The 270,923-nt window shown below is 46.6% G+C and overlaps 10 protein-coding genes, 1 long non-coding RNA gene and 2 other non-coding genes across 41 annotated transcripts; 6 read left to right on the top strand and 7 right to left on the bottom strand.

Moving 5' to 3' along the window:
- The first annotated feature begins 7,702 nt into the window (after positions 1-7,702).
- Positions 7,703-18,645, top strand: HAUS4 (HAUS augmin like complex subunit 4). Of its 3 annotated transcripts, none has more exons than XM_002824567.4 (10): positions 7,703-7,985; positions 9,737-9,813; positions 12,234-12,376; positions 12,462-12,593; positions 13,229-13,363; positions 14,511-14,607; positions 16,864-17,009; positions 17,146-17,276; positions 17,634-17,702; positions 18,164-18,645. In XM_002824567.4, the coding sequence occupies exons 2-10, from the start codon at positions 9,759-9,761 to the stop codon at positions 18,345-18,347; spliced, it is 1,092 nt and encodes a 363-aa protein (XP_002824613.1). In that variant the 5' UTR covers positions 7,703-7,985; positions 9,737-9,758; the 3' UTR covers positions 18,348-18,645. The 3 variants fall into 3 exon arrangements, with proteins under 3 accessions (XP_002824613.1, XP_009247196.1, XP_009247195.1); XM_009248921.4 differs by having other exon boundaries at positions 7,722-7,993; XM_009248920.3 differs by having other exon boundaries at positions 7,753-8,173.
- Positions 18,646-37,926: 19,281 nt separating this feature from the next.
- On the bottom strand, positions 37,927-37,999 carry TRNAR-ACG (transfer RNA arginine (anticodon ACG)). The gene has a single exon. It is a non-coding gene; the product is annotated as a tRNA-Arg (tRNA).
- Positions 38,000-38,214: 215 nt separating this feature from the next.
- PRMT5 (protein arginine methyltransferase 5) lies at positions 38,215-47,149 on the top strand. Of its 6 annotated transcripts, none has more exons than XM_054529803.2 (18): positions 38,215-38,450; positions 39,089-39,207; positions 39,492-39,577; positions 40,039-40,173; positions 40,874-40,986; positions 41,133-41,182; positions 41,392-41,555; positions 42,651-42,812; positions 42,982-43,059; positions 43,154-43,212; positions 43,298-43,420; positions 43,507-43,682; positions 44,517-44,626; positions 44,837-44,930; positions 45,113-45,229; positions 45,436-45,500; positions 46,623-46,691; positions 46,947-47,149. In XM_054529803.2, exons 1-18 carry the CDS (start codon positions 38,341-38,343, stop codon positions 46,995-46,997), a joined length of 1,881 nt encoding a protein of 626 aa, XP_054385778.2. In that variant the 5' UTR covers positions 38,215-38,340; the 3' UTR covers positions 46,998-47,149.
- Positions 47,150-47,220: 71 nt separating this feature from the next.
- Positions 47,221-66,965, top strand: RBM23 (RNA binding motif protein 23). Of its 8 annotated transcripts, XM_063715122.1 has the most exons (15): positions 47,221-48,679; positions 55,472-55,589; positions 55,972-56,047; positions 57,462-57,574; positions 58,679-58,726; positions 60,674-60,847; positions 61,387-61,440; positions 61,596-61,713; positions 61,803-61,955; positions 62,037-62,174; positions 63,365-63,430; positions 65,291-65,486; positions 65,574-65,693; positions 65,790-65,859; positions 65,939-66,965. In XM_063715122.1, exons 3-15 carry the CDS (start codon positions 55,982-55,984, stop codon positions 65,940-65,942), a joined length of 1,320 nt encoding a protein of 439 aa, XP_063571192.1. In that variant the 5' UTR covers positions 47,221-48,679; positions 55,472-55,589; positions 55,972-55,981; the 3' UTR covers positions 65,943-66,965.
- Positions 66,966-79,338: 12,373 nt separating this feature from the next.
- Positions 79,339-84,724, bottom strand: REM2 (RRAD and GEM like GTPase 2). Its single transcript, XM_002824566.5, has 5 exons — positions 84,487-84,724; positions 82,794-83,135; positions 82,470-82,543; positions 81,576-81,783; positions 79,339-81,193 (listed from the first exon to the last, which is right to left on the bottom strand). The coding sequence occupies exons 1-5, from the start codon at positions 84,587-84,589 to the stop codon at positions 80,898-80,900; spliced, it is 1,023 nt and encodes a 340-aa protein (XP_002824612.1). The 5' UTR covers positions 84,590-84,724; the 3' UTR covers positions 79,339-80,897.
- Positions 84,725-89,759: 5,035 nt separating this feature from the next.
- On the bottom strand, positions 89,760-95,678 carry LRP10 (LDL receptor related protein 10). Its single transcript, NM_001131586.1, is given in 7 exon segments — positions 89,760-90,900; positions 91,022-91,151; positions 91,468-92,485; positions 92,595-92,785; positions 94,390-94,525; positions 95,054-95,098; positions 95,499-95,678. Coding segments are annotated over 7 exon segments (2,142 nt in total). The 5' UTR covers positions 95,533-95,678; the 3' UTR covers positions 89,760-90,312.
- A 9,605-nt stretch (positions 95,679-105,283) lies between these two features.
- Positions 105,284-118,511, top strand: LOC129049720 (uncharacterized). Its single transcript, XR_008512995.2, has 2 exons — positions 105,284-105,423; positions 116,727-118,511. It is a non-coding gene; the product is annotated as an uncharacterized LOC129049720 (long non-coding RNA).
- A 3,183-nt stretch (positions 118,512-121,694) lies between these two features.
- On the bottom strand, positions 121,695-132,061 carry MMP14 (matrix metallopeptidase 14). Its single transcript, NM_001131321.2, is given in 10 exon segments — positions 121,695-122,960; positions 123,302-123,417; positions 123,887-124,037; positions 124,158-124,296; positions 124,793-124,953; positions 125,246-125,407; positions 125,947-126,254; positions 126,629-126,751; positions 127,024-127,172; positions 131,680-132,061. Coding segments are annotated over 10 exon segments (1,749 nt in total). The 5' UTR covers positions 131,788-132,061; the 3' UTR covers positions 121,695-122,628.
- On the top strand, positions 130,987-192,804 carry SLC7A7 (solute carrier family 7 member 7). 9 transcript variants are annotated; one of them, XM_054529606.2, is made up of 14 exons: positions 144,702-144,945; positions 145,214-145,333; positions 145,559-145,607; positions 153,199-153,336; positions 155,219-155,350; positions 155,555-155,759; positions 186,000-186,125; positions 187,110-187,254; positions 189,704-189,827; positions 190,085-190,188; positions 190,484-190,580; positions 191,523-191,672; positions 191,910-192,093; positions 192,310-192,804. In XM_054529606.2, the coding sequence occupies exons 5-14, from the start codon at positions 155,261-155,263 to the stop codon at positions 192,414-192,416; spliced, it is 1,332 nt and encodes a 443-aa protein (XP_054385581.1). In that variant the 5' UTR covers positions 144,702-144,945; positions 145,214-145,333; positions 145,559-145,607; positions 153,199-153,336; positions 155,219-155,260; the 3' UTR covers positions 192,417-192,804.
- On the bottom strand, positions 133,562-138,866 carry MRPL52 (mitochondrial ribosomal protein L52). Of its 7 annotated transcripts, XM_054529871.2 has the most exons (6): positions 138,709-138,770; positions 138,547-138,607; positions 138,403-138,470; positions 137,622-137,695; positions 135,113-135,177; positions 133,562-134,429 (listed from the first exon to the last, which is right to left on the bottom strand). In XM_054529871.2, exons 5-6 carry the CDS (start codon positions 135,155-135,157, stop codon positions 134,280-134,282), a joined length of 195 nt encoding a protein of 64 aa, XP_054385846.2. In that variant the 5' UTR covers positions 135,158-135,177; positions 137,622-137,695; positions 138,403-138,470; positions 138,547-138,607; positions 138,709-138,770; the 3' UTR covers positions 133,562-134,279. The 7 variants fall into 7 exon arrangements, with proteins under 7 accessions (XP_054385846.2, XP_024087392.3, XP_002824611.4 ...); XM_024231624.3 differs by lacking the exon at positions 137,622-137,695 and having other exon boundaries at positions 135,106-135,177; positions 138,547-138,604; positions 138,717-138,866; XM_002824565.5 differs by lacking the exon at positions 137,622-137,695 and having other exon boundaries at positions 138,547-138,604; positions 138,717-138,866.
- Positions 192,805-194,894: 2,090 nt separating the features above from the next.
- On the bottom strand, positions 194,895-200,894 carry OXA1L (OXA1L mitochondrial inner membrane protein). The gene is made up of 10 exons (XM_009248908.4): positions 200,803-200,894; positions 200,158-200,319; positions 199,396-199,609; positions 196,745-196,888; positions 196,401-196,486; positions 196,054-196,218; positions 195,770-195,874; positions 195,499-195,661; positions 195,331-195,411; positions 194,895-195,245 (listed from the first exon to the last, which is right to left on the bottom strand). Exons 1-10 carry the CDS (start codon positions 200,863-200,865, stop codon positions 195,121-195,123), a joined length of 1,308 nt encoding a protein of 435 aa, XP_009247183.3. The 5' UTR covers positions 200,866-200,894; the 3' UTR covers positions 194,895-195,120.
- Positions 200,895-210,727: 9,833 nt separating this feature from the next.
- LOC112128934 (small nucleolar RNA SNORD41) lies at positions 210,728-210,796 on the top strand. The gene has a single exon (XR_002911378.1). It is a non-coding gene; the product is annotated as a small nucleolar RNA SNORD41 (small nucleolar RNA).
- Positions 210,797-264,947: 54,151 nt separating this feature from the next.
- On the bottom strand, positions 264,948-265,877 carry LOC100433462 (olfactory receptor 6E1-like). The gene is given in 3 exon segments (XM_009248906.3): positions 264,948-265,247; positions 265,249-265,766; positions 265,769-265,877. Coding segments are annotated over 3 exon segments (927 nt in total).
- Between the last annotated feature and the right edge of the window lie 5,046 nt (positions 265,878-270,923).

The raw sequence follows: 270,923 nt of genomic DNA, 5'->3' as shown, positions 1-270,923 counted from the left end.
TGAGGTTGCAGTGAGCCGAGATTGCGCCACTGCACTCCAGCCTAGGCGACAGAGCGAGACTCTGTCTCAAAAAAATAAAAAATAAAAATAAAAAATTAAACAATTAAAAAATAAAAACTGGTTGCCAACATTTACAACTGAGAAATTTCACATAAAAATCTGGATATTTTATATGAAGAGCTGGATTTTTAAGGTGGTTTTTTTTTTTTTTTTTTTAAATAATCAGAAGATCTGTCACCCCTGAGCTTCCATTCCCACATGGCAGCAATCGTTCTATCATGACTCTGGACCCATCATCACTCTGTACCCCAGGGCATTAGGTCCAGTTGTCCACTGGGACTGAATGACGGCTGCCCCTTTGGCGTCGTCTCTTCTTAGTTTGTCAGTCTCCACCACTGTAAAGTCTGCACCCTTCACACATTATTTACCCTCCTGGCTCCTGTAGACTTTTGGGTCAGTATCCCATGATTTGTATGATTCTGATGGGCTCCCTCCCCATAAAACCTTCCATTATTAATCACTTGAAGAAAGCAATAAATTAGTTTTGAAATGCTGCCCAAGAAATGCATCCATTTCAGAATTATCTGTGCCTGGGTTTTTTTTATAAGGCAACTCAGTCATGGGAAACCCTGATGGAATAATCTACTTAGCTACTATGGCTGCATACTGCAAATTAGCTGAGCAAAATTTCTCTTCGGTAAGTGGAATATAGAAAGTCTACTAAGTTGCTAACTTTCTCAAGGTTTTGCTTTTTTTGCCATAATACCTTAATCATAGGAGGTGTTTCAAAATTCACAATGCGTATTCTTCCCAAGCATGAAATTCCAAATGTCCTTTAGTTGTTCTATTTCTCCTACTGGTTCTGATATAATTTTTAAAGGAGACTATCTCTTTCATGTGCAACTTGGTATAAAACAGTGTCACCACCAGCTTAAAATCCAAGGAGGCCGGGCGCGGTGGCTCACACCTGTAATCCCAGCACTTTGAGAGGCCAAGGCAGGCGGATCACGAGGTCAGGAGATCGATACCATCCTGGCTAACACGGTGAAACCCCGTATCTACTAAAAAATACAAAAAATTAGCCGGGTGTGGTGGTGGGTGCCTGTAGTCCCAGCTACTCAGGAGGCTGAGGCAGGAGAATGGCGTGAACCCGGGAGGCGGAGCTTGCAGTGAGGCGAAATCGCGCCACTGCAGTCCAGCCTGGGCGACAGAGCGAGACTCTGTCTCGAAAACCAACCAAACAAACAAAAATCCAAGGAAAGCTGGATGCAGTGGCTCATGTCTGTAGTGCCAGGACTTCGGGAGGCTGAGGCTCAAGAAGATGGCTTGAGGCCAGAAGTTCGAGACCAGCCCAGCAACATAGCGAGACCCTGTCTCTACAAAAAATTTAAAAAACTATTGGGGCATGGTGGTGCATGCCTATAGTCCCAGCTACTTGGGAGGCTGAGAAGGGAGGATCCCTTGAGCTGAGGAGTTTGAGGCTGCAGTGACCCATGCACTGCAGCCTGGGTGACTGAAACCAGTGCCGCTGCACTTCAGCCTGGGTGACAGTGAGACCCTGTCTCTAAATTAATTAATTAAAATCCAGGGAAATACTTTTATCACCCTGGCACATGCTTTCAAGTTATAGCAGCATACTCAATCATCATAACAAGAATTGCCCACCTTGTGCTTCATGTCTAGCTTTTCAAAATGATACTAGTCTTCCTCTCCTGAATCAGTTTCCTTTATGGTCTCATATTCCTTTAAAAATGGTTTCAATCTGTCCCATGTTTGAGCCAAATTTCTTAGCTTTTCTTTGAGCTCTAAAATTTTCTATCAGGCCTACTTCATATACTAGTTCACAATAGTGTCTCAAAGTAAAACCAGGTTCATTCTAGTTTGTATAACAGAAATTTCTGTGAACAGGCAGGCAACCCTTGAAGCCTCAAGGGCCTAGCTTTGAAATCTCCTTGGAGGTGTTAAGCAATTGAAAAAATGGCACATTATGAACATTTGTTCTGAAATTTTCATTTGATGTCATAGGTTGATTACATATTTTTTTATCCACTTGTTTTCTTTTTAAATTATGTGCTTACGATAGGCATGAAATTTTCTAGCTTAATCATCAATAGTTGTAGCTCTGAATACCTTCATTTTCCAGTGAACAACCTTGAAAATAAATCTAAAATCTCCTGACTGCATGTAAAATTTTTTATTTCTGAAACTAGTTTCTCAGTCCATATAATATCAGAATGTATTCAAATACTTTCAAAGTGATATGGCTTATTTTTCAAGTTTTTCTGAATTATTGATCAGTTAAATATGATTCCAGCCAGTCACGGTGGCTCATACGTGTAATCCCAACACTTTAGGAGGCCAAGGCAAGTAGATCACTTGAGCCCAGGAGTTCAAGACCAGCCTGGAAAACATAGCAAGATACTGTCTCTACTAAAGACAAAAAAGTAACTGGTCTTGGTGGCATGTGCCTGGAATTCCAGCTACTTAGGAGGCTGAGGTGGGAGGATCACCCTAGCCTGGGAGGTCAAGGTTGCAGTGAGCTGTGATCACACCTCTGCAAGACAGAGAGACACCCTGTCTCAAAAAAAAAATAAAAAAAGTGATTCCAAGTTCCAATGCTATTTTAATGTCCTAGCTTTGCAACTGGTTATTGAAGCCCATATTTTTAGTGAGAACATATTCTACTCAAAGATTTCTATTGGTATCATAAATAGAATACAATACTAAATACTCACCTGGAATTTCTCTCTGGAATTTTTGTTTCCTGGCCTGAGTGTGGGAGGCAAAGTGCCTGCAATGTTCTTACAAATCTCCATTCTCTGCAATTCTAAACAATGCAGCAAAGGAATGTCCAAGTCTGAAAGGTTACGTAGACTTTTTCTCAGACTCTCATTTACATTTATCACTAAATTAAAAACATACATGAATAGCTTTTAGAAGACCAGGTCAACAGCAATGTCTCCGAAATGGTAGAGTTGGATTGAGGGCAGGAGTTATGTCTAATTTATCTTCCTACACCCTGACCTCCCACCCTTACAGGAGTCTAGCTCAGGAATACTTGAGTATGTTCTTGACTTTATCATTAAAGAGCATTCAAGAAGTGAATGATTGTATTTTGCATATGGCATAACAGAAGGTGAGATGAACAACACTAATGAAAGGAAAGGACTATAAAAGCCAAGCATTCCATGGAATAAACAAAGCTATGTAAGGTATTTGTAGTGTGGGGGTGGCCGAAAATTCGTTTTTCAACAAATAAGTGCCTCACTGGAACTCGGAACAAACAATTAAGTGTGGAGATAGGTACCTTGGGGCTGTTAGAAGCACCTCCTTAAATATAAACCCAAACAAATTAAGGTTTTGTTTTTGTTTTTGTTTTTTTGAGACAGAGTCTTGCTCTGTCGCCCAGGCTGGAGTGCAATGGCACGATCTCGGCTCACTGCAACCTCCACCTCCCAGGTCCAAGCGATTCTCTTGCCTCAGCCTCCTGAGTAGCTGGGATTACAGGGCACCTGCCACCACTCCTGGCTAATTTTTGTATTTTTAGTACAGACGGAGTTTCACCATGTTGGTCAGGCTGGTCTCGAACTGCTGACCTCGTGATCTGCCCACCTTGGCCTCCCAAAGTGCTGGGATTACAGGCGTGAGCCACCGCGTCCGGCCCAAATTAAGGTTTTAAAGAGGATTTCATATGTATCAGCAATAAAATGACATTAACTTAAAAATGAATTGGTTGGGCGTGGTAGCTCATGCCTGTAATCCCAGCACTTTGGGAGGCCGAGGTAGGAGGATCACTGGAGCCCAAGAGTTCAAGACCAGCCTGGGCAACATAGTGAGACCCCAACATAGAGAGTGCATCTTTATTTGATTCAATTTACATAAGAGTCTAGAAAGTCCAAACTATTCTATAGTGACAGAAAACAGAGTCAATGGTTGAGTAGGGCAGGGAGAGGCTACAGAAAAGAATTACAAACGGGCACAGGTAAACTTTTAGAGTGTGATACATATGTTCACTATCTTGATCTTGGTGATGGTTTCACACATATATAGTTATATCAAAATGTATTGAATTGTACACTTTAAATACTGTGTGCCAAAATACCTCCATGAAGCTGTTTTTTAAAAATCTGGCAAAAAGAGGGAAAGAGAAGGACAGAGGGAGAGAGAGAGAGAGAATATGAATGAATTCTAGGTCCTTTCTTACAATTCTTTCTTCTTCAAGGAAACCAGATGGTGTCTGATTATAAACTTTTTTTCAGCACTTCGCTGCATTTTGTTTGTTTGTTTGTTTGTTTGTTTGTTTGTTTGATTTGGAGTCTCTCTCTGTCACCCAGGCTGGAGTACAGTGGTGCAATCTCTGCTCACTGCAAGCTCTGCCTCCTGGGTTCACGCCATTCTCCTGGCTCAGCCTGCTGAGTAGCTGGGGTTACAGGCACCCGCCACCCCGCCCAGCTAATTTTTTGTATTTTTAGTAGAGACAGGGTTTCACCGTGTTAGCCAAGATGGTCTTGATCTCCTGACCTCGTGATCCGCCCGCCTTGGCCTCCCAAAGTGCTGGGATTACAGGCGTGAGCCACCACACCCGGCCTTTGCTGCATTTTTAACTGCCAGGATGGACTATAGGCTTAATTTTCTAGTCTTATGTAGAGCTGGCCTATAAAATCCTTCACTTCAGTTGGTCCTGTCTCCTCTTGGACCTAGAATGCAGTTTATACTCCCCTTGTCTCTGCTTCCATTTGCTGGGATGTTTCCTTCATTCTAAATGATCCAAATTTTCTCCTTTCAGGCCCAATGAAAGTAAGATTTATTTCATCTATTCTATCCTATCTATTTCTGCAGAAAGAATTCTGTACCTTCATGTTTCTCTAGTATTTATAATCTAAACTGCTCTTTTGACACCAATTTGCTGCCTTGTATTATTTGCTTTTCATGTGCATACGTGTTATCTTTTAGATTATGAACATCTTTGGGGCAAGGACTGGGCCATATTTAGCTTTGTGTCTCTCCCAAGGCACTTAATAGGTGCGTAATAAGTGTCAATTTAAAATACCTCACTTTTAGTCTTTCCAATGCACTTTCTCAGCCATTATCTCATTTGATCATTACATCAACACTATGAGATTGGAGGAGCTAGAAATAAGTTATTTCCTCCTTTTGACAGATAAGGACCCTGAAGCCCGAGGTCACACAACTTGTAGAGACAGAGATGGAACAGATAATTGCACATGAAGGTCTGATCCAATTCAAGGCTTCTTTGCATCACTATCCCCTGTCCTCCTACCTGAAGACAGCCTGCTGCATCCTTCACCCCCTCATTCCCCAAAGTACTTTAGCCAAAGCTTCGTAGTACCATATTAGAGAACCTGACAAATCTGGGAGACAAAATTTCAGTAGATTCCCGATCGGCTCTGAGTCACCAAAGCATATTTGCTATTTTGTTCCAAGTGCCGTTTGCTATGGACATTATGCCTGATATTTAACGTTGCTGTGCTTCAGAGTTGAGGAAGCATAAATGATTTTTAAAAGCTTTAGAAAATGACAGCAGTTCAATGTTAAGCATGAAAGGTGGCAGCTGATGAGCTGACCAAGAATATAAAATTTCCTCACTGGACCACACCATTCCTCTATGCATATTAATAGAATTCTGTAGCTGGTACTGAAGGAAAAGGCGAAACTCGCCATCTCTCAGCACACCTAATGGAGATTCCTTCCCTACCACTCCAGGCTATCACCTTATCTGATGTAAGAGATGTGATATACTTGGCACAGTTTACTTAGCATTGCATATTTTCTTTTTGTATTTTTTTTTTGGTAGAGATAGGGATCGTCTCGCCATGTGGCCCAGGCTGGTCTCGAACTCCTGGGCTCAAGTGATCCTCCTGCCTCGGCCTCCCAAAGTGCTGGGATTACAGGCATGAGCCACTGCACCCCGCCTAAACATTTTCTTTATTTTTAATTTTTTTCGAGACCGAGTCTCACTCTGTTGCCCAGGCTGGAGTGCAGTGGCACGATCTCAGCTCACTGCAACCTCCGCCTCCTGGGTTCAAGCGATTCTCCTGCCTCAGCCTCTGGAGCTAATTTTTTGTATTTTTAGTAGAGACGGGGGTCTCACCAGGTTGGCCAGCCTGGTCTCAAACTCCTGACTTCAGGTGATCTGCCTGCCTCAGCCTCCCAAAGTGCTGGGATTACAGGCGTGAGCCACCATGCCCAGCTCTTTACTTTTTTAAATTTATATTTTTAAAATAATTCACCGAAGGTGTGGGTGGGAGTGAGGGTTGGGTTTAAGGTTAAGACAGGTGGGCCGGGCGCGGTGGCTCATGCCTGTAATCCCAGCACTTTGGGAGGCCGAGGCGGGCGGATCACGAGGTCAGGAGATTGAGATCATCCTGGCCAACATGGTGAAACCCCGTCTCTACTAAAAATACAAAAAAATTACCTGGGCGTGGTGGCGCCCGCCTGTAGTCCCAGCTACTCGGGAGGCTGAGGCAGGAGAATCGCTTGAACCCGGGAGGTGAAGGTTGCAGAGATCGCGCCACTGCACTCCAGCCTGGCAACAGAGCAAGACTCCGTCTGGAAAATAAAAAAAAAAAAAGATTAAGACAGGTGAAAGATACTTGGCCGGGCAGATTGCTTGAGGTCAGGAGTGCGAGACTATCCTGGCCAATATTGTGAAACCCTGTCTCTACTAAAAATACAAAAATCAGCCAGGCGTGGTGGCTCGTGCGGGCAATCCCAGCTACTAGGGAGGCTAGGGCAGGAGAATCGCTTGAACCTGGGAGGTGGAGGTTGCAGTGAGCCGAGATCGTGCCACTGCGTTCCAGCCTGGGCAACAAGTGCGAAACTCCGTCCCCCCAAGAAAACAAAAAAACAAACAAACAAAACAGGCGAATGAGGAATGAGCGCTAATAGGGAGTCTGTGGTGGGAATTCGAGAGGAAGCTGACCCTGAGGAAGCAGTGTATGGTGCCCGGCATGGGCTGGGCTGGGCGGGCAGCGCCTCAGAGCCAGGCCCTAGTGAGGAGACTCGCAGGACGCGGCGTGGGTGGCAGGTCTGGGAAGGTTCCGAGAGCTATTGGGACAGGATTAGACCCCGCAAATGGCGACCTCGAACTTAACCCTTTGTGCCTCAGTTCTCCCCCTCTGTAAAATGAGTATGATGGTGACTTTCTCACAGGACGCTTTAAGAACTAAACGAGGCCTGGCCGAGGGCGGTAGCTCACGCCTGTAATCCCAGCACTTTGGGAGGCCGAGGCGGGTGGATCACGAGGTCAGGGGTTCCATAACAGCCTGGCCAAGATGGTGAAACCCCGTCTCTACTAAAAATACAAAAATTAGCCGGGCGTGGTGGCGGGCGCCTGTAATCCCAGCTACTCGTGAGGCTGAGGCAGAGAATTGCTTGAACCCGGGAGGCGGAGCTTGCAGTGAGCCGAGATTGCGCCACTGCACCCCAGCCTGGGCGACAGAGCAAGACTCCGTCTCAAAAAAAAAACAAAAAAAAACGAGGTAAGGCAAGCAAAATGCTTGGCGTAGTGCCTGACTCATCGTAGGCCCTCAATAAATGTTAGCAGTTACTACCATTTACTCAGCACCTGCCCTTCACTGGGGAGGCACTAAGGAGAAGGGGCAAAAAAGCCATTCCGAGACCATCCTGTTTCCCAGTCCGGGTTCCACCACCCGAGCGTGCGAACCCAAGGCGGTGGGAACCCAGCGCGCACCCGTTGAGGGGCGGGGCCTGCCGTTCCCGCCTCGAGTGTGGCCCCGCCTCCACCTCCTTCGACGCAGCCTCTACTGCACTTTATGCTCCTTCCCCTTTCCGGGCCTTCCAGCTTGGTCTTTCCGGGCTTCGCTTCCCCCAGCCCCTGCGCCCGGCCCGAGCGAGAGGTTCCGGAGCCCCGACGCGGGCGGGTTCTGGGGTGTAGACGCTGCTGGCCAGCCCGCCCCGGCCGAGGTTCTCGGCATCGGCTTGAGAGCTTCAGCTGCCCCAGGGTGTGCAGGTTTGCTTTAGAGGGTCGGCGGGCGGAGCTTCGGGGAAGATCTGAGGGAGAGTCATTCCGGCCAGTCCCCGGCCTCCGCAGCTGGAGACCGTCGTCGCTCTTGGGAATCCTTGGCCGCCCAGACAGAAGGGAAGTAGGCGCCGGAGAGCCCGTTCTGCATTTTGATTCATCTCGGGCCCTGTAAGGGTCATATCTTGTGAAAATACCTGTAAAATCAATTTAACGTTCAGTGCAGCGTGTAAAGACAGCTCTAAGAATTTAAAAGACGCCTGAGTCAGAACATTTAAATGCTTGGGTCCCTGTAGCAGCGTTTGAACACGTCTGAGTGCAGAGGGTGGAGAATCGAGCCTGATTGCCGTTCATGCCTTGTAACCTTTAAGAAGGGTAAAGAAAGGCACCCTAAAAAACGCAAAGGGACACTTACCCTAGGGAGGGACGAACAGCTGGCTTTTTGAAATTTGGGTTGGTCCTCATTTCCAAGTGCGAAATTTGCCTGCAAAACTTTTTATTTGCAGTCATAGATCAACGATAAGCAGAATTGTTAAAACACTGAGCTTAACTAAGTAGTGGCTTTTGTTGACAAGTCGATTGTGTTATTAATTCTTAATGTCTCATCCAAGGCAGGAATCGTTATCTCAGTTTTGCAGGTGGGAAAATTTGGCACAGAAAAAAGCATTTTCCTTAAGTTCACAGAAGCAACGGCCGGCCGAGCTGCAAATTAAGTCTCAGCATTCTGCCTCCTCAGCTGCGTCCCCCTCTAGACCATGTTAGAAAACAAATGAGTAGTTACTTTGATGTTACTCATAAAACGATTGAGTAAACCAAATGTTCTATAAACATGAAGCGTTCAATCATAATAACCTTCAATGCCTGTTCAGCTTTGGGAGGCTCAGTTGCCCTTTGGAGTTTGATACCTTGCAGACAGGAGGGGCAGAGCAAAAACATGAAAACTAATGTCAAGGGAAAATTTTTGTCTCCTGAGGTCAAACTGTGCCCATCTTTACTGCCCCTGTGTTGGTGTCATTCCTTTCAGCGCACTCCATGTTCTGGCAAAACACCCACAGCTCACATTCCCGTTGTAGCCACATTACGCCTTTGCATTACTCTTTTGCCACTGACCTCACTGTCAGTCTTCTTGTCACGCTGTTTCCTCCAGGTGCTCTTTTCTTAGGCTGTTATGTGAAAACCAGTTGTTGTTCAAGTGTGGAATGATTTATCATTCCTGAAGGATGATTCTAGAGTTAATGATAAACTACCAACAGATCTTAGATGAAAGTTAAAGAAGCACAAAAAAACTATTATGGAATTTGATAGCTGAGTTATTGGGGGGAAAAAGTAGACTTTGATTTTTTTCCCTTTTCCCCCAGTTCATTCGTAACTGGGAAGCTGCAGCTCAGTTTTAACTTTGGCATAATGGTGGTGGTGGTGATGGAGAATCCTCTTATTTAGACTCAGTGAATTGGAAAGCTGTTTTTAGGAGGCTCCTTTTGGACACCTTGGAGCAAGTGGAAACACATGTGTGCTTAGAATGTGACATGTTTTGGCACTTGTAAATCTGTTTGTCCATAAAGCTTGTGTAAGAGCTTGGGACCCAGGATGTGTGGTATAGGCCGTCTGTAAAAGTCATCCTTGAGGTTCCTTTCCAGCTTGTGGACAACAGAAATTTGAACGTTAAGGTAGTGTGCTTGGAGCAGCCAGCTGTTTATTCATCTTTTTGTTTTCTTTCACTTCTTGGTTACACAGATTAGAATCCCAAGAAAATCAAATGGCATCCGGGGATTTCTGCTCACCTGGAGAAGGGATGGAAATACTTCAACAAGGTAAGAGTAGCCATTTGCAAAAGGTTTGATGATTTATCCAGAGAGGTCTTATCCAGGTTCTTGCCTTTTCTAGTAAAAAGGATTTATTGGCTCACGCCTGTAATCCCAGCACTTTGGGAGGCCGAGGTGGGTGGATCACGAGGTCAGGAGATCGAGACCATCCTGGCTAACACGGTGAAACCCCATCTCTACTAAAAATACAAAAAATTAGCTGGGCGTGGTGGCAGGTACCTGTAGTCCCAGCTTCTCCAGAGGCTGAGGCAGGAGAATGGTGTGAACCTGGGAGGCGGAGCTTGCAATGAGCTGAGATGGTGCCACTGTACTCCAGCCTGGGCAACAAAGCAAGACTCCAAAAAAAAAAAAAAAGGATTTATAAGTTTCCCCAGTATGGTTTTCCTCACAGAAGCCTATGTTTCTGAGGAAACTGGAATACATGAAGATCCTTGAACACTCTCTTATTGGAAAACAGACTACACTAATTCCTGTTAATGTTGGTTCAATGTCTGCTTGTGTAGTAGACTAAAAACTCAAGATGCTCCCATGCTGATGTTAGCAAGCATATTATAAAAATAAGAGTAGCCAGCAAATTCCTTGAAGGTGTCCTTCCTACCTGTGTCTTAAATATTCTCATATCTTAGTCTCCAGAATTTCAGATCCTTCTGTATCTTGAGTTCTTTCCATATCTCAGATCCTTTCTATATCTTGAATCCTTCAAGAGCTTGCATTTTCTATATCTTGACTATTTCCATATTGGATGCTTCAGTACCTTGGGGAAAAAGAGAGATTTCTTATTTCCCAAAAAGACTTTGGGTATAATGTTCCAAAGAATGAAAATTTGGGTGTTTTCGCAAGTAGAGGTAAAAGACCCCAACAGAGAGCATATGGAAAAAGAAATGGAAAGAAAGCTCCTTGAGCATATGGAATAACCAGAGGATCTCAATTTCTTACACTTTTTTCTCATGCCTATGCTGTTTTGTATCTACATGGGTTACTCAACTCTACCGACAATTATAAGTATTTGGGCCAGCTGGCCAGGTGTGGTGGCTTACGCCTGTAATCCCAGCACTTTGGGAGGCCAAGGTGGGCGGATCACCTGAGGTTGGGAGTTTGAGACCAGCCTGACCAACATGGAGAAACCCCGTCCCTACTAAAAATACAAAAATTAGAGGCTGGGCACGGTGGCTCACGCCTGCAATCTTAGCACTTTGGGAGGCCGAGGGGGGCAGATCACGAGGTCAGGAGATTCAGACCATCCTGGCTAACACGGTGAAACCCCGCCTCTACTAAAAATAAAAAATAAAAAAAAAATAGCCGGGCGTGGTGGCGGGTACCTGTAGTCCCAGCTACTTGGGAGGCTGAGGCAGGAGAATGGCGTGAATCCGGGAGGTGGAGCTTGCAGTGAGCCGAGATCGTGCCATTGCACTCCAGCCTGGGTGACAGAGTGAAACTCCGTCTCAAAAAAAAAAAAATAAAAAAAACAAAAACAAAAAATTAGCCAGGCGTGGTGATGCATGCCTATAATCCCAGCTACTCGGGAGGCTGAGGCAGGAGAATCGTTTGAACCCGGGAGGTGGAGGTTGCAGTGAGCCGAGATCATGTCATTGCACTGCAGCCTGGGCAACAAGAGCAAAACTCTGTCTCAAAAGAAAAAAATAAAAAAGAATTTGGGCCAGCTGTGGTGACTCACACCTATAATCCCAGCACTTTGAGATGCCAAGGTGGGAGGATCACTTGAGCCCAAGAGTTCAAGACCAGCCTGGGCAATGTAGTGAGACCCTGTCTGTAAAAAAAAATTAGCCAGTCATGGTGGTTTGCCTTGTAGTCTCAGCTACTCAGGAGGTGGAAGGATCGCTTGATCTGGGGAGGTTAAGGCTGCAGTGAGCTGTGATTGTGCCACTGCACTCCAACCTGGGTGACAGAGTGAGACCCTGTCTCAAAAAGAAAAAAAAAATTTGGTTAGTTGAACGTTTAACTTACTCTAAGTGTATTCGGTTAGTCTTGTTTATGTGACTACATATCACATCCAAAGTTGGAACTTCACGTGTTGTTTGTTTTTCCCCCTACTTTAAGAACTCTATTAATTTTGGATGAATGAGGCATTTTGTGTATTGTGATTCCTACTAATGGTCCCTTAATTTTTATTATATTTGTCTAATATGTACCAACTGCATTTCCATTTCCTAAGATCTTAGTTTATTATTTATTCCCCCTTAATATCCTTGTATATAATATAAATGCTTGTTACCTTGAATACTACCCCTAGTTTATTTGTGGATTTTTTAAAAATCTCATTAGATTTAGCAATCTCTCTTATAAAAATCCTAGGGTTTTTTTTGGAAGTATTAAGTTATGCTCACTTATGTAAAGTAAGAGTCCGTACCTTTTTTGTTTTTTTGTACCTGTGGGGACATGATGTTAAGTGTGCAGCAAACAACTTCCTCCTTGTAACCTGAGTAAAGAGGACCTGTTACAGAACCCATACTTCAGCAAGCTTCTCCTGAATCTCTCACAGCGTGTGGATGAGAGTGGCTTAAGCCTCACCCTAGCAAAGGAGCAGGCTCAGGTAAGGGCTTTGGGAGAAGAGATAAGAAGAAGGGAAAATCCTGAGAGAGAGAGAGGTTCCTACCGGAGATTTTTTGGATTTCTAGGCATGGAAGGAAGTTCGACTGCATAAGACAACATGGTTGAGGTCTGAGATTTTACATAGAGTCATTCAAGAGTTGCTTGTGGACTACTATGTGAAGATACAAGACACAAATGTAACTTCTGAGGACAAAAAGGTGAGGCAAAGTCTGGGCGTGGTGGCTAACACCTGTAATCCCAGCACTTTGGGAGCCCGAGGCAGGCTGATCACTTGAGGTCAAGAGTTTGAGATCAGCCTGGCCAACATGGTAAGACCCCGTCTCTACTAAAAATACAAAAATTAACCAGGTGCAGTGGCACACGCCTGTAATCCCAGCTATTCGGGAGGCTGAGGCAGGAGAATCGCTTGAACCTGGGAGGCGGAGATTGCAGTGAGCCGAGATTGCGCCACAGCACTCCAGCCTGGGTGACAGAGCGAAACAGTTTCAAAAAAAGTGAGGTGAAAGAAATGAGGTGGGGGTCGGTTACCAGGTACAGGAATGACCAGGCCAACTGTGGCCTTGTCTGATGATGTGATCTAGGGGAAGTAGGAGCTTTGAGAAATGGGTTGTCAAAAGAGAAATGGACTGTAGTTACGGGGAAGGAGTGGATGTGTTATCAGAGTTTGAAACAGAAACATTGACGGAAGTCACTCGCAACTGAGTTATCTGAGGGGGGATGACAATTTGAGGACTTTGAAAATATGTGAAAAACTGGTTCATAAGGATGGAAGAGGTGGAGTGGGAGAAGTTTTATAGTCACCTCTTTTTGTTTTTTATTCTCTCTCTCTCAGTTTCATGAGACCCTTGAACAGCGGCTGCTTGTAACTGAACTGATGCGGCTCTTAGGTCCTAGCCAGGAGAGGGAGATACCTCCACTGCTGGGGCTGGAGAAAGCGGACCTTCTGGAACTCATGCCACTCTCAGAGGTTGGCGGGGAGATATTGGAACCAAATAAATGAAATAGTTTAATTTCTCCCATATCTTTAAAATGTTTTTTTGTCAAGCTTTATTGTTTTTGTAAAAATGATACACATTTAGGGTGGTCAGACTCAAATAAGAAAAACATTACACAGGAGCAAGTAAAAGCTGAAATACTGCATCTAGAAGCACAATATTATTATAAACAGCTTGACATAAATGGTATTATACCCTTCATGCTTACATAGAGAGTATAAGGCCGAGTGTAGTGACTTCCACCTACAATCTTAGTAGCACTTTGGGAGGCTGAGGCGGGAGGATCACTTGAATCCAGGAGTTCAAGACCAGCCTGGGCAACATAGTGAGACCTCGTCTCTACCAAAAATACAAAAAAACAAAAAAACAAAAGCCAGGTTTGGTGGTGCACACCTGTAGTCCCAGCTACTCGGGAGACGGAGGCAGGAGGATGACTTGAGGGTGGGAGGTCAAGGCTGTAGTGAGCTGTGATCATGCCACTGTACTCCAGCCTGGGCACAGAGTGAGACCCTGTCTCAAAAAAAGAAAAGTACAGTCTATTTTCATGTAATATATTTTGGATTTCTTTTCAAGTCATACATAAATGTAAATAAGATGTAGCTTCTATAGCACTCTTAGCAAAGTATCTAGGCACATAGTGCTTAGTGTTATGTCATCAGTTTAAATCTCTGCTAGGATTCTGTTGTATGGATGTAGAATAATTTGCTTAACCTTATTGATGGATATTAAGGTTGTTTCCACATTTTTGCTGTTAGAAACCACAGGGAGATGAACATATGGTTCATATGTGTCTTTACCTTTGATTATTTCTGTAATGTTGGTGCTAAAAGTGGGATTCCTGAGTCAGTGCATACTCATATAGAATATTGGTACCTAATGCCAAACTGCTATCCAGAAAGGTATTTTCAGGGCTCCTGGATCCCCCATATTCTCACCAACGTGGGGTCTTGACAGTCATTTTATTCTTCACTAATTTGATAGGTGAAAAATGAGTCTCTCTGATGTCTCTTGATGCATTTTCTTTGGCTATTATTGAGGTTATCTTCATGTATTCATTGGCTGAGACGTCCTAGTTCTTACAGTCTATTCGCATTTCTGCTTTTACTTCTATGACTGTAGGATTTTGTGTGGATGAGGGCTCGGCTACAGCAAGAAGTAGAGGAGCAGCTCAAAAAGAAATGTTTCAGTCTGCTCTGCTACTATGATCCCAATTCAGGTGAGTGCTAGCTCTCTGTTGTGCTCACAGCTGGACTTCAGGGTTCCTGGTCTGCTCTTTTGAGAATAATATATTTTGATTTTAGATTTGGGACAGAGGTTTAGAACCATCAGAGATGCTTATTTGTTTTGTTGCTGGTGGAATAAAAACAAGGACTTTTTTTTTTTTTTTGAGATGGAGTTTTGCTCCTGTTGCCCAGGCTAGAGTGCAATGGCGCCATTTCTGTTCACCGCAAACTCCGCCTCGCGGGTTCAAGCAATTCTCCTGCCTCAGCCTCCCGAGTAGCTGGGATTACAGGCATGCGCCACCCCGCTCGGCTAATTTTGTATTTTTAGTAGAGATGGGGTTTCTCCATGTTGATTAGGCTGGTCTGGAACTCCCGACCTCAGGTGATCCGCCTGCCTCGGCATCCCAAAGTGCTGGGATTACAGGTGTGAGCCACCGCGCCCAGCCAAAACAAGGACTTTTGTAAGGACTCTTTTTATTCAGCAAGATACCGAGTGGGAGTGTCCTCCTGCTGCAGGGAAGGATGAGTTCTCTCAGGAGTTCAGAATGGTTTAGGGAGGAAAGTTCAGACTCATAGAACACCTTATACTCTCTGTATAAGCTTGGAGGGTATAATACCATTTATGTCAAGCTGTTTATAATAATGTGTTTCTAGATGTAGTATTCATATTTCAGCTTTTACTTGCTTCTGTGTAATGATTTTCTTATTTGAGTCTGACCACCCTGAATGAATGTGTATCTTTTTTTTTTTGAGACGGAGTCTCGCTCTGTCACCCAGGCTGGAGTGCAGTGGCGCAGTCTCAGCTCACTGCAAACTCCACCTCCTAGGTTCACGCCATTCTCCTGCCTCAGCCTCCCGAGTAGCTGGGACTACAGGTGCCCGCCACCACACCTGGCTAATTTTTTGTATTTTTAGTAGAGATGGGGTTTCACCGTGTTAGCCAGGATGGTCTCAATCTCCTGACCTCATGATCTGCCCACCTTGGCCTCCCAAAGTGCTGGGATTACAGGCGTGAGCCACCGTGCCCGGCCCTGAATGTGTATCATTTTTACAAAAATAATAAAGCTTAACACCTGAGTCTGAACTTTCCTCCCTAAACCATTTCTTTTTTTTTTTGAGACGGAGTTTCATTCTTGTCGCTAAAGCTGGAGTGCAATGGCGCTATCTCGGCTCACTGCAACCTACGCCTCTGAGGTTCAAACGATTCTCCTGCCTCAGCCTCCCAAGTACCTGGGATTACAGGCACCTGCCACCATGCCCAGCTAATTTTTTTGTATTTTTAGTAGAGACAGGTTTTCACCATGTTGGCCAGGATGGTCTCAAACTCCTGACCTCAGGTGATCTGCCCGCCTCGGCCTCCCAAAGTGCTGGGATTACAGGCATGAGCTACCACACTCGGTCTCCCTAAACCATTTCTATGACTTAAGAATTAAGGTCCGGGCCAGGCACGGTGGCTTACACCTGTAATCCCAGCACTTTGGGAGGCTGAGGCAGGTGGATCATGAGGTCAGGCATTCGAGACCAACTGGCCAATATAGTGAAACCCCATCTCTACTAAAAATACAAAAAATTAGCTGGGTGTGGTGGTGGGTGCCTGTAATCCCAGCTACTTGGGAGGCTGAGGCAGGAGAATTGCTTGAACCTGGGAGGCGGAGGTTGCAGTGAGCCGAGATTGTACCACTGCACTCCAGCCGAGGTGACAGTGAGAGACTCCATCTCAAAAAAATAGAATTAAGGTCCAAATCTGGAATCAAAGGTAAGAGTGAAGATAATTTATTTAATAATTATGAGAACTGGACCCCCCCCCCCTTTTTCTTTTTTTTTAAATTCTGTCACCCAGGCTGGAGTACAGTGGCACAATCACACCTCACTGCAGCCTCGACCTTCTGGGCTCAAGTGATCCTCTCACCTTAGCCTCCCAAGTAGCTGGCACTACAGGCGCGTAATATGCCTAACTAATATTTTAGAATTTTTTTTGTAGAGACAGGGTCTCACTATGTTGCCCAAGCTGGTCTTGAACTCTTGGGCTCAAGCAATCCTCCTGCCTTGGCCTCCCAAAGTGCTAGGATTGCAGGCATAAGCCACCATGCCCAGCCCAGAATGGGGCCATTTTTAATAGATTATTAGAAGAAAACCTGTCATAAGGCAGGATTTGTGGGGCTAGATACAGGATAGGGGCACTGGAAGGTTGCTTTAGAGGGGTTGTAGCGATTAGGCTTTTCCTGTCAGTCCTCTGCCCCTTTGCTCAGATGCTGACAGTGAAACCGTGAAGGCAGCAAAGGTGTGGAAACTCACAGAGGTCCTGGTGGGTGAGCAGCAGCAGTGCCAGGATGCCAAGAGCCAGCAGAAGGAGCAGATGTTGCTGCTGGAGAAGAAGAGTGCTACTTATTCCCAGGTTTATCAGGGCATGGGACAGCCCCTTTCCTTTATCCTGACCCCAGGAGCACTTTTGGGGAAGCCAAAGATTCCTGATCTACCCTCCTTTCTACTATCTTTATTTATGCCCTCTTCTTCCTCCATCTTGGGCTCAGGTGCTTCTCCGCTGCCTCACTTTGCTACAGAGGCTTCTTCAAGAACACCGGCTGAAGACTCAATCCGAGCTAGACCGCATCAATGCCCAGTACCTGGAAGTCAAGTGCGGTGCTATGATTCTTAAGCTGAGGTGAGCTGTGACCCCTGTGGATCTTAAGGGATTCTGTCTCACATATCAGCCCTCTATCCCTTACCCTAATCTTCCTCTCCCTTATCCTAGCGCCTTGTGGGTATCCAGTAAATGTCACATAGCAGTATTAGCTTTTGGATTACCCAAAAGCTTTCAACATCCTTGAGACTTTTCTTTTACAGTCTTCTGAAATAGGCACTTTACTGTGAGATCAATTGCTCGGGAATTCAGAGTGACCTTGTTTATCCTATCAGTGCTTAGCCCACACCTTGACCATCGGCAGGTACTGCGTCTATTCCCAACCCTGCTGCTATCAGGGACCTTCCTGCCTTGACATTTCTTTCTTCCCTGTGTCAGGATGGAGGAGCTAAAGATTTTGTCCGACACTTACACTGCTGAGAAAGTGGAAGTTCATCGTCTGATTAGGTGAGAACTCCTAAGAGTCTGGTACAGCTGTTCACAGGTGGTTCTCACATTCCCTAAACTTGTTTATTTAAAGATGTTGCCATTTTTGGCCGGGCACAGTGGCTCACACCTGTAATCCCAGCACTTTGGGAGGCTGAGGTGGGCCGATCACTTGAGTCAGGAGTTTGAGACCAGCCTGGCCAATATGGTGAAACCCTGTCTCTACTAAAAAATACAAAAATTAGCTGGGCATGGTGGCGTGTGCCTGTAATCCCAGCTACTCGGGAGGCTGAGGCAGGAGAATCGCTTGAACCCAGGAGGCAGAGGCTGCAGTGAGCCAAGATCATACCACTGCACTCCAGCCTAGGTGACAGAGCGTGACTCCATCTCAAAAAAAGAAAAAAAAAAAGTTTTTTCATTTTTGTCTGCCACTTTCTGAGGAGCAGCACCCTCATATTGTACCTTCTCTGCCCGCCTCTTAGGGACCGTTTGGAGGGAGCCATTCACCTACAGGAGCAGGACATGGAGAAGTCAAGACAGGTCCTGAACTCCTATGAGGTCCTTGGGGAGGAGTTTGACAGGCTGGTGAAAGAGTACACCGTACTCAAGCAGGCAACAGAGAACAAGCGGTGGGCCCTCCAGGAGTTCAATAAGGCCTACCATTGAGCTCTGGCAGGGCCAGGAAATATGGCTTCTGCATAGCTGCTGCCTCCTAATCTTCCTGCTAGTGGGACCACCTTCACCTGGGGCTGCCTTCACTACAAGGGAGTATGGAAATGTTTACGCTTGAAACACTGCAGTCATTTAGGCACTCTCCTGGTTTCTCTTTGTTTTTTTATGTCTGGGCCTCTTCTGGAAAATCTAGCAAGGAGATTTATATAATTTTTATGCATAGCTGTGTGTCAGTGTCAGCGCTGTATTGTATTTGATTATCTCCTGAATAAAGTTATGATATCATATCTTAGGATTTTAGTCACTTTCCTTGGGCAAAGATTGAAAAAGAACATTGAAGGCTATATGGGTAAGGAGCGGGGAACTGAGTGGATCCAAACAGAAACAGATACATGATGCTTATGCAAAGAGTAAGAAGTAGACGTGCCAGCTTGCCTACATCAAGTCTTAGAGGCTTCATTTTGGAAGAGTACAGTGGATTAAATTTGGGCTTGCTCTTGAAGAACTATAATCTCCAGAGGAGTGCTAGATAGGCAGGTAGGGAGCTATTTTCTCACTATGGGTATCAGTGTGGGAGTTATAATAAAGCAGCTGAGGCTGGGAGCAGTGACTTACACCTGTAATTCCAGTACTTTGGGAGGCCAGGGCAAGAGGATCACTTGAGCCCAGCTGTTCAAGACCAGCCTGGGCAACATAGCAGACCTCTGTCTCTATGAAAATTTTTTTTTTTTTTTTTTTTAAGACAGTCTTACTCTGTCGTCAGGCTGGAGTGCAGTGGCGTGATCTCAGCTCACTGCAGCCTCCGCCTCCCAGGCTCAAGCAATTCTTGTGTATCAGCCTCCCTAGTAGCTGGGATTACAGGCATGCACCACCATACCATAGCCAGCTAATGTTTGCAGTTTAGTAGAGACAGGGTTTTACTATGTTGGTCAGGTTGGTCTCGAACTCCTGACCTCAAGTGATCCACCCACCTTGGCCTCCCAAAGTGCTGGGATTACAGGCATGAGCCACCACACCCAGCTGAAAAAAATTTTTTTAATTAGCAAGCATGATGGTGTGTGCCTGTAGTACCAATTTCTCAGGAGGCTGAGGTAGGAGGATCACTTGAACCCAGGAGGTCAAGGCTACAGTGAGCCATGATGGCACCACTGCACTCAGCCTGGGTGACAGAGTGAGACCCTGTCTCAAAAAAAAAGAAAAGCAGCCGGTGGCCAGCTCAGTTATAGGAAAGGACACAAGCCACTTGTGTTCCTGGTTCCCTTGGAGTGGTTTGAGAGCCACATTTTTCTCTAAAAGCAGAGGTTTGGAGGAGATTCCCCCTGAGGAACCAAGTTCAACGGTCAGCTTAGAGCAAGGCAGAGTCCTGGCTGGTGTCAAAACAGGGGACTATGAACAGAAACAGAAGGCCTCTACCTTTATTTAGAAGAGCCTACTCAGTTTCTGAAACCACTTTCCAAGGAAATTGTCTTGGGGTATTCTGCTAATATCAAATGATGGCCTGGATTTACTTACAAGAACAATTAATGTCTTTGACTCAACTTTTTTTTCTTTTTTTTTTTTTTGAAACAGGGTCTTACTTTGTTGCCCAGGCTGGAGTGTAGTGGCATAAACATGGCTCACTGTAGCCTCAACCTCCCAGGCTCAAATTATCCTTCCACCTCAGCCCCGCAAGTAGCTGGGACTACAGGCATGTGCCACCATGCCCAGCTAATTTTTGTGTATATATATGTGTGTGTGTATATATACGTATATATGTGTATATATACGTATATATATGTATATACGTATATATATGTGTATATATGTGTATATATATGTATATATATGTGTGTATATATATTTGTATATATGTGTATATATATATATATATATATTTTTTTTAGTCTTGCTCTGTCTCCCTGGCTGGAGTGCAGTGGCATGATCTTGGCTTACTGCAGTCTCCGTCTCCCGGGTTCAAGTGATTCTCATGCCTCAGCCTCCCGAGTAGCTGGGATTACAGACATGTGCCACCACACCCGACTAATTTTTGTATTTTTAGTAGAGACGGGGTTTCACCATGTTGGCCAGGCTGGTCTCGAACTCCTGACTTCAGGCGATCCACCCGCCTCAGCCTCCCAAAGTGCTGGGATTACAGGTGTGAGCCACTGCGCCTGGCCAATTTTTGTATTTTTTGTAGCAATTAATTGCTCAGAGATTCAGAGTGACCTTGTTTATCCTATCAGTGTTTAGCCCACACCTTGACCATCAGCAGGCACGGTGTCCAATCCTAACTCTGCTCCTATCAGGGATCTTCCACTTGACATTTCTTGCTTCCCTCTGTCAGGATGGAGGAGCTAAAGATTTTGTCCAGGTTGGGCGTGGTGGCTCACCTGTAATCCCAGAACTTTGGGAGGCTGAGGTGGGCGGATCATCTGAGGTCAGGAGTTCGAGACCAGCCTGGCCAACATGGTGAAACCCCGTCTCTACTAAAAATACAAAAATTAGCCAGGTGTTGTGGTGCACGCCTATAATCCCAGCTACTAGGGAGGCGGAGGCATGAGAATTGCTTGAACCCAGGAGGCGGAGGTTGCAGTGAGCCAAGATTGCGCCACTGCACTCCAGCCTGGGTGATAGAGCAAGACTCCATCTCAAAAATAAGAAAAAAAAAAGCTGGGCGCAGTGGCTCACGCCTGTAATTCCAGCACTTTGGGAGACCTGAGGCAGGCGGATCACGAGGTCAGGAGATCGAGACCATCCTGGCTAACATGGTGAAACCTCGTCTCTACTAAAAGTACAAAAAATTAGCCAGGCATGGTGGCGGGCACGTAATCCCAGCTACTTGGGAGGCTGAGGCAGAAGAATGGCGTGAACCCGGGAGGCGGAGCTTGCAGTGAGCCAAGATTGCGCCACTGCACTCCAGCCTGGGCGACTGAGCGAGACTCCGTCTCAAAAAAAATAGATTAAAAAAAAAAAAAAAATAGATTTTGTCCAACATGCCACTGCACTGCAGCCTGGGTGACAAAGTGAGATCCTGTTTTTCAAAAAACAAAATTGAATTTTTCAGTAGGCTGGTGGTTACTGTATTAGTGCAGATATAGAATATTTACATTATTGCAGAAAGTTCTGTTGGACAGTGCTATAAACCTATATTTTCTCAAAACTGGAAGTAGGTCTACAGACTTGATTAGATTTGGGTTAAACAATTTTGCAAAGAATACTTAATAAATGACATTACATACTTCACATTACATCACTGGAGACAGGTTAGAATTTGTCACTTAATTATGTTGAGTTTCATTGCTTGGTTAAGGTGGGAACTGTCAGATACCACATAGTGGTATTTCTCTGGTGTATAAAAATCCGTTTTCTTTTTGTAAGTAGCAGCTGGAAATGAATTTCAAAAATCTCAGAATAGTTCTTCCTGATACTTACAGTATTTAGCATTTCTTCAGTCAATTAGTTTTGGTATACTAATCATCTTGAATCATACTAAGTTTTAGTATTTGAAATAGTAAGGATAAAAACTTTTACAATGGACCTTGAGGCCAGGCGCAGTGGCTCATGCCTATAATCCCAGCACCTTGGGAGGCCGAGGCCAGTGGATCACTTGAGGCCAGGAGTTCGAAACCAGCCTGGCCAACATGGCGAAACCCCATCTCCACTAAAAATACAAAAATCAGCTGGGCGTGGTGGCACATGCCTGTAATCCCAGCTACTTAGGAGGCTAAGGCATGAGAATCGCTTGAACCCAGGAGGCAGAAGTTGCAGTGAGCTGTGATCGCATCAGTGCATTCCAGCCTGGGTGACAGAATGAGACTCTGTCTCAAAAAAAAAAAAAAAAAAAGGACCTTGACGGGGTGCAGTGGCTCATGCCTGCAATCCCAGCACTTTGGGAGGCCAAGGCGGGTGGATCACTTGAGGCCAGGATTTCGAGACCAGCCTGGCCAAGATGGTGAAACCCCATCTCTACTAAAAATAAAAAAATTAGCCAGGCATAGTGGCACGTGCCTGTAGTCCTAGCTACTTGGGAGGCTAAGGTGGGAGGATCGCTTGAACCTGGAATGGGGAGGTAGCAGTTAGCCACTACTGCACTCCAGCCTTGGTGACAGAGTGAGACTGTTTCTAAATAAATAAATAAAAACTGTGTCCTCAGTGTTTATAACCTATACACAGTAGTAGACACACAAAGCAGTCTAAGAACATAAAGTAACAAGAAGTGCAAATACATATGGTTGCAAACCAGAAGTGAATCAAGAATAGAATTTGGGGGCCGGGTACAGTGGCTCATGCCTGTAATCCCAGCACTTCAGCAGGTCAAGGAGGGAGGATTGCTTGAGTCCAGGAGTTTGAGACCAGCCTGGAAGCATAGGGAGAACCCGTCTTTACAAAAAAAATTTTTTTCTAATTTTTGTTTGTTTGTTTGTTTGTTTTGAGACGGAGTCTCGTTCTGTCGCCCAGGCTGGAGTGCAGTGTCACAATCTCGGCTCACTGCAACCTCTGCCTCCTGGGTTCAAGTGATTCTCCTGCCTCAGTCTCCTGAGTAGCTGGGACTACAGGCACCCACCACTATGCCTGGCTAATTTTTGTATTTTTTAGTAGAGACAGGGTTTCACCATATTGGCCTTGCTGGTCTCGAACTCCTGACCTTGTGATCTGCCCACCTCGGCATCCCAAAGTGCTGGGATTATAGGCATGAGCCACCGCACCTGGCCAAAAAAATTTTTTTTAGTTAGCTGTGCATAGTGGCATGTGCCTACATTTCCAGCTACTCAGGAGGCTAAGGTGGGAGGACTGCTTGAGCCTGGGAGGTTGAGGTTACAGTGAGCTATGATCATGCCACTGTACTACACCCTGAGTGACAGCAAGATTCTGCCTCAAAAAAAAGAAAAAGGAATAGAGCTATGGAAAAAGGAACAAAGATAGAGGAAAGGGAAGAAGCACTATGGGAAGGCACAGAGTTAAGAATGGGCAAATTATGTACCAAGGAGAGTTTTCATTTCAAGTGAACAAAATTTGAGACAAATATCCTATAGCTTCAATTGAGAATCTGGAGAGCTGGGGTTTGAGAAACATTTCAATTTCGACTGCCTGAAAAATGGCTTCCAAGGCTCAGTGGTCCTCACCCTGGCTCTCTAAATGGCATGGGAATGGAGAGTGAGCTAGTCCTTGTATTCCCAAAAAGCCTAAAGAAAATGGGCTGGGCACAGTGGCTCATGCCTGTAATCCCAGCATTTTGGGAGGCTGAGGTGGGCAGATCGCCTGAGCTCGGGAGTTGGAGACCACCCTGGGCAACATGGTGAAACCCCATCTCTACTAAAATACAAAAAATTAGCTGGGTGTGGTGATGCGTGCCTGTAGTCCCAGCTACACAGGAGGCTGAGGCACGAGAATTGCTTGAGCCCCGGAGGCGGAGGTTGCAGTGAGTCAAGATCATGCCACTTCACTCTAGCTTGGGCTACAGAGTGAGACTCTGTCTCAAAAAAAAAAAAAGAAAAGAAAATGGAACATTTGCTTGCAACAGTTATCCACAAACTTTTTTTTTTTTTTTTTTTGTTTTGAGATGGAGTTTTGCTCTTGTTGCCCTGGCTGGATCGTGCGATGGTGCGATCTTGGCTTATTGCAATCTCTGCCTCCTGGGTTCAAGCAATTCTCCTGCCTCAGCCTCCCAAGTAGCTGGGATTACAGGCATGCGCCACCACGCCCAGCTAATTTTGTATTTTTATTAGAGATGGGGTTTCTCCATGTTGGTCAGGCTGGTCTCGAACTCCCGACTTCAGGTGATCCGCCTGCCTCAGCCTCCCAAAGTGCTGGGATAACAGGCGTGAGCCACCGTGCCCCGCCCTGCACAAACTTTTTTTTTTTTTTTTTTTTTTTTTTTGAGACGGAGTCTTGCTATGTCACCCAGGCTGGAGTGCAGTGGCCAGATATCAGTTCACTGCAGCCTCTGCCTCCTGGGTTCATGCCCTTCTCCTGTCTCAACCTCCCAAGTAGCTGGGACTATAGGCATCCACCACCACGCCCGGCTAATTTTTTGTATTTTTAGTAGAGACGGGGTTTCACCGTGTTAGCCAGGATGGTCTCGATCGCCTGACCTCGTGATCCGCCCGCCTCAGCCTCCCAAAGTGGTGGGTTTACAGGCGTGAGCCACTGCGCCCGGCCCAAACTATTTTTAAAAAAATCTTCATTGGCTTAAAAACTAGAGCACATGCAGGCTGGGCATGGTGGCTCATGCCTGTAATCCCAGCACTTTGGGAGGCCGAGGAGGGTGGATCATCTGAGGTCGGGAGTTCGAGACCAGCCTGAGCAACATGGAGAAACCCCGTCTCTGCTAAAAATACAAAATTAGCTGGGCGTGGTGGCACATGCCTGTAATCCCAGCTACTAGGGAGGCTGAGGCAGGAGAATCGCTTGAACCCAGGAGGCAGAAGTTGCGGTGAGCCGAGATTGCGCCATTGCACTCCAGCCTGGGCAACAAGAGCGAAACTCCATCTCAAAAAAAAAAAAAAAAAAAAAAAAAAAAACAACTGGAGCACATGCTTTGTAAAAATACTCAGAACAGAATTACATACAGTAAAAAGGAAAAGATTGAACTGTGCACCCTCAGACACCCCCCACACAAATACCGTATTACTCCAGTCCACCTCCCCAGAGTAACTAGAGTGATTTGGTGTGTAGATCACTGTGTGTCAGATCTGTTTCTATAAATATGCAACCATATGTACATAAATATTAGCTAATATTAGCCGGGCATGGTGGTGCTCTGATAGCCCTAGCTACTCAGGAGGCTGAGCCTAGTAGTTAGAGGCTGCAGTGAACTATGATTGTGCCAAGGTACTCCAGCCCAGGTGACAGAGCAAGACCTTGTCTCTAAAAATCAAATCAATAAAGAAAAAGTTTTAAAAATGTGGCTAATATTATTATTAGAGTATGGCTGTATTATCATTTAACCCTTCCCTTCATGATATTAAGGTTGTTTCCCTCTTGCCCTATTACAAAAATGCTTTATTGGATGTCATTGCACATATATCTTGCTCAGGTGCCTTTGCTTTCTGCTAGTATTATAGTAAATCAGTATATTAGTTATTTTATGGGAAAAATAAGCTTTTTTTTTTTTTGGAGACAGAGTCTGACTCTTGCCCAGGCTGGGTTCAGTGGCACGATCTCGGCTCACTGCAACCTCCGCTTCCCAGGTTCAAGCGATTCTCTTGCCTCAGCCTCCCGAGTAACTGGGATTACAGGCGCGTGCCACCACATACAGCTAATTTTTGTATTTTTAGTAGAGACAGGGTTTTGCCATGTTGGCCAGGCTGGTTTCAAACTCCTGACTTCAGGTGATGCGCCTGTCCTCGGCCTCTCAAAGTGCTGGGATTACAGGCATGAGCCACTGCGCCCGACCAGAAAAAAATAAACTACTGATTGAGCTTATGAGTGTAGTCTGGTAGAAAAAAAATATTTCAAAACAGTTCCTTCGTAGGGGAAAAGGAACAAAAATCATGTCCACTGTGGCCTGAGGGAGCACTACAGCTGTTTCTCTTGGTCCATTCATTCTGCACATTGACTGGAGGTGGAAGATTTGTCGGAGGTGCCCTTCATACATGCTGCTCTCTATTGTGGCAAATATGGGAAGTAGCTTTGGAGGACAAGTAGAAGGGTCTGCATGAAAATGACAGCTGAGGGGCCGGGCGCCATGGCTCATGCCTGTAATCCCAGCACTTTGGGAGGCTGAGGCAGGTGGATCACGAGGTCAAGAGATTGGGACCATCCTGGCCAACGTGGCAAAACCCCGTCTCTACTAAAAATACAAAAATTACCCAGGCGTGGTGGTGCGCACCTGTAGTCCCAGCTACTCGGGAGGCTGAGGCAGGAGAATCACTTGAATCCGGGAGGCAGAGGTTGCAGTGAGCCGAGATCGCACCACTGCACTCCAGGCCTGGCAACAGAGCGAGTCTCCTCAAAAAAAAGAAAGTGAGAGTTGAGGGTTAGCATCTTGGACCTTAGCTGCTCTCTTTCGCTCACACTGCTCAGAAAAGATTTGCATTTACTGCCTCCCTTCTTTCTTTCACAGTCGAACCTCTCTTTACTTGCCTCTTACCACACCTGATAAGTCTTATAGATTCTTCCCTTGTGATGAGAGGCAAAGGAAATCACCTTCAGAACTTGGAATAGGATCAACTCTGGGACTCTTGGATAAACAAAATCTGTTCCCTGAATATTTTCAGTGAAAGGTGAATATGGAGGTGTCCTGGGGAGTGACTGCATTCTTCCTCGGCGACCACAAACAGGAGACCCAGCGCCCCCTAAGGGCCAGCTTTGGCATCTCCAAAGGAGAACGGTGCCCCTCACCCTATAAGAATCTCTCCATATTGGCTGGGCGCGGTGGCTTACGCCTGTAATCCCGGCAAATTTTTGGGGGGAGGCTGAGGCAGGCGGATCACTTGAGGTCAGGAGTTTGAGACCAGCCTGGCCAACATGGTGAAACCAGGTCTCTACTGAAAATACAAAATTAGCCAGGTGTGGTGGTACGCACCTGTAATCGGGAGGCTGAGGCATGATAATAGCTTGAACCTGGGAGGTGGAGGCTGCAGTAAGGCGAGGCGAGATGGGGCCACTACACTCCATCCTGGGCGACAAAGCAAGACTCTCTTTCGAAAAAAAAAAAAAGAATCTCTCCATATTATCCATCTTGACGAACCGGGACTAGGTTTTGTTAAAGGAACTAGCAGGCTTCCTTATCCCTTGAGACAGCAAAAATATGAGTGAATTTACAATGGACTAAACAATGTGTAGAAATAATTTACCCTAAAAGATGGTTTGTTTTTGAGTTGCTGAGGTCCAGCCAAAGTGGCTAACTTCTGGTCTCAGGAAAAAACAACCGAAGTTTGGAGAGTCCTAAATTTACCAAGCCTGGCTGAATAAAGAATGTGTAACCAAAAGCAAATGACCTGCCTAGGATTTAGAAAAGGGTTATCTAAAGAGTAAGGTTGGCTGGGCATGGTAGCTCACACCTGTAATCCCAGCACTTTGGGAGGCCGAGGCAGGTGGATCACCTGAGGTCAGGAGTTTGAGACCATCCTGGCCAACATGGCGAAACCCTGTCTCTTCTAAAAATACAAAAATTAGCCGGGCATGGTGGCTCGCGCCTATAGTCCCAGCTACTTGGGAGGCTGAGGCAGGAGAATTGCTTGAATCCAGGAGGCAGAGGTTGCAGTGAGCCGAGATCACACCACTGCACTCCAGACTGGGCAACAGAGTCAGACTGTGTCTCAAAAAAAAAAAGAGCAAGGTCAGAACCTGGATATATCTATATATGATTTATTTTAAAGAATTGGCTCATGTGATTATGGGAGCTGGCAAGTCTAAAATCTGTAGGGCAGGCCAGCAGGCTGAAAACAAGCAGAAGTAATGCTACAGGTTTTTTTTTTTTTTTTCCAACTTTCATTTTAGGCTCAGGGGGTACATGTGCAAGTTTGTTACACGAGTAAACTGTGTGTCACTGAGGTTTAGTGTATGAATGATCCCGTCACCCAGTTAGTGAGCATAGTACCTGATAGGTAGTTTTTCAACCATTGCCGCCCCCCTTCCCCTTCTAGCAGTCCCCAGTGTCTATTTCCATCTTTATGTCCATGTGTGCTCAATGTTTAGCTCTCACTTATAAGTGAGAACTAGCGGTATTTTGTTTTCTATTCTCGCATTCATTTATTTTTCTTTCTTTCTTTCCTTTTTTTTTTTGAGACGGAGTCTTGCTCTGTCACCCAGGCTGGAATACAGGGCATGATCTCAGCTCATTGCAACTTCCACCCACTCAGTTCAAGCGATTCTCCTGCCTCAGCCTCCCGAGTAGCTGGGATTACAGGCGCCTGCCACCATGCCCGGCTAATTTTTTTGTATTTTTAGTAGAGACGGGGTTTCACCATGTTGGTCAGGCTGGTCTCGAACTCCTGACCTCAGGTGATCCACCCGTCTTGGCCTCCCAAAGTGCTGAGATGACAGGCATGAGTCACCACGCCCAGCCCAGCCATGACTTTTTAATTTTAATTTTTTTTTTTTTGAGACAGAGTTTTGCTCTGTCGCCCAGGTTAGAGTGCAGTGGCACGATCTCGGCTCACTGCAAGCTCTGCCTACCGGGTTCACGCCATTCTCCTGCCTCAGCCTCCCGAGTAGCTGGGACTACAGGTGCCCGCCACTGCGCCCAGCTAATTTTTTGTATTTTTAGTAGAGGTGGGGTTTCACTGTGTTAGCCAGGATGGTCTCCATCTGGCCTCGTGATCCACCCGTCTCGGCCTCCCAAAGTGCTGGGATTACAGGCGTGAGCCACTGCGCCTTGCATGACTTTTTAATAATAGCCATTCTGACTGGTGTGAGGTGGTATCTTATTGTGGTCTTGATTTGCCTTTCTCTTATGATTAGTAATATTGAACATTTTTTCATATATTTGTTGGCAACATCTATGTCTTCTTTAGAGAAGTGTCTGTTCATGTCCTTTGCCCAGTTTTTTTGTTTGTTTTCTTTTTCTGGGAGACAGGGTCTTACTCTGTCAACCAGGCTGGAGTGCAGCTGCAGCCTCAACCTCCTGGGCTCAAAGGATCCTCCCACCACAGCCTCCCTAGTAGCTAGGACTACAGGCATGTGCCACCTGGCTCAAGCAGTCCTCCCACCTCTGCCTCCCAAAAGTGTTAGGATCACAGGGGTAAGCTACTGCAACAGGCTGAGAAAATTTTAAAATATTTGTTTCTTTTTTTTTTTTTAGAAGGAGTTTCACTCTTGTTGCCCAGGCTGGAGTGCAATGGCGCTATCTTGGCTCACCGCAACCTCCGCCTCCTGGGTTCAAGCGATTCTCCTGCCTCAGCCTCCTAAGTAACTACAATTATAAGTGCACCACCAGGCTCAGCTAATTTTTTTGTGTTTTTAGTAGAGATGGGGTTTTACTATATTGGCCAAGCTGTTCTTGAACTCCTGACATCAAGTGATCTGCTGACCTTGGCCTCCCAAAGTGCTGGGATTACAGGTATGACCCACCACGCCCAGCCTTTTGAGATAATATATTTAAAGTGCCTGGCATGTGGTAGAGCTTAATTAATATTAGCCTGGGCCGGGTACGGTGGCTCATGCCTATAATCCCAGCACTTTGGGAGGCCGAGGTAGGTGGACCACGAGGTCAGGAGTTCAAGACCAGCCCAGCCAAGATGGTGAAATCTCGTCTCAACTAAAAATACAAAAATTAGCTGGGCATGGTGGCGGGCACCTGTAATCCCAGCTACTTGGGAGGCTGAGGCAACCCGGGAGGTGGAGGTTGCAGTGAGACGTGATTGCGCCACTGCACTCCAGCCTGGGTGACAGAGCGAGACTCCATCTCACAAAAATAAATAAATAAATAAATAAATAAATATTAGCCTGGCTAGGACTATCATGTTATTGTTATGAGGCAAGAATGATTGTTGAAGACTGGATAGCTACACAAGCCTATAGAGAAGGAGGGAGGCCTTGGCTAGACCTTCAAAAGAAAGGACATAAGCACAAAGATCAGGGAGCGGTAACAGGTTTATTTATTTTTATTTTTATTTTTATTTTATTTTTTTGAGACAGTTTCACTCTTGTTGCCCAGGCTGGAGTGCAATAGCGCGATCTCGGCTCACTGCAACCTCCGCCTCCCGGGTTCAAGTGATTCTCCTGCGTCAGCCTCCCAAGTAGCTGGGATTACAGGCACACACCATCATGCCCGGCTAATTTTTTGTATTTTTAGTAGAGACAGGGTTTCACCACGGCGGGGCTGGTCTTGAACTCCTGACCTCAGGTGATCCACCTGCCTTGGCCTGCCAAAGTGGTGGGATTACAGGCGTGAGCCACCATGCCCAGCCAAGGTAACAGGTTTTATATGTATTTTTAAAAATATTTTACATGTAATATAAACATGCTTATACAGAACATTTGGAAAATACAATTTTTCCACATAGTTGAGGTCATTCTGTGTGTAAAATTTGTAATGTGTGTCTCTTAATGGCATGTCATAAGCCTTTCTCCATGTTACTACATTTTCTTTGACAACACTGATTTTAATGGCTGCTGAAGATTTCATTGAGGCCGGGTGTGGTGGCTCACGCCTGTAATCCCACCACTTTGGGAGGCCGAGGTGGGTGGATCATTTGAGGTCAGGAGTTCAAGACCAACCTGGCCAACATGGTGAAACCCCGTCTCTACTGAAAATACAAAAATTAGCCGGGCAGTAGTGGCGTGCGCCTGTAATCCCAGCTGCTTGGGAGGCTGAAGCAGGAGATTCACTTGAGCCTGAGAGGCAGAGGTGTCTCAAAAAAAAAAAAAAAAGCCACCACTCCCCGGCCTCTTTCTCCTCTCTTTTTGAGTTTTCCTTGCTTTTCTTGTCTGATTTTTATTGCAGATGAACAGTAGAATTATTTTATCAAGTAACAAAAGATTCCATTAGAATTGTGATTGAATGGGCCGGGCGCAGTGGCTCACGCCTGTAATCCCCCCACTTTGGGAGGCGGAGGCGGGTGGATCACGAGGTCAGGAGATTAAGACCATCGTGGCTAACACAGTGAAACCCCGTCTCTACTAAAAATACAAAAAATTAGCCGGGCGTGGTGGCGGGCGCCTGTAATCCCAGCTACTTGGGAGGCTGAGGCAGGAAAATGGCGTGAACCCAGGAGGTGGAGCTTGCAGTGAGCCAAGATCGTGCCACTGCACTCCAGCCTGGGTAACAGAGCGAGACTCCGTCTCAAAAAAAAAAAAAAAAAAAAAAAAAAAAAAGAATCGTGATTGAATGTTGTAAAAGTGAGAAATTGAGAAATTAATTTGGTAAGAATTTACATCTTTGTAAGATTCATTATTTTCTAAGATTATGGCTTGTTTCTCCATTTTTTTTAGTCTTCTATTTTATCTTGCAGCAATTTTTTTTTTCCTTTTTGATAGACAGGGTCTTGCTCTGTCACTCAGGCTGGAGTGCAGTGGTTTGATCACAGCTCACTGCAGACTCAACTTCCTGGGCTCAAGCAATCCTCCCACCTCAGCCTCTTGGGTAGCTGGGACTACAGGTGTATGCCACAATGCCCAGGTCATTTTTTTTTTTTTTTAATGGAGTTTTGCTCTTGTCGCCCAGGCTGGAGAACAATGGCCCGATCGTGGCCCACTGCAACCTCCGCCTACCAGCTTCAAGCAATTATCCTGCCTCAGCCTCCTGAGTGGCTGGGATTATAGGTCCTGCCACCACGCCCAGCTAATTTTTGTATTTTCAGTAGAGATAGACTTTCACCATGTCGGCCAGGCTGGTCTCGAACTCCTCACCTCAGGTGATCCACCCGCCTCTGCCTCCCAAAGTGCTGGGATTACAAGCCACCGTGCCCGGCTGCTAATTTTTTTTTTTTGAGACAGGGTCTCACTCTGTCGCCCAGACTGGAGTGCAGTGGCACAATCTCGGCTCACGGTAATCTCTACCTCCAAGGCTCAAGGGATTCTCCCGCCTCAGCCTCCCGAGTAGCTGGGATTACAGGCATGTGCCACCACACTCGGCTAATTTTTGTATTTTTAGTAGAGACGGGGTTTCACCATGTTGGCCAGGCTGACGCCCAGCTAATTTTTAAAAATTTTTTGTAGAGATGGGGTATTGTTATGTTGCCTAGGCTGGCCTTGAACTCCTAGGCTCAAGCAATCCTCCTGCCTCGGCTTCCCAAAGTGTTGAGATTTCAAGCATAAGCCACCGTAACCAGCCTATAATTTTCTTTATGTCAGTTTCTCACATTTTTCAGTAAAGATAAATATTTTATAGTAGTGTTACTGTTACCACTGTGAATGGGGAAAATAATAATCACAATAGCCAATACGTATTGAAGGTTTACTATGTGCAGGGTAGCTTCTAAATGCTTTACTATGTTAACTAATTTAATACTCATAATGACTTTATAAGAGCTATTATTTACATTCCCATTTTGTGGATGAGAAAACAGGCCAGAAGCGTTAGGTTCACAGTCCTAGTAAATGAATGAACAGGGCTTTAACGTCTTGCTATCTGGTTTAGCAGGCCATACTCTTAACTATCATATTATTGGGATTTTTTAAAATCAATAATGTCTTCTAACTGGTTAATCTTGGTATATGAGAAGCTACAGATTTATTTTATACTTATCTTACATCAAGTTACTTCTCTGCATTCTAGTATTAATTCTCATCGTTTTAAAATGGATTCTTATGAATTTTCTATGTGTGCAATCATATCATCTACAAATAATGATAAATTTACCTCTCCCTTCCTAAAAGTTGTAACCCGTTTTTTTCTATTTCCAATCTTATTATATTGGATTTTTCAGAATAATACTAAATAACTCAGTGATGAGACTAGATATTCTTGTATTTTTTTTTTTTTTTTTTCAAGAAAAGATCTCACTGTGTTGCCCAGGCTGACCTCGAGCTCCTGGGCTCAAGGGATCCTCCCATCTCAGTCTCCTGAGTAGCTGGGACTATGGGCACTTACAACCATGCAGGGCAGCTCATTTCATCTTTATGTAAGTTGTTGATCTTATATATACACATATATGATGAATACCAAAACTATTAAGAATATTTATGGCCAAGTGAGGTGGCTCATGCCTCTAATCTCAGCATTTTGGGAGGCCAAGGTGGGCGGATCACGAGGTCAGGAGTTTGAGATCAGTCTGGCCAATATGATGAAACCCTGTCTGTAATAAAAATACAAAAATAATTAGCCGGGCATGGTGGCACACGCCTGTAGTCCCAGCTACTCGGGAGGCTGAGGCAGGAGAATTGCTTGAACCCAGGAGACGGAGGTTTCAGTGAGCCGAGATCACGCCACTGTACTTCAGCCTGGGCGACAGAGCGAGACTGTCTCAAAAAAAAAGAGAATATTTATAGAAAATGCAGTTAACGTACTGTGTTCTCTTCTTTGACAATTAACAACCGTCAAATATTTTTTGTTTGGTTTATTTTTGACCTATTCTATAAAGAAATTTCCTAATACCTTTGTGTTAATTATTGGTATAAACCCTAATGGGTTTTATTATATAATTACTATATTAACATACTTTTAAGTTTTATTTATTAATCCTAAATATTTTAGGAATCTTACATTTATATCCATAAGTAAGGGTCTATAGCTTTTTTGGGAGTGTTATTTCTGACAGGTTTTGATATTAGATGTGTTCTGTCTTCATAAATAAATTGGGTAGTTTTCCATCTTTTTCTATGTTCAGAACAGTTCCTGCTTTCTATTCATTTTGACAGATAAACACTGTATAATAGAGATGACAAAAAAGAGAATGCAAATCTGCACAGATTATTTTGCCTCAGTAACTCTGCCACTTTTATAGCTGGAGGACAGCCTTGATTGTGAAAAAGCAATTTGGAGCAGTAGGAGGGTCAAACAGGCCATTATTTTGGTGTTGAAGAGTGTGGCTGGCTGGGCAGGCACAGAGATGAGTGAAGGTGGGCCTGGGGAGGGAGGCAAGCGCGGAGGGAGGAGGGGAGCACAATAGAAGATGCAAAGAGGTTTCCAATGGGCTAGAGGTGTTTAAACAAGGACAAAAGAACAAGATAAGGTGGAAGAATTGGGCCTGAAAGTGAGGAAAGCCAGGGGGATAAGTGGGAGCATTATCTGGGAGTGGGTACCCCTTTCCTCCAGAAAGTCTCCAGTGCTCCGGCCTGTTGGTCATTGGCTCCTGTTGGAGAAAGTAACGTTATTTCTCACCCAGGTTATTTGCCCTTCTGTCGCACCATTTCCCTATCTTCATCTCAGCCAAGGCAAAAGTCCCATAGTATAACAGTGATTCACACGCTTCTGGGCCCAAAAGCTCAGCATGCAGAGCAGAGCAAAGCAGAACATAATGTAGACTTCACCAACTTTGACTTAACGCCTAGGGACAGGACCTGTTCCAGGTGCTCTATTTCTCTTCATTCCTTCCCTTCTTGCTCCTCTGCAACTCATGTAGACAGACCCACGGTTACATGCTGTGTTTTATGGCACAGGAAAGTGCTATAGAAAAGGCTGAGAGCAACGTGGTATGGAGTTACTGAGAACTGTTCAGCATGATGCTAGCCACAATGCCGAGGCCATTTGGAATGAAAAGACAAAGACAACACAGACCAAAGAAATTCAGCCCATGTAAACTTACTTTAGGGTCAGTCAGAAATTCTAGGTTCTTTTACATGAATCCTTTAGAAAATTACTTTAACTGATGGCAAAACTGACATTATTGTTTCATAGATTGTCCTCTCTCCCTGTCACCCATGATGGGTTAGTTAACAACCAACAGAGCAGCTACCTGCTTGACATCAGGAGTGAGATGCCAGGAGCACAGATGGTCCACAATCTAGACAATTAGCTTCTAAAGAAGAAAAAACATCTAACAAGTCTTCTGTGAATGTAGAGTTTGGTTGGGCACAACTAGGGCAGAGAACAAGCAGACCTCCTCAACAACTCTTTCTTTTACCTCTTAAAATGCCAGTGAAGGCGGGGCGTCATGACTCACACCTGTAATCCCAGCACTTTGAGAGGCTGAGGTGGGTGAATCACCTGAGGTCAGGAGTTTGAAACCAGCCTGGCCAACATGGTGAAACCCCATCTCTACTAAAAATACAAAAATTAGCCGGGCATGGTGGTGCACGCCTGTGGTCCCAGCTACTTGGGAGGCTGAGGCAGGAGAATTGCTTGAACCCGGGAGGTGGAGGTTGCAGTGAGCTGAGATCATGCCACTGCACTCCAGCCTGGGCGACGGAGCAAGACTCTGTCTCAAAATAAAATGAAAAATGAAATAAAATATAAATAAATAAAATGCTGGTGGAGTACTCACTCACCCACTTGCTGAGAAAAACCATTTATTGAAAAGACCTGGAGGGAAGAATTCCAAATAAATTCTGTAGATACTCCAACTCTAAGGAGGGGGAGCATAGTGACTTCCTTCCAATGAATACAGTATGGAAAGTTGGCGCTAGGGAGAGGGGGGGAGAGAATCACTTAACAGTGGAAAAACTGGATAAACTACTTCTTTTCAGGTGATCAAGGTCAACATTAAGTCATAAATCATGTTGATAGTACGTACCCTTGATATGATGTGATTAAAATAGCACTTTTTTTTTTTTTTTTTGAGATGGACTCTCGCTCTGTCACCCAGGCTGGAGTGCAGTAGTGTGATCTCGGCTCACTGCAGCCTCTGCTTCCCAGTTTCAAGCAGTTCTCCTGCCTCAGCCTCCGAGTAGCTGGTATTACAGGCGCGTGCCACCATTCCTGGCTAATTTTTGTATTTTTAGTAGAGACGGGATTTCACCATGTTGGCCAGGCTGGTCTCAAATTCCTGACCTCAGGTGATCTGCCTGCCTCGGCCTCCTAAAGTGCTGGGATTACAGGCCTGAGCCACTGCCCCCGGCAAAAACAGCACTTTAACTCTGTGACCTTCCTTCCCAAAACACAGTCTAATCATGAGAAAAACAGACAAATTCCAATAGAGGGGCATCCTGCAATATACCTAACCAGTACTCCTCAAAACTACCAAGGTCATCAAAAACAAGGAACATCTGAGAAACTGTCATAGCCAAGAGGAGCCTAAGGAGACATAGCAACTAAATGTCATATGATATGCTGCGTGGGATCCTGGAGCAGAAAAATAGTAACGATAATAGTGGACAAAAGCACCTCCAATACCTTCAGGCTTCATGGAGTTTTTTTTTTTGAGATGGAGTCTCGCTCTGTCGCCCAGGCTGGAGTGCAGTGGCGCGATCTCGGCTCACTGCAAGCTCTGCCTCCTGGGTCATTCTCCTGCCTCAGCCTCCTGAGTAGCTGGGACTACAGGCGCCTGCCACCACACCCGGCTAATCTTTTTTGTATTTTTTTTTAGTAGAGAAGGGGTTTCACTGTGTTAGCCAAGATGGTGTTGATCTCCTGACCTCGTGATCTGCCTGCCTCGGCCTCCCTAAGTGCTGGGATTTTTTTTTTTTTTTTGAGACGGAGTCTTGCTGTTGCCCAGGCTGGAGTACAATGGCATGATCTAGGCTCACTGCAGCTTCCGCCTCCCACCTCCTAGGTTCAAGTGATTCTCCTGCCTCAGCCTCCTGAGTAGCTGGTATTACAGGCGCGCGCCACCACGTCTGGCTAAATTTTGTATTTTTAGTAGAGACGGGGGTCTCTCCATGTTGGTCAGGCTGGTCTGGAACTCCCGACCTCAGGTGATCCGCCCGCCTCGGCCTCCCAAAGTGCTGGGATTACGGGCGTGAGCCACTGCGCCCAGCCTGGCCTTCATGGTGCATTTAATTATTTTGTTTTCCGACTTTCCTTTCCTCCTCCGCCTGCCCCGACATTATTTTGCTCTTGTTGCCCAGGCTGGAGTGCAGTGGCGTGATCTTGGCTCACTGCAACCTCCGCCTCCCGGGTTCAAGCAATTCTCCTGCTTCAGCCTCCCGAGTAGCTGGCCGAGTAGCTGGGATTACAGGCGCCTGCTACCACGCCTGGCTAATTTTTGGTATATTTTAGTAGAGACGGGGGTTTCGCCATGTTGGCCAGGCTGGTCTCGAACTCATGACCTCAGGAGATCCACCCGCCTCCGCCTCCCAAAGTGCTGGGATTACAGGTGTGAGCCACCGCGCCCGGCCGGTTTTCCGGCTTTCATTCTTTTGGGGCACTTGCATTGCACCCAGGGTTCCCCAGAACTTATCCTACCCCACACCCTTTTCGTATTTCCTGTGGCTCTGTCCCCAACGAGCTATGGTGATCTCAGTCGCATGACCTCAGTTCTTTTCTTCTGGCGACCTCCATCTCATCTGGTTCAGATAATTGTTCATCCAATTTTCTATTACACAGCGCCCCCTAGACGTTCAATTCAGCATGACCAAACCCAAACCCTGATTTCCCAAACCCTCTTTTCGCATTTCTCGCTCACTGCACGGACAGAATCCTAGGCATCACCCCCAACTTTGCTTTCTCGGGACTCCCTGCCAGTCGGTCCCCAAGTTCTGCCAGCGGCGCCTGCGTCGGGCCTCTCGTACCGTGTTCTCCTCTCCATCCTTGGTGCCGAGCCCTCAACACCAGTGGGCCCCCTGCCTTCAGGAGTTCCCATTTCCCTCCCTATGTCTTTCCTTGCTTCCTTCCTTTCCATCTCTCTAGCAGCTAATGACATGAGAAAATGTAGATTCTCTCTGGCCTCCATGCCAGCCAATTTCATGACTGCTGCCCACTGTAATTAATGAATTCCTTTTCTCTGTCTTGAGAGGTGTGTGTGTGTGTGTGTTTAGGCGTTTATTTACACCTTTTGTGTTTGAAACACAAAACGCTACTTCCTAGAATCACTAGGAAGTAGTAGCTGAGTTAGCAGTTTATTTTAATATGTAACATAGTAAGGTGACAAAGCTCATTTTAATAGCACCAGCCATTAACCCAGTTTTCTCAATGTTTATATGGACGTAAATAATGACACAAGAAAAACACTTTTGAAGGTAGTTACGGGAAAAGCTAACATTACATGGCTGCATAACTCAACTAACTTAGGACCTGATAATGAAAGCATGAAGATAATAAAGAAGCATCAAACTGCGAAAGGAAAGGAAAATTAGAAAACGCTCAAGCAGCGTAGCTGCCAAGAGCCCCCGAGCCAGCCAGGAGTCGAACCTGGAATCTTCTGATCCGTAGTCAGACGCGTTATCCATTGCGCCACTGGCCCTGAGATGAGATCGTTTTTCTCCGTGATGGTACTTCAAGGTTATACTGCAGGGTTTCATGGGAGGTGTAGTCTCTTAACGGAGTTCTGCAGATATACTAAGCATTCTGGGAGATTGAAGTGCGTCAGGAACCAGACCCTGAGATTGGTGGATCCACGCCGTACGCCACTGTGCAGCCCGCGGATTGGCGGGAAAAGCCACTCCCCATCCCTGCCGTTCGGGAGCTGTGGCAGACGCTCTGGTTGTTAAGGCGACTCGTCCCGCCTTCTGGGGGGCTCTAGTTTGACTTTGTGATTGGCTACTAGTATCAAGGAATCCCGGCGTGGACAGCGCGAGGAGAAAGATGGCGGCGATGGCGGTCGGGGGTGCTGGTGGGAGCCGCGTGTCCAGCGGGAGGGACCTGAATTGCGTCCCCGAAATAGCTGACACACTAGGGGCTGTGGCCAAGCAGGGGTGAGGGCCGGACCTCCACGAGCGGAATGCGGGGTCCGAACTCGGGGACGGAGAAGGGCAGACTAGTCATCCCGGAGAAGCAGGGGTGAGGGGGTCGGCTAGGATGAGGAGGGGAGAGACTATTACTCGTTGGAGGGGAGGAGCCTCGGACCCAGTAACGTGAGGAAAGTAACTTGTGGGGGGCCTGTGGTCACTGAGTCCCAAAGTTGGGAGAGTTGTTGGGTAAACTCTAAAGGGCCCTGGAGGTCGCGATTATTGTCTGGGAGTGGGAGGAGGTGTTAGGGGGCAAGGGAGAGAACAGGCTAATCTTGACGGGGGAGGCATGGGCAGAACTGGGGCAAATCTGGGTGTGATGGTCTTGGAAACATAGTGACACCTGAGGAGAAAAAAAAATTCTACTTGTGGATTTCCATCATTTTCTCCTTACTCATATTTCCCATGGCTGTGTTTTAGGGAGAAATTCAGGCACAGTACAGCAGAGTTGATATCCCCCAAGGTGGTCTGAACTCAGCAGCCTAGTAGGTTGAACTGATGGCAGCTGAAAGGGCTGTGCAAAATCAAAATAGCCTAAATCCAGTTGCTTGGCTCTCTGGCACTGCTGCTCTCTTTACATGATTCTGGGTCTGTCGCGGTTGTAGGTTTGATTTCCTCTGCATGCCTGTCTTCCATCCGCGTTTCAAGAGGGAGTTCATTCAGGAACCTGCTAAGAATCGGCCCGGTCCCCAGACACGATCAGACCTACTGCTGTCAGGAAGGGGTAGGGACCATCCCATATGCCCCTTAATTATTAGAGGCAATAACAACTTCTGCTTTATCGGGGCCCTCATTCTCCTCCTTTTCTAACTTGGATATATTTGTTAGTCCCTGGGATATAGATAACTTGTTTTCTCCTTGCTTCTCTATTCTGCATCAGGCTATCCCATGTCTATGTAGAAAAAACCTTTGTCTCTCATTTCTACTCTTGATTCCCAAACTAAAAATTGAACAAGTAAAGTGCTGAACCTTATTCAGTATTTGTCTTTCTTGGGTGGGGGAGTGCAGACTGGAATACGCTAATTGTGGGAAAGCTTTCTCCATGGATTCGTCCAGACTCAAAAGTGGAGAAGATTCGCAGGAATTCCGAGGCGGTAAGACTGTTTGACTTCTCTGCTGGATTTTTCTAACCAAGCTGGGTGGGGAGAGTGGTCCCCTCCCATCCCCAATAACTTGGTAAATCAACTGATATAATGAAATTAAAGCTATTAGGCTGGGTGCCGTGGTGCACCTAATATAATCCTAGCACTTTGGGAGGCTGAGGCTGTAGGATCACTGGAGCTCAGGAGTTCGAGACCAGCCTGGGCAGTGTAGTGAAACCCCATCTCTATAAAATATACAAAAATTAGCCAGGCATGGTGGCACATGCCTGTGGTCCCAGCTACTCAGGAGGCTGAGGAGGGAGGATCAGTTGAGCTTGGGAAGGTCAAGGCTGCAGTGAGTGGAGACTGTGCCACTGCACTCCAGCCTGGGTGACAGAGTGAGACTTTGTCTCAAAAAAAAAAAAGCTGTTTGCTTATTAGCTCAAAATTTTTCCTCTTCATCTCCGTTCCAGGCCATGTTGCAGGAGCTGAATTTTGGTGCATATTTGGGTCTTCCAGCTTTCCTGCTGCCCCTTAATCAGGAAGATAACACCAACCTGGCCAGAGTTTTGACCAACCACATCCACACTGGCCATCACTCTTCCATGGTATAGCTGAGGGGCTCCTTTCCTGCTGCATATCATAGTAGTCAGATTGTGCTAAGTACCTTCTTGTGCCTAGCCATTCAGTGAAGGGTGTGTTTGGCAGAACTGAAGTATCAGTATTGCCGGGCACAGTGGGTCATGCCTGTAATCCCAGCACTTTGGAAGGCTGAGGTGGGCAAATCGCTGAGCTCAGGAGTTCGAGACCAGCTTGGGCAGCATGGTGAAACCCTGTCTGTATAAAAATCAAAACAAAAACAAAAACAAAAAAACACAAATTAGCTAGGTGTGGTGACACACGCCTGTAGTCCTAGCTACTTGGGAAGCTGAGGTGGGAGGATGACTTGAACCTGTGAGGTGGAGGTTGCGGTTAGCTGAGATTGCACCACTGCACTCCAGCCTGGGTGACACAGCCAGACCTTGTCTCAAAAAAAAAAGGTCAGTATTGCACACCTCTCCATCTAAAAGTGGTATGAAGAGAGTTTCAAAACATGTAAATGTAATTATTTTGGAAACTTACGTAAGACAAGGCAGATATTTACATAAGGATCTATATATAAGGTACATGTTCACTTACAAAATTACAAATTGGGAAAAGCATATAAAGGGATTAACGAGGTCTGGATGAAGTTTTGTTTTATCGAGGGAAACTTTCTGGACCCAATGAGTTCAGAAGAGGGTTCTAAAAGGGTGACTTCATGTGCAGTTCTGGATGCGGGTACCCTTGGTGGCACCAGAGGACCTGAGAGATGATATAATTGAGAATGCACCAACTACACACACACAGGAGTACAGTGGAGAGGAGAAAACGTGGATGTGGTATGTCTCCCTTTGCTGCTGTACCAGGGTGCAAGGGATAGAGTGAGGGGAAGTACAGGGTGCAACCTGTAGGGAGGTCTCCTTGAGCTGTGGTGATTGGTCGGCCATATCTAGTTGACTGTACTTTTCTGTATTTGACTGAACAGGTGGCACAACTTCCGGACTTTGTGTGACTATAGTAAGAGGATTGCAGTGGGTGAGTCCATGAGAATCCTGGGATGGGTGTTGCTTCTCTTACCTCCTGTGAATAAGAATCAGGAATTTTGTATATAGTATACAATTTTGCGACTTCCCCTCTGTCTCAGACTGCCTTTCTCTTAAAGAAGTAAACAGATTTTGTACAAAGGAGCAAGGAAGGGTTTCTTGCCTGGCAGTGGTTGACAGTTTTTCTTTTGCCTCATGTAGCTCTTGAAATTGGGGCTGACCTCCCATCTAATCATGTCATTGATCGCTGGCTTGGGGAGCCCATCAAAGCAGCCATTCTCCCCACTAGCATTTTCCTGACCAATAAGAAGGGATTTCCTGTTCTTTCTAAGATGCACCAGAGGCTCATCTTCCGGCTCCTCAAGGTGAGTGGTAGGAGGGTCCTAAAGGTAGTCCAGCTATACATTGTGCCTTATTTACCTGTGTATGATCGTTTTTTCCTGTGAGGCTGTCTCTTTTTCTTTGGTTTCTGGGGAGCAATTTCAGTGAAGTTGGGAGTCTTGAGAACAAAAAGGTAAATGCCAGTAGTAGCCCTAGAAACCTTTCAAAACAAACCAAACCTCATGAGAACTTTGCAGAAGGTTTCATTTAGGAAGTTACAGCAAGGATCCATGAGGCTGTTTGGGTGTTGATGATACTTTTATGGCATAAGAGGGCTTTTTCTTTTTTCTTTTTTTTTTTTGAGACAGAGTCTCACTCTGTCACCCAGACTGGAGTGCAGCGGTACGATCTCAGCTCACCGGAACCTCTGCCTCCCAGGCTTAAGCGATTCTTCTGCTTTAGCCTCCTGAGTAGCTGGGATTATAGGCATGCACCACTACTGCCCGGCTAATTTTTGTATTTTCAATAGAGACAGGTTTTACCATGTTGGCCAGGCTGGTCTTGAATGCCTGACCTCAAATGATCCACCCACCTCGGCCTTCCAAAGTATTGGGATTACAGGCATGGGCCACCACGCCCGGCCAAGGGGGCTTTTTATGTTTACTGAAGCCTCATGCTGCCTTTGTTGGTATTGGGACAGATGCTAAAGAACTGTTGGTCTGGGCCAGGTGCAGTGGCTCATGCCTGTAATCCCAGGACTTTGGGAGGCTGAGGCGGATGGATCATCTGAGGTCAGGAGTTTGAGACCAGCCTGGCCAACATGGTGAAACCCCATCTCTAGTAAAAATACAAAAATTAGCCAAGCATGGTGGCACGCACCTGTAGTCCTAGCTACTTGGGAGGCTGAGGCAGGAGAATTGCTTGATCCTGGGAGGTGGAGGTTGTGAGTGAGCCAAGATCACGCCATTGTACTCCAGCCTGGGCAATAGAGCGAGACTCCATCTTTTAAAAAAAAAAAAAAAAAAAAAGAGAACTGTTGATCTGGACCTTATTTTACATTAGGGCTCTTTGACCATATACCATAATATTCCAGAATCTTGGTTTGAGGGCTGTGTCTGATGATCTGACTTTTCTCACAGTTGGAGGTGCAGTTCATCATCACAGGCACCAACCACCACTCAGAGAAGGAGTTCTGCTCCTACCTCCAGTACTTGGAATACTTAAGCCAGAACCGTCCTCCACCTAATGCCTATGAACTCTTTGCCAAGGGCTATGAAGACTATCTGCAGTCCCCGCTTCAGGTGGGTCTGGAGTGCGCTGAGAGGAGGAAGGTGGGGTGGAAAATGTTTCTTGAGAATATATGCCTCCAAATTTTACTAAAGCTCAGAAAGCAGTGGAAAGTTTTTGATATTTTAGTGCATTGTCTTTTGCCAGAAACCAGCTAACTTTGTCCTTTTCTTCATTCATCAGCCACTGATGGACAATCTTGAATCTCAGACATATGAAGTATTTGAAAAGGACCCCATCAAATACTCTCAGTACCAGCAGGTACTGTGTGGTGCCCAGGGTGAGGAAAGCACAGGGCCAGCATGACCTGTGGAGGATGGGATTACAACCATGGGCTATTCTCTCCTCCCTCCAGGCCATCTATAAATGTCTGCTAGACCGAGTACCAGAAGAGGAGAAGGATACCAATGTCCAGTGAGTGCTTTCCCCTCAATCTCAGGGACTTGCATCCTACATCTGTATATGCCAAGTCTGCTTGACTCTTCCCTTTCTTTCTTAGGGTACTGATGGTGCTGGGAGCAGGACGGGGACCCCTGGTGAACGCTTCCCTGCGGGCAGCCAAGCAGGCTGACCGGCGGATAAAGCTGTATGCTGTGGAGAAAAACCCAAATGCCGTGGTGACGTGAGTAGCAACCCGCTTGCTGGGAAGTTAGTCCTCATTGCCAAATTTCCTTAACATCTCTCCTTACCTTATTGTCTCTATTTCAGGCTAGAGAACTGGCAGTTTGAAGAATGGGGAAGCCAAGTGACCGTAGTCTCATCAGACATGAGGGAATGGGTGGCTCCAGAGAAAGCAGACATCATTGTCAGTGAGCTTCTGGGCTCATTTGCTGACAATGAATTGTCGCCTGAGTGCCTGGATGGAGCCCAGCACTTCCTAAAAGGTGCCCCTAGATTGGGGTGTAGGTGGAGGGTGATGATGGGTGAGACAGCAACCTGGGAGGAGGGTACAGGGTTTAGGGGAAAGTGGGTTGGACCTGGGTCACATCATATGAGTTTGAGAGCCACTGCTTCACTACCTCTGTGCCCTTAGCAAATGAAGTCATCTCTCCAAACCTTAGTGTTCATATTTGTAAAATGAAGGGAGTGGGCTGGGCGCGGTGACTCATGCCTGTAATCGCAGCACTTTGGGAGGCCAAAGCGGGAGGTCAGGAGTTTGAGACCAGCCTGGGCAACATGGCGAAACCCCGTCACTACTAAAAATACAAAAATTAGTCAGGCGTGGCAGTGCACGCCTGTAATCCCAGCTACTCGGGAGGCTGTGGTGCGAGAATCACTTGAACCTGGGAGGAGAAGGTTGCAGTGAGCCGAGATTGTGCCACTGCACTCCAGCCTGGGCAACAGAGCGAGACTCCATCTCAAATAAAAAAAAAAAAAGTAAATATGACATAGGTACCCTGAGCTTAGCTTTCATCAGGAACTTTTGTGGGACTTTGTGACCCCACAAAAGTTAAGAACCACCAGATTAGACTATCTTGGGTTCTTTCAGTTTTAATCTGTGTGGCTCTGTAAATTAACCTAGAAGTGGAATCCTCCGTGACAGTAGTTGGAAGCAGGCTGGCTTAGTAATGTGACAACATGCATTTGTCTCTTTCTTCCATGCCCATGCCAACGTTGGTTGGTTTTGACATGGGAGGTTTGCTCCTTCTGATCCTTCAGTTAGTACAGACATACCATTTCCCTCCCTCTGGAACTAATTTGACCATCCTGCTGTGCAGATGACGGTGTGAGCATCCCTGGGGAGTACACTTCCTTTCTGGCTCCCATCTCTTCCTCCAAGCTGTACAATGAGGTCCGAGCCTGTAGGGAGAAGGACCGTGACCCTGAGGTAAAGAACCACTCTCTTCGGAAAGAAGTGGTACTCTTTAGTCCTCTTCTTTTTCTGTATTTGCATCAGCTATTTTCTTCTGCTGGGGATGAAGAGGCGAAGAAGTTAGGGATTGGGGAAGCACTAAAGTAAAACTTTTTTTAATCCTTGGGGAAGTAGTTATCTCGTGTGTCTTCCCCAACACACTCTCTCTCTTTCTGTCTCTGACAGGCCCAGTTTGAGATGCCTTATGTGGTACGGCTGCACAACTTCCACCAGCTCTCTGCACCCCAGCCCTGTTTCACCTTCAGCCATCCCAACAGAGGTAGGTTCTTTTATAGTTGTCCTCTGACTAGAGGGGTGTGGGCTTCTTCCTTCCTCCTGCTTTCTTCCCTTGCTGTCCCTAGTCTGCCTTATCTACTCTTCCTTTCCTTGGTCTTGCTCATGCTTTATCAAGTTGTCTAGAGCTTCTGGCCCCTTGTCACCCACATAATTATTTCCTGGCAGATCCTATGATTGACAACAACCGCTATTGCACCTTGGAGTTTCCTGTGGAGGTGAACACAGTACTACATGGCTTTGCCGGCTACTTTGAGACTGTGCTTTATCAGGACATCACTCTGAGTGAGTGTCTATGGTAGTAGATGGCAGAGTATGAGGGTGTGCTGCCTGGGCAGCTTATATGTACATGTGTCATTTAGATTTATGGGGGGCCCAGTGCTCAGTGAATGGAGATCTTTGTTTGTGTGATTAGAGAAGAGACCCTCTTCAACATAGGCAAAAGGCACAGCCATGGAGACCTCTGTTTTTTCATTACTTTGTCCACACAGGTATCCGTCCAGAGACTCACTCTCCTGGGATGTTCTCATGGTTTCCCATCCTCTTCCCTATTAAGGTAGGAACTGCTTTTAAGATTCTGTAGTTAAGGAGTAACCTTTGCCTTTGGTATTGTGCTTCTTTCCTTCTCCCAGGAAGATAGTTGACTATGACTCGTGTTCTCCTGATTTCATATGCTCTTGGATCCCAGTGGTAGGTGTTGGGAGTATTTGGAGTGGCCTTCTGCCTGGCTTTCCCGCATCTACTCTGGCTACTCTTCTGTCTGTTCTCTACTTTGAGCAAGAGTCATCTTTTAAAAACTCAAATTTGATCTTATCTCTTTTTTTTTTTTTTAAAGAGACGGAGTCTCTGTCGCCCAGGCTGGAGTGCAGTGGCGCAATTTCAGCTCACTGCAAGCTCCGCGTCCCAGGTTTATGCCATTCTCCTGCCTCAGCCTCCCCAGTACCTGAGACTACAGGTGCCAGCCACCATGCCTGGCTAATTTTTGTATTTTTAGTAGAGATGGGGTTTTACCGTGTTAGCCAGGATGGTCTCGATCTCCTGACCTCATGAGCCGCCCACCTCGGCCTCCCAAAGTGCTGGGATTACAGGCATGAGCCACCGCGCCTGGCCTGATCTTCTCTCTCTTTTTTGCTTAAAATGCTTCAATGCCTTCCCACTGTCTTTAGGATAAAAGTCAAAATCTGGGACATTGCTTGTAAGACTTGATGTGATCGAGTGTTTGCTTACCTTTGCAGCTACTGTCCCCTTGCTTACACTGCTTCAGCCTTATGGACCTTCTTTTTGTTCTAATTGTCTATCTTCTTTCCTACCTCAGGCTTTCATGCCTTTCTCTTGCCTGTGAAGTTCTTTGCTTGTCTCTTCACACAGTTAACCTATCTTCTAGGTCTTCTTTAAACATTTTTATTGTGAGATAAACTTTCTCTGATCTCCTAGACTAGGTTAGTGTTCCCTTTCATAGGTGTTTTTCTAGCACTCTGTACATGTTCACAGCTCTCACCACACCTTTGATTATTTGTTCAGTGTCTTACTGTTCAGTGTTCTGATAGGCTTCAAATAACTTTCAAAGGGTTGGGACAGTCTTGTCATGTTTATCATTTTATCTCCACACCTACCTTAATACATTGCCATGTATAATTCATTAGCTTCACCCTGAACCTCCCTGTCTTTCTTCTTACAGCAGCCCATAACGGTGCGTGAAGGCCAAACCATCTGTGTGCGTTTCTGGAGATGCAGCAATTCCAAGAAGGTGTGGTATGAGTGGGCTGTGACAGCACCAGTCTGTTCCGCTATTCATAACCCCACAGGCCGCTCATATACCATTGGCCTCTAGCCCTGCGTGCAAGTGTCCAGAGCCTTGGAAGCAGCTTCAGGTTCTGCTCCTGTAGTACAGAAGGTGCAGTACATCTATGGGCTGTGATTCCCCTTGCCCATCAGAGAGGAGCATTTCAATCTGCTTTCCTGCCTTACATCAAGGTGGACAAGGGATTATAATTAATTGCAGGGCTCAAGCCACCAATCTATGAAGACCTCAGGCCAGGGGTTGAGGAATTAGTGCTGGATTTGAAGCTACGCACTCAGCCTCAAGAACTCCCTGGAATATCTCTGAGAACATGGGGTTTGAATGGATTTTCAGCCCTTCTCTGTTCTTGTTTTGATGGTTTTGTGTAAGAGGAAATACAAATAAAGTTATAGCCCTTTACTGCACCACCATGCTGCCCCCTGCCACTATTTTCCCACACCTCACTTAGACCCAGGCATGTTCAGATCTGTCCTCTCACCCTATCTAAGACCCATAGGGGCCTAGTTGTATTCCCTACTTAGGAAGCTGAGCAATGACTATTGTAGTCCTGGATATAGGCCTTTCTGACCAGCTACAGTGAGCTCTTGTCTATTAGAACCTGCAGTTAGGCTTTTCTCTGGGGAGGAGGCATAGAGTTTGCCACCTTGGAAAAAGATGGAATAGTGAGTGAAGCCAGTTTTTCTCTTCTGTATTCTTGAGCTACTGCACGGGCAACTGGTTACCTCTCCTTTGTTACCTCTTGGGAAGACTGGAATCCATCCAGGAATCTCCAGCAAGAAGCTACCTGTTTTTTTTTTAATAAAACCACAGGGTTACAGTTTGAAGTCCTAAGAGATCATCTAGTCCAATTTTCCATTTTACAGAGGGGGAGTTTGAAATGGGTACAATGATGTGATATTAGTATCCAAGTCAGAATTGGAAGTCAGGTCCTCTGACTCTGGCTCTCCGCATGTTATAACCAGCTACATTTTTGGTAGCACAGTAGACCACAGAAGTGTCTAGGGGCTCCTAGAGGCCGTTGGAAAGTGAGGGTGGACATCAGTTCCTTCTTTCCGGTTAGAGGACTCAGTACTGCTACATCCAAGGAGTCACCTGAGAAACTTTCAAATTTACCCTTGCAGTGGGAAATGTGGGGGCACTGATTTGAACGGAAGTTATGACCTGTGGGAACAGGCCATGACGATAGGGCAGAGTGTGGACCAAGACAAGTCTCTGGCAAGATCTGCTTTTCCCAGGTCCCAAGCACCGAGGTCATGAGAGGTGGTCGGGAGGGTTGTTTAGGTAGCCGGCTCAGAACGGGGATTTTGAGTTCAGCATCTCTGGACGTTAAACAAACGCCGCTGTTCTCTACAAAGCTTAACCTTAACGACCGACGTGACTCCTTCGGCGAATCCGAGTAGGGACGGCCAAGGATGTAAATTGTGCCTCCTCGTTGGCTCCGCCCATCGCACTGGTCTAGTCAACGCGAGCACCAGGAGTGGGGTCGGTGGCTTCTTCACTCACGTTTTCCGTCCCGTTTTCCCCGCCCTCCGCAAGTCATTTAACCAATGAGAGAGTGATGGGCGGCTACCAAAGGACGCTTCCATTTTCTGGAGTCTCAGGTTAGCCAATCAATGGGAACTCGGTGGTTGCTGAGACGCATTTGAGTTTGCTCCACCCATACTCAGGACTTTAGCCAATGAGAACCTGTACTTTGGACCGTTGCCGCGAAACCAGGGAGGTTATTTCCAACGCCGGGGAGTCTTGGCGCATGCGCAGATTGGGGAAAGTTCTGGAAGACGGCAGAGCTGCCGCCATTTTGCGGGAAGAGGAGCTGCTCTACCTGCAGTGCTGCTTTTCTTGCCTAGACTCTAGGAAATATCCGAGCTCCACTCCCCACAACATACTCAAAGGAACGGAGAGAACCGGGACCCCCCTGCGGGGACCCGGAACTGGTGAGAAACCCCAAAACCCGGTCCCCACCGGACGTCACCAATGCGTGACGTTGCTGCACGGCGCCTCCCCCTGACGTCACGGGCAGAAAATGGCGTCACGAAGAGATTCAGGCGAACTTTTAACATTAAAAAAAACTTTGTTTTGACCTGGAAGTGTTAGCTACTTAAATGTAGCCCACTGCCACGATTTTAGAGGTGGGCACCCTCGTGGCTGTATCCTGCACCGATAAAGATGCGGTTTCTAGAATCCTGTGATTTTTCTTTCCGGGTCCCTGCAGCCGTGACACTTAGGGTCGCCCACACTGGAGAGGGAGCATCGACCCTCCGCGGCCTGAGAGGACACGCATCATCAGTTTCAGCCACTCTCACCACCATTCAGAGAGAGAGAAGGGAATTGAGCTTTCTTCCTCAATCTCTAGTCTGTCGAAGATTCATGTTCACTATGTTGACCTTTATGGGCTTTTCCCATTTAACTTTTTCAAGCACTCATTCCAGTAGGCGTATGATGAGGCCACATATGAAGATTGAGCCCTGGGACACTGGCTCCCGCAGAGATTGTGCCAGTTGGTTGCCTATAGGACCTCTTTTTTTTTTATGTTTTTGAGGCGGAGTGTCGCTCTGTCACCCAGGCTGGAGTGGAGTGGTGCGATCTCGGCTCACTGCAGCCTCTGTCTCCCGGGTTCAAGCGATTCCCCTGCCTCAGCCTCCCGAGTAGCTGGGATTACAGGCGCCTGCCACAACGTCCGGCTAATTTTTGTATTTTTAATAGAGATGGGGTTTTGCCATGTTAGCCAGGCTGATGAACTTCTGACCTCAGGTGATCCACCCGCCTCGGCCTCCCAAAGTGCTGGGATTACAGGCCTGAGCTACCGCGCCCGGCCTATAGGACCATTTTTTAAAGCTACACAACATGGGGAGGGTAGTCTTTCAAGTAGCTTTTATCGTTCTTATTGTTCCTCTTTTTTATTAAGCTGCCTTCAGTTTGTAGGTGTTTGTGCCCAGCTAAGTGATCAGACCCTGGAGATGGCGCTACCATCACCCCTGGGGCTCCAGCTTTTCGTGAATTCTTTCCGAATTGGTCTGACAGTGGTTCTTTCTGCAACTTTAGCAGTGGGGTCTACCTGTTGGCTTGTGCTATGACCAGGTCTAGGACCTGACGTGATTGTGGGTCTCTAATACTGTTTTTGGAGCAGGATGGAAGAAAACATGATATTCTGTATGTGGATGAGATTGAGTGGACCTTGACCCATAAGTTGGGACATGAAGAGAGAGTTTGAAAACTACCAGCCTGGGCCGGGTGTAGTGGCTCACGCCTGTAATCCCAGCACTTTGGGAGGCCGAGGTGGGCGGATCACGAGGTCAGGAGATCGAGACCATCCTGGCTAACACGGTGAAACCCCGTCTCTACTAAAAATACAAAAAAAAAAAAAAGAAAAAAGAAAAGAAAAAACTACTAGCCTGAAAATGCATAGTGTTTGCTACCTTATTGCTTTTAGCACGTCTAGAAAGACACTAAACTCAGTAGTGAGATTGCAAGTTTCAAAATATTGTGTTGTATATGGCTTTGCTTAAATGGATATATTTGTTTCTGAGTGAAAACTTTTTACATAGAGGTTTATTTGTAGAAGCTCGTAAACTTAAGTGTAAGTTTTAGTGTGTGTGTTAAGTTGTTCCTTACCCTGCATTAGCACTCAACAATAAGCAGTTCTTGAAATCAAGCATTTCATTTGGAGGGGAAAAGGCAGATCGTAAAAAATAGTTCATAACAGAAAATTTGTGTAGACTTGGCAGCCAAAATGACTGAAACAGCTTGAGTATCAAAAACTTTTCTTTTTAGGCCGGCTCGGTGGCTCATGTCTGTAATCCCAGCACTTTGGGAGGCCGAGGCAGGCGGATCACCTGAGGTCAGGAGTTCGAGACCAGCCTGACCAACGTGGAGAAATCCCGGCTCTGCTAAAAATACAACATTAGCCAGGTGTGGTGGTGCCTGCCTGTAATCCCAGCTACTCGGGAGGCTGAGACAGGGGAATTGCTTGAACCTGGAAGGTGGAGGTTGCAGTGAGCCGAGATTGCGCCATTGCACTCTAGCCTGGGCAACAAGAGTGAAACTCTCTCAAAAAAAAAAAAAAAAAAAAAAAAAACACACACACACACAAAAAAACTTTTCTTTTTGAACTATTTTCCCATAGTGAATCAATAGTGTATATTAGTCTGATACTTTTAAGCATACACTACATGCCTCAGATATAGGAGACTCACAGTGAGGTTTAGCTAATGGGACTGATTATTTTGATAAACATATGAGAAGAACATTCATGTTCAGTGAGTATATATTTAAAAGTAGATATTTTGGTATACTGTGTCGTTTTTTTTTTCCTTTAAAGTTAATTACAAACCGTATGAGAAGTAACCTGATATAATAGATATAATGTTAGATTTGAAGTCAGAAAACCTTTCTGATCCAGAATTAGCTCCTCTGGCCAGATGTAATCCTAGCACTTTGGGAGGCTAAGGTGGGTGGATCTCTTGAGTCCAGGAGTTGGAGAACAGCCTGGGCAACATAGTGAGACCATGTCTCTACCAGAAAAAAAAAAACCCAAAATAAGAAAAGTTAGCCTGGCATCGTAGTGCACACCTGTGTGGTCCCAGCTACTGGGGAGGCTGAGGTTAGAGGATTGCTTGAGCTAGAGAGGCAGAGGTTGCAGTGAGCCAAGATTGCAACATTACAATCCAGCTTGGGCAACAGAGTGAAACCCTGTCTCAAAAAAAAAAAAAAAATTCTTCCCTTTGAGCTGTGTGACCTTTTCTGTTTTGGGGATTGAGACAGAATTCACTGCAGCCTCAACTTCTGGGTTCAAGCAGTCCTTCCATTTCAGGCTCCCAAGTAGTTGGGACTACAGGCACGTACTACCATGCGTGGCTAATTTTTATATTTTTTGTAAAAATAGGGCCTCACTGTATTGCCCAGGCTGATTTTGACCTGGCCTCAAGCCATTCTTCAGCCTTAGCTTCCCAAAGTGCTGAGACTGCAGGCGTGAGCCACCCCCTCTGCCTGGCCCTTGAGCTATGTATGACTTTGAGCAGTTCAAAAAACCTTAGTTTTAAAAAATTTGGGTATGAATCATATATTACCTGTCTGTAGCATTTGTTAGCTTTGATTGCTAAATAAAGTGTTTATTGGAAGAAGTAGAAGGCCGGGCACAGTGGCTCACGCCTGTAATCCCAGCACTGGGAGGCCGAGGCAGGCGGATCACCTGAGGTCAGGCGTTTGAGACCAGCATGGCCAACATGGTGAAACTTCGTCTCTACTAAAAATACAAAAATTAGTGGGACGTAGTGGCGGGCACCTGTAATCCCAGCTACTCAGGAGGCTGAGGCAGGAGAATCGCTTGAACCTGGGAGGCAGAGGTTGGCGTGAACCGAGATCATGCCACTGCACTTCAGCCTGGACAACAGAGCGAGACTCCCTCTCAAAAAAAAAAAAAAAAAAGCCAGGCGTGGGCCTTATGCCTGTAATCCCAGCACTTTGGGAGGGCGAGGCGGTCGGATCACCTGAGGTCAAGAGCTCGAGACCAGCCTGACTTAACACGGAAAACCTGGTCTCTACTAAAAATACAAAATTAGCTGGATGTGGTGGCACATGCCTGTAATCCCAGCTACTCAGGAGGCTGAGGCAGGAGAGTCGCTTGAACCTGGGAGGCAGAGGAAATTGAGTTTACTGGTTTTTACGTATACCGATTTGATTTGGGTTTAGTTTCCATTTTAAGCCTCAAATTTGGCTCCAAGTAATTTTTCTGTAAGAATCTTCTCTCTCCATAACATGCTTAGCACAGTGTCTAGCAGTTGTAGGTACTGTAAGTCATAGAATCATAGTTGTAATTATTACACTTATTGAATTGTCAAAATAGGGTATGGACTGTTAGGGCAACCAGGGGAGCCTTGTTGCATAGTGCATTAGCTGCTTTAAAGAGGACAAAGCTCCTCGTTTTTTTTTTGACATGGAGTCTTACTCTGTTGCCCAGGCTGGAGTGCAGTGGTGTGATCTCGGCTCACTACAAGCTCTGCCTCCCAGGTTCAAGCGATTCTTCTGTCTTAGCCTCTTGAGTAGCTGGGACTATAGGCACCCGCCACCATGCCCGGCTAATTTTTGTACCTTTAATAGGGATGAGGTTTCACCATATCCGTCAGGCTGGTATTGAACTCCTGACCTCAGGTGATCCACCTGCCTTGGCCTCCCAAAGTACTGGGATTACGGGGTGAGCCACTACGGCTGGCCAACAAAGTCCTTACAGGTATGAAAAAGTCTGATTATGATAGCCTCCTTGCATAGAAATTCCTCAGGTTTTTTTTTTTTTTTAAACAGCATGATTGAGGTACATTTAATGGGCACACGATAAAACTGTATACATTAAAGTGTACACTTTCATGCGTTTTGATATGTTAAACACACACGAAACCATCACTCCCAAAGATTTGTTTGTTTTTGTGTTTTTGAGACAGAGTCTCGCTGTGTCATCCAGGCTGGAGTGCAATGGCATGATCTTGGCTGACTGCAACCTCTGCCCTCTGGGTTCAAGCAATTCTAGTGCTTCAGCCTCCTGAGTAGCTGGGATTACAGGCGCTTGCCACCACACCTGGCTAATTTTTTTTTTTGAGACAGGGTCTTGCTCTGTCGCCAGGCTGGAGTGCAGTAGCACGATCTTGGCTCACTGCAACCTCTGTCTTCCGGGTTCAAGCGATTCCCCTGCCTCAGCCTCCCGAGTAGCTGGGACTACAGACGTGTGCCACCACACCCAGCTAATTTTTGTATTTTTAGTAGAGATGGGGTTTCGCCATGTTGTCCAGGATGGTCTCGATCTCTTGACCTTATGATCCGCCTGCCTCGGCCTCCCAAGTGCTGGGATTACAGGTGTTTATGATCCGCCTGCCTCGGCCTCCCAAAGTGCTGGGATTACAGGTGTGAGCCACCATGTCCAGCAAATTTTTTTTTTTTTTTTTTTTTTGAGACAGAGTCTTGGTCTGTTACCCAATCTGGAGTGCAATGGTGCGATCTCGGCTGGCTGCAACTTCCGCCTCCTGGGTTCAAGCAGTTCTCCTGTCTCATCCTCCCAGGTAGCTGGGATTACAGGCATGTGCCACCATGCTTGGCTAATTTTTGTATTTTTGTATTTTTTTTTTTTGAGATGGAATCTTGCTCTGTCACCCAGGCTGGAGCGCAGTGGTGTGTTCTCGGCTCATTGCAACCTCCGCCTCCTGGGTTCAAGCAGTTCTTATGCCTCAGCCTCCCAAGTAGCTGGGACTACAGGTGCGTGCCACCACGCCTGGCTAATGTTTTGTATTTTTAGTAGAGATGAGGTTTCACCATATTGGCCAGGCTGGTCTCAAACTCCTGACCTCATGACCGTGCCCAGCTTTAATTTTTGTATTTTTAGCAAAGATGAGGTTTCACCATATTGGTCAGGTTGGTCTTGAACTCCTGACCTCAGGTGATCCACCTGTCTTGGCCTCCCACGGTGCTGGGATTACAGGTGTGAGCCACAACTCCTGGCCCCAAAGTTGGCCCCAAAGTTTTTCTTGTGCCCTTTTAAAATGTTTTTCTCCTAGCCCTTCCCCCCCTTACTCCTATCCCTAGGCAACCATTGATCTGCTTTCTGCTTTATTTGATACAGTGATTAGTTTGCTTTTTTTTTTTTTTTTTTGGAGACTGAGTTTTGCTCTGTCTCCAGGTTGGAGTGCAGTGGCACAATCTCGGCTAACTGCAACCTCCGCCTCCTGGGTTCAAGTGATACTCCTGCCTCAGCCTCCCAAGTAGCTGGGCCTACAGGCACGTGCCACCACGTCCAGCTAATTTTTGTATTTTTAGTAGAGACGGGGTTTCACCATGTTGGCCTAGATGGTTTCGATATGTTGACCTTGTGATCTGCCCGCCTCAGCCTCCCAAAGTGCTGGGATTACAGGCATGAGCCACGGCGCCTGGCCTAGTTTGCATTTTTTAGAATTTTATGTAAATGGAATTGTTCATTGTGCACTTTTTTGGGGGGGGTGGGGGGGGCTGGTTTCTGTCACTCCGTGTAATTATTTTGAGATTCATCCATGTGTGGGTTGATAATTCCAGGCCAAGAACATTTGAATAATTTATCCTATTGGTTTTCTTTGGTATTTTCTGTTTTTCTTATTTGACAAACTGGTGGTAGACAGCCTGGGGAAAGGCAGTTTCTAGATGTGAAAGCTTGGGGGAGGCACGTATTACCTTGCCTGCCAGAGAGAAAGGTTTCAAGATGGGATTGGTCGAGCCTGTCTTAATCATCATATTTCTGAGTTACCTAAACTATAGTTGGTATTGGATAGAAAATGCTCAGGGATAAGCCCCTAATTATTGGTGTTCAGGGTATGCGGAGAGGAAGACCTTAGGGCAAGTCTGCATTTTGGTATTGCTTTGACTTGCTTCTGATTTTTAGTCTTGCCTCTTTACCTTTTTATTGGAAATAATGTGCCTATATTTGTTTATTATTTTTTATTTTTATATTTTTCTCACTTCTGTAGCAGCCAGGCCTGTTTTTATTATTTAAGTTTAAACCAGGTATTTATTCAGAATTTTGAACAGTAGAGTGGAGACCTAATGTCCATTTTATAGCAGATAGTAGTTTGGCTACCATCATTTACTCTTCATAGAACAGGATTGGTATTGTATTTTGTTTCTTCCTAGATATTCAGTTTTCTTCTATATCCTTGACTATTTTTTTATGTATTGTTTTTTGTGTTTTTTGTTTGTTTGTTTTGTTTTTGAGACAGGGTCACACATTGCTGCCCAGGCTGGAGTACAGTGGCGTGATCTTGGCTCACTGCAACCTCCACCTTTTGGGTTCAAGTGATTCTCCTGCCTCAGCCTCCTGAGTAGCTGCGATTACAGGTGTGTGCCACCACAGCCAGCTAATTTTTATATTTTTGGTAGAGAGGGTTTCGCCATGTTGGCCAGGCTGGTCTCAAACTCCTGACCTCAGGTGATCTGCCCGCCTTGGCCTCCCAAAGTGCTAGGATTACAGGTGTGAGCCACCGCGCCTGGCCTATCCTTGACTATTTCAAGCCACAAAGCCGAACTAGTTCAGATCTATAGGGTGTAAAAATAAACCTAGAGTGAGTGACAGCTGGTAAGGTTTCTTTGCAGTTCAAGAAACAGAACTGAAATCTGTATATCCTGAAGTCTCTTTCGTGGAGTGGGAAAGAAATGTGTGGTGCTGGAAAGGGAGGAAAAATATAAAACAGGTTCTTACATATTAATATCCTCTCCCCAGATCTGACAGGATGGCATCTGATGACTTTGATATAGTGATTGAGGCCATGCTGGAAGCTCCCTATAAAAAAGAAGAGGTAATATTTTCCACCTCACTCCTGGAATTGGGTTAATGAGAAAGAGTAGTTGTCGATCATCACTTTCAACTTTCAACATTTTATGAATCCTCTTTCCCTGCTTATTTATTATGTAGAATAATTAATCATAAAAGGCATAGTCTTAGTAAGCTTTGCTGGAGACTATGGTTAAGAGCCATACTTTTAGAGAGGACCTCTCTAAAACCGGAGTGGGCACATAATGTGGTGTTGGTAATCTGTGCTTTGCTCAAAACTCGAAGTGACACAGTAGAAAGTCACTGTACCTCAGACCTAGCACCAATTTCTTTTTTTTTTTCTTTTGAGACAGAGTCTTGCTCTGTTGCCAGGCTGGAGTGCAGTGGCGCGATCTTGGCTCACTGCAACCTCTGCCTCCTGAGTTCAAGCCATTCTCGTGCCTCAGCCTCCTAAGTAGCTAGGATTATAGGCAAGCACCACCACGCCCAGCTAATTTTTGTATTTTTAGTAGAGACGGCGTTTCACCATGTTGGCCAGGATGGTCTCGATCTCCTGACCTCATGATCCACCCACCTTGGCCTTCCAAAGTGCTAGGATTACAGGTGTGAGCCACTGCGCCTGTCCCAGTTTCTTTTTTAATATATTTTTTATAGAGACAAGGTCTTGCTATGTTGTCTGGGCTGGTCTCGAGCTCCCAGGCTCAAGCAATCTGCCTTGGCCTCCCAAAGTGGTGGGATTACAGGAGTGAGCCACTGCACCCTGGCCCACTTAACAGCAGTTTGCTTGCTTGCTTGCTTGCCTTTCCCTCCCTCTGCCCTCTCCTCCCATCCCTCCCTCCTTCTCCCTTCCCTTCCCCCCACCGCTTTCTTTTTCCTTTATTTTTTGAGACGCAGTTTCACTCGTTGCCCAGGCTGGAGTGCAGTGGCGCATTCTCAGGTCACCACAACCTCTGCCTCCAGGTTCAAGTGATTCTCCTGCCTCAGCCTCCCAAGTAGCTGGGACTACAGGCGTGTGCCACTATGCCTGGCTAATTTTTGTATTTTTAGTAGAGATGGGGTTTCACCATGTTGGCGAGGCTGGTCTCAAACTCCTGGCCTCAATTGATCCGCCTGCCTCAGCCTTTAAAAGTGCTGGGGTTACAGGCGTGAGCCACTGCCCCGGCCTAGCACCAATTTGTAACTCTCCTGGGAAATGTTAGTGGAGCAGATGTTGGGTAACTGAAGTTTGACATCAAAATCTGTCATGCTGATCTCTTCCTTTTAGGTAGTTTCCTTGATTCCTTTCTTATTCCCTTTGTTAGGAAATAAGGGTGCTGAAAATCTGGCTAGATAATCAAGTGGTTTGATTTCTTCCTTGTCCACCTTTGCTCCCTTTGCCCATTGGAATCTGTGTGTCTGCCACCTTATACCTTGTGACATTTTCCTGGTGAATGCCTCAGGATGAGCAACAAAGGAAAGAAGTTAAAAAGGATTATCCTAGCAATACCACCAGCAGCACCAGCAACAGTGGCAATGGGACCAGTGGAAGCAACACCATCGGGGAGACAAGCAAGTGAGTGTGGGAGGAAGAAATGGGTTGGCAACTTGGGGAAGGGAAACAGTTTTGTCCATTGGAAAAATAACCAGAATAGGGAGATTGTTTCTGTTAAGACTGCTGACTGTTAGTAATGGCTCCACTTAGGTCATGAGAATAATGGTGACTTGATTTAATTATCTAGTCTTCATTTTCCAGTGTAGATTTGTGGATTAGTTCTAGCATCAATATACTTCATTTGAATAAAATACCAAGAGGGGCCGGGTGTGGTGGCTCACACCTGTAATCCCAGCACTTTGGGAGGCCGAGGTGGGTGGATCACCTGAGGTCAGGAGTTCGAGACCAGATTAACCAACATGGTGAAACCCCATCTCTACTAAAAATACAAAAATTAGCTGGGTGTGGTGGCAGGCTTCTGTAATCCCAGCTACTCAGGAGGCTGAGGCAGGAGAATTGCTTGAACCTGGGTGGCGGAGGTTGTAGTGAGCCGAGATTGCACCATCGCACTCCAGCCTGGGAAACAGAGTAAGACTCCGTCTCAAAAAAAAAAAAAAATAGCAAGAGGACCCCTGATTTGGAAACACCAGGTTTTGCTTGGCATTAGGGGGAAAAATGGCCTCTTCAGATGCCTGACAGCTTTCAGGGCTGTAAGTTGGTATTGTGCAATTGCTGTGAATTACTGCTGGATCATCTTCAGGTCTTTGGTCTTTTCATGCTTTCTGTTTCATTCTGGCCTTACTGTAATTCCTTTTCTATAGCAGCAATGACAAAACCTTCTCTTTAAGAATTTACACTCCTGACCTGGCGCGGTGCTCACGCGGGGCTCACGCATGTAATCCCAGCACTTCGGGAGGCTGAGGCAGGTGGATCACTTGAGGCCAAGGGTTCAAGGTGAACCTGGCCAACATAGCGAAACCTTGTCTCTACTAAAAATATGAAAAATTAGCTGGGCATGATGGTACATGCCTTTAATCCCAGCTATTCAGGAGGCTAAGGCACGAGGATCGCTTGAACCTGGAAGGCAGAGGTTGCAGTGAGCCAAGATTGCACCACTGCACGACAGAGCGAGACTCTTTCTCAAAATTAAAAAAAAAAAAAAAAAGAATGTACTCTCTTTCACAGGAAGAAGAGGAGTCGGAGCCATAGTAAAAGCAGGGATAGAAAGCACAGGTCAGTAATTCTGGGCCAGGCACGGTGGCTCGTATCTTTAGTCCTAGCACTTTGGAAGCCAAGGCGGGAGGATCACTTCAGGCCAGGAGTTCAAAACCAGCCTGGGCAACATAGCAAAATCCTGTCTCTACAAAAAATTTAAAATTTACCAAGGTGTGGTGGTACATATTTGTACTCCCAGCTACTTGGGAGGCTAAGGCTGGAGGATTGCTTGAGCCCAGGAGTTCGAGGTTGCAGTGAGCCGAGATTGCAGCACTAAACTCCTGCCTGGGCAACAGATTGAGAACCTGTCTCAAAAAAAATAAAAATTAAAATAAAAAATTAAAACATTTAGCTTAAAACACAAACACATTGTACAACTCTACAAGTTTTCTTTATGTTCTTATTCTGTAAGCTTTTTTCTATTTTTAAATTTTTTTTGTCTTTTTAAACATTATTGTTATTGTTGAAAACTACGACGCAAAGACACATGAGCCTAGGCCTGCAGAGGGTCTTTCACCTCCACATCTTGTCCCACTGGAAGGTCTTCAAGGGCATTAATACACATAGAGTTGTACTCTGCTGTAACAGTGCTTTCTTTAGGAGCACCTTCTGAAGGACCAGCCTAAGGCTGTTTTATAGTTAACCGAAGTAGAAATAATGTATTCTAGAATAACAAATATAGTAAATGCATGAATCAGTGACATAATTTTTATCGTGAAGTATATACTGTACGTAATTGTTTTATTTTTAAACAATTTTTAATTGATGCATAATGTATATAGTTTCTGGTATGTGTGAAATTTAATACATATAATTTGTAAAGATCAAATCAGTGTACTTGAGATATCCTTGACTTAAATATTTATCTTTTCATTATACTAGGAAACATTCAAATTATTCTCTATTAGCTATTTTGAAATGTATAATAGATTATTGTACACTGTAGTAATAACCCTACTGATCTGTTGAACACTGGGTCTTATTTTTTCGTTTTTTTTGAGACCGAGTTTCCCTCTTGTTGCCCAGGCTGGAATGCAATGGCGCGATCTTGGCTCACCGCAACCTCCGCCTCCCAGGTTCAAGTGATTCTCTTGCCTCAGCCTCCTGAGTAGCTGGGATTGCAGGCATGTGCCACCATGCCTGGCTAATTTTTTTTTTTTTTTTTTTTGAGACAGAGTCTCACTCTGTTGCCCAGGATGGAGTGCGGTGGTGCGATGTCGGCTCACTGCAACCTCCGCCGCCCAGGTTTAAGAAGTTCTCCTGCCTCAGCCTCCTGAGTAGCTGGGATTACAGTTGCGCACCACCACGCCTGGCTGATTTTTGTATATCTGGTAGAGATGGGGTTTCACCATGTTGGCCAGACTGGTATGGAACTCCTGATCTCAAGTGATCCACCCATCTCGGTCTCCCAAAGTGCTGGGATTACAGGCGTGAGCCACCGCGGCTGGCCTAATTTTGTGTTTTTAGTAGAGACAGGGTTTCTCCATGTTGTTCAGGCTGGTCTCGAACTTTCGACCTCAGGTGATCTTCCCGCCTTGGCCTCCCAAAGTGCTGGGATTACAGGCGTAAGCCACCGCGCCCAGCCCTGGGTCTTATTTTTTCTATTAAATGATATATTTGTATCCATTGATCTACTTCTGTTCATTCCACCCACAGCCCCCATCCTTCCATCCTTCCCAGCCTCTAGTAAACACTAGTCTTTCTATCTTCATGAGATTCACTTTGTACATAATCAGATGTGCTGTATTTTTATACAACTGGGAGTGCAATAGGTGATAGTTTGGTTTACACCAGTATCACCACAAACACATAAGTAATACATTACGACATTACAGCGGCTGTAACATCACTAGGTTATACGAACTTTTCAGCACCATTATAATCTTATGGGACCACTGTTGTATATGCAGTTGGTTGTTGGCCTGAACATGATGTGGGCATGACTGTAGTTGTTTCCCTCCATAGTCGTAGTCGAGATCGGGATCGGTATAGACGGAGAAATAGTCGGAGCCGAAGTCGAGGTCGGCAGCGTCGTCACCGTAGCCGTAGCTGGGATCGTCGACATAGTAGTGAGTCGCGAAGTCGAGACCGTCGTCGTGAGGATTGTGTGCGTTACAGGAGTCCTCCACTTGCCACTGGGTATCACTTTTTGCTAATAGATTCACCTTTGTATAATAATCTGGATAAAACAACAAATGCACTATGAAGCCTGCTTGAGGGTGCTTATTATAACACATTGTGATTGGCGGGATACTCAGGCACAGAAAGGGTTGGTATTCAAAATTTACTGGCGTGGTGGCTCATGCCTGTAATCCCAGCACTTTGGGAGACTGAGGCCAGAAGATCACTTGGGCCTAGGCGTTAAAGACCAGCCAGGACAACATGGCGAAACCCTGGCTGTACAAAAAATGCAAAAATTAGCTAGATATGGTCATGTGTGTCTGTGATCCTAGCTACACAAGGAGGCTGAGGTGGGAGGATTGCTTGAGCCTGGGAAGCAAAGGTTGCAGTGACCTGAGATGGCACCACTGCATTCCAGCCTGGGTGACGGCGGAAACCCTGTCTAAAAAAAAAAAAAAATGAGACGAAGTACTGGAATCTGGTTTTCTCACTATGGAAGACCCAGCATTGGACCAATGAGAATAAGGTTTCACCTTTTGTTTTTCTCTATTCTTTAGTTATAGGTATGGACACAGTAAGAGTCCTCATTTCAAAGAGAAGAGCCCAGTCAGGTGGGTTGATAATGAACACTGTTTTAGGGATTGTGAGGTATGAATAAAAGCTTATTTGAGTCAAATTACAGGAATGTGTAGTACTTGAGGGTTAGCTGGAGAACAATGACCAGGTATTGGGAGGGCTGGTCTCAACACATTTCACTCTTTAAAAGGGAGCCAATTGATAATCTGAGTCCTGAGGAGCGTGATGCCCGCACAGTTTTCTGTATGCAGTTAGCTGCCCGAATTCGGCCTCGAGATCTGGAGGACTTTTTCTCTGCTGTAGGCAAGGTAACCCTCCCACCTTAGTTTTCTTCTGAGTAGCTTAGCTTGTATCTCCCTTTATGCCCAACTCAGGATTTCTTTTGTGTCCTGGATAGGTTCGCGATGTACGTATCATCTCAGATCGGAACTCACGTCGTTCTAAGGGCATTGCCTACGTGGAATTCTGTGAAATCCAGTCTGTGCCACTGGCCATTGGGCTGACTGGGCAGCGGTTGCTGGGAGTGCCTATCATTGTACAGGCTTCACAGGTGAGCAGGCTGAGAAACAGACATAAGATTTTAAGGGGAGAGGGAATGTGGGACATGACCCATCATTTCCTCCTTCCCCAGGCAGAGAAAAACCGACTGGCAGCCATGGCCAACAACCTGCAAAAGGGCAGTGGTGGACCAATGCGCCTCTATGTGGGTTCCCTGCACTTCAATATCACTGAAGACATGCTCCGGGGCATCTTTGAGCCCTTTGGTAAAGTGAGTAGAAGTGAGAGAAACCTCTGAAGGGAATTGGAAGAAGTGGGGAGGGTGAGTGTTTGAGTGTACTTCTCTGTTGTGCCTGGCCGTGATTAACCTGCTGCATACATCATAGTGGGCATATACGTCTGTGCTGTGAAAGTTTGGCTCCATCTCTATTCATGTGCTTGGTGGACAAATAAGTTAGACACAACGAAATCAAATAATAGGCCAGATTAAGAAAGATTAAAAAGTACAAAAATTAGCTGATGTGGTGGTGCACGCCTATAGTCCCAACTACTCGGGAGGCTGAGGTGGGAGGGTCGCTTGAGCCTGGGAGGTCGAGGCTGTGGTGAGCCTCGAAAAAAAAAAAAAGGCCACCTTTTACCAAAATATTTCTACTGACTAATCTTTTTTTTTTTTTTTTTTCTGAGACAAGGTCTTACTCTGTCACCCAGGCTGGAGTGCAGTGGCATGGTCTTAGTTTTGTATTTTTTGTAGAGACAGGGTTTTGCCACATTGCCTGCCCACCTCAGCCTTCCAAAGTGCTAGGATTACAGGAGTGAGTCACCACGCCCCACTGTTTCTTTTTAAAAGATTTGGGCCAGGCACTGTGGCTCAGTCTATAATCCCAACACTTTGGGAGGCTGAGGCAGGAGGATCACTTGAGCCTAAGAATTTGAGAGCAGCCTGGGCAACATAGCAGAACCTCATCTCTACAGAAAATAAAAAATTAGCTGGGTGTGGTGGCCTGTGCCTGTAGTCCCAGCTACTTGGGAGGCTAAGGCGGGAGGATTGCTTGAACCTAGGAGATCAAGGCCACGGTGAGCCATGATTGTGCCACTGCCCTCCATTTTGGGCAACAGAGTGAGACCCTATCGCAAAAAAATAATAATAATAATAAAAGATGTAATTTTTTGGGTAGAAAGCTAGAAATATTGGCAGATCATGATGGCTCACTCCTGTAATCCCAGAACTTTGGGAGGCTGAGGCTGGTGGATCATTTGAGGCCAGGAGTTTGAGACCAGCCTGGCCAACATGTTGAGACCCCATCTCTGCTAAAAATACAAAAATTAATGATTGCACCACTGCACTCCAGCCTGGGCAACAGAGTGAGACTCTGTCTCAAAAAAAAAGCAATCTGGGTAGGAAAGATTGAAGATGTGGGCTAGTCAAAAGTTTAATAATAATTTCTCACTATTCTACTACAGATTGATAATATTGTCCTGATGAAGGACTCAGATACAGGCCGCTCTAAAGGTTATGGTTTCATCACGGTGAGTCTCTAGTCTTTTAATTTTTTCTTTTACTTTGGGTTTGTCCACTTGTCTGATTTTGCAGCTTAGCTTCATCCTCCTCCTTTAGGAACTGTCTAAATGACCCATAAACCCTGGTGCCTGAAGCTTGGACTAGCCTTCTACCCCTTGAGATGAGTGCATTGCTTGAGATCTTGGCTTTGCTCCTGCACTCTTGTCAGTGGCCCTGGTATGGGGTTGTTCAGGAGTTCAACCAGCTTCCCTGGTGCTGCAACTTGGTTCTTTGGGTAATAGTAACCAGGCTGCAGCTAAAAGGTTGGGGGTGAGAGGGAGGTTAGGTATGGGCTTTTAAAGACATGCTTTATAGAATTGATGTTTCTCATAACAGGGATGGGAATAGGAAATTATACTTCCCTCTGGTGCCCCCCCATTTGAAGCAATTTCTGCACCGAGAAGGATCAGTTATTAACGTAGCACTATGGGGAGAATAGTGAGGCCACCTAATTATGGGCAAGTTTCACCTTTTCCTGACATTCCAACAAAATGGTTGCCAATTCCTATAACTGGTTCTTCCAGCCCCATGTGACTCCAGGCTGAGAACTGGCTGCCAGCCACAAAATCTGATAGAAGCTTGTATTTTCTGGGCTTAAACCAGGCAGCATACACCCCCACAGTTGCCCACAGGGCAGAGGGCAGTAGGTTGTATTCTGTCATTGGAATTGCTCACCTAAAGAATATCCAGTAAAGGCAAGCCATGTATAACACCTGCCTAGGAACTGTCAGTACCACATGCCAGGCCCTAAGGCGGGTAATGCTGCTAGCTAGCTAAACAAAGCTAGCTGTGATGTTGACAGTTCTGTGGTGGCAAGTAACTTTTGTAACCTTTTCTAGCTCTCTGTGTGGCTGAGATATGGAAAGGCTTCTGTGGGGCATTTTTGCCCTTGCGTTGTTGCCTTTTGGGTCAACAATCTTGACACTTAAACAAACAGCAGACTGGGAATCCTCTTTGTACCAGTGTGTTGCTGGCTGCTGCTGATAAAAGGGACTAGAGAGTAAAGGCCTTCTGGTCAGTAGGTCACTTAGTCAACAGCTCTCGTGTGTATGTGGGGGTGTGCGTTCTGCCTTGTTGTCAGCACTAGGGTGTGTTCCCTCCTAAGCCTGGAATTAGGAGTTCCAGATTCCTAGTACTTAACTAAAATTTGGCCAGGCACGGTGGCTCACGCCTGTAATCCCAGCAGTTTGGGAGGCCAAGGTGGGTGAATCGCCTGAGGTCAGGAGTTCGAGACCAGCCTGACCAACATGGTGAAACCCCATCTCTACTAAAAAAATTAAAATTAAAAAACTAGCTGGGCATGGTGGTGGGTGCCTGTAATTCCAGCTACTCGGGAGGCTGAGGCGGGAGAATTGCTTGAACCCAGGAGACGGAGGTTGCAGTGAGCTGACATGGTGCCACTGTACTCTAGCCTTGGTGACAGAGTGGGACTCTGTCTCAAAAAAAAAAAAAGGACTAAAACTTACTAGGACAGAGAACTGAATTAAAAGCCCAGGAGCCTTGGCTCTTAGCTTGTCTTCCATTTGATATACCCATTTGTGAAATGACTTGTCAGGTTAGGTTTCCTACAATAATAAACTTTTGCATTGTTAGATTCTTAATGGAGCTGAAAGATTGAAAAGTGACTGCCATTGAGTCCATTGGAAAAGGTCCTTTTTGGAGAACCATTTTGAGGTGATGGGCCTAGGTCATATTTTCTGGGAAAGAAAAGTTTGTACCTCAGTGAGCATACAATTTTCCTGGGATAGTAGGACTAGGGAGTGTTACTGGGTCTTTTGAGAGCATGTCTTTGGTGAGTAGGTGACTAACATGGCCTGGGTTTCTCGTAGTTCTCTGATTCTGAGTGTGCCCGGCGGGCCCTGGAACAGTTGAATGGCTTTGAGCTTGCTGGTCGACCTATGAGGGTTGGCCATGTGACTGAGCGACTGGATGGTGGCACAGACATCACTTTTCCTGATGGGGACCAGGAGCTGGATCTGGGATCAGCAGGTGGACGTTTGCAGCTCATGGCAAAACTGGCAGAAGGTAAAATATCTCCGCAAGGTGAAGAATATGGGGTTGAATTTTAGATGAAGGGTTGGGGCTTAATCTCACCTTTTCTTTTCCTTTTAGGCTCTGGAATCCAACTGCCAACCACTGCTGCTGCTGCTGCTGCTGCTGCTGCCCAAGCTGCTGCCTTGCAACTGAATGGAGCAGTTCCCTTGGGGGCCCTGAATCCAGCAGCTCTGACTGGTAGTCTTGGACATGGGAAAGGAAGGGAAGGTTTGGGGGTCTGGAAAGAAGGAGTGCGTGGTGCTTGCTCACTCACTCTGCCTCTCTTTGTTCTAGCTCTGAGTCCAGCCCTGAACCTTGCCTCCCAGTGTTTCCAGCTCTCCAGCCTCTTTACCCCCCAGACCATGTGAGTCTCAGGGTCTAGCTCATTCTAGCCTTTGATTATTCTCTTTCCTTTGGCTTCCCATTACCTCTTCTTTCCACAGGTAAGTCAGTGGCACAGCATACTGCCTCCTTGTGCCTCTGGATCCTGCCACTTCACATCTACTCTTCCATCGCCCCATTTCTCCATTTTGTGGACCAAGCCATCCTGAGGGCATGGACATTGTCTCTGAGGAAATTGGGGCCACCCTTAAGATACCAAGAAGAGCTCCTGCCCATGGTCCCACTGGAAATGGACTCTGCTGAGCAAAGCCCCCAGTTGAAGAGAACAGAAGCCACACCTGCGTTGAATACCTGTTTCTCCATGTGTATCGTCTCTGAGATTACCTTCTTGCCCTTTCCAACACCTTAGTGATTCCTCAATTCCTCCCACGTTAGGAAGGCCATAGGGCATTAACTGAAGGAACTGACCTCTCTCCTTTTCCTGTACCTTTACCCTTTAGTCTCAAGGAAAACCCTTAGGACCTCTGAATCAAGAGGACTGAGTTTGTGGGTGAACCTTGAAGGTGCTCTTTCTGCCACAAGGGCCCTGGGAGATAGCATGGACATGTGCATTGAGAAGCCAGCCTCAGACCTTATCTTGAAGTAGCTTGAGGCCAGACCTGCTGTAGGCTCAGCATCTTGCTAGGAGGCATGGAAGTGATCTATCCTGCCAGGCATTTAGGGGCTTTCAGGAATTGAGTAAAAGGTGGAGTATGCCTTTCCAGTGTCTTCCATCTTCCTTTGTATACTTGTCCTTCCTCCCATTTCCTCCCTTTGGCCTGGGGTAGGAGGATGGAGGGAGGCTGCTGCTCTACCACTTGCTGTGTGCCCCTACTGTGGCCTCAACCCTGGCAATTAAAGCTGCTCCCACCCCTTACCTGGGCGTGTGTGAGCCCTCCTCACTGGGTTTTATACCCTTGTGTCTGTGTACATAAATATATATACATACATAGAAACTTTGCACAAAAGGCAAGCTGCCTCCTTGTGGCAGCTGTTGCCCATTTGTGTGTGGTCTTTGTTGTGTGTCTGACAACTTCTCATGAGCCCAACTCATGATGTTTCTAGGGATATAAAACATTAGTAACACCATTGTGTTTCTTTATTTTATTTAACCACTTTTAGAAAGAAAAATGAAAACTCACACCAGGGTGGGGTTCCCATTCTGTATCTGCATTACACTGTTGATCTGTGGTTGTCTTCTCCATCCCAGCTACCCACTGGACAGAATTACCCAAAGAGCCAAGTTGCAGCACCAGGACAGACTTGGACTTAACAGGCTCCTGCTCTGTGCCTAATGACAGATCTTATCTTTCCAGCAGATGGCACTATGACAGTACTGCATTCTACACTTGTTTTTTTCTAGTGGGGGGGTTGTGATCTTGAAGAGTTAAGTATCAGAGCTAAGCTGAGCTTTCTTAACTCTATTGGCCTTTGTACCTGCCTTTGACCCTCTTTGTAGTAGCAATCCCAGTCCAATATCCAAAGGGGTTTGGGTCTTGTATAACAGCAGGGTTCCCCTGACCTGATGTCTACTGTTGTTCCTCTGTTGGTCCCCTCAGTTCCTGCTTTCCATATGGCTCTGCCTGGGATAACACAGGCCTGGGACCAGTGAATTCTAGGGAACTGAGTATTCCAGAAATACCTCTGTGAAAGGGAAGGTGCACCTACCACTGCCTTAATAAGGGGGTGGGAGAGAGGCTGTCTCACCCAGCTTAGGGACCAAATGAGAAGGCCTGAATTCAGGGGCAGGGCTCTGTGGGGCTCTTTTTTTGATCTCTATGGCAACAAAATGCTAAGACTTTATTATGCTAAAAATATGGATAATTGCTGTTAGGTTTTAATTTGTCCGCTCTCAGACTTACTAAACCAGTGATGTTAGCCTCTGGGGTTGCTTTTAACACAAAATCATTTAAATACTTGAAGCCTGCTTGAGTCATAAAAGGCCAGTGGGACTCTAGGTCCTAAGTCTGTTTGCTGCTTCTGTAACAATACCACAGACTGAGTAATTTGTAAAGAAAATAAGTGTAGGCTGGGTGCAGTGGCTCACGCCTGTAATCCCAGCACTTTGGGAGGCCGAGGTGGGTGGATCACAAGGTCAGGAGTTCAAGACCAGCCTGGCCAACATGGTGAAACTCTGTCTCTACTAAAAATACAAAAAGTAGCCGGGCATGGTGGTGGGCGCCTGTAATCCCAGCTACTCAGGAGGCTGAGACAGGAGAATCACTTGAGCCTGGGAGGCGGAGGTTGCAGTGAGCCGAGGTCGCACCACTGCACTCCAGCCTGGGCAACAGAGCGAGACTCCATCTCAAAAAAACAGAAAAGTGTATTTCTCACAGTTCTGGAGGCTGGGAATTTCAAGAGCATGGTGCCTGCATCAGGTGAGGGTCATCCCATGGCAGAAGGGCACAAGGTAGAAATGAGTACATGAGACAAAGGGACCGTGGGCCAAACTTGCTTTATAACGGCCCTCTCTCATGATAACCTGCTCTGTGATGGTGACATTAATCCATTCATGAGGGCTCTGTCCTTGTGACCCAATCACCTCCTATTAAGCCCCATCTTCAACACTGTTGCATTGGGAGTCAAATTTCCAATGTAAACTTTTGGGGGATGCATTCAAACCACAGCATTTCTGATTCTTCCAGGCCTGGATCTCACATGATGTTTCTGTTCTCCTGGTTACCACCCCCATCCCTTCGCCCATCTTATCCTAGTTTGCTTTCTGTACCTGGGGGGAAGGGGAGGAGGATGCACTATTTTTAGGTAGAAGCTGCTGGCTATGACCCAGCACCCCTACAGTTATTGATTTGTCTTCTAATGCATCTCGAGAAGTGCAGTGGGTACCGCTTTTGTTAGTCATCCTGAGGCCATGAACTGGGTCTCCTCATGGCTGGCTTGGCTCCTTCAGACTATTATAAATATCCATAGGCCTTGCCTCCCTGCTTTCCTCTGCTTGGTTTCCTTATGTTTCCATCCCTACTTTGGCCTTCCTACACTCGGATCCTTCCACCTCAGTTCTTTCTTGTTCTTAGTTCCTCACATAGCCTCTTGCTGGGAGAGAGACAATGTAAGGACATATCTAAGATAATTTCCAGTCTTACTCCATATAAGGTGATGGTATCTAGTGAGTGACAGTTGGTGTCGGTGTGTGACTCAGTGCCTTCTTGTTACTCATCCCTCCATACGAGGTGGTTAGAGTGGAGAGAAGTGGGCAGTGAACAGCCTCGGCCCAGCTTAAGGTAAAAGAAACTTCCCTCAACGTCTACCTGCACATGGTGGCTGGTGGCGTAGGGGTGACACTGTGGCCCAGATCCTTTGCCAGCATACTTAGAATTTCCCTACCAGTCTTCAGTTCTAGAAAAGATTCTCACCTGATTTTTGACTTCCAGTCTATGCTTCTGTATTCACTAAGGTGGCAGCATTTCCTCCCTGTTCTTTAAACTGCTGTGCTCTTGACACAGGAATTCTGCCTGCTTCCTCAGACTCCCAACAACCCCCAGATAGGAGTTACCAGTAGAAGGAGAGGATTGACTTGTGAACTTTTAGTCCTGGAGCATATCATGAAGGGAATTGAGTGAAAACCTGAAGGATGGAATTATATCACAGTCCCTCTTTTCCCTGTAATGGAAAGGCTTTAGTGAAAATCAGGCAGCAACACTTGGACAGTGAAAAGAGACTCTGAAAGGTGAGGTGACAGGAGGTGGCATAATGGTCATTGTTAACATTTGTGCAAGGTTGCTTGTAGGTTAGGCGTTCTAATCATGTGTATTAAGTCACAAAATCCTCACAACAATCCTCTAAAGTAGTTTATTATCTTTACTTTGTAAACAAGGAAACATATCCAAATAGGTTAAATAATTTTCCCCATAAGCACAAAGTTAGCAAGTTAGGGATTCCAATCCAAGTACTCTCGCTTCAGAACCCTTGATCTTAACCTTACCTGCCTCTCAGCACCACCGTGGAAGACAAGGCCTTGGAGTCAGTGAAGAAGTGTCACTTTTCCTATCCCTGTACCCATAATTCTCAGTAGACTCAGAATTTTTCCACTGCCATGTCTTTGCTTATCTTGAGTGACAGTGTTTGTGGGTGAACCTTGAAGGTGCTCTTTTTCTGCTACAAGGGCCCTGGGAGATAGCATGGACATGTGCATTGAGAAGCCAGCCTCAGACCTTATCTTGAAGCAGCTTGAGGCCAGACCTACTGTAGGCTCAGCATCTTGCTAGGAGGCATGGGAGTGATCTATCCTGCCAGCTATTTCTCTTCCTTTCCTCCTCCTGCTGATCAAAGTCCTGTCCTTTAAGACCCTGAAGCTTTCCTAGGTGGAGTTAATCTCTCTTTTCAGTATTCTTTGTCCTCTTGTGGGTCATCTTACTCTACTTTTATTTAGTAAATAAAATAATTTCAATAAAAATTATTTTATTGAAAACTCCATTACTCGATGGTTACAGCCTGATGAGGCCAGACTTAGATGTCTTTCTCATGATTGCTTTGCCTTGCACATATTAAATGTCTATAGAATTGAATGAATGCTCTCTGTGTTAAAGTCAGCACCAGGCTTTCCAAAGGCTGCCCCTTCTAGGCTGCTTTTCCCAGCAGCCTCATCCATTCCTTCCTCATTCCACCAGGAGAGAAGATGCAGCTTTACTCTTTCTGATGTTACCATGGTAGCCTGTGATACTTTCTTTCTAAAGTGCTGCTTGCCATCCACCAGAGACTGATGTTTCCATGGCAACCAGGTGAAGGCAATAGTCACGAGCTGGATGCAGGAAAGGAATTCCGGTCTGAGAAGCTGCATATCTGAATCTTCTAGCTTCAGACATCCTTTCGCCTCTCTAACTTTTGCACTTTATATCCAGGACTGGTTTGCTCTCTCGTGTGCCCTTGGTTGAGAGAGCTCTGTGAAAGTGAGGTGAAGCAGACCAACCAACTTAGATCATGTGGGAAGGTGGGTGCAAGGAAAGAGCTGATCAAAGATCACTTCAAAAAGTTGGATGAAGTCTATTAGTTGTTCAGATGATCTGCTCTCAAGAGCCCTTAAGGAGTTGGCTGGAGTTTCTGGAGAGCCATTAAGCAGTTATTTTTGAGAGCAATGGGTAGATGGATGAGGTGCCTGAAGACTGGAAAGGAGCCAGTCAGTGCCAGATTGTAGAAAGGAGAAACAATGACCTTGGAAATCGGAGACCTGTCAAACTTGCCAATGTTCCAGAAAGGATGAGAGTTTCAGTCAGCTTTCAGGCATCAGGAAGCCTACTTGCTTAGAATCAGTGGTGCTAAGAATTCGCCTCCTCAACTCCTGAGCATAAGCAAGCTAGGGGACTTCCACCCTGTAGCCGAGTGTCACACTCTGGAACCACACAGCATGGTTCAGATCCCTCTTCCCTCACAAACTAGCTGAATAAGCTTGGGTAAGTTACTTCACTTCTGTCACACTTCATCTGTAAAAAGGAAATGATAACACCTATCTTATAGGGATGTTGTGAGAATTCATTGAGAAAGGTTTAGAACTTGGCTTATTACTGTCCTCAGTATTTTCACTCCTCTGGATGCCTACTCACTCGATTTTCTAGCTGACTTCATTATCCCCAACTTCAGAGCTCAAGGTTTATGGGGAAAAGCAAGGGCGGTGCAATGGTGAAAATAAATCTTCATTTTTAAATAAATAAATTGTTCCTGCGCTAAAACCCCAAGCTTACAAGGTCTTGGGTCACACATAACTTGCCTAGTTTTCAGGAAAGCAAATCCCACAGCCCAATCTCTTTATGCTTGAGGCTCTGTCCACATAGTTAGATTTTAACCAGATGGTTTCGAAAAATCAAAATTAGCCCCCCTCCCAGGTGACTTCAAGGTACGTAACACCATTAGCTTTGTCTGGCAGAGGAAAAATACCAGGGCACTCTTGTTTTGTTTTGTTTTGTTTTGTTTTGAGACAGGGTCTGACTCTGTTGCCCATGCTGGAGTACAGTGGTGCCATCACAGCTCACTGCAGTCTCAACCTCCTGAGCTCAAATGATCCTTTTGATTAGCTGGAACTACAGGTATGTGCCACTATGCCCAGCTAAGTTTTGTATTTTTTGTAGAGATGGGGTCTTACTATGTTGCCCAGCTGGTCTTGAACTCCTGGGCTCAAGTGATCCTCCCTCCTTGGCCTCCCAAAGTGCTAGGATTATAGGTGTGAGCCACCACAACTGCCTGAGAGCACCCTCTGTTACCACCCTTTCCTTAGCATCTCAGCCTCCCCCAAGCACCTGTCTTTGTTGGTCTCCAGAGCCTAGCCCTACACTGGCATTTTCCTTTCTGAATAAGTATTTATTTATTTATTTATTTTTATTTTTTCTTTGAGATGGACTTTCGCTCTTGTTGCCCAGGCTGGAGTGCAATGGTGGGATCTCGGCTCACCGCAACCTCTGCTTCCTGGGTTCAAGTGATTCTCCTGCCTCAGACTCCTGAGTAGCTGGGATTACAGGCACGCGCCACCACGCCCAGCTAATTTTGTATTTTTAGTGGAGACAGGGTTTCTCCATGTTGGTTAGGCTGGTCTCGAACTCCTGACCTCAGGTGATCCGCCTGCCTTGGCCTCCCAAAGTGCTGGGATTACAGTCCTGAGCCACTGCACTGGGCCTTATGTATTTATTTATTTTTAATTAATTAATTTTTTTTTTGAGACGGAGTCTTGCTTTGTTGCCCAGGCTGGAGTGCAGTGGCGCGATCTCAGGTCACTGCAAGCTCTGCCTCCCAGGTTCACGCCATTCTCCTGCCTCAGCCTCCCAAGTACTACAGGCACCTGCCACTATGCCCGGCTAATTTTTTGTATTTTTTAGTAGAGATGGGGTTTCACTGTGTTAGCCAGGATGGTTTCGATCTCCTGACCTTGTGATCCATTCGCCTCGGCCTCCCAGAGTGCTGGGATTACAGGCGTGAGCCACTGTGCCCGGCTGGGCCTTATTTATGTATTTTTCTGAGACAGAGTCTCACGCTATCACCCAGGCTGGAGTGCAGTGGCATGATCTCTGCTCATTTCAACCGCTGCCTCCTGGGTTCAAGTGATTCTCCCGCCTCAGCCTCCCGAGTAGCTGGAATTACAGGCACCCACCACCATGCCTGGCTAATTTTTGTAATTTTTTTTAGTAGAAATAGGGTTTCACCATGTTGGCCAGGCTGGTCTCATATTCTTGACCTCAAGTGATCCACCCACCTTGGCCTCCCAAAGTGCTGGGATTATAGGCGTGAGCCACTTGCCCAACCTGAGTACGTATTTTAAATCAGCACAGGTCCTCTGCTTAAAGTCAAGTTATAATTTGAACACAAAAATGGAAAATCATGCAGTAAAATACTATCGCAGAGCTTCAATTGCCAATCTTTCCCCCAACCTTCCATCAAACAACAAAACCCAATAAAGTGTTACCTGTGAGTCCTATGGGAGGCATGTTGGACTTTGTAGACCATAACTTAAATTTTTATCTCCAAATGGTGCTGTGCTTTGAGAGTTTAGCAAGCTGCTTTGATGCCTAAATATGGAGCCAGGACATAGGTTGCAAAAGGCGTTACTACTTCCACTGCTTCTCTGTATAATGCTTGAGAAATTACAAATATCTTTGCTCTTTTATTTAGTCCTCATGACTTCGCTACAAGGTAGGTATTCTTCATTTTAGAGTTGGGATAGCATAGCTGAGTTCAGCAAACCAGACAGGTTAAGAGTGACTTCATCCACAGACCCCCATCCAGGAAACATCCTGAGCACTAACTGAAAAGCATTCAAGGGCTTACTGAATTTGCATTCACATCTGGAGTTTTCAAGGCCACTAAGCTGTGGAAACTTGACATCAGTATTCAAATAGATGAAAAGGGACCTTGAGCATATCCATCAGAGAGTCACCAAGATGATAAAGGCCTGAGAAGCAGTATGCTCTTGTCTGGCATTTGTGTCCTTTGACGACTGCACCATCCACCCAAATTTTGCTGCCTTCTTTATAGGAAGGGCCTTTTCCTCATGTGGTGGGCTGCCCACTGTTTCTCCTCTGTGCATTTGCTCATGTAGTTTGACCACAAGGAATGCTTTTCCTTCTTTCTCTCAACTATCTATAGCCTACATATCCTTTAAGGCCCAGTTTCTAAAATATGTCTTCCAAATTTACTGTTTTTTCCATTCAGAATTCCTGGAGCACATGAGGTAGCCCCCAGTTAGATAGAATGTGGTATTGTTTGCTGCTGTTTTCCCTGTTTTGTGCTGTGTCACCTCATCCATCTCCCCAGCTTAATTGTAAGCTATTTGAGGGGCAGAGATTGTGTCTTATTTGTATTTGTTTTCCCCATTGGGCCCAGCACAGTGATTGGCATATTGCAGATGTTTAGTACTTGAGAGAAACAAAATGTCTTCTAGCATTTGTGGATGAAAGAGTAAAATGTCCAGGAAAATTTACTTAGATTGATGTGGATTGAAACTATATTAGATTAATAAAAAGATGTGTGTGTGTGAACTTCCTGGGAGTGAGGGTTTAACCCAGAGGACTTCCACGTATGACCCTGGCAGTCTTTCAGAAGAGAAGAGCCCCTGTTCCAGTCTCTCTAGAGGACTCAGATGCAGCACGGCCTAAAAGCTCATCTGAAGGCAGAGGCCCAGAGTGGAGAGATTTCCAGATGCAGGACTCCCCGTTCCTCTGACCCTCAGGGGAGAGCACACAAAGTCTATGCTCTGGGCCAATGAGGGGGTCTTGTGGGCAAAGGGGAGTGGGAGTCGTAGGGGCTGGGCAGGGGCTGGTAAGGGAACATGGACTCCAAGACAAAATTGCAGTGGTTAAGAGATGCATGAGGACAGAAAGGACCTTACCTGGCATGGCAGCTCAGGTCCCGGTGCCCTCTGCTGACCTCTCACCCCAGCCAAGATCAGTGGCTCTACTTTGCCTTGAGAGAGAAAGAGAGAATGGCCTGGCTCTCAGAGAAGGCCTCACCTCTCCCAAGTCTGGCGGGAGCCTGGCTTCAGCTTCCGTCTGTTCTGAGCTATTCCCTGTAGGCGTCTGGAGGGAACACACAGATGGGTCGGGCTGATGGGACTGGTTGAGTTGGGGGAGGGAGGCTCGTGGTGTGTGGCTCCCCTCGTGGGGGAGGTCTTGCCATCATGGTCTTCCATACACGAAAGACATGTTTTAAGCTTCTGCCACATAAAAGGCACTGGGCCTTTCTTGTTCCTCACCCTCTTCTCTGGCCACATCTGACCATTGGTGATACTCTCCTAGAAACCCCTCCTCTGGCAGCAGTCACAACAGGCTCAATCCTAGTTCTCCCACTACCTCTTTGGCAGCTGCTTCCCCACCTTCTCCATCTATATATCCCCAGGATCTCCTTGTTCCCTCTTCTTTCTCTGGACCCGTGAGGCTTTGTTTTAAATTATTTTGTTTCTTTCTTTTTTTTTTGTTTTTTTGAGACGCAGTCTCACTCTGTTGCCAGGCTGGAATGCAGTGGCATGATCTCGGCTCACTGCAACCTCTGCCGCCCATGTTCAAGCGATTCTCCTGCCTCAGCTACTCCCGAATAGCTGGGATTACAGGTGCCCACCCCTGCGCCTAATTTTTGTAGTTTTTAGTAGAGATGGGGTTTCACTATCTTGGCCAGGCTGGTCTTGAACTCCTGACCTCATGATCCACCGGCCTTGGCCTCCCAAAGTGCTGGGATTACAGGTGTGAACCACCGTGCCCAGACTATTTTGTTTCATTTTTGAAGTGGTACTAAATGACACAGTTAAAAGTTCCAAAGGTAGGCCAGGCGCGGTGGCTCACGCCTGTAATCCCAGCACTTTGGGAGGCTGAGGTGGGTGGATCATGAGGTGAGGAGTTCAAGACTAGCCTGGCCAAGATGGTGAAACCGCCGTCTCTACTAAAAATACAAAAATTAGCTGGGCGTGGTGGTGGGCACCTGTAATCCCAGCTACTCGGGAGACTGAGGCAGGAGAATCGCTTGAACCCAGGAGGTGGAGTTTGCAGTGAGCTGAGATTGTGCCACTGCACTTCAGCCTGGGCGACAGAGCAAGACTCTGTCTCAAAAAAAAAAAAAAAAAGTTCCAAAGGTAGAAAAAGGGGATACAGGCTGGACGCAGTGGCTCAGGCCTGTAATCTCAGCACTTTGGGAGGCTGAGGCAGGCGGATAACCTGAGGTTGGGAGTTTGAGACCAGCCTGACCAACATGGAGAAAGCCCATCTCTACCAAAAATACAAAATTAGCTGGGTGTGGTGGCACATGCCTGTAATCCCAGCTACTCAGGAGGCTGAGGCAGGAGAATCTCTTGAACCCAGGAGGCGGAGGTTACAGTGAGATTGCACCATTGCACTCCAGCCTGGGCAACAAGAGTGAAACTCCATCTCAAGAAAGAAAAGAAAAGAAAAAGGGCATACAAAATGAAAAGTCAGCTTCCCATCCTGGTCTTCTCACCCAGTTCCCCTTCCCAGAAGCAGCCAGTACCATCTTTTTTTTTGACAGAATCTCACTCTGTTGCCCAGGCTGGAGTACAGTGGCACGATCTCGGCTCAAAGCAACCTCCACCTCCTAGGTTCAAACAATTCTCCTGCCTCAGCCTCCCAAGTAGCTGGGATTACAGGCATGTGCCACCATGGCCAGCTAATTTTTGTATTTTTAGTAGAGATGGGGTTTCATCATGTTGGCCAGGCTGGTCTCAAACTCCTGACCTCAGGTGATCTATCCACCTCGGCCTCTCAAAGTGCTGGGATTACAGGCATGAGCCATCCTGTGCCTGGCCTGTAACAAACCCTTTTGTGAATCTGATGAAATTCATGAACCCTATTCTCAGACACATGTATGACTACACAAATACATCAGATTGTATGTACCATTTCACAAGACGCAGACTCCATCAGTAGTCTGGGGTAAGGATCCCAGCCTGTACTGCACCTTCTCCCTTGGTATAATTATGGATCCCCTTGCAAAATGAAAATGCAGGGCTCCTTGTTCGAAGAATTTTAAGAACATAACAGCAGAACATTAAACTAAGCTTAGGGCCCTATGTGACTACACAGGTCACTTTTTCCCCTTGCTCTTCTACTACTATCTTTATGGTAATTATTCTCAAATCTGTTTCTCTTGTCCCAACTTGTTCTGAATTTCAGATTCAGCTCCAGAGGGCTGCTGAAACTCTATATAGACGTTCTTCTAGCATCTCAAATTCAGTGTCTCCAAAATGGAGCTCCTTACTCTCACTACCTCCTCTGCCCCCTTACTCCAAGTTCTGCACCATCCTCTCACCACCTACAACTTTTTCCTCTCTTTATACTCATCCACTAAGTTGCCAAGTCCCATTAATTCTGACGCTCAAACCCATGCCTCCTTCCTTTCCCACTGCCACCCCCCTCAGGATGGTCTTTCATTATCCTCTGTATGTATCACTGTTACTAGTCCCTAAACTCAGCTCCTCAGGACTTGCCTCTGCAGCTCCAATCCATACACACCTCTCCCAGCCTCCTCTTCCCAAAAGACCATCCTAATTATGACTTCCACATTCAGATACCTGCAGTGACTCTCCCTGCCTACAGAGTTGGACACAAACTCTTTTTCCTGGCATTTAAGCTCCTTTACAGTGGAACTCCAAACCTTCTTTTCCATGCTCATCTCTTACCCCTCCTCTTCATGTCCCTGAGGTTTCAACCCAACTGTACAGCCATCTGGTCCCTTAATAGGCCCAGTGTGTTTTCCTGCGTTTTAAAATTTGAGCTGCCTCTGTTCATGGTCTTCAGAATTTAGAACTTGCTTACTCCACTACAGCCATGTAATTTCTCTGGAACTTTCACCACAGCCACTGCACATGGCCCTGCCCATTGTGTCCCCGCATCTTGACTGCTGTCCCCTCTTTCTCTTCCTCCCATCCTTATTGGAAAGGGAGCCTCAGATGCAAAGCTGGATAAAATCACCATTAAGTATCAAGCAGAGCCGGGCGCGGTGGCTCACGCCTATAATCCCAGCACTTTGGAAGGCCGAGGCGGGTGGATCACCTGAGGTCAGCAGTTCAAGACCAGCCTGGTCAACATGGTGAAACTCCATCTCTACTAAATATACAAAAAATTAGCTGGGCGTGGTGGTGGTTGCCTGTAATCCCAGCTATTCGGGAGGCTGAGGCAGAAGAATCACTTGAACCCGGGGGGTGGAGGTTGCAGTGAGTGGAGATCGCGCCATTGCACTCCAGCCTGGGCAACAAGAGCAAGACTCCGTCTCAAAAAAAAGTATCAAGCAGACATGGAATCCCAACTCTGCTGCTTACTGGGTAACCTCAGGCAAGTTACTTACACTCTGTTTCTTCTACTGTTAAACAGGTAGTAACAACTTATATAGTTTTTTTTTCTTGTTTGTTTTTTGAGATAGAGTCTCGCTCTGTTGCCTAGGCTGGAGTGCAATGGCGCGATCTCCACTCACTACAACCTCCACCTCTTGGGTTCAAGCAATTCTCCTGCCTCAGCCTCCCAAGTAGCTGGGATTATAGGCACACACCACCATGCCCAGCTAATTTTTTTGTATTTTTAGTAGGGACAGGGTTTCACCATGTTGGGCTGGCTGGCCTTGAATTCCTGACCTCAGGTGATCCTCCTGCCTCGGCCTCCCAAAGTGCTGGGATTACAGGTGTGAGCCACTGCTCCTGGCCTTTTTTTTTTTTTTTTGAGATGGAGTCTCACTCTGTCACCCAGGCTGGAGTGCAGTGGCACGTTCTCAGCTCACTGCAACCTCTGCCTTCTGGGTTCAAGGTATTCTCCTGCCTCAGCCTCCCTGTAGCTGGGATTACAGGCGCCTGCCACCACGACCAGCTAATTTTTGTACTTTTTAGTAGAGATGGAGTTTCACCGTATTGGCCAGCTTGGTCTCGAACTCCTGACCTTGTGATCCACCCGCCTCGGCCTCCCAAAGTGCTGGGATTACAGGTGTGAGCCACCGTGCCTGGCCCTTTTTTTTTTTTTTTTTTAAAGAGACAAGTTCTCATTCTATCACCCAGGCTGGAATGCAGTGATGGCAGCTCACTTTAGCCTTGAACTCCTGGGCTCAAGTAATCCTTCCACTTCCTGAGTAGCTAGGACTACAGGTGCACTGCTTTTTTTTTTTTTTTTTGAGACAGGGTCTTGCTCTGTTGCCCGTGCTGCAGTGCAGTGGTACAATCACAGCTCACTGCAGCCTTAACCTCCTGGCTCAAGGGTTCCTCCCAGCTCAGCCTCTCAAGTAGCTGGGACTATCTGAATGACACCACACCCAGCTAATTTTTTGTAAAGACAGGGTTTTGCCACGTTGCCGAGGCTGGTTTCAAACTTCTGAACTGAAATGATCCTCCTGCCTCAGCCTCCCAAAGAGCTGGGATTACAGGTGTGAGCCACATGCCTGGCCAATTTTTATATTTTTTTTGTAGAAACTGGCTGTCACTATGTTTCCCAGGCTGGACCTTATATAGTCTTTAAGGAATTAACAGATAAAGTGTATAAAGTCCTAAGGATAGTGCCATTATTCATCTTATTATAACTACCCATGCTGGGACGGTCCCCTTGGCTCTTCCCCAGCTACAAGGACTCAGGAAGCATTGCAACCCTCTTTCCATCAAGTTCTGGGAGGCTGTGTGGGGTGGAATGGAGGCTGGCCCTCAGGTGCTCAGGTAGCTGTATTGTATGTCTAGGGGTGGTGAGGGGAGCTGCTGCCTCTGCTCCCTTTGTTCAAACTCATGGCTCAGGCAGCAGCAGGCGTGGGCGTCCCCAGGGGAGGCAGTGACAGTTTCAGTACTCACACGGGCTTTGCAGGTGACAGCTGGGGCTGTGGAGCCCTGCCAGAGGAGGCACAGACAGACCCCATCACGCCACAGCTGATGGGCTTCCCTGGTGGATGTGGGCCCCACTTGGAACCAGCCCAAGTCAAAGCTGAGTACCTCTGGGAGCTAAATGTAGCCTCTAGCCTGTTCCCTGCAGGATAGAGTGGGGTAAGGAGATAAGGCTCAGAGTCTAGAGATTTGGTCCCACTGTGTCACTAGTTTACAAATGACTTCTAGGCGGTCCCTGTTCCTCTCCAAGCCTGTTTTCTCATCGGCAAACGCACGAAGTGGACCTGATTATCTGTAAAGGCCTGTGGCCCTATGACATGGACTACCCCAGGCCAAGTCAGTTCCAGAGCCTCCTTAGAGAGTTAGGTTCCTTGCTCCTCTGGGCCTGAGTTTTCTGGTGGGTAATAGCAGTTTCCATCAACACCCATTCCTTCCCCAGAGACTCCAAGAAGAGAGTCAAAAGTGAACAGAGGCAGTACAAAAATTCTTTATTGAAAAGGGAAAGGGTGGCCCCTTTCTGGTGCCCCCTTGGCCCTGGCCAAAAGGGGTTGCCACTGCTCAGCATCTGAATGCAGAAAGTCTGTCCACCCCTTACCTTTAATAACCTTAAAGGGGAAGTGCCGTGGTGGACTGGTAAGTCAAGAGAATCCGTCTCACGAACAGCACTTCCAGGCCCTTGCCTTTAAGAACTCCTTAAAGGCAAAGTGGACACATGCCGCAGCAGATGAGAGCCAGAACGCTTTCGGGAAGGTCCCTGGAGGAAGTGTTTCCGTGTCTTTACCTTTAAGACTCTCTTAAAGGTGAGGCATGTTCACGCAGCGTACAAAGGAGGCAAACTCCGTCAAGGAGTCTACTAAGCACTTTTCCAGATCTCGCTTTTAGAATCTCTTTACAGATGAGGTGGCCAAGCGTGAATTAATAAAAAACAAAATACCTTGCAGAATTATTTTTCTTCCCGACCCAGCAGAACCCGCCCCGCTCACCGGCCACCTTCAGGTCTGCGTCCTCGCCTTCTAGGCGCCCTGAGGCCCGAAGGTCCGGAGAACGCGTGGGGGCGGGTGTGGAGGTGCCGCCCAGCGGCCCCGGGCCTCCCCTGGTGATCATACGGGGGCATCCTGGGAGTTTTTGGTTTCCTAGACGGCCTCCACCAAGGAAGCCGGACGGGGGCGGGGCGGGGCGAGGGGGCGAGCGGAGGGCGCGGTGACCATGGCGACCGCAGTGGCCATGGCGACCGCGGCTCAGAGCACCGAGAGGTCGTGACACGACCTGGAGCGCTGCTTGAAGAACTTGGCGTTGCGCGGCACCAGGTTGGCGAGGAACCTCTTGGCTTTCTTGGTGAGGCTCTCGCGGCGTGCGGGCGGCGCAGGGCCCTCGGGGCTGCCCGGATCGGGCCTCTGGCCTCCGGCGCGGCTTCGGCCCCGCCGCAGCCGAATCTGGCGCACCGCGCCCTCGAAGAGCTCCCTCGTGTTGTGGTGCAGTGCGGCCGACGTCTCGATGTGCTTGCAGCTCAGCGTCCCGGCCAGGTGGCGGCCCTCTGCAGGAAGGGACCGGCTCAGACGCCAGCTGGACTGTACGGGACCCGGGGCGAGGGCGGGTCTAGGGAGGGCCTGGGCGTGCGGTGGCAAGGGATTGGTACTAGTGAATCTTGCAACCGAGAGAACAGGGCTGAGCTCATATGATGGGTCTGTGGAGGTGCGAAGGAGAGGGAGAAGGAGGCCTAGGAGAGAGGTGAGGGGAATTGACAAGAAGGGATTCTCAGGGTCCTCGAGTGGGGCATTGGGAGTGTGCCCTTAGCCTGGGTCTGATTGCAAGTGAGTGCGTCCGCGATGGTAAAAAGGCCTTAGGGAGAAGAGGTGACTTGGAAGGGAGCGCATTCCCCTGAGATTGCAAGTATGGAATCTGTTCAGGATACACACCCTCCAGTGATACCTCCCGGGAGCGGGCCAAGTCGCTCTTGTTTCCAACGAGGATAACGGGTAGGTCGTGGTGCGGCCTCCCAGCCCGGAGCCGAAGTAGGGTCTCTGGAACTTTGGAGAAACTCCGTCGGTCGGTGACTGAGAAGACGATGAGAAAGGCGTCCCCGGTCTGAAGGCAGTGGTCCCGCAGCCACCCTCCTGCATCCCCCTGCAGACAGGCAGAGGAACGTTAGGGCTGGAGGCATAGGAGATCCTGTCCAGCACCTACACCTCAAAGAGGAGGAACAGGGCTGTGAGGAAGAAGCCACCTGCTTAGGACAGCAGAGCTAGTTAATGGCAGAATCTCCCTACCCAGAGTGTTTGTGGAGGAGGAAGAAATTAGTAATACGAGGATCCTAGACTAGGGTAGCCATCTTAATTTCTTAAGCTTAAGCTCTTGATTCAAAAATGAATATTATTCACACGTCTGTAATTTGGCCTCTTATTTCTACATAGTAACCTTTATGTCCAAATATTCAGAAGTCCTCACTTTTTTCCCCCTTCCCGGATATTCCAGATCCCTGAGCTCTTGTCTTGTCACATCAGATTCCTTCAGGCTGAAAAATGTATGGACGGAGTCAATTTCAGGGTGTCCAGCCTAGCTTGGAGCTGCAGGGTTTGTCAAATTCCCATCCTAAGTTTGCTCTGAGTCAGAAGATCCTGGAAAGACTGTGGCTCTTAACAGCCACGGGCTGTGGTGTGGGCCTTTGCTTTCTGAGGTGATATGAATGAAAGGTCAGGTTCCAGTACATGTGGAAACCAGGACCAGCAGTCCCACCAGCCTTCAGCCAGACTTTGCCCTTCCCCAGTTCTCCCAGCTTCATCACCCGCCTGCAGCCACATCTTAGTTCTCACCTGTTCCCAGATGTCATAAACGACTAGAGTCACTTCCTCCTTATCCACCACGATGCGTCTCTCATAGGTATCCTCTGTTGGGAAATAGGGAGAGGGTATAAAGTCCATTAGGAGGTTTCCCAACATTTGTGAGACCTGGTAACCAGGGACACCTCAGATCTCAGCACCAGGGAACCCCGCCCCTCTTCAGGGAGGCTGCCACAGAAAGCATTGGAAAAGCTTCTGTTAAGCTCTGTCCTTCAGGGGCTGCCCAGGTCATGAGCACTTCCTTTCCTGACCAGGGCCCCAGAGCCCCCTCAACCTCTGGAAGGCTTCCCCAAATACCTGGATTCTCTGGTTCATGAGCACTGTCTCCCTGGAGACCACCAAAAGTGCCTGCTAGGGTGCTCTTGCCCACACCGCTCTCCCCCACTAGCATGACCTTGAAGATGCCATCCTTTTGAGCAGGGGCTGCCTCCCCTGAGCCCAAGGAGTCAGATGAGCCAGAGGATGAGGCCTGAGGTGGCCAGTCAAGTTCATCTACAGCCTGGGCCCGCCGGAGCTGGTGCTTGTAGGGGACAGGCATACTGCCTCTTCGTCTGGGGGCCCCAGGGGCAGACGGTAACCCGCTCCGGTCCAACTCTGCCAACAGTTTCTCTGGCTTCTTTAGTAGTGTGGCATCTGCTTCTAAAATAAAATGGGAGGGCAAAGAAAAGGAAGCTATGAGTGGGATATGCTCAACCATATGCAGAAGGCTCAATCCAGGCTGTTCCAGTATCAGAGGCCGAGCTACACCCGCTTGATGACCATTACCCAGAAGGAACTGAGAATGTCTGGCCCGACCTCTTACACTAAAGTCTCCAGAAGCCTGAACTGGAGTTGACATGATAGCTTCTCCAATGCGGTCCCAACCCCAACCTATTCAAAACGTGCCCCATGCAGGGAAGGGACCTGAATGCAGGCTCACATACCCACTCACACTTTACACTGATACACAGGCACACTCCCAGACTAGGCCTCTGGCCCTGTGGGGTGGAGTTGGGGGAGGTTTGGGGAAGCTGCCTCTTTTTCCATCAAGAGGCCCTTCCTCCTCCTGTTTCCAGCGCTGGTAATCCCCAAACTGAGGAGCAGAGAGGATGACAAGCTGAAGCTGCTGCCCAGTGTCTGGGGAGTAGGTATAGCAGAGTAAAAAACTTTGTAGTGAGCTTCTTCCTAGGAAAGGGCCTTTGCTTTCTGAGATGATGTACGTGCTGGGTCTCTCTGGGTTCTCTGTGTGTGTGTGTGTGTGTGTGTGTGTGTGTGTGTGTGTGTGTGTGTGTGTGTGTGTGTGTGTGTGTGTGTGTGTGTGTGTGTGTGTGTGTGAGAGAGAGAGGGGCTGCTGCTTCCCGTGGCCCTGTAGGTGAGCATCCCTCATTGCGTGGTTGGGTGTGAGAATCCTGCATCCCTGTCTGTCCCTGTGAGTGGGAGAGAATATTGTGTTCATAGAGCAGTAGAAGTAGAGAGAGAGAGAGAGTGTGTGTGTGTGTGAGAGTGAAAGGGAGAGTGACAATGCGCGGGTCAGGGTAACTGGAGGAGGAACAACAGACACAACAAAGGGGGCTGGAGGGAGGCTGGAAATAGCCCAGGATCAATACTTGGCCAGCCGCCAGGGCCTGCAGCATCCAGAAGAACCCTTACAACAGTTCCCCGGGGTAGCTCCTGCCTGTGATTCCCAGGCTTGTGGGCTGCCCCTTTCCTCTCCCCTTCCTTCTTGCCTATTCCAGCCTCGGGAATGAGGCTGAGCTAGGGGCCATGTACCAGTTTCTCAAGCAAAGCCCTGGGAGTGCTGGGGGAGGGGGCATTTAGGCAGCTCTTCCCCTCCACCCTAGCCCAACCCCAATCCCTTGTATGAGCAGGGGTCTTCTCCACTTTCTCAATTGCTCTTCCCCTCTTGCTGACTGAGCTCAAGCTCCCTCAACCCCTAGTTCTGACCTCCCCACCAAAGCTTCAGCTCCCACCCGCATGGTTTCAGCCGGAACCTGCCCAGGTTAGCCCTCACCTGGTGTGGGCGTCCCTGTAGGGGAGGCCCGGCGGCTGCCAGAGGGGCAGAGTGCTGTGGTTTCTGTGTCCATGTCCATGTCTGTGTCCGGGTCCGTGTGCATCGGTGTGTGTGTGCGTGTGCAGCCCAGCAGCTTGCAGCACCCTCTCCCTCACTCAGCAGCACTGTCAGCTTTTCCCTTTAAATACCACCCCCCCACACACACACATGCCCTCCCCCCTAGACACCTGGGGAAATTGTCCCACCCCCTGATGAGGTCACACATGCTAATGAGCAGTGATGTCAGCGGGATTCCCTCCTTTCTGCCCCCCCTCCCTTTTCTTTGTGTCGCTTCCCTCTGGGAGCACACACACTGCAGAGCTTGGTTGAGTTACGACAGAACAGTCAAGGGGCAGAACAGACAAGGGTTGCAGGGGGTGTCAGTGGGTAAGGGAGCTCAGGGTGACAGAAGGCAGGGACCTGGGGAGGTGAAGGTCTTTCTCCAGCAGCCAGGACTATGCATCAGTTGTCTCTGTATTTCCAGACCCCTAGCCCAGTGTCTAGCCCAGAGAGTGTGCTCAGTGGCTGCACAGGGGCAAGAGGCAGAAAGACTAAAAGCTGGTCTGAAAGACAAAGAGATATAGGCCAAAAGAGGTGTGGGGACTGTGGAGACTGAGGGTCAGCCACCCTGCCACCTTTTCCTTCTCCACCCTGCCTCTTCTGGGCTAAGAGCCACAAAAGTACCCATTTCCCAGCCCCTAGGCAGATGCGGGCTCTGAGGAAGGAAATTCAGCTGCCTCATTTGGGCAGCTTCATTTTGCCACTAAGTTCAGGTAGGGGCAAACCATTGTGGAGACTCTTCCACCTTCTCTCCCTGCCAGGCCCACCAAGCCAACGATAATCAGAGCAGGAAAAAAGGGTGAGACAAAGCTAGCTATCTCAAACACGAGGTTCCCAATCTTAAGTGGGTGGGGAAGGGGGACTGCCAGCTACCCCCCAACTCCCCTACCCACTGTTAATGTTTTTTGGTGCAGCTGCCAGGCCTTCTGGGCTATGCAAGGCAGATACACAATGGGTGATGTCTGCCTGTTTGTAGGAAGCCCAGATAGCACATCTCTTTTACTGTTCTTTTTCTGCCTAGTTCCCTTTCCCTTCAGGTTCCTTCTCCTGCCCCTTTCCTTCTTGACCTCCTTCCTGACACCCTTAAGCTCCCAGACACACATTCTGATTTCCTTTCCTTGCCCCGTTTTTGCCAGATGCTGTGCTAAGTACTTTCTTGCATTATCTCTTTTCATCTTCTTGAGCCCAAGGCCCACAGTGGTAGGTGGGTGCCCTGTCCCTAAAGCAATCTTGCAGCTGGAAAATGGGAACACCAGGAATCCCACCCACATCTTTCCAGTGCCAAGGATTTTTCATTCCTACACTGTGCAGCTTTCCTTCTCTTAGTCCAACTGTCTCCTATTATTGGGAACAGTCTATATTGCAATCCTCAGTGGACTCTTCCAATGGAAGAGGCAAAGAATAATCTTGGGAACAATGTGCAGTGACACTTCACTTATTTGGAGGTCAGCTATAGGGCAACAGTGCAGGGTTTGAGGGAGCAGAAAGGACCCCTCAGCTGCTAAAATACTCCTGTGCTTTACTCACTGGGTAGATTCTCCAGTCCTCAGTCATGGCCTACTTACTTTTACTTTTTACTTACTTTTATTCACAATTGTAATGTGTCCATGTGTGTTCCTGTACTAGTAGATTAGAAACACATTTAGAGTAGCAAGTGACCCCTTATAGTCAGGGAGGCAACACCACACACACACACAAAATAACATTTAAAGCACTCATATGCATTTTTTAAGTGGTCTAAGGTCATTTAGCATAAAAGCAAATAGCTCCCTGTGCCCCTACTGTTACAATTTCAGAAGACACTGCTGGAGAAAAGCCATTGGTGTCTGTGAATGATCCTCAGTTATGCAGAAAATTATTATATTGCAGCTATGCTGAAGACAAGTGTAACATTTTAGAATGACTTCCTTCCAAAATGAGTATTTTTATTTTTTTCAGAGAGAGGGTCTCACCCTATTGCTCGGGCTGGACTGCAATGGTGCGATCATGGCTCACTGTAACCTCAACCTCCCGGGTTGTGCACTTGCCCGTATCCAGGCTCCCTCAAGAATGGGAGGTCCCGTGGAATGGTGGGACAAGGGTGAGATTTGGAACGGAGCCATGCCGCGTCTAAATCCACCACTTGGTAGAGACTGGGACAGTCTTCTGATTTCCCTGAAGCGCCTCCTGAGCTTGCAAAATGGGGTTTATGATGCCCATGGCCCAGCTCTGTTGTGCGGGTTCACTTTAGGTGATGAAGAATCTGGCATCATCAGGCACTCACTTTTTTTTTTGAGACGGAGTCTCACTCTGTTGCCAGGCTGGAGGGCAGTGGCGCGATCTCAGCTCACTGCAACCTTTGCTTCCCAGGTTCAAGTGATTCTCCTGCTTCAGCCTCCCGAGTAGATGGGACTACAGGCATGCACCACCATGCCCAGCTTATTTTTGTATTTTTAGTGGAGACACGGTGTCACCATGTTGGCCAGGATGGTCTTGATCTTTTGACCTCGTGATCCGCCTGCCTCGGCCTCCCAAAGTGCTGGGATTACAGGCGTGAGCCACCGCGCCCCATCCAGGCACTCACTCTCTAACCACCTAGGTGCTTCTGCAGCCTTGGGCTGTGTGGCTGGGGGGTCCTTCTCCCCTCCTAGTGAGGCCTGGAGCTTGGTTCAGGCCCGTGATTTTTTTTTAAATCTATTTATTTTGAGACCAGGTTATGAGACTGGCTAGTTTTTAGTATTTTTGGTAGAGACAGGGTTTCATCATGTTGCCCAGGCTGTTCTTGAACTCTTGGCCTCAAGCGATCCGCCGCCTTGGCCCCTCCAAAGTGCTGGGATTACAGGCGTGAGCTACCGCGCCTGGCAGAATTTTGTTTCTTGAGGACTGAGTTCTGGTATCTTTTCTTTTTCTTTGGAGAAGGAGTCTCGCTCTGTCACCCAGGCTAGAGTGCAGTGGCGTGATTTCCACTTACTGCAACCTCCGCCTCCCAGGTTCAAGCAATTCTCCTGCCTCAGCCTCCCGAGTAGCTGGGACTACAGGTGCATGCCGCCACACCCAGCTACTTTTTTGTATTTTAGTAGAGACAGGGTTTCACCATGTCGCCCAGGCTAGTCTCGAACTCCTGAGCTCAGGCAATCTGCCCACCTTGGCCTCCCAAGGTGTTAAGATTACAGGCGTAAGCCACCACGGCCCGGCCCTGGTATCTTGTTTTATCTTAGACTCTAGACTCTCATTCACAGCCTAAACCCTATCTCATGCTGAAAACACCTTCCACCTTCCCACCAAGAGCCTTGACGTGGGTCCCACACCGCTAAGACCAAGCACCTTGGATATTGGTATCTATATTGATGGAACTTTAGGTTGCCTCATTTCTTTTTTTCTTGGGCCCTGGTGGAAATAAACCTGAGTGACTGCTCCCCAGTGCCATCACTTGGGCAGACACTCTGTCTTAGTTTCTCCATGCCGCCTGTACAAGGTCAGTCCCCTATCCTGGCTAGCTTGGGGCTTCACTATGGCTGACAAGAGTATTATTACTGCCTACACCTCATACAGCACACAACCAGAACCTACAAAAACTCCTTTCAGGCCCACTGATCTATAAGCACAGGCCTCCTTAGTGAACTCTGCCCTAAAGTCCTCCTTCCAGCATTTGGAAGCATTCCACCATGAGGAGCAGTTTTACCTTAAGTCTTTGTCCACTTTCAGTTTGCAATACCACTAGGAGAGAAAAGGTCTGGATGAAGGGATGAAGATATCAGGCTGCAGGTATTTGAGGTGGGTATGGGGGAAGAGAAGAGCAAAGCAGAGGGCAAAGACCAGGCTATGGAGAGGCAGGGGAGGGAAAATCACTGCTTCACTATTTCCATTGGGCCTGATGCTGAGTGGACCCAGAATTGTTTGCATTTGGGAAGGAGGGCCCAAAGGGAGAACAGTAAGCAAGAACCAGGTTCTCCAGAGCCCTCTCCCCAGTCTCTGGAGAGGGTCTGCAGTGAAAGGAGCTCGGGTCTTCCCTGAGCCAAGGTGCCAGGGTCCCAGAACTGCACATGGGCCCACACCCCTCTCTGCTACTTCCTCAGGCTCTTGCTCACTAGGAGAGGAAAATTAGTGCTGGGTTTGAGGATGCTGACAGGGTGTAATCAACAGGGCCTCTCCACCAGGCGTGGGGCTAGGCTGGGTGATGGGCTCTGCCAGGTGTGGAGCTAGGCTGGGTGACAGGCTCTGCCAGGTGTGGGGCTAGACAAGGAGAGCCTGAGGGGAGCCTCTTTCCCCAGGGACTGGCTCCGTTAGGGAATTCCTCAGTTTTGTTCCTGAGGCATCACTCCCACCCCCACAGCTTCCTTCTACATCTTTTGCCTCAATCTTCCTTCCAAACTCTGGGGCAGCTTCTGTCACTTTGCTCACTAGGGGCTGGGTTCCAACACTGCTTGCGAATCATTCCCTCCATCACCCACCCCAGCTCTGCAGCTCTGGCTGCTGCTTGTGCTCTCAGGCCCAAGGTCTTGCCTATAACCCTTGCCCTCTTGTCTCCTCAGTTTGCTTGTTCTGTGGACACTCCCCCTGTCTAGAATTCACAGCTCTATTCCAACTGCTGACAGCATTCTTTTGGTTCCAGTTTGGGCCCTCTTCCAGGAAGACCTCTTGGATTTGGCCATGGTGATGCCAGCACCGCACACCCTGAATGTTTGTGAATTTTCCCTCCACTCACCTTTGCCTGCCTTGAGGTATCCTGGCTGAGAATTCATCTGTCTTGTATAGGACAGACTGCTAAATGCCTGGTGGGTGTGGAGGGTGGAGGGTAGGAGTCATGACTCCTGTGTCCCACCAGGGACAGCTGCTCCTATGATCTGGGCTCAAGGAGTGCTCCATAAATGAGAACCTTCCTGACCGCAGAGCCCAGCTGGCTCCCCTGACTTCTATCCTGGCCGTGAGGAAAGAGGTCCTGGAGTCAGTCACTGCAGAGCTGGGCCCCAGGCATTTGAGTGGAAATGGAGAGGGTTGATCCTTAGGGTTCCTAGAATTTTCTTACCTTCTGTGTGGTATAAAAATCAAGACTGCAGTGGTTGGGAGATGAACAGGAAGAGGGCAGGAGGTAGAGGGCCAAGCAAAGGGCTCCACAGGGAGGAGTGGGATGAGGTGAGCATAGACTGAGATGGGCAGAGGTGGGGCTCAGGCTCGCAGCTAATTTGCAAAATTTTGAGATGTATGATTCCTTTATTTTTGACCTCAACTTACTGAGCAATGCCGTAGCTATGGAACAGAAGCATTTTTTGCACTCTTTTTGTGAGCCAGGCCCTGTAGGAGGGATTGTGGATGGCAAAACCTCAGGTTCTGCCCAAATCCTCCCCTTGGGGGCTGGAGGGTCTCTAGTTAATTGGCATTCCGGTACTTAAGGCCACTTTTGGGTAGAGGTTTGGCAAGGATGGAGTGTCCAGACCTACGATCCTCTAAGAACTTTACTTTTTAAAAACAGCCACCCAAATGGTGGTGGCGTGGGGAGCAGGTGGTGGTGAAGGGACTGGGGTGTCTGGCCATGGCCATATACAGAGGAGACTCTGTGAGCCCTCTCCCTGCCTGAGGGACACCTAACTTTATAGCAGCTACATAGGGTCAACGGGAGGCCCACCAAGTCCCTGAAATCCAGGGACAGGGAAGGAAGTGGTGGAGGGGAGGCTGACCCATCTCTAAAAGGTTGTGCCACTATGAGTAGAGCCCCCAGGGGAGAGGCCCCATTAGAGCCCACAGGTCCCCTCAGGTAAGCAGTGGCTCATCCTCTGCCTCAGCTACCCACACCCCCGGCTCAGCCAGTGGCACCAGTAGCACATCGTCCTCATCTTCCGGGGCCAGGACTGCTGTGTGGGGTCCAGGGGAGCTCCGGGTTGGTCCTGGGGGCCCCAGGCTGGGCAACAGGCGGCCTCGCAGGGCCTGCACCACTCCAGACAATAGTGATGGTTCTAGGGGCAGTGAAGGCAGTGGCCCTGGGGCTTCAGGGACAGTAGTGGGGGCTGGAGACGTGCTAGCAGATGGCAGGGGAGCCTTGATGGGCAGTGGGGGTGCCTGCTCCCCATCTTGTCCACCTACTGCCCCGCCCTCACGGGCTGGACCTGTGCCACCATCTAGGGCCTCAAGGGGAGCAGCGGAAGGTGTGACCTGGGATCTGGCCTCAGAGGCCCGAGCTGGGGTATTGGTTCGAGGGAGCAAGCCCCAGCGGCGGAGACGGCGTACCAGGCGTCGCATCAAGCGGCCCCGCTGACGACGGCGGGCACCTGGGCCACCTCCTGGAGTCATATCCTGGCGTAAGATCTGTAGCAGAGAACGCAGGTTGCCCAGCACTGAATTCTGCAAGGAGATGAGGAGGCCTCAGAGTCAGAGGGCCAAAGGTTGAATGAAGGAGGGTACAGGGGCAGGGCCACAGCAGAACTAGGACCAGGAGGTGCTAGGGTTGTGGGGAGTGACTTACATCATTAGGATTCTCTGTAGGAAAGTCTTCTACAGGTGGGATGGCACCCTGGGCAATGAGCTGCCCATAGGAAGGGGGTGCCTGCTGCTGCACAATCTCAGCCTCCATCCGGGAGAGGGGGGCAAAGATGCTAGAAGGAATGAGCACTGCTCAGTCACTGGTAGTTCTCGGCCAGAGTAGACCACCTCAGCCTGGACAGTCCTCCCACTTCCACACCCGGGCCAGGCCAGCTAGAGCTGTGCCATGGCTTTCCCAAAGGTCATCTGAGGTCCCTCCTCCCTTGAAACTGCTTTCAGGATCTGGACCTGTCCCTTACAGGACACAACTGACAAGCTGATCATGGGAGCCTCTCCCCAAGGTGGGCACTTTCATGGTCTCCTGTAGCTGCACGGCCCAGCCTCACCCTCAGGGTCTACTCTTCTACTGCCAGCCCCACTCCCACTGACCTGTACTCCTGGGTGCGAATGGCATAGAGCTTGCAGGTGCAGCCCAGGGCGATGACCAGGAGCAGGCCGCACACTAGGCTGCCAATGACTGCAGCTGTAATGACCTTGCGGGGCAGAACATAGGAGCAGTCCCACTCATCACTGCCGTCCGCACAGTCTGGCTGCCCATCGCACACCCATGTCTCATACACGCACTTCTCGTCCCGGCATCGGAAATTGCCAGGCTGGCAATGCCGACAGCGTCTCTCGTCTGCTCCATCAGCACAGAAAGTCTGGTAGTTGCAGCGGTCAGCAGGCAGGTAGCAGGCTGTGGCACCAGAGGTGCCAGCAGCCCCGCAGGGAAAGTGTCCAGGTGGGCAGCCTGGGCAGTCCTCCTCATCTGTGCCGTCAGCACAGTCCCATGAGCCATCACAGCGCTGTGCCTCACTGTAGCAGCGCTCACCTAGGCCTTCGCCAGCCCCCAGGCCAGAGCCTAAGCCACAGGGTCTGTCCCAAGGCAAGCAATAGCCCCGCACATGGTAGGTGGCATTGAAGCCACGACCATTGCTCCAAGCAACTGTGTGGTAGGACACAACAGCCTGGCCAGACAGTGTCTCCACAGTGACAGCCTTGCCATTGCTGAAGTGGGTGAGACTACGCAGTAGTCGGGAGCTCTCAGGGGGCCCAGGGCCATCATACACATGCACTGCATCTCCAAAGCCCAAGTCCAGGGCTGTGAAGCGCACGGCCAGCCGCCGGCCATCATGGGGGTCCAGCAGCCAATGGCAGGACTGGGGGTGGGAGACTGAGGCTAGGTGTGTATATCCAGGGGAGGAGAAGACTCCATAGAAGTCCTCCAAGGTGAGATTGCAAGGCAGGGAGGGGACGGGTCTTGGGGTCAGGCCAGGGAAGGGGTCTGAGCTGCAACCTGCTTCATCAGAGCCATCGCCACAGGCATCAATCCCATCACAGCGCTGGACAGCAGATACACAGCGGTGGTTCAGGCACTGAAACTCTTCCTGCAGGCACATCAGCCAATCTGCAGAGGCACCAAAGAGAGGGGCTGTGAAGCACCAGAACCCTCAGGATCCTCCCCTCCTGCCTGGGGCTTTCACTGCCTGCTCCTCAGACATCCCTGTCCAGCCTACCTTGGCTGTAGGAGAGCAGGAAGCCCTGGCCCATGGGTGCTCTGGCCCCAGCATAGCTGTAAGTGATGGTGACGTTGCCCCCGGGCAGCTGCAGAGGGCTGGGAGGTGCCTCACACAGGGAGATCAGTGGCTGGAGAGGGGAGCGTAGGGTTAAGCGCTCTGAGCCACAGGCCAGGTGTAGCTTCTGGAACCTATGGGAGTAGAGGAGAGCAGGACATGAGATACTCTTGACTGCTGCTGGCTTTCTCCTCCCCTGGTGCCACCAGGCCCCTTGTATCCCAGGAAGCACAAACAGCTGCTTATCCATGATCTAATGGCCAAATGAAAACTCAGTTAGCCTATTTATTCATTTATTTAGAGACAGAGTTTCGCTCTTGTCACCCAGGCTGGAGTGCAATGGCGTGATCTTGGATCACAGCAACCTCCACCTCTCAAGTTCAAGTGAGTCTCCTGCCTCAGCCTCCCAAGTAGCTAGGATTACAGGTGCCCGCCACCACACCTGGCTAATTTTGTATTTTTAATAGAGATGGGGTTTCACCATGTTGGTCAGGCTGGTCTTGAACTCCTGGCCTCAGGTGATCCACCCGCCTTGGTCTCCCAAAGTGCTGGGATTACTGGCGTGAGCCACCATGCCTGGCAGCCAAATTATTTTTAAGTCAATATAGTCAATGGGGATCTTCCTAACATGGGCTGGTATTGCCATGAGACCATAAAATATATCCTAGAGCCCTTTGGAAAAATTGACTTGTGTTCTGGGACTGAGTTAAAAAGAGGTGCACTGCATTCCAGTTGTAGCACTGTCACCCAAGTACGGTACCAGCAGTAACTGGTGATTACCATACAGTTCAATTAACCAGAACTCACCATCTTATCCCACCACACTGTGCCAGATGTGAGACCTGGGTTGGTTCTGCATGGCATTCTGATCCCTTTGCCCCACCAGCCTCTCTACAGATTGCCCTCTCTCTTTGCCTACCCCTTTCTGGGTAAATTCATGGAAAATGAACTATGTGAGGCAAATAGCCAGGTACTTAATATGATCCCCAAACAATGACCAAGGTCGGGGAGCCTGGGGAGACTTGGAATGTTTAAAAGATCCAGAGAGGCTGAGGAATGTTCTAAGCTGATTAAGGAGTAGTTCTGAATCTCAGGCAGGACATGCAATGAATGGAAGGACTCTTCAGAACAGTTCTATCTGAGCTGAGGACCGTTTGTAGAGGGGCCTCTGTCCTTTGGAGATGCGCAGGACCCAAGCTAGATGTCCACTCTAGCCCAGCTCCACCTCAATTCACTGAGTCTGACTCAGAAAAAGTCAGGCTTTTAGGGCACACTAGGCCAAATCAAATTCTACTCTTTCCCCCTGTTGACAAGGATGGAAATTCCATAGAGAAGTGATCCCTGAATGGGCCAGGCCCAGTGGCTCATTCCTTTAATCCCAGCACTTTGGGAGGCCCAGGCGGGCGGATCACTTGAGGTGAGGAGTTCAAGACCAGCCTGGCCAACGTGGTGAAACCCTGTCTCTACTAAAAATACAAAAAAAAAAGTTAGCTGGGCATGGTGGCGGGCACCTGCAATCCCAGCTACTTGGGAGGCCAAGGCAGGAGAATCGCCTGAACCCGGGAGGTGGAGGTTGCAATGAGCTGAGATCGTGCCATTGCACTCCACCCGGGTGACAAGAGTGAAACACCGTCTCAAAAAAAAAAAAAAAAAAAAAAGAAGTGATCCCTGAAGACTTCCAATGGAGGGGAAGGGGCAGGGGAGAAGAATGGGTTCTTGCTCTTGTTCCGCTTCTTACCTGATGGTGACAGTCTGTTCCTTGCTGCCTAGGATGAGCCAGCTGCAGTTGGCAGGGGAGGTGCGGCTATCCCGGACCAGGGGCCTCTGTAAGGTGCCCTGCACTTCTAAGAGCACTGCTGGGGGGTCCTCACAAGCTGGAGAGAGGAAGGTAGGACACTGGTAGTAGACAGCCCCTTTGCATCCCACCCTTCCCCTTCCACTTGGAGGCTTGAGGTTTCCAAAAGTCTGGGCTCTGCAAGGAGGAGCAGAGTATCTGCCCCAGCCCACGTACATCCTAGAGTTACAGCCCTCTAGCTTCGCTCTTTCTCTCCTCATTCTTCATAGCTTCACCAGTAAATACTAATACCACGAACAATTCTGACGTCTGCTTTGTGCCAGCCACTGAACCAGGAGGAGCAGGAAATACTGCCTCTACCCTCAGGGAGACTACATCCTGGTTAGGACGATCAAGCATAGATATTCCCAGAAAAAATAAAATAGTACATAGCAACTACCAGATGAAGGTCCACACCGAGCCTCAGTTTCCTTATCTATAAATAAAGGCTAAATTATCTCCCCTCTAAAACTTTGGTAGGTCCCATGGAATTCAGGGAACAGAGAGTCCTTCTCGAGTGTTCCCTCATTCCCAAGCCCACGGAGCCCCAGAGGTTCCCTCAACTCACCATGATTTGGAAAAATAATCCGGTCTGGATGGGCCAGAGCGCCTCCTAGAGGAGGAACGAGAAAGGGCAGGAGCGTGAGACACTCCTTAGGAGTTTTCTTCTTCACCTGAGCAACTCAAGGAAGCCCTCCCGGACTTCCGGGCAGTTAATCCGAAGAGGGAGTGGCGGGTGGGAGAGGGCTGCGGCGTGGGACTTCCAGGGAAGGAAGGTCCGGCAGCAGGGCCTTGTGGGGTTGGTGGGGTGATCTAGGGGAAGCCGGAGAGAGGACCAGGGCCCAGCGGAGCAGCTGAAGACTTCCTGGGGGTTGGGGCCGGCAGTGCTGGGGGCGGCGGCAGGGGCTGGCGGGAATGCGCAGGCAGGATAGAGTGCGGGGCCGCACTGGAGGGAGTTAGAGCTGCTGGCCCGGTGACAGAAGGCTGGGGGTTGGTCTCGTTTCGGTTCTTACCAACGAGGAGGAGGAGGAGGGTGGCCGACAGCATCCTGGGCTGTCCAGAGGTGCCGGAAGGGTCCCGGAGCTTCTGTGGTCTACCCGATGGGGTCGCGGCGGAGCCCCGGGCGCCCAGTCTCCCCGGTGCCGCCTCCCCAAGGGGGCTCCATGGCCCGGGCTCGACCCGTGCTCTGGATGCCAGGGCTGAGAGCGGGGAGGCGGCGGCAGCCCGGGAGTAGGGGCGGTGCCTTTCGCCAACTTTGGAGTTGTTTTCTCCGGCCGCCGCCGCACTCTTTCTCCCGGGGCCAGCTCCCGAAGCCCCGGGTCTCGGCACTGGGGCGCGCCCTCGCCTACAGCCCGCCCGCAGGCCGCGAGCACCCCTGGCCTGGCCTGGTCGCCACCTGCCGGGGTTTGAGACCACTTCCTCTTCTGGCCAAACTTTGCCGACTGTCAGCCCCCAGGGCCGGCCGGGTGCTGCTCCACTCCTCCAGCGCGTCCAGCCAGCGGAGCGCAACAGGGAAGCGGGGGAGGGGGAGAGGTGGCTCGGCCCGGCGCCCCGGCCCTTGCCCAGGCTGTACCCCCGCCCGCCCAGGGGTTGGAGTAGCCGGGGCGGGTGACGAGCCCGGTCCCACCCCTGCCAATCAACGCACGGGCCACACCCACTTGCTCGCCTTAACCCCTTTCCCGGCCCTGCCGGACTTGTCAGACGGGCCCTTGACTTGCAGCTTCAGCTTCTACATTTAACCCTGCTTTGTTTAATCCTTGGGGTGTAACACGTTTGTCGTTACAGGACACGTTTGTCATATGTTTGTCACACGTTTGTCAAAGGACGTCTGCTTATTCCATAACTGTGATGTCTTTCCTTTGGGCCCTAAGCTCTCAGTACTTTTCTTGTCCCAGGGTCTGAGATCCGGCAGCACTTTTCGGAGTGAGACTTTATTACAGCTATTACCACACGGTATGGTAATTATTTGTTCGTCATTCCCGCCCCCGCCCCGGCCCCGCCCCGCCCCTTCTCTGCAAACTGAAACTTCCCGTAGGCTGGGGCCTAGACTGTTTACCTTTGCACCTACAAGGGCTTCTCTCCTGCTGAGACACAGGAAGAACTCAATAAATGGTAAATAAATGAATAAGTACGCCTTCTCCATTTGCTGGCTGTGACCTCCAGAAAATTACTTAACCTCTCTGTTCTTCTCAGGTATAAAATGAGGCTTATGATAGTGCAACTTCCTCTTAAGGTTGTTGCTAACATTTAAGGAGAGCAAGTTGCCTTGACGTACAGGAAGTGCTCCGTATCTGGTAGCAACTATTATTATCAGTCACAGAAGGTGTTTCTAATTTGTGTGAGCTGGAGGTTACCGATTTCCTGTGGCACTGATAGATAACATTAATAAACAATATTGAAGCTCAGAATTTTCAGTGAAAAAATAAACACAACAAATAGCAAACAATTTTAGATTTTTCCACTTTTCAGACACAGATCTAAGTAAGCACTTTACTAAATACTTAGGAACTATTTTAGTATCTACTAAATACATTAACACTTTACAAGTATTTGCGGGTTTAATCCTCTCAACAACCGTGTGAAGTAGATACTATTATTACTTCCAATTTCCAAGGTATTCCGAGAAATGCAGGCGCAGAAAAGTTAAGTATTTTGCCCAAGATCTAGTACAGTGGGCCCTCCATATCTTGGGTTCTGCATTCGCAGATTTAACTGATCGTAGATGGAAAATATTGTTGGGGTGGGGTTGGGGGAATTGAGTGGAATTGCATCTTTTTTTTTGTTTGTTTGTTTGTTTTTTGAGACGGAGTCTTGCTCTGTCGCCTAGGGTGGAGTGCAGTGGCGTGATCTCTCGCTGCAACCTCCACCTCCCGCCTCCCGGGTTCAAGCAGTTCTCCTGCCTCAGCCTCCCGAGTAGCTGGGATTACAGGCGCCCGCCGCCACCATCCCGGCTAATTTTTGTATTTTGAGTAGAGACGGGTTTCATCATGTTGGCCAGGCTGGTCTCAAACACCTGACCTCAGGTGATCCATCCGCCTTGGCCCCCCAAAGTGCTGGGATTACAGGCGTGAGCCACCGCGCCCAGCCACGTCTGTTTTGAATATGTACATAATTTATTTCCCTGTCGTTATTCCCTAAACAATAAAGTATATTGACTATTCATATATGTATATTTGAGACAGCGTCTCGCTCAGGCTGGAGTGCAGTGGTGCGATCTCGGCTCACTGCAACTTCCGCCTCCCGCGTTCAAGCGATTCTCCCACCTCAGCCCCCACGCCGAGTAGCTGGGATTACAGGTGCGTGCCGCAAAGCCTAGCTAATTTTTGTATTTTTAGTAGAGATGGGGTTTCACTATGTTGGTCAGGCTGGTCACAAACTCCTGACCTCAGGTGATCCGCCCGCCTTGGCCTCCCAAAGTGCTGGGATTAACAAGTGTGAGCTACTGCGCCCGGCCATGAAGCTAGGGTTTAAACCCAGGCAATCTGGCTCTGGATAGAGCGCACATTCTGATCTTAACCACTTTCTCCCTTCTACAAATGATATAAAATAGTTGTTTTTTTTTTTTTTTTTTTTTTTGAGATGGAGTTTCACTTTTGTTGCCCAGGCTGGAGTTTAGTGACGCAATCTCGGCTCACTGCAACCTTCACCTCCCGGGTTCAAGCGATTCTTATGCCTCAGCCTCCCGAGTAGCTGGGATTACAGGCATGTGCCACCACGCTGGGCTAATTTTTGTATTTTTAGTAGAGACGGGGTTTCACTATGTTGGCCAGGCTGGTCACGAACTCCTGACCTCAGGTGAGGTCCCGCCTTGGCCACCCAAAGTGCTGGGATTACAGGTGTGAGCCACTGCGCCCGGCAATTTTAATCTTTAATTTTAATTAATTTATTTTTTGAGACAGTGTCTCACTCTACAAAATTGTGTAGTTGCACAATTTTGGCTTATTGCAACCTCGACCTCCTGGGCTCAGGTGATCTTCCCACCTCAGCCTCGTGAGTACTACAGGCGTGTGTCACCATGCCAGGCTAATTTTCATATCTTTTTTTTTTTTTGAGACAGAGTCTTGCTCTGTTGCCCAGGCTGGAGTGCAGTGGCGCGATCTTGGCTCACTGCAACCTCAGCCTCCTGTGTTCAAGCGATTATCCTGCCTCAGCCTCCCAAGTATCTGAGACTAAGGCACATGCCACCATGCCGGCTAATTTTTTGTATTTTTAATAGAGACGGGGTTTCACTGTGTTAGCCAGGATTGTCTCAATCTCCTGACCTTGTGATCTGTCCGCCTTGGCTTCCCAAAGTGCTGGGATTACAGGCGTGAGCCACTGTGCCTGGCCTAATTTTTGTATCTTTTGTGGAGACGGGGTTTCATCATGTTACCCAGGCTGGTCTTCAACACCTGGGCCAAGTGATCCTCCTGCTTCGGTCTCCCAAAGTGCTAGGATTATAGGCATGAGACACTCCACTCAGCCTATTTATTTATTTGTTTATATTTAATTTTATTTTTTTGAGACAGTCTCACTTCATTGACCAGGCTAGAGTGCAGTGGCACAATGTTAGCTCACTGTAACCTCCACCTCCCTGGCTCAAGTGATTCTCGTGCCTCAGCCTCCCAAGTAGCTGGGATTACAGGCACCTGCCACCATGCCTGAATAATTTTTGTATTTTTAGTAGAGACAGGGTTTTTGCCATGTTGACCAGGCTGGTCTTGAACTCCTTACCTCGAGTGATTCACCTGCCTTGACCTCCCAAAGTGCTGAGATTACAGGCATGAACCACTGCATTCAGCCCTATTATTTTTATTTTATTTTATTTGAGGTGGAGTTTTGCTCTTGTTGCCCAGACTGGAGTGCAGTGCACGACTTCAGCTCACCACAACCTCCGCCTCCCAGGTTCAAGCAATTCTCCTGCCTCAGCCTCCTAAGTAGCTGGGATTACAGGCATGCGCCACCACGCCCGCCCGGCTGATTTTTGTATTTTTAGTAGAGACGGGGTTTCTCCATGTTGGTCAGGCTGGTCTCGAACTCCCGACTTTAGGTGATCTGCCTGCCTCAGCCTCCCAAATGCTGGGATTATAGGTGTGAGGCACTGCGCCCGGCCGGCCCCATTATTTTTAAAGGCTAATCAAATAAGCAGTGGAAGTGGAAAAGGAACAAAGAAATCTGTAACTGATTGTGATCAACTAGTTGTGAACACCACTGTAACGGGCCAGCCAGAACAGTTTTCTTTTTTGTTTGTTTGATTGTTTTTTGCTTTTTTTTGAGACAGGATCTCACTCTGTCGCCCAGGCTGGGGTCCAGTGGCACGATCTTGGCTCACTGCAACCTCCACCTCCTGGGTTAAAGCGATTCTCCCACCTCAGCCTCCCAAGTAACCAGGATTACAGGCGCGTGCCACCATGCCCGGCTAATATTTGTATTTTTTGGTAGAGACGGAGTTTCACCATGTTGGCCAGGCTGGTCTCAAACTGCTGACCTCTGGTGGTCCACCCACATTGGCCTCCCAAATTGCTGGGGTTATAGGTGTGAGCCACCGCACACAGACTCAGAAGAGTTTTCTATTAATGACATTTATTGTTGTAGGGCCTCAGTTGGGCCTGATACCATAGAGTTGGCCATAAAAAGGCTCTTCTTCCACTTGGACCTTGGTCCCACGCCCTAACTCTCTCTTTGCTCCCAAGATTAATGAGAAGATTGAATAGAACCGTGAAGGTGGAAGCCAGGGATTTTTGATATCTTCAGGGATCCTGAAGCTAATCTCTCGAATCTCCTGCAGATTGGGATTGGGATAACTATAAATGACAAGCCCAGGAGTTTTGAGACAAGCCTGGAAAACATAGTAGGACCCCGTCTCTACAAAAAATACAAAAATTAGCTGGATGTGGTGGTGTGCATCTGTAGTCTCAGCTACTTGGGAGGCTGAGGTGGGAGGATTGCTTGAGCCCATGAGGTTGAGGCTGCAGTGAGCCAAGACTGCACCACTGCACCCCAGCCTGGGCAATAAAGCGAGACCATTAAAACAAAAAAAAAAAAAAGAAAGAAAAAGAACCCTGAAGGTGAGAGGGAGATGCAAAAGGAAGCAGGGCAAAGAGGTTGGGGAAATTGAAAATGTTTAGGTCCTAAAAGTGGTCACGGAAGTTTCAGCTGAGCGCTGGCTGTATTCTTGTTGGATGCCTGGAATTCTTAAGACTTCACTTTAGCTTCAAGGAGCTTACAGTCTAGTTGGAAAGAGAGATCAGATACGTAAATTAACAATGCCAGACAGCCATGGGGAGTACCCATGGGAATGGGCATCTCAGGGAGTAGGAGTTTGGAAAGGAAGCAGGAAAGGTGGTAGTGAGATGGGAAGAGTTATGGGGGTGAAGAAAGGGGGAAGAGAACCCATGGTCTGGAATGCTGAATAAACTAAAATTTACAGAAAATAGTCAAGACCTGTGCTGTTCAGGATAATCATCGTCAGGAAGAAATGGCACCCAGGTAGAACACACTTTCATTCTGTAAATATTTAAGTGCCTTGCAAGTACAAGACACTGTGGCAGACACTGGGAGTTAATATTCAAGAGTGAATGCAAACCAAAAAAAAAAAAAAAAGATGAGGGAAAAATTCAAGATGACATAGGTCTTTATAATGAGTTTAAGCTTTGATTAGCTTAGTGAGTTTCAGTGTTCAGGCCCATAAAAATCATATCCTAAACGATCAAGTACCTTTGGGAATGGGACTGTGGAAATATTCTTGGAAATCTTTGAGGAACTATGAAAAATAGTGAAAGTAGTGGGAAATGGACAGATGTTTATTTTTAATTATTTATTTATTTATTTGTAGAGATGGGGTCTTGATGTATTGCCCAGGCTGGTCTCAAACTGCTGGCCTCAAGCCATCCTCCTGCCTTGGCCTCCCAAAGGGTTGGGATTATAGGTGTGAGCCACCATGCCTGGCTGATGTTTAGTTTTTAAGATGATAATATCTAACTTTTATAGAGGACTCACCATATGCTAGGCATGGTTCTAAGCACTTCACATACATTATCTCATTTAATCCTGACCACATTAGGAAGTAGGTGTTATTTTTTGTCCTTATTTTTTAATTGAGGAAATTGAGTCATAGACGGTTTGACACTTTGCTCAAGATCAAACTACTAGCATCTGCAAGAGCCAAGACATAAGTGAAACTGTCTGAATCAGAAGCCTTGCTGTTAAACATGGTAGATTCTAGAATCTTCAGAGCAAGGAATTTAACACCTGGCTAATTTCTAGAATGGATGCCAGTCATTTACTTGTCTGTGTTCAGATTAATCCTGCTGCCTCTTCCTGCAAACTACACTTCCCAGGCTCTCTGGCCAAGTGACTTTGGGCTAGATTCAGCCAGCAGGAGGCACTAGTGGGAGACTGGAGGGGAGGTAGGGAAGGAGGACCCAGGGCCGGCCCCATCCCCTCTGCCTCAGCTTTGTCTTTAGCAGCAGCTGTGCATCTTCCATGGTGCTAATTCCCACTGAGTAGCCTGGCTTCTTAGGGGCTGGTGACACCACCTCCTCCCTTTGTTCCTCCAGCTTCCTGCTGTTGCTTATCTCTGGGCTACCTCACCATCTCCTTTTGGACTTTTAGCAATTTCATCATATTTTTCTCGTTCTTTGTTAAATTTCTTCTACTGAATTAACTGTTATGGACTGTTTACCTGACCAGATTCTGACCCATGGAGGTAATCATCACTAGTACCTGGCATAGTTCACCAACTAGACCCATCATTCTAAAATCATTCTTGGCTGGGGGTGGTGGCTCACGCCGGTAATCCCAACATATGGGAGGCCAAGGTGGGAGGATGGCTCGAGCCCAGGAGTTTGAGACCAGCCTGGGCAACATAAGGAGACCCCATCTTTACAAAAAATAAAAATAAATTAGCCAGGCCTGGTGGCACATGCCTGTGATCTCAGCTACTTGGGAAGCTGAGGTGGGAGGATCACTTGAACCCAGGAGGTTGAGGTTACAGAGAGCTGTGATCCCACCACCTTACTCTAGCCTGGGTGCATTCCCCATCTCAAAAAGAAAAAAGTTAATTAATTAAAAATAAAAATCGACTGGGTGCGGTGGCTCACGCCTGTAATCCCAGCACTTTGGGAGGCCCAGGCAGGCAGATCATGAGGTCAGGAGTTCAAGACCAGCCTGGCCAACATGGTGAAACCCCCATCTCTACTAAAAATATAAAAATTAGCTGGCCAGGTACGGTGGATCATGCCTGTAATCCCAGCAATTTGGGAGGCCAAGGTGGGCGGATCACTTGAGGTCAGAAGTTCGAGACCTGCTTGGCCAGCATGGTGAAACCCTGTCCCTACTAAAAATACAAAAAAATTAGCCAGGCATGGTGGCGGGCGCCTGTAATTCTAGCTACTCGGGAGGCTGAGGCAGGAGAATCGCTTAAACCCGGGAGGCAGAGTTTGTGGTGAGCTGAGATCGTGCCATTGCACCCCAGCCTGGGTGACAAGAGTGAAACTCCGCCTCAAAAAAAATAAAAAAATAAATAAAATAAAATACAGGCCGAGTGTGGTGGCTCACGGCTGTAATCCCAGCACTTTGGGAGGCTGAGGTGGGTGGATCACCTGAGGTCAGGAGTTTGAGACCAGCCTGGCCAACATGGTGAAATCCCGTCTCTACTAAAAATACAAAAATTAGCTGGGTGTGGTGGCAGGCGCCTGTAATCCTAGCTACTCAGGAGGCTGAGGCATGAGAATCGCTTGAACCCGGGAGGCGGAGGTTGCAGTGAGCTGAGATGACGCCACTGCACTCCAGCCTGGTGACAGAGTGAGACTTTGTTTCAAAATAAACAAACTAACACACAAAGAAAACCAAAAATCAGCTGGGTGTGGTGGCGGGCACCTGTAGTCCCAGCTACTCAGGAGGCTGAGGCAGGAGAATTGCTTGAACCTGGAAGGCGGAGGTTGCAGTGAGCCAAGATCATGCCATTGCACTCCAACCTGGGCAACTGAGCAAGACTCCATCTCAAAAAAATAAATAAATAAAAAGTAAAAAATAAATAAAAATACAAATCAATGTCTTTTTTGGGAGTATTACTTAGTACCATAAACATAGACTATCTAGATTTAAGCCAATAGGAAAATATGGGCTGAATGATAATACGATTAGTACCCTCAAGTTGAAATAGGTATTCATAATGCACACATCAAAACTGAGGTCAATCTGGAGAGTCCCAGTCAACATATGCAAAAATTAATTAAGGCCGGGCACAGTGGCTTACGCCTGTAATCCCAACACTTTGGGAGGCTGAGGTGGGCAGATTGCTCGAGCTCAGGAATTTGAGACCAGCCTATACAAAATGGTGAAACCCAATCTCTACAAAACATACAAAAATTAGCCACTGCTCTCCAGACTGGGTGACAGAGTAAGACCTTGTCTTAAAAAAAAAAATTAATTATATGAAGATGTAGAATAAGAGTTAATTAGATTTTAAGATGACATGAATTGGAATTGGGAGCTAGAAGACAAAATAAGGAATCTAAAGATTTTGACAACCTAGGATGATGGATCTGAGAGATCTACGATGACAGAGGAGATAAAAATGCAAAATTCAGGCCAGGCGCGATGGCTCACGCTTGTAATCCCAGCACTTTGGGAGGCCGAGGTGGGCGGATCATGAGGTCAGGAGATCGAGACCATCCTGGCTAACAAGGTGAAACCCCATCTCTACTAAAAATACAAAAATTAGCTGAGCATGGTGGCGGGTGCCTATAGTCCCAGCTACTCGGGAGGCTGAGGCAGGAGAATGGCGTGAACCCGGGAGGCAGAGCTTGCAGTGAGCCGAGATGGCGCCACTGCACTCCAGCCTGGGCAACAGAGCAAGACTCTGCCTCAAAAAAAAAAAAAAAAAAAAAATTGCAAAATCCTACAACTTAGGTTAAAAACACCAACTTACAGAAAGGACAGGTAGCTTAATTATTGTTTATGTAAAGAGGAATTAAGCCCAGAAACTTGGGAGGCTGAGGTGGGAGAATTTCTTGAGCCCAGAAGTTTGAGTCCAGCCAGGGCAACATAGCAAGACCCCTTCTTTAAAAATAAAAACTAGGAGCCCGGCACGGTGGCTCACACCTGTAATCCCAGTGCTTTTAGGAGGCTGAGGCAGGCGGATCACTTAAGGTCCGGAGTTCAAGACCAGCCTGGGCAACATGGCGAAACCCTGTTTCTACTAAAAATACAAAAATGAGCCAGGTGTGGTGGCGTGTGCCTGTAATCCCAGCTACTTGGGAGGCTGAGGCAGGAGAATTGCTTGAATCTGGGAGGTGGAGGTTGCGGTGAGCTGAGATTGCGCCATTGCACTCCAGCCTGGACAACAAGAGTGAAACTCCATCTCAAAAATAAATAAAATAAAATAAAATAAAAAAATAAAAACTAGGGGCCAGGCGCAGTGGCTCATGCCTGTAATCCTAGCACTTTGGGAGGCCAAGGTCAGAGGACTGCCTGAAGCCAGGAGTTTGAGACCAGCTTAGGCAATATAGCAAGACCCTGTCTCTACAAAAAATAAAAATACAAATAAATTTAATAGACAAATTAGAGATTTCTGCTGGTGCTGAATGAATAGCATGGCGTGGTTGCATAAAAGCTAACATACTAGAGAAGCAGAATTGGCCAGTACTGCCATTTATCAGGTGAATGAACTTGGAAAGTTTTTACTTTTCTATGCCCAATTTTCTCCATGTATAAAATAAGGATGATGCTAATATTGGTGTTTTAGTTATCTATTGCTGCATAGCAAATTGCCCCAAAACTTAGGGCTTAAAACAGTGACCATTTATTTTCTCACAGGTTTTGTGTGTCAATAATTCAGAAGTAACTTAGCTGGGTGATTCCGACTTGGTGTTTCTCATGAAGGTGCAGTCATCTGAAGACTTGACTGGGGCTGAAGGATCCATTTCCAAGATGGCTCACTTACATGCCTGGCAAGTACGTATTGGCTGTGGGCAGGAGGCCTCAGTTCCTCCCCATATGGGCACCTCCATAAGCTGTTTGAGTGTCTTCATAATATGGCAGCTGGCTTCCCCTAGAATGGGCAATGTAAGAGAGAGCAAGGTGGAAGTCACAATGCTTTTAACACTCAGTCTCAGAAAGCACACCCCATCATTTCTGCAATATCCCTTAGTAACATAGATCCACCCTATGCATTGTAGGAGGAGATTACACAAGAGCACAAATATTGACAGGTAAAGATCATTGAGGTCCATCCTGAAGGCTGGCTATGCTAGTCTACACTAGTCTACACTCTGGCTCCCAAAGGTTCGTGTCCTTCACAAATGCAAATCTGTTCAACCCTCCCAAGGAACTCAAAAGTCTCATCGCATTACAAAATCAGCTTGAAGTCCAGAATTGTCATCTAAAACAGGCCTCCAGGTGAGGTTCTTCTGGACTAATTCCTATGTACAGCTCCTTGAGTAGCTCTTCTTGATCTGAAGACCTATGAACTAAAAAGAGAACTTATATTCCCTTTCCTACTCCTCCATCACCAACATACGATGATGAGATGTGGGAAAAGCATAGGATTACCTCTACAAATATTTCTATTCACAAAAAGAGAGAGGTCCGCCGGGCATGGTGGCTCACACCTGTAATCCCAGAACTTTGGGAGGCCAAGGCAGACGGATCACCTGAGGTCAGGAGTTCGAGACCAGCCTGACCAACATGGAGAAACCCTGTCTCTACTAAAAATACAAAATTAGCTGGGCGTGGTGGCACGTGCCTGTAATCCCAGCTACTTGGGAGGCTGAGGCACGAGAATTGCTTGAATGAGGGAGGCAAAGGTTGCAGTGAGCCAAGATCGTGCCATTGCACTCTAGCCTGGGCAAGAAAAGCAAAACTCTGTCTCAAAAAAAAAAAAAAAAAAAAAAAAGGCCAGGTGCAGTGGCTCATGCCTGTAATCCCAGCACTTTGGGAGGTCGAGGTGGGCAGATCACGAGGTCAGGAGATCAAGACCATCCTGGCTAACACGGTGAAAACCCGTCTCTACTAAAAACACCCAAAAAAATTAGCCGGGCATGGTGACGGGAGCCTGTAGTCCCAGCTACTTGGTAGGCTGAGGCAGGAGAATGGCATGAACCCAGGAGGCAGAGCTTGCAGTGAGCCAAGATTGCACCACTTCACTCCAGCCTGGGCAGCAGAGCGAGACCCCGTCTCAAAAAAAAAAAAAAAAAAAAAAAAAAGAAGTCCCTGGGGGCAGGGAAAAAAAAGGGATAAATAAATATAAGAAGTAGTCACTATTCTATAGAAAAATACTGAAGGATACAGGTTGGCTGTTCCTTGAGTAGAGCTCAGGGCCTGAGCATAATTTCTCCTAGCTCTTGGCTCTAGCTTTGGGCTGTTTGTACTCTGCCCTCTGAGCCACCTTTCCTTTTTATAGAAAGGCTCATGCTTGCAGCTGTGTTGCCTTCTCAGCCTACTTTTGCTGTAGAAGTGTGGGGGTCAAGACTGGGCATGGTGGCTCATGCATGTAATCCCAGCACTATGGGAGGCCGAGGCAGGTGAATCACTTGAGGTCAGGAGTTCGAGACCAGCCTGGGCAACATGGTGAAACCCCATCTCTACTAAAAATACAAAAATGAGCCAGGCGTGGTGACACACACCTGTAATCCCAGCTACTGGGGAGTATGAGGTGGGAGAATCACTTGAATCTAGGAGGTGGAGGCTGCAGTGAGCCGAGATCATGCCACTGCACTCCAGCCTGGGTAACAGGGTGAGACTCCATGTCAAAAAAAAAAAAAAAAAGAAGTTTGGGGGTCCAAAAACTTCTTATTTTGTATTCCCTCTATCTGTTTCAATGCAAGCTGGTAGCATTTCTGCCAATACAATTTTCTTAAAACTTTTGTGAATCTCCAGTGAATCTTATTGGGGTTCACTCATTTAGGTAAAAGTCGTACTCACAAATCTGTTTGAGATAAACTCTTTTCTACCTCAGGCTTCTGTTTAGACTGCTGAGGGGCAACACTCGTAAGCTTCTTCTTTTTTTCTTTTGATGGAGTCTCACTCTATCACCCAGGCTGTAGTGCAGCGGCGCGATCTCGGCTCACTGCAACCTCTGCCTCCTGGGTTCAAGTGATTCTCCTGCCTCAGCCTCCTGAGTAGCTGGAACTACCAGTGCCTGCCACTATGCCTGGCTAATTTTTGTATTTTTAGTAGAGACAGGGTTTCACCACATTGGCCAGGCTGGTCTCGAACTCCTGACCTTGTGATCTGCCCGCCTTAGCCTCTGGAAGTGCTGGAATTACAGGCATGAGCCACCGCGCCCAGCCATAAGCTTCTTTTTAAAATTTTTTAGAGACAGGATCTTTCTCTGTCACACAGGTTAGAGTACAATAATACAATCATAGCTCACTGCAGTGTAGAACTCCTGGGTTCAAGTTATTCTCCTGCCTCATCCTCCTGAGTAGCTATGACTACAGGTGCATACTTTCATGCCCACTATTTTATTTTTATTTTTGTTTTTATTTTTTTGAGAGGGAGTCTCACTCTCTTGCCCAGGCTGTAGTGCAGTGGCGTGATCTTGGCTCACTGCAACCTCCACCACCTGCGTTCAAGCAATTCTCCTGCCTTAGCCTTCCGAGTAGCTGGGATTACAGGCATGTGCCACCAAGCCCGGCTAATTTTTTTGTATTTTCAGTAGAGACAGGGTTTCACTATATTGGCCAGGCTGGTCATGAACTCCTGACCTTGTGATCTGCCTGCCTTGGACTCCCAAAGTGCTGGGAGTCACCGCACCAGGCCCATGGCCACTAATTTAAAAAATTTTTTTGTAGGATGGGACCATGCTATGTTGTCCAGGCTGGTCTTGAACTCCTGGCCTTAAGCAATCCTCTCACCTTGACCTTCTAGAGTTCTGGGATTACAGGTGTGACCCACCATGCCTGGCTCTTAAGATTCTTAAAAACTATATCGTTAGGCTGGGTGCTGTGACTCAAACCTATAATCCCAGCACTTTGGGAGGCCGAGGTGGGTAGATCACATGAGGTCAGGAGTTTGAAACAGCCTGGCCAACATGGTGAAACCCTGTCTGTACTAAAAATACAAAAATTAGCCACACATGGTGTACGTTCCTGTAGTGCCAGCTACTCGGGAGGCGGAGGCAGGAGAATCGTATGGACCCAGGAGGCGGAGGTTGCAGTGAGCTAAGATCACGCCACTGCACTCCAGCCTGGGTGACAGAGTGAGACTCTGTCTCAAAAAAAACAAAAACCAAAACCAAAAACCAAAAACCATATTGTTAGACTAAATGGTTTCCTGAGTACCACCTTAGATTCTTCTGATATTAACAAAGCATGTTACACTCAATCTTGGCTTTGTCTTTATACCATGTTTTCCTGAGAGTGCCCTGAATTTGATATTTGCCCAAAAGCTATTTAAAAAATTTAACATCATTTACTGTCTGGAGAGGCCGAGAATTTTAAAATCCAAAAATTCCTGGCTCTCTTTTTGTTTTTCTTTTGAGATGGAGTCTTGCTCTGTCGCCAGGTTGGAGTGCGATGGCGAGATCTTGGCTCACTACAACCTCCGCCTCCTGGGTTCAAGCGATTCTCCTGCCTCAGCCTCCCGAGAGTTGGGACTACAGGGAAGCGCCACCATGCCTAGCTAATTTTTGTATTTTTAGTAGAGACGGGGTTTTACCATGTTGGCTAGGATGGTCTTGATCTCTTGACCTTGTGATCTGCTCGCCTTGGCCTCCCAAAGTGTCAGGATTACAGGCGTGAGCCACCACGCCTGGCCTCCTGGCTCTTTTTAAGTGGTATTTTTTTTTCCTAGCTATCTATCTCGCACTTTACTATAAGCAGCAAAGAAGAAACCAGGTGTTAACTTCAACATTCTCCCTGAAAATCTCCTTAGCTAGATTTCCCATTCATTAATTACATTTTTTACTTTCCATGTTACTACACACTAACTACAGTTGCTAAACTTGCTGAATAACGAGAATCCTCTTTCTTCCAGTTTCTTTTTTTTTTTTTTTGAGATGGAGTCTTGCTCTGTTGCCCAGGCTGGAGTGCAGTGGCGCGATCTCAGTTCACTGCAAGCTCCACCTCCCGGGTTCATGCCATTCTCCTGCCTCAGCCTCCCGAGTAACTGGGACTACAGGTGCCCACCACCAGGCCTGGCTAATTTTTTGTATTTTTAGTAGAGATGGGGTTTCACTGTGTTAGCCAGGATGGTCTCGATCTCCAGACCTCGTGATCCGCCCACTTCAGCCTCCCAAAGTGCTGGGATTACAGACATGAGCCACCGCGCCCGGCCTCTTCCGTTTCAAAACACATTTTCCTCACTTTCCTTAAGTCTTCACTGGCCGCCTCTTCTAAGGCCATCATGGCTGGGTATGGTGGCTTGTGCCTATAATCTCAGTGACTTAGGATCAGTTGAGGCCAGGAATTTGAAATCAGCCTGGGCAACATAGCAAGACCCTGTCTTTAAAAAAAAAAAAAAAAAAAAAAAAAAAAAAGAGGCCACTGTGGTTCTACTAACTGTCACTTCCAGGCATTTTAGACTTTCACTAACACTCTTCTCAAAGTCTTTCCGGCTTCTGCCCTTTGCCTAATTTCAAAGTCATTTTTACATTTTAGTTGTTTGTCATAGCAGCGCTCCACTTTTAGTGCCCAAACCTATTAGTTATCTATTGCTGAATGAGAAATCATCCCAAAATTTCACAGCTTAAAATATAAAATAAGCATTTATTGTTGTAATCATTTTATATTGGTCAGGAATTTGAAAGTGACTTACCTAGATGACCCTGGCTCAGGGTCTCTCCTTAGGTTGCAGTCCAGATGTTGGCCAGGGCAGTAATCATCTGAAGGTTTGACCATGGCTGGAGGATCTGCCTCCAAGATGGCTCACTCATATGCCTGGCAAGTTCATGCTGGCTGTTGGCAGGAGGCCTCAGTTCCTTACCTGTGGACCTCTCTATAGGACTTCTTGAGTGTCCTGCAACATGGCAGCTAGCTTTCTTCAAAATGAGTGATCCAAAAGACAGCAAAATATATTTTTGATTTTAGATTTTAGATTTTTATATAATGTCTTTTATTGCTTATTAGTCTTGGAAGTCACACACTGTCACTGCTGCCAGACTGTATTAGAAACAAGTCACTGGCCAGGCAGGGTGGCTCACACCTGTTATCCCAGCACTTTGGGAGGCCGAAGCAGGCGGATCACCTGAGGTCAGGAGTTCAAGACTAGCCCGGCCAACATGGTCAAAAATTAGCCTGGTGTGGTGGCAGGTGCCTGTAGTTCCAGCTACTCTGGAGGCTGAGGCAGAATTGCTTGAACCCGGGAGTCGGAGATTGCAGTGAGTGGAGATCGCGCCACTGCACTCCAGCCTGGGTGACAGAGCAAGACTCTATCTCAAAAGAAAAATAAATAAATAAAATATATTTATTTAATATATTATAATAATGAGTATCTATAATAATATATAATAATAATGAGTATTTACACTGTACTAAAATGTCACGTCCTTCCTCTATGCCACTGCAGTCTTCCTTCCTTTCAGTTAGAGTATGAGCCAGTCTTTACAATGACTTACAGGGTTTTATGGGATGTCAACCCGTGACCTGTCTGATCTCCTCTTCTATTGCTCTCTTCCTTGCTCATTCTGTTCCAGCCACACTACCTTGTTCACTAAGACGTGAATATGGGAGCCACGTACTCACCTCAGTCTTGGCATTTGCTTCTGCTTTTGCTTGGAATGCTCTTCTTCCTGAAAACCACTTGGTTTGTTCCCTCATATCCTCAGGTTCTTGGTGGGGCCTTCTCTGACCCCAGTGTATAAAATTACACCCTCAACAATGTCTATCTCCCTTCCTCAATTAATTTTTCTCCTTAGCACTTAGCACTATCTAATAAACTATTTTATTAATTCATCACATTTATCCCTGCTCTTCTCACAAGAATGTATGTTCCATGAGGGCGGGCTCTATTTGTTTACTGCTGTATCCTCAGTGCCAAAAACAATGTCTAGCACATAGTAGGTATTCAAAAAATGCTTTTTGAGTGAATGAATCAGTCACCACTAGTTACAGGCATCACATAGATTATGTCTTTTAATCTACTCAACTACCCTTTGTATTATTAGCTCCATGTTAAAGGTGAGGAAAGTGAAGCTCCAGCAGGATATATAACTTGCTGAAGGTCCCAACCAGTAAGTAGTAAAGACTAGATTCACACACTAATTGCCAAGTCCAGAGCCCTTGTTCCTAGCCACTATGTGTTACTGCCTCCCCATGTACTGGAAGCCACATTATAAAAGATTAGTAAAATGAAATAATGCAGAGGAAGGTGACAGGAATGTTGAAATGTCTAAGTCATGTCATATGATAAGCTGTTTATGAAACTAGAAAGGCTTTTCAACTAAAGGAAAGCTTAACCTTTATTTTTATTTATTTATTTATTTTTTGAGACAGGGTCTTACTCTGTTGCCCAGGCTGGAGTGCAGTGGCACGATCATGGCTCACTGCAACCTTTACCTCCTAGGCTTAAGCAGTCCTCCCACCCCAGCCTGCCAAGTAGCTGGGACTACAGCCCGGCACCACTATGCCTGACTAATTTTTGTATTTTTTGGTAGAGACGGGTTTTCACCATGTTGCCCAGGATGATCTTGAACTCCTGAGCTTAAGCAGTTCTCCCACCTTGGCTTCCCAAAGTGTTGGGATTACAGGCAAGAGCCACTACACCTGGCTGGAGAGCTTAACTTTAGTGAAAACTAGATTCAAATATTTGACAAGCTGTAGTGTAGAACAAGAATTTGTTTATTCTGTATACTCTGAAGGCCAGAAACTGGAATTAATGGAGCAAATAGTCAGTCTACTTCCTGCTTGAGGTACAGAGGCTGAGGGCAAGTGTTGATATAGAGGGATACCTGTCTGGGCCCATCAGTACTCCTTGACAACTCTGTGACTCATCAGTTTCAGGATAGCCCACTTCACAGAAGACAAGGGCAAAGGCAGCTTATTGAAGTAAGTTGTCTCGCTTTGCTGCCAGGCTGGAGTGCAGTGGCACAATCTGGGCTCACTGCAACCTCTGCCTCGTGGGTTCAAGCGATTCTCCTGCCTCAGCCTCCCGAGTAGCTGGGACTAGAGGTGCGTGCCATCATGCCCAGCTAATTTTTGTATTTTTAGTAGAGATGAGGTTTTACCATGTTGGCTAGGATGGTCTCGATCTCTTGACCTCATGATCGGCCTCCCAAAGTGCTGGGATTACAGGCATGATGAGCTATGAGCCACCGCACCCAGCCAGGTTTTTGTTTTTGTTTTTTTTTTCTTGAGACAGAGTTTTTTTGCTCTTGTTGTGCAGGCTGGAATGCAATGGCGTGATGTCCTCAGACTGCAACCACTGTCTTCTGGGTTCAAGTGATTCTCCTGCCTCAGCCTCCTGAGTAGCTAGTATTACAGGTATGCGCCACCATGCCCAGCTAATTTTTGTATTTTTAGTAGAGACAAGATGGGGTTTCAGCATGTTGGCCAGGCTGGTCTCGAACTCCTGACCTTAGGTGATCCACCCACCTCGGCCTCCCAAAGTGCTGGGATTACAGGTGTGAGCCACCATGCCCGGCCCACAAAGGCCTTTTATGGAACAATTTTGGCAAATGTCTGGGTTGGAATACAGATGTAGAGGTTAGGTTAAAAAGAAATGACTGGCCAGTCGCGGTAGCTCATGCCTGTAATCCCAGCACTTTGGGAGGCTGAGGTGGGAGGATCACGAGGTCAGGAGTTCAAGACCAGCCTGACCAACATGGTGAAACTCCGTCTCTACTAAAAACGCAAAAAAATTAGCTGGACGTGGTGGTGCGCGCCTGTAATCCCAGCTACTCAGGAGGCTGAGGCAGGAGAATTGCTTGAACCCGGGAGGCAGAGGTTGCAGTGAGCCGAGATCTGTCTCAAAAAAAAAAAAAAAAAAAAAAAGAAAAAAAGAAATGACCAGTGAAAGAATATAGACAGCTTTTAAAAACTTTTGCTTGCAGCCAGGCATGGTGGCTCATTCCTGTAATCTCAGCACTTTGGGAGGCTGAGGTGGAAGGATCAGTTGAGTCCAGAAGTTCGAGACCAGCCTGGGAAACATAGTAAGACCCCTTCTCTACAAATAATCAAAAATTAACCAGGCATGGTGGTAGATGGCTGTAGTTCCAGCTACTCAGGAGGCTGAGGCAGCAGAATTGCTTGAGCTTAGGAAGTCGAGGCTGCAATGAGCCATGATTGTGCCACAGCACTCAGCTTGAGTAACAGAGTGAGACCCTGTCTTAAAAACAAAACAAAACAAAACAAAAAACAAAAAAAACACCACCAACAAAATTTCTATGTTTGAAGGGAGAGACAGAACTGAAGGCCTACACATGGTTTTGGGAGCTGGCTTCCTTGTGCTTTGGAAGAGAATAAGATGCAGTTCAATTTTTTTTTTTTTTTTTGAGACAGAGTCTCGCTTTGTTGCCAGCTTGAGTGCAGTGGCACGATCGCGGCTTACTGCAATCTCCGCCTCCTGGGTTCAAGCGATTCTCCTGGTGCAGCCTCCCAAGTAGCTGGCACTACAGGTGCACGCCACCATGCCCAGCTAACTTTTGTATTTTTAGTAGAGATGGAGTTTCACCATGTTGGGCAGAATGGTCTCGATCTCTTGACCTCAGGTGGTCCACCCACCTTGGCCTCCCAAAGTGCTGGGATTACAGGCGGGAGCCACCGTGCCCAGCCGCAGTTCAATTTTTTATGTGGGGTAGGGACACCCCTCAGAAATTTGAGCGTAACCTCAAATCATGTCCATTTTTTGAGCCTCTGGTATATTTAAAAAAATCAAGGCTGGGCCCAGTGGCTCATGCCTGTAATCCCAACACTTTGGGGAGGCCGAGGTGGGCAGATTACCTGAGGTCAGGAGTTTGAGACCAGCCTAGCCAACACGGTGAAACCCCATCTGTACTAAAAATACAAAAATTAGCCAGGCATGGTGGCGGGTGCCTGTAATCCCAGCTACTCAGGAGGCTGAGGCACGAGAATCACTTGAATCCAGGAAATAAGGTTGCAAATGAGCCGACATTGTGCCACTGCACTCCAGCCTGGGTGACAGAGCCAGACTCGGTCTAAGTAATAATAATAATAACAACTAAGAAATGCTAAGATTGTTTTGATAATACTTGGTATATTTAAACATTTAACAAATACAAACTTGGTACAAACAACACAGCTATATAGTACTATTTACAAGAACCAACAGGAATTTTTTTAACTACAAAATTAGAAATTTGAGGGCCTTTATAAATGTGAGGCTGAGACCAAAGGATTCTCATGGCACCAGGATGAGGACGAGGACAGGGGCATGGGTGCAGGTTAGAGGTCCCTCAAGAGGCGTGGGTGTTATCTCCAAAAGCCTCAGGGAATTGGCACAGAAATGTCCCACTCTTAGATAAAGGGGACACAGGGTCCTGCTTGTCTTGGTCAGAGGGAGTTCTGTGATAGTGTTCTGCAGTCCAGGAGTGCAGAGTCTCACCTGGACTCTTACCCTGGGACCCCGGGGACAGGCATCCTGGAGTGATTCGTGTCTGAGGCGCCCACAGGGGGGCAGTGTGACAACCCAGAGGCGCTCCAAGGAGAGGGCACAGAAGTGCCAACCTTCCTTCCTCCCGCGGACCATCTGTCCTGTACCACCCGCCGCCCCCCCCCTCCACTCCCTCTCCTTTCCTGGAGTTAGTGAGGGCTGCCCACCAACCTCCACACAGGGACAGCAGACGGAAACTCTGACGTTTCCCTCTCTGCAGCTGGAAAGCTAAGAGTGGCTTGTCTGCCGGTCTCGCCCAGAGTCCCACCCCTTTAAGTACAGGTGTCCAGGGTGGAAACATGGAAAGTGGAACAGGGGAAGGAACAGGCTGGTAGTACCCGTGGCCCTGGTGGGACTGGCTTTGCCTCTGCCTCTCAGTTCCCTAGGTTCGGTTTGCAGTACTAACATCCGGCACAAGGGGGCGCTACCACCCTGCAAACCCTGCCCCACGGGTCTTGTACGTGGAGTGGGCGCAGCCATAGAGAGTGGGATGTGTTCCTCTAAGTCCCTTACCCAGCTTTCCTCCTCTCAGAACCTACATGCAATCTTGTGCAGGGAGGAGGTGGGGAGACCTCTGGAGCACAGGCCAGCAAAGCAGAGGAGAGTTTGGGGAATCTGACATAGAGCTTAGAGTAATATAGGGAAGAGAGGCCTCCTGGCTGGGCCCTCCAGGTCAGAGTCTAGGTGTGGGCTGGGCTGGGAGTGCAAGCCAAAGGCTGGGTATTTCCAGAAGAGTTGGGTCAACACAACCTGATACCAACCGCTCCCAGATTAAGGGCAGGCAGGGAGTGGAGAGTTGACACCTAAGGGGGAGGGGATGGGGCCTACGGGGACCAAGTAGGAGTTCTGGGGGTATGAACCTCTTTACCTCAATATATTTTTCTTTTTTAAAACCTTTTAAAGATTGACGTGATGGTTGGTCTGAAGGTAGTGTGTTATCTCAACTGATTGCTCACAGTTACAGATCAAACTCCTTGTTCTATTCTTTTCCCCCTTCTCACTACTGCACTTGACTAATCTAAAAAAAAATAATAAGGTAAAATATACCATGAAAGGCCGGGCGCATTGGCTCATGCCTGTAATCCCAGCACTTTCGGAGACTGGGGTGGGCGGATCACGAGATCAGGAGTTTGAGATCTGCCTGGTGAACGTGGTGAAACCCTGCCTCTACTAAAAATACAAAAAAAAAAAAAGAAAAAAAAAGCGAAAAAAAATTAGCTAGGTGTGGCGGGCGCCTGTAATCCCAGCTACTCAGGAGGCTGAGGCAGGAGAATTGTTTGAACCCGGGAGGCGGAGGTTGCGGTGAGCCGAGATCGCACCATTGCACTCCAGCATGAGCGACAGGGCGAGACTCTGTCTCTCACACACAAAAATATATATATATATACCATGATGTTCACAAAGTGCACTAAGTTTAAGTGTTCAGCTCAATGATTTGAGTCATGTATTCACTACCTATGTGTCCATAATATGTACATATGTATACAATACTTATGTAATCACAACTACCACTGGTAATTCAATTCAACAAATTTTATTGAGTGCCTCCTGTGAGTCTAGCACTATTTTACCCTTTTGTAAGAAAAGTGAGGCTAGAACCTGTTTTCCAGTGGCTGTGATAGGGTTGGTATTATGAATTATAGTAATTCCTTGACAGAACTATACCATCAGCTGGTATGAGAGAGCAACATTGTGTGATCTACTCACAGTGACCGTCATCTTGGACTCCAGAGTGGGAAGAATTGTCTGCCATGTCTGAATATACTAACTCACAGAACTACAGGGGACAAAACTGGATCCAGGAAATACAGTCAGGGCAGCCATACTCCTAGCACAGAGTCAGGTGCTGAGCAGGTGAGAGAGCCTTTTGGGGAATTGATCCTGCTCTGTGGCCTGGTGCTACACGTCTCTGTAAGTTGGGCAATGAGTGATGTCTTTGACAAACCAAAGTGAAATGGAGCCTGTTGCGTGTGTATGAATCCACTAGGCCTTCTGACACGCCAGTCTTTTTTCTCAGCTTTGTGGTCAGCCTGGCCTTGCCTCACCCAGACCCCATCCTGCTCCAAGTCAGGGAAGTGCCCCTAGCAGGAAATTGAGTGAGTGAGCAGGATATGACCCGTGATGAGGCAGCTCCCAGACCTGGTTGGTCCCTGAGTCAATGAGCTACTTCGGGCACTCAAAGGAAGCCCTTCCGCCCATTCACTACTTCCACCGCCTCTTCTATCACCTCTACCGTCCCTCCCTACCCAGGTGTGGGTCTTTGGAGGCAGGGAGCTGGTCTCCTTCTTCTCTAAGTCACAAAGGAATAAGGGACTCTGGGGGCAAATGGCCTCAGCATGGAGGCAGAGGAGGCTGCTCCTTGGGGATGCCAGTGACTGCCCTGGCCAGGGGGCTGCCAGTAATCTTGCTTTGGAGCCCCTAGGGCCAGGACTGGTGGCAGGGTAAGACAGAGGGGGCTGGGCCTGGCTGGGGAAGGCTGGCCTGGAAGGAGCTGAGCCATCGGCCCTGGGCCAGGGTGGAAAATATGTGTGTGAGCTCATTTGGAAGGTGGCTTCTGGCCAGTCAGGCCTGCCTCCCTTCCAGGCCCTGGCTGCCCAGCCCCTTGCAGGCGGCCTCTGGTCTCCCTACTTTCACAAGACTGAGAGAGGAGGGCAGAAACCCCCAAGGCTGGGGCTAGGTGTACAGGCTTGAGCTTTTAAAAGAGGTGTACTCGGATTTAGGTTGGCAGGTAGCAAACAGGTACAGGAGCTGCAGGACGACGGAGCAGCCTTGGCTGGGGTTTCCTTGGGGCCTTTGGGAATGGGCACCACCCCTGAAGCCCCCCCGACCCCCCATGCGCTTGCACAGAAACATTCACCAATCCCACCCTTCCCTTAGCTGCTGCCATTGTCTCATTCCATCCCTTTGGCTTCTGAGTCTTGGTGCCACCTTCCTTCCCTCAGAGTGCGGCTCCTGTCCCCAAGAAGGGAGGCGATGGGCTGGCAAAGTGGGGTCCTTTTCCCTCTGCACTCCTATACCCCATAATATTGCTGCACAATAAGCAAATACAGCCGGGTGCTCACGCCTGTAATCTCAACACTTTGGGAGGCCGAGGCAGGCGGATCACCTGAGGTCGGAAGTTCGAGACAAGCCTGACCAACATGGAGAAACCCTGTCTCTACTAAAAATACAAAATTAGCCAGGCGTGGTGGCACATGCCTGTAATCCCAGCTACTCGGGAGGCTGAGGCAGGAGAATCACTTGAACCCGGGAGGCAGAGGTTGCGGTGAGCTGAGATCGTGCCATTGCACTCCAGCCTGGGCAACAAGAGTGAAACTCCGTCTCAAAACAACAACAACAACAAAAACCATAATAAGCAAATACATATGTGCTGACAGATCCCCAGAACACACACTGCCATGAAAACGCCCAGCTACCGAGGGTCCATGCTGGAAGAGACACCAAGAGATTGCCAGGATCTGCCAGTATAGAAAAATAAATAAGTAAATTGGAAAGATCTGGGTTTTAAATTTAGACTAACAACCTGTGACCTTGACCAAGTCATTTATCTTTCTGGGCCTCAGTTCCCTTATTTGTTAAATGGGGACAATATTGGTGCCTGTGTCACTGTGTGTTGTAAGGACCTCAGCAAATGTTAGTTTCACCATTGCTGGAAGGGAAGGAGGGATACAGAGCGGGAAGAGACCACTGGAAAGTCTGTCAGATTGTGGGGAGAAGGGGCCCTGGGGGAGGGACAGTGAAGGACTGGCAGAGCTAGCCAGATTGTGTTTTGGGGTCTGGAGGGGTGTGGGGGTGCCTCTCTGCCCAGTCCTCTCTCCTCTAGAGGACCTAGCTCCTCTTAGATCTTCCCTTCCCTTCCCGCTGACCCAGCGCCTGGCTGGCAGCCCTGGAGTCATGGGCCCAGCTGGTGCCAGGAGCCCTGGAGAAGGGGAGGTGATGACAAGGGAGTCCGTGGCCCCCCTCCAGATGTGTGGGGTGCAGTCGTGGGCAGAGTGCTGCTCCTCCTCGGCCCTTGCCCCCAGTCCAGCGTCTCCTTAGCACCAACTTTCCTGGGTTCTGCCCAAACCTCCTTGAAGATTCCCCTTGGCTCCCTCCTGGCTGCTCCAACTCACATGTGCTGCTTTCGAATAAAGGAACTTGGAACCATAGAAACTGGGTCAGGCCCAATGGACAAATCGGGGTAGGGCCAGTGAAAGCCGAGTTTGCAGGTCTTTCGGAAGCCACAGGGCCCTCTGCTCTCCCCTCACCCCAGCCTGACCTGGCGGTTCACTCAGCGGGAACTTGTGATCACTAAGGCACCTCCCAGGGTCCCCGGGCAGCCTCACTGGGGTGGATCAGGCAGGCCCAGGCACGTCAGAAGCACGGGACCCTGCCGCCTCCACCCTGAAATTCTCTCTGCTTGTGAAGCTTGTTTTAATTTTAATTGTATTTTTTTAAACCAGTCAAATTTAGCAGTGGGGGGTTTTATAAGCCCATCTTCTACCTCTTCCCCCTTTGTCTCTGGTCCTCCATTCCCATCTCTCCCCCTTGGCTCCAGAGAGCATCTTGTGATTCCAGAATCAGGGCCAAACAATTTCCTCGTGATGGGGAAACCGCACTCCAGCGCGGGAGCCCTAGGCTCCCCCTCCTCTTCTCTCTGGCAGTCCCCCCTCCCCAGGCTCCTCCACTGGCTCCAGCTGTGTTTTGCAAAACTCCCACTGGATAACATCTGTAATTGCCTCCAGATGTGGACCACAAAAACACAAAGGGGCCATGAGCTCATCTTTGAGTTCCTTGCCACCCGCACAGACCCTACCACCCTCAGATGCCCCTGACTTCCCCTGCCACCTTATCAAGGTCCCCATCCCCTCCAGTAAGGGTGGTGGCGAGGTGGTGTCCAATTCCACTGCGACACACAGACTGCCAAACAGCTGTTGGCAGGGGAGGCGCAGGAGGCCAGGCGTAGGGTCAGGGTTCCTGGCAGGCAGGAAGGTGGGGTACCCCTTCTGCCAAAGCAATCACACTAACGAGCCCTGAATAGCAGCTGGATAGACTGACTGGCATAGATGGGGCCAGGACTCTGCAAGGCAGGCGGTGGAGGGAGTCTGGGCTGGGTGGAGGCAGGAAGGGAAGGGGGGTGAAAAAAAGGGGCTGCTCTCCTCCAGCTGAGCTGACTCAGCACTGAGCTGATTCCTCCCTCCAGGCTGGTTTCAGAGGAAGGGTGGGTGGATAGCCTGGGAACCCTGTCTGGGGCAGGAGTTTCTAAGGAAAGAGGAGGCAAAGCCTTGTTATTCTGCCCTTCCAACCTGACCATCCTGGTTCCTCCGGACAATTGGGATGAGATCTCTGTTTGGCCAGAGACAGGCTGCTCCTAATAGGCCCCGCAGCAACACCTATCTCTCTTTCTCCCTTGTTTCCTTCTGTCTTAGCAGCAGAGCCCCAGGCCTGGAAGAGGCTTCTTAGGTCCTGAGGGCTCGGATAAAGCCAGTGAGCCCAAGGCTGAATAGGATCATGGGAATCCCCCTGCCTCAGGCAGAGAGGCATGAGGAAACTGAGGGTCTGCGGGTGGATCACAGGACAGGGTAATGCAATTTAGGAAGATTTTCCAAGTGGCCTCAGCTTGACCACTTCCTCTTGTCTCTGAGCCTTGGGTCTCAAGGCAGCCTTTTAAGCCAGGTGGTGGGAGAGCAGCTGAGCTCTGTCAGCCACCCCGCTGCCCCCTATGGGTATGCCCTGCTCCCCAACTCTGGCCCCTGAATCCCTTTAGTCCACTAAGAATAAACATACTCCTTTATGAAAAATGCCAAAGCCCCACCTCATGGAAAACGCTGCTCATGACGTGTGCCCTCCCCTCATCCAGCTCCTCTCACCCACAGCCCATCACCCTCTACAGAGCTCAGCCACACAAGGAATGTGAAACACAATTTATTCTTTGTGGAAAGGTTGAACAAGGTCAAAATTGTCCTTAGAGGGCACCGACCCAGCCCCGCCCTGCAGGTTCCTGGGGTCAGACGCCTCTGCCCCCCCACCCCCACCCCTCCCCATGCCCCTTGTTAACAAAAAGGAACGATTTGAATGGAATTCATATATAATAATTATAATAAAAATATACATTAAACAAAACAAAAAAACGAACAAGACAGAAATCTAGCCGAACTGCCAGCACCGTTCACCCCATTTCCCCTACCCCATGCCCCACCCCCCCGACATCCCTCTCCTCTTGCTCCCTCCACTGGGTCTCACTCTCCCAAGTCCCCGGTACCATGGCCACCCCCTTTGGTGGCCCAAGGAGACTTCCATGGGTGGGCTGGGCGGGGGAGCGAGAGGGCAGGCCACTGGCGGGACAGACTTGAGGGGTGCCGGCACCAGAGAAGCGTGGACCCAGCCTAAGTGAGCCTCAGCTCCTGCCCCTCACTGAGATGGTGAGCAGGTCGGGACAGCGTGGCCAGCCAGGCCCTGCGGCCTCTCATGAAGCCCCTCGTTCCTCGTTTGTGTGCCTTCTCTGCTCCTTTCTCTGGGCTGCCCCACCCTTCCCCTCCACGCCGCCTGGGCAGTAAGGACAGGGACCAAGAGGAGCAAGCGTGCCTTCCTCAGGGCCCTTCCTGAGAGCGCCACAGCCCACCCTGTGGCCCCCTGCTTGGCCTGGCCTGGCCTGCCCGGCCCCAGCCTTCCAATGCTGCTGCACGTCCTCATTTTCCTTTTTGGTCCCATCCTGCCCCCTCTGGCTGTTCTGCCTTTGGGCCTCAGCCCCAGCTGCCTGAGTTTGGGCAAGGTTCTTTCTGTGTGGCCTTCAGGCTCACCCCCAGGGCTGTGACCCGGGCCTCTCCCGCTGGCCCCACTCTACCTGACAGCTGCACCCCTGGTTTCAGCTCTTCTAACTGTGAAATCCCCATCTAAGGCTAACATCCGAGAGGCACAGGGCTGCTAAGGGTTTCTTCTGCCCATTTAGTCCCCAGTGGCTCAGGCTCCTTCCTCGGAAGTTCCCTGGGGTAGGTGAGGCAGAGGCAGATCTCCGAGGAACTTGACTGACTAAGCAACGAAGACCCTCTCTGAGTTTTCCTCCCAAGGTCTTAGGGTGGCTTGGCAGTCCCCACCCCCTCACACAGTCTCAGGGTCTCTACCCCCAGCAAGATTAGATTCCTTTTAGCCAGAAAGAGTAGTGAGAGGCTGCCAATTGGGTACACCTGGGGCTTTCAGGGCTGGAGTGCCCAGAGCCTCCTGAGGTCAGAGTTCAGAGGTTAAGGTATGTCAGGGGATGGAAAAGGAGCAGATGACCCCATGTGACCTTTACCAGCGAGGTCTGAGGGTCCTGCCTTCAAGTGCAGAGCCCCCAACACATTCAGATGGGGCTGGACAGACACAAAGCTACAGGGTTCCCCTGAGGGGCAGAAGCTGGAAAGGGCCACCCTCCCACTCAGCCCTCAGGGGACCCATCTAGGGAAGATGCAATGCCGGGGCAGGGGTGAGGGAGGCGGTCAGGGTGAAGGAGGCCACCCAGGGGACAGAGAGAAGCAAGGAGGCTGCGGGGAGGGGGCTCGGGACGATGGGAGCAGCCCACCCACCACCACCTGCTGCCACTGGCCTTCAGAGGCAAAGTCCTTGTGGTAGGAGTGGGCGGGCCGGCGGTGGGCGTCAGACCTTGTCCAGCAGGGAACGCTGGCAGTAGAGCAGTCGCCTGGGGGTCCCATGGCGTCTGAAGAAGAAGACTGCAAGGCCCACCGCCAGCACCAGGAGCAGCAGCAGCACGGGCAGCACCACGGCAGCCGCGCTCACCGCCCCGCCGCCCTCCTCGTCCACCTCAATGATGATCACCTCCGTCTCCTCCTCAGTCCCCTCATCCGGCCGGCCTCCCGATGGGCAGCCCATCCAGTCCCGCAGGGCTGACTTGGGGTAGCCCGGTTCTACCTTCAGCTTCTGGTTGTTGAATTTCCAGTATTTGTTCCCCTTGTAGAAGTAAGTGAAGACTGCAGGGGGTGAATCAGAAGGTGGTAAGGAAGGGAAGACCCAAAGAGAGGAGAGGAGAGGAGCGAGGGAAGCTCTGTTAATGTGAGGGCAGCTGAGCTTCCCTCCACCTTCCCCAGCATCAGCTTCCTCAGCTGTATAATGGGGGTGCTTATAGTACCAGGTTGGAAGGTGGTGGGGATGAATGGGCACCATGTGTGGAAGCACCTAGCCCAGCGCCTGGTATGTGGTATTATCATCGCCATTGTTTTCCACACCACACTCCCTCAGGCTTCCCTCCCACTCTTCCTCAACTCCCTATTCCCACCCTTCTCTCAGTGACACCTTCCCTTACCCCTCTCACCTTCATCGCTGCCCATGAATGACCCTCTGGGAGACTCAGGGATCCCTTCCCAGACTTTGATGTTCTTGGGGTACTCGCTATCCACTGCCCTGAGCTCTTCGTTGAAACGGTAGTACCTGGGGAAGGGGAAAGGAAGGGCAGTGGCGGACACTGGGCAGGTCCCAGAGGGTGCGAGACCCGGATCGAATCCACCAGTGGGCAAAGGATAGCTGTGGACAGGGCGGGGACGGGGGTTTTGAGTAATAAGGGCCTGCTGCTGAAAGCGGCGGAAGGTGGGGGTGGAAGGGAGGGCCCAGGCTGCAAGGAGCCACCAGTAGCCCTAATGACAGTGCCTGGCTGCTGGGGTGGAGGCACAGTGCTGGGGGCAGGAGGCGCCAAATGACCAGGTCTGGAATGACCCGGTCACATCCCACTCACACAGTGTCCAAAGGAGGCTGCCCATTTCTAGGCAACAGCAGAGGCTCAGCTAGCTCCTTCTCCAGGGAAGCATCTTGGGGGTAAAGTGGGTCTTTCTCCAGAACTGAGGGAATTTGGGGTGGTGGTGGTTTCTGAGGGAGGCCTGGGATTAAGGGGTTGAGGTATTACTTGTTTCCACGGAAGAAGTAGGTCTTTCCATTGGGCATCCAGAAGAGAGCAGCATCAATCTTGTCGGTAGGCAGCCCTCGGCCCAGCTCCTTAATGTGCTTGGGGTAGCCAGGTTCCAGGGACGCCTCATCAAACACCCAATGCTTGTCTCCTGGGGAGGACAGGAGGGCAACGTCTGGGTTCAACTTAGGCTCTAGGGACTTCAGAGGAAATCAGCACCTCTAGGGAGACCCTCCTCACTCCCAAAGACTAAAGTGGAGTGCCTGGTTACCTTTGAAGAAGACGAATTTGCCATCCTTCCTCTCGTAGGCAGTGTTGATGGACGCAGGCAGGCCCCGCCAGAACTGGCCAATGGGCATTGGGTATCCATCCATCACTTGGTTATTCCTCACCCGCCAGAACCAGCGCTCCTGGAAGCCAGTCAATGCAGGAAGAGTCCATTATGTCTTGCGGCCTAGGTCTCTGGCTCAGTCCCCAAAGCTCCCCCACTGCTGTTTGTTCCTCAATTTTAGTTTTTAGTCCAGCTGTTGTCACTTCCACCCAGCCGCCCTACCGCAGAGTCCCCCCCGCCTTTTTTTTTGAGATGGAGTCTTGCGCTGTTGTCCAGGCTGGAGTGCAATGGCCCTATCTCGGCTCACTGCAACCTCCGCCTCCCGGGTTCACGCGATTCTCCTCCCTTAGCCTCCCAAGTAGCTGGGATTATAGGTGCCAACCACCACACTCGGCTAATTTTTTGTATTTTTAGTAGAGATGGGGTTTCACTATGTTGGCTAGCCTGCTCTCGAACTCCAGACCTCAGGTGATCCGCCTGCCTTGGCTTCTCAAAGTGCTAGGATTACAGGCATGAGCCACCATGCCCGGCCCATAGAGCCCTTTTGTCTTTCAAACCAGCCCACTTCTTCTCACCTTGAAGACAAACATCTCCCCTCGGAGCATGGCCACAGTGTCGAAGTTCCCGTCACAGATGTTGGGCCCATAGGTGGGGTTTTTGGGCTTATCAGGAACAGAAGGCCGGGAGGTAGTCCTGGGTTGAGGGGGCATCTTGGTGGGGAACCCTGACTCACTCCCTGGGGCAGAAAACACGAGGGGCATTTCAGACTTAGGAGGAGAGAGGGGAGGGAAGGACAGACAGATGGGCAGACAATACCCTTGGAAAGGTGTGGATGGGCTTCTAGGGGAGGCTGAAGCAACCAACTGGGAGGTGACACAAAAGATGGGCTCAAAAGTGGAGCTGACAGAGGCAGGGTCAGGTTGGCAGGGGGCGGTGTGGAGACTGCAAGGCATAAAAGAGGGGAAATGCGTAGACCAGGAGAGAACAAGCAGCAGAGGAGGGAGCAGGCATGGGTATAGACTACTCGCCATAAAGTTGCTGGATGCCCCGGCGGTCATCCTCGGGCAGCACGAAGTTCTCCGTGTCCATCCACTGGTAAAAGGGCGCCATGATGGCCGAGGGGTCACTGGAATGCTCGAGCCCCAGGGCATGGCCCAGCTCGTGCACAGCCACCAGGAAGATGTCATTTCCTGGAAGGATGGGGACAGTGACGATTGCAGCCTGAGTCCCTTCCCTCAGCCTCCCTGCTTCCCCACCAGCAGCTTTGGTTTCACCTCCAAGCCTGCTGCCCGTGTTTTCAATCCAAAGTGACCAAATTCTGAGGTCCAGCTTTTTATCTGGCATTTAGGCACAAAGCCAGTCAGCAAGCTCCTCTGGGTGGAGGTGAGAGAGTGCTTGGAAGCAGGACCCCCATCCCGGGAAGACCTGTGTTAGGGGAAGCCAAGGCCCTCTCTAGTCCCCAGTTTCTCCCGGGAGCTAGACATGACATCGGTCTGGAAAAGTGGGCGATAAGGATGCTTTGAAGTCTTTGACTGGAAAGCCAGTCAGTGGGTGAGAGGGGGGACCAGATGTAAATGGCTCAAACAGGACTCCTGCTTTTGTCAGCAGTTAGACCAGAAGGTCTTTGTGGTCCCTTCTAGCCCCGAGATTTTGGAAGGACGGAGGGGAACCACCCCTACAAATGACTGTTGGCTTTTTCCAGAGTAAGTCCCAGGGATACTTGGCTCACCATTCAGATCCTCATTCCCGACAGTCCAAGGCTCGGCAGAGTCAAAGTGGGTGTCCCCTCCAATGTTGGGGCCTGGGAAGTAGGCATGGGCCAGGAAGCCGCCCTCACCATCGAAGGGCGTGCTGTCGCCATGGAAGCCCTCGGCAAAGAAGATCATGACGTCGGCCTGCTTCTCATGGCCCTCACGGATGTAGGCATAGGGCACCTCGCGGAAGCGCAGTGGTGTGGCGCTCTCCCACACGCGGAACGCCTTGCGAATGGCCTCGTATGTGGCATACTCGCCCACCTTGGGGGTGTAATTCTGGATGCTGAGGTCCAGCCACGTGGGGAGAGGATGGGGTGTGTTAGGATAAAGAGGGGCAACATTCTCCTTTCCTGCACTCTCCCAGGTCTGACTGTGCTGCCCAGCCACCTCTGCCTGACCCAACTCTTCCTGCTACCTCATGCACGACGCCTCTGTCTCAAGAACAAGGGATCCTCAGCCTTTGGCTCTCTGGCACTGGGGTGCACCCTTGATGGCTACACCTCTCTCGAGGATGAGAGCCACTTTCCTCCCCACTCCCAGGGATGCTTCCCAGGAACTGAGGGGAGTGGGGCAGGAGGTCTCTGAGTCCCTGCATAAGCACAATGGGTAGGGAATAATAACCAGATGTGAGAAAGGTTGCTTGCCTGTTGGACTCACCAGAAAGTGATTTCATTATGTTGCCATTTGAGACCCTGGATGGCGTAGCGCTTCCTTCGAACATTGGCCTTGATCTCAGCCCCAAACTTGTCTGGAACACCACATCGGGGGCGCCTCATGGCCCTGGAGTGGGTTTGGGTGTGAGGATTGGGATCAGTGCAGTGTATGAAAGAGAAAGGTCTCCACCATCAGTGTTGGGTGAGACTTGCTGTGTGTCAATGTGGGGAAAGGCCAAGGTTATGAGGTCAGGGTGAACATGAGAGGGTCAGGATCAGCACGTGGGGATGAGATATGGGGGGTGGGGTGCACAAGCCAGGCATTCAGGTAGGAACATCTGTGGCGGTGGCATTGTCAGTGGGTGCTAGGCAGAACTCCTGCCAGGGTCTAGCACTTACTTCATGGTGTCTGCATCAGCTTTGCCTGTTACTCGCAAGCCGTAAAACTTCTGCATGGCAGCGATGGCCGCTGAGAGTGACTGGGGTGAGCGCTGTGTGTGGGTACGTAGGTCCCCGGGAGGCAGGTAGCCATATTGCTGTAGCCAGGCCTGTAGGGAAAGGGGTATGGCTTAGAGTGTCCCTACCTGGCCCATGGGGTGCCTCTACCTCCCCGACAATGCCCAGCTTACAGCCTTGGCTTGGTAAGGAAAGGGCAGTGGGTTCCCAGCTTGGCTCCGGCAGCAGGTCTGGAGGAACTCCCAGGCTAGACCCGATCTCTGGCCCAGGCCCCAGTAGGGCTTGTCCCCTCGGGGCTATGGGCCCAAACAGGCTCTTGGCTGTAGCTCTCTTGAAAATGAGAGAGAGCCCTGGTGGTTTAATGGGGTTCTGAGATGTCTTCTCAGAGCTGTGATTCCTTCTAGCACTTTTCTCCCCCATGTCAGTGTTCTTGCAAATATAGCATGTTCCACCTGGGAATGGGCTATGCCCATGATGGGTGGGGAGGGGTGTTGACAGGCTGAGTGAGCTCTACTATTGGGCTTGACCTGAGGCCCTCCTGGGATGGGAGTGCCATGTCCCCAGGACCCTCACAGCTGAGATCTTTTTAGAAAGGAGGGCACAAAAAAGAGCTAGAGCTAAGGCTGGCTGCTACAAGGGGAAACTAGGATGTGGTAAGAGGTATGATCCAGCTGAAGCCAGGATCTTGCTGCTGTCCTTATCCAAGCAGCATCTGACCTATGGCTTGGAACCTAAAGGCCTATTTAAGATTCTCAGCAGAGGCCGGGCGTGGTGGCTCACACCTGTAATCCCAGCACTTTGGGAGGCCGAGGCAGGCGGATCACGAGGTCAGGAGATTGAGACCATCCTGGCTAACACGGTGAAACCCCGTCTCTACTAAAAATACAAAAAAAATTAGCTGGGCGTGGTGGCGGGCGCTTGTAGTCCCAGGTACTCGGGAGGCTGAGGCAGAAGAATGGTTTGAACCCAGGAGGCGGAGCTTGCAGCGAGCTGAGATTGCGCCACTGCACTCCAGCCTGGGCGACAGAACGAGACTCCGTCTCAAAAAAAAAAAGATTCTCAACAGAGGAAGTGGGAGATAGGGGTGGAGGAAGAGACTTGGTGACTGCATTTTATTTCAGGTATGTTGTGAATTGGTCATAATATAAAGGCTGGCATATTGCCTTAAATTAATGTTAGGTTTTTGGTGTTTGATTAAAAGGTACACACACTGCAAAGCCCTGTTGAGGAGAAAGTCAGCCTTTACTGTAAGAACAATGGAGTATTTTCTTAAAGCCTCAAAGTAAAACAAGCCAGGCTGGGCGTGGTGGCTGACACCTGTAATCCCAACAGTTTGGGAGGCTGAGGCGGGCAGATCACCTGAGGTCAGGAGTTCGAGACCAGCCTAGCCAACATGGTGAAACCCTGTCTCTACTAAAAATACAAAAATTAGCCGCTCATGGTGGTGGGCACCTGTAATCCCAGCTACTCGGGAAGCTGTGGTAGGAGAATTGCTGAACCTGGGAGGCCAAGGTTGCAGTTAGCCAAGATCGCGCCACTGCACTCAGCCTGGGTGACAGAGCCAGACTATGTCTCAAAAAAAAAAAAAAAAAAAAAGTAAAACAAGCCAAGTTATATATGAAATATGAAGATGCTTGGATTCTTTTATGGGGAGAAGACACCACCCAGATAGCTCTAGTCCCTGCTCCAGCTTTGCTTTCTTAGGGAGTTCGGGAAGGGACTGTAGGTTGCCCAGGACGGGACCTTGGAGGGGAGATGGGGGAGGCTGCTGTTGGGCGCCGCATCTCCTAGCCAAGGCCAACAGGATGGATTGCCACGTGGCCCTTCACCTCTGGGCTCAGGTCCTGGTGATGGGGCAGTAGTCTTGCGTGGGGATTGGGGGTGACTCAAGAGCAGCTGACTGGGGACCTGAGCCCACAGGGGCAAGAATTGCAACATGGTTCTGGGAAGTGATCCCCCAAGGCTGATGCGAGCTAGAACCCGAGATGTAAACAACCCAGCCTTTTCCCAGCCAACAGTCTTGGCTAGAACAACCCTAGCACCACCTAGCTCTGAGGCTCTGAGAGCCCCTCCTCAGGGGTAGAGGAAGGAGTGACATTTAACCTTTGGTATACCAGAGGGAGCCAAGCAGGGCACACCAGTCCGGGGCTGCTCTCAGGGAGCTGCAGGCTTGCCCTGACCTGTTCTGGCTGATGGCACAGCCAGTGCCTGGGGAGGCCTGCTGTGGCCTGTGCCTAACTATGCAGGAAATGTCTTTTGCCCCTAGCCTACCTGTAGGATAAACACACCCCAGGCTTATGACCCTTGGTTGAGGAGCAGCTGCTTCAGGACTTGGGGAAGGATGGGACTGGTCTACTGACGCTGGAAGGCAGGAGGACTGAGGCCAGGCCCCCTCAATCCTCAGAAAGCAAAGCTGAGAGAATTCGCCTAGAGCAGAACGACAGAAGGAAGGGCAGCACAGAGATGGGGAGAATCCACACCCCGGAGCTCTGGGGGAAATCCCCTCTGGAGTCGTTCAAGAAGCTAGGCGGGTCTAAATATTCACACTCACAACCTCCACCCCATACCCTCGGGAGAAAAATGAAGGCTCAGTCAAGTGAAGGACTCCCCTGGAGTGAAGAGAGCCGCAAGGCCTGGAAAGGAAGTGCCCCCATCCCTCTCCTCCCCCCAGGCCTAGGCAAGTTTCTCTCCTCAAAGAGACTATGAGGTCGAAACCACAGAAGAGAGGACTCTTGTGTCTGCGGCTGGGTGGGAGGAAGGGCCCAGCGCCAGACAGGCCATGGGGAGGAGAGGGCTGTCCTGGAGCTGGTGCAGGACTCTGGAGGCCTGGTGGGAGGGACCCAGCTGCATGAGGCCTGCACCACCCCAGCTTTCCCTCCACACTGGCCTGGAGAAAAAAGCAACTATGTTGGGTCAAAGAACTCAGTTGGCTGGCTTTGTCTTTGCGAATGAGAGATGCAAGGTATCCCCTAGGAGAAAGTCAACGAACACCTCCCACCTTGGCTTAGGGGTCCAGGGGAGGGTGGGGGACCTCCAGCTCTGCAGTAGGCCCTGTATCCTAGCCTCTGGGGCTGCTCCTCCCTCCCTTCTAGGGCCCAGAAGCAAATGGTGGTTCTGGCACTGGGACCGCCCATGACCCAATTAAAACCGAGCCAGGGCAGCCGCCCCTCCCCTGGCGGACCCAGCAGAGCAGGGGAGGGAAAAAAGGCAAGGCAGTGAAGTTGGCGGTGGGCAGCTCCCCAGATGCTCAGGCTCGTTTTGTTAGGGGCGCTCCCTTTCAGGTCTCAGAGGAGGACTCTAGGCCTGGGAAGAGGACGACTCCTCCCGGACAGTCAGGCTCAGCCTCCAGCACCAGGGCAGGTTTTTACTCTCCCTGATCTCTGAGCACTCCACGTTTCGTCTTCCACCCCCATTCCTGGGGCCATACTTTTCCAGTCGGCCCCAGACCCTTTCATGGACGGAGAGAGAAGACAGTATTCTTTCCAAAGAGTTTTCTCCGGGGTGGGACCAGGGCGGAGAAGCTAAACCCAGATCCCATCCCCCTTCTAGGGCCCTTCCTGGTCCCTCCCGACCGCACCCAGGCCCTTGCCAGGCTGAGTGGGTTGAGATGGCCCAAAATAAGAAGCTCATTAAATCCGTCTCCCACCTTCACCCCAAAATAAGAGAGAGAGAGGAAAAACCTCCTCAGACAACTCCCACGCAGTTTCCTCTGGGGCCCGGTGGGCCACCGTCTGGGCCGGGGTGGGGGTGGGGGGCGCCCGAGCCAGCCGCGACGTGTGAGGGCACCCGGGACCAGACCCTCTCCCCATTCCCCAAGCGACGCCCCCAGGCTCCCTGCAATTAACACAGAAAAACAATTAACAACAAAAAGGGCCTGAAGGCGCCGACGCGGGTGGGGGATAGGGGGAGGCAGCGACCCGGCCGATCGCCCGGCTCACAAGGAGAGCTTTGTGTGTACGGAAACGCGGCCAGCGCGCCGGCGCTGCGACCCTCGACGCCAGGGATGCGGGTAGGGACACAGCGGGGTCCTCTCGGGGAGACGGGGGCTGTGGCCCTGGACGCTCGGCCGTCCACCCTCGACCCCCACCTGGCCGCAGACGCGTCCGCTGAGGGCCTGGGCCACCCGGGGAGGCCGAAGCGCCCATCGGAGGGCGCGCCGGCGGGAGAGCGCTGGAGAGCTGGGAAGTCGAAGAAACAACAAACTCTCGCGCATGACGAGGAGCCGGGACAGCGCGGGGTTTGAGCGGAGTCCAAATGTTTATCAGGCGGTTCCAGAGCTGAGCGCAGAGCCCAAGGGAATTGGGGAAGGGGGAATTCGCCCCAGTTGTAAAGTTCTTCCAAGGACTGGGAAAAAAGAAGGAATGGGAAAGAGAGTCGGCGGCGCAGGGGGTGGGGGCAGCTGGTTGGAAGCGGGCAAAAGTTGGATCGATCTGGAAGTTTGGAGACGAAGAGGAAAAAGAATGGGAGGGGGAATCCTGCAGGCCTGAGCAGCCGAGATCCCAAAAGCCCTCCTCTCCGAATAGAGGCTGTCCCCTTGGAGACCCCCGGGCTCGCCTCCCGGCGGGCGCGACTCCGGGAAGGGCCGGGGAGCTCACTTACTTCGGGGCTGAAGCTGCTGCTTTGGGCCGAGCCGAGGGAGGCGAGCGCGGTGCCGAGCGTGAGCAGGGGGAGCAGGAGACAACGGGAGGGTCTTGGGGCGGGAGACATGGTCCGAGACCACCGGGTCAGCCGGGCAGTGTGGGCTCCGCGGCCGGGCCCACGCCCTGGGGTCGCACCGCCACTCCCTCGGGGCGCCTTTGTCTTCGGTAGGCACTGAACTTGAATTCCTAGACCGCTGTCGGCTTGGAGTTAAAGGGATTGTTCCTCAAAGTGCCTGTTTGCTCTTCTCCTCTTTTCCGGTTTTTGATCTTTCTTCTGCTTAGTCGGCGAACTGGGGTCTGGATCCCTCTCTCGCTCTCTCCTCTGGTCCCTCCCTTCTCCCACAGCCTCTCCTCCGTCCCCGCCCCAGTGCCCTCCTTTCCTGGTTGGGGACGTGGTTGTTTTAGCCTGAATCCAATTACAACCAAGAACTGGAAGGAAAAAAAAAAAAACCCCTCTAGGTTGCCTTTTTGTGGTGCAGGCTGCCATCTGCAGGGGTTGAGGCCGCGGTGGACAGCAGGGGGCTGTAGGGGGATCTAGGGGACGGGATGTGGGAGACTTTGTCCCCATAAGCATATTCTGAGTGGCTTGATTACTCTGGTATTCAGCATTTGTCTCACCTCAGGGTGGGAATTATTGGGGGCTATGTGGCTAGGGGCAACGAGGAGCTCAGAGTGTGGGATGGTGGTGGGGTCTTCTTCCATGCCCATGAGACCTGCAGAGGGAGAAGGGGCCAGTTTACTAATAGGGGGTTATCTTCTGGGCCCTGTAGACAACTGTCTATGTCCCTCCCTCTGCTGCTAAAAAAATCCAAACTATAACCCAACTACCAACAACAAACCCCACAACCATACTGGATCTGTGGCTCCAACCTTTGTACAAAAGACAAAGGTGATTCCTTTATTGTTATTTGTAATGTGGCTGTACCTTTAATTGGAACTCGCTGGGAGGAAAAGGGTACAAGGCCGTGGGATCTGGGGGAAAGCAAATCAAGTTGGGTGAAATTATTGTAAAAGAAGGGATTGGGAGTTGGGACTCTGGGGTTTAGTTCCACCTCTACACTGAAAAAGGAGGCAATTCTTAAAGAGTATAATCTCCTTTAGGGACTTACTGGACTCAGAACAAAAGGTGGAGGTATGTAGGGAAGGGACAGGGCAGGATAAAGCTGACCGTGAGAAAGGGAAACAGATGAGTTGGGAACTAGACAGATCTGGAAAAGCAGCACAACAGAAGCAGGAAAAGTGTGGGAGACAGAAAACTAGACTATCAGCGAAATCTAAGATCCAAGAATTGCATTTGGTCAGTGAGAGAGGACGGAGGTAGTGCGAGGAGGAAGGGAGAAGAAAGCAAAGGAAGGAATAGAGGAAGGTGGACAGAAATTAGGTCAGGTAGGAAGCTCCAGAAATCCTAGGGATGCACTTCTGTAGCAGAATAGAAGTCTAGTGCTCAGTATTGTAATGAAAACAAAGGTCTTTTGCCCTCAGATTCATGATCAATAAAATGAAAAGCTTTTCAGGTCCTGTGGAGCCTCCAGGTTTGTGGGAAGTATATGGTGTGTGTTATTAAACAGCTACCTACCCCACAGTGACTGAGGGCTGAGCCCTCATGTAGGGCTTTCCTACACAAGCTGGCGTTGGGAGGTACAGGCCCCTCTTCAACCCATCTCTGGAATGCAGTCAGAACCATGGAGACCTCAGAACCCCACTCTTGGCAGAACATGCAACACCCAGATGATTCTTCCCACATCAGCCTTTCCAGTGGGGGTAACCTCCTGGACCACGTATCTGAATCTTAGGAAGACTGACACCAGATGCTTGCCAAAAAAGGGACCTCGGCTAGAAAATCTTTTTCATGAAAACATTTATTAGATGCCAGCTGTACATGGCCTAAACTGTGTATGAGCTGTTAAAGGCTTGACTGCCTGGCTAGAACCAGGAAAACTGCTGTCCCCTTTTCATGTTCACAGAACAGCTGTTTCTTATAGTTGGGCTAATCCTATGGCCTGCAAAGGAGGTAAAACTTTTTTTTTTTTTTTGAGACGGAGTCTCGCCCTGTCGCCCAGGTTGGAGTGCAATGGCGCGACCCTGGCTCACTGCAACCTCTGCCTCCCGAGTTCAAGCGATTCTCCTGCCTCAGCCTCCTGAGTAGCTGGGATTACAAGCGCACCCCACCACACCCGGCTAGCTTTTTGTATCTTTAGTAGGGACGAGGTTTCACCATGTTGGCCAGGCTGGGTTGGCCAGGCTGGTCTCGAACTCCTGACCTTGTGATCTGCCCGCCTCAGCCTCCCAAAGTGCTGGGATTACAGGCGTGAGCCACCGCGCCCAGCCAGGAGGTAAAAATTTTAAAGCAAGACTTAGCTGAACTGCAATGGAACCAGAGATGAGGGCACTAAGCCAAGCTTCCCAGGCAGTGATCTAACAGCTTGTTCTTGATGTCCCAGCTCTTTTGCTCTGAAGACAGATGGGGAATGTGAAGGCTCTCTTCTGGCTGGATGAAGCATCTAGGTGATAGAAAAGAAATCCAGAGACAGGCTGAGGAAGGGAGGCAGGAGTTGCTTTTTATTGACTTGGAAGTGGGCTCTTCAGTGAAGTCCCTTTGGGTTTAAGAGCATTTTCCTGCTTCCTTTGTTCTTCCTGCAACTTCTGCTGCCTGAGCTGCCATGCTTGTAATCCAGCGTCCATTTCCTGTGACAGCAGTACAACTCGTCTCTGAAACAGACAGGAAAACAGTGTGGATAACATCTGGGACTTCAGCGCTATACTATATATCCTTCCACTTACAAATTCAGAGGTTTCATCTGGAAAATGACGCTGCTGACTCCCCAGTGGGACCAAGTTCTGGCTTGGGAAGCAGAGGGAGACAGCAAAATGTGCAGCAGGATGTCTACTACTGGTTCCTGTCCTGGGAGTGCCCCACTCTCTTCTTCCCTTCTCACAGTGCTATTAAAACCTTTGGCTGGGGCCAGGCACGGTGGCTCACACCTGTAATCCCAGCACTTTGGGAGGCTGAGGCAGGCGGATCACCTGAGGTGGGGAGTTCAAGACCAGTCTGACCAACATAGAAAAACCCTGTCTCTACTAAAAATACAAAGTTAGCTGGGCATGGTGGCACACGTGTGTAATCCCAGCTACTCAGGAGGCTGAGGCTGGAGAATCGCTTGAACCCGGGAGTAGGTTGAGGCGAGCTGAGATGGCGCCATTGCACTCCAGCCTGGGCAACCAGAACGAAACTCCGTCTGACAAAAAACAAAAACAAAAAAAAACCTTGGCTGTTATTAATAAAACCTCTGTATGAGGGGTACATGTTTGCTTAGGTGCAACACAGCTCAAGACAAATTATGATTTAAATGTTTTCCTTCCAGGTAGCCCTGGCTGTTGCTCTAGCCACTCACTGCAAACGTCTCCCTTTCAGCTTTTCTTCGAAGCTGGCCTTTCATTGGGGGACCAGGGCGGCCATCTACAAGTAGAAGTGAGAGATAAGGCAAGTGTTAGAGACGGTCTGCATCACCTTGTGCAAATACTGTGATAGGAATAAGGGAAGAACCAATCTCTAGCTCCTCTCTTCCATTTCATATACATTGTAGCTTAATTATCCTAAAATATGTCCATCATCTTCAAGGGTGAGGTACGATAACCCAGAATAAGCTCCTAGACATATTACTACTCTTTTTCATTTTATTTCATTTATTTATTATTTTTTGAGACAGTCTCGCTCTGTTGCCAGGTGGGAGTGCAGTGGTGCAATCTCGGCTCACTGCAACCTCTGCCTCCCGGGTTCAAGAGATTCTCCTGCCTCAGACTCCCGAATAGCTGGGACTACAAACACGTGCCACCATCCCTAGCTAATTTTTGTATTTTCAGTAGAGACGGGGTTTCACCATGTTGGCCAGGATAGTCTTGATCTCTTGACCTCGTGATCCATCCGCCTCGGCCTCCCAAAGTGCTGGGATTACAAGCGTGAGCCACCGTGCTCGGCCTTTTTTATTTTATTTTTTATTTTGAGACAGACTTTTGCTCTTGTTGCCCAGGTTAGAGTGCAACGGCATGATCTCAGCTCACCACAACTTCCGCCTCCCAGGTTCAAGCAATTCTCCTGCCTCAGCCTCCTGAGTAGCTGGGATTACAGGTGCCCACGACCATGCCCGGCTAATTTACTACTCTATTTCACTGAACTCTCATTAGCCTTGTATTTGAGGTCCTCTGCAATGCTGAATCTACTGCTTTGTCTTCAGAAACTCTTGGCCAGGCGTGGTGGCTCACACCTGTGATCCCAGCACTTTGGGAGGCCGAGACAGGTGGATCACGAGGTCAGGAGATTGAGACCATCCTGGCTAACACGGTGAAACCCCATCTCTACTAAAAATACAAAAAATTAGCTGGGCGTGGTGGTGGGCGCCTGTAGTCTCAGTTACTGGGGAGACTGAGGCAGGAGAATGGCCTGAACCCGGGAGGCGGAGCCTGCAGTGAGCCGAGATCACGCCACTGCACTCCAGCCTGGGCGACAGAGCCAGACTCCATCTCAAAAAAAAAAAAAAACACACAAACCAGAAACTCTTAAGCAATGTGATCACTGTTGTACTATGTATCTTTGCTAAATTCCATCCCACTCCACAATGAAATGCCCTCTTTTTTTCTTCCAGCCAAATCTTCATCCTTAGGTCCACTCAAACCCTAACTTTCCCAGAAATGCTAATCTCTTCAAGTCCATCAGCCTTCTCTTCTGAAAGAAGTACTGAATATTTAATATTCACCTATTTGCCTTGGGACATTTACTGTACTTTTTTTCTTTTTTTTTTTTTTTAAAGTGTTATTTAGCTACCTCAGGTCCTTTTGGAAAGGGGCAGAGTATTGAAATATTATTACTTATTATTATTTTTGAGACAAGGTCTCGCTCCATCACCCAGGCTGGAGTGCAATGGCATGATCTCAGATTATTACAACCTCTGCCTCCTGGGCTCAAGCGATTCTCCTGCCTCAGCCTCCCGAGTAGCTGGAACTGTAGGCGCATGGCCCTGAATACTATTACTTAATTTTTAAAACATCCATGCTTTGTCCCAGTTAGACTTTAAGTTCTTTGGGTCAGGGACTGTGTCGCTAGCTTTTGCTATTCACAGTATAGTGTAGCACATAAGCATGTTAATAAAAATCCATAAATATCTTCTGACTTGCTGAAAAGATGCAGTATCTGACCCAAGTAGTTTACTTTCTGCAAAGAAAGAAACAGAGTGCCCAAAAGTTTGAAGGCAAGACACAGAAGAGGTGTTATTTACCAGGAAGGGGAACCAATATTGTGTATGCCACATGTTTTACATTGGTTGTTTCATTTTATCCTTATAAGAACCACATGAGTTAGGTATTCTTTTACAGATATGGAAACTGAGACTAAGATAAAATTAAGTAATTTGTCCAAGACCACAGACTTAGCGAGAAGGAAAGCCTGGATTAAGAATAAGGTCCATAGGCTGGGCGCGGTGGCTCATGCCTGTAATCCCAGCACTTTGGGAGGCTGAGGTGGATCACTTGAGCTAAGGAGTTCAAGACCAGCTTGGGCAACATAGCAAGACCCTGTCTCTACTAAAGTTAAAAAAAAAAAATTAGCCAGGAGTTCAAGACCAGCTTGGGCAACATAGCAAGACCCTGTCTCTACTAAAAGTTAAAAAAAAAAAAAATTAGCCAGGTGTGTGTCTGTGGTCCCACCTACTTAGGGGGCTGAGGTGGGAGGACTGCTTGAGCCCAGGAGATCAAGGCTGCAGTGAGCAATGATCATGCCACTGCACTTCAGCCTGGGTGACAGGGCAAGACCCCATCTCAAAAAAAAAAAAAAAAAAAGAAGCAGTCATATGTAATTCCAGAATCTTTCCAATAGTCCATACTACTACAAGGAGATGCCAGGCTTCTTACAGTAAATAACGAGTAGAAAAAATCTTCACCATCTTCCTCAGTCACCAATTATCCAATTAAGCAGGATCATACTCCTAGAGATCAACAATAGGATATTAAATATTCACATCTCTGTGTTGTCAAGGAGGACTGGCCTATGTTCTAGTCTTGGCTTTGCTACTACCTAGCTGTATGATCATGTGCAATTCACTTCTGTAGGCCTCAAATTTCCTACTTGTACACTGGAGTCTCATAAGGAGAACGGGGAGTAGCTTCAACTTCTCTAAGGTCCTCCTTTCTAGGGCTAATATCCATTCTCCCTCTGTCTCTCTTTTGTAAGTAAAGGTAAAAGAATTTTCTGAAGGGAGCCTGCCATCCATAGTCTTCATTCTTCTACCCCTCTGAGACGCTTATTTCTGCAGCTTTTCAAAGAGCTCTCCCTGCATTTGGTACCAAATACTGAAAATTCACTAACCACAGAGAAAAGTGGTTCTTGGTTAAAAAAAATGTCCCCCTTGAAAAACGCAGAAGTCTTGTCACCCCCTTCCACCCTGGCGGCCCCAAGTCAGAATTATCTTCTGCTTATCTCCACAAGCCAAGATCCTGTTTAGCTTTACCTTCTTTAGTCGAAATGCAGTCTACAAAATAAACAAGAGGGCTTCTTTCCCCAAATTCCGTTTTCCAAATAAAAAGTTAAACACTTTTACACGCCCCCACCTTGATACCCCCAGCTCCCTGTCCAGGGGCGTTCCCTCTGGGTGAAAATCTCCCCTGTGGAGTTAACTGTCAGATCAGCGCTTACCCGCATATGACCAGTCTGGGAGCTCTGTAAGGGGCCCGTAGCCGGAGGGGTTGGCAGCCAGTCCCTGCCTGTGTGGAGAAAAACAGATCTGTGAGGACCTAGCCCAGCTTCTGGTCCCCCAGGTCCCCTCATCCCAGCACTCACTGTAGTCGCCACTGGCCGCCCGCCCAAGCGGCTGCGCTGCAGTGCAGCCTCCGGACACCTGCTGGGAGAACAGAGCAGAGTTGGGGGAGAGGCCGCGCAGCCGGATCAGGGGTCCTGTGCCCGTCCCCAACAGGCCCCCGAGTCCACGGTCCCTATCTATACCCACTCACTGAAGAGAAGAGTCGCCAAAGCAGCCATGCTGAGCAGGAGTAGCCGGGGTAGCCGGAAGTAGGCGTGGCCTCGGTGGCCACGCGCGACGCTATCGGGGAAGCAGGAAGTCGCCATCTTGAATCTGGGTTTTCAATCACGGGCTCCGCCATCTTGGGTCATCGTACGGAAGGAGAGACAAAACCGTGATCCAGGTTTTTGAGGTGAAAACGAATTGTCGTTCAGCGCATGCATTCTCAGTAGAAGTTGTGTCCTCCCAGATTAAGCCGTTCTGAACAGTTCCCACAACCTCCCTACAGCGGTCTCTAGTTCATTGAAATTGATATTAATAGTGACTTTGATTTCAGGAGTAACATCCACGTCATTCTACAGATCCTCGCATCACTGTAACACAGTTTTCCTAGACTAAGAAAAGTAATCAAATCTAGAGTTAATCGGAAATTGGGCCAGCCTGGGCAACATGGCGAAACTCCCTCTCTACAAAAAAATGAAAAATTAGCTGGGTGTGGTGGCGCATGCCTGTGGTCCCAGCTACTTGGGAGGCTGAGGTGGGAGGATCGCTTGAGCCTGGAAGGCCTAAGGCTGCAGTAAGCAGAGATCATGCCACTGCACTCCAGTCTGAGTAACAGAGCGAGACCTTGTCTCAAAAAAAATTCCGTATGGTAAATGCTGTATTAGGCGTAGATTTTACGGAGAACAAAACCAGACATCAATATCCTGATAGAGCTCTCGGTATAAAAGAAACAAGACAGGCCAGGTGCAGTGGCTCACACTTGTAATCCCAGCACTTTGGGAGGCTGAGGCTGGCGGATCACATGAGGCTGGGAGTTCGAGACCAGCCTGACCAACATGGAGAAACTCTGTCTCTACTAAAAATACAAAATTAGCCAGGCATGGTGGCACATGCCTGTAATCCCAGCTACTCGGGAGGCTGAGGCGGGAGAATTGCTTGAACCCGGGAGGCAGAGGTTGCGGTGATTCGAGATTGCGCCATTGTACTGCAGCCTGGGCAACAAGAGCGAAACTCCATCTCAAAAAAAAAAAAAGAGACAATCAAATGATGACCTACATGAATATTGTCATTGAGTGCTGGGAAAGGAAATACATGTTGTTTGTGAGTTTATCGTGTGAACTTGATCTACAGTAGACCATCAAAGATGACTTTCCTGAGAAAGGGGTATTGTATTGGAGCTAAGATGTGACATTCCATTTTTATAAGTGCTACCACCACACATTGCTTAATATTATCCTTGCAACAACCCTGTGAGGTAGGTACTAGAAAGTGGCAAACCCTGATTGGCGACTCCCCTCTTTTTATCACTTGCTATTCAGTACTGTCTTGGAGAAGTCATTTATCCTTCATTTTTTAATTTTAAAAATGCTTAATATGTTACATTTGTGAAAACGATCTAAAAGTGATAATGTGAGTGAAAGTGCTTTATAAATCCTGAAACTCCTACAAAAGAGCCCATTAACTGTCTGCCAGGTGTGAAGGGAAAATATCTTGGTCCTCTTCAAGCTGAGAACCTGGGAACAACTCAGGGCAAATGTGCCTCCAATTCTATTCAAAGTCATCTCTCTACTCACAGAGATAGATGCATATTCTGATTACCTCTTCTGGAAAGACTTATCAGAAGCTCAAAATAATGCAACCATCTGTCTCTCACCTACATGTGACCTGGGGGCCTCCAGTGAGGGGGCCTTGCTTTGAGCTGTCTCTGCCTTTCTGGACAGAACTAATGCTACTTCTTACATTTTCACGTCTCCCTAAAATGTATAAAACCAAGCTGTGCCCAGACCACCTTGGGCACATGTCTTCAGGACTTCCTGAGACTGTGTCACAGGCACATCCTCAACCTTGGCAAAATAAACTTTTTAAATTAAGTGAGACCTGTCTCAAATTTTGGGGGTTCACATTTTGGTAAGCACAGAGGAATTCTGAGTGGAGATGCCCTTGACCTTTAAAGAAAAATCTCCTATTGGCTGGGCGTGGTGGCTCATGCCTGTAATCACAGCACTTTGGGAGGACAAGGCAGGTGGATCACTTGAGGTCAGGAGTTTGAGACCAGCCTGGCCAACGTGGTGAAACCCCATCTCTACTAAAAATACAAAATTAGCCGACTGTGGTGGCGTGCACTTGTAATCCCAACTACTCGGGTGGCTGAGGCAGGAGAATAACTTGAACCTAGGAGGCGGAGATTGCAGTGAGCCAAGATCGTGCCACAGCCCTCCAGCCTGGGCGACAGAGCGAGACTCCATCTCAAAAAAATAAAAGAAATCTCCTATCGGTGCTTGGTACCAGCATGAGCTAACTTTATGGCTCAAACCAGTAGGACAATTTGCTGAGGTCTGAGAGCATCCCCTCTAGAGAAACCCTGATCTCCCAAAATTTGGTCGAGATCTAAAGTTTATTTTTTACAACTGCTTTTTTTGTTTGTTTGTTTTTGGAGTTTTACTTGCTTCCTGCATTTTCCTGCTTCCATGAGTTTGAACTCACTTCCAATTGGGAAGATGAGTTTTTTTTTTTCCTGCTTCTAGGCTGGTAGAGAACAGTCTACAGACTGAGCCCCATCACTAGGTAAGACACTGGTTTGGGATTTTGTCTTGCAAATTCCTTTTAAACGACTAAAGTTAGCATTTAACAGCCAGCAGGTGTTAATTTCTGCTTACACTTAGAACACTCAGAAATCATATAATTAGTGTGATCATCGTTAGTTTAGTAGTATTTTGTCATAGCTGAAATATGGTAATGAGATTAAAAAAATTTTTTTTTCTTTTGTTAAGGAGCTCAATAGTTAAAAGTCAGCTTAATTAAAAGGCTAACATCCAAGATGCATGTGTCTATGGATGCATGTGTGCATGTTTGTATTTAAAAGGCCTTCGTTAGGCCGGGCGCGGTGGCTCACGCTTGTAATCCCAGCACTTCGGGAGGCCGAGGTGGGTGGATCACAAGGTCAGGAGTTTGAAACCCGCCTGGCCAACATCGTCAAACCCCGTCTAAACCCCAAACTAAAAATTCAAAATTAGCTGGGTGTGGTGGTGCATGCCTGTAATCCCAGCTGCTCGGGAGGCTGAGGCAGGAGAATCACTTGAACCCCGGAGGCAAAGGTTGTGGTGAGCCGAGATCACGCCATTGCACACAAGAGTGAAACTCCATCTCTCTCTCTCTCTCACACACACACACACACACACACACACACACAAAAGAAAAGATGAGAAACTGGCCAGGTACTGTGGCTCATGGCCTGTAATCCCAGCACTTTGGGAGGCTGAGGTTGGAGGATCACTTGAGCCTAGGAGTTTGAGACTAGCCTGGGCAACATAGTGAGACCTTGCCTCTACTAAAATTTAATTATTGTGTGTGTGTGTGTTTTGCCAGGCATAGTGGCATGCACCTGTGGTCCTAGCTACTTGGGATGTTGAGGTCAGTGAGGTGAGAGGATTGCTTGAGCCTAGGAGTTCGAGGTCATCCTGGACAGTATGGTGAGACCCTGTCTCTACAAAAAATACAAAAAATTGGCCGGGTGGGATGGCACATGCCTGTAATCCCAGCACTTTGGGAGGCTGAGGCAGGCGGATAACCTAGGTCAGGATTCGAGACCAGCCTGGCCAACATGGCGAAACCCTGTCTCTACTAAAAATACAAAGATTAGCTGGGTGTGGTGGCATGTGCCTGTAATCCCAGCTACTTGGGAGGCTGAGGCAGGAGACTCACTTGAACGCGGGAGGCAGAGGTTGCAGTGAGCCGAGATCGCGCTAGTGCACTCCAGCCTGGACAACAAGAGTGAAACTCAATCTCGGAAAAACAAAAAACAAAAAGCAAAACAAAAAATTAGCCCCGTATGGTGGCGTGTGCCTGTAGTCCCAGCTATGTGGGAGGCTGAGGTGGGAGGATCACCTGAGCCTGGGGAGGTCAAGGCTGCAGTGAGTTGTAATCACACCACTGTCCTCTAGCCTAGGTGACAGAGCAAGATACTGTCACAAACAAACAAACAAACAAAAAACACCTGGGGTGGAGTGGGGCATATGCATTTAGGTGAACAATGTGTATAATATGAACACAGCATGCAAAAGTGGACAAGTACAATTATTTAACAGATGTGGGAGTCAAGGAGCCAGAGCTGGAGGACTTTGGGAGCAGGATGGGACGTTTCATTGGAACTAGGAAATCTGGGAAGAGAAGGGTCTTTAGAAGCGCCATCGCTCACGCCTGTAATCCCAGCACTTCGGGAGGCCGAGGAAGGCGGATCACAAGGTCAGGAGTTCAGCCTGGCCAATATGGTGAAACCTCAACTCTACTAAAAATACAAAAACTAGTCAGGTGCGGTGGTGGACACCTGTAGTCCCAGCTACTTGGGAGGCTGAGGCAGGAGAATCACTTGAACCCAGGAGGCAGAGGTTGCAATGAGCCAAGATTGTGCCACTGCACACTCCATCCTGGGCCACAGAGCGAGACTCCATCTCAAAAAAAAAAAAAAAAAAAAAAGAAAGAAGACAAGTTGAGCCTTTATATATATATATATATATATATATATATATATATTTTTTTTTTTTTTTGTAGAGATGGGGTCTTGCTATGTTTCCTAGGCTGGTCTTGAATTCCTAGGCTCAAGCAATCTTCCTGTCTGGGCCTCCCTAAATTTAACCTTTGATGTGGTTAGTGTGATACAGCAGGGGGACAATCCATGGGTTGTAAATACCAGAAAAGGGCTCCTCACCCAAACAGCTACCTCTCATCTCAGCCTCCCTGGACACAGAGATAGATAGATAGAGAGAGAGAGAGAGAGAGACAGAACCCCAGAGTGCTGACAACTAACATCATCAGCAATCTCAGGGACCTCATGGAACTCTGTTGGAGGGAGGGGTCTGGCACCTGGACAGCACTCATCTATGACTTCATCAGCCTCAGAAGCCACAGGAAAGCAGCTTCGTCATCCTAAACTGAATGTCTTTTAACCTCTGGACTTCAACTGGCAAAGACGAGTTAAGAATAATATGAAGCATCAGGCATCTGTGCTTCATGTGTTTCCTCTCTTAAACTGCTTTGCTTTTCAAGGGCATCATGCCCTGTATTTGGCTTTAACATTTTGTTATCCCAGCCTAGGCAGCACAGCAAGACTTTGTCTCTCTTTTTTTTTTTTCTTTTGAGACAGAGTCTCACTCCATCGCCCAGGCTAGAGTGCAGCGGCGTGATCGCGGCTCACTGCAACCCCCGCTTCCTGGGTTCAAACTATTCTCACGCCTCAGCCTCCCGAGTAGCTGGGATTACAGGCACATGCCACCATGCCCAGCTAATTTTTGTAGTTTTTAGAGACAGCCAAGACTGTTTCTTAAAAAAACAAAACGAAACAAAAAAAAAACCGGGCGCAGTGGCTCACTCCTGTAATCTCGACACTTTGGGAGGCCGAGGCGGGCGGATCACGAGGTCAGGAGATTGAGACCATCCTGGCCAATATGGTGAAACCGCGTCTCTACTAAAAATACGAAAATTAGCTGGGCGTGGTGGCGTGTGCCTATAATCACAGCTACTGGGGACGCTGAGGCAGGAGAAACCCTTGAACCAGGTCGTCGGAGGTTGCAGTGAGCCGAGATGGTGCCATTGCACTCCAGCCTGGCGACAGAGCGAGACTACATCTAAAAAAAAAAAAAGCTGGGCACCCCCACCTGTAGGCACCCACCACCAAGTCCCAGTTACTTGGGAGGCTGAGGCTGGAGGATTGCTTTAGCCCAGAAGGTCAAGGGTGCAGTGAGCTCATGTTTTGTCTAATATGTTTATCCAAATAGCCTCCTTCTGTTCTGTAAGTTTGTATTTATACAGTTACTTTTTTTTTTTGAGACAGAGTCTCCCTCTGTCGCCTAGGCTGGCGTGCAGTGGCGCGATCTTGGCTCACTGCAAGCTCCGCCTCCCGAGTTCACGCCATTCTCCTCCCTCAGCCTCCAGAGTAGCTGGGACTACAGGCGCCTGCCACCACGCCTGGCTAATTTTTTTTTATTTTTAGTAGAGACGGGGTTTCACCGTGTTAGCCAGGATGGTCTCGATCTCCTGATCTCATGATCCGCCCGCCTTGGCCTCCCGAAGTGCTGGGATTACAGGCATGAGCCACCGCCCCCGGCCCCTACAGTTACTTTTGTACAAGTGCTTTGCTCTGGGAAATTAGGTGCCTTGTAATTGTTGTGATTGATAATGATGACATTGGAGAAGGAACATAAGACGAAGGAAGCTGACTCTGGGTAGGCAATTCTACTTCATTTTGCAATCTCTTCCTTTTTGCATGCCTGTGAGAACATTCTAAGATTGGAGAAGTTGTGGAGAGAAGAGTGAACTGTTTGGGAATTCTGTCATTATCTCCCTTTTTAGGACAGTACAAAGAACAAATCACTGTCACCTCCTGCAAGAAATATGAGAACTGTGGCTACAAATCACTCAATACACTACTTTGCATATTATTTCCTTACTATTTACATAATTTATAGCGACATATTCTGCTTCTTTTCCCAGGGCTGTCAAATCTCTGCTATATCAGTACTGGCTAAATTAGGTGTTAAATGATTGAGCTTCAAGATGGGCAAATCATGACTTCGGACTACATTCCTCCTTGCCTGGCGGCTGGGAAATTCCGTAAGCTCTGTGTGTTTCTATCAGACTGGTCTCGAAGGCGGTGGCTCTCTGTGGATCTCCGCAGAGCGCCAACTTTGGCTTAAAAAAAACCCCAAAGCTAGATTGTCCAAAAGATATATAAAAGGTAGTTGTATTATTTACAAGCCATCTTTTAGCCTTAAAACGTGATGAAGAATTTCCAGTTCCCTTTTCTTGAGCTAATTCAGCAACTCCCTTTTTTGTTAGGTCCGCGCTGCTGCTAAGACTTGAGATGAAAGATGCTCCGGGGACTCCGGTATCCTGGGACCCCTCGGCCCGACATTTTTGATTAAGCGCTGCCTCCTGGCGGCGGCTCTGCTGCCCGACGCCTTCCCACCCTAGTGGAGCCCACTTTCTTTGGTTTGGAATCTGGAAGCTGATGCAACAGCTACCCCGAGGGGGCGGGGAGTCGGGAACCCGGGGTGGAAGAGACGGCCTTCGGGAGACCCCTCCTCTGGCTCCCAGCAGGCACATTCCTCGCCCCGCCTCCCGCCCCCGCCCCCGCCCCCCCAACAAGGGGCTTCCCGTCTGGGGGCACTACCCAGATTCAGCCAAGCATCTCGGGGCCGGAGGCAGTTGTGGCCACGGGTTGGGGCGCTCGCCCAGACCCCTGTCTGGCCGCCAGCTTATGCAGAGTTGGGAGGGAGGGAAGAGGAAGCTGAGCATTCATGGGGTGGAGGACCAGTCTCTAAGGGTATCCGCGGTCATTTTCATTTCCCCGCAGCAATCCAGCTGTGCGGGAGCGAGGAGCGGACAGGGGAGCGGTTTGCGAGGTCTCGGGGCTTGGACCTTTGCGCGCCCTTCGCCTACACCCACCGCAACCCCCTCTTCTAGCGCTTCCTAGAGTCGGGGGAAGGGCGGGGGCTGCTTGGCCAGGTGGAGGGAGCGGAAGGGACGCCTGTTGGGATGAGGTCCTGGTCCCCCAAGGCAGAGCTCGGGTGGGCCCCCACAGCCAGACTTGGGCCTCGGGGCTACCCTGTTCTTCAGAGGGGCAATGAAGGCGGACGGTGGCTGGGTCCGAGCTTGGGAAGGCGTTGTCCTAGGGCCGCAGACTGGGGGCCCAAAGGAAGGAGGGAAATAAAAGGGAGACAAACGGCAGGGAGGGGCCCGGAGAAAGCGCGGGTGGATTGAGGGGTGGGGATGGGAGAAAGGGACAAAGGTGAGTGAGGCCAGCAGTTTGGGCGGGGGCGGAAGGGGGATGGGAAGGGCCAAGGGATAGGCCGGCGAGGATCGCGGGCTAGGGGGGAGATTTTCAGGGGTAGAGCAGCGGGCCGGCTCATGGTGGGGAGTTGAGTATATGCTTCGAAGTCCGCTGTAGAGCCCACTTGCATATGCGTGAACCTGAGCGTTCACCTCCCTCGGCCTTTTCCTCCTCTGCCCTTCACCCTTTCGCGGCCGTAGCACTTAGCTCTCGCCATCTCCACGCCGACCCAGACGAGTCACCTGAGCCTGGGTGTGAGGTAGAGCAGATAAGAATTTCCTGGATCCAGGGAAAGAGTGTTAGATGATAGGCTTTTTGTTTTGCTTTGCTTTTCCCATTAATGAAACAAAAGTCCGTTTCAAATCATTCTAGACCTCCCAGTAAAACTGTGAAAGCCATACTTTCTTCTTTGCCTTTAATGCATTACTGTCAAAAAGAGTACCTCCGGGTACTCCTTGCTTAGGAGCCAGAGCGGCAGCCAAACAGGAGGGCCTGGAGAGCAAATTCAAGGACATGCGCAGGAGCCTAGCCACCTGGGAAATCAAATAAATAACATAGTTCATTCATTCACTTATTAACCCAGCAAACATTTATTAACTGTCTATGTGAGCCCTGCACTGCGGGGATACAGTGGTGAACAAAGCTCTTGTGATGCTTACATTCTAGTGGGGGTGGTGACAGCAAACAAATGACACCGGGAATGGACAATATCACTGGGAAGCATGTTCCAGGCAGGGAGAACAGGAATTGCAAAAGCTGTGAGGCGGGAGCATGCTTGCTGTGTGGCCGCGGCAGGGAAGCCAGTGAAGCTGGAGTGGAGTGAGGAAGACAGCAGGGAGGCCCATGCAGACAAGGACAGCTTCTCTCTTCCTAGGACTTCCCTCACAACTTGGACCCGACCCCAGAGTGCAATTAAGGGGCCGGCAAGTTGGGTAGCAGGCTGAGAATGTCTAAAGGACACTAAAATATCTTTGGAATAATTCAGGTATTTGGTGCCAGTGTACTATGATTTCTGTGTCTTGGTGAAATATGAGTTGGCTTTCATCCAGTGACATAGACTTATTGACAACTCCTTACCTGGACTGCTTGTGTCTGGAGTAATTTTGCAACAGACAGGTGCAAATTGCAGGGTGTAGCCCTGGGCCCAGCCAGCTGACAGTTGCTTAAAGGCATTAGTCACAGTTGTAATTCCAAAAATTCATGATGCACTGTGAAGTGCTGCTCCCTGAGGGCAAGAGATTTATACTATTATCTACATTTTAAGTGGTTTACTATGCTTACCAAGAAGTTGTTTGCTTCAGAAGATTGCATGTGATGAAGATATGTAATAATTTCTTTTTTTTTTTTTTTTTTGGACTGGAGTGCTCACTGCAACCTCCGCCTCCCGGGTTCAAGCGATTCTCCTGCCTCAGCCTCCCAAATAGCTGTGATTACAGGCGCCCGCCACCACGCCTGGCTAATTTTTGTATATTTAGTAGAGACGGGGTTTCACTATGTTGGCCAGACTGGTCTCAAACTCCTGACCTTGTGATCTGCCCGCCTTGGCCTCCCAAAGTGCTGGGATTACAGGCGTGAGCCACCGCGCCTGGCTGATGTGTAATAATTTCTAATTTTGAATATAAAAAGGCTTACACAATTTGTATTCCAGGAAAATTGACATTTCCCCCACCTCTGCTAAGTAAACATTCGACAGATGTTTAAATAAAACTGGTCTGAATGGATGCCAACTCATTAGTCTGCCCAGGGTGCCACTGCCCAGTTGGCTCTTACCTGGCGACACACATTGATATCACCTGAACCAATTAGAGATCTCAGCTGTGAGTGAGCTTGCTTGGTGTCTAAATGTGTGCTTGGCTGTCCCCCTATAAGTGGTCTTCCTTGGCTTGCATTACCTCCCCTTGGCTTGCTTTAGGGGCTGAAATGGCACTGACACTCTTGAGATGGGACTGCAGAGTTTCCTTCCCCTAACCATGGGATCATATCCCCTCTGCAGGACTAAGGATAGTACACGAGTGGGAGATGAGTAGGAAATGGGATGAGTGGAGTTGCAAGAGGCATCAGAGGTCACTGTCAATGGAGGGGAAAGCTTAAGTGCTCAGTAAATGTAGGGCAACAAGGAAGAGGGGGGTGGGGCTGAGGTAGGGAGGAGAAGGAGCTGAGACTCAGGTATTTGGTGCCAGTGTAGTAGAGAAGGTGCCTGGAGGCTGGCAGGCACTGAGGTGCTCTGGGTCTGACCAGGCAGTCCCAGCTCCAGCCCGCCCCCTGGCCCCTCCCCGCTGCCGGCCAGAGTCACACATGTGTTTTCCTGTTTTCCATTTCAGTCCCCGTTACCCTCTGCTTTTTCTGCTCCTCAGAGTCAACAGCTGCTGCAGCGTGAGCCATACCCTTGGTTCTCCTAACTAGCACCTTCTCTTCTCCCCTGACTCAACTGGTAGTCCCTCCTCCCCGCACCTGCCCAAAGGTCACTGGACAGGTAAGAGGTGGGAGAGGAGGGACAGTGGGCGAGAGAGGAAGTGCAGGAGGAGGATGGAGTCCTAAAAATTGGCTGAATGGAGACCCAAGAGCCTCCTGTTTCTTGATCCCAGCCCTGTCCCTCCCTGGGCTGAACCTTCTGCCCAGAGACTTCAGCCCTTCCTTAATGGAAGCCCTGGGCACAGGAGTAAACAATTTCTTTTTTGTTTCACTTTTTTTTTTTTTTTAAAGAGACTGTCTTAGCCACAGTGGAAGATAGAAAAACAAACAGAGAACTGGGGAGGGAGGAGCTGAGCTTCTAGCTTGGAGTGATGGGGAAATCTAGTCATACCAGAGTGTATCTGTTTTCTGTTTCTGTTGTTAGGGGAGGCAGCACAGACTGATTGGAGCCAGGCAGGCAGGACATGGGGTCTCTGGGAGAGAAAGTGTGTTCTTACAGTAGTTCCCTGAGCTTGGCTGAGGAGCCAAGACCCTGAATTATGTGCTAGTTCCTGGAGGAAGTGTGTTTGGTGTTGCCATTCGAGGGTGAGGTTAGGGTGAGGGGCTCCATTGGCTGTTCTGCCCGGCACTGCATACTGGAGGCCCTGCTGCCAGTTTCTGAATCAAATTTCTTCCACAGGCTGTAGGATGAGTGTTGTTGTCCTGTAGTCTTCACTGGGTGTTCAGAGATGAATGCATCTCAGACAGGGAAAGGCAACAAGGGCTGCTGTTATCTTATGGGGTTTCTCATGTAAAACCAGGGGTGGGCTGGGCGCGGTGGCTCACACCTTTAATCCCAGCACTTTGGGAGGCTGAGGTGGGAGGATCACGAGGTCAGGAGTTCGAGACCAGGCTGGCCAGCATGGTGAAACCCCATCTCTACTAAAAATACAAAAATTAGCTGGGCGCGGTGGCAGGCACCTGTAATCCCAGCTACTCGGGAGGCTGAGGCAGGAGAACCCGGGAGGCGGAGGTTGCAGTGAGCAGAGATTGTGCCGCTGCACTCCAGCCTGGCGGACAAAGCAAAACTCCGTCTCGGGGAAAAAAACCCCCAAAACCCAAAAACCAAAAAAAAAAAAAAACCTGGGGTAGAAGAGCCCCTTTGGGAGAGCCTAGGAGTGTTGCTGGTCCCAGGTTGCCTGAATGGTGGGGCTGCCTGAATGATGGAAGCATTACCGTAAGACCCAGGGTCTCAGAGAGAAATGTGAGCTGCCAAAGATGGTGCCTTCTTGTCCAGGGTGCTAGGTAGTGGTTGAGAAAAGAGGGGTCTTCATGTTCTCTATGCATGGCAGCCTCCCTTGCCTAGTGTGCATGGGCAGACTGAAGTAGGTTAGAGTCCACTAGCACTTCCTGGTGCTACCACTAGAGCGTGCTGTTTGCTGGAGTGTGGGTTTTACCCCCAGCAGATTTCTGTCTCAAAATTCCACAGACAGGACTTCACTTTTCAGATGCTACCAGTCAGGAATGAAACCCTGTACACTTCTCTCTCCATTCTCCCTCACAGTTTTCCCTTCCTTTGTCCCTCCTTCCTTCCTTTCTTTTACGTCATATTAGGACACATGCCCACCCCTTGGTGCCAGTGAATTTGGTCTTAAAAGGGCAGGCGTGATGATGTGTTTGTATTTTTTTTGTTTGCTTTAGAAGTGGGCACCCTAGCAATAGCAGCATTGCCAAGAGGACTTGTAATCACCTCTTATCCCTGCAAAGAATGAGAAAGGGGAGGGGCAGCCAGGAAGGAGATTAACAAACTTTGTTGGAGCCTTTTGTCTAGGCTATCGACTGAAGGATGACAAAGACTTTCTTTCTTTTTAATCTAGTCTGCTTACATCTTCCCCCAGGTAATTAATGTAGATAATTCCTGTCCAAAAGCAAGGTCTAAGGTGGCACCGGTGGCTCACGCCTGTAATCCCATCACTTTGGGAGGCAGAAGCAGGTGGATCAGTTGAGGCCAGGAGTTCAAGACCGGCTTGGCCAACATGGCGAAACCTCGTCTCTACTAAAAATACAAAAATTAGGCTGGGCACGATGGCTCATGCCTGTAATCCTAGCACTTGGGGAGGCCGAGGTGGGTGGATTGCCTGAGTTTAGGAGTTTAAGACCATCCTGGTCAATATGGTGAAACCTCGACTCTACTAAAAACACAAAAGATTAGCTGGGCGTGGTGGTGTGCACCTGTAATCCCAGCTACTCGGGAGGCTGAGGCAGGAGAATTGCTTGAACCCAGGAGGTGGAGGTTGCAGTGAACCGAGATTGCACCACTACACTCCAGCCTGGGCGACAGAGTGTCTGTCTCAAAATAAATAAAATAAAATAAAATAAAAATACCAAAATAAAAACACAAAAATTAGCCAGGTGTAATCCTAGTTACTCAGGAGGCTGATGCATGAGAATTGCTTGAACCAGGAGGTGGTGGAGGTTGCACTGAGTCAAGATCGTGCCACTGCACTCCAGCCTGGGGGACAGAGTGAGACTCTGTCTCAAAAAAAGAAAATAAATAAATAAAAAATAAAATAAAATAAAAGGAAGGCCTAGAGACTAAGGCAGGCCAGGGGGATGGGGAGATGGAGAGATAGTATGCTTGTGTGATTAAGAGTGTGTGAGCTCTGGTGGTTCCATGAGATAATATGCTTAAGTCCTTAGCAGTGTGCCTGGCCCAGTAAGTGCTCAATAAGTGATAGCAATTATTATTACAGGAGCATTTCGGAGAAAAGGAGAGTCTCCTCCAGAAGGATTTCAGATCATTGTGAGCCTGTCATGGGAGAAGCATGATCTCTGGGAACACTCACACCAGAATCCTCCTCCTAGATTAAATTAAAAGTTTGAAGAGCTAGCATGGGAAGATGTATGGTAGAGATATCTCCCAGAGATATTTAGATCTCTATTCTCTGTTTGTAGAATAACCAAAGAGGATTAGAACAGATATGAGAAGAAACAGACGGTTGGATTTCAGAATGGATAGGGTCTATTTCTGTTGGTGAAAGAGACTCAGAATACCAGATTTAAAGTAAATAATAAAGATAGCATAAACTATGTGATTTCGAAAAAATGCTCAGCTTCCTCTGCCTGTTCTGGGCCTGTCTGTCCAACAGAATTCAGTGAAATCTGATTTCCTCATATTCTTTTTTAATTTTTTTTTTTTTGAGACGGAGTCTTGCTGTGTTGCTCAGGCTGGAGTGCAGTGGCCTAATCTCGGCTCACTGCAAGCTCTGCCTCCCAGGTTCATGCCATTCTCCTCATTCTCCTGCCTCAGCCTCCCGAGTAGCTGGGACTACAGGCGCCTGCCACCACGCCTGGCTAATTTTTATTTTTTTGTATTTTTAGTAGAGACGAGTTTTCACCATGTTAGCCAGGATGGTCTTGATCTCCTGACCTTGTGATCCGCCTGCCTCGGCCTCCCAAAGTGCTGGGATTACAGGCATGAGCCACCGTGCCCGGCCTGATTTCCTCATATTTTTTAGGAAAGTGGAGTAAACTTATATTTGAGGAAGGTGTTTATAGGAATTTATGCTTATCCCAAATATCTTGGTATGTTTTGTCAAGAATGAAAAGGCACATGGGTCTGGTGGGGATGCAGTCAGATGTTTGATCTCTTGACTGTGTTTCTTTTGAAGTAGTCTGAGATTCAGACTTTGGGGCAGTGGCCCAGGCGTGGAGGCAACCCCCCAGTCTTTCTTTGCACGGGGAAGTGTGCAGAGTTCTCTTAGAATGCCCAGTCACATGGTGTAGAGACTGCTCTTACACTTCCTGTAATCTCAGCATGGGAACAAGCCTTTGTGTCACACTGTGCAACCTTCCTCCCTTTCTTAAATGCTTGGGGTGAGAGAGAAGAGAGGCTAGGGTGGGGCATGGAGGACACAGAGAGAGAGAGTACTGTGTATTCCTTCCCGGCTACTGTCCTGTCCTCAGCTAACTTGCTCTGGGACAGTTTCCCCAGGGCTACAGATACTGCACCCAGCTGACTGTCCTTTCTTCTGGGCCCCTGGTCCCAGAGCAGAGCTGACAAAGGAGATTCCTGAGAGAGCACCTTCTTATCACAGAAAGTGCTGAGCCAAGAGCTCCTAGCTGCCCCTTTTGCAGATGTGAAGGGCCAGTGAACCTTGGACCCAGATGGTTGCTTAATACTCCTTTCCCCCTCCCTCAGTCCTTCCTTTGTGGGCTGCCTCACCTCCTCCACCCTTCTTGCTTAAATCCATAGGCATTTGTCTGGTCTTCCCTTTTACTGCTGGCTGGGAAGGAGGAGCATCAGACCACAGATCCTGGAAGGCACTTCTCTCTCTGACTGCTGCTGGCACTGCCGTGAGAACCTGCTTATATCCAGGACCAAGGAGTGAGTGTGCGTTTCACCCTCTTCTCGTCTCCACTCACCTTGCTAACCCTCCTCTTTGCTGCCGTGCAGTGTCTAATTGCTTCTTCTCCCAAGTGCCTCTCACCCTAATATCTCTCCATTGCTTGACTAGCCTCTCCCGTTTTCCTCTCAGCTGTCTCGTGCTCGGTGTTTTCCAGCATGTGCTGCCTGGCTGCAGCTGTCTCCCTGCCTTGGCTCAGGGTGGTATCTCTCCAGCAGCAGCTCTGGGGTAGGGAGTGGCCATCAGCTGCCTCCAATCATCTCTAGGTTTTGTTGTACATTGGATCGCCCTTCTCTCATTCATACTTTTTTTGGGTGATTCAACGATGCTGATGTGAGGGATCTGATAGCAGGAGGCTTGGAATACCAGAGAATGGGAAAGGAAAAGCAAGCAAAAGAGAATAGCCTGTCTTGTTTCAGGGTGAGGTGGGTCTATTTGGGCTTTGCCAGGGCTGAAGACTCCAGCTAAGGGTTAAGGGATGCTCTTTGGGCAGGAGGATGGTTGTGGGTTTCCGGCAGATTTCTGAAGCCTTTAGGTTTGGCAGATGTAGAGTCCTTGGGGAAAAGAGCAGTGTCATCAGGCGCTCCCACAGATTAGCTGCTCATAAGGTTGGGTCCTAATGTTGTATCTCAGCACAGGTGATCCCTGAAGCTGAAATTGGAGGGAAGACGGGTTTTGGATAAGGCTGAAAACTCGGGGTCAAGCCATTATAGTTATTTTCTGGGAGCCACCACACTGCCCCCATGCCTGTCTTGTATTATAGCAGGCTCAGAGAGAACCAACATTTAGTGTTTTGTTTTAGATTTTGTTTTTTTTTTTGAGACAGAGTTTTGCTCTTGTCACCCAGGCTGGAGTGCAATGGCCTGATCTTGGCTTACCACAACCTCCGCCTCCCGGACTCAAGTGATTCTCCTGACTCAGCCTCCCAAGCAGCTGGGATTACAGGCATGTGCCACCACGCATGGCTAATTTTTGTATTTTTAGTAGAGACTGGGTTTCTAAATGTTGGTCAGGCTGGTCTCGAACTCCCGACTTTAGGTGATCTGCCCGCCTTGGCCTCCCAAAGTGCTGGGATTACAGACGTGAGCCATCGCGCCCAGCCCAAGATTTAGTTCTCTATTTGGAGAGTTGGGTGGGCAGCAATTTCCTAATGATGAGAGACAGATCCTTTCTGGCGAATGAGTGCTTTCTCTTAAAAATTCAAGTTGGAGGCCGGGCAAGGTGGCTCACGCCTGTAATCCCAGCACTTTGGGAGGCCGAGGCAGGCGGATAACCTGAGGTCGGGAGTTTGAGACCAGCCTGACCAACATGGAGAAACCCCGTCTCTACTAAAAATACAAAATTAGCTGGGTGTGGTGGTGCATGCCTGTAATCCCAGCTACTCGGGAGGCTGAGGCAGGAGAATCACTTGAACCCAGGAGGTGGAGGTTGCGGTGAGCTGAGATCGCGCCATTGCGCTCCAGCCTGGGCAACAAGAGCAAAACTCCATCTCAAAAAAAAAAAAAAAAAAAGAAAGAAAATTAGCCAGGTGTGGTGGCAGGTGCCTGTAATCCCAGCTACTTGGGAGGCTGAGGCAAGAGAAGCGCTTGAACCCGGGAGGCTGAGGTTGCAGTGAGCCGAGCCGAGATTGCACCATTGCACTCCAGCCTGGGCTACAGAGCGAAACTTTGTCAATAAAGAAATAAAGAAATAAATAGATAGATAAATATTCAAGTTGGGGTTGTTTTGATGAGTGAGCTGGAGAAAAGGTTATTTGGAGGTCTCCGCAGTGGTTGGTGAGCTGCCCATATTACCCTGTGTTGGAGGCGGGTAGAGGTTCTGTGTAATTGCCAACCACCTAATATATAGCATCATCTTTCTTCCTTAAAGGGCAATGCCAGAAAGCTGGTGAAGGGTTTCCTCTCCTCCACCATGGTTGACAGCACTGAGTATGAAGTGGCCTCCCAGCCTGAGGTGGAAACCTCCCCTTTGGGTGATGGGGCCAGCCCAGGGCCGGAGCAGGTAAAGCTGAAGAAGGAGATCTCACTGCTTAACGGCGTGTGCCTGATTGTGGGGAACATGATTGGCTCGGGCATCTTTGTTTCCCCCAAGGGTGTGCTCATATACAGTGCCTCCTTTGGTTTCTCTCTGGTCATCTGGGCTGTCGGGGGCCTCTTCTCCGTCTTTGGGGCCCTTTGTTATGCGGAACTGGGCACCACCATTAAGAAATCTGGGGCCAGCTATGCCTATATCCTGGAGGCCTTTGGAGGATTCCTTGCTTTCATCAGACTCTGGACCTCCCTGCTCATCATTGAGCCCACCAGCCAGGCCATCATTGCCATCACCTTTGCCAACTACATGGTACAGCCTCTCTTCCCGAGCTGCTTCGCCCCTTATGCTGCCAGCCGCCTGCTGGCTGCTGCCTGCATCTGTAAGTGGGGCTGGGGCAGGAGATGGTGGGTGGAGGGCTGGACAGAGGCTGGGATGTGAGTGCAGTCTGGGAGTAAGAAGGAGATAGAAAGGAATGTCTCTGACAACATATATATATATATAGTTAATGTATGCTTTGTGTGAAAATTCAAACAGTACCACAGTGTAGTGCAAAAACACTCACCTTTTCCCCAGCTTCTCACAGTAAGCACTATTAGCAGTTTGCATATTCTTCCTGATTTTTTTTTTTTTTTTTTAAAGAGACAGGTATTTTGCTCTGTCACCCGGACTGGAGTGCAGTGGTGTGATTATACCTCACTTCAGCCTCGAACTTCTAGGCTCAAGCTATCCTCCTGCCTCAGCCTCCTGAGTAGCAGGGACCACAGGCACACTGATTTTTTTTTTTTTCTTGTTCCTTCAAGAGATGTAGTTTTGGCAGGGTGTGGTGGCTTATGCCTGTAATCCCAGCACTTTGGGAGGCTGAAGTGGGCAGATCACCTGAGGTCAGGAGTTCGAGACTAGCCTGGCCAACATGGTGAAACCCCATCTCTACTAAAAATACAAAAATTAGCTGGGTGTGGTGGCAGGCGCCTGTAATCCCAGCTATCTGGGAGGCTGAGGCAGAAGAATCACTTGAACCTGGGAGGCAGAGGTTGCGGTGAGCCAAGACTGCACCACTGCACTCTAGCCTGGGCAACAGAGTGAGATTCTATCTCAAAAAAAAAAAAAAAAAAAAGTGGTGTAGTTTTGTTCTTTTACAAAAATGAGATCATACTAGTCTACATATAATTCTACAGTGTGCTTTTCCTCTAGCATTATCAGTGACATTCTTTTCTACTTACAGATCTACTTTTTAAAAAATGCTTCATATTATTTCATATTAATTTTAAGGATGCATAGTAGTTTATTTATCTAGCTAGTCCTCTGTTAATGGCCATGTACGTTGGTTTCAGTTTCTCAGTCTTACAGATAATGCTCTAGTGGATACCCTTTTGCAGCTGCATGAGTATTTCTGTAGGCTAGATTCTTCCTTTTTTTTTTTGGTTGAGATAGAGTCACTCTGTCACCCAGGCTTGAGTGGCGCAATCTCAGCTCACTGCAACCTCCATCTTCTGGGTTCAAGTGATTCTCCTGCCTCAGCCTCCCTGGTAGCTGGGATTACAGGCATGTGCCACCATGCCTAGCTAATTTTTTTGTATTTTTGATGGAGACAGGGTTTCACTGTGTTGGCCAGGCTGGACTTGAACTCCTGACCTCAAGTGATCTACCTGCCTTGGCTTCCCAAAGTGTTGGGATCACAGGCGTGAGCCACTGCACCCGGCCTCTGTGGGCTAGATTTTTAATACTGTCATTTCAGTCCACCTTGGCTTTTTCTCCATCTCATAAACAAAACATTATTTAAATCTGTACCTTCAGTAAAGCCATTGGAGGTGCTGAGATGATGATTCTCCATAGCCCCATCCCTCAGATGCCTCTATTCTTGAAAAATGCCCTTCCAACCTGGGAGAGCCTAGGACCTTAGAGATGCCTTCCACCCCGCAACTGTGAAGAAGCTCAGACATTCTGTCAGTTTGAGGGGCAGCTGCTCTAGCAGTTGGGGCACAGGAATTTTGCACCAGGTGCAATTGCTCATTGGCTCACTGCTCTCCAATCAGTTTGTGTCCTTTTTTCTTTCAATTTCTGTATTGCCCCATTCACTCCTCAACTTCCTTTCCAGCTTCCCTGATTTTACTGTTGTGTAGAGAACTGGCTGTCTTCTGTGGGGGTCCTTCTGTGTTTTGTGTGTCCTTGTGTCTGGCCTGGACTCATCTCTGCATATGGGATGTTTGTCATACACGGCAACAGTCAGGGAGGGGTGGAAGGCACTGCTTTGTGTTGCAAGAAGGGGGTTTTCACTGAGGTTTTTTTTTTTTTTGTTTTTCGAGACGGAGTTTCACTCTTGTTGCCCAGGCTGGAGTGCAATGGCGCAATCTCGGCTCACCACAACCTCCGCCTCCCGGGTTCAAGTGATTCTCCTGCCTCAGCCTCTCAAGTAGCTGGGATTACAGGCATGGGCCACCACGCCTGGCTAATTTTTGTATTTTTATTAGAGACAGGGTTTCTCCATGTTGGTCAGGCTGGTCTTGAACTTCCGACCCCAGGTGATCCACCCACCTTGGCCCCCAAAATGCTGGGATTACAGACATGAGCCATAGTGCCTGGCCTTCACTGAGGTCTTAAATGTGATCTGTGATTTCTCTTGCATTACTTGCAGATGATCTGGTAGGTTGCTTACTGGTGAAATTAATTTTAGGATCTATTGGTCTTGGAGCACCCTCAAATGTGGGCATATGGTTAATTATATCATGTGCAGAGAAGGATCATTTCATCTAAGTAATATTTCTAAGATGGCTGCATTTCTTTAAAATACCAGAATTCTATTTTTTTTGAGATGGAGTTTCGCTCTTGTTGCCCAGGCTGGAATGCAATGGCGCGATCTTGGCTCACCTTAACCTCCGCCTCCCAGGTTCAAGTGATTCTCCTGCCTCAGCCTCCCATGTAGCTGGGATTACAGGCATGCTAGCATGCCCAGCTAATTTTGTATTTTTAGTAGAAACGGGGTTTCTCCATGTTGGTCAGGCTGGTCTCGAACTCCTGACCTCAGGTAATCTGCCCACCTCGGCCTCCCAAAGTGCTGGTATTACAGGCATGGGCCACCTTCCCGGCCTTAGAATTCTATTATTTTAACTATCTTTGTCTGTGACATTTCTGACAGCTCTTGTTCCTCGATTCTGGCATTGTGCCTACCTCTGCCAGTCAACCCTTTTTAATTTTCTGCTGCTGCTTTTTTTTTTGAGACAGAGTTTCGCTCTTGTTGCCCAGGCTGGAGTGCAATGGTGCAATCTCAGCTCACTGCAACTTCTCCCTCCCAGGTTCCAGCGATTCTCTTGCCTCGGCCTCCCAAGTAGCTGGGATTACAGGAGCCTGCCACCATGCCAAGCTAATTTTTTGTATTTTTAGAAGAGATGGGATTTCACAGCCACTGCACCTGGCCAGTTTTCTGCTTCTAATTTGGGTATAGAGACATACATGTTCAAACTCTCATTCACCCATGTACACATTCATGTGCCTGTACATCCTCGTAAGAATACATGCAAAGGCCGGGTGCAGTGGCTCATGCCTGTAATCCCAGCACTTTGGGAAGCTAAGGCGGGCGGATCATGAAACCCCCTCTCTACTAAAAATACAAAAAAGGCCGGGCATGGTGGCTCACGCCTGTAATCCCAGCACTTTGGGAGGCCGAGATGGGTGGATCACGAGGTCAAGAGATCAAGATCATCCTGGCCAATATGGTGAAACCCCGTCTCTACTAAAAACGCAAAAAATTAGCTGGGTGTGGTGGTGCGTGCTACTCGAGAGGCTGAGGCAGGAAAATCGCTTGAACCCGGGAGGCAGAGGTTGCAGTGAGCAGAGATTGCGCCATTGCACGCCAGCCTGGGTGACAGAGCGAGACTCTGTCTCAAAAGAAAAAAAAAAAGCTGGGTGTGGTGGTGGGTGCCTATAATCCCAGCTACTGGGGAGGCTGACACAGGAGGAACGCTTGAACCCAGGAAGCAGAGGTTGCAGTGAGCCGAGATCATGCTATTGCACTCCAGCCTGGGCCACAGAGTGAGACTCTGTCTCAAAAGACAAAACAAAACAAAACAAAACAAAAAGAATACATGCAAAGTAGCCGCAGTTATGGTTCGTATGCAGAGCTCTTCAGTGAGTAAAACGCGTAGAGTTTTGTGCACACATGTGTGACACACATTTGAGATTTCTCTGATAGAGTGAAAGGTGCACACCGCTTGTGCACACACTTGTGTTTGAGGTTGGGCTCAATAGCTATGTGACCTTGAGCCAGGTGCACTGACTGTTTAATTCCAGGCTGTTGTGAGAATGGAATGAGGTTCAGTGAAAACCATGAATTATGACTCAAGTATAAGGTATTATGTTTAAAATTACTGTCTTTCTTGGCCACTTGTAGTCCTGTTCCTCTTCCTGCTTCTTGGCTTCATCTGAGTAGTTATGGTTAGATAAATGAGATATTACTGCATAGATAATATCCGGACTTTGTTCTATCTTTAATAACTTCAGAGGAACATAGAGATCTAAAGAAGGTTCAGAAGGGCAACCAAGACTAAGAATTTAGTGACATATGATTCATGGGTTTATTCCTTCAGCCACTGTTTTGGTTTTGTTTTTTAATTCTTTTTATAGAGATGGGATCTTGCTATGTTGCCCAGGCTGGTCTCAAACTCCTGGGCTCAAGCAATCTGCCTGCCTTGGCCTCCCAAAGTGCTAGGATTACGGGCGTGAGCCATTGTGCCTGGCCTTCAGGCACTGTTTAATAAGCACCTGACACAAGTCAGATGCTGGGACCTATGAAGACATTCTGATTAGCCTAAGTGAGAACTTAGGCAGAATCTTCAGATTTAGCAAGAGAAGGGCTTTAATTTAGAGCTTTCATACGTTCCCTCCCTTAGAAAAAATTTAATTAGGGCATGCTATGTGTGTGCTAGATATTTTACTTAGTGCTGAAAAACAAAGAAGAATGATGTCTGGCCCTTGCCATTCAATAATTTATAGTCCAGAAAGGAGACAGACATGTTAACAAACAATTGTCATGCAATATAATTTGTGCACTGATAGAGGCACCATAAGAGCAAATGAGGCAACTTTTTTTTTTTTTTTTTGAGACGAAGTTTCACTCTTGTCGCCCAGGCTGGAGTGCAGTGGTGTGATCTCGCCTCACTCACGCAACCTCCATGTCCCAAGTTAAGCGATTCTCCTGCCCCAGCCTCCTGAGCAGCTGGGATTACAGGTGTGCACCACCACGCCCGGCTAATTTTTGTGTTTTCAGTAGAGACGGGGTTTCACCATGTTGGCCAGGCTGGTCTCGAACTCCTAACCTCAGGTGAACTGCCCGCCTCAGCCTCCCAAATTGCTGGGACTACAGGCATGAGCTACCACGCCCGACCTAAATGGGACAACTTTATTTTTGTAGGGAAGGAGAGCTTAGGAAGGTATCACAGAGAACATGGAGTCTGAGCTGAATTTTGAAAATAAATATAGCTGTCTCCTGCGACCTTTCACACAGGAGACTGCATGTGCAAAGGTGGGGAGGTGCAAGGCACAGAATGTTCAGAGAATTCCAGGTTGTTGGTATGGTTGGAATGTGGGGTGGGAGAAGGGCGAGGAGACAGCCCTGGGTGAGATGGGTTTTATAATCAGGTTGGACTTTATCTAAAAGATAAGGGGAAGCTATTGTTTATTTTTATATTTTTAGAGATGGGGGGTTCTTGCTCTGTCGCCCAGGCAGGAGTGCAGTGGTGCAGTCATAGCTCACTGCGGCCTCCAACTCCTGGCCTCAAGTGATCTTCCTACCTCCTGAGTAGCTAGGATTACAGGTGGGAGCTACAAAGCTACACAGCTACTGATTTTAAGCGGGGATATGGGGACTAGTGAAATAATCAGACTTAGTTAAAAGGAGAACTCTGGTGGCCACATGGAGAATGTTTTTGGAAAGAGCAAGAGACAGAAGGTGGGGAGACTGGTTTAGGGAGCCGAAACCTGAATCCATGTGAAGGGTGATGAATATCTGCACTGTGGAGTGGCCTTAGGAACAGAGATGAGGGTATGAATAAAGCAATAGTTGGTCCAGTGCGGTGGCTCACGCCTGTAATCCCAGCACTTTGGGAGGCTGAGGCTGGCGGATCTCGAGGTCAGGAGATTGAAACCATCCTGGCTAACACAGTGAAACCCCGTCTCTACTAAAAATACAAAAAAAATTAGCCGGGCATGGTGGCAGGAGCCTGTACTCCCAGCTACTCGGGAGGCTGAGGCAGGAGAATGGCGTGAACCTGGGAAGCGGAGCTTGCAGTGAGCCAAGATCGCGCCACTGCACTCTAGCCTGGGCGACAGAGCGAGACTCCGTCTCAAAAAAAAAAAAAAAAAAGAAATAGTTAACAGTGGACTTTCAAGGACTTTTTGCCAGGGGTCGGGGAGCTCTCACAGGTGAAGCCCTGCCTCCAGCCTTGCCCATAGATTTTCACCCTAGTATGTTGCTCCCTGTTTAAAATCCTCCAGTGGCTCCTCATATGCTTTAGGATAAAATCTAAATCCCTAGGAAGGTGTGCCTTGTGCTTTCGCCGCTTTGGCCTTCTCATATCCCGTAATCTTTCATGCACACCCCATTCCCCATATATTCTAGGTATGGGGAATGTGGAAGCTCTCAGAGTCATGAAGCTAGAGATTTGAGCTTGGACAGGTGTGGGTGATGGGGCTGCCATCTAAAATAGGGAAGGTGGGCTGAGTGTGAGGCAGGCAGGGCATCTGAGTCTTCTGCCGGGCTGCTTACGTGGCCCTTCCATGGGCAGCGCCTTCTTTGGGTGCCATGACACAGAATTGGGTCACTTTCCCAGCAGTTGAGTCACGCTTATCTAAAAAAAGAGGTTGATATGGTGAAACCCCGTCTCTACTAAAACACAAAAAAATTAGCCGGGCTTCGTGGCGGGCGCCTGTAATCCCAGCTACGTGGGAGGCTGAGGCAGGAGAATCACTTGAACCTGGGAGGTGGAGGTTGCAGTGAGCCGAGATTGCACCACTGCATTCCAGCCTGGGCGACAGAGCAAGACTCCGTCTCAAAAAAAAAAAAAAAGAGATTGATGTGTGAATGAGAATGCCAGCTTACTGATGTATGTACAGCTTTTTTTTTTTTTTTGAGACAGAGTCTCGCTATGTCGGGAGGCGGAGGTTGCAGTGAGCTGAGATCCCAGGTTCAAGCGATTCTCCTGCCTCAGCCTCCTGAGTAGCTGGGATTACAGGCTCCTGCCACCACACCCAGCTAATTTTTGTATTTTTAGTAGAGACGGGGTTTCACCATGTTGCCCAGGGTCTCGATCTCCTGACCTCGTGATCCGCCCGCCTCAGCCTCCCAAAGTGCTGGGATTACAGGCCTGAGCCACCGCACTTGGCCTTTGATGTATGTACAGTTTATTGATGAGCATACATGGGTAATTTCTTTTTTTAAAATTTTTATTTATTTAATTTTTCTTCCACTTTTATTTTAAGTTCCAGGGCACATGTGCAGGATGTGCAGCTTTGTTACATAGGTAGACATGTGCCATGATTGTTTGCTGCACAGATCAACCCATCACCTGGATATTAAGCCTAGCATCCATTAGCTATGATTCCTGATGCCCTCCCTCCACCAACCTCTACCGACAGGCCCCAGTGTGTGTTGTTCTTCCCCCGCATTTGTCCACGTGTTCTCATCGTTCAGCTCCCACTTATAAGTGAGAACATTTGGTGTTTGGTTTTCTGTTCCTACATTAGTTTGCTGAGGATAATGGCTTCCAGTTTCATCCATGTCCCTGCAAAGGACACGATCTCATTCCTTTTTATGGCTGCATACTATTCCGTGATATATATGTACCACATTTTCTTACTTGCCGTACCTTTCTTTTTCTTTTTCTTTTTCTTTTGGGTCTTGCTCTGTCGCCTAGGCTGGAATGCAGTGGCATGATCTTGGCTAACTGCAACCTCTGCCTCCTTGTTTCAAGTGATTCTCTGCCTCAGCCTTCTGAGTAGCTGGGATTACAGGTGCCCACCACCACACCGGGCTAATTTTTGTATTTTTAGTAGAGACGGAGTTTCACCATCTTGGCCAGGCTGGTCTTGAACTCCTGACCTCGTGGTCCACCTGCCTTGGCCTCCCAAAGTGCTGGGATTAGAGGCGTGAGCCACTGCACCTGGCCAGGCGTTCCTTTTTCTTTGCAACCTTGCCAGCATCTGTTGTTTCTTGCCTTTTTTTTTTGTTTGTTTTGTTTTTTGAGATGAAGTTTCACTCTTGTTGCCCAGGCTGGAGTGTAATGGCACAATCTCGGCTCAACGCAACCTCCGCCTCCCAAGTTCAAGGAATTCTCCTGCCTTAGCCTCCTGAGTAGCTGGGATAACAGGCGTACACCCTCATGCCCGGCTAATTTTGTATTTGGCTAATTTTGTATTGTTAGAGACGGGGTTTCTCCATGTTGGTCAGGCTGGTCTTGAACTCCCGACCTCAGGTGGTCCACCTGCCTCAGCCTCCCAAAGTGCTGGGATTACAGATGTGAACCACCATGCCTGGCTGTTTCTTGACTTTTCAATAATTGCCATTCTGACTGACGTGAGATGATTTCTCATTGTGGTTTTGATTTGCATTTCTCTAATAATCAGTGACGTTGGGCTTTTTTTCATGGTTTGTTGGCTGCATGAATGTCCTCCTTTGAGAAGTGTTTGTTCATGTCCTTTTCTCACTTTTTAATGGGATTGTTTGTTTCTTTCTTGTAAATTTGTTTAAATTCCTTGTAGACTCTGGTTATTAGCCCTTTTTCAGATGGATGGATTGCAAAAATTTTCTCCCATTCTGTAGAGGTTGTCTCTTCCCTCTGATGATAATTTATTTTGCTGTGCAGAAGCTCTTTAGTTTAATAAGATCCCATTTGTCGATTTTTGCTTTTGTGGCAATTGCTTTTGGTATTTTTGCCATGAAATATTTGCCCGTACCTATGTCCTGAATGGTATTGCTATAAAACTCTAGATTTTTTTTCTAGGGTTTTTATAGTTTTGGGTTTTACATTTAAGTCTTGAATCCATCTTGAGTTAATTTTTGTGTAAGATATAAGGAAGGGGTCCAGTTTCAATTTTCTGCATATGGCTAGGCAGTTCTCACAGCACCATTTATTAAATAGGGAATCCTTTCCCACATGAGTAATTTCTAATGACCAGAAGGTGTGTCTTCACTATCAAGGCATCCCCTCCCTGGTACCCTAGTAACTGGGAAACCAATCTAGTAATCAGGAAGTTGCTTGCAGGGTATGGAATTGGAACAAAAGAAGAAAGTTTGAATAATTTGAGAAATTTTTTCTGAACATGTTGGGCTCTATAAAGCATGGAGCTGAAAGGTGGAGCCCCTGCCTGCAGGGAACGCACAGTGTGGTGGGGAAGCGAGGCAAACATAGTCACTTAAACATGTATATGTGGCAAGTGCTTCAGGCTGGGCCGAAGCACCCACGTTTCTACCGTGGCCTGTGTGTCCCTACTCCACCTGACTTCTTTGATTCACCTTGGACTTCTTGCCCTCACTTTGTCTGCTCCAGCTACACTGGCCTTCCTGCCGCTCCTGCATTTCCCTGGCATATACATGTCTCAGGGATTTTGTGTTTGTTTCTTCTGCAAGGAAGGCACGTCTCCAGATGCCTGCAGAGCTTATTCCCTTACTCCATTCACCTGTTTGCAAAAATAGTACCTTACTAGAGACCTATCCTATCTAAAATGGTCACTCTCAGTTCCCCATCCTGTTTTCTTTTTCTTTTTTTTTGAGATGGTGTCTCGCTCTGTCGCCCAGGCTGGAGTGCAATGGCACGATCTCGGCTCACTGCAATCAGCCTCCCGCGTAGATGGGATTACAGGCGACTGCCACTATGCCTGGCTAATTTTGGTATTTTTAGCAGAGACAGGGTTTCACCATATTAGTCAGGCTGGTCTCAAACTCCTGACCTCAGGCGATCTGCCCGCCTTGGTCTCCCAAGATGCTGGGATTACAGGCGTGAGCCACTGTGCCTGTCCTCTTTTTCTTTATAACAGTGTTCAACACATCATTTACTTGTCTCTCTTTCCCTCTAGAATATAAACATATGTGAATAAGGACTTTGTTTTACTCACTGCTGAATCACCAGCACATAGAACAGTGCCTGGTATCTGCTAGGTGCTCAATAATTATATGTTGAATAAAGAAGGGGGCAGGACATTTTAGGCACAGGGAAAGCCAATGTAAAGGCACAAGATGAAAAAAATGTATGGGGTGTGGGGGTGCATGGGGGATTGTGGGATATGAGGGGACCAAGATGGGCAAGGGGCTAGAACGCAAGGTATGTCTTTGTAGGGGTTTAGAATTTATTCAAAGCATATGAGGAGCCATTAAAGGACTTTAAACAGGGGAGTGATATAGCTGGGGTGGAACTTAGGGGACAAGGCTGGAGGCAGAGACAATATTAGGAAGCTCTTGTAGCAATCCAGGCAGGAAATGACAAAAACCTGAACTAGGGTGGGGGCAGTTGGGGTAGACAAGGAAGGATAGATCTGAGCGCAATTTAGAAGGTATAATCAATATAACCAATGAGACCTATTAAGGTGTCAAGTATAAAGGGAGAGGGAAGTGTCAAGGAAAACATCCACCATCTTGTAAGTTTTGTGCCAGAAGAGCGGTGCCTATCTATGATCCACTGTATCCCCAGCAAGGAAACAGAGAAGCTTGATAAATATTCTTTTTTTTTTTTTTTGGTTGTTTTTGTTGTTGTTTTGAGACAGTGTCTTGCTCTGTCGCCCAGGCTGGAGTAGAGTAGCAAGATCTTGGGCTCACTGCAACCTCTGCCTCCCGGGTTCAAGGGATTCTCCTGCCTCAGTGTCCTGAGTAGCTGGGACTACAGGTACACATCACCATGCCCGGCTAATTTTTGTATTTTTAGTAGAGATGGGGTTTCACCATGTTGGCCAGGCTGGTCTCGAACTCCTGAACTCAAATAATCTGCCTGCCTCGGCCTTCCAAAGTGCTGGGATTACAGGCGTGAGCCACCTACCGTGCCCGGCCCTCAATAAATATTCTTTGAATGAAGAGATGAAGTTTCTGGTTTAGACAATTTGTAGGCAGTGATATCATTTACTGTGAGGAGGAGGATGGGGGCATATTGAATTTGGAATTTATTTGTAGCATAGTAGGCGGATATGCCCTTTGGAATTTAGGAAAGAGATAGGGTTGGAGAGTAAACATTCAACAAGTATTTGTGAAGAGCTTGCCACGTTCCCTGCACTGTCACTGTCTTTTTGGAGCACTTTGTGTGTGTGTGTGTGTGTGTGTGTGTGTGTGTGTGTGACTGCATGCATGGGTGCATGCCGGGGTCAGGATGGGCAACCCGATACAGGGATTTTTGTTTTGTTTTGTTTTGTTTTTTTGAGACGGAGTCTCGCTCTGTCGCCAGGCTAGAGTGCAGTGGCGCAATCTCAGCTCACTGCAACCTCTGCTTCCCGGGTTCAAGAGATTCTCCTGTCTCCTCCTGAGTAGCTGGGACTACAGGCTCGCACCACCATGCTCAGCTAATTTTTGTATTTTTTAGACGGGGTTTCACCACGTTGGCCAGGATGGTCTTGATCTCTTGACCTCGTGATCCGCCTGCCTTGGTCTCCCAAAGTGCTGGGATTACAGACGTGAGCCACCGTGCCTGGCCTCCGATACAGGGTTTTAATGGATTGTGATGTTGTGATTTGCAAGGTAGAACAAGGCACAGGAGGAGACCAGTCCTAACCTAGGCGTTTAGAAACCATTCCTGTAGAAGTTTGAGCTGATACCTGAATGGCGAAGAAGAATTAATCAAGAGTAGAAGAGGAGTGTTCCAAGTAGCAAGAACAGAATGTATGAAAACCTAAATGCAAGAAGTGCTCCTTTCAGGCACTGAGAGGCGTTCAGGGTGGGCTGCAGTGTTGAATTTCAGGAAGGAAAGGCTGAGAGTCGGCTTGCAGAGGTAAATAGAGGTCAAGGCATAGGTTGTTCAAAGCTTTATAAGCTGTGATAGTTATTATTGTGCTATAACAAATAGTCTAAAACGTAGTGTCTTAAAACAGTAGTCATTTTATTTATGATTTCTGTGGCTTAGGAATTTGGGAAGGGCTTAGTGGGACAGTTCTAGGTCAGGGTCCCTCATGTGGTTGCAGTCAGATGGTGACAGGAGCTGGAAAAAGGGTTGCTGAGGAAGTTGCAGACTATCTGGGCTTCTTTTTCTTTCTTTTTTTGTTTTTTTGAGATGGAATCTTGCTCCGGTTGTGCAGGCTGGAGTGTAGTGGCGCGATCTCGGCTCACTGCAACCTCCACCTCTCAGATTCAAGCAATTCTCCTTCCTCAGCCTCCTGAGTAGCTGGGATTACAGGCATGCCCCACCACACCCGGCTAATTTTTATATTTTTAGTAGAGACGGGGTTTCGCCATGTTGGCCAGGTTAGTCTTGAATTCCTGACCTCAGGTGATCTACCTGCCTCGGCCTCCCAAAGTGTTAGGATTACAGGTGTGAGCCACCGTGCCCGGCCTTCTTTCTCTTATCAAATTGTGTCAGAGCCTTTCCATGTGGTCTTTCTGTATGGACTGTGTTGAGCTTTCTCACAGCATGGTGACTTGTGGGCAGTCAGACTGCTTATGCAGGCAGCTGAAAGCTTCCAGAATGAGTGTTCTAGCAACCAAAGTGGAAGTTGCATTGCCTTTATGACCTAGTCTCTGAAGCTGCATGGTGTCAATTCTGTCATACTCTATAGGTAGAGGCATTCACAGAAGACCATCTAGTTTCAAGAAGAGGGTACAGACCCTGCCTCTTGATGGGTAGAGTGTCAAAGTCACATTGTAAGAAAGGAATATGGGATGGGAGATGTTGAGGCATATTTGAAAACTGCAATCTATTGCACCAACTATATTAAGGAGTTTGGTGGGCTTTCTTCTAAGGCAATGAAAAAACTCTTAAGGCCTTTAAAAGCAGAAGAGTGGCATTTGTGATTTAGATTTTAGAATTTGTGAGTTTAAGAAAGATTAGTTTTTCTATGTAGGATTGAAAGCTGGGAGACAGGTGGGAAGCTGCTGCTATGATCCTAGTGAGAAATGATGGTGGCTTGGACTAGAGTCATGTTTTGGGGATGGGGAGACTTAAGACTTGGACTATGAGTAGATATGAGTGGAAGCTGTTGATGACAATAACATGCCCAGGTCTTTGGCTTGCATAAATGGGTGGATGGTGATGCCAGTTACTTGTATGGGGAACACTGAAGGTGCAGTAGGTTTGGGAGAAATTGATGGAATCAGTTTTGGACATGTTGAGTTTGATGTGCTTGGTAATGTCCAGTAGGTGGTTGAATATTCATATATATCTGGAATCATGACAGTTGGGCTGGTAATATACTTTGGGAGTCATCATTGTATACATGGTTATTGAAACCATAGGAACAGGCCAGGGCGGTGGTTCACACCTGTAATCCCAACACTCTGGGAGGCTGAGGCAGGCTGATCACTTGAGGCCAGGAGTTCGAGACCAGCCTGGCCAACATGGCGAAACCCTGTCTCTACTAAAAATACAAAAACTAGCTGGGCATGGTGGTGTGCACCTGTAGTCCCAGCTACTCTGGAGGCTGAGGCAGGAGAATTGCTTGAACCCTGCGGCAGAAGTTGCAGTGAGCCGAGATAGCGCCACTGCACTCCATCTGGGGTGACAGAGCAAGATTCTGTCTCAAAAAAAAAAAAAAAAAGAAAAAAAAAAAGAAAAAGAAACCACAGGAACAGATGAGATGACCTTGGGACAAGATGTAGAAAGGGAGGACAAAAGGGCTTAGAAGCATTCTGAGGAATACTCACATTTGAGGGATAGGTATTTTGTGAAAAGATGGAGAAGGAGCATCTAGAGAGATAGGTGGAAAACTGGAAGATGGTGAGTGGAAGGGAGTGAATTGAGAAGGAATGAATGACTAACTGTGTCCAATCTGCTAAGAGGTCAAGCTAGGTAAAGATTGAGTATAGTTGATTGGATTTATTGATATGAAGGTCACTGGTGGCTTTTCATGTGGGCTTTCTCCTAAGGCAATGAAATTTCAGGGCAGTGAGGGTGAAATCAGGTTTCAGAAATATCGTTTATTCACCCAGCAAAATGTATTAAGTGTTACTGTGTGTCTAGTTCAGGACTATGCCCATGGGTACAAGGATAACTGTTATCCACTCTCTGCCCTCACACAGCTCTCGTGGGTGGGAGAGACATATGTACACTGTTCTAATGCAGTGTATTTAATGTGGGGAGGTGAGATCGCAGAGCAAGGGCAGCGTACCAGAGGTGGCAGGTTTACACTCAAAAATAGCCTTTCTGGAGGAGCTGTTAAGCTTAAAATAAGGAATAAAATGTCATTTGGAATTGGCAACTCAGAGGGTCAAAGGAAAACTTTTGCAGGGTGAAAGAGGAAAGAGTTGCAACATCTCAGACTGCATTGTAGAGACCCAGGAACGGGAAGGAATGTAGACATGCTCTTCAGATGAATGATTCTGAAAGCACGGAGGGTGGTTGTTAGAGGAAAGGACCAAGGTTGAGGGACGATTTTATGTAAAGAGTTAAGCCTGCCTTAGGTTGGTTGAGGTGTGTTTCTGGGAAAGTTGGATGAAATATCTCTACCCTACAATGATGCCTTCTCCATGGCTGTAATGATTGGGTGCCCTGAGTCAGACTTCTTTTTCTTGAACAGTGTAGGGGATACCCTTATCCCTTTGGGAGGCACTGGTGCGTGGTGGTGAAGAGCATGGAATCAGGCAGGATTCACTCAATCCTAGGTCAAATTTATTAGCTTCAGTTTCCTCTTGTTCTCCTTCTCCTTCTCCTCCTTCTCCTTCTTCTTCTTCTTCTTCTTTTTTTTTTTTTTTTTTTGACGGAGTTTCACTCTTGTTGCCCAGTCTGGAGTGCAATGGCATAATCTCAGTTTACTGCAAGCTCTGCCTCCTGGGTTCAAGCGATTCTCCTGCCTCAGCCTCCCAAGTAGCTGGGATTACAGGCGCCCACCACTATGCCTGGCTAATTTTTTGTATTTTTAGTAGAGATGGGGTTTCACCATGTTGGCCAGGCTGGTCTGAAACTCCCGACCTCAGGTGATCTACCTGACTCGGCCTCTCAAATTGCTGGGATTACAGGCATGAGCCACCGTGCCCAGCCTTCAGTTTTCTCTTCTATAGAATGGGGTCCCTACCTCACAGAAATGTGATCTATATTTCTACCATATTCTCATCTTTTTCTATTCAAACCATGACAGTTTCCAAAGAGCAAACACAGAGTCTCTGCTCCTGCCAGTTGTTTGCAGTCTTTTGGCAGACATAGTCTACCTTTAGAGCTGTTGAACTACAGCCCTAGATAGTCTGGTATTACTAATAGACCTTGAAATCATTTACTGGTTATTGCTTAAGTAAGTTTTTTTATACGGGTGGTTGACTTCATTCATTGCTGATTTCATTGTCAGGGTAATAACGTTTTGCCCTCTCTGTCAGGAATATTGCTTCCCCTCCCCCATCCCAGCACCAGCCTCCATGCACTCAGTCCAGATAACAGTGCTCCTGGTGCTTGCCTGCACCCCATTCACTCCTCCAGTGAGGTGTGGGTGGATAGGTTGCCTCTCAGTGACTTTCATAGCACCTGATTCTTGTAATTGTCAATGTCCACTTTTCAGTGAAGGCTGGAGACTGGATCTTAATCTCAGAGCCTGCACAGGGCCTGGAACACAGTGGGTACTCAATATAAGCTTAATGAATGAATGAATGAATGAGTGAGTGAAGGAATTCTGAGTTTTGAAGGAGCCTCACTGTCCTGTCTAGGGTAGTAGAAATGGTTGCTTTTCCCAAACAGAGAGGTGCGCAGATGGCACCTCCTGAAGCTGCTTATTCTGACTTCTTGGAGCAATTCGTGGACTGCCCCAGTGCTCTGCAGTTCTAGGCATCTCCATTACCACAGGGGGAGATAATCCCACTCCCAGTCTCACATTCTTGCATACAGTTAGGGAGGTATGTGGTGTGGTGGAATGGATATAGGCTTTGGAGCTAGTCACTGACTGACCTCAGTTTTCTCAAGTGTAAAATAAAAATAATAAAACTTACTCTCTGTCAGATTAAATTAGAAGATAGGTGTAAGTACATAGTGACCTGGCACACAGTTGTAAGTTAAAAATAGTATCTATTACTGCAAGTTATATTCATATCATATGCATCTTATTAATTTCTAAAAGCTTTACCTTCCACATGCTGTCTTTGGATGACTTAAAAGCAGTTTAAATTTTACTTCACAATAGCCCAGTGATCAGAAAGGAGGGCTGAGCCTTTTCTTCCTGTTTTGCGAGAGAGGTGGAACTTCTCTCTCAGTAAGAGGATAGGTGTCCAGAAGTCCAGCTCCACCCGACTGTCCTTTCCTCAGAGCCAAGGTATTTTGGCCCACTATTCACAGGTGGACATTACTGTTCTTGCCTTACCTACACTTGCCCACACTGAGACCTAGTTGTTTTGCCATTCAGGACACTACCAGGACATTTTTACCATCTATGTCTTCAGTATGTCCCCTGTACCAATGAGTCAGCAGTACCTGGCAATTCAGGGCTCTTTGTTTACAGAGTACTGTTCTTCAGGGATCAGGCAAAGATTCTTCGTGTCATGCATACATGGCCACAGTGAATTGCATGTAGTGGGTTCTTCAGTAAATGTTGGCTGGATGAATGAACAGAAGATATGATTCCGGGTTCAACTTGGCTGAGAAGGGTATTTCCTGCTTTTGCCTTTCAGGGTGCTGGTGGGGGCTGAGGGTTGCTGTGAGAAGGGGGCAGACAGCTTACTCTGAGTCTGCCAGAGCTGCTGTGGGCTGTGAAGGACTTTGGATCTCTGTGTGTCTGAGAGCTTTGTCCAGGTGTCCTCGTGCAGCTTCTCCTGGTACCAGAATGACTGATCTCATGTACTTGTGGCTAATGAGGTGGAACAGTCAGATGCTGGGCCCCCAACTGACTTTTGCCCTTTGAACCTTCCACTTGGAAGCTAGTTGCCTTTTTCAGAGGGTTTTTCCCAAGAGCCATCTGAGGGTGGAGGTGAAGAAACCTACCTTTTCTGGCCCATATTCACCTCAAGAAATAGGCTTTCATCAGAGCCTTGGGTTCTTTCTAGTGTGGGTTTGTTGTGAACTTTGGAACAAACTCTTGACCAGCAGTGAAGGGGTAGACCTTTATGCTGCTTTGATCATCAAGCCCCTTTGGGGGCTCATCCTTGCTCTCTTTCTTTCTATGTTCTATGTTTCTATGTTCCTTTCTTTTTCTCTCTGCCTCAGAAGAAGCTGGGCAGGTAGCCTAGAGGAGGTTGCGGAAGATGCTGGGCAGCAGTGGGTCCTAACTCTGGCTGTGGATTGGAATCATTTGGAGAATTAAGAAAACAAGGCCGGGCACGGTGGCTTACGCCTGTAATCCCAGCACTTTGGGAGACTGAGGTAGGAGGATGGCTTAAGCTCAGGAGACCAGTCTGGGGAACTTGGTCTCTACAAAAAAAAAAAAAAAAAAAAAAAAATTAGTTGGGCATGGTGGTGCATGCTTGTAGTCCCAGCTACTCAGGTGGCTGAGATGGGAGGATTGTTTAAGCCTATTTGGTCCAAGCTGCAGTGAGCCAAGATTGTGCCACTACATTCCAGCATGGGCAACAGAGTGAGACCCTGTCTCAAAAAAAAAAAAAAAAAAGAAAAGAAAGAAAACAATACTCATCACTCCCACTCCCTGACTACATAAATCTGAACCACTGGGGAGAAGAATGAGATGAGAATTGGCTTGGAGAACAAGAATTGAGGAAGCAGAAAAATTGCTTTTGAGGAGAATTGATGAGGGTCTTGTGTCACTGGAGGTAGGAAAAGCCGTTCTCAATTGTCACCATGCTTCAGAGTCACCTGGGGAGTTTTAAAAACATGCCGATGCCTGGGTTCCACCCCAGAATTTCTGACTTCATTGGTCTGGGTGGGGCCTGAGCACTGGACTTTGTTAAAGCTCGTCAAGTGATGCCAGTTTGCAGCCAGGATAGAGGAGCCTTGAGTTAGCAAAGGGTTGCGACTGTTCTGATACAGCTGCTCTGTGTGTGGTTATTTCCGTAGGTGATTACCTAAGGAAACACACCCAGAGAAGCAGGTCCTCAGACTAGCCTGCGAAACTGTCTCAGGTCTCCTGCATCAGAACCTCTGGGGTGTGGGGCTCTGAAGTTGTGGGTCGACAAATTCCTCAGGTGATACTGATGCTCACTCAGGCTTGAGATCTGGTACCTGAGGACTTGAACTGACCCCTAGCTAAGCAAACCAATAAAGACTGGATTTACACGGCTTGGAGAAGGGACTCATGGGGTTGTTACTATAAGACCCTCCTGGTACAAACTGCCTGCTTGCTCCCTCAGAGTGGTCAGAGACACGGGGACCAAAGTGCTGACTGAGTTCCAGCAAGGAGAGCGGGAGGACTCCGATCCAGTGACCCACAGGGATTGCATTTGGTGTGTCTTCTTGCCAGAGGTGTAACTGCCCAAGGGGTTTACCTTGCCCACTGCCTAGACAGAGCCGATTCTTCAAGACAGGGGAATTGCAATAATGAGTAATTCACACAGAGCCGGCTGTGCGGGAGACTGGTGTTTTATTATTACTCAAATCAGTCTCCCCGAACATTACGGGAGCAGAGTTTTTAAGGATAACTTGGCGGGTCAGGGGAAGCCAGTGAGCCAGGAGTGCTGATTAGTTAGAGATGAAATCATAGGGAGTCAGAGCTGTCTTCTTGCGCTCAGTCAGTTCCTGGGTGGGGGCCACAAGATCTGATAAGCCAGTTTATTGATCTGGGTGGGGCCAGCTGATCCACCAAGAGCAGGGTCTGCAAAATACCTCAAGCACTGATCTTAGGAGCAGTTTAGGGAAGGTCAGAATCTTGTAGCTTCCAGCTGCGTGACTCCTAAACCATAATTTCTTTTTTTTTTCGAGATGGAGTCTTGCTCTGTCACCCAGGCTGGAGTGCAGTGGTGTGATATTGGCTCACTGCCACCTCCGCCTCCCGGGTTGAAGTAATTCTCCTGCCTCAGCCTCCCTAGTAGCTGGGGTTACAGGTGCACGCCACCAAGCCCAGCTAATTTTATTTTTTATTTTTAGTAGAGACAGGTTTTCACCATATTGCCCAGGCTGGTCTTGAACTCCTGACCTCAGGTGATCCGCCCTCCTCTGGCTCCCAAAGTGCTGGGATTACAGGCATGAGCCACTGTGCCCAGCCCTAAATTATAATTTCTAATCTTGTGGCTAATGTTAGTCCTACAAAGGCAATCTAGTCCCCAGGCAAGAAGGAGGTCTGCTTTGGGAAAGGGCTGTTATCCTCTTTGTCTAAATTATAAACTAAGTTTCTCCCAAAGTTAGTTCAGCCTATGCCCCGGAATAAATAAAGACAGCTTGGAGGTTAGAAGCAAGATGGAGTCAGTTAAGTTAGATCTCTTTCACTGTCTCAGTCATAATTTTGCAAAGGCAATTACAGAGGCTCTCACCCATGACACCTGAGTAAGCGAATTGGTTGTTTCTTTAAAATTTTTATTTTAATTGGCCAGGCGCGGTGAGTCACGCCTGTAATCCCAGCACTTTGGGAAGCCGAGGCGGGCGGCTTACGAGGTCAGGAGACTGAGACCATCCTGGCTAACACGGTGAAACCCCGTCTCTACTAAAGAATACAAAAAATAAGCCGGGCTTGGTGGCGGGCGCCTGTAGTCTCAGCTACTTGGGAGGCTGAGGCAGGAGAACGGCATGAACCCGGGAGGGGGAGGTTGCAATGCACCGAGATCGCACCACTGCACTCCAGCCTGGGCGACGGAGCGAGACTCTGTCTTAAAAAAAAAAAAAAATTTTTTTTAAATTTTATTTTCTTCTTTTTTCTTTTCTTTTCTTTCTTTCTTTTTTTTTTTTTTTGAGATGGAGCCTTGCTGTATCATCCAGGCTGGAGTGCAGTGGCGTGATCTCGGCTCACTGCAACCTCTGCCTCCCGGGTTCAAAATGATTCTCCTCTGTCAGACTCCCAGGTAGCTGGGATTATAGGCGTGCGCCACCATGCCTGGCTAATTTTTGTATTTTTAGTAGAGACTGAGTTTTGCCATGTTGGTCAGGCTGGTCATGAACGCCTGACCTCAGGTGATCCGCCCACTTCGGCCTCCCAAAGTGCTGGGATTACAGGCGTGAGCCACCACCACGCCTGGCCAAAAATGTTATTTTATTTTCTGAGACGAAGTCTTGCTTTGTTGCCCAGGCTGGTGTGCAGTAGCATGGTTATGGGCTCAATCCTGCACTCAAGTGACCTTCCCACCTCAGCCTTCCAAGTAGCTAGGACCATCAGTGTGCACCACCAAGTCCAGCTAATTTGTAATTTTTTTGTAGAGAAAGGGTCTCACTATGTTGCCCAGGCTGGTCTCCAACTCCTGGCCTCAAGTGATCCTCACGTCTTGGCCTTCCAACGTGCTGGGATTATAGGCATGAGCCACCGCACCTGGAATAAAATGTTTCTGTAGTCTGAAAAGTAAAATAATTTGAAGGCCATCTGCTATCTGAGAGCAATAACAGCACCTAGGGAGAGTGGAAGAAATAATGTATCAAAGAAGCCAGGGTGAAAATGTGATTTCAAGGTGTAGAGTGTTTCCCAAACCAACATTAGACAAAACAAATGGGGATGCAGCAAAGAAAAGGAAGAAGAGACTTGAAATCTCTGGGTTTAGGTAACAGATATGAGGCGTTTCCAGAGAGAGCTTAAATCTGGACCTTCTGAGGAAACAGCAGTGGTAGAGTATTTTGGAGACACCAGGGTATTAGCAGGCCTGAGTATGCCAGTTGTGGGGTTTGGCCTTCCCCCAGGAATAGTGTGCATCTGACTATACACAGACCCAGCCTAACCTAGAAATGTGCGGTTTTTCTGAGCAACATGTGACCAAGAGCTTGCTCACACCAATTAAGCCTAGGGATTGCTATCCTTCTGCTGATTGCTGTGGGATGAACGATGTCACCAGTCAGAAGATAGCTGAGATGTCTCACTGGTGGTGTGAAGTTTAAAGTAGCAAACTGAGTGGCAGGTGGAATTTTCGTCTCTTTGTCAACTGAAGGCTGTGTATGTGAAAGAAAAAAGAACACAGAACAGAGTTCCTGACCGTAAATTCTAAGATACCAGAAAGATAAACTCCTGATAAGGGAAAGAGGAGGTTTGTAGGGATTGGGAGAGATGTGTATAATAAGGCTTTAAAATGGAAATTTTAGAGGCAAGGAGAAAAATGCCTAGATAAAAGTATAAATCTGGGTATTTTGGAGACTATCAGGTACTACATAGCAGAGAATAAAGGCAGAGAGGAGTTGCTCAGTAATGCATTTGGAGAAAATCGGATGGAAGATCAGAAATGATGCTTTTGAACTCTTATCTACAAATATTACAAGTAAGGCTAATAAACGTATTTGACCTTTTTTTTGTGTGTGTGTGTGTGAGATGGAGTCTCGCTCTGTCACCAGGCTGGAGTGCAGTGGCGCGATCATGGCTCACTGCAACCTCCGCCTCCTGGGTTCAAGTGATTCTCCTGCCTCAGCCTCCTGAGTAGATGAGACTACAGGCGCACACCACCACACCCAGCTAATTTTTGTATTTTTAGTAGAGACGGGGTTTCACCATGTTGGCCAGGATTGTCTCAATCTCTTGAACTCATGATTTGTCCGCCTCCGCCTCCAAAAGTGCTGGGATTACAGGCATGAGCCACTGCACCCGGCCCGTATTTGACCTTTTACTGAAAGGAGGAAACAATTTCATAGCCATCAGCGATATTTGATTAGAATATGATAATGAAAGAGTATACTTTGTTCATAAATGATGATTTGCTAGAAGAGCTGGGATTGATGTAGTACATTAAAGAGAGAGATACATACTTGTTTGAGGATCTGCTATCATAAGGGATGCCTGCCTCCTTCGCATAAAGTCACATTTAGATTCTTTTGATTGAAGTGAGAGGGAAATTTCAGTACACCAAGATTTAGTGAGCTGTCAAGGGTTTCACTTCCCCTTTCTCCATTTTTCAACAAATGTAATGAATAGTACCACCCAGTGCTGCTTCCAGTTTTCTGCCTGCAGTTAGTTTTTTTTTTTTTTTTTTTTTGAGATAGTCTTGCTCTGTCACCCAGGCTGGAATGCAGTGGTGCAATCAAGGATCACTGCAGCCTTGACCTCCCCAGGCTCAAGCAATTCTCCCACCTTAGCCTCCTGAGTAGTTGAGACTACAGGTGCACGCCACCAGGCCCAGCTAATTTTTGTATTTTTTGTAGAATCAGGGTTTCTCTATGTTGCCCAGGCTGCTTTCAAACTCCTGAGCTCAAGGGATCAGCCCACCTTGGCCTCCCAAAGTGCTGGAATTACAGGAGCGAGCCACTGTGCCCAGCCAATATATGAGTTTTCTATTGCTTCTCTAACAAGTTACCACCAATTGAGTGGCTGAAAACAACACAAATTTATCATCTCATAGTTCTGGAGGTCAGAAGTCTGAAATGGGTCTCACTGGACTACTATGAAGTAGCACTGTGTTTCTTTCTGGAGGCTTAAAGAGAGAATCCATCTTCTTGCCTTTCCCAGCTTCTAGAGTCTCACGGACCCTTCCATTTTCAAAGTCAGCAGTAACTGGGAGAGTCTTTCTCATATTGTACTACTCTGACATTGACCTTTCTGCCTCCTTCTTTCATCTTTAAGAACTTTTGTGATTACATTGTGCCCAACCAGATAATACAGAATGATTTCCCTGTTTTGTCACTTCATTAGCAATCTTCATTCTGTGGATGGTCAGGATGGTCTTGACCTCCTGACCTTGTGATCTGCCTGCCTTGGCCTACCAAAGTGCTGGGATTACAGGCGTGAGCCACCATGCCCGGCCTAACATTTTAATTTTTTTTATTAAAAAAATTTTTTTGAGACAGAGTCTTGCTCTGTCACCTAGGCTGGAGTGCAGTGGCACAATCTTGGCTCAGTGCAGCCTCTGCCTCCCAGGCTCAAACAATTCCCATGTCTCAGCCTCCTGAGTAGCTGGGACCACAGGCGTGTGCCATCACACCCTGCTAATTTTTGTATTTTCCTTTTAGTAGAGATGGGGTTTTGCCATATTGCCAGGCTGGTCTCGAACTCCTGGCCTCAAGTGATCTGCCTGCCTCAGCCTCCCAAAGTGTTGAGATTACAGCTGTGAGCCACCGCTCCCAGCCCATGTCAACATTTATTTATTTATTTATTTATCTTTGAGACGGAGTCTCACTCTGTCACCCAGGCTGGAGTGCAGTGGTGTAATCTCGGCTCACTGCAACCTCCGCCTCCTGGGTTCAAGCGATTCTCCTGCCTCAGCCTCCCGAGTAGCTGGGACTACAGGTGCCCACCACCACGCCCGGCTAATTTTTGTTTTTTCAGTAGAGACGGGGTTTCACTATGTTGGCCAAGCTGGTCTCAAACTCCTGACCTCAGGTGATCCTCCCGCCTCAGTCTCCCAAAGTACTGGTATTACAGGCGTGAGCCACTGTGCCCTGCCCTAGTCAACATTTTTAGGGTGACTTCAGTGAAGACTCAGGAGGTATGCTGATCAAATTTGCAGATTTCACAAAATTAAAGAAGGGATTTGAACTAATAAAATCAAGAAGGAAAAATCCCATATCTAATATATAAGAATAATGCATAAAAACTCAGAGGAAAGTCAGTAAGGCTAAATATGAAGTCCTGTATCTGGGGGAAAAAAAAATCACTTTTTTTGTTTTGGAGAAAGGATCTTACTGTGTTGCCCAGGCTGCAGTGCAGGGGTGCGATCACAGCTCCCTGCAGCCTTGACCACTTGGGCTCAAGCGATCCCCCTACCTCAGCCTCCCAAGTAGCTGGGACCACAGGTGTGTGCCGCCATGTCTGGCTAACTAAAAAAATTTTTTGTGGAGATGTGTTCTCACAATGTTGCCCAGGCTGGTCTTGAACTCCTGGACTCAAGCGATCCTCCCACCTCGGCTTCCCAAAGTGCTGGGATTATAGGCATGAGCCATCGCACCCAGCTGAAAAAATCATTTTTATAGGTCCAGAAAGAGGGGAGGAAAGAGCTCATCACTTTGAGGTGGGAAAGAAAGGAGTTGTAGTAAACAATGATTTCAGGTTGAGACTCCGTAGTCGGCAACAGTGTCTGGAGTTTTCTGTGTGGGGTCTTGCATTTCCGGGGAAACACTGACACAGTGAAGTATATGCAGTAAATGACAAAGTGAAATAAATGACAGTCCTGGGACGGTGAGGGGTCTGGAAGCCATATTTGCTCCACAAGGGGTTGTAAAATCTGGGTTTTAGCCTGAAGGAGTAAAGACTCAAGGGGAAAGGATGTTCATCCTTTGTTGTTGTTTTTAGATGGAGTCTTGCTCTGTGGCCAGGCTGGAGTGCAGTGCCGTGATCTCGGCCCACTGCAACCTCTGCCTCCCGGGTTCAAGCAATTCCCCTGCCTCAGCCTCCCGAGTAGCTGGGACTACAGGCTTGTGCCATCATGCCTGGCTAATTTTTGTATTTTAGTAGAGACAGGTTTTCACCATGTTGGGCAGGCTGGTCTCAATCTCTTGACCTCGTGATCCACCCGCCTTGGCCTCTCAAAGTGCTGGGTTTACAGGCGTGAGCCACTGCACCTGGCTTTTTTTTTTTTTTTTTGAGACAGAGTCTCACTCTGTTGCCCAGTGGCGCGATCTTGGTTCACTGCAAGCTCTGCCTCCCGGGTTCATGCCATTCTCTTGCCTCAGCCTCCCGAGTAGCTGGGACTATAGGCGCCTGCCACCACACCCGGCTAATTTTTTGTATTTTTAGTAGAGATGGGGTTTCACCGTGTTAGCCAGGATGGTCTTGATCTCCTGACCTCGTGATCCGCCCGCCTCGGCTTCCCAAAGTGCTGGGATTACAGGCGTGAGCCACCGCGCCTGGCTTTTTTTTTTTTTGAGACGGAGTTTTGCTTTTGTTGCCTAGGCTGGTGCAATGGCAAGATCTCAGTTCACCGCAACCTCCGCCTCCCGAGTTGAAGTGATTCTTCTGCCTCAGCTTCCCGAGTAGCTGGGATTACAGGCATGTACCACCACGCCTGGCCAATTTTTGTATTTTTAGTAGAGACGGAGTTTCTCCATGTTGGTCAGGCTGGTCTCGAACTGCCAACCTCAGATGATCCGCCCGCCTTGGCCTCCCAAAGTGCTGGGATTACAGGCGTGAGGCAGCACCCGGCTGGGATATTCATCTTTAATGTTAAGAAGGGCCATTGGGTGGAAGAGGGTTTAGCTTCATTCTGTGTGGAGCCAGAGGAGAGGTCTGGCACCAGTGGTAGAAGCTGGGAGGAAGATGCTGTTGGCTTAGTAAAAAGGAAGAGCTATAGATCAGTTTATTTTATTTTTTGAGATGGAGTCTCACTCTGTCACCCAGGCTGGAGTGCAGTGGCGTGATCTTGGCTCACTGCAATTTCTGCCTCCTGGGTTCAAACGATTCTCCTGCCTCTGCCTCCAAGTAGCTGGGATTACAGGCATGCGCCACCACACCCAGCTAATATTTATATTTTTAGTAGAGACGGGGTTTCACCATGGTGGCCAGACTGGTCTCGAACTCCTGGCCTCAAGTGATCTGCCCGCCTCAGTCTCCCAAAGTGCTGGGATTACAGGCGTGAACCACCGCGCCTGGCTCTATAGATCACTTTTAAAATGGAATGACACCGGGCATGGTGGTTCACGCCTGTAATCATAAGTTTTGTGTGTTACATTTTGTGTATTTAAAGGTACATACATTGTGTGTATTTAAAGGTAATAGTGCTTACAGAATTGAGGGTTTAATGTTCTTTTTCAGGAACTGTTTCATTTAGGTATCTAAACTAAATCTGAGCATCTGATCCAGAGTGGGCCTGCAAGTTTTGTTCTGTTTTGGATCCACCTGGTCTGGTGCTTTCTGGCTTCTAGTTCTAGTGCTGATGCTGGGCCTTACCACTAGAACTAGTCTTCTACTCCCAGGGACCCTCTATGTAGGCTGGGTTTGATGATCCATTCAGGAACATCTTTTTAGATGGTTATAGGAGTGACTTTTTTTTTTTTTTTTTTTGAGATGGAGTCTTGCTCTGTCACCAGGCTGGAGTGCACTGGTGTGATCTTGGCTCACTGCATCCTCTGCCTCCTGGGTTCAAGCGATTCTCCCGCCTCAGCCTCCCAAGTAGATGGAACTACAGGCACGCACCACCATGCCCAGCTAATTTTTGTATTTTTAGTAGAGACGGGGTTTCACCATGTTGGTCAGGATGGTCTCGATCTCTTGACCTCATGATCCGCCCACCTCGGCCTCCTAAAGTGCTGGGATTACAGGCGTAAGCCACCGTGCACGGCCAGGAGTGACTTCTTTGCAGATTCTTTTTTTCTCCCCCTGGGGTCAAAGCAGGAGTGCTGCTGCACCTGAGTCAAGGGTCAAAGGTGATTTCAGGTTATCCTCCTATAGACTTGGCCCAGTGTTGGGTGGGGATTGAATTGCCCCTAGAGGTAGAAGGGGAGGGCATCTCTGCCCTTGAGGTTTACTTGCAGTTGCCTCCATATTATCCTAACCCCATGGTCCCCTCCTGTCCCTCGCCCTGAAGCAGGAGGTTGGGCTCCACTTCAAGAGCAGTGCACTTAGCTGGGCTCTGGGGCCACTGGTCAGCTGTATCCGCTGAGGTGGGGACAAAAAGCCCTGTCAGCACTGCTGCCTGCCATACCCATTTCCTGTTCCCACAGCCAAGAGGCCCTGGAGGAAGCTAGGCTTTGAGGAAGAGGAGGGCTAGCTCTCTTCAGGCAGTTCCCTCTGCTCCCTGGTTTCTTTCTGTAGGATTCCCTTCCTCATTCAAACTGAGCCTTCTGTGCTCAGTACAGAGAGCAGATCAGAGCTAGAAGGTGGGTCAGTGGCTAAGAAATCAGGCTCAGGAGTCGGGGAGGTGGGATACTGGTGGACAAAGAGAGGGATACAAACGGATGGATAGAGAAGTAGAGAAGAGGCTGGGCACGCTGGTGACTCACACCTGTAATCCCAGCACTTTGGGAGGCTGAGGCGGGCAGATCACCTGAGGTCAGGAGTTTGAGACTAGTCTGGCTAACATGGTGAAACCCTGTCTCTACTAAAAATACAAAAATTAGCCGGGCATGGTGTTGCATGTCTGTAATTCTAGCTACTCGGGAGGCTGAGGCAGGAGAACCGCTTGAACCCAGGAGGCAGAGGTTGCAGTGAGCTGAGATCGCACCACTGTACTCCAGCCTGGGGGACGGAGCAAGACTGTCTCAAAAAAAAAAAGAGAAGTAGAGAAGCAATAGGGATTAAAATGTAAACAAGCCACCCAGGTGCCATGGCTTCTCCCTATAATCCCAGTTACTCCTCAGAAGGCTGAGGTGGAAAGATTGCCTGAGGCCAGGCGTTCGAGACCAGCCTGAGCCACATAGCAAGACCCTGTCCCTAAAAAAATTAAAACAGCCAGGCACGGTGGCTCACACCTGTAATCCCAGCACTTTGGGAGGCTGAGGAGGGCAGATCACGAGGTCAGGAGTTCGAGACCAGCCTGACCAACATGGTGAAACCCCGTCTCTACTAAAAATACAAAAATTAGCCATATGTGGTGGTGGGCACTTGTAGTCCTAGCTACTCAAGAGGCTGAGGCAGGAGAACTGCTTGAACCCTGGAGGCAGAGGTTGCAGTGAGCATCGCACCACTGCACTCCAGCCTGGGTGACAGCAAGACTCCATCTCAAAAAAAAAAAAAATTTAAAACAAATTAGCTGGGCATGGTGGTGCACAGCTTTGATCTCAGCTACTAGGGTGGCTGAGCTGGGAGGATCCCTTGAGCTCAGGAGTTCGATGCTGCAGTGAGCTATGATTTCTCCACTGTACTCTGGTGTGGGTGAAAGAGTGAGACCCCCATCTCCGAGAAAAAAAAAAAAAAAAAAAAGGGCCGGCTGTGGTGGCTCAGGCCTGTAATCCCAGCACTTTGGGAGGCCGAGGTGGGCGGATCACCTGAGCTCAGGAGTTCGAGATCAGCCTGGCCAGTATGGTGAAACCCCATCTCTACTAAAAATACAAAAATTAGCCAGGCATGGTGGCACACACCTGTAGTCCCAGCTACTCGGGAGGCTGAGGCAGGAGAATCGCTTGAACCTGGGAAGTGGAGGTTGCAGTGAGCCGAGATCATGCCATTGCACTTCAGCCTGGGTGACAGAGCAAGATTGTGTCTCAAAAATAAATAAATAAATAAATAAATAAATAAAATAATAATAAAATATAGGCCAGGCGCAGTGGCTCACGCTTGTAATCCCAGCACTTTGGGAGGCTGAGGTGGGTGGATCACCTCAGGTCAGGAGTTTGCGACAAGCCTGGCCAACATGGTGAAACCTCGTCTGTACTAAAAATATAAAAATTAGCTGGGCATAGTGGCGCACACCTGTAATCCCAGCTACTTGGGAGGCTGAGGCAGGAGAATGGCTTGAACCTGGGAGGCAGATGTTGCCATGAGCCGAGACCATGCCATTGCACTCCAGCCTGGGCAACAAGGGTGAAACTCTGTCTCAAAAATAAAAATAAAATAAATAAAATATAAACAAGCCATGTATTTCCATTTCAGAATCTGCTGTGGTAGCAGGTGGTGAATTGGTTGCTTATCCCTCCTTTTCCCTGCCTACATCCCTGGACAGAACTGAGAAGAACCTTGTGGCACACAGCTCAGACTGAGTCTGAACTAGAACTAGTCCTGTAAGCTTATTCCAGTTTGGTGTTATGACTCATAGTTACCCTGCAGGGAATCATAAATTTGTATTTGGGGATCCCATTCCCCTGACAATGTGGCAGCATCCTTTGTGTCTGGTGTTTCTACTTGGAAACCTGGCTACATTGTGGTTATGAGCCAGCCACAGAGCCTAGGATAAAAGGGCAGAGGTTACAGGCTGGGAGAAGGGGCACTAAGTTGTTGAGTGGCTGGAGGCTGGAGTCCAGTGGGGAGTAAAGGATGGGTGACTGGCTGAGGAGGAGTGACAGATTTGAAAGATTTGTGGAGGGCAAGATACAGGCACTTTGGTCATTTTGTGGGGTGCTGCACACTTGTGTCTTAATTATTAACTTAGCACTGGGGTGGCCTGGAGCTGTGGGTACATTTTTGCCCAGCCCTGTGATAAGGTTTGCTGTTTATTAGGCAGAAAGGCAAGCATTTGCATAGGACAGGAATGCCCCTTCTCAGGAACAGCAGAAAGGAACTTGGGCAGTCAGTAGAATGAGGGTGGTGGTGGAAGGGAGGGTGAGAGAGAGAAGATGGGGCAGCTGTTCTGAGAGGCCAGACTTTCCTGCTTCTCAGGATGAAGTAGCCAGAATGTGGTGAGGTCAGGACACCACAAAATAAGAGGACTAGCGACACCAAGGCCACACCACTGCCAGGAGAACTCAGACAGAGGGTGTTTCTGACTGTGTTGGTGGCCTGAAGTAGGCAAGAACTGTACTAGGCCTCATTCTCTTGACTGGTAAGGCAGGGTGATGTTGACCTTGCCCTTGGAGCCCTTGGGAGAAGGGCTTTAAAGTTAAGCCCTCCTTATAGTGTTCCAGTTGCTGAGCTGGGAAGGAGGGAGCAATGAAGCGATTCACTATGCTACCAGTGGGAAGATCTGTGTTATTTTTTCCAACTTTCTTCTCGGCCACATCCTGGGGCTACTGGTCAACCTCACAGCATGTGTGGACCTCCCTTGTTGAATTTCTTCAAGTAATTCAAATTCAAGTCATAGATTGTAACTTTTTTGTTGGGGGAGGGATAATGGACTTCTTTGAGATTCTGATAAAAGCTATGATCGTTTTCTAAGAAAAGGTATGAACCTTTTTCTTAGGTATGTCTGTATTCATATGGACGTAACACTTTGAAAAAGAATTTCGAGCCTTATGGAGGCCTAGTTAAGAACCCTGATAAAAGGTACTTTTAAAACCTGTACTTCTGAGTAGAAGGACTGGGGGAATGTGTGTGGCTCTTACTTCTCTATTGTCCCATCAGGAAAAATGCCCTGTCCCCATTCTACAGGAACCACTCTTAGCTGCAAGAATCTTTCCAAGCACAAAAGCAGGCAGCTGAGCTGCCAGGCAGTGGGCAGGAAGTCTGGCCTTCATCCTAATCCTTGGCCACACAGAATGACCTGCTGGCTCAGCATTGGATAAGTCACAGCAGAACTCCTCAAGGTTAACAGTAATACCACAGAGTCAGAGTGCTGTGTCCTGGAGCCCATGGGAAATGGGAGGTAGGAGGGAAAGACCGTGACTTTTCAGAGCCAAGAGCCGGAACAATCACTAATCCTGTACAGTTCCCAGTTGCCTCCCACTGCTGTGATTGGACATTTGGATGTATTTTTTATGTAAGCGGATCTGCAGTCACTTTGTTTTGTGTCTCCCATATAAGGTGCTGGGGGTAGGGAGTATAGAGACCTTTGTGTGATAATGGTGAGGACACTCTGGGGCCCGAGGGTTCCAGTGCAGAGCAGGTCAGAGGGTCTGTCTTTGGCTGAAGGGTATACCTTGGTGACTGGTACTGGAAAAATTGCTTGGGAGTCTAAGGCCCTACGGTGGTAAGGGTAAGTCACCAATCAGTATTATTTTTCTTTCAGGTCTCTTAACCTTCATTAACTGTGCCTATGTCAGATGGGGAACCCTGGTACAAGATATTTTCACCTATGCTAAAGTATTGGCACTGATCGCGGTCATCGTTGCAGGCATTGTTAGACTTGGCCAGGGTAAGAAATAATATTAGTAGCAACTAATCTTTGTTAAGCATTTTCTGTGAGCCGCATTCCTCTAAGTGCTCTTTGTGCATTATCTCATTTCTTACTATAACCTTATTCAGTGGGCACTATTATTATTCATATTTTATAGATGAGGAAACAGGCTGCAGAATTAAGTATCTTGGGCCGGGCGCGGTGGCTCATGCCTGTAATCCCAGCACTTTGGGAGGCCATCGCAGGTGGATCCATGAGGTCAGGAGTTCAAGACCAGCCTGGCCAAGATGGTGAAACCCCATCTCGACTAAAAATACAAAAATTAGCCGGGCGTGGTGGCAGGCGCCTATAATCCCAGCTACTCGGGAGGCTGAGGCAGGAGAATTGCTTGAACCCAAGAGGCGGTGGTTGCAGGGAGCCGAGATCGCACCACTGCACTCCAGCCTGGGCAACAGAGCGAGACTCCGTCTCAAAAAAAGAAAAAAAAGAATTAAATATCTTGCCCAAGTTGCTACCAGTAAGTAGAGGAGCTGAAATTTGTATCCAGGACAACTGACCCAAAAGTCTGTCCTTTAACTTCCATGCATGCTGCCTCCCAGAGGAGGCTGATCTTGGCAAAGGGTTGACAGCCATGCCCTGGGAGCTGGCTTTGGCAGATTGTGATAGGAGGCAGGAATCAGCAGCCTGCAGAGTAGAAAGAACTGCATTGTTTCTATTCTCCAGCCTTTCTGCTCTATGGTGGTTTCTTATCCTAGAAAGCTACCCTGGACCCTTCCTGTCAAGATCCTCATCTACGTCATTAGGATGCAGGGCATTCTGGTCTATCTCTACAGACGTCTCTCTTCTGTTTCCTGTTCCCTTACTGGTATCCTTGCTGCCAAAGGTGTTGTAGGCCACTTACCTGCTATTATATTACCATATTCTGTCAGTCCTTTACTTGACCATCTTGAAGTGGAGGAATGAGCCACTAATCCCTTGCCTTCCAATGTTCTTGGGTTCCAGGAGCCTCCACTCATTTTGAGAATTCCTTTGAGGGTTCATCATTTGCAGCGGGTGACATTGCCCTGGCACTGTACTCAGCTCTGTTCTCCTACTCAGGCTGGGACACCCTCAACTATGTCACTGAAGAGATCAAGAATCCTGAGAGGTAGGTACTGCACCACCAACTTTCCATAGCAGTGATAGCCATCATTTAATGAGCTCCTACTATGTGCCAGACAGCATACCACAACCACTATGAGGTTAATTTTATCAGCCTCATTTTAATAGATGGGAGGCCTGAGGCTCAGAGAAGTAACTTGTCTATGATCACAGTAACAGGGCTAAAATATGAACCTTCTCATGCATGCTTTGTAAATTTTTTAAAGGCATTTTTACATTTGTTCATTAATTTCTGCATTAATTAAAGCAGGTTGTATTATATGCTTATGTATGTTTTTAAAACAGATTTTCCTTGATAGATATTTTATCCACCCTTACCCCACATACATAGCTTTGGGATATAGACTTCCAGAAACCTTCCTATGTTTCCCTCTGATACCTTCCTTGTTTCCTAAATTCATACTGACATTGTGGTATAGTTTCATTCAATTAAGTTACCCCACCATTATTGCTCTGTAGTCTACATATAGAGTGAAAAGAGAACTGGACAGGAAGTCAAGGACCTAGAGTTTGTCTTTCCACTGACTTGTTGGCTGACCTTGAGGGAGTTGCCCGGCCATCTCTTTGCCTGCTTCCTTATCTGTAATTGAGGGGGTTAAATTCTGTGATGTTCATGGCCTTTCCTGGCTCTACAATTCTATGATTCTGGGAACTAAGATTTGCCAGGGAGTGGAGTTTCTGTAAAATGTTTTTTTTTTTTTTTTGGAGAGAGTCTTGCTCTATTTCCCAGGCTGGAGTGCAATGGCGCGATCTTGGCTCATTGCAACCTCCGCCTCCCAGGTTCAAGTGATTCTTCTGCCTCAGCCTCCCAAATAGCTGGAATTACAGGCGCCTGCCACCACGCCTGGCTAATTTTTGTATTTTTAGTAGAGACGGGGTTTCACCATGTTGGCCAGGCTGGTCTCGAACTCCTGACCTCAGGTGATCCGCCCGCCTTAGCCTCCCAAAGTGCTGGGGTTACAGGCGTGAGCCACTGTGCCCAGCTTTCTGTAAATGCTTAAGTGAAAAAAATCACAATTCTTATACCAAAAAACTCCTTTTGGCTTGAGAAACAGAAGAGCACTCTTGGTACACAACTAGTGGTAACGCTATGGGAACAGAGATAACAGAAGCAGGATCAAGGCCTGGGTGGTACTTCCACCTACCGGACAGAAGCTGCATGACTCTATTTGCAGAGTATTTGCCCCAATTTGTGCTTTTTTTTTGGCAGCCTTACTGTTAAGGATGTTTATAAAGATCATGGTTTTATTGGGCTATAGGGACCTTGAGAGCTCTTTGCATCTTTCTTTTGCCCACCAGTTAGGATGGCTCCTGAGGTTCTCAAACTGAGGAAGGGGTGGGCAGACATATCTTCCAGGTTGCTTGTCAGATACACACACTTCTCTTCCTACTGAAGGCCTATCTTATTCTCTGAAGATGTTAAATTTCACAATTTGCCTCCATAATTTCTTTTTATATTTCTCAACCTTGAGGCAAAATTGCCAATGTTGATAATCTTAGAGATGGAATCCTGACACCAAAAGATCTTTGGAGCATAAAACAAAATAACCTCCCATTTTCCTGTGCATTATTATGCTGGGACAGTCTTTGTTAATCCCTCCCCCACTTTTTTTTTTTTTTAGACAGGGTCTGGCTGCCTTGCCCAGGCTGGAGTACAGTGGCCCAGTCATGGTTCACTGCAGCCTTGACCTCCCCAGGCTCAAGTGATCCTCCCACCTCAGCCTCCCAAATAGCTGGGATTACAGGCATGCGCCACCACGCTTGGCTAATTTTTTTTTTGGTTTGCTTTTTGAGACAGTCTCGCTCTGTCGCCCAGGCTGGAGTGCAATGGCACAATTTTGGCTTACCACAACCTCCACCTCTTGAGTTCAAGTGATTCTCGTACCTCAGCCTCCCGAGTAGCTGGGACTACAGGTGCATGCCACCATGCCTGGCTATTTATATTTTTAGTAGGAACAGGGTTTTGCCATGTTGGCCAGGCTGGTCTTGAACTCCTGACCTCAGGTGATCCACCTGCCTCGGCCTCCCAAAGTGCTGGGATTACAGGCGTGAGCCGCCAAGCCCAGCGGCTTGGCTAGTTTTTTGTAGAGACAGGGTTTTGCCATGTTGCCCAGGCTGGTCTCCAACTCCTGGACTCGAGCCATCTTCCTGCCTCAGCCTCCCAAAGTGTTGGTACTACAGGCATGAGCCACTGCTCCCAGCTGCACAGTCCTGTCTCCTAATATGATATTCCTTTCCCCTAACGTTCTTTAGTTCTTAAGTGTTCAGAGCTTCAGCCACTATCCAGGGCACCGTCAAAGACAAATGCATTGAGGAAATGTAGCAAGAGTCTCCATCCCTGGAAAGACTGGTGTGGCAGGGACAGTCTAAGGATTAAAGGAGAGATAGGGATATGACTGTGGGACTAATGTGTATTTTATTCTATTTGGCTGTAGGAACCTGCCCCTCTCCATTGGCATCTCCATGCCCATTGTCACCATCATCTATATCTTGACCAATGTGGCCTATTATACCGTGCTCGACATGAGAGACATCTTGGCCAGTGATGCTGTTGCTGTGGTAAAGGATTTTCACTAGCAGAAGGTTGAGGGTGTCTTGTGGGGTACTTGGTATATTCCGGCTCTTGAAAGTCCTGGAAAGGGGGTAGACAGCCTTGAAAGGAGTTCATTTAGAATACGGGGCTTGCAAGAAGGTCCTGTTACCCCCACTGTGGAAGAAAGGTTGGAGTCCTAATAAGGGGAATCTGGGGGCATGCCCATCCATGTCTTTCATCCCTTTTAGATCCTGCTAATGACTCTTCCATTCTTTTCCCTTAGACTTTTGCAGATCAGATATTTGGAATATTTAACTGGATAATTCCACTGTCAGTTGCATTATCCTGTTTTGGTGGCCTCAATGCCTCCATTGTGGCTGCTTCTAGGTAAGAGTGGCATCTTTTGTGGGGGGTGTATCATCGAAGGGCTATGCAGTAGACAGTAGAACTTACAGGACCCAGACTTTGATTACTTGTGTTCTCCAACCGATACCACAACCTCTTTCTTCTTGTTTCTAGCAGAAGCCTGCAGTTGTCATTAATCTTAATACTGAGCTCCAGTCCATATTATCCAAACACTTTTGAAGGAAGGGATGGCAGAGAGGGAGGGCCATGTGGCAGCTGAACCAGGCTGCACCGTGTCCACCAATTTTCTCAGCTTCTCCTATCTTACCTCACATAGGCTTTTCTTTGTGGGCTCAAGAGAAGGCCATCTCCCTGATGCCATCTGCATGATCCATGTTGAGCGGTTCACACCAGTGCCTTCTCTGCTCTTCAATGTAAGTGAGCTCAAGGATGAGACTGAAAGCCAGATTGCGGGGGAAACTTTACTAACAGCAGAAGCGACTGTTCTAGTAGCTTCCTGAAAGCTCTAAAAGAGATTCCAATAGAAAAACTATTGGTGGATCAGAATGTTCACCATGGGCAAGGCACTATGCTAACCGCTACAGGGAAAATCCAAATGCTCTAAGGAATGGTACACCTCTGCTCTAAGATAAGGCATAAAGTACATGGAATACACTGTAATGATTGATTGCCATGACAGATAGTGAGTGATACGGTGTTTAAGAGAAGAAATGATCACTTCCATGGGAGTAGAGGGTGAATGATTACTTCTAGAAGTGTGTGTGTGTCTTAAAATCCACCGAAGTGTTCTCAGAAAAAAAAAGTGCATCTTGATGGCTAGGGTTGCAAATGGTAGAGATGGGCTTTAGGTAGGAGAAATAGCATCAGAAAATCCTGTGGTAAAGCAGTATGGGTTTTAATACAGGTTGAGTATCCCTAATCTAAATATCCAAAATCTGAAATGCTCTAAAAATCTGAAACTTTTTGAGTGCTGACTTGACACTCAAAGGAAATGCTCATTGGAGCATTCTGGATTTTCAGAATAGGGATACTCAACATGTAGGAGGAGATAAGAACGGGTTATTGTAGGTTGGAGCCATTATGGAAAGGGTCCTATGCAAGACTTTTGAGGGATTGTTTCGAGCTTGCTTTATACAGGGTTAACTTGAAGAATGGGCTGAAAAACCAGTTGAGACTACTGACTTATAAGAGAGGGGATACGGTACTGAAACTAGGGTGTTAAAGGGATTAAAAACAGAAGAGGACCAGGAGACTTTGAGGATTGACAGCGGATGGATTTCTGGGGTATAAAGGGAGTGAAAGCCTTTGGATTAACAAAGGCCCTGAGAAGAGCTGACTTAGGCTCACGCTTACAGGGTATCATGGCATTGATCTACTTGTGCGTGGAAGACATCTTCCAGCTCATTAACTACTACAGCTTCAGCTACTGGTTCTTTGTGGGGCTTTCTATTGTGGGTCAGCTTTATCTGCGCTGGAAGGAGCCTGATCGACCTCGTCCCCTCAAGGTAAGGCAACTCCATCCTACCTCTGCTCCACCTGAAACAGCTAGAGTTGCTGCTACAAGGGACTATTACAAGACACTTTATTGAGAAACCTTTGCCTGGGACTTGGTGGTTAGTAATGTGTTGAAATTAAAGGTATGGAAAGAAGGCTCAGTGCGCTAATCCTTATGGGAGGTGGGGCTATTTTAGCTGTGAAGAATCCTGAGTTGTCCACTCCAGTTGTGTTTCCTGTGCCCTTAGCTCAGCGTTTTCTTCCCGATTGTCTTCTGCCTCTGCACCATCTTCCTGGTGGCTGTTCCACTTTACAGTGATACTATCAACTCCCTCATCGGCATTGCCATTGCCCTCTCAGGCCTGCCCTTTTACTTCCTCATTGTCAGAGTGCCAGAACATAAGCGACCGCTTTACCTCCGAAGGATCGTGGGTAAGTCGTGCATCCTTAAGTCTGCTCAGCTATTGTAGAGCTTGGTTTTTGCCTTTTTCTGTAAATCTAGCCTCCAAAGACATCTTTGCCTTAGCCCCTTCTTATGAACTCTTCGGCTTAATGGAATCACTCCCCTCACGCTGAGTTCCATTCGATGACACCTGAACTCAGCCCAGCTGACCTCTTCTCAATTCCAACTCAAAGTTCTCTTTGTAGGGTCTGCCACAAGGTACCTCCAGGTCCTGTGTATGTCAGTTGCTGCAGAAATGGATTTGGAAGATGGAGGAGAGATGCCCAAGCAACGGGATCCCAAGTCTAACTAAACACCATCTGGAATCCTGATGTGGAAAGCAGGGGTTTCTGGTCTACTGGCTAGAGCTAAGGAAGTTGAAAAGGAAAGCTCACTTCTTTGGAGGCACCTCTCCAGAAGCCTGGCCTAGGCAGCTTCAACCTTTGAACTTACTTTTTGAAATGAAAAGTAATTTATTTGTTTTGCTACATACTGTTCCAGACTTTTAAAGGGGACAATAAAGGTGACTGTGGGGAGGAGCATGTCAGGTGTGGGCTTGGTTGTTTTAGAAGCACCTGAGTGTGCCTACCTACTCCTCTTTTCTTTTAAAAGGGCCCACAATGCTCCAATTTCCTGTCTCCTTTAGAGAGACATGAAACTATCACAGGTGCTGGATGACAATAAAAGGTTATGTTCCTAAAGTCTGAGTGGCTTCATTTTAATAGTATCTCTAGGACAGCTCCCATTAGCCTAGAAACATAAAGACTAAAATCAATCTTATGCTTGAAAGTATATCCATCTTCTCTCTCAAGCTAGCTGCTGAAGGCTGATAAACCAGGCTCTACACAAAGGCAGACAACAGAACACTTAAACTGCTCTAGTGAAATGTTGGATTGTTACATAAAAATGACATGAACTTCCTTTTTGAGACAGGATCTTGCTCTGTAGCCAAGGCTGGAGTATAGCAGCATGATCTTGGCTCACTGCAGCCTTAACCTCCTGGGCTTAAGCTATCCTCCCACCTCAGCCTCCCAGGTAGCTGGGACTATGGGCAAGCACCACCATGCTCAGCTAACTTTTTAGCAGAGACAAGGTCTCGCCATGTTGCCCAGGCTGGTCTCAAATTCCTGGACTCAAGTGATCCACCCACTTCAGCCTCCCAAAGTGCTGAAATTATAGGTGTGAGCCACTTTGCCCAGCCTGGAACTTTCATTCTTAATTATCACTAAGAATTTGCACACATCTACTTCTTGAAATTTTTAAAGTAATCTTGGGATCAAGAAGTGCAGTTACTATATTTAGATACAATCTCAACATTCAACTTATCAGCCACACCTCTAGACTGCAATCCAAATGTGCATAGAACAACACATGCATGGGTTGGAAGTTTAAACTGGTTTTTTTTTTTTTTTTGAGAAGGAATCTCACTCTCTTGCCCAGGCTGGAGTGCAGTGGCACAATCTCGGCTCACTGCAAGCTCCGCCTCCCGGGTTCACGCCATTCTCCTGCCTCAGCCTCCTGAGTAGCTGGGACTACAGGCACCCGCCGCCACGCCCGGCTAATTTATTGTTTTTTTTCTGGTAAAGACGGGGTTTCACCATGTTAGCCAGGATGGTCTCGATCTGCTGCCTCGTGATCTGCCCGCCTCGGCCTCCCAAAAGTGCTGGGATTACAGGCGTGAGCTACCGCACCCGGCCTCTTTTTTTTTTGAGACAGAATCTCACTCTGTTGCCCAGGCTGGAATGCAATGGCTTGATCTTGGTTCACTGCAACCTCTGCCTGCCAGGTTCAAGTGATTCTTCTGCCTCAACTGACCAAGTAGCTGGAACTACAGGTGCACACCACCACAACTGACTAATTTTTGTATTTTTAGTAGAGACAGGGTTTCACTATGTTGGCCAGGCTGGTCTCAAACTCCTGACCTCAGGCGATCCACCCACCTCAACCTCCCAAAGTGCTGGGATTACAGGCATGAGCCACTGTGCCTGGGTGGAAGTTTAAACCCTTAATGCCAGGTTAAAACATTATATTTTCTAAGGCCATGGGCCAGCAAAAGCAATCATGACCCACTCTATTCTTCAGTTTTCTTTTTTTTTGAGACAGTCTCCCTCTATTGCCCAGGATGGAGTGCGGTGGCGCGATCTTGGCTCACTGCAACCTCCGCCTCCCGGGTTCAAGCAATTCTCCTACCTCAGCCTCCCGAGTAGCTGGGACTACAGGTGTGCCACCACCACGTGTGGCCATTTTTGTAAAACAGTAGAGATGGGGTTTCCCCATGTTGGCCAGGCTGGTCTCAAACTCCTGACCTCAGGCGATCCACCCACCTCAACCTCCCAAAGTGCTGGGATTACAGGCGTCAGCCACTGTGCCTGGGTGGAAGTTTAAACCCTTAATGCCAGGTTAAAACATTATATTTTCCAAGGCCATGGGCCAGCAAAAGCAATCATGACCCACTCTGTTCTTCAGTTTTCTTTTTTTTTGAGACACTCTCCCTCTATTGCCCAGGATGGAGTGCGGTGGCGCAATCTTGGCTCACTGCAACCTCCGCCTCCCGGGTTCAAGCAATTCTCCTGCCTCAGCCTCCCGAGTAGCTGGGACTACAGGTGTGCACCACCACGTGTGGCTATTTTTGTAAAACAGTAGAGATGGGGTTTCCCCATGTTGGCCAGGCTGGTCTCAAACTCCTGATCTCAGGTGATCCACCCACCTCGGCCTCCCAAAATGCTGGGTATTCTTTAGTTTTCTGAAGTGCACACTCATTTCCCTGTTCAATAAGTATCAGGAAGCAGCATGTAGTACAGAGGTTTACTAGCTCTGTGAATGGGAAGATCACTTGGCTACCCAGTGCTCTCTTATAAACATGAGTATAAGAGTGTTTCATGAAATCCGTTTTGAAAATGAACATCTCTGTGTGCCACAGTTCCTAGGACTGGGGCAAGGACACAGTGTCAAGTCTTGTTTTGAGGATGAGTCTCTGAAGAGACAGAGTTCCTGCCAGAATGCGCACGGAACATAAGTCAGCCAAGCGTGTCGTGCCAGGGATACTTTGATTTTGGTTTGCTGCTGCTGCTAGGGATATTGGGAGGGTTATTCTTTCCAGGTTGTAGGAGAGGGTTGTGGGTAAAGGTCTGTCGTAAGGGACCTGAGGGGAGAAGAGAAAACAAATTTCAACGAAGAACAGAAAAGAAGAAACAAAAGACAGAATTTGGCCTGAAAAGACTATTTACCCCTGGCTGCTAGCTCCAACTGATTCTGCATGCGTTGTTCACGCTCTCGCAGCTGACGTGTCATTTCAGCATTTTTCCAGCCTGTGTAAAGAGAAGCAAGAGACTCAGTTGCATTACTATTTTTAGACCCCTTTCCCTAGTCCTGTTTCACAGAGGACGAGCCCTTACCTTTTTTGAAGCTCTCTAGGAAGCCTTCCCGTGGAGGCAATTTGTCAAGGTCATGTACAACACGCTGGGGGATTTTAAGTACAGTGCGTACTACTGGAATCCGGAGACAGGATACTTGGACCAGGGAAAACAAATTGGAGGAGAGCCAGTACATAAACACTGCCTGGGTGAGAACACAGAGAAGGGACTCAGAAGCTGTATCCCTGGTCAGCTTGCTAGGTGGCTAGGCTAGGCAGAAGGCCTTGGAGCCAGCCCATAAGGCATTACATACCGTGGGGAAATGCATGGTTATGGGCAAGGTTATCAGGGGCATCACTCTGATCACATTTCTCATCCACTGAAGGTCAGAACTTTGCACACCTGTCTCAGCACCTAGCTGCCAAAAGAAGTGGGGTGGAAAAGTCAGGAAAGCTGTCAGTTTCAGTGAATCCATCTCTAATCTCTTATCCATCAACTCTTTCTCCAGCAAGTGAAGGATGATCATTCTGTACAACTACTTTACCCTCCAATCCCAGTTCACTTTGCAGGCCTGGCACTTGGCCAATCTGGGCTTACCTCAAGGACAGCCCACATTGTAGCCGTGACTGCCAGTGGTAATATGTAGATGGGATCGGATACCGTGAGATCCTGGAACCACCAGAGGCCACCTGTCTGCAGGCTGGGCACAGGAAGGTTGGCCATCTCTCTCAAAGCAATGAAGAAGGAGATGAAGATTGGGGCCTATTACACAAGATAAACAGTGTCAGCATGCTTTACCAGAGGGAACATTTTCATCACCCCACTACTGAAAGCCATGTACAATCCACCACCACCTGTTTTTTGGGGGACCTGGGGCACATGAAACACAGAGAGGAAATTTGATGGGTACTGGATGAAATAAGGAAGGAAATGTTTTTGCTCACCTGAGTCACAGGGAGAATGAGAGGTTTATAGAGTTTAATACCATGTTTTTTCTGGTAAAATGCCATCTCTGAGGAAGCCTTGTAATCTGTGAGGTGAGGGGAAATTAATGGTTGGGGTAACAGTTACATCACTGGAGGTGAACATCCTCATCATCTACCTGGCCTGTGAAATTTCTAACCAACCCTGGCCAGTCCTTGGGAGCATTAGGCCCAAGAAACAGATAAACCTTTAGAACTTCCCCGACTGTGGCAACTTCTGATTTATATTGTTCCTTTCCCCCAGCAGAATGTAAGGAAAAGTGCAAATGTGGTCTTCTCCCACGCTCATTCTGCAACTGACTCACACTCAATATGGTCTCCTGCCAACTTGGCCTCTCTGATTCGACTGGAAAACTTCTGGATCTCTGGCAAGTGATTGTGGATCCTGGCTGCCTCTCGCTGGCCCGTCACGATGAGAGGAAAAATCAGGCAGCGGGCAAAGACTGTACCTGGAAAATACAAACTAGGATTGGAGTGAAATTAAAGCAGTTCTGCAGCTAGAAGGTTGAAGGTTTTTAGGTCCTTACTGAAAGGGTCTTATTCTTGCCTTGTCCATTGTGTGACTCATGCCTAAGAGGCCCAGAAATAAGGTCGGGGGTATGAACTAGTTGCTTTAAGGCTCAGTTCTCTAATTTGGCATCACAAAAGTATGGCATTAACTTCTCTAAGCAGATGATTAGGAATCCTGTTTGTTTCCTCAAACAAAAAGGTGACAGGAGCACTTTTCTAGACCAACAGCTTCCAAACTTTTCTGTGATCAAAAGCCTGCCCCCTCCATCAAACTGTACATGTAGCCCCAATGTACAAAAAAAAAAAAAAAAAAAAGCTGCTCTGAGCAAAGGAAAAGCCTGGCCACAGGATTGTTTATGTGGTGGCCTTCCCCTTGCTCAGAGGTCCCTTTACAAAACTCTGGGGCTTCCAGGAATGAAGTTCGGAAGCCATTGTTCTAGAAATCCCTGGAGTAGGAAATAATCTGGTGGTCTACTGCTTTAGCTCCTTCATATTTCTTTTCTCTCACTCCATGTTTCCTGGTCATTCCAACAAATATGAGACTAGGTTATAGGTTTAGGCTTTATCAACATTATGATGAATGATGTGGAGTAGAAAGAGAAGGGAGCTAAGGATAGAACACAGACTACTGGCACTGAAGGGGTAGGTAAGATAATTTAGAGATGTGAAAGTATGGTCAGAAAGACAGGGAGAAAAATCAGGAAAGGTTATCATAAAAGCCAAAGGATTGACTTTATTTTTTATTTTTTTTGAATGGAGTCTTGCTCTGTCGATCAGGCTGGAGTGCAGTGGTGCGATCTTGGCTCACTTCAAACTCTGCTTCCCAGGTTCAAGCGATTCTCCAGCCTCAGCCTCCTGAAAAGCTGGGACTACAGGCACCCGCCACCATGCCTCGCTAATTTTTGTATTTCTAGTAGGGATGGGGTTTCACCATATTGGCCAGGCTGGTCTCAAACTCCTGACCTTATGATCTGCCTGCCTCGGCCTCCCAAAGTGCTGGGATTACAGGCGTGAGCCACCACGCCTGGGAAAGGATTGATTTTAAGGTCTAAAGTGTCTAATGCAGAAAGACCAAGTATAATAAAAGTAGATTTAGCAATTATGTTACTGGCAGTTTGAATGAGGTGATATGAGTAAAAGCCAGACGGCTGATGGAGTAAATGGAAAGAAGTAGGCTAATTGGATGCAGAGCAATCTTTTAAGTAATAGCTATCAAAAGAATGAAACCCAGTCATCTGTGACAATGTGGATGGAACTGGAGATCACTATGTTAAGTGAAATAAGGCAAGCACAGAAAGACGAACATCGCCATGTTCTCACTTATTTGTGAGATCTAAAAATCAAAACAAATGAAATCATGGGCAGAGAGTAGAAGGAAGGTTACCAGAGGCTGGGAAGGGTAGTCAGGGTTGGGAATAGTTAATGGGTAAAAAGAAATTAGAAAGAATAAGATCTACTATTTGACTGCACAACAGGGTGACTACAGTCAGTAATAATAGTATATTTTTAAATAAAGAATGTAAAAATTAGCCAGGTGTGGTGGCACACCTGTAGTCCCAGCTACTTGAGAGGCTGAGACATGAGAATCACTTGAACCTGGGAGGTGGAGGTTGCAGTGAACTGAGACTGCACCACTGCACTCCAGCCTGGGTGACAGAGCAAGACTCTGTTTAAAAAAATAAATTAAATAAAAAATAAAAGTGTAATTGGATTGTTTGTAACTTAAAGGATAAATGCTTAAGGGGATGGATATCTCATTCTCCATAATGTGATTATTACACCTTGCACGTCTCTATCAAAACATCTCATGTAGCCCATAAATATATACACCTACTAGGTATCCACAAAAATTAACAACAACAACAAAACAAATAACAGCCATCAAAGGAAGAAGAAAGATAGGGTAGTAGGTGAAGGGGAACTCAGGATGAAAGGAAGAAATCTTCCCCCAGGTAACACATGGGTGTGCTTGAGCATGTTTACATGTTCAGGGTAGGGCAGTAAGGAGGGAAATGTTGAAGACACAGGGGAGAGAAGAGATAATTGATGGAGCAATGTGGCAGAGAGACACATAATTCAAAGCAGAGTTTTAGCCTTTACAAAAGCAATGCGAGTGGCTTCCCAATTTAGGGGTTTAAGTGCCTGACCTGAACCTCTGTTCTAAACCAGGATAGCTTCATGACTGTTAATAAGGTCCCCTGACTCTAACCCCATGTTTGTATTCAAATATCTATACTTCTTGAATCCCAGATGATCTGGTGGTTTTATCATGTTCTTTAAGAAATATAGGCAGAGTGCATCTAGGTATCATGAACCTCTATCGCTCATTTGAAATCATCTGCTCTTCTGACCCCAGAGCTTCTGCAACTACTTCCTGAATCCATTCAAAGAATTGCCATCTATGAGGTTCTATCCCTAACCCATGTCCAGGGTATATTCCCCTTACATGCAGCAATGGCCCCCCACCAAGGTAGGCCCAGGTCAACATGCATAAATTCCAGTAAATTCTGGATCAGTCCCACTGGGGTGTATGACCCCAGCCCCAGTTCAGCGAAGCTCTGTTCTGCAGCAGCTTGGACTACATCTGCAGTCTCTCCAGAAGCCACCTCAGGTACCGCTGTGGGTGAGGGAGTTGCCGCAACAACAGGAGGGGCCTGAACCTGTGTGAAAGAAAGCCTTGTATGGTATTTATTCAGTAGTGAACACAAGGAAAGTGAGACCTTCTTATAATAACCAGTACTGGGTTCTGTTCTCTCTACTTCTTGTTCTTCCAGGTTAGCCTAGTGTCCGCAGAATTCAAGCTTAAAAAGGACATCTCATTTTTATCAATGGTTAGGAAGAGAAGTTACTTTGAGTAAGATTCCATGACTTCCCTTCATGCTGGGAAGTTATTTCTTTTTTCACTGTTTCCCAAACTTCAGCCATCTGAATATCACTATCATGATTTTTGCCATATATTAACATGAAACAATTGCTTTTCTTTAAAACAGCTCAGAAAACCAAATATAACATCTCTCCTGTTGTACTTTCAATCATTTCCCCACTGAATTGAAAATCCATCCCAAGCAGAGATGCTATCATTTTGGAGAGCTGGGTGGAGTGTGGACAAGAACTCTGCTCCATATTCCCCCTGCTCCCAAACAAAACAAAATATGAAACCAACCAGGAAACACTACTCCTAATATTGCAGGAACGAAAGGCCTCTTACCTGGACTTCTGCAAACGAGATGGCAGAGGTACTGAGGCTGCGGGGGCCGGAAGCCGCAAGGAAGAGGTAGTGTGGGCGACAGCAGCACGGGGCTGCTGGGAATAGGAGCCGTGCGGTCAGCGGTTTCCCAAGCCATTGAGAGGGCCCTGCGACGCTGTGGACCTGAGCGTGTAAAAGGATGATGGAGCCCCTTTACCGGGAGCAGAAGTCCTCGCGTGGGGGCAAAGGGGATTCATTATGCTAACTCCCGAAGAAGCAAGCAGCCCGGCCACTACAGGTGAGGACATTGCTATTACCGCGCGCAGACCGCTAGCCCGAAGGCATGCAGCGAGTGGTGCCTGCAGAGCGAAGCTCGAACCTGGGTTCCCCGCATCTCAGTTATCGCAGACCCACATCGGAGGGCCCTGAGAACGAGGCCGAGGTGCTCTCGCCAGGGGCGAAGCCAATTCCAGAAGCTGACACCGGGCTGCTGGGCCCATAGTGTCAGGGACTAACCCTAGGGCGTCCTCACATGACCCGAGGTCATGACATTCAGGTCCCGGTGAGCAGGTCAGCGTCTGCTCATACCCCTAGCACGAGCTGTCCTGGGGCCTGGTTCACTGGGTCAAGGCAGCATCCCGGTGCTCAGCCCCGGTGCATCCTTACCCGACGCCCGGACTGTAGCAAGCGCAGAAGCTCCCGGCGTCCACACATCAGTCCCATCGCCATTTTGCCCGGAAGAGGACTTGCTTTTGCGCCTGCGCACTAAGAACCACAACCCCGCGAGAGGAAGCACTTTTGGAAGCGGGCATGAAGCCAGAGTTGTCGCCGCAGATCAGGTGGTAAAAGAGAACGGAGATTGGCGGCCATATTTGAAGTGGGTAAAAATCTGTAAAGCCACGTTACCATGAGCACGCAGAGAACCTTTTCTGGAGATTGAAAGGAAGTTGAAGAGCTGGGTTAGCTATCATCGTAAACTATCATCGTTAGTGATGGCGTAAACCTGGGTAATTTTCCTCTAATGTCGCGATTATCCTCTGATTTGGAAGTTTAAAAATAGCCTCAGAAAAGTCTTGGCTGTACTTGCAGAGGATTTTTCCGACTCAATGATGTTCGATTCTTTTGATTCTTACTGCTAGGTAATATTGTAATCGCAGGTCCAATGAAATTTGAGAGTAGTCTACAGTCTGACAGAAATTAAGAGAAGGCAGCTTCTGGGAAATATTTTCCTCCCAGATAAAAAGACGAAGCTTCCAGAGGAGACTTCGCCTTTCCATTTTTTTCTTCTGTAAGTGGGGTGGTGTGAGGACTGACCATGAGGGGACAAGTTTCCAGATGAAAAGCTCACGTGCAGGCCGGGCGCGGTGGCTCAGGCCTGTAATCCCAGCACTTTGGGAGGCCGAGGCGGGTGGATCACGACGTCAGGAGGTTGAGACCATCCTGGCCAACATGGTGAAACCCCATCTCTACTAAAAATACAAAAATTAGACGGGCGTGGTGGTGGGCGCCTGTAATCCCAGCTACTCGGAAGGCTGAGGCAGGAGAATCACTTGAACCCGGGAGGCAGAGGTTGCAGTGACCCGGGATTGTGCCACTGCACTCCAGCCTGGCAATGGAGTCAGAGCGAGACTCCGTCTCAAAAAAAAAAAAAGAAAAAAGAAAAAAGAAAAATTCACGTGCTGAAGATGGTTGAGGGCAAAGATAGAAAACACCCAAATACTTGATGATATCATTGAGCTGCTGTACCGTGCTTGGAACCGCCTATCTCCAGACTTTGTTGTGTAAATTAATTAAAGGTCTTGGTCAGGTGCAGTGGCTCATACCTGTAATCTCATCACTTTGGGAGGCTGAGGTGGGTGGATCACTAGGTCAAGAAATCGAGACCAGCCTGGCCAACATGGTGAAATCCTATCTCTACTAAAAATACAAAAAACAAAAAAACAAAATAACTAGGCGGGCGTGGTGGTGCATACCTGTAGTCCCAGCTACTAGGGAGGCTGAGGCAGGAGAATCGCTTGAATCTGGGAGGTGGAGGTTGCAGTGAGCAGAGGTGGAGCCACTGCACTCTAGCCTGGGTGACAGACTCCATCTCAAAAGAAAAAAAAAAAGATAATTAAAGGTCTTTACTGTTTAGACTCTTAAGTCTGTTGCTTGGGTGTTCTGTTTCTTGAAGTTAAAAGCATTCATCTTCAGGGAAAAAAAGTTGCTGGTCAGAAAGGTGGAGTTGATTATGTTTGAACCCTTACAAAGTCTCTCAATATGCAGATTACTTTATAAACAACAAACTATAGTTTCAGGAAGATACAATAACCTGAAATTATTTCAGTGACTGCTAATTTGGGGCGATTATGAATGTACCTGACAGATATGGCAAAAATAGGAGGCAAAGAAATATAATACTGATTTAGTAATAGTGGTATGAGCTAACACTTGCATATGTTGGATGCTATTGTAAACATCAATAGATTTTTTGATATGGCAACTTACTGATTTTTTTTTAGAGATTACTTTTAAAACTCAATACAATTAGAAGTAATTACAAATATACAGCTACAGAACACTTGGCAGGGTGACTATCTTACAGTACACTGCTACTTTGGTGGCCCCAAATGAACCAGGCTTCCCAATATTTGCACCTTTAGGAGTTCTCTTGAGTCTGATTGGGCCTGTAACTTGCTTTAATCAATAGTAGAATGCGTTGGAAGTGATGCTATGCCAGTTTGGGACTATGCCTTAAGAAGGCCTGATAGCTTCTGTTTTTGCATTCAGGGGGAAGCCAGCTGCTGTGTTAGAAGTTTGACTTCTCAGACTTACTGCCTGTGAAAAGCCCAACCAACCACGTGAAGAAGAACTGAGGTTTGGGCCAACAGCCTCAGTTGAACCCCCAGCCAGCAGTCAACACCAACTTTTGCCAGCCACGTGAAGAAGGCCATTTAAAAAGTGGATTCTCCAGCCCACTGGAGCCACCTCAGGTGACTGCATGTGGAACAAAGAAAGGCTATTTGAGCCCACATTGCAAAATTACAAGCAAATAAAAAAAATTACTGTAGTTTTAAGCCACTAAGTTGTTCAATAATAGATAGCTAAAATGTACAGGCAAACTTGGAAGATACTGTGGGTTGGGTTCCAGACCACTACAATAAAGCCAATATCATAATAAAGTGAGTCACAGGGATTTTTTTGTTTTGCAGTGCATATAAAAGTTATGTTGGGCCAGCATGGTGGCTCAGGCCTATAATCTCAGCACTTTGGGAGGCTGAGGCAGGTGGATTGTTTGAGCTCAGGAGTTTGAGACCAACCTGGGTAACATGGTAAGACCCCATCTCTTAAAAAAAAAAATACTAGGCTGGGTGTGGTGGCTCATGCCTGTAATCCCAGCACTTTGGGAGGCCGAGGTGGGTGGATCACTTGAGGTCAGGAGTTTGAGACCAGCCTGGCCAACATGGTGAAACCCATCTCTATTAAAAATACAAAAATTAGCCAAGCGTGGTGGTGGGCACCTCTAATCCCAGCTACTTGGGAGGTTGAAACAGGAGAATTGCTTGAACCCAGGAGGTGGAGGTTGCAGTGAGTCGAGATCACGCCATTGCACTCCTGCCTGGGCGACAAGAGCGAAACTCCATCTCAAAAAAAAAAAAAAAAAAGAAAAAGAAAAAGTTATGTTTACACTATACTGTAGTCTCTTAAGTGTGCAATAACATGTTTAAAAAAACAATGTACATACCTTAATTTGAAAATATTTTATTGCTTAAAAATGTTGATGATCATCTGAGCCTTCAGCAAGTCATATTTTTACTGGTGGAGGGTCTTGCCTTGATGTTTGTTGACTATCATGACTATCAGGGTGGTGGTTGCTGAAGGTTGGGGTGGCCTAAAATAAGACAATGAAGTTTGCTGCATCAATTGACTATGCTTTTCATGAAAGATTTCTCTATAGCATGTGATGCTGTTTGATAGGATTTTACCCACGGTAGAACTTCTTTCAAAATTGGAGTTAGTCCTCTCAAACCCTGCTGCTGCTTTGTTAGTTAAGTTTATATGATATTTTAAATCTTTTGTTGTCATTTCAACAATGTTCGTAGCAACTTCACCAGGAGTAAATGTCATCTCAAGAAACCACTTTGTCTAGAAGAAGCAACTCCTCATCTCTTAAAGTTTTATCAAGAGATTGTAGCAATTCAGTCACATCTTCAGACTCCACTTCCAATTCTAGTTCTCTTGCTATTTCTACCACATCTGCAGTTACATCCCTCTATGAAGTCTTAGACTTCTCAACATCAACCATGAGGGTTGGAATCAACTTCTTCTAAACTCCAGTTAATGTTGATATTTTCACCTCCTCCCATGAATCACAAATGCTCTTAATGGCATCTAGGAGGGTGAATCCTTTCCAAAAGGTTTTCAACTGACTTTGCCCAGATCCATCATAGGCATTGCTATCTATGGTCACCATAGCTTTACAAAATATATTTCTTAAGTAATAGACTTGAAAGTCAACAGTACTTCTTGACCCACTGGCTATGGAAGAGATTTTGTGTTAGCAGGCATGAAAACAACATTAATCTCCTTGTACATCTCGATCAGAGCTATAGAGTGACAAGGTGCACTATCAATGGTCAGTAATTTTTTTTTTACTGGAGACTGAGTCTTGCTGTGTTGCCTAGACTGGTCTCGAACTCCTGGCCTCAAGTGATTTTCCTGCCTTGGCCTCCTTAAATGTTGGGGTTACAGGCATGAGCCACTGTGCCCAGCCTGCAATAATATTTTGATAGGAGTCTTTTTTTTCTGAGGGGTAGGTATCAGTAGTGAGCTTAAAATATTCAGCAAACTGTAGGGTAAACAGATATGCTGTCATCCAGGCTTTGTTGTTCCCTTTATAGAACACAGGCAGAGTAGATTTCACATAATTTTTTTTTTTTTAAGAGACAACATCTCTCTCTGTTGCCCAGACTGGAGTGCAGTGGTGTGATCATGGCTCACTGTAGCCTTGACTTCCCAGGTTCAAGTGATCTTCCTGCCTCAGGCTCCTGAGTAGCTGAGACTACAGGTGCAACTAATTTTTGTGTTTTTTTTGTAGAGATAGGGTTTTTCCATGTTGCCCAGGCTGGTCTCAAACTCCTGGGCTCCAGTGATCTACACAGCTACCTTGGTGCATCCCAAAGTGTTGGGGATTACAGGTGTGAGCCAGCATGCCTGTCCTGACAGTTTTTTTTTTTTTTTAAAGCATTTTAAATGTATTATCCCACTGCGTTCTGGCATCCAGGGTTTCTGCTGAGAAAATGGCCAGTAGTCTTTTTTTTTTTTTCCGGAGTGACTGGACTTCAGCTGATAGTGTTATTGAGGATCACTTGTACATTATGAGTTGCTTCTCTCTTGCTGCTATCAAGATTCTCTGTCTTTCAACAGTTTGATTATAATGTGTCTCAGTGTGAGTCTCTTTGGATTTATTTTACTTGGAGTTTATTGAGATTCTTGGATTTGTAGATTAGTGTCTTTCATCAAATTTGGGAAGTTTTCAGCCATTTCTTCAAATAATCTTTTTGCCCCTTTCTCTATCTCCTCTTTGGGAATTGTAATGCATATGTTGGTCTACTTAATGGTATTCCACAAGTTCCTTGGTCTCTGTCCACTTTTTTTTTTTTTTTTTTTTTTGAGACAGAGCCTCACTCTGTTGCCCAGGCTAGAGTGCAGTGACACAATCTTGGCTCACTGCAACCTCTGCCTCGCATGTTCAAGCAATTTTCCTGCCTCAGCCTTCCGAGTGGTTGGGATTACAGGCACTCATCGCCATGTCCAGCTAATTTTTGTATTTTTAGCAGAGAGAAGGTTTTGCCATGTTGGCCAGGCTGTTTTCAAAATCCTGACCTCAAGTGATCCACCTGCCTTGACCTTCCAAAGTGCTGAGACTACAGGCATGAGCCACCTCACTTGGCCTATCCACTTTTCTTTATTTATTTTTCTTTATGCTCCTCAGATTTGAAAATTTCAGTTGTCATATTTTCAAGTTCACTGATTATTCTGTGTTTGAGCTCCTCTAGTGAATTTTCATTTCAGTTATTGTGTCTTTCAGCTATAGAATTTCTGTTTAGCTCCTTTTTACAATTTTTGTCCCTTTCTTGGTATTCTAATTTTGTTAATATACCATTTTCCTGATTTCCTTTAGTTTTTTGTCCATGTTTTCTTTTAGCTCTTTGAGCAAATTTAAGATAGTTGTTTTAAAGTCTTTGGTAAGTCAAATGTCTGGGTGTCCTCAGAAATGGTTTCTGCCAATTAATTTTATTCCTTTGAATGCGCCATGTTTTCCTGTTTCTTTGTATGCCTTGTAATTTTTGTAGTTTTTGTTGAAAATTAGACATTTGAAAAAACAGCTAACTCCCCTAGTCTTTGCAGATTGGCTGTATACTGGTACAGTTCTTCAGCACTGAGCAAGGCTTGCTTTGAGCCTAGGGATCAGCTGAGGTGAAGGCTTAAGGTCTTTTCAGGGCTTTTCTGACCAAGTGTCTTACCTGGGCATGTGTAACTTCCCAATTTCCCCATATACATGGCTGCTTTTGAATGTCTTATTTCCTAAAGAGTCTCAGTCCGGTTTCTGCTGGGGCCTTACATGGTCTACTGTATGTATCCACCCGTAGTCTTTTACTCCACATGTCAGTGGGTCTGTAGTCTCCTTGCAGCTTTCATGAGCAATGACTATCGCTTTTCTGAGACCTGAGGCCAGTCCTTTAGGTAACCCCCATATGTGCACAATAATTTGCAAAAGGCTTTGCTCTTCTCTCTTCCATTTAAGGGAGGGAACTTGGAATTAGGCTGCTGCCTCTTCCAGACTAAGAGCACTGCCGCATCAGGGAGGAGGAGGGGACAAGGGCAAATAAAGACACCACAAAACTTTCTTAACATTTTGAAGGTGGGCATTCACTTGGTTACTGTAAACCTTTAACTGTTTCTTGGAGCTCTTACAGGTTAGTTCAGCTCATTTCTGGTTGTTTTATGAAGTTTCTGTTGGATAATGAAAGCTTGGAGCTTTGTCGTCCACCATTTTGCTGATATCACATGAGCATCCATTTTAATAAGATAGAAGAAAAGAGCACATTGGACCTTAAGTAAGTGTAAGAAAAGAAATAGAAAGTTAAGAGAAGAGGTCAGGCACAGTGGCTCACACCTGTAATCCCAGCACTTTGGGAGGCTAAGGTGGGTGGATCACCGGAGGTCGGGAGTTCAAGACCAGCCTGACCAACATGGAGAAACCCTGTCTCTACCAAAAATACAAAATTAGCTGGGCATGGTGGCACATGCATGTAATCCCAGCTACTCGGGAGGCTGAGGCAGGAGAATCGCTTGAACCCAGGAGATGGAGGTTACAGTGAGCACTCCAGCCTGGGCAACAGGAGTGAAACTCCATCTCAAAAAAAAAAAAAAAAGACCAGGAGTTCAAGACTAGCCTGGGCAACATAGTGAGATCTCATCTCTAAAAAAAATTTAGGGCCAGTGGCTCACACCTGTAATCCAGCACTTTGAGAGGCTGAGGCAGGAGGATCACAAGGTCAGGAGTTTGAGAGCAGGCTGCTAACATGGCGAAACCCCATCTCTACTAAAAATACAAAAATTAGCTAGGCACAGTGGCTGGCGCCTGTAATCCCAGCTGCTTGGGAGGCTGAGGCAGGAGAATTTCTTGAACCCAGGAGGCAGAGGTTGCAGTGAGCTGAGATCGTGCCTTGCACTCCAGCTGGGGTGACAAGAGCAAGACTCCGTCTCAAAAAAAAAAAAAAAAAAAAAAAATCTATATTTCGATTTTTGTGGTGGTTACGTAGGTAAATACATTTATCAAAACTCAGCAAACTATTCATTTAAATGGGCACATTTTATGTAAGTTATACATGAATAAATTTTATTCATAAGTAGAAAAACAGTTTACAGAGGACACTGCCCTGTCAAAATAGTACATTTGTCTCGATTAATTCATATATTTTGAGTGAAAAATTTTAAAAAGTTTATTCTCTGGATAATTACTTTGCTTTTTCACCTGGTATGGACATTTAGTCTTTGATGCCTTATGAGAGAAATGAATAAAGTGCTTGGGTAGTTCTGATGAGAGAGATTATGTCTAAGAATACATCAGGGATGGCTTCATGGAGGAAACCATTTTTAATCTTGGCCTTAATTAATAGATGCAGAGAAAGAAAGATAAAAATAAAGAAAATAGCATGGCATTCCAGGCAGAATTAACAATAAAGAAAAACAATATTGCCTTTTGCAAAAATAACACTGTTTTTTTTTGAGGGACTCTGTGTTTTCATTGTTTGTAATATCACGTCTCCATATTAAAGACCTGTGTATAATTTTCAGTCATTAATTATGCACGGATGATTTCTCTCTATGCAGAATGCTGTTTGTGCTTAATCAGGCAATCTTTTAAAAGATGTAGTCTCTAGGGATTTGCTATTTAAGAAGTGGAACTAGCTATGTTATAATTAAATAATTCCTGCTACAGTACCATGTAAAAGGTCATTCATCATTCAACATTTATTTATTCTACAAAATATTTATTGAGTGCCCATTATATATCTGGTACTATTCTAGGCAATAGAGATACACATAAGTCAATATTTATCCCTCATGGGGCCTAATATTCTTTTTTTTGTTCTTTTTAAGTTCTAGGGTACATGTACATAACATGCAGGTTTGTTACATATGTATACATGTGCCATGTTGGTTTGCTGCACCCATTAACTCGTCATTTACATTGGGTATTTCTCCTAATGCTATCCTTCCCCCATCCCCCCACCCCACGACAGGCCCCAGTGTGTGATGTTCCCCGCCCTGTGTCCAAGTGTTCTCATTGTTCAGTTCCCACCTATGAGTGAGAACATGCGGTGTTCAGTTTTCTGTCCTTGTGATAGTTTGCTCAGAATGATGGTTTCCAGCTTCATCCATGTCGCTGCAAAGGACATGAACTCATCCTTTTTTATGGCTGCATAGTATTCCATGATGTATATGTGCTACATTTTCTTAATCTAGTCTATCATCGATGGACATTTGGGTTGGTTCCAAGTCTTTGCTATTGTGAACAGTGCCACAATAAACATATGTGTGCATGTGTCTTTATAGTATCATGATTTATAATCCTTTGGGTATATACCCAGTAATGGGATGGCTGGGTCAAATGGTATTTCTAGTTCTAGATCCCTGAGGAATCGCCACACTGTCTTCCACAATGGTTGAACTAGTTTACAGTCCCACCAACAGTGTAAAAGTGTTCCTATTTCTCCCCATCCTCTCCAGCACCCGTTGTTTCCTGACTTTTTAATAATTGCCATTCTGACTGGTGTGAGATGGTATCTCATTGTGGTTTTGATTTGCATTTCTTTGATGACCAGTGATGATGAGCATTTTTTCATGTGTCTGTTGGCTGCATAAATGTCTTCTTTTGAGAAGTGTCTGTTCATATCCTTTGCCCACTTTTTGATGGGGTTGTTTGATTTTTTCTTGTAGATTTGTTTAAGTTCTTTGTAGATTCTGGATATTAACCCTTTGTCAGATGGGTAGATTGCAAAAATTTTCTCCCATTCTGTAGGTTGCCTGTTCACTCTGATGGTAGTTTCTTTTGCTGTGCAGAAGCTCTTTAGTTTAATTAGATCCCATTTGTCTATTTTTGCTTTTGTTGCCATTGCTAATATTCTTAAATTATATTTAATATCAAACATTCTAAGAAATCACTCTGTAATGAATGTAAAACCACTTTGGGTAGAGAGTATGATACCAGTAGTTCTATTTAATCTTCCTTTTAAACAAATACATATTTATTTTTAAACATGGGTTTTTCATGTTTTTTTTTTTTTGGTTAAATTTTCAGCAATGTGTTTAATACTCCAGGATACCAAAAAAAAAAAAAAAAAAAAGCCTGAGGAATTTATAGTCTAGATATGGAGAAAATACCTATACATGACATGATTAAAGTACTTTTAAGTAGAGTGTGTAATGAAGTTTGAGGTAACAAAATACAGGGTAACTGTGAGGGTGAAATTGACATGGGGTCACAACATTCAGGGGACATTTATGAAGGAGGAGTGTTGGTGAGATTTTAGTTGGTGCTTCCAGGCAGAGGGAACAAGACAGCAGGCCTGGAAGCAGTGATGAGTCGGGTATGTGGAGGACACTGTGAAGACTGGCCTGCAATAAAGTTTAACCTGTAATTCCTTTATAAAGATTTCCACGTAGGAAATTAATCACAGTTATATTCATAGAGGTTCATTACAGTGTTATTTAAAATGATGAAAATTGGCCAGACGCGGTGGCTCACGCTTGTAATCCCAGCACTTTGGGAGGCCGAGGCAGGTGGATCACGAGGTCAGGAGTTTGAGACCAGCCTGGCCAATATGGTGAAACCCCATCTCTACTGAAAATACAAAAATTGGCTGGGTGTGGTGGCATGTGCCTGTAGTCCCAGCTACTCAGGAGGCTGAGACAGGATAATTGCTTGAACCCAGGAGGCAGAGGTTGCAGTGAGCCTAGATCACACCACTGCACTCCAGCCTGGGCAGTAGAGGGAGACTCTGTCTCAAACAAACAAAACTCCAAAAAAGATGAAAATTGGGGGGAAGTGATGACAACTGTGACTGTTGTGTGACACTGATTTCTCTCATATTCGTACTGGCTGATCCTGAGGTGAGTCAAAAAAAGACAAAAATGTATAAAAATAAAGAAAAATAAATAAAATGATTAAAAATGGAAACAACTGACATTTTAATCAATAGGGGAATAGAAATGACTTAGACTGTATTCATTCAGTAGAACAATATGTAGCCATTTCAAAACATGTTTTTGATAACAAGGTGGTAAAATGTCCATGAGGAAATAAAAATGTTCAGGCCAGGCGCGGTGGCTCATGCCTGTAATCCCAGCACTTTGGGAGGCCGAGGCAGGTGGATCACGAGGTCAGGAGATCGAGACCATCCTGGCTAACGTGATGAAACCCTGTCTCAAAATTAGCCGGGCATCGTGGTGGGCGTCTGTAGTCCCAACTACTTGGGAGGCTGAGGCAGGAGAAAGGCGTGAACCAGGGAGGCAGAGGAGGTTGCAGTGAGCCGAGATCGTGCCGCTGCACTCCAGCCTGGGTGACTGAGCAAGACTGTCTCAAAAAAAAAAAAAAAGAAATAAAAATGTTCATAATTATGTAAAAGAAGCAGAATATAAAACTGTAAGTACACTATGATGGCAATTTTATGAAAATGAAAAAATATGCATATCTTAGAAAAAAAGCCTGGAAGAAAATACTCCAAACATTTACTTTAGTATAATTTATTTATTTATTTTATAGAGACAGTGTCTTCCTATGTTGCCCAGGCTGGTCTCGAACTCCTGGGCTCAAGTGATCCTTCTGCCTCAGCCTCCCAAATTTCTGGGATTACAGGCATGAGCCACCATGCCTGGCCTCCAAATATTTTATGATGGTTATCACTTGTTGATGGAATTATAGGTGATTTGTATTTCCATCTTTATATTTTTCTGTAATTTTAACATTTATTGTAATGATTACATATTTTGTTTATACTCTCGGATAATATTTGTATTAGTTTGCTAGAGCTGCCATAGCAAAATACCATGCACTTGGTTGCTTACACAACAGAAATTCATTTTCTCATAGTTCTGGAGGCTAGAAGTCCATGATCAAGGTCCCAGTAGGCCTGGTTTCTTCTGAGGCCTGATTCCTTGGTTTGCAGGTGGCTACTTTCCCACTTTTTCTTCACATGGTTTTCCCTCTGTCTGCACATGTTTCTGGTGTCTCCTGGTATGCCTAAATTTCTCCTTCTTAAAAGGACACCAGTCATATTGGATTAGGGCCCACCCTGAAAAAAAAAAACAGAGCACCTCATTTTAACCTAAGCAATGCTTTAAAGACCTTATCTTCAAATATAGTCACATTCTCAAGTACTGGGGCTTAGGACTTACACAAATTTTGGGAAGATACAATTCAACCTGTACACTAGTTTAAAAAGTAATTGGTATATTATTGGTAATACAGACACAAAAACTGGGGCAAGCCTGACTACAGTAGAAAGATACGTGGCAAATAGCAATAGGAGGGTAGGTGAAATAACTTCAATGATACCTTAATTATTGATTGTTCACTGTGTACTGGGCATTGTATTAAGATATATTGACTGTCTCATGAAATCATTGATTTAAATATTGATTTAATATGGCATCAAGTTTGGGAAAACATTGAATCATGACAAGCTGCGGACTTTGGGTAGACATAAGGAATGATTTGAAGGTAGGAAAATGACACGAGGAAGAGTATTTTATTGATTATTGTTATTATTATTATTTTGAGATGGAGTCTCACTCTGTGGCCCAGGCTGGAGTGCAGTGGCACAATCTCGGCTCACTGCAACCTCTGCCTCCTGGGTTCAAGTGATTCTCCTGCCTCAGCCTCCCAAGTAGCTGGGATTACAGGTGTGCACCATCATGCCCGGCTAATTTTGTATTTTTAGTGGAGACGGGGTTTCCCCATGTTGGCCAGGCTGGTCTCAAACTGCTGACGTCAGATGAACCACTGGCCTCAGCCTCCCAAAGTGCTGGGATTACAGGTGTGAGGCACAGTGCCTGGCTATTTATTTTTATTATTTTTTTTGAGACGGAGTCTCACTCTGTCGCTCAGGCTAGAGTGCAGTGGCATGATCTCGACTCACTGCAACCTCTGCCTCCCGGGTTCAAGTGATTCTCTTGCCTCAGCCTCCTGAGTAGCTGGGACTACAGACATGCACCACCACGCCTGGCTAATTTTTGTATTTTTAATAGAGATGGGTTTCACCATGTTGGACAGGCTGGTCTCAAACTCCTGAACTGTAATCTGCTTGCCTCGGCCTCCCAAAGTGCTGGGATTAGATGCATGAGCCACTGTGCCCGGCCACAGGAAGGGTGTTTTAGGAAGATTAGTTTGGTAACAGAATGGATTAGTGGGCCAGGCGCAGTGGCTCATGCCTGTAATCCCAGCACTTCGGGAGGCCGAGGCGGGTGGATCACTTGAGGTCAGGAGTTCGAGATCAGTCTGGCTAACATGGTGAAACCCTGTCTCTACTAAAAATACAAAAATTAGCTGGGCATGATAACGGGTGCCTGTAATCCCACCTACTCTGGAGGCTGAGGCAGGAGAATAGCTTGAACCTGGGAGGCGGAGGTTGCAATGAGCCTCGCCATTGCACTCCAGCCTGGAAGATAACAGTGAAACTCTGTCTCAAAAAAAAAAAAAAAAAAAAGAATGGATTAGTGTCAGTTTAATTTCAGGGATCAGCAAACTTTTCTGTGAAGGACCAGAAAGTAAATATTTTGGGGCATACATATGGTCTCTGTTGCAAATACTGAACTCTTAATGTGAAAGCAGTGACAGACAATAACTAAATGAATGAGCATGGCAGCTGCTAAATCTCAGGTTTAAGCTAAAGCTACCTTCTTACATATTTTAAGTTCAGCCTAAAGGTTTCTTTGTACATTGTGAACTACAACCTAAATGGAATTGTAAACAGACTGTAGCCTACTCTTGTGCCAATCACTGTTTCGGCCAATCAAACATGGCCAAGTGTTCAAACTGTGTTCAAATAGGGCAAATGCCGAGCTACAACCAATCCGGCTGTTTCTGTACCTCATTTCCATTTTCTGTATGTCAGTTTCCTTTTTCTGCCCATAAATCTTCCACCACATGGCTGCTGTAGAGTCTCTGAGGATACTCTAGCTCGGGAGGCTGTCTGATTCATGAATCATTTTTTTGCTCAATTAACTGTTTTAAATTTAATTCGGCTGAAGTTTTTCTTTTAACTCAGTGTACCAATAAAACTTATGTACAAGGAAAATTGCAATGTTCCCAACACAAAGAAAAGATAAATGTTTGAGGGAAGGATATCCAAATTATACTGATTTGATCATTACACATTGTATACAGGTATTAAAATAACACACATACCTCCCAAATATGAACAACTATTATATATCAATTAAAAAACCCTTAATGTACAAGAACAGGTGGTGGGCTAGATTTGGCCGATTGGCCATAGTTTGGTGACTCCTGGAATAGACCACGTAGAAGGGACAGTAGCAGATAAAAACTGGAGGTTCAAGCCAAGTTAGGAAGAGAATACGGCAATAATTAATATCTGCAGTGAGGAGGGCCAGAATTAAGCTGGGCCAATGTGATGGAAATGGAGATATATTGGAGCCCTTTTAGGGGAAAAGGACTGCAGACCAGGTGATGACTGGAATGCAGAACTTGAAGTGGAGAAAATGAAAGATTTTGGGGGTTCTGAGCAGGGAAGTGGGGAAAGGGCAGGGCAGTGCCACCAACATAAATGGATACATCCATGAACTGGCCATTTGCCTGGATGCTCCCAAATCCTTTTCTGCTCTTACCCTCTCTAACTCATATCACATGAAACTACATGCCCCCTGGCTTCTGAATGGGTTCTGGCAATGGAAGTGTAAACCAAAAATAAAATTCTAAGACCCCTCCTCTTGGCCAAGGGCATTCCAGAATTAACCTGAAAAACTAGCTCAGGCCATGATGGAAGAGAGGGTCGGAAATGCCTCATTGTACCCTCTTCCCTTTTGGAATTCAGGAAAAGCCCGACCAGCATTGACCAACACAGATCTTAAGTCTGATCAGAAACATTTACAATCTACTCTCTCAGAAGCCCGCTACCTGGATGCTTCAAGTGCAGGATAAAACCTTGGTTTACACAACCCCTCATTGTAACCCAGACATTCCTTTCTACTGATAGTAACGCTTTCAACCTGATGCCAATCAGATAATGGTTTCTTTTTTCTTTTTTTTTTCTTTTTTGAGGCAGAGTTTCACTCTTGTTGCCCAAGCTGGAGTGATGTGGCGTGATCTTGGCTCACTGCAACCTCCGCTTCGTGGGTTCAAGCGATTCTCCTGCCTCAGCCTCCTGGGTAGCTGGGTTTACAGGCATGCACCATGACGCCTGGCTAATTTTGTATTTTTAGTAGAGACAGTCTGGGCACGGTGGCTCACACCTGTAATCCCAGCACTTTGGAAGACTGAGGCGGGTGGATCAGGAGTTTGAGACCAGCCTGACCAACAAAAATTAGCCAGGCATGGTGGTATGTGCCTGTAGTCCCAGCTACTTAGGAGGCTGAGGCAGGAGGAACTGCTTGAACCTGGGAGGTGGAGGTTGCAGTAAGCCGAGATCATGCCACTGCACTCCAGCCTGGGTGACAGAGTGAGACTCCATCTCAAGAAAAAAAAAAAAAAAATAACTAAAACAAATTAGCCAGACATGATGGTGTACACCTTTGGTCCCAGCTACTAGGGTGGCTGAGGTGGGAGAATCCCTTGAGCTCAAAAGTTTGATGCTGCAGTGAGCTATGATTTCTCCACTGCACTCTGGCTTGGGGAACAACAGAGTGAGACCTGCTATCTCCAAAAAAAAAAAAAAAAAAAATTGGGCTGGGCATGGTGGCTCATGCCTGTAATCCCAGCACTTTGGGAGGCCGAGGCAGGCGGATCACCTGAGCTCAGGAGTTCGAGATCAGCGTGGCCAGTATGGTGAAACCCCATCTCTACTAAAAATACAAGAATTAGCCAGGCGTGGTGGCACACGCCTGTAGTCCCAGCTACTCGGGAGGCTGAGGCAGAAGAATAGCTTGAACCCAGGGGGTGGAGGTTGCGGTGAGCCGAGATCAAGCCACTGCAATCCAGCCTGGATGACAGAGCGAGACTCCGTTTCAAAATAAATAAATAAATAAGTAGAGACAGGGTTTCTCCATGTTGCTCAGGCTGGTCTCGAACTCCCAACCTCAGGTGATCTGCCTTGGCCTTCCAAAGTGCTGGGATTACAGGTGTGAGCCATGGTGTCGGGCAGAGAATTGTTAAATCTACCTATGACCTGGAAGGCCCACCCCTCACCTCCCTCCTTTGAGTTGTTCCACCCTTCCAGATCAAACCAATGTAAATCTTACATGTGTTGATTGATGCCTTATGTCTCTCTAAAATGTATAAAAGCAAGCTGTACCCCAACCACTTTGGTCGCATGTTGTCAGGGCCTCCTGAGGCTGTGTCACAGGCATGTCTTTAGCCTTGGCAAAATAAACTTTCTAAATTGATTGAGACCTATCTCAGATACTTTTAAGTTCACAAAAGTCACTGGCACGAGTGTAGACGGGGGGAAGAGAACCCAGGGTAGTTCTCTCCTGCTCTATCTGCTTCCTGTATTATTCCTAGCAGCAACATCTCTTCCTCCTTGGCCAGACAGCCTTTCTCTCCACTATCCTAGTTCCCTCCATGCAGACTTTGCCATGATTCTTCTGACCTCTGGATGCCCTTAGGTTCTGGGCTCCACTAACTCCACTAACTCCCATTGTCCCTCCAGCCTAGGAGGTGGCGACAGGTTCCTGCTGTTGCATTTCCAGATTGCTTCATTGTGCCCCTTTTGGCTTCTTAGCTCTTCTCTTACCCATGTACCAATTCCCTGTGGTAAAATCCTTCTGAAATACTTAGAGTGGTTTCTGCTTTCTGGCTGGACCCTAACTAATATAGTTCAGAAGCTGCATCAGTTATTAAGTTATTATCTCTTAGCTCCAAACCCACTGCTTTGTGATTCTGGGGCTGGTATTCCACAAACTGCTTTTCTGCTTCTCTAACTGGCTCCCTGTTCCACTCTGCCAATGAGGGATGCTAGAGCAGGGCTAGAAGGCTGGACGTGGGAGAATGAATTGTTACCTCTAGTTTGTTCCATGTGGGTTTCCTATCTAATTGCATCCTGTGAGCACCATCAAGCGGCGCTTCTTCATTCCGGCAGTGCCTCTCATCCAGGAGCTGTATCCAGTTTCCAATCTTTCTAACACTTGCAGAGCCGGTCTTATCATGCCCACTCAGAGACATCAGTGGTGCTCTCTCCTCAGATGTATGAATTTCAGTTCTGTGGGAGCCTTTGTTTAAGCTTCAAAGTTTTTTATTTTGTTTGTTTTTTTTTTTTTAAGACGGAGTCTCGCTCCGTCGCCAGGCTGGAGTGCAGCGGTGCAATCTTGGCTCACTGCAACCTTTGCCTCCCAGGTTCAAGCGATTCTCCTGCCTCAGCCTCCCAAGTAGCTGGGACTACAGGCGTGTGCCACCACACCCAGCTAATTTTTGTATTTTTAGCACAGACGGGGTTTCACAATGTTGGCCAGGATGGTCTTGATCTCCTGACCTCATGATCCACCCACCTTGGCCTCCCAAAGTGCTGGGATTACAGGCATGAGCCACTGTGCCCCGCCTGAGCTTCAAAGTTTTAATCACCCTGGCCTCTTCCCTTTGTTCTCTCAGCTGTAGGGGTGGCAACTGCGTTCTGCAATAGCTACCTCTGTGGTCCTTTAGAGTTCTCTTTTTGCTCTTTCAGTTACCTAATTAACAACTTTATAATTACTTAACAATCCTTTATATTTAATTCTTTCCATACACTGGTATGGTTTCTGTCTCCTGACTGGGTCTTGCCAGTTACAGAAGTGCAGCTGGGTTGTTTTTGAAAGGTGTCGGGTTTGGTTTTGAGTATATTGAATTTGCAATGACAGCGGGCTATTCAAGTGGAGATAATTTGTACATAGATCAACTGTGGCCCTGGAGTTTGTGGGAGAGACAGGATCTGAAAACGTTTTATTCTCGTCAGCACTGATGTGGTCACAGTAACTATGATTGCTTGAGCTCTTCGGGTGAGTGGTATGAAGTGCCAAGAGCAGATGGCTGAGAACAGCCTCACAAAGAAAAGGTGGCAACATTTTAAAAAATCACAAATTTGAAGATACAATGATGAATTTATGATAAAGTATTGATAAATGAAGCTCATACCAAGATTTTTTTTTTCTGGCTACACTTAAATTCTTACCCAGCCCGTGTTTCAAAGTGTGTACCAATATTGAGGCTATCCTTACAAAGCAAAAGCCTAGGTACCCTGGAGCTCTTACTTTTCCTCCAGCACCACTAGGGAAAGCCAACAGGTCGCAGTGAAGAGAGTAATTTATCCTTCCTTCTTTTGATTCTGCGAGTCTACTATCAACACTATAGTGGTACTGCAGAAAGATATAAAAGTTATAAGAAAATTTTATCATCTGATCAGTGGGGCTCTCCCCATTACTAACCAGCTATTTTTAAAAATGTCTTTTAAAAAACTTTTATTTTATTTTACTTTTTTGTAAAGACGGGGTCTCACTATGTTGCCTAGGCTGGTCTTGAACTCCTGGCCCAAAGTTATCATCCCTCCTCAGCGTCCCAAAGTGCTAAGATTACAGGCGTGAGCCACCGAGTCTGGCCTTTTAAAATGGCTTATCAATTTATTCCAACATCTACCGAGTAGGTACTGACACCTGGTGTCAGGTGTCCATTTCTTTGCAGTTTCCTGCCCACCATTGTTCTAAGCCTTTTCTCTCCTGCACCCTCCTCTTGGTGCCCCTCCGTGCCCCCTTCTCCTTTGACAGGGGATATCTGTTACTTTGCTGGCAAAATAAAGACCACATGAGATAAGCCTTTTAATCCGTTCCAAAACAACTCTGTGGCAATTTCTTTCTCTTCCCCATCTTAGGCGAGGAACTGAACTTCCTCTTTCTAAGTTTAAACTAATCTTATGTTTTCAGTCCTCTCTGTTCTCTCCCTTTTCTCCCTGGTGGGTGCTATAACATCTGCAATCAAAGATTTTCTCTCTTAATTATCTCCTTTTTGTCTAGCTTAAGCACCTTTAATTTCTTCTTCTGTCCTCTGCCTGCAGACATAATCCTTTTTCCTCCTTGCTGAGAAAAACAAACAAAAACCCCAAACCCCAAAGCCTTCATTTGACCTTGCAGCAATTTTTATCCTAATTTCCTCATCCTTTTGTTGTTAGATGTTTGAGGACAGAATTCCATTTTCTCTATTGTGAATAATGCCGCAATAAACATATGTGTGCATGTGTCTTGATGGGAATTGAACAATGAGAACACATGGACACAGGAAGGGGAACATCACACTTTGGGGACTGTTGCGGGGTGGAGGGAGGGGGGAGGGATAGCATTGGGAGATATACCTAATGCTAGATGACGAGTTGGTGGGTGCAGCGCACCAGCATGGCACATGTATACATATGTAACTAACCTGCACATTGCGCACATGTGCCATAAAACCTAAACTATAATAATAAATAAATAAATAAATAAATAAATAGATGGCAAAGAGAAAAAAAAAAAAGAATTCCATTTTCTCAATGCAGAGTCACTCCTTGTTCTGCCCTCTTGACGTCTGCTGCTCCCTCAGCCCTCATCTCTGCCACTCAAACTGATTGCTGAAGGCAACCCTGGGTTCCTCATCCTGAGGCGTGGCGGATTTTTCTCGTCCTTCATTGTCTTAGATTTCTCAGTGGTATTTGACACTGTTGATTATCTTTCTTTCTAACACTCTCCTTTCATAGTTTTCATAGAACAACATATAATTTTCTTCCCATCTTTTGTAACCTTTCGAGACAATTTGGATGACTATATGTGCTGAGCTTAAATTCCAACATATCTACTGCAGTTTGATGGGGGCGTGAAGAAATAGTGGTGTCACCAAAAACTGATTGCTGCTAAGATAGGCTTTGTATAATTTTGTCCAATGATGTTAAAATCAACTAGGGGTCTGTCTTCAGCTTGAGAGGTCTTACTATTTGATTGTGTCAGAAGCTGGCTAAAGTAACCAGTCTCATCAGAGAATAGTGCTTGTTGTATAGCCTCTCCCTGGAACCATGCTAGCTAGCTAATCCCTAACACATTTTGCCCTTCCAATCCCTTTCATTTCTCCACGTTTTAACCTTCTAGTTTCTGATCTAGATACATTAATTCATTGTTTAGGATATGATCAAGTTCTATCTTCTGACTTTTTACGTTTATGTCCCAGTGGCATGTATTGGTTTTATTCATTAAACTTAGAGTTCTGGAGGTTTTTCTGCCCTAAGTGTAACTCACAGTGCTCTATATAAGAACAACAACAACAACAACAAAACAAAAAAAACAAAGCTACTTCATTTGACAGGCTTTTCTCTCTTCTTTCTTTTTTTAATTTTTAATTTTTTTTTTTTTTTTGAGATGAGGCCTTGCTTTGTTGCCCAGTCTGGAGTGCAGTGGTGCGATCATGGCCCACCACAGCCTCAACTTCCTAGGCTCAAGCCATCCTCCCTCCTCAGCCTCCCAAGTAGCTGGGACTACAGGGGTGCACCACCACACACAGCTAATTAAAAATTAAAAAAAAAAAAGAAATGGGGTCTCACTGAGACAGACAGGTGGGAGGTGGTCCCCGGAGAAACTCCAACCATCCTACCAGCTGAGGTGGAGCCTGGGGAAGTTCATGACTTTCGCAGTGGGGAGGAGCCTGGCCCCTCCTCTTCCTGTGTGGAATCTGAGATTCAAAGGGTGGGTGGGATGCGCTCTAGCAGGGGGCTCTGGCCTTGCGGAGGATCCTTGTTTTCCCCTTTTTTTTTCCCTTTTCACTCAATAAAACCCTACTTCACTCACCCTTTAAACCGTCTGTGAGCCTAAATTTTCATGGCAGTGGGACAGACATGAAACCCGTCTTTAGCTGAACTAAGGAAAGTCTTGCAACATCACTGTGTTGCCTAGGCTGGGCTTTTCTCTCTCCTTAAATGTAGAAGTTATTTAACATGATCCTGATTTTGAAAAGTAGAATGCTTCTTGGAGATTTTATGTTTGTTATTCAAGATGAAGAAAATAGGGTTTATTATTGTATGACAATAATTCTATTCATAAATAAAAAATGCTAATTTGAAAAATGTCATCATCCTATGAGACTGGATAAAAATAAGAAAGGATAACCTGGTCTTATAAACAATTTTTTGGGTATTGTGCAAACTTATAGAGGAACTTCTAGTTCTCAGTGTTGTTAGTTGATATCTATCATGGCACTTTAGACCAAATAGAAAGAGAACTGAGCGTTGTGAGCTGTTGGAAAAAGAGGCCTCTACAACAAAGAAAAAAGAAGACTACAGTTTTTTGAACTTTAACTGTTACTTATTCCTGATTTGAACATGGCAGATTTTTTTTCTTTTTTTTGAGACAGGGTTTTGTTCTTATTGCCCAGGCTGGAGTGCAATGGCAGTTTCTTGGCTGACTGCAACCTCTACCTTCTGGGTTCAAGCGATTCTCCTGCCTCAGCCTCCTGAGTCACGGGGATTATAGGCATGTGCCACCACACCTGGCTAATTTTGTATTTTTAGTAGAGATGGGTTTTCTCCATATTGGTCAGGTTGGTCCCGAACTTCTGATCTCAGATGATCTGCCCACCTTGGCCTCCCAAAGTGCTGGGACTACAGGCGTGAGCCACTGCACCCGGCCTTCAAACATGGCAGATTTTAGTAGGGCCTTTTTTTTTTTTTTTTTTTTGAGGCGGAGTCTTGCTCTGTTGCCCAGGCTGGAGTGCAGTGGCACGATCTCGGCTCACTGCAAGCTCCACCGTCTGAGTTCATGCCATTCTACTGCCTCAGCCTCCCGAGTAGCTGGGACTACAGGCGCCCACCACCAAGCCCGGCTTATTTTTTGTATTTTTAGTAGAGATGGGGTTTCACCGCATTAGCCAAGATGGTCTCGATCTCCTGACCTTGTGATCCACCCGCCTCAGCCTCCCAAAGTGCTGGGATTACAGGCGTGAGCCACTGCGCCCGGCCTTTTAGTAGAGCCTCAACACTTATCCCTGCTGCTGTCATTTACCGTGAGTTAACTTATATTGCTGAAAGTAGGGAGATTTTGCTACTTATAGATCATAGAATTTCCCTACTTTCCCCTTTTTATTCTTTTATGTTGTATTTTTTCTCCTATACATATGTTGTAGTTGGGTACATTGTGCAACTCAAATGCACAATTTAATTTTACTTTGGTGTGAAGAAGTTGAGAGTACAAGGCGACTTGGCTAGTAATGAGGAAGTCAGGGCGAGAATGCGTCTTGGATTCCCCACTAGCCAATTCTGGGACATTTGAGCCTCAAAGTTACAATGATAGTTAAGACATAATAACTTACTGACCAAAATAGAAATCCAAGAGTCCAAACTGATGTACGTGAAGAAATGAATAGCCTATAAAAGGAAGACAACAGAACACCTTCTCCTTACAGCAGAATGCCAACTAATAAGTGTGATAAATGTAGATGGAATGATGGAATGAGAAAATCACCATTTGATAACTACCATATTAGTAATTGCTTCAGACAAGAATCATCAATGGTAGCTAAAGTTAGCCAGCAAGTTTGATGAGGAACGTGGTATTTACTAGTCTTGAATAATCTCCCTTAAGGTTACTTAGTCATTACAAAGGGAAAAATAGTAACTTTACAGTGGCGCTGTCTGGTAAACACTGCTTTAACCAAGTAATCAAAGTTATATCACTAATGATGGGATCAAGTAACATGCATTTCTCATGTGATGTATTTTTTTTTTTTTTTGAGACAGAGTCTCCATTTGTCACCCAGGCTGGAGTGCAGTGGCAAGATGTTGGCTCACTGCAAACTTCACCTCCCGGGTTCCAGTGATTCTCCCACCTCAGCCTCCTGAGTAGCTGGGATTAGAGGCACCTGCCACCACGCCCGGCTAATTTTTGTATTTTGAGTAGATACTGGGTTTCACCATGTTGGCCAGGCTGGTCTTGAACTCCTGACCTCAGGTGATCTGCCCGCCTTGGCCTCCCAAAGTGCTGAGATTGCAGGCGTGAGCCACAGTACCTGGCCTTCTGATGTGATGTATTAACAAGGACACAACATCATTTTAGTGGTATTCCTGCCAAAAATGCATATGCTGAATCTAATCATGAGGAAATATCAGACAAACTCCAATTGAGGGATATTCTACAAACTGGACTCCAGTCTTCAAAAAAGTCAAGGTCATGAAAGACTGATGATCTGTTTCAGGTTAGAGGAGACTAAAGAGACATGACAACTGGATGTAACATAATCCTGGAATTGGAGACTGGACTTAAAAAGAAAGACGTGTTGGCATAACTGATGAAGGTGACTACGTACTGGATTAGAAAATGGTATTGTAGGCCGGGCGCGGTGGCTCACGCCTGTAATCCCAGTACTTTGGGAGGCTGAGGCAGGTGGATCACCTGAAGTCAGGAATTTGAGACCAGCCTGACTAATATGGTGAAACCCCATCTCTACTAAAAATACAAAAAATAGCTGGGTGTGGTGGCTCATGCCTGTAATCCCAGCTACTCGGGAGGCTGAGACAGAAGAATCGCTTGAACCCTGGAGGCGGAGGTTGCAGTGAGCCGAGATCTCACCATTGCACTTCAGTCTGGGCAACAGAGTGAGACTGTCTCAAAAAAAAAAAAAGAAAAAAGAAAAAATGGTATTGTATCAATGTTAAATTTCCTGATTTTGATAATTGTACTATGGTTATGTAAGAGAATGTCCTTGTTCATAGGAAATGCACATTAAAGAATTTAGGGACAAATAGGTGTGATGTTTGCCACTTAATAATCTCAAAGCGTTCAGGAAAAATGTATACACATGTATCTGCAGAGAGAGAATGACAAAATATGGGACAAATGTAAACAATTAATGAATCTAGAGAAAGAGTATACAAGAATGCTTTGTATGATTCTTCAGCCTCTCTGTAAATTTGAAATTATATCAAAATAAAAAGTTACCAAATAAGCCCAATTCTTAATTTTTTGGGGAGGGTTAATTTTTTTAAGTAAATTATTTTTAAAAGTATAATATGTATACAGAGGAGTGCACACACCAAAAGTGTACAGCTTGATACAGTTTATGAAGTGAACCCCCCACGTAATCACAATCCAGGATTTCAAACACAAAACTTCCATATTTTCTACTCAGATTTCCCAGTTGTTAACACTTTGCCATATTTTTCTCTCTCTCTCTAACGTATATGATGATTCTTTTTCCAAACCGTTGAAGAACAAGTTGCAAACACGATGATCCAACCCTTAAATACTACAGTGAATTTCCCCTGAACAAGGACATTTTTCCTGTATAATACAACTATCCCAATTCAGGAAGTCAACATTGATATAATGCTACTACGCAATTAACAGACCCTGTTCAAATTTTGCCAGCTCTTCTGTTCTCTTTGTGGTCTAGAATGTGATCCAGTATCACATTGCATTAGTTGTTATGTCTTTTTAGTCTTCTTCCATCTAGAATTGTTCCTTAATGTTTCCTTGTCTTTCATGACCTTTAAACAGTATATTCTATTTCATTCTCTAAGTACTCTCAATTGGGGTTTGTCTGATACTTTCTCCTGTCCATACTCAGGTCATGATTTTTTGGCAGTGGCCCCCAAAATAATACTAAGCTGGCTGGGTGTGGTGGCTCACGCCTGTAATCCCAGCACTTTGGGAGGCCAAGGCGGGTGGATCACCTGAGGTTGGGAGTTCGAGACCAGCCTGACCAACCTAGAGAAACCCCATCTCTACTAAAAATACAAAATTAGCTGGGCATGGTGGTGTATGCCTGTAATCCCAGCTACTTGGGAGGCTGAGGCAGGAGAATCACTTGAACCTGGGAGGCGAAGGTTGCAGTGAGCCGAGATTGCGCCCTTGCACTCCAGCCTGGGCAACGAGAGTGAAACTCCGTCTCAAAAAAAAAAAAAAAAGAAAAAGAAAAGAAAAAGAAAAACTTTCCCTTCTTCCTTAATCATTCATTCATTCATTCATTTATTCATGTCAATGTGAACTCATGGACTCTTATGTTAGTCAATAGATTAGGATCTGTTATCATCATTTATTACAATGCTCAGATTGTCCCAGTTTTGGTCAGTGAAAACCCTCTCAAAGCTGAGTCCCGTTTCCTTTGGATATATGTCCATCATTCTTTGAGTACTTCCTTATTTTCTGCTATTATAGAATATTCCAAACTCAACTTATACCCCAGCACTGGAATCTGTCATTTCTCCAAGGATTCCTGGTTCCTTTTAGTGGAGGATGGTATTTAGATACCAAGATCTGGGTGCTAGTAGGCTCATTGGAACCAGGGTTCACATGCACACATTGATTATCTATATCTATCTAATCTTATCTATCTAATTATCATCTAGCAAATATAAATTCACACCAGTATCTCCAATTCCAATCCAATATCTCAATTTTTTTTTAGCTTTCTTCCATTCCATGTGGGAGAAGGTCACTCCATTTTTCTTGACCCTCTCAGCTTCTCAGTCCCAGCTCTGGTGCCACCTCCTTTGCCAGCATCTTCTTTGGTTCTCTGCCTCCCTGTGGCTGCCTCTTTGGTGGCCATTCTACCTCCTTCATGGGATAGACAGGAAGGGCAGGGAAGAGGGAAGAGGAAGAGCCATTCTGATATCCCTCTAGCTCTTTTTTTTTCTTTTAAATGGAGACGAGGTTTCACCATGTTGTCCAGGCTGGTCTTGAACATCTGAGCTCAAGCCATCTGCCAGCCTCTGCCTCCCAAAGTGTTAGGATTACAGGCATGAGCCACTGCACCAGGCCTTCCCTGGCTCTTTAGTTAGAACCCAACACTCTTCAGGAATTGATACACACTGAGAGTTTGACACCTCAAGATATTCCAGTGTGATGGGTTGTTTTATGACTTAAAGTGACTAATATTTGCAAGATGAGTTAGTGTTTAGTGAGAATAGGGGAAAGAGAATCAGCAGGAGCAGACAGAGGGGAGAAAATAATGGAAAGGATAAATAATCTCCCTTCTAGTTGGGGATGGACAGAACTCAACTCCAGTCTTAGTTTTATCGGGGCAATGATTCTCACCAGTGCTCATGCCCCAGAGCATGCACTTGCCATAGAAAGGCTGGGTTGGTTGGATTGGGGTTGGAAAGTAGGTTTTCAGATCTATCAAGGAGTGAATGCACATTTTAGAATGGCTTTGGAATCAACTTGGCCTTTCCAGATGACCTGTGGTCAGGCTAGACTTTTTAGGACCTTTATTCTCTTTTTTTTCTTTTTCTTTTTCTTTTCTTTTCTCTTTCTTTCTTTCTTTCTTTCTTTCTTTCTTTCTTTCTTTCTTTCTTTCCTTTCTTTCTTTTTCTTTCTTTCTTTCTTTCTTTCTTTCTTTCTTTCTTTCTTTTCTTTCTTTCTTTCTTTCTTTTCTTTTCTTTTCTTTCTCTGTCTCTGTCTTTCTTTCTCTCTCTCTCTTTCTCTCTTTCTTTCTTTTTTTGACAGAGTCTCACTCTGTAGCCCAGGCTGGAGTGCAGTGGTGTGATCTCGGCTTACTGCAGCCTCCACCTCCCGGATTCAAGTGATTCTCCTGTTTCTGCCCGCCAAGTAGCTGGATTACAGGTGCCCTCCACCACACCCGACTAATTTTTGTATTTTTAGTAGAGATGAGGTTTCACTGTGTTGGCCGGGCTGGTCTCAAACTCCTGACCTCAAGTGATTCGCCCCCCTCAGCCTCCCAAAGTGTTGGGATTACAGGCGTCAGCCACCACGCCCGGCGTTTAGGTTCCTTTAAAGTCATAACCAGGACTCTGTCCCCAGGTTAGAAGTCAAAATGGTCTTTGTAGGGCAGGGGAACACCCTGCCATCATTCCTCAGCTCTAATCTAATCTAATAACTTCTATTGCCCTGTTAATTTGTTAATAAACTTCCAGAACTCCTTGACAGACCAACTGTTCTTTATATTTTGTCTAGTAAACTAGAAGGAATAGGAGATTGATAACCTGGGATCAAACTCAGAAGAGTTAGGTGACACTTGTCTGTTGTAAAGTTACACTTTGGCTCATATCTCTAAATAGGGAACAGCAATGAGCAAATTCAAGAATTAATGTTCGGCCAGGCGCGGTGGCTCACGCCTGTAATCCCAGCACTTTGGGAGGCCGAGGTGGGCGGATCACGAGGTCAGGGGATCAAGACCATCCTGGCTAACACGGTGAAATTCCGTCTCTACTAAAAATTCAAAAAATTAGCCGGACGTGGTGGTGGGCGCCTGTAGTCCCAGCTACTTGGGAGGCTGAGGCAGGAGAATGGCGTGAACCCGGGAGGCGGAGCTTGCAGTGAGCCGAGATCGCGCCACTGCACTCTAGCCTGGGCAACAGAGTGAGACTCCGTCTCAAAAAAAAAAAAAAAAAAAAAAGAATTAGTGTTCAATGTATTGATTTGTTTGATGTAGTCATTACTAGCAGTCCCTAAAACATAGTTATTTGAATTTCTAACAGTGGGTACAATTGCCCAGGCCTTGTATATCTGGCTGTGTAAGACAGTGGCTAACAGTGAGGATTATCTCAGACTGTCGAGGTTTGCATCCTGATGACTAAGGATATACTTACTAGATAGGTGTCATTAGGCACAACATTTTCCTCGTCTGTTTAGGCACAACATTTTCCTGTTTTGAGGTTTAACTGAGATAACACAAAGTTTTTTTGTTTATGTAGGTCATAGTTTTATTATTACTAATAATATTGGCATTATTTTTCTGAAACTAATATATATCAGATAAAATGAGTAACTTTGTCAATGTCACTAGGACCAATATTTTCGTCATAAGTGATTATAGTCTTAGGGTAATTGCCTAAAAGTGGAATGGCTGGGTCAGGAGGTCTGCACATTTTAAGGCTTTTTTTCACATTCCTGGACTGTGCTCCTGAGGATCACACTAGCTGTTGGAGAGCATCAGTTTTCTGAATTCTCTACAACATAGTTATTATTATTTTGCCAATTTTATATGTTGAGATAAACGTTGTTCTTATTTTAAAAAAACAGGAACTGAGGCTGAAGGAGGCTGTGGATGATAGACAGAGTGGACAGCAGTGCATGAGTACAGCTGGGCCAACTCTTCAATATCACACCTTCATTACTCATTCTCACTAGAAGGCCATATTCCTCCCAGGTAAAATGGGTATCAGTTTACCTAGATTATATGTTAATTTGTTCCTTTTTATGGCTGAGGAGCATTCCATAGTATGGGTCTTCCACCATACGCTTATCTATTCACTAGTTGATGGACATGTGGGCCGTTTCTAGTTTTTGGCTATCATTAATAAAGCTGCATACAAGTATTTGAGTACACATCTAAAAAGGGATTTGATGGTTTGTATGGTAAGTATATGTTAAACTTTATAAGAGAAGGTTAGACTATTTTCTAAAGTGATTATATCATTTTGCACTCCCACTAGCAATGTATGAAAGTTCCAGTCATACATAGACTCTGAGATGGAGCAAAGACCCCTGTTGGGGGCCTGCCAGCGTTGACCTTCCCCACAAAGCATGGAAATAAAGAAAAATCTTGAATTCCTTCAAGGGAAATTCCAGGCACCCAGCTAGCCTTGAGAAGTAAATGAACAACTTGATAAGCAAGAAGGGAATGGTAGCTTAAAACAATAGCCAAGGAAGTTGAAGTTACAGGATGTTTGGTTTCCTTTAGAAACTGAAGATAACATCTTAACATATATCCCTGAGTTGTTTTTCAGAAACCCAGACCTCCATCAAATGGCTCCTCTGGCACGCAGACCTCAGATAAGGGGGAAACTGAGGAATGAATGCTGGCCACCATTCTTTGTTATAAATTTCTTCCTGAAGGGTGTGGAGGGAGCATGCCCATAAACCAGAGCTAACATTCTTTTCTGCTGATCCTAAATTTTTTACAAAGTTTTCCCTCCTTAATCAATTGCAAATCAGAAAAATCTTTGAATTCACCTGTGGCCTGTGGGCCCCTATTTGAGATGTCCTGTATAGCCTCCATGTATTGATTTATGATTTTTTTTTTGAGACAGAGTCTCACTGTGTCACCCAGGCTGGAGTGCAGTGGCACAATCTTGGCTCACTGCAACCTCCGCCTTCCTGGTTCAAGTGATTCTCCTGCCTCAGCCTTCCAAGTAGCTGGTGATTACAGGCGCCCGCCACCACACCTGCCTAATTTTTGTACTTTCAGTAGAGGTGGGGTTTTTCCATGTTGGCCAGGATGGTCTTGAACTCCTGACCTCAGGTGATCTACCTGCCTCGGCATTCTAAAGTGCTGGGATTACAAGTGTGAGCCACAGCACCTGGCCCGATTTATGATTTTTGCCCATAACCGCTGTTTCCTTGCCTTAAAAAACCCTTAACTGTAAGCCATTGGGGAGGTCGGGTCTTAAGTGTGAGCTACCTGATTCTCCTTGTTGGGTGCCCTGCAAATAAATGCCCTCCTTTCTCCCACTGCAAAAAACTTGGTGTGGATGTTTGACTTTACTGTGCTGGGTGAGCGAACCCAAGTTCAGTTTGATAACAACTCTTTATAGGATCCCTCACATACATAGACTCTACTTTTCCTACCATTAATGGATTTTGAAAGGGCCTTTTTTTTTTTTTTTTACTGTGAAACTCCAGAAAAAGTTTTGTAATTGCCCAACAGGTTTCTCCTGCCTGCTATACAGACAAAACCAATTCACGGAGACCATGGCATTGCAGTAAAGAAAGAGTTTAATTAACACTTGGCCAGGCATGTGGAAAACAGAATTGTTACTGAAATCAGCCTCCCTGAGAACTCTGAGGCTAGGGTTTTGTAGATAATTTGGTGGGCAGGGGCTAGGAAGTGGGTGCTGCTGACTGGTTGGGGATAAAATCATAGGAATGTAGAAAACAATCCTTGTGTGCTGAATCTACCTCTGGATGGGGGCTGCAGGACCAGTTGGGTCATGAGACAGAATACAAAAGTCTGGAAAACATCTTAAAAGACCAATCTTAGGTCCTAGAATCACTATTACATTGTATTTTTTTTTTTTTTTTTCAGATGGAGTTTCACTCTTGTTGCCCAGGCTGGAGTGCAGTCATGCGATCTCAGCTCACTGCAATCTTCACCTCCCAGATTCAAGTGATTCCCCTGCCTCAGCCTTCGGAGTAGCTGGGATTACAGGCATGTGCCACTACACCCGGCTAATTTTGTATTTTTAGTAGAGATGGGGTTTCTCCATGTTGGTCAGGCTGGTGTGGAACTCCCGACCTCAGGTGATCTGCCTGCCTTGGCCTCCCAAAGTGCTGGGATTACAGGCGTGAGCCACCGCGCCTGGCCTTTTTTTTTTTTTTTTTTTTGAGACAGAGTCTCACTCTGTTGCCAGGCTGGAGTGCAGTGGCAAGATCTCCGCTCACTGCAACCTCTGCCTCTTGGGTTCAAGCGATTCCCCTGCCTCAGCCTCCAGAGTAGCTGGGACTATAGGCACACACCATCATACCCAGCTAATTTTTGTATTTTTAGTAGAGATGGGGTTTCACCATGTTGGCCAGGATGGTCTTGATCTCTTGACCTCATGATCCGCCCACCTCAGCTTCCCAAAGTGTTGGGATTACAGGTGTGAGCCACCACCTATATTGTCTGGCTTATATTGTATTGTTATGGGGCAGTTGGGGAAATCACAAATATTGTGACCTCTGGCAACATGACTCCTGAGCAGTAAGTGGTTATAGAAACGATGTTTACATCCTTAGCAGAATTCAGGCTCCTCCCATAATCCTAATCTCATGGCCTGTCATTCATTTTCAGTCCCTGAGCAAGGAAGGAGGGGGTTAGTGTTAGGTAAGGATTATTATCATTCTTGCCGCCTGCAAGTTAAACTATAAACTAAATACCTCCCATGGTTAGTTTGGCCACACCCAGGCATGAGTGAGGACAGTCAGCCTGTGAGGCTTAGAAGCAAGATGGAGTCAGTCATGTCATGGAGGCAGTCATGACAGCCATTTCTCCCACTGTCATAGTCCTTGCAGAGGCAGTTTCAGTTTCAGAATCTGTTTCAGTTACTCATTCAAAGAGTTAGTATGACAGATTCCACTGCTAGAAAACGGCCGGGTGTGGTGTCAGAGCCCTGGCATCAGCATTGGGCAGTGATGGACTTGCAGGTTGGTAAGAAGAATCTACCGACTATAGTATAGATTTGAAAAAGGAAAGTTTTGGGCCAGGTACAGTGGCTCATGCCTGTAATCCCAGCACTTTGGGAGGCTGAGGTGGGTGGATCACCTGAGGTCAGGAGTTCAAGACCGGCCTGGCCAACATAGTAAAATCCCATCTCTACAAAAATACAAAAATTAGCTGTGCATGTTGTCATGCACCTGTAATCCCAGTTGCTCGGGAGACTGAGGCAGGGGAATCACTTGAACCCGGTAGGTGGAGGTTGCAGTAAGCCAAGACCATGCCATTGCACTCCAGGCTGGGAGAGTGAGACTCCGTCTCACACAAAAACAGAAAAAGGAACGTTTTATTAGAAAGAAAGAATGCTACAGAAGACGGCAGTGGCGCACTAGAGGAGTGAGAACACCAGTGGATTTTTCCTTAGGGGTGTTTATGGACCTTAATGCAGGAGCTGAAGGGAAATTTGCACAATAAATGATTACGTTTACAGATATTTTGGTGCCTTAATGTCAGCAAGGGTTGCACAATGAGTTTCAACATGCATGCATTCTGGAGATGTATAGAAATTCTAGTTACTTACAAATTTTAAGTTGAGAAAAGGCCTGGAACCACGTGCCTTTAGATAACAGGGAAGTTTAATTACTTCTAAATTCCTCAGATAAGGAGTTTTTGTCTCCAGGGCCTGCTAGATGGTCACCAGGTGATTTTGCTCTTTTCATTTTTTCCCTGACAGACATTTTGGTCAAATCTTTGGCCCTTTATGTTCCCTCATGATCATGGCTACCTGCTGCCTATTGGGGTCTCAAGAAAGGGAAAATGGCATAGTGAAGAGGGGTGACAAGTACATCTGGCTATTTCCTGCTGAAAGGGGGTGTTAAGGGATTAGGTTGAGTTTTTCTCTTTCTTGCTCTCTGTCATGTTATGGGGAAGACTGGATTCCATCAAGAGACCCCATGTGAATGGAAGTTGCTGTTGCAGGCTGGTATTGGGATTGCATAGCCATCTGTAGGTGGAATTGTTGTAATATCGAAGATGTAAACTTAATGAGAGCATTAAAAAGGCAGGGACCAAATATTAAAAGAATGACAAGGAATAAAGGTCCAGAATGGGAGAAGCCAAGTGATTTTTGGAGAGCAATCAGTAAAGGTTTTGGCCCAGTCTTGGCTACTTTGGGAAAGTGTGTGTAGCCACTTGGCTTGTTTAAAAATTTTTTGGACATTAGAAGTTCCACTTCTCCATACACATTAACATAGGTGCAACAGGTTTTGTTGATGACAGCACAGACTCCTCTTTGTTCAGCTATTAGATAATCCAGAGCTCATCTGTTCTCAAACACCATTCCTGCTAGCGAGTCTAAAGACTTTTCTATTGCTGATAGACTTGCACCAGTTTTTGCTAAGGCTATTTCAAGGAAGACAGTATGTCCTTGTAGTGTGATTTCATGGTAAGCAAAACCCCCTCAAGGGGTGAGTGTTGCAATCGTTCCCACAACTCCAGCCATAATAAGTCCTAGGGCTCCCTTTCTTCTAGAATGGAATTCTGAATTGGAAGTTATATTCAAGACAGTGATTTGGGTGGGAACTATTGTTCTCAGAGTACAGTCACCATAATGAAGAGAATTATCAAGGTGGGATAGGGCCAAAGCTTGAAAAGGGTTTAAATAATTATTGGCAGTGCCATAAAGCCCTAAGAGCCCAGAAGGAGCAGGTAATATAGTTTGAGGCTTTTTGGACTAAGAGGGCCACTGCAGCTTTTTTTTTTTCCCTCCCCATATGGAGTTTTTGTCTGTTGCCCAGGCTGGAGTGCAATGGCACAATCTCGGCTCACTGCAACCTCCGCCTCCCAGATTCAAGCAATTCTCCTTCCTCAGCCCCCCGAGTAGCTGGGATTACAGGTGCGCACCACACCCACCTAATTTTTATATATTTTTTTAGTAGAGACGGGGTTTCACCATGTTGGCCAGGCTGGTCTTGAACTCCTGACCTTGTGATCCTCCCGCCTCAGTCTCCCAAAGTGCTGGGATTATAGGTGAGAGCCACCGTGCCTGGCCCACTGCTATTTTTAAGTAGGGGTGCCATCCCTGGGGTACAAGTCTAAAGTTTTTGAAAAATATTCTGTAGGGCACTTAGAGGGCTCCAGATCTTGGGCTAAGACTTCCAAAGCAATTCTCTTTTGTTTGTGTACATACAAAAAGAAAGGCTTAGTCAGATCTGGTAAGGCTAGGGCTGGGGCTGAGATTAAAGCCTGTTTAAAAGTGTTTAGAGCATGTTTCATATCATTAGTCCATGTTAGAGGTTGTTCCTCAGTTCCCTTGAAAGCTTCATATAAAGATTTTGCTATTAATCTGAAGGAAGGAATCCATATTAAACCCAACCCTACCCAGAAAGGACCAAAGCTGTTGTTTATTTGCTAGAATTGTCTTGTTTAAGATAAGATCTTTATGAGCACTAGAGAGGCTCTTTGTACCAAGGGTTAAGATAAGACTCCAAAATTGAACCTTTGTGTGGGTGTTTTGGCCTTAGAAGAAGATAATTTGTATTCACAATCAGCAAGTTTGTTTAGTACTAATACTGTATTTTGGTCTGAAGCAGCCCCGTTAGGACTACAGATTAGTAGGTCATCCACATACTGGAGCAGATTGCTATATGGGAGAAGCTGCAGGGTGGACAAGTCCCTAGCTAGAGCCTGTCCAAAAAGATAGAGGCTATCTCTGAATCCCTGGGGCAGAACTGCAGGAGTTAATGGTTGAGTTATTCGTGTATCTGGATATTGCGATTCAAAAGTGAACAAAATTTGGCTGTCTTGGTGTACAGGAATGCAAAAAAGTCATCCTTAAGATCAAGTATGATAAACCAAGCTGTGGTGGTGGGAGTTTGTCCAAAAAGTGTATAAGATTTTGGGACAATAGGATGAATAGGAATTACAGTTTCATCAATGATTCTAGGGGCTGGGCGTGGTGGCCCATGCCTGTAATCCCAGCACTTTGGGAGGCTGAGGCAGGCGGATCACCTGAGGTCAGGAGTTTGAGACCAGCCTGACCAACATGGAGAAACCCCATCTCTACTAAAAATACAAAATTAGCCAGGCGTGGTGGTGCATGCCTGTAATCTCAGCTACTCGAGAGGCTGAGGCAGAGGAATCTCTTGAACCTGGGAGGCGGAGGTTGCGGTGAGCCGAGATCAAGCCATTGCCCTCCAGCCTGGGCAACAAGAGTGAAACTCCGTTTCAAAAATAGTAATAATAATAATAATAATTCTAGGCCAGGGGCGGTGACTGACACCTCTAATCCCAGCACTTAGGGAGGCCGAGGAGGGTGGATCACAAGGTCAGGAGATCAAGATCATCCTGGCCAACAGGGTGAAACCCCATCTCTACTAAAAATGCAAAAATTAGCTGGGTGTCGGTGGCCCACACCTACAATCCCAGCTACTCAGGAGGCTGAGGCAGGAGAATCGCTTAAACTTGGCAGGCGGAGGTTGCAGTGAGCCGAGATCACGTCACTGCATTCCAGCCTGGGTGACAGAGCAAGACTCTGTCTCAGAAAAAAAAAAAAAAAAAAAAAAAAAAGAAACAGAGCAGCTTTGTAGGACTAAAAAGGAGTGGGTAAATAAATAGCCTTCCATTTTTCAAGGGAGTGGCTGTGTGAAACAGCCTCGTTGGGGTTTTTCGTCAATGCCCGTGAGGAATATGGAGGACTGGCACATTTGGTCAGCATTTGAAGCTGAACCCTGTATCTATGAGGAACATTATCTCTTGTTCAGCCACAGCTGGATTGACTGAGGCTCCTCCATAGAGTTGGAAAAGATAAGGGCCTGGATGGCCTCAAGGCCCCATCAGTCATCTAGGGGATGACTTTCAGAGGCTCGATCATAATCCAGGAATAGAGTTAGAGGTGCTTGTGCTTGCCCTTGCCCTTGTCCTCTTTCTGCAGGACCCCCTTGTTGGGTAGGTTGGTGAGGTTGTGGCTGTGACGGCCCAGTAGGAGGAGGTGGCCCCTCCTTATGAGGGAGAGGAGGACACTCGCTGTTCCAACGACCCTCTTGTTTACAATGAGGACAGGATCCTGGGGGCAGCTTTGTAACCTGGAGGTTTGGAATGTTCTCTACGCCAATATGCTGGATTTCTGCAGTGATGACAGGCCCCCATTCTGTTAGTATTATAGGCACATGCCTTTGGGTTATTAACTAACGAAAAAGAATGTGTCAATGCTGTGTCACCACGTAATTAGCTTGGTGATGGCATTTTTCTTCCTCCAATTGAGCCTTTTTTATTTTTGAGGTTTCCTCCCAGTTATTGAAAACCTTAAAGGCTGTATTTAATAAAGTAGGAAAGGGATTCTGTGGGCCTTGCTCTAATTTTTGGAGTTTTTGTCTGATGTCTGGGGAAGCCTGACTTATAAAATGTACGGCCAGAGTGAACTGGCCCTCAGGGCTTTCAGGATCTAAATTTGTATATTTATGTACGGCCTCCACCTGTCTAATTTGGAAAAGGGTAGGGTTCTCAGATGGCTGCTGGGTAATTTCCGGTAATTTAGAAAAATTGGCCTGGTGCAGTGGCTCACGCCTGTAATTCCAGGACTTTGGGAGGCCGAGATGGGTGGATCATGAGGTCAGGAGTTCAAGACCAGCTTGGCCAAGATGGTGAAACCCTGTCTCTATTAAAAATACAAAAAAATTAGCTGGGCATGGTGGCATGCACCTGTAATGCCAGCTATTCTGGAGGCTGAGGCAGAGAATTGCTTAAACCCAGGAGGTGGGGGTTGCAGTGAGCCGAGGTCGCGCCACTGCACTCCAGCCTGGGCGATGGAGTGAGACTCCATCTCAAAAAAAAAAAAAAAAAGAAAAAGAAAAAGAAAAAGAAAAAAGAAAAATTAACAGGTTTTATTACAGCCTTTTTCGTTCCTTCCAACAAGCAAGCTAACATGCGATCTCGTCTGCCCCGCCTCTGTGTGGGCCGGCATCAGCAGCCTGATATTGCCAACTGGTTTCTGTGTTGGGGTCACCTACTGCCCTGGCTCTATTACCATTAAGATTAGGATCATGAGCTTCATCTGCCCAAAAACTCAAGCTAAAGACCATACGCATGATTTTTCTTTGTGGGAACAAGTAGTTAATACCACAAACATGTCTTGCCAGGTTAAATCAAAGGCAATAGTCAAAAGCCCACAATTCTTGAATGAGCTTAGAGGGATCCTGGCTAAATGAACCCAACTTGGATTAAATTTGCAAAAGGGACATGACTTGAATTGTTCCCAAGTTTCCATTTGTCACCTCATGGAGAGGCAAAACATTATTGGGATATTCTGAGGACTCTGTACTAGCGGCATATGTGACTCCCATGAGAGTATGTGTGGGGGATGTCTGGATATGGAGGGGCGTTGACTCGGGGATGGAGCAAATGAAGAGGGTATAGGTGAAGCAGGTGCAGGCTGAGGAGAGTGTGACAGGCAAAAGGAAGGATCATCTACGACATCAGAACTGGGGAGAGAGCGGGAGGCAGAGGTTGCAGGGAGCCGAGATTGTGCCACTGTACTCCAGACTTGGTCTCAAAAAAAAAAAAAAGAATTGGGGAGAGAGGAAGTTCCTTGGAAGCATGTGTGACAATTTTTATGTAATTTTGGGTTTTGGGATAAAGCCAAAAAGACCTGAACATATGGGACCTCTAAATACAAAATAAAATTACACACTTCTTTTTGAGAGTTTGTGGGTTAAAATGGGACAAATTTTTAAGAATGCAACCCAAGGGTGAATTGGAATGAACTGAAGAATGAATTGAACCCATGTTGGGTTTAGATAAGGGGCTACAAGATCCCTGAGGCGTCCCTGAGGGATTTGGACCTTCCTTTTCCCTTTGGCTCCCTCTACTTGGGGGCATCCCACCACGAATAGAGGGCCTGCCCTTGCCTGGAGGACCAGTCCAGGCGTGCCCTTGTTTGAGTGGTCAGCTCCAACCTAATGTGAAGGAGAACTCACCCATAACTTGGGATGCAGTGCTTGTGATGAAATTGAATCCAAAATTAGGTCTGCAACTAGTAGCATGTGTCTGCGCAGAGTTGAGTTGAAATCGCTGCTGCTCGTTTCCAAGGCACAATTTACAGAGTGTTAAAGTAAAAGTGGGCTTGACACCCTGATGGGCAATAGCAAATTCACTTTTTTGTCTTGGCTTTGGGTAACACCAGGGAATGCCCTTGGTCAGACACCCTCAATTGCCAAAGAGTACTCAAGCTGGTTCACTGGCAGTCTGAAAATAGAAAAGAACCCTGGCTAGTCCCTCACCCCTCTGGGCAATGACAGACAGGTATCCCTTCTCTAGGGCTTCAGGATCCCACCAAAGAGTGGCCTCAGCCTATTACGGGCGGCGAATATCTGAGTTACCGACAGTGAATCCATATGGGTCTGCAGCAACCTCAATTCTTGCCTCCTCAGAAGAAAGAATTTGACTGAGGGGCATAAGCAGAAAAAAGAGACCACGGCAAGTTTCAGAGCAGGAGTGGAAGTTTATTAAAAAGCTGTAGAGCAGGAAAGAAAAGACAGTACACTTGGAAGAGACCCAAGAGGGGACTGTGGAGGTCAAGTGTGGTGTTTGACCTTTTGAATTGGGATTTTATATGTTGGCATACTTCTGGGGTCTTGTGGCCCTTTCCTCCTGATTCTTCCCTTGGGGTCACCTGCCCATATGCATGGTGCTTGCCTTGTGCTTGGGAAGTAAGCATGACCAGTGTATTTAAGAAGTTGTAGGCCAGGTGCAGTGGCTCACACCTATAATCCCAGCACTTTGGGAGGCCAAGGCGGGTGGATCACCTGAGGTTAGGAGTTTGAGACCAGCCTGGCCAACAGGGTGAAACCCCGTCTCTACTAAAAATACAAAATTAGCTGGGCATGGTGGTGGGCGCCTGTAATCCCAGCTACTGGGGCCGAGGTAGGAGAATTGCTTGAACCCGGGAGGTGGAGGTTTTAGTGAGCCAAGATTGCACCATTGCATTCCAGTCTGGGCAGAAAGAGCGAAACTCGTTAAAAAAAAAAAGTTCTAGGCCGGGTGCGGTGGCTCATGCCTGTAATCCCAGGACTTTGGGAGGCCAAGGTGGGTGGATCACGAGGTCAGGAGTTCGAGACCAGCCTGGCCAACATAGTGAAACCCTGTCTCTACTAAAAATACAAAAGTTAGCTGGGCATGGTGGCGCACACCTGTAGTCCCAGCTACTGGGGAGGCTGAGGCAGGAGAATCGCTAGAACCTGGGAGGTGGAGGTTGCAGTGAGCTGAGATTGCACCACTGCACTCCAGCCTGGACAACAGGGTAAGACTCCCTCTCAAAAACAAAACAAAACAAAAAAACAACAAACAAAAAGCAAAACAAAAAGAAGCTGTAGGCATGCTCACCTGAGACTTTCTTCCCTTTTCTGGTGGAATGCCCCAGAAGGTCATACTCTGCCATTTTGTCTCTTAACCCATTTATGCCCGAGGTTGCAATTTTTTGAATTTTTGCAATCAGACCTTTGCGATGACATTGAGCAGTAGGATATAAATAACTCCCACATGCTTAGCGTTCCAATAATGGAACACTAGGCATTAATGGGTTACTGTGCATGCTCATGCCCACTCACTCACTACCTGAGATTTTATTGGAAGCTGCTGATTTCAAGTGTTTTTTGGTTTGTTTTGTTTTTTTAGATGGAGCCTCACTCCATCGCCCAGGCTGGAGTGCGGTGGTGCTATCTTGGCTCACTGCAACCTCCACCTCCCGGGTTCAAGCCATTCTCCTGCCTCAGCCTCCTGAGTAGCTGGGATTACAGGTGTCTGCCACCATGCTCAGCTAATTTTTGAATTTTTTTTCTTTTTTTTTTTTGAGATGGAGTCTCGCTCTGTCACCCAGGCTGGAGTGCAATGGCATGATCTCGGCTTACTGCAACCTCTGCCTCCCAGGTTCAAGTGATTCTCCTGCCTCAGCCTCCTGAGTAGCTTGGATCACAGGCACGTGCCACCATACCCAGCTAATTTTTCTATTTTTAGTAGAGACAGGGTTTCACTATGTTGGCCAGGCTGGTCTCGAACTTCTGACCTCAAGTGATCCACCCGCCTCAGCTTCACATAGTGCTGGGATTACAGGCGTGAGCTACCATGCCTGGCTAATTTTTCTGTTTTTGGTAGAGACAACGTTTCACCATGTTGGCCAGGCTGGTTTCGAACTCCTGACCTCAGGCAATCCACCCACCTTGGCTTCCTAAAGTGTTGGGATTAGAGGCATGAGCCACCGCGCCCAGCCGCATTTTTATCTATTGGGAAATTGCCTCTCCCTGGTGCTGTGACCAATTATCATTTTAGTGTGACAGCTGTCAGACCATCATCTGATGGTGGCCTGACATTTCTGGTGGGTGGGGGAAACCCTCTCCTGCCCGGCTCATGCCTGACTAGCCACCTACTATAGAAACCTGCCATTGCAAAATTGTAACTGACATAATGAAAGAGATTTGACCTAGCCAGCTCCATCTTGCTTTTAACCTCCAAGCTGTCCTTGTTCATTCCTGGGGGTATGCTGAACTAACTTTGAGAGTAACTTAGTTTATAGGTTTTTTGTTTGTTTGTTTGTTTGTTTGTTTTGAGACAGAGTCTCGCTCTGTTGCCCCGGCTGGAGTGCAGTGGTGTGATCTCGGCTCACTGCAACCTCTGCCTCCTGGGTTCAAGCAATTCTTCTGCCTCAGCCTTCTGAGTAGCTGGGATACAGGCACCCACCACCACGCCCGGCTAATTTTTGTATTTTTAATATTTGTATTTTTAATTTTGTATTTTTGTATTTTGGCCAGGCTGGTCTCGAACTCCTGACCTCATGATGCGCCTGCCTCCTCCCCACAAAGTGGTGGGATTACAGGTGTGAGCCACTGGGCCTGGCCTTAGTTTATCGTTTAAAACAAAGACAATAAGAGCCCGTTTCCAAAACAAACATCCTTCTTGCCTGGAGACTAGACTGCCTTTGTAGGACTAACAAATTAGCCACAAGATTAGAAATTATGGCTTAGGAGTCATGCAGCTAGAGGCTACAAGATTCTGACCTCCCAAAATGCTCCTAAGATCAGTGCTTGAGATATTTTGCAGACCTTGCACTTGACAGATCAACTGGCACCATCCAGATCGATTAACTGGCTCATCCGGCAGTCTCATGTGGCCCCCACCCAGGAACTGACTCAGTGCAAGAGGACAGCTTCAATTCACTATGACTGCATCTCTTACCTGGCCAGTTAGCACTCCTGGCTCACTGGCTTCCCTCCATCCACGAAGTTGTCCTTAAAAAATCTGCTCCCAGAGAGACTGATTTGAGTAATAATAGAACTCCAGTCTCCTGCACAGCTGACTCTGTGTAAATTACTTTTTCTCTATTGCAGTTCCTCTCTTGATAAATCAGCTCTGTCGAGTCAGCAGGAAAGGTGAACCCATTGGGTGGTTACACTGTAACAGACAGGGACCTTCAGTTCCCAAGAATAAAGAACCAAACAGGCTGGGCGTGGTGGCTCACACCTGTAATCTCAGCACTTTGGGAGGCCAAGGCAAGGAGATCACGAGGTCAGGAGTCTGAGACCAGCCTGACCAACACGGTGAAACCCCATCTCTACTAAAAATACAAAAATTAGCCAGACATGGTGGCACACGCCTGTAATCCCAGCTACTGGGGAGACTTGTATCCAGCAAATATTTATTTACCACCTGCTGTGTGCCAGACATTATGCAGAGTTTACTATTAAGTTTAGCTAGAGAGATAAGTGGGTAAATCTATATTGATAATACCATGAAACAACCAGTGATGAGCACAAGGACATGTATTATGGGTGATTAGAGTCAGGGTGATTAACTCTGCCTGAGGGAGTCAGGAAAGTAAGAGCCATATCTGGAAGAATAAGCAGGAGGCAGCCATGCAGAGAGAGAGAAGACATTAATGAAAACACAGAGACAAGCAACAACTACAAGTGGGAATAGGGAGTGGAGTGGGATGATGCTGGGAGGGGCCCAGGGCCAGGGAGGTCATTGTAAGGCCATAAGGAACTTGGCCTTCTTCCTCAAGGTGGTGAGCAGCCAGCCAAGGTTTCAGACAAGGGACGTGGGCCAGCTGTGCATACATGTATGATTGTCAAGGGCTCTGCATTCCTTAACCAGTGACCCCCCAACCCTATCTCACAAGCATGTGGGGGCTTTGAGTACTGAGATGCTGGACTGTCAGCACAGAGTGGCTCTGGCTGGCTGAAGCCTCTCATACCCTCCAGGCCAGGCAAACCCAGTCCCCAGCTAACCCCAGCACCCCTCTCTGGGCTCAGCAGCAGATGGGCCAGACCTTGAGCCAGGCCAACAATTGGAACAGGGCCTGGATGATTCAATTAAGGTTTGAATGAGGAGCTGGTTTCCCTGACACCAAAGAGGCCCTGGGGAGGTGAAGTCCAGAGTACTACACTGCCCATGCCCCTGCTGTCTTCCCCCACAGGAAACCTGCTCCCCTCAACCCCCATGGACTGGGAGATGCTGATGGAACCACTCCTCTTATTCATGGCTGTGACTCCCAGTGGGGAGTCAGCCCCTCCAGCAGTGCCACTGCCTCCCCAGGCTCCACACTGCCATGTGGTGATGTGGGTCCTGTGTGGGGAGCAGCTTGTGTGTTGGGAGGAGGATGTTGTGCTGGAGACACCGTGGGGGAGTGGAGATGGCTCACAGCCTGCATCACCTCCTGTAAGAGAAGCTGCTTGGGACCAAGTATTCTACAAGCTGACAGCAGCCTCCATGGACTGAGATAATGAGCAGCTAACTCTCCGAGGAAGGGCGGAGACCACAGCTGACCAGGGTGAATTGCTTGTGGGTCCTGTCAGGGCCCAAGGGCATAAGCAAAAAGTGGCAGAGGTAGAGGTCTGTGTGTTTGATCACTCTCTGTACCTTGTCTTGATCATAAAAGATTTATTTTTTATCTGCCTCAATTATCAATAACTAAAATAATTGTGTGAAATATTCTACTATGATGATAGTTTTATAAATATTTCCTTTTCATCATGTTAATCCTTGCTTTATATTTTTTGCAGCTATGTTATTCAGTGCTTGAACTTTATGTCATTAAGCAATGATCCTCTTCATCTTCATAATGCTATTTTTGGCTTTAAAGTCTATTTTACCCAATATTAATAAACGTATGCCAATTTTTTAGTTAATATTTTTCTAGTATATATTTTTTCATCCTTTTACCTCCTATAAATAGCTTATAGCTTAGTTTCGAGTTAAAAATTTCATTCTAGGGCCAGGCGTGGTGGCTCACACCTGTTATCCCAGCACAAAGGATTCAAGTCTTACCACATTGACAAGATAAAAAATTAAGCAGGGCAATGGGAAAAAGTAAAAATAAAAGGAAGCTGAGAATGAGGTTATATTAAAGGTGCATGCCATGAGGCTATATACTCTTGCAACCATAGGATCAAAACTGACAAGCTTCCTAGCAGCCAGCACAGAGAGAAATGTGATCTTGTAATGACTCACAGCACCCATAACATAAAAACAAATCTTTGTCATTTAGGAAAAGACTTATTACCATTAAATAAAGTTAAAATTTCATTTCCTCAGTTGCACTAGCCACAGTTGAGGTACCCAATAGTCACATGTGACTAGGGGCTACTACATTGGATCATGCAGACATAGAACATTTCCATCCTCACAGAAATTTCTATTAGTGCAGAAATGGGTGGAGGAAAAGGTGCCAGTAAATGCTTCCTCTTTGTGGTGTCCAGAGTGCTGAATTTCTGGGTGGCCAGGGGACCTTGCTCTGCTATGGGTTGAAGATTCAGCCTGACCGCTTCTTGTCAAAGTTGGTTCTGGGCCTAGCAAGGCAATCTACTCTGTTCAAAAGTGGATAGAGGGAGAAGCTGGGAGGAACATTACAATTTTTTCAATGAGCCCTCTGTAGAGGGTGGATGATGGGAGTTCCACAGGCTGCTCCTTGGTTTCACAGCCTGTGCCGAGGGGTGCTGGCTTCAAGCCCTTCAGACAAGCAAGGTCAGCTGTGCCCCTCCTGCTTCACTTGCCCTGTAGCTGTGGAAGCTACCACTAGGGAGGTCCTGCCTGGGGCCCGGCAGGTGTGGAGCTCAGGTAGGAGCCCTATTCTGGTAACCTCTCAGGTGCAGCTCTTACCTTACTGGCCACCCTCCAGGACAAACCTGACTCCTGTCCCCTGTTCCCCTGCAGAGCCAGCCAAGCCCCCAGGAGCCCCTCCTGTCTCTCACAGCCATCTAGATGCAGCTTCTCTGCCCACAGTTGTCCCCTCTAAAGGAAGCACCCAAAGTCAAGGAAAAGTTAGGCGGCAACTGGGCTTAGAGACCACCTGCTGTCACTGATTGTCCCCACTGCTGGCTAATTTTTAAAAATTGTTTTAGAGACAGGGTTCTGCTATGTTGCTCAGGCTGGTCTCAAACTCCTGGCCCTAAATGATCCTCATTCCTCATCGTCTTTTTTTTTTTTTTTTTTTTCTAAGAGGGAATCTCACTCTGTCACCCAGGCTAGAGTGCAGTAGCACCATCTTGGCTCACTGCAACCTCTGCCTCCCAGGTTCAAGCAATTCTCCTGCCTCAGCCTCCCAAGTACCTGGGATTACAGGTGTATGCCACCACACCTGGCTAATTTTTTTATATTTTTCATAGAGATGGGGTTTCACCATGTTGGCCAGGATGGTCTCAATTTCTTGACCTCATGAATTCTCCACCAGCCTCAGCCTCCGAAAGTGCTGGGATTACAGGCGTGAGCCACCATGCGCAGCCTTCCTCATCCTCTTGAGTAGCTGGAATTACAGGTGTGAGCCACTGCACCTAGCTCCTAAACTGACATAGTTTGGATATGTCCCTGCCCAAATCTTATGTTCAATTGTAGTCTCCAGTGTTGGAGGTGGGGCCTGATAGGAGGTGATTGGATCATGGGGGCGGTTTCTCATGGTTTAACACCATCTCCCTTGGTGCTGTCATCACGATAGTGAGTTCTCATGAGATCTGATTGTTTAAAAGTGTGTGGCACCTCCCCCTGCCCTCGGTCCTGCTCCTGCCATGTAAGATGCCTGCTCCTCCTTTGCCTTCCACCATGAATCAAAGCTCCCTGAGGCCTCCCTAGAAGCAGATGCTGCCATGCTTCCTGTACAGCTTGTGGAACTGTGAGCCAATTAAACCTATTTTCTTTATAAATTACCCAGTCTCAGGTATTTCTTTATAGCAGTATGAGAATGGACTAATAAATAAACATTTTAATTTTCTAACTATTTATTGCTGGTATATAAAACAAAGCTTTTTTTGGTGGACTGAACTTGTATCAATTGAAATTATTAATTCCAAGAGCATATCAGTGGTGATAATAATAGCATTATTTCTTCCATTCTCAATACTTTGTCCTTTAATTTCTTTTTCTTGCTATAATGCATTGGCTAGCAACTGTAGTACAGTAGAAGTGGGTGATAGCATCGTGATTTACTCCTGATCTCAGAAGGTAATCTTTCAACATTTTACCACAAAGTATGATGTTTGCTATAGGTTTCTATAGCTGCTCTTTAATAGAATACAAATATTTCTTTAACTGAAGAGTGTGATAAAGTGTTATTTCTTTTTTATTTCTTTTCTTTTTATTTTTAGAGATGGGGTCTTGCTCTATTGCCCAGGCTGGAGAGGAGTGGGTATTCACAGGCTAGATCTTAGTGAAATACAGCCTTGAACTCCTGGACTCAAGTGATCATGCTGCCTCAGCCTCCCTAGTAGCTAGGACTACAGGTGCAAACCACTGCACCAGCAAAGAACTATTTTTTTTTTTTTTTTGAGATGGAATCTCACTCGCTCACCAGGCTGGAGTGCAGTGGTGTGATCTTGGCTCACTGCAACCTCCAACTCCTGGGTTAAAGTGATTCTCCTGCCTCAGCCACCCGAGTAGCTGGGACTACAGGTGCATGTCACCATGCCCAGCTAATTTTTATATTTTTAGTAGAGACAGGGTTTCACCATGTTGGCCAGGATGGTCTCGATCTCCTGACCTCATGATCCACCTGCCTCAGCCTCCCAAAGTGCTGGGATTACAGGTGTGAGCCACCACGCCTGCTAGATGCATTATTTCTTTTGTGTATCATTTCATTCAGTATGCTGATATTTGGGATTTTTGTAGCTATGTTTGTGAGAAAGATTCGTTTGTAAATTTTCTTTACTGTCATGTCCTTTTCAGTTTTGATATCAAGGTTTTTTTAGCCTCTTAAAATGATTTGGAAAGTGGTTTATACTTTTTTCAGGTCTACATTCTCCCAGTTTCAAGTTCAGAGAGAGAGAGAGCCTCTCTACCATCAGGTCTCGTAAGTGTCTCTGAATTGACTCATTTGGTCTCATTGGCCTGATTAGATGGTTGTGAGGCCATTCCTAAGCCAATAACCATGGTCATGCTCTGATTCATTGAGAATGAAGTCAGTGGCTCCTGGGCTGCATAGACTGAGAATGGAAAGGGGCTTTCTTGAGAAAAATCAGGATCCTATTAGGATAAGAATGGGTAATGGGTGCTAGGCAGGTAGAAACTGCATATGGCCATTACATTATTTATTTTTCTCTGACTTAAAGAACTTTAAAAACTTTACATAGCCAAATTTACATTTATTTTTTCATATTTTTTCCATTAAAACAACTCTACACACCTTAAATCAGATAATTTTCTACCTAAACTTTTCTTCTCTTTCATGTTTTCAGGTTTTATGTTTATCTATTTAATTCATTTTGTATTAATTTCAGTTTAAAATATGAAGTATCTAACTTATTTTTTCCCTAAGATAGATCTCTCTCTCTCTCTTTTGTTTTTTGTTTTTTTTTTTGAGATGAAGTCTCTCTGTCACCCAGGCTGGAGTGCAGTGGCGCAATCTCGGCTAGCTGCAACCTCCGCTTCCCGTGTTCAAGCGATTCTCCTGCCTCAGCCTTCCAAGTAGCTGGGACTACAGGCATGCGCTACAACGCCCAGCTAATTTTTGTATTTTTAGCAGAGACGGGGTTTCACCATGTTGGCCAGGACGGTCTCTATCTCTTGACCTTTTGATCTGCCCGCCTCGGCCTCCCAAAGTGTTGGGATTACAGGTGTGAGCCACTGTGCCTGGCTGAGATCTCTTAATATAGCTTTATTTATTCAACTGATTCCTTCTCTAAAAGATGATACCTTCACTTAACATGGTACTTATTCTGCACCAAGCCCTGTGTTCAGCATTCTAACAAAATATTTACTTATTTAATGTTTATAAGGATTTTATAAGGTAGATACTATTGTTATTGCCATGTGTATAACTGAGATACAGAGAAATCTTTCTTGTTCAAGGTTAAATGGCTGAGCTAGGATATGAATGCAAATAGTATGCTTCCAATAGCTCTGTTCTCCATCTGTGTGCTCCCAAATGATTGATGTCCACAGCATGCTGAGCCTTTGCAGCTAGTAGGCTTCTGTACATACACACTTTTGTTCCACCAGTTGACTTATACCAAGAATCAGTTGTTTCCAAACTCCTCCTTTCATAAATGGACTTGTTATTGTAATTACATATTTTAACTAACTAAAAATAAACCAATGAAATACAAGTGTAAAAACCAAGTTGATTTCTCTAAATAGGTTCCATAAAGACAGGCAGCAAAAAAAAAAAAAAAAAAAAAAAAGTTGAATTAGGTGTGGCAGGGACTATGAAGGCTGGCAAACAGAGTAAAAATCTCACGATTTTGCTCACAGTTACTCAGCATCTTTAAAATTTTTGTACTACTGGCTGGCATGGTGGCTCACTCCTGCAGTCCCAACACTTTGGGAGGCCAAGGTCTTGAAAAAAAAAATTCGAGACCAAACTGAAACTCTACACCCATTGAACAATAAATCCTCCAATCCCAGCTACTCGGGAGGCTGAGGCATGAGAATCACTTGAACCCAGAGGCGGAGGTTGCAGTGAGCTGAGATTGTGTCACTGCACTCCAGCCTGGGCGACAGAGCAAGACTCCATCTCCAAACAAACAAACAAACAAACAAAAATAATAACAAAACAAAAAATTATTTTTGATGTACTTTTTTTTTTTTGAGATAGTGTGTCACTCTATCACCCAGGCTGGAGTGCAGTGGTGTAATCCTAGCTCACTGCAGTCTCAACCTCCTGGGCTCAACTGATCCTCCCACTTTCACCTCCCAAGTAGCTGGAACTACAGGCATGCACCACCACTCCTGGCTAATTCTTTCTTTCTTTTTTTTAGAGACAGGGTTTTACCATGTTGCCCAGACTGGTCACAAACTCCTGGGTTCAAGCTATCCTCCAGCCTCAGCCTCCCAAAGTGCTAGGATTACAAGTGTGAGACACTGCTCCAGGCCTGATTTCGATGTACTTCTATTGTATTTTTAAATTTTTATTTATTGTTTATTAGTTTATATAGCTACGCTCATAGATTATGTACTTTGTATCCCTTTCCTTCCTGCTTATCACTATAACAATTTTTCGTCATGTTATTAAGAACTGAAAGTGTGTGTCCTCACCCCCAAATTTATATGTTAAAGTTTTAACTCCCAGTGGTATGCCATTTGGAGCCAGGGGCACTTGGAAGGTAATTTGGTTTGGGTCATGAGGTGGGGCCCCATGATGTGATTAGTGTCCTTACTGGAAGTGGAAGACAAACTTGAACTCTCTCTCTCCATCACTGAAGACACCAGAGAGGAAAGAGACGGAAGAGGACCCTCACCAGGATCCAAATTGGATGGCACCTCTAACTTGGACTTCTCCACCTCCAGAAGTAGAAGAAATAAGTGTCTGTTGTTACACCCAGTCCACGGTATTTTGTCATAGCAGCCTGAACAGACTAAGAGCTAGCACTTTCTTATTTTCTGATGCAAAAAGTTATTTCAGGCCCGTCTTCTACTTGCTCTCACTTCCAACTCTGAAATCAGCAATTTCTTTAAGGAATTCTTGTTCTTATTAATGAAACGTGGCATTTAATAATCAAATAGTAGATAAGTTTAGTGGTACTTGTGTGTTATTATTTCTAGACCCTTTCTGCAGAGAGCTACGATATAGACACATAGTTTACATATATTGAAACCATGATTGCATATTGATACATCATTTCTGATGTCAAACAAAACAAAACAAAACACCACAGGGTACATTCTAGTCTTCTGCCTTTCCATTGGTAACATTGTGTTCGAACTGTGAGAAATCTGGTTCCTGTAATTCTCAAAAGCTTATTTATTTGCTTAAGTTGATAAAAAATAGTTTCAGAATTTTAAGATACCACTTGATATGGTTTGGCTGTGTCCACACCCAAATCTCATCTTGAATTGTAGTTTCCATAATTCCCATGTGTTTTGGGAGATAATCAAATTATGGGGACAATTATCCCTATGCTGTTCTCATGATAGTGAGTGAGTTCTCCTGAGATCTGATGGTTTTATAAGGGGCTTTCCCCCCGCTTTGCCTGGCATTTCTCTCTCCTGCCACCCTGTGAAGAGGTGCCTTCCACCACCATGATTGTAAGTTTCCTGAGGCTTCCCCAGCCATGCAGAACCGTGAGTCAATTAAACCTCTTTTCTTCATAAATCACCCAGTCTCGGGTGTTTCTCCATAGCAGCATGAGAATGGACTAATACACCACTATAAAAGGAAACCTACTCAATGGAGTTTAATGTTTATTTCAAAACATCAAACTTATCACTTATTTGCTTTTTTTAAACTTACATTCACATACAATGAAATGGACCAATCTCAGGTTTACAACTTAATACATTTCACAAATGCATGCACAAGTATAAGCCCCACCCTTTTCAAGATAAAAACATGTTTATTACACCCAAAAGTTTCTTACTGCCTCTTCCTGCACAGAACAACCACTTATGTGTTCTAGAACTTCATATATTTGGGATTATGCAGTACGTATTTTTTTGTGCCCAGCTTTTTCTTCTCCTTAGAATGTTTTTGAAATTCATCCATGTTGTGTGTTTCTTCTTTTATCATTAAGTGGTATTCTATTAAACAAATATACTAAAATGTGTGTATGTACTGCTGATTGAACTCTGGGTTTTTTCAGTTTTTCTGTTGTAAATGAAGTTGCTATGAACATACTTTTATAAGTCTTTTGTAGGCATACATCTTAATTTTCCTTGGAAAAGTAACTAGGAATAGAATTGTGTGGTTGTAGAATAGATGCATGTTTAATTTTATAAGAAATTGCAAAAAATTTTTCAAATTTCATTATACCACTTTACCTTTTCATTATCAATATGAGGTCATTCCACATCCTCACCAACATTTGTTGTAGCCAGTCTTGATTTATCCATTCTTGAATGCATGCCAAAATTAGGCAAGCACAACCTACCTTATGCAAGGAATTGCTAAATGTGAAAAATCATTACTTTCATGGGAAAATATGGCAGTTCACAGAAAGTGAAATTTCTAAATAAAAAATATATTTCTGAAATATAATTATTGCTAAAAAACATTTTATAAAATGACATGCATATTATTAAAGTATATTCTTAAAAATAAAAATTTGAGCTTATATACTTAAAATCCATGTAAATGATCAAATAAATTCAATAGGAAAAATTATCTATTTCAGCAGAAGCCAGAGAATATCATCTAAATATTGACATTTCAAGAAACTGGATATAAATGCAACCAAAGTGAGATATGAAACAATCCAGTGAGGAGAATAAGAAACCTGCCTAAAAATGAATTTTGAAAGTAAGGATAAAATGCAAGGGCATAACTAATGATTGTTCATAGTGTACCTTAGATAGAATGCCAACTCAAGCTAAGGGTGTGTGTGTGGCAGAGTTGAGAGGGGAGGGTGGTATGTGCTGCTAAAATTTAGGTTTTTGAAATCCAAGTTTTACTCCAGAACACTAATTCCTTAGAAGGAGGGCCTTTCCATCTCAGAGTAAAGTCATCCAGAGTATCTTTTCTTAACATTGATGAAGTTGTTTTTCTGCTATTTGTTAAGATAATGACAGAAGCTCATGTCCTTCAGAACAGGGCTTGAGAAGTTGGATATTAAGGTATATGTGTTTAAATCTGTTGCATCTGAATTTATAACAATTGTTCCAAGCCTTCATTTGGATAGACTGAATTCTACTATATGTAGCACTTACAGTTTGCACTTACTATAAACAACATTCTGAGTAAATCTTCAGCCTTACCGAGGATGCTTCCTTTAAAGACAATTAGAGATGGATTTTTGCATTATTTAGTTTGAGTTTCTATAGTGCTTGAAAGACAAAATATTTTTCAAGTATTCGCCCTGCCTATGTATGTCCTGTCTTACTCAGTGCAGACTACGAAATCCATAGACAGATGAAAAATCATTCAATATTTTCTGTTGCTTGTGCAAGATTAAGACGGACAAAAACCACATCACTTCCAAATTCTTTGCAACTGTAGACCCTTTTCTAAAAGAGAAAGTGGGTTGATTTGGGAATTTAAAGAGAGAGCCTAATATGTGAAATCTTAACAAATATTTTTCTCTGAAAAGAACTAACCCAAAGCTGTGAAAAATCTTTCCTAATGTTTACATTTTAAAATGTGATTTGAAAGATAATTGCACTTATATAAATTATATAAAATTAATTTAGAAATTATAGAAAAAATACTGAGAAAAGTGAGAAAAATCATAGCTTAAAAACATAATTGCTGAGCAGAAAAACTCAATGGAATTATGCAAACAAAACTTTACAAAGGCAGTGAAGATCTATGTGATAAATTATTGCATGATATAAACAAGAATGATAAGAAGATAGAAACTATGAGTATGAAAATTCTATGTACTTTATATTCTCCAAAGAGAAAACTATTCTAAAAAAAATTATATACTCTCAAAAAGACAACTACAAAATTTAAAAAATTCTATTAATTTTTTATTAATTTAATTAAATAAAATAATTTAATTTAATAATTTTTATTAATTTAATTTTATAATTTTAATTAAAAAGTTGTTTTGGAAAAATAGAAGTGATAAGTGAAATAATATAAAACTAGATTTGTTGAGTCATTGCTTTAATATGTTTATTAGTCTTAATAATAATATAAAAATGAATTAATAATGATAATGTTCACCTCCTGCCATATGGAAAGTAATATCACCCCCCTCTTCCCACCTGGAGGTTATGAGCCACATGGCAGGGGGGTGTCCACCCTCCGCCATATGGGGAATAATATCACTCCCTTCTCCCACATTACGAGCCACATGGCAGGGGGTTGTCAACACAGTCTGTGTATGTTATTGGGAGTAATATCATCTCCCTCTTTGGAAATGACGAGCAATATCACAGGGGTTGTACAGCACCTGCGAAATTGGGAGTAATATCACCCTCTCCCCTTCTGGATATTAGAGAAAAATATCACTGGGGTGTGTACACCTCCTACAATATTGGGAGTAATATCATACTCTTTCCCCCTGGATATTAGGAACAGTATCACAGGGAAGGTGTACGCCTGCCGCCCTGTTGGGAGTAATATTATCGTCTCTCGCTCTGGATATTAGGAACAATATTACAGTGGGGTGTACAGCCCCTGCGATATCGGGAGTAATATAATTTTATCCCCCCCTCCTGGGTGGTAGGAACAATATCACAGGGGTGTTTGCATTCCCTGCAATATTGAGATATTGACAGTAATATCATCTTCTCTCCTCCTGGATATTAGGAACGATATCACGGGGGGGAGGGGTGTACACCCTCTGCAAATTTGAAAGTAATATAATCTTCTTCTTCCATGGATATTAGAAACGATGTCACAGAAGGAATGTACACTTTCTCTGATATTGGGAGTAATATTATCTTCTCCCCGCCCCCCCGGGTATTAGGAACAATATCACGGGACGGTGTGTACACCCTCCCGTGATATCGAGAGTAATATTTGTTCCCCTGGATATTAGGAAAAACATGAGAGGGTGGGTGTACACTCCCTGCAATATTGGAAGTAATATCATCCTCCATCCTCAAATATTAAAAACAATATCCCTGAGAACGTGTACATTCCCTGCGATATTTGGAGTAATGTTATCCTCTACCCTCGCTAGATATTAGGAACAATATCACATAGGAGTGTACACCCCCTGCGGTATTGGGAGTAATATAATCCTCTTTCCCCTTGGATATTAAAAACAGTATCACAGAGGGGGTGTACGCCCCCTTCGAAATTGGTAGTAACAACATACTCTCCCTCCCGGGATATTAGGAACAATATTACAGGGTGGGTGTACAGTCACCGCAATTTTGGGAGTAATATCATCCGCTCCCTTAATGGATATTAAGAACAATATCACAGGCGGGGTGTTTTCCCCACCTGCGATATTGGGAGTAATATCATCCTCTTCCCGCCTGAATATTAGGAATAAAATCACAGGGAGGGTGCACACCCCCTGCGATAGTGGGAGTAATATCATCCTCTCCCGCCCTGGATATTAGGAACAATATTACGGTGGGAAAGGTGTACACACCGTGAGATATTAGGAGTAATATCATCCACTTCCCCTCTGGATTTAGAAACAATATCACAGGGGAAGTGTACACCCCCTGCGATGTTAAGAGTAATAGCACGGCCGGGTGCGGTGGCTCACGCTTGTTATCCCAGCACTTTGGGAGGCCGAGGCGGGAGGATCACGAGGTCAGGAGATCGAGACTATCCTGCCTAACACGGTGAAACCCCGTCTCTACTAAAAAAAAAAAAAAAAAAAAAAAAAAAAAAAAAAAAAAAATTTAGCCGGGGTGGTGGCGGGCGCCTGTATTCCCAGCTACTCGGGAGGCTGAGGCAGGAGAATGGCGTGAACCCGGGAGGCGGAGCTTGCGGTGAGCCGAGATGGCCCACTGCACTCCAGCCTGGGCGACAGAGCGAGACTCCGTCTAAAAAAAAAAAATTAGCCTGTAGTGGTGGCGGGCGCCTGTAATCCCAGCTACTCAGGAGGCTGAGGCAGGAGAATGGCGTGAACCCAGGAGGCGGAGCTTGCAGTGAGCCCAGATCGCGCCACTGCACTCCAGCCTGGGTGACAGAGCGAGACTCCGTCTCAAAAAAAAAAAAAGAGTAACATCATCCTCTCCTTCCCTGGATATTAGAAACAATATTACAGAGAGGTGTATACCAACTGTGATCTTAGGAGTAATATTATCCTTTACCCCCTGGATATTAGGAACAATATCACAGAAAGGTTGTACAACACCTGCGATATTGGGAGTAATATAATCCTCTCCACTTCTGCATATTAGAAACAATATCACAGGTGGGGATGTACATCCCGTGCGTTATTGGAAGTAATATCATTTTCTTCCTTTCTGGATATTCAGAACAATATCACAGGAGGGCTGTACACCCCCTGCGATATTGTGAGTAATATTATCCTCTTCGCCCTTGGAAATTAGGAACAATAATATCACAGGCAAGGTGTACACCTCTTGAGATACTGAAAGTAATATCATCCTTTCCGAACGTGGATATTAGGAACAATATCACGGGGAGTTGTACACTCTCCGCGATATTGACAGTAATATCATTTTCTCCCCGCTATATATAAGAACAATATCACAAAGGGGGTGTACAACTGCTGCAATATTGGGAGTAATGTCATCTTTTTTCTTCTGGATATTAGGAACAATACTACAAGGGATGTGTACATCCCTGCAATATTGAAAGTAATATCAACCTCTGCCACCCTGGATATTAGGAAAAATATCACAGGAGGGGTGTACACCCCTTGCATTACTGGGGGTAATATTATCCTCTCCTAACCTGGATATTAACATCACAGGAGGGGTGTACAACCCCCTTCGATATTGAGAGTAATATTATCCTCTCCCTCTCTAGATATGAGAAACCATATCACAAGGTGAATGTACATTCCCTGCGCTATTGGGAGTAATATCATTCTCTTTACCCCTGGTTTTACACCCCCTCTGATATTTGTACTAATACTATCCTCTTCTGTCCTGGATATTAAAAACAATAGCACAAGGTGGGTGTACACCCCCTGCGATATTGGGAGAAATATTATGCTCTCTTCCTCTGGATATTAGAAACAATATCACAGAAGGAGTGTACACCCCCTGCGACATTGGGAATAATATCATCTTCTGCATCCCTGAATATTAGGAACAGTGGTTCACCCCCCTGTAATATTGGGCATAATATCCTCTCTCTCTCTCTCTGAATATTGGGAACAATATCACAAGGGAGGTGTATAGCCCCGGTGATATTGGGTGTAATATTATCCTCTCTCACTTTGGATATTAGGAACAATACGACAGAAGGTGCATACACCCCCTGCGATATTGGGAGTAATATCATCCTCACTCCACCTGGATATTAGAAACATTGTCACCTGGGGGTTGTAAACCCCCTGTGAAATTGGGCATAATATCATTATTTTCAACCTTGGATATTACGAACAGTATCACAGAAGAGGTGTATGCCCTGTGCGATATTGAGAGTAATATCATCCCTTCCCTTTTTGGATATTAGCAACAATGTTACAGAAGGGGTGTACACCCTCTGCGATATTTGGAGTAATATCATCCTCTCCCCCTTTGGATATTCGGGAAATATAACGTGGGGGTGTACATCCCTAGCGATATTGGAAGTAATATCATCCTCTCCCCCCATGAATATTAGGAACAATATCACAGTGGGGGTATACAACCCCTGCAATATTGGGACTTTTCCTTTTCTCACCCTTGTGATATTAGGAACAATATCACAAGAAAAGTGTACACCCCCTGCGATATTGGGAGTAATATCATTTTGTTTCCTTCTGGATATTAGGAACAATATCACGGGGTGGGTATACAGCCCCTGCGACATTGGGAATAATATTCTTCTCTTCTTCCCTGGATATCAGGAAATGTATCACAGTGGTGGTGTACACCCCCTGAGATATTGGGAGTAATATCATCCTCTCCCCACCCGAATATTAGGAACAATATCACAGGGGGCGTGTACACTTTCTGCGATATTGGGAGTAACATCATTCTCTTTTTCCCAGGATATTAGGAACAATATCACAAAGGGGGTGTACACTCTCTACAATATTGGGAGTGATATCATCTCCCCCACTGAATATCAGGAACAATATCCCAGAGGGGATGCACACCTCTTGCGATATTGGGAATAATATTATCCTGTCTTCTCTTGGATATTAGGAACAATATCACAGAGGGGTGTACACCCCCTGCGACACTGGAAGTAATATCCTCTCCGCCTCTGGATATTAGAAACAATATCACAGGAGGGTGTACACCCCCTGCGATATTGGGAGAAATGTCATCCCCTCCGTAACTGGATATTAGGAACAATATCACAGGGAAGGTGTACACCTGCTGCGATATTGGGAGTAATATCATCCTTCCCCACCCTGGATATTAGGAACACTATCACAAAGGGAATGTACACTCGCTGTGATACTGGGAGTAATATCATCCTCTCTCTTCGTTGATATTAGGTACAATATCACAGGGGGATTGTACTCCCCCTGCGATATTGGGAGTAATATTATTCTCTTCCCCTGTTGATATTGGGGGTGTACACCCCCTTGTTATATTGTTTGTAATATTTAGGGGGGAGTTGATATTACTCCCAATATCATAAACACCCTGTGTGTACATTCTCGGTGATAACGTTCGTAATATCCAGGGTGGCAGAGGATGATATTACTCCCAATATCACAGGGTGGGTACACCATCCTATGACATTGTTTATAATATCCAGGGGAGGAGAGGGTGATATTACTCCCAATATCGCAGAGTGTACACCTTCCTGTGATATTGTTCGTAATATTCAGAGGGGGAGAGGATGGTATTACTTCCAATATCGCATGGAGTATACACTCCCCTATATTGTTTATAATTTTTCAGGGGGGACCATAAAATTATTCCAAATATCGCAGAGGGTGTACATCCCCCTGTGATATTGTCTGTAATATCCACTGGGGGAGAAAATGATATTACTCCCAATGTCGCAAAGATTGTACACCCTCCGTGATATTGTTCATAATAACCAGGGGGAAAGAGAATAATATTACTCTTAATATTACTGGGTGTGTACACCCCTTTGTAATATTGTTCACGATATCCAGCGGTGGGAGTATGTTCTTACTCTTGATATTGCAGGGGGTGTACACTCCCTTGTGATATTGTTCGTAATATCAAGGCGGGGAGAGGATGATATTTCTCCCAATTTTGCAGGGGGTGTACACCCACCTGTGATATTTTTGCTATTATCCTGGCGGGGAGAGCATGATATTACCCCCAATATCGCAGGGGGTGTACACTTTTCTGTTATATTGTTTGTAGTAATCAAGTGGAAAGAAAATATTAACCTCAATATCTCAGGGGGTGTACACCATCCTGTGATATTGTTCATAATATCCAGGGAGGATGAGGATGATATTACTTTCTATATCGCTGCAGGTGTAGAACCCCCTGTGATATTATTTATAATACCTAGGATGGGAGAGGATGATATTACTTCCCATATCTCAAGGAGCTAACACCCTTCTGTGATATTGTTTGTAATATCCAGGTGGGGAGAGGATGATATTACTACCAATATCGCAGGAGGCATACGTAACACCTGTGATATTGTTCCTAATATTCATGCTGTCTTCCCGCGGATATCACAGAAGAGGTGTACACCCCCTGCGACATTGAAAATAATATCATCCTCTGCGCCCCTGAATATTAGGAACAATATCACAGGAAGGGTGTACAACTCCTGAGATATTGGGAGGAATATCATCCTCTCCCACCCTGAATATTAGAAGCAATATCACAGGGGGTGGTTCACCCCCTGTAATATTGGGCATAATATCATCCTCTCTCTCTCTTTCTCTGAATATTGGGAGTAACATCATTCTCTTTTTCCCAGGATACTAGGAACAATATCACCCAGGGGGTGTTCTCTCCCTGCAATATTTAGAGTGATATCATCTTCTCCCCTTCTGAATATTAGGAACAATATCACAGAGGGGATATGCACTTCCTGCGATACTGGGAATAATATTATCCTGTCTCCTCTTGGATATTAGGAACAATATCACAGAAGGAGTGTACACCCCAAGCGACACTGGAAGTAATATCATCCTCTCCGCCTCTGGATATTAGAAACAATATCACAGGAGGGTGTACACGCCCTGCGATGTGGGGAGAAGTATCATCCTCTCCGTAATGGGATATTAGGAACAATATCACAGGGAAGGTGTACGCCTGCTGTGATATTGGGAGTAATATCATCCTTCCCCACCCTGGATATTAGGAACAATATCACAGGGGGAATGCACACCCGCTGCGATATTCAGAGTAATATCATCTTCTCCCTTCCTGGATATTAGGTACAATATCACGGGGGGGTGGTGTACTCCCCCTGCGATATTGGAGGTAATGTTATTCTCTTCTCCCATGGATTTTGGGGGTGTACACCCTCCTGTGATATTGTTTGTAATATTTAGGGGGGAGTTGATATTACTCGCAATATTGTAAACACCCTATGTGTACCTTCTCGGTGATAACGTTCGTAATATCCAGGGTGGCAGAAAGTGATATTTCTCCCAATATCACAGGGTGTGTACAGCATCCTATGGTATTGTTCTTAATATCCAGGGGAGGAGAGGGTGGTATTACTTCCAATATCGCAGAGTGTACACCTCCCTGTGATATTGTTCATAATATTCAGAGGGGGAGAGGATGGCATTACTTCCAATATCGCATGGGGTGTGCACTTACCTGTGATATTGTTCTAATTTTCAGGGGGTGGGGAGCATAAAAGTATTCCCAATATCGCAGAGGGTGTACATCCTTCTGTGATATTGTTTGTAATATGCACTGGGGGAGAAAATGATGTTACTACTCCCAATGTCGCAAAGATTGTATACCCCTCGTGATATTGTTCATAATATCCAGGGGGAAAGAGGATGATATTACTTTTAACATTGCAGGGCGTGTACACCCCTTTGTAATACTTTTCATGATATCCAGGGGTGAGAGAATGTTCTTACTCTTAATATCGCAGGGGATGTACGCCCCCTCGGGATATTGTTCGTAATATCAAGGCGGTGAAAAGATGATATTATTCCCAATTTTGCAGGGGGTGTACACCCACCTGTGATATTTTTGCTATTACCCGGGAGGGGGAGCATATTGCCCCCAATATCGCATGGGGTGTACACCGTTCTGTCATATTGTTCGTAGTAATCAGGTGGAAAGAAAATGATATTAACCTCAATATTGCAGGGGGTGTACACAATATCCAGGGAGGGAGAGGATAATATTACTTTCTATATCGCAGCAGCTGTAGAACTTCCTGTGATATTATTTGTAATACCCAGGAGGGGAGAGGATGATATTACTTCCCATATCTCAAGGGGTTAACACCCTTCTGTGATACTGTTCATAATATTCAGGTGGGGAGAGGATGATATTACAGTCAATATTGCAGAGGGTGTACACACTCCTGTGATATTGTTTGTAATATTGGAGGGGGGTGAGGATGACATGACTCCCTATATCGCAGGGGTGTACACCTTCCCGTGATATTGTTTCTAATATCCAGAGAGGGAGAGGATGATATTACTCCCAATATTGCAGGAGGTGTATACCTCTCTTTAATATTGTTTGTAATATCCAGGTGGGGAGAAAATGATATTACAGGAAGTATAGAACCCCCTGTGATATTATTCGTAATATCCAAAAGAAAAGCGGATTATATTTCTTCCCATATCACAAGAGGTGTACACCCTTCTGTGATACTGTTCGTAATATCCAGGGAATGAGAAGATAATATTACTCCCCATATTGCAGGGCTTGTACACCACCGTGTGATATTTTTCATAATATCCAGTGAGAAAGAGGATAATATTACTCCCCATATCGCAGGAGGTGTACACTCCCTTGTAATATTGTTCATAATATTTGGGTGGGGGGAGGATAGTATTATACCCCATATCGCAAAGGGTGTACACCCCCCTATGATATTGTTCGTAATATCCAGGGAAGGAAAGGACGATATTACTCCCCATTATTACTCCTCATGTAGGAAAATGTGGACACCCACCTGTGATATTCTCCAAAACATTCAATGGGGAAAGGATAATATTACTCGCCATATTGCAGAGGGTGCACACTTTTCCTGTGATAATGTTCGTAATATCCATGGGGGAGAGGATAATATACACTCCCCTGTGATATTGTTTGTAATATTTAGGGGTTGAGAGAATGACATTATTCCCCATATCGCAAGGGGTGCATGCCCTGCTGTGATATTGTTTATAGTATCCAGGGAGGGAGAGGATGATATTACTTCTTATATCGCAGGGAGTGTACATTCACCTGTGATATTGTTCGTCATATCCAGGAGAGAGAGGATGATATTACTCCCCATATCGCGAACGTTGTACAACTTCCTGTAATATTGTTCATAATATCTATAGGGGGAGAGGATGATATTACTCCCCATATCACAGGGAGTGTACACTCCCATGTGACATTGTAATATCCAAGAGGGAAGTGGATGATATTACTTCCCTGTGATATTGTTTGTAATATCCAAAAAGGGAGAGGGTGATGTTACTCCCAATATCGAAGAGGGTGTACACCTTTCTGTGATATTGTTCGTAATATTCAGGGAAGGAGAGGATAATATTACTACCAATATCGCAGGGAGTGTACATCACCCACCAAATGGTTCGTAATATCCAAAAAGAAGAAGATGTACTCCCAATATCGCAGGGGGTGTACACCCCCATGTGATATATTGTTTCTAATATCCAGGGAAAAGAGGATAATATTACTCCCAATATCGCAGGGGGTGTAAACCACCCTGTGATATTGTTCATAATATCTAGGGGGAGAGAGGATGATACTACTCCTCATATCGCAGTGGGTGTACACCTCCCTGTGAAATTGTTCATAGTATTTCAAGGAGGGTGAAATAATATTTCTCCTTATATCATGGAGGGTGTAGACCTTGTAGTATTATTGTAGATATTGTTCATAATATCCGGGGGGGAGAGGATGATATTACTCCGCATGTCACAGGATGTGTACACCCATCTATGATATTATCATAATATCCAGGGAGGGAGAAGATAATATTACTCCCCATATTGCAAAGGGTGTACACCCTCCTGTGATATCGTTCGTAATATCCGGGGTTGGGATAGGATATTACTTCATATATCGCAGAAAGTGTACACTCCGCTGTGATACTGTTCATAATATCCAGGGCAGGGAAAGGATAATATTACTTTCTATATCGCAGGGAGTGTGCTACCTCTTGTGATGTTGCTCGTAATATCCAGGGGTGAAGAAAATGATATTACTCCCTAAATCGCAGGAGGTATACATCCACCTGTGATATTGTTTATAATGTTCAGTGGGGGAGAGGATGATATTACTCCCCATAGCGCAGGAGGCGTACACCCACCTGTGATATTGTTCCTAATTTCCAGGGGGCGAGAGGATAATATATCTTCCCACATTGCAGCGTGTGTACATCCCCTGTGATATTGTTTGTAATATTTAGGGGAGGAGAGGATGACATTACTTCCCATATCGCAGGCGGTGCACACTTCCCTGTGATATTGTTCATAATATCCAGGGAGGGAGAGGATATTTCTGCCCATATCACATGGGTGTACACCCCCTTGTGATATTGTTCTTAATATCTAGGGAGGGAGAGGATGATATTACTCCCCATATCACATGGGGTATACACCCCCTTGTGATATTGTTCGTAATATCCAGGGGAAGAGAGGATGATATTTCTCCCTGTATTGCAGGCGGTGTGCACCCCCTTGTGATATTGTTTGTAATATCCAGAAGGAGAGAGAACGATATTACTCTCCATATCGCTGGGAGTGTACATTCCCTTGTGATATAGTTCCTAATATCCACTGGGGGAAAGGATGATATTACCTCCAGGATCGCCTGAGGTCGGGAGTTTGAGACCAGCCTGACCAACACGGTGAAACCCTGTCTCTACTAAAAATACAAAAATTAGCCGGGCATGCTGGCACGTGCCTGTAATCCCAGCTACTTGGGAGGCTGAGGCAAGAGTATCACTTGAACCCGGGAGGTGGAGGTTGTAGTGAGCTGCGATCGTGCCACTGCACTGCAGCCTGGGAGACAGAGCAAGACTCTGTCTCAAAAAAAAAAAAAAAAAAAAAAGACAGATTTTGTAATAAACCTCCATGTATCAATGTAGTCATCATCTAGCTTTAACAATGACAATACTGCTTTCACCTAGACCACCACCAACTCCCCTCCTCCTTTTATTATTCTGAAGCAAATCCCAGACATCATATCATTTTCTCTGTAAATATTTTAGCATGTATTAAAACAAGAGTAATTTTTAAAGTATAAATTCACTTTTAAAAACTGAAAATGCTTCATTAGTTATTAAGAGCTGTTATTTTTACTTTTATTGTTTTAACTATTAACACGATTGGACATCTTTTAATTTATTTATTGGCTCTTTAAATTTGCTTTTTTCTGAAGTGTCTATGCATATCTTTATCTCATTTATCTATTAGATTGTTTGCCTTTGTAAATTATGGATAATAACCCTTTATTTGTAATACGTATTCTCCACTCCACCCTCTTCCTATATACTCATTCAAACCTGTTCATGTAATTATTTTTCCTTGACCCCTGATGAAACCTACGACAAGTCTAGTGATTTTTCTGGTCACTCCTACATAATTTTAAAAGTCCTCTGTTAACTATCAGTCCATAGAATAGTGTTAGTAAACTGTCCAATTCTATGTGATTATTAAAATTCTGAACTTCATTTAAAGTTAAAACTTACTCTTTCCTCCACCTAGAGCTTGTTTCAGGCAAGACATCAGAGAGAAATGGTGTGTGCTGTTGGCTTTATCTGTCTTGACTCTGCAAGCACATCTACCCCTTACCTGCGGCTTCTCCCTGCCTCAGGGCTATGTGGACGGGGGAGAGGTGACAGGTGGGAGATGGAGAACCAAGAGGAAATGGAAGGTTGCACGGACAAAGGTGGTAACAGTGGTAGTGATAAGAAATAGTAGGGTTCTGTATATATTTTGAAGGTATAGCCCACAGAATTTGCTAATGGATTGGTTGTAGGATATTGGAGAAAGAGGGGAGTCAAATATTACATAGTTTTGGGTTTTTATTGATTTGAGATCTGTATTTTTTATTGTGGTGAAAAATATATGACATAAAATGTATTATTTTAAGCATTTTTAATTATTCAGTTAAATGGCACTAAGTGAATTCACATTGTTGGGCAATCATCACCAGTATCTATCTCCAGAACTTTTTTATCATCCGAAACTGAAACTCTGGGCATGGGCAGATCACCTGAGGTCAGGAGTTCAAGACCAGCCTGGCCATCATGGTGAAACCACGTCTCTACTAAAAATACAAAAATTAGCCAGGCATGGTGGTATGTGCCTGTAATTTCAGCTACTCAGGAGGCTGAGGCACAAGAATCTCTTGACCCCAGGAAGCAGAGGTTGCAGTGAGCCGAGATCTTTTCTTCTCCCATTCACTCCAGCCTGGGAGATAGAGTGAGACTGTATCTTAAAAAAAAAAATAATAAATTGAGACCAAACTGAAACTCTATACCCATTAAACAATAAATCCTCCATTCCTCCTTGGCCTGGGCCCTGGTAACCACCGTTCTACTTTCTATCTCTGAATTTGACTATTCTAGGTACCTCATATAAGTATAGTTATACAATATTTGTCCTTCTGTGATTGGCTTATTTCACATAGCATAATGTTTTCTAGGCTTATCTATGATTCAATATTTGTTTATTACAGATAGTATGCATCAAAATTTCATTCCTTTTAAGGCTAAGTAATATTCCATTGTATGTATATACCACATTTTATTTTTCCATTCATCTGTTGTTGGACATTTTTTAAAACCACCTTTTGGCTATTGTGAATAATGATGCTGTGAACACAGGTGTACAAAGATCTGTTCAAGTCCCTGCCTTCAATTCTTTTGGGTATATACACAGAAGTAAAATTGCTGGATTTTATGGCACATCTATGTTTAATTGTTTTAGGAACCACCATCCTGTTTTCCACAGTGACTGTACCACTTTACATTTCCACTACTATGTGCATATGCAAGAGTTCTAATTTCTTTACATTTTTTTCCAGTCTTATAAGAAAGTCCAGATGACTTCTGTACCTTCTTTTCTTCTTTCTTTCTCTTTCTCTTTTTTTTTTTTTTTTTTTTTTTGAGACAGGGTCTTGCTCTGTCACCCAGGCTGGAGTGCAGTGGTGCAATCATGGCTCACTGTAGCCTCAAACTCCTGGGCTCAGGCGATTCTCTCACCTCAACCTCCTGAGTAGCTGGGACTACAGGTACACACCACCATGGCCAGCTAATTTTTGTAGTTGTTTTTGTAGAGATGGGGTCTCACTATGTTGCCCAGTTGTCCAGGCTGGTCTTGAATGCCTGGCCTCAAATGATCCTCCTGTCTTTGCCTTCCAAGGAGTTAGGATTACAGGGATGAGCCACTGTAATCCTAACTCCTTGGAAGTGGCCACTCCACATTCTTGACAACACTTGTTATTTTCTGTTTTTTTTTTTTTTTTAAATTAAAATAATAGCCTTCCTAATTGGTGTGAAGTGGTATCCTACTGTGGTTTTGATTTGCATTGCCCTAATGATTAAGTGATGTAACACTTTTCGTGTACTTATTGATCATTTGTAGAATTGGGTTGTTTGCTTTTTGTTTTTGAGTTACAGTAGATATGTAATCCGATTTTGAGGCTTTTCTATAGTAATATGTCTAATCAAGTTTTCTATTTCTCCTTAGGTCAGTTGAAAAAAAATTTCTTTTCTGGAAAATCATCCATTTCCTCTTGGTTTTCAAATTGGTTGTTGAAGAGTTACATGTGATATTTTCTTACACATTATCATTTTCTACCCTGAATTATAGTATTTGCATACTTCATATCATCTTTGTTTGATTTCAAATTCTTCAAAGGCATAGATTATTATCTAGCAGACCACACATTTACTTGAACATGACTTTTGTGTAATAATTACTTTGGAAGAATTAATGTTAATTGATTTGGTTACTTATTTAATATTTTTTCATTTACAGATATGACTTTATCTTTGTTTTCAGCAATAGCGAATATCTTGGTAATAAATTGCAATAAGTTAAACACTGTATTTAACTTTAAAAATTAAAATAACAGTTTGAATATAAAATCTTCAAAAATGCTTTTGTTGGTATAAAATAAAATAAAAAAGGGAGCGGGAAAGTAGGATTATAATTAGAAGAAAGGAAGGAACATTTATTGAGGACCAGACACTATTTAAGGAATTTTACATAGAAAATCTCATTTGACTTTTATTACAATTCTTTGAAATGGCCATTGTCATCCTCATTTCATAGATGAGAAAACTGGGGCTCAGAGAGGTAATATAACTAGTAGATGAAAGAGCCTTTATCAGTAAGAATGAGGAACTTCTAGGAATTTAAATACTAAAAGAGCATAAGTAGCTTATACGCAAAATGATAAGCAATTAGCTTTAGCATTTTCGACATCTTGCTAATATATTTCATAACAGGATTATCAGTGTTAAATAAGGACAGTACTAATAGATAACTGTTCTTTCCCCTGAGGATGTTGGTGAAACAGACACAAAGTGATCAATCAGCACACAAATATTTTTTAAGAATCTATATGGTCTATGACAATGGATTGACACTTGAGGCTTATAGTGAGTTATAGAGCTAGTTTCTGCTTTCAAAGAACTTGTATTTTGTTGGAAGCCAGGCAGATACAGATGGAATGAACAGAAATATTCAAATCCACTAACTAATAGTGCCAGAGGGTCCAAAGAGATTATGCTGAATTGCATAGTGACTGATCCCATAGAAACACATCATGTACAAACATATCATCAGAGCTTTTTCTGAATGGGAAAGGCTCAGTTGTTTCAAGGGGCCTGTATTCTGTTAGCTTGTCTGGGGATGCTGAGCTTCAGTTTTTTTGTTACACAGCTTTATAAGAGGAGTTTGCTCACCTGCTCCCTAAACACCTGCTTCACCTGTTTGTTCCTCAGGGTGCAGATGAAGGGGTTGAGCATCGGGGTCACCACAGTGTTAAGCAATGCCACCACCTTGTTCCTGTCTTCCTTCTGGTCACTTTTGCCTGACTGAATGTACATGAAGATGCAGCTGCCATAGAAGAGAGACATGACAATGATGTGGGAGGAGCAGGTGGAGAAGGCTTTCTGCTTCTCTTTGGCTGAGGGGATGTGCAGAATGGCGTGGAGGATGTGGCCATAGCAAGTGGCCATCACGGGACAGAGTGCCCACTAAGCTGACGTTGGCTGTAACAAAACCCAGGAGCTCTATCAGAGTCATGTCTGCACAAATGAGTTCCAGGAGGGGAAAGTTGTCACAGAAGAAATCGTTAATGATGTTGGGGCCATAGAATGGCTGCTGAAGGATGAGAAAACTTGGAACAATGATGAGAAGGAATGCTGTCATCCACGAACAGAGGACTAGCTGGACACAGACCCTTTTGCTCATGATGGTGGCATAATGCAAAGTGTTACATATGGCCACATACCTGTCAAAGGACTTCACCGCCAGGAGGAAGAACTCTGTGGTGCCCAAGAAAAAATAGAGGAAACTTTGCAGGAAGCAGCCTGGGAGGGAGATGGTCTTGTATCCTGTGAGGATGTTGGTCAGCACCTTGGGAAAGATGACCGAGGTGAACCAGATCTCCAGGACAGCAAAGTTGCGGAGGAAGTAGTACATGGGGGTGTGGAGGTGCCTGTCCATGAGGGTGATGACCACGATGAGCAGGTTCCCAGCAATGTGAGGAGGTAGGTCAGGAGGCGCCCCAGGAAGATGAGCATCTGCAGCTCACAGGTGTCTGAGAGCCCCAGCAGGACAAACTCGGTGACAGTGGTGCGGTTCCCCATGGCTCCTCTGACCTTTGCTGGGGAGGGCTGATCAAAGGTGTTCAGCATCAAGAATCGTGATGTTGGGGACCTGAGGACAACCTGGAACTGAAAGGAGAGAGGGCTGAAGGTGTACTTTATTTGTGTGAAGGATGTGTCTTCCCACCACTGACTACTCAGGCTTATCTGCAGAGCCTCTGGGGTTACCTGTTTCATGTGTGGTTTCTGGTGAATCTGTGTGTTAGACAAGAGAGTGGTGATGTGCAAGGTGGCCCAAGAAAGGCTCAGAACCGAAATTTATCCTTTCTTACTTTTCTTAACCAAAACTTTTATTCCTAATTTCTCAATGAATCCCTTTGCCTATACTAATATTACCTGCTTTCAATAACTTTTGTTCTTGTGTTTATACCAATATTGGGTCTTCATCCATAAAGAGTTCATATTCGAGGGTGTTGCTGTTTAAACATTGCCAGAATCTTTGATACCTTTCACTAGTTTTTGGATTGATAAAAAAGAGTAGAGGAAATCTGTGAGAGAAAAGCACAACTCTCACAAATCAAACAAGGAAAAATCCAAGTAGTATCCACATAAATCAACACTCCTTAGGGGAAATTTGATATTCAGCATTCTTAATGACCTGTTTCCAAGGTTCTTCTTTCATTATATCCTTCCACAAACTTTGAGCTTTGGATATAATAGATTCTTTGCAATATTTTGATTCTTTATCCATTTTCACACAACTGTGTGTTTGCTCATGGCACTCTTTCAGTTTGGAATCATCAGCCTTTCAAGTCCTATTTATCCTGTAAGTCTTTCCTCAATAAATGCTGTCTTTTCTATAAAGCCTTCTCTTCCAAATAAATGTGTCTTTCCTCTGTACCTCCCGTAATTTTATTATATATTATCTTTTTATTGTATTGTTATAGTTGTTTTTCACTTCTTGCTCACTGAGTCAAAAATTTCTTTATTAACCTTTGTATTTTCTGTAGTACTTAGAAAAAGTTTCTTGAAATAATCAGCTTTAACAACATTTATTGAATGAGTAAGCCACATCTCAAATGTCTGAGAGATGGATTTGGTGGGTGTTTGACACACAAGTGGTTGAGGACATGTAATTTATGTAGCATTTCCTAGGGGACAGCAACCTTGCCGGCAGCATGCCAACTCATCTGAAATTGGTCCATCTGAAGAGAGTTTGCTTTTCCTCACGACAAGGTGGAGACATTGCTCCACAATCATTCTCTGAAGGGAGCGTCTACATCTTTGAGGCGGTCTGGAGTTAGAGTGAGTGAGTAGAAAGAGGTCTGGTTGGGTTTGCTGGAGAGCTTCCAGCAGCAGAAAACCCAAAAAACAAAAACCTTAGAAAGGTTTTGCCTTCTTTTTAGCACAGGCTACATTATTCTAGGTCATTCCATAAACTACCCTTATCTCTAACTTTTGCTGACAGTTATTAAAGAACACAAAATAGTTGACCAGCCTTTGAGGATATAACTAGGGCTATTTCTCATGGGCTAATTCTAGGCTTCACCTTCTCTAGATCCATCAACAATTGGAAAAATAGGTTTCTGTAGCCTCATCATTTTGTTCAAACATGACCCCAGGTAACCCATGACAAAAGCAGAATCCAACAAGAACATGATGCCCAGAAACATCATCAGGAACTAATAGGATGAGTATTAGAGTATTATTTAGGCAAGTCCTGGGTGGTACAAATTGGGAGAAACATAGGAACAGAGATTAAGGTGGTAAAGAGCCAGATGTGAATGGGACTAGAAGAAAAACCTCCAGGTTCATGCTGAGTCATGAGCTTAGCACAGATAAATGAAGGCATTGTGACCAGCCAAGGAGATAGCATCTAGCCAGGGCCGCTGATGAACTTTTTTTTCTTCCCGTTTCAAAGCAGAGGTCACTAGTTCTTGGCCTTCCAGATATAAAGTAAATTAGGCCACTTCCTGAATCCCAGGCATTTCCTCCTTTATCCTACATGCTTGATGAGTGAAGGGGAGACTTGCCCAAAAGCCTGAGAGCCTGGATGTGGCTGCACCATCTACTTCAGACCATTCATTGTTTTTAGGGTCAGTTCTGTAGTGCCCCATGGAAAAGTATGCACGACCTGGAGGTGTGTCCTGCCACAGTAGGAACTCAGGCTCTTTTTTTTTTTTTTTTGCCCAGGCTGGAGTGCAGTGGCACAATCTCAGCTTACTGCAACATCTGCCTCCTGGGTTCAAGTGATTCTCCTACCTCAGCCTCCCAAGTAGCTGGGACTGCAGGCGTGCACCACCATGCCTGCCTAATTTTTGTATTTTTAGTAAAGACAAGGTTTCACTATGTTGGCCAGGTTGGTCTTGAACTCCTGGCCTCAGGTGATCTACCCTCCTCCGCCTCCCAAAGTGCTGGGATTACAGGCGTGAGCCACTGTGCCCGGCCTTCATGCTCTTTTGAACAGCTCCACTACACTTAGAAGGAGGATGAGATCTTCCCCTTCAGAGCAAAAGCATTTGGAGTTTCACCTAGATTCCATGTTGTCCAGAGCTTTGTGTCTTCCAAGAGGACAGTTACATAGAGCACAGCATGGCACAACATTGGGCAGGTCAGGCCAGGCAAAGTCCCTCAGTGCAAGTGAGTAATGTAATAGCTCTGACTGAATAAACATTGGCTTACCCACTGCTGTGTTCCAGCATTGACTTGGGTGGGGCTAAAGTTACAAATGAGACCCAGTGCCTGTCCTTGATGTGCCAGACCTTCTGAAAAAATATAAAAACAAGCGCCAGCAAGAGGAAGGTTTGAGGAAGCAACTGCTGCTCTGCCAGCCCCTGAAGTGCCAAGGTGGAGATTACCTGGCAGGTCCAGGGTCAGGTGTCTACCAGTCCTCTGGGAGACTCCCAATCAGGCCATTCCAAACACACTACTCACAGGACTACAGGAGATAACTGGTTCTCACGGTTATTTCCCGAGGTTGCAATATTGTCTGTTGGCTCTAAATGCTGGTCCTATACTGTTGGTGTGAGTTCTGTATCTCTCATGAATTTGATGGCATTTTCTAAGAACACCTGTTCTCTTACAAAGCTTCCTGAACAGGCAGTTGCATTCCCTGTCACTCAGAGAAGAATAGCTTCTTTGGAGCCATCATTCAGCTCAAAGGGTCTGAAGAGTATAGAGTGTTTCAAAGTCTTCAATTTTCAGCAAGCTCCTTCTGAAGTAAACATCTTTTTGTGGCGGTAATATCAGGGCTGGAAGATTTGGGTTGCAGTTTTGTTTTCTTAAGGGATCTATTCGTCTCCCTAGTTTGATGGGACTTGGGTCCCCAGAGAGTTAGTCTAATGAGCCCCACTCAGCCTCTTTCCAAGTCTCTTGGCTGTTACTTACTACAACTTTGCAAACAAAACTTTCTGTTGTTTGTTCAGATCTAGAATAACAACTACTTTTAGTTAAAGTAATAAATCCAAGCTGGGCGTGGTGGCTCATGCCTGTAATCCAGCACTTTGGGAGGCTGAGGCAGGGGGAATCACTGGAGGCCAGGAGTTTGAGACCACACTGGCAACATAGAGAGACTCTGTCTCTACTAAAATTAAAAAAAAATCAAAGTATGCCTCCAAAATAGGGGACTCCTGTGTAACACTAGGCAGTCTTATTGTTCTAGGGATATAAGGAACCATCACAAGTAATGTAGAACTCTGGCCAGTCTTGTCCTGCAGGATCCCTTCCCTCCCAGGGCTGGGACATGGTTGAAGATGGAGTACTGGAGAGAGGGACAAAATGCAAGAAAATGAAAAAGCTGCAATTAAATGTCTTTTTCCTCTGGTTAACAATATAAAAGCATTTGGTAAAAAGGACCAGAAACCCACGTTCAAGGCATCGTTAAGAAAGTGGGAAAAAAGAATGAAACATACACAGGCTTGATTCTCAACCAGGCTGTACAATTGGGCTCTTCGACAAGTTCTTGGTTGTTCAATTTTTAATGCTGTTTATGAGGAAATTAAAGCAGATTTTTAAAAATAGATTTATGTTTTAGATCAGTTTTAGGGTCACAGAGAAATTGAATGGAAGTTATAGAGATTTCCCATATATTCCCTGCACCTACACATGCATAAGCATAAATATAGGTATTTTTATTTTAAAAATTATACTTATTTATTTATTTATTTTAGAGACAGGGTGCCACTCTGTCACCTAGCCTGGAGTGCAGTGGTGCAATCATAGCTCATTGCAGCCTTAAACTCCTAGGCTCCAGTGATCCTCCTGCCTCCGCCTCCCAAGTAGCTGGGATTACAGGCATAAGCCACCACACTTGGCTAAGCAGATTATTATTATTATCTTTTGAGATGCAGTCTCACTCTGTCACCCAGGCTGGAGTGCAGAGGTGCGATCTCTGCTCTCTGCAAACTCCACCTCCTGGGTTCAAGCAATTCTCCTGCCCCAGCCTCCCGAGTACAGGCGTGCGCCACCACACCTGGCTAATTTTTGTATTTTTAGTAGAGATGGGGTTCCACCATGTTAGTCAGGCTGGTCTTGAACTCCTGACCTCAAGAAACCTGCCCACCTTGGCCTCCCAAAGTGCTGGGATTACAGGCGTGAGCCACCATGCCCGGCCCTCCTAAGCAGATTATTTTTAATGTCATTTTGCCACACTATAGAAGCAAGTAATCCTATAATATAGAAAGTTTGGAAACTCTGGTAAAATATATATTTTTAAAAATCCCTCATTCATGACCCCAGCTCAATACCTTTAACACTTTAATTTTCCATCAGATTATTTTTCTGATGCATTTTTTACATGAGTGTGAATTTATTCTACATGCCTCTACTACTCAAAAAGTGGTATGTAGACCAGCAGCATTGGCATTATTTCTGTTAAAAAAGCAGAATCCCAGGCATCACTCTAGTCCTCCTGAATCAGAATCTCTATTTTAATAAGAACCCTGGGTGATTGATTAGTATCACATTATATTTACATATATATTTTTATTCTGCTTTTTTTTCTCATTTAAACCAGCGATAGAGGTGTTTTTCATGTAATTAAAGATTTCACATAAATATAATTTTAAATGCTGGATTTATCATTAGTTT

This window comes from Pongo abelii, chromosome 15 (assembly GCF_028885655.2).
Source record: "Pongo abelii isolate AG06213 chromosome 15, NHGRI_mPonAbe1-v2.0_pri, whole genome shotgun sequence".
Lineage (NCBI taxonomy): Eukaryota > Metazoa > Chordata > Mammalia > Primates > Hominidae > Pongo > Pongo abelii.
The sequence above is the reverse complement of the archived record's forward strand: the minus strand, read 5'-3'. Positions and strand labels throughout refer to the sequence as shown.

Excerpts from the sequence above, each read along its gene's own strand:
- HAUS4 (XM_009248920.3), top strand. The coding sequence starts at position 7,797 with ATGCTCCTTCCCCTTTCCGGGCCTTCCAGCTTGGTCTTTCCGGGCTTC. Across the intron at positions 8,174-9,736 it reads TTTGATTCATCTCGGGCCCT|ATTAGAATCCCAAGAAAATC; the intron begins GTAAGGGTCATA and ends TTGGTTACACAG. Across the intron at positions 12,377-12,461 it reads TAGCAAAGGAGCAGGCTCAG|GCATGGAAGGAAGTTCGACT; the intron begins GTAAGGGCTTTG and ends TTGGATTTCTAG.
- PRMT5 (XM_054529803.2), top strand. The coding sequence starts at position 38,341 with ATGGCGGCGATGGCGGTCGGGGGTGCTGGTGGGAGCCGCGTGTCCAGC. Across the intron at positions 41,556-42,650 it reads TCATCTTCCGGCTCCTCAAG|TTGGAGGTGCAGTTCATCAT; the intron begins GTGAGTGGTAGG and ends CTTTTCTCACAG. Across the intron at positions 45,501-46,622 it reads CCATCCTCTTCCCTATTAAG|CAGCCCATAACGGTGCGTGA; the intron begins GTAGGAACTGCT and ends TTCTTCTTACAG.
- RBM23 (XM_009248912.4), top strand. The coding sequence starts at position 55,982 with ATGGCATCTGATGACTTTGATATAGTGATTGAGGCCATGCTGGAAGCT. Across the intron at positions 57,575-58,678 it reads ACCATCGGGGAGACAAGCAA|GAAGAAGAGGAGTCGGAGCC; the intron begins GTGAGTGTGGGA and ends TCTCTTTCACAG. Across the intron at positions 61,956-62,036 it reads TCATTGTACAGGCTTCACAG|GCAGAGAAAAACCGACTGGC; the intron begins GTGAGCAGGCTG and ends CTCCTTCCCCAG.
- REM2 (XM_002824566.5), bottom strand. The coding sequence starts at position 84,589 with ATGCACACGGACCCGGACACAGACATGGACATGGACACAGAAACCACA. Across the intron at positions 83,136-84,486 it reads TACAGGGACGCCCACACCAG|AAGCAGATGCCACACTACTA; the intron begins GTGAGGGCTAAC and ends ATTTTATTTTAG. Across the intron at positions 81,784-82,469 it reads TTTATGACATCTGGGAACAG|GGGGATGCAGGAGGGTGGCT; the intron begins GTGAGAACTAAG and ends GCCTGTCTGCAG.
- MRPL52 (XM_009248909.4), bottom strand. The coding sequence starts at position 138,831 with ATGGCGACTTCCTGCTTCCCCGATAGCGTCGCGCGTGGCCACCGAGGC. Across the intron at positions 135,178-138,402 it reads CCCAGACTGGTCATATGCGG|ATGGCCGCCCTGGTCCCCCA; the intron begins GTAAGCGCTGAT and ends TTCTACTTGTAG. Across the intron at positions 134,430-135,112 it reads CTGAAAGGGAGACGTTTGCA|AGACGAGTTGTACTGCTGTC; the intron begins GTGAGTGGCTAG and ends TGTCTGTTTCAG.
- SLC7A7 (XM_063715121.1), top strand. The coding sequence starts at position 155,261 with ATGGTTGACAGCACTGAGTATGAAGTGGCCTCCCAGCCTGAGGTGGAA. Across the intron at positions 190,189-190,483 it reads TCCATTGTGGCTGCTTCTAG|GCTTTTCTTTGTGGGCTCAA; the intron begins GTAAGAGTGGCA and ends TACCTCACATAG. Across the intron at positions 192,094-192,309 it reads TTACCTCCGAAGGATCGTGG|GGTCTGCCACAAGGTACCTC; the intron begins GTAAGTCGTGCA and ends TTCTCTTTGTAG.
- OXA1L (XM_009248908.4), bottom strand. The coding sequence starts at position 200,865 with ATGGCGATGGGACTGATGTGTGGACGCCGGGAGCTTCTGCGCTTGCTA. Across the intron at positions 196,889-199,395 it reads GTGGGGGGCCATTGCTGCAT|GTACAGTCTTTGCCCGCTGC; the intron begins GTAAGGGGAATA and ends TGTATTTTCCAG. Across the intron at positions 195,246-195,330 it reads GTTGGAGCTAGCAGCCAGGG|GTCCCTTACGACAGACCTTT; the intron begins GTAAATAGTCTT and ends TTCTCCCCTCAG.